The sequence below is a fragment of the Staurois parvus genome, unplaced genomic scaffold, assembly GCF_062004578.1.
Source record: "Staurois parvus isolate SC_StPar_1 unplaced genomic scaffold, SC_StPar_1.0 ptg000647l, whole genome shotgun sequence".
In the NCBI taxonomy this organism is placed as follows: Eukaryota; Metazoa; Chordata; class Amphibia; order Anura; family Ranidae; genus Staurois; species Staurois parvus.
The window spans coordinates 165,933-430,000 of NW_028318443.1; the positions used below are offsets into that span (position 1 = coordinate 165,933).

The 264,068-nt window shown below is 45.3% G+C and overlaps 5 protein-coding genes across 6 annotated transcripts in view; 1 reads left to right on the plus strand and 4 right to left on the minus strand.

The window, feature by feature from the left end:
* Positions 1 to 18,095: 18,095 nt before the first annotated feature.
* On the minus strand, positions 18,096 to 55,329 carry WRAP53 (WD repeat containing antisense to TP53). The gene is made up of 11 exons (XM_089694035.1): positions 55,245 to 55,329; positions 45,049 to 45,888; positions 40,617 to 40,715; positions 35,663 to 35,771; positions 35,315 to 35,403; positions 35,038 to 35,128; positions 30,923 to 31,055; positions 24,047 to 24,255; positions 20,949 to 21,052; positions 19,299 to 19,433; positions 18,096 to 18,561 (listed from the first exon to the last, which is right to left on the minus strand). Exons 2-11 carry the CDS (start codon positions 45,810 to 45,812, stop codon positions 18,396 to 18,398), a joined length of 1,899 nt encoding a protein of 632 aa, XP_089550161.1. The 5' UTR covers positions 45,813 to 45,888; positions 55,245 to 55,329; the 3' UTR covers positions 18,096 to 18,395.
* Positions 55,330 to 78,002: 22,673 nt separating this feature from the next.
* Positions 78,003 to 178,396, minus strand: LOC149448930 (tumor necrosis factor ligand superfamily member 12-like). The gene is made up of 13 exons (XM_089693996.1): positions 177,470 to 178,396; positions 166,705 to 166,740; positions 166,472 to 166,553; positions 164,586 to 164,645; positions 157,676 to 157,711; positions 157,477 to 157,601; positions 148,023 to 148,271; positions 120,145 to 120,327; positions 108,065 to 108,143; positions 86,971 to 87,018; positions 83,794 to 83,912; positions 83,566 to 83,707; positions 78,003 to 78,666 (listed from the first exon to the last, which is right to left on the minus strand). Exons 1-13 carry the CDS (start codon positions 177,635 to 177,637, stop codon positions 78,557 to 78,559), a joined length of 1,437 nt encoding a protein of 478 aa, XP_089550122.1. The 5' UTR covers positions 177,638 to 178,396; the 3' UTR covers positions 78,003 to 78,556.
* A 9,150-nt stretch (positions 178,397 to 187,546) lies between these two features.
* LOC149448931 (uncharacterized) lies at positions 187,547 to 214,669 on the minus strand. The gene is made up of 8 exons (XM_089694036.1): positions 214,208 to 214,669; positions 210,207 to 210,269; positions 205,902 to 205,973; positions 205,730 to 205,818; positions 201,868 to 201,922; positions 197,845 to 198,001; positions 194,162 to 194,359; positions 187,547 to 188,516 (listed from the first exon to the last, which is right to left on the minus strand). Exons 1-8 carry the CDS (start codon positions 214,220 to 214,222, stop codon positions 188,428 to 188,430), a joined length of 738 nt encoding a protein of 245 aa, XP_089550162.1. The 5' UTR covers positions 214,223 to 214,669; the 3' UTR covers positions 187,547 to 188,427.
* A 3,727-nt stretch (positions 214,670 to 218,396) lies between these two features.
* Positions 218,397 to 240,249, minus strand: LOC149448932 (uncharacterized). Its single transcript, XM_089693997.1, has 23 exons — positions 240,227 to 240,249; positions 238,742 to 238,812; positions 235,935 to 236,027; positions 235,734 to 235,861; positions 235,514 to 235,654; positions 233,239 to 233,298; positions 231,499 to 231,654; positions 231,069 to 231,165; positions 230,006 to 230,241; positions 228,383 to 228,539; positions 226,822 to 227,030; positions 223,820 to 223,937; positions 223,542 to 223,747; positions 222,899 to 223,010; positions 222,651 to 222,820; positions 221,756 to 221,853; positions 221,569 to 221,678; positions 221,122 to 221,172; positions 220,370 to 220,550; positions 219,851 to 219,956; positions 219,577 to 219,667; positions 219,405 to 219,497; positions 218,397 to 218,529 (listed from the first exon to the last, which is right to left on the minus strand). The coding sequence occupies exons 1-23, from the start codon at positions 240,247 to 240,249 to the stop codon at positions 218,417 to 218,419; spliced, it is 2,820 nt and encodes a 939-aa protein (XP_089550123.1). The 3' UTR covers positions 218,397 to 218,416.
* Positions 240,250 to 255,272: 15,023 nt separating this feature from the next.
* RANGRF (RAN guanine nucleotide release factor) overlaps positions 255,273 to 264,068 on the plus strand; it is a 9,852-nt gene continuing 1,056 nt past the window's right edge. Inside the window, exons 1-5 of one of the 2 annotated variants that reach the window (XM_089694037.1) lie at positions 255,288 to 255,415; positions 258,108 to 258,224; positions 261,603 to 261,759; positions 263,019 to 263,112; positions 263,185 to 263,279. In XM_089694037.1, the coding sequence (XP_089550163.1) occupies positions 255,409 to 255,415; positions 258,108 to 258,224; positions 261,603 to 261,759; positions 263,019 to 263,112; positions 263,185 to 263,279 (470 nt within the window). In that variant the 5' untranslated portion in view covers positions 255,288 to 255,408. Of the gene's footprint in view, positions 255,416 to 258,107; positions 258,225 to 261,602; positions 261,760 to 263,018; positions 263,113 to 263,184; positions 263,280 to 264,068 lie in introns of both variants that reach the window. The other variant, XM_089694038.1, reaches the window with a different exon arrangement.

Below are 264,068 nucleotides of genomic sequence, written 5' to 3' on the forward strand. Positions count from 1 at the left end.
TGGGAAGACTGAATCTGCAATAGGCAAGCAGCTTGGTGTGAACAAATCAACTGTGGGAGCAATAATTAGAAAATGGAAGACATACAAGACCACTGATAATCTCCCTCGATCTGGGGCTCCACACAAGATCTCACCCCGTGGGGTCAAAATGATCACAAGAACGGTGAGCAAAAATCCCAGGACCACACGGGGGGGACCTAGTGAATGACCTGCAGAGAGCTGGGACCAACGTAACAAAGGCTACCATCAGTAACACACTACCCTGCCAGGGGCTCAGATCCTGCAGTGCCAGACGTGTCCCCCTGCTTAAGCCAGTACATGTCCAGGCCCGTCTGAAGTTTGCTAGAGAGCATTTGGATGATCCAGAAGAGGATTGGGAGAATGTCATATGGTCAGATGAAACCAAAATAGAACTGTTTGGTAGAAACACAACTCCTCATGTTTGGAGGAGAGAGAATGCTGAGTTGCATCCAAAGAACACCATACCTACTTTGAAGCATGGGGGTGGCAACATCATGCTTTGGGGCTGTTTCTCCACAAAGGGACCAGGACGACTGATCCATGTACAGGACAGAATGAATGGGGCCATGTATCGTGAGATTTTGAGTGCAAACCTCCTTCCATCAGCAAGGGCATTGAAGATGAAACATGGCTGGGTCTTCCGACATGACAATGATCCCAAACATACCGCCCGGGCAATGAAGGAGTGGCTTCATAAGAAGCATTTCAAGGTCCTGGAGTGGCCTAGACAGTCTCCAGATCTCAACCCCATAGAAAACCTTTGGCGGGAGTTGAAAGTCCGTGTTGCCCAGTGATAGCCCCAAAACATCACTGCTCTAGAGGAGATCTGCATGGAGGATGGGCCAACATACCAGCAACAGTGTGTGCCAACCTTGTGAGGACTTACAGGAAACGTTTGACCTCTGTCATTGCCAACAAAGGATATATAACCAAGTATTGAGATGAACTTTTGATATTGACCAAATACTTATTTTCCACCATAATTTGCAAATAAATTCTTTCCAAATCAGCCAATGTGATTGTCTGGATTTGTTTTCTCATTTTGTCTCTCATAGTTGAGGTCTACCTATGATGCCAATTACAGGCCTCTCTCATCTTTATAAGTGGGAGAACTTGCACAATTGGTGGTGACTAAATACTTTTTTTGCCCCACTGTAGGATGAAGTATTTTGGAACACTGGGATGTCCAAAAGCAGATAAATATAGGGTTGGGCAGCAGCAAACAAGGCGAACAGGCCCACAGGGAACAGGCCAATAGGTTAATAAGGGTGGCCCAAGGGAGCCTACAGCGCTGCCTGAATGATCTTACGACCAATGCTAGCACCTGCTAAGGTCTGCTCACCCACCTGGTAAAACTTAAACATGTAAACTAAAGACCAGACAACAGGTTTACAATCTGAGAAACAGATGTCTAATGCTTAAAAACCTACAAAGCACTGATTGATCTAGTAGAATGCGCTTTAGCTGGAAAAGGGGAAGCTTTCCCCTGAGGTTAGAAGCTTGAACGATGAGCTGACAAATCCACCTAGTGATAGTGGAACGAGAAGCAGTCTGTCCCCTATGGGGACTTTCAGGAATAACAAACAGTCAGACTGAAAAAAGGTAGCTGTAGCTGAAAGATAAACTCAAACAATGCACACCACATACAGATATTGGAGGGAAATCTCTTTAGGATGTAGGAGCAGGACAGGGATAGTAAAACAATATCCTGGATAAGGTGGAAGGAAGAAGCCACCTTGCGGGGAGAAGAGGCCTTGGGCTTCAATACAACCTAGTCTCTGTAAAGGACTCAGAAACATTCCTTTCAGAAGTAATTGTGACAAGAAAGGCAGCCTGCTAAGGATAGACAGAGGAATATCTGTATATCCCTAAAAGGTTCAAGCAGCAGTTTTTAAGGAGCCAACAAAACCAGGGTGAGACCTTTTAGAACCAGTAGGGAGCTTACAGGAAGAACAATGTGAGCAACATCCTAAATAAAGCCTTTACAAAGTAAGGAGAAGAGGTCTCTGAAAGAGAATTGACAAGGCTGAGATTTGATGGCACTCAAGGCCAGATGTTGATTCAGAACAGACTGCAGAAAAGACAGGAGTACCTGCTGGGATGGAAATTCCCTGCCTCACACCGCAAAAACAATACTTTCTAGGTGCAATAGTAGACTTTGTGAGAAGTATTAAAAAGCATTGGGATAACTGAAAAAGGTAACAGAACCTGGGCTGCAACTTAGAAGCTGGGTGGTAAACCAATTCCAAGGCCATCTGGGCCATTTTGGTGCAATGTCACTGGAATGCCGTCCTCCTCAATCCTGCAAAGCAGGTCAGGAAAGAGTTTTAGAGAAGGAAAGGCATAAATCAGGTTGAACTAATCCCACAGAATAACCAGAGCATTCACCACAGAAGCTGGTGATCCCTGGCCCCTGGGGCAAACCTGTTCAGTTTGTTATTGAACATGGAATCCAGGAGGTCCACCACCTTTGAAAGAAGTGTAAAATCACCTTAGGGTGAGGATGTCTACCTGCCAGTATTCCATCCCTGAAATGTGCATGGTGGACAGGGCTGGAACATGACTTCTGTCCAAGCTCCTTGAGCTGTGAGACTTCCAACATTGAAGGGACAATGGGAGCAGGCCCAGATACTTCTGGAAATTCAGGATCCACCTGAACCTTTGTACAGTCTGGACAAGAATGTTGGCTGATAGAGCCTGCACAGACTCTTCTCAAGAAGAGGTTGTCCAGATCTCCCACAATGGTGGTGCCCTGAGAAAGAAGCAGAGCACAAAAAGAAGCTAGCACCTTGGTGAAGACCTGAGGTGCACTGCACAGGCCAAATTGGTAATGTTGTGTGATCATAGCAAAACTCAGGTAGCTTAGATGAACCAGGAATATGGAGATGTAGAAGTAAATATTTTTGATGTCCACAGAGACCAGAAAATCTCCCAGGTAGAGAGAAACAATGACTGGTTGGTTGAATTCCATACTAAATTTTGAACCCGAAGAAATCCTTGGAGTAATCTGTCTCATATGGAATCTAAAGATTCTCAATTTGCCTTGGGGACAGTAAACAAGCTGGAATAGAAACCCTGAAACTTCTCTCCCTCAGCACCATGGTTATGACTCCTCCGAAAATTAGCTGCTCCAGAGCAGTGTGGAGGTCTGCCAACCTGAGACGCTGGCAAGTTTGACAGCATGAAACAAGGAGGAGTCAGGAACCGAAATTCCAGTTTGTAGCCCCTGGAGACAATATTAAGGCATCTGAGATGTCCTTGATAAAGGTGTCTAGGGATTCTCCAAAAAGGTGGTCCCCTCTGAAAGGTATCCTCAAGAGACACTGCTTGCACTGAAGCTCTGCAGACCAACATCAAAGGGACAGTTAAATTTTTGTAGAAATAAAAAAATGGCTAGGTCCACAACAAGGACAGCCGATTTCTGTTTTTATAAAACATCCTTCAATAGGATACTTCTGAGCAAAATGCTTGGGAGGAGCAAAGACTTTCCCAGGTTGAAGCCAGTCACCGCTCAAAACAGGCAGTGCCAGCAAGTGTACAGGGAAGTTTTTGGCAGGCATTTTTAGTGAAGCCAGGCTGCTGACCATTGGTAAGGTTGAGCCAGGCACCTCTAAGTCAAGGCACATGCGTTATGCAGCAAAAAGGACCAGAATTATTTCCTTAAGTCTAGGAGATATGTCAGAATTTTGATTCACTTCCAGTGAACCTTACAAAGGACTATCTTCATTTTCCACATCTGACTCAAAAGCCACTGTTGTAGAGGAAGATCAGAGACAGACTCTGGGGTGAGGTAGAAGGGCTTCCTTGTGAACCCTGTGGGCAGATGGCAAGGCTGAAAGCTGACTCATACATTCTGGAACGGTTGCAGAAATTTCCTACCTCAACAAAGCGGGGAGAGCCACTCCAAAAAGATTTAAGGAGGATTTTGAGGAGCATTGGTCCAGACTAACATTGTTAAGACCCTTGAGAGGATAGTTAAAGATACCCGCTGCATCGTTAGCCGAACATGAGTTGGCAGGACCCCCAGGGCTGCCCACTTGTGCCTATGATAAGCCATGGTACAGGTGTGAGGAATCTCCCCTAGAAGTACTCACAATACACTGCAGAAGAGGTTAATGTGTCCTGCGACCAATCACTAAAGGCAGCAGGGAGCCCAAAAATCACATCCCAAGAGATTGCAGGTCCACCACCATGCAACAAGCAGAGGCTAAGCCAAAGCTGCGTGCATATTTCAAAATGGCACATGCATGCACTTGGAGCAGGACCTAGTAGATGTCTAAGCAAGGACGGTGGGGTCAAAAGCTCAGGAAACAGAAAAATGGTGCAAAGTTCAAACAGTAATTGATCTTATCTCATCATCCACCTGCGACTGAAAATGTTGCAAATGGTGTTCCACTGACAAACCCCTCTGGGAACTGGAGATGCACACCTGGGCTCCCATTTAAAGGCAATGCCCTTTGCTCACCGCAGCTTAAATTCTGTAAATCCCCCAGGCAGGGAGTTTGGGGCATCCCCATACTGCAATCTTTGCCTATCCAGTGGGTATACCCTAAGGGATCTTCAGGGATTAAGTTCCATCAGATAGGTGGACCTTGGCCCTAGGCCTGTAGAGCACCCAGTGGCACATTCAAGGCATTTCCACATGCATCTTGGTGAGCGCCAAAAACAGGATCCAGTGCCGTAGCCCTGCATCTTCCTCCTGGCGGGGTCTGAGTACGGTCCAGGGGAGCTTGCTTATGTGGGAACCATCCTTGCCTCTCTCCCCAAGAAGTAGGCAGATGAATTATCAGTATTGAAAATAGACACATGGATGTTCTGCAATCCTGGTTGACCAGCTCTGAACTGCAAACTGTGAGCATAGAATGAACTGCTTGTTTACTTCTATATTGAACACAATTTTGAAATATAACAAGATCAATGAGCTCTTTACACCAGGTATTAAATTGACAGTCCCTGAGCACTGAAGGACCATGACCATGGAAATTTATTTTCAAATGCTGAACTAGAACTGTCACTTCCCCTCTCTCTCAGCCAGTGTCGCAGATGATGACATTATTGGTGTGTGCCTCTTAAAAGGGGCCCACTTATTTAAAAGGTGCTTCCTCACAGCTTCCAAGACATGTCCCTGTTTGCCCCTGAGCTCCTACCCAGCACCTTTGCTTCTTGCCTCTTGACTGACTTCTTGTGTACTGACCTTGTTGCCCCTGAGCTCCTTCCCAGGACCTTTGCTTCTTACCTCTCAATTGACTTCTTGTGTACTGACCTTGACTCTTCTCCCTGGATTTGCTTGCCTGCCACCCGCCCCAATCTTTGGCCTATTGACCGGATCAGCTTCTTCTCCGCAGCACAGTTCCTGTCTTCTCCAGTATTAGCTGTACGCTTCCCACTGCTCACCTCCTGCCATTGCAGGTTGCTCTCCAGATGTTGAAAGCAGGGTGAACCTGGGGGTCACAAGCTTCCAAAAGGTCCACAAAAGGGGTCCCTTGCAGAACACAGGCTGTCCCTTAGAGTCCATGTAGGCAAGTCAGGCAATCAGACATTGGCAAGAACTGAGTAGAAGAGATTCAGATTCATGCAGAAATTGGAAACCAGGTCGGGGCCAATATCACACGGGCAAGAAATGGTACCAAATTGACCATCAAGAGGTGAAGTCAGATCACAGGCCAATATCACACGGGTAGGAAATGGTACCAAACTGACGGTCAAGAGGTGAAGTCAGATCACAGGCTAATATCACAAGGGCAGGAAATGGTACCAAACTGACGGTCAAGAGGTGAAGTCAGATCACAGGCCTGAGCACAGAAAGATTGGATGAAGTCAGTGGGCAAACTGGGTTGAGCACAGATGAATCAGAAAGTGGTTCAGGTCACAGATCACAGTAGCTAACGACCACTCAGCAGTTTCCGAGGTCTGTAATGCTTTAACAGCTCCCCATCCAGCGACATAACAGTACATGACTGGATACAAAGGGTGACATCTTGGTCATCGCTGCAGCAGAGCTATCCATTGTTTTCCGTTAATGATTTTGACTAAAGAGCCACCCCCCGTCCTCCCTCCAGCGCCTTTACTGGGTTCTCCCAAGCGATCGGAGAGCCTGGTAAGGGTGTGACCGGCGGCATCCGGCTCTGGGCACACAGTGGAGGAACTGATGCTGTGTAACTTCAGAAACCGGAAGAGACAAGGATTTCATCATTTCCAGTTTCGGCTTTGTATTTACCGGCCAGTGAAGCAGCCAATTGGTTCCAGTTTCGGCTTTATATTTACTGGCCAGTGAAGCAGCCAATTGGTTCCAATTTCGGCTTTGTATTTACTGGCCAGTGAAGCAGCCAATTGGTTCCAGTTTCGGCTTTGTATTTACTGGCCAGTGAAGCAGCCAATTGGTTCCAATTTTGGCTTTGTATTTACTGGCCAGTGAAGCAGCCAATTGGTTCCAGTTTCGGCTTTGTATTTACCGGCCAGTGAAGCAGCCAATTGGTTCCAGTTTCGGCTTTGTATTTACTGGCCAGTGAAGCAGCCAATTGGTTCCAGTTGTGGCTTTATGTTTACTGGCCAGTGAAGCAGCCAATTGGTTCCAGTTTCGGCTTTGTATTTACCGGCCAGTGAAGCAGCCAATTGGTTCCAGTTTTGGCTTTATGTTTACTGGCCAGTGAAGCAGCCGATCAGACTGATCTGTATCTGATTTGCTGCATTGGAGGCCAGGAGGAGAGATGTGAGGTTTAATAGACCCAAGATCTCTCCATAAAGAGGATCTGTCACAGCCCAAAGTCAATGTCGGACACACTAATTCACATTGATACGCACAACCCTGACCCTGTATAGAGGAGGACACTCCTACAGAGATCAGCACAGTCCATGGCCTGGAGATGAGGAAAACCTCCGAAGATTGTCTCCAGACTGGAAAGCAGAATTTGACCATGACAGACCATTCCATGCACATGCACAGATCTTTGGACATTGGCCATATGCTCAGTTTTCCTGATATTGGCTCTCATTTTTAGACATTTCGGCAGCCCATGTTAAGAGGCCTTTGGCATTATCTCTAGGACAGGACCAGGCAGGAATCTTCAATCACGTGATGTTTGCAGAGTATTTCATGTGCAGCAACTATACTAAACCACCCCACAGATGAATTGTCCCCAATGGCTGTAACCAAATTAAGTGCGTTTCTGCATTAAGCAAGCCTGTATATGTAAAACGTTTTTTTTTTTTTTCTGTCTAAGCGCTGTACATTGATTTCCCGATCCTTTTTACAGGATTATCAGGGGGAGATTTTTTTTTTTTTTTTTTTTAAAAACACCTTAATTGGCACATTGGTAATGTTTTTAGTCAGCAGTCTGCAGTATTTTTCGCATGTCATTTAACAATTAGACTTAAGATCAGCGCGATGGTCTAGCGAGGCCCATCTGTTTCCATAGCAACCCGTTCTCCTCAATGAGGTCCTGGGCATCACACGGATTTTATAGAAAGAAAAACATATTTTTAAAGTTCTTTATGAGCTCGGATTCATTGATTTCAGTGAAGTGCCTGCCAAACAGGCTATAATTGCGGGCGTGTGCGAGGAACAGGTCAGCCCACTGGTGCTTATGTGGTCAATGGTGAGAGACAATTAAAGGAAAACTATTTACATTACGCTCCACTAAATGGTTTTGCAGCGCTCACCCTAAAAACAGCCTGAACTGTGGAAGCTGTGCCCAAAAACCAGGCAGACGGAGCATAAATAAATAAATAAAATCGGCCACTAGTATTGTCTGTGGTCTCCCAGCAGCTGAACTTTCCCATTACTATTAGGGATGCACCGAAATTTCAGTAGCCGAAACGTTTCGGCCAAAAACACCCCTTTTGGCCGTCAGCCGAAATGGAAAAAAAGCACCAATACAGGTGCCGAAAAAACGCGCCGAAGTTGCGGCCAAAAACACCCCTTTTGGCCCTCGGCCGAAATGGAAAAAAAGCACCAATACAGGTGCCGAAAAAACACGCCGAAGTTGCGGCCAAAAACACCCCTTTTGGCCCTTGGCCAAAATGGAAAAAAAGCACCAATACAGGTGCCGACAAAACGAAATTTCAGTAGCTGAAACGTTTCAGCCAAAAACACCCCTTTTGGCCGTCGGCTGAAATGGAAAAAAAGCACCAACACAGGTGCCGAAAAAACAAAATTTCAGTAGCCGAAACGTTTAGGCCAAAAACACCCCTTTTGTCCGTCGGCCAAAATAGAAAAAAAAAGCACCAATACAGGTGCCGACAAAACGAAATTTCAGTAGCCGAAACGTTTCAGCCAAAAACACCCCTTTTGGCCATCGGCCAAAATGTAAAAAAGCACCAATACAGGTGCCAAAAAAACAAAATTTCAGTAGCCAAAATGTTTCAGCCAAAAACACGCCTTTTGTCTGTCGACCCCAATGGAAAAAAAGCACCAATACAGGTGCCGAAAAAACAATTGCAGTAGCCGAAACATTTCAGCCAAAAACACCCCTTTTGGCCGTCGGCCGAAATGGAAAAAAATCACCAATACAGGTGCCGAAAAAACACGCCGAAGTTGCGACCAAAAACACCCCTTTTGGCCCTCGGCCGAAATAGAAAAAAAAAAGCACTAATATAGGTGCCGAAAAAACTAAATTTTAGTAGCCGAAACGTTTCAGCCAAAAAACACCCCTTTTGGTCATCGGGCGAAATGGAAAAAAAGCACCAATACAGGTACCGACAAAATGAAATTTCAGTAGCCGATACATTTCAGCCAAAAAACACCCCTTTTGGACGTCGGCCGACATAGAAAAAAAAGCACCAATACAGGTGCCGAAAAAACAAAATTGCAGTAGCCGAAACATTTCGGCCAAAAAATACCGCTTTTGGCCGTCGGCCGAAATGGAGAAAAAAAGCACCAATACAGGTGCCGACAAAATGAAATTTCAGTAGCCGAAACGTTTCAGCCAAAAACACCCCTTTTGGCCATGGGCCAAAATGGGAAAAAAGCACCAATACAAATGCCGAAAAAATGCCTCTTGGCAGTTCTCAGCCTTAACTGAGAAACCACTGAACAATCCCAGCGCTGGGCATAGAGAGAAGTGAAAGAAAGATAGCTTCCACTCATCTCTATGCCCTTGGAGGACCGGAGCGATGTCACTTCGCGTTACGGCCATTTTTTTTAAAGCACTAGATCAATACTTTACATTGCAGAGGAGAGATGTGGGGTCTTATTGACCCCATGTCTCTCCATAAAGAGGACCTGTCACTAATTATTTCTATCACAAGGGATACATAGATTTCTTGTGATAAGAATAAAAGTGGCTAAAACATTTTTTTAAAAGGGACAGTGCAAAAAAAAAAAAAATTTAAAGTGCCCCCGTCCTCACACATAGTGGTGAATGCATACGTAGGCCACGCCCACATATGTAAACGGTGTTCAAACCACACACGAGGTATCACCACGAACGTCAGAGCAAGAGCAATAATTCTCGCACTAGACCTCCTCTGTAACTTTACACTGCTAACCTGTAGACGTTTAAAGCATCACCCATGGAGATTTTTAGGTACTGCAGTTTCACGCCATTCCACGAGCGTGCGCAATTTTAAAGTGTGACATGTTGGGTATCTATTTACTTGCCGTTACATCTTCTTTCATATTTTACAAAAAAGTTGGGGTATAGATTGTTTTTTTTTTGTTTTAATCAAAAAGTGTAGTTTTTCCCAAAAACGATATATTTATTTTTAAAAACCGCATTACGGTTTCAGTTTTTGGCAAATTGCATTTTGAATTTTCGTTTTCAGCACCATAATTTTCATTTCAGTGCACCACAAATTACTATGCCTTCCTCTACACTGCCTCTGTGTGGAGGCCACCATCTTGGTAGAGGAGTAAGATTTTGCTTTCTAATTGTGCCCTCCTGATGACCTGATGATAGGACCACAGAATTAATGACACAGAAGCAGGGGGATCCTTCCACTGCAGATCCTCAGGTGCAGCTTCATCTCCAATAAAAGAACAGAGAACCACAGAATAGTGATATCAGCAAATCTTACTCCAGATCTGAAAAATATGTAAAGTGCAGCACTGAACAATGTGATGTTTCAATTGAACTTAGTAACATGAGTGCTCAGAAATAAATGTCCATCCACCACCACATGAAAGTGTTTTTGATTGTAGAAAACACAATTCAGCATTGAATAAACCGCTACCTTCTCCCAGTGAATTTCAAACTCACCAGAGATGTTGGCTGCCACTACAGCAGCATAAACGCCCATAAAGTCAAGCAGAAACGCATGTATCTTGTCAAAGAAATAAACAGATAAACGTCAGGGAGGAGTTACAGGGCTGACGTCACGCCGCTGTGCCATCCCAGGTTGACAGCGGCTGCTTATGTAAGTTGGCTTTCCTTTGAGTGTTTTGTACACTTTACCGGGCTCTGGTAAAATAAGGCTCACCAGGAGCAAGAAGTATACTTCCAATAGTGTAGTATGTATTGTAAAATGGGTGAAAATGTGTAAAATCAGTGTACAAAACAATCAAAGGAAAGCCAATTTACATAAGCAGCCGCTGCCAGACTGGGATGGCACAGTGGCGTGACGTCAGCACTGTAACTCCTCCCTAACGCGTTTCATCCAATCGGACATTATCAAGGGGTGGTACAGTGCTAACATCTCACATATTTTAGTGTCTTGTCTCCGCCTTCCTCTGCTCAATTAAGCAAAAACCGGAAATGGAAAAAACATCCATCTTGGAAAAAACTGGAACTGCCATCTTGAAAAAGCGGAAATGGTCTACTAAGCACAGAAACGTATAATTCCATGACTAAAACTATATCCAACTAAAGTGTCTAAAACAAAACAAAAAAATTACTAAAAATTAAAAATATAAAATAAAACAGCAATATATATAATAAAAATAGTAACTTAAAAACAATTAATCTTTTTATTTAGTATCTATGAAGCAGCTGATCTTCCAATCTGAGTTCATAGCAGTATTTTTATTTTATTCCAGATCTAGTGAGGCTAGCGATCAAAATCAGCAGTGCCATAGATGAGGGGTCTACAACCCTTTCAGTACGAGGTCTACATTTTATATTTTACAAATACAGTCATGGCCAAAAATATTGGCACCTCCACATTTCCGTTAGATAATGCACCACTTCATCCAGAAAATTGTTGCAATTACAAATGTTTAGGTATTCTCAGGTTTGTTTTGTTTGTATTGGTACGACACAAAAATGTGGAGAAACAAAAAGCCAAATTATTATTGGTTCTTATAGGGCGCCGTCAAATTACACAAAGCTTTACATATGTGTGTATATAAAAATCTGACACATTCCACACAAAACCTCAAAAATGGTCTGGACAAAATTATTGGCACCCTCAATTTAATATTTGGTAGCACACCCCTTGTGAATAATAACCGAAATCAATGGCTTCCTGTAACCATCAATGAGTTCCTTCCACCCCTCTACTGGAATTTTGGATCACTCTTCTTTCACCAACTGCTCCAGGTCTCTCAGATTGGAAGGGTTCCTTTTCCCAACTGCTCTTCTGAGATCTCTCCACAGGTGGTCTATGGGATGGAGATCTGGACTCATTGCTGGCCAGTTCAGTCCTCTCCAGCACTTTGTCTGAAACCAATTCTGGGGGCTTTTTGACGTGTCCTTTGGGTCATTGTCCTGCTGTAAGACCCATGACAAACTCCAATCTGTTTTTTTTGTGTTTGTGTCAGCAGTGGGATCCTCCTGGGTCTCCTACCATAGCGCTCCTTTTCATAGAGATGGCAACGTATAGTGTGAGCTGACACAGTTGTACCCTGTGCCTGAAGGTCTGCTTGAATTTGTCTGGGAGTTGATCGAGGTTCTTTAGACACCATTCCAACAATCCTTTGTAGCAATCTTTGATCAATGTTTCTCTTTCGTCCACGTCCAGGGAGATGAGCTACAGTGCCATGGGCTGTAAACTTGACAATGTTGTGCACAGTGGACACAGGAACATTAAGATCTCTGGAGATGGACATGTAACCTTGAGATTGTCCCAGTTTTTCAACAATTTTTGTTCTTAGACAATTCTTTCCTGCGCTTTCTCTTTTCCATGTGGCACACAGAGACACACAATATAAAGGTGGAGTCTATTTTTCACCATTTTAACTGGTTGCCGGTGTGATTTCTGCATTGTCAGAACCTATTAATTGATACAGGTGAGTACCTGAGGAGACCATGTAGTTGCAAGGGAGCAGCCAGAGGTGTGCATGTCTGTATGGTACAGCCTTGAACAGGACAGAGAGAGGCCCAAGACTGAGGGCCAGAGCAGCAGGGAGCTGAAAGGTACAGAGCTTAAAAAAGTAAAGAGGGGTCTAGAAAAGGCCTGGGTCATCTGAGAACAGGAATCCACTCACAGAAACCGGTTTAGAGGGACCACAGACGGTGACACAGTGTTAAGGCCTTATTAGAGTACCTACCCTGGATGAGATTGGATGGTGCATTACTCTGACCCTGTTCTGGCAGTAGATGACCACTACCTGATGAGAGAGGATATCTTATATGCACTTTTTTGACGCACTTCTGGTGAGTGCGCATTCTTTAAACCCACATCCACTGTGTGATACACTGGATTTTCGTTTTCACGTACTTCAATTGGATCTATTGGTTCCACATGTGGGCGTTTGAATCATTTTGGGACATTCACTCATTTTAATTCACTGTGTAATTCACCATTTTACACTCGATTGTATTGCTATTATATGTCTTTTTTATGTCCATTTAGCATGTTGTTTCAATATGTTTAGTTATATTTACATCTAGCGCTGCACCTTTTCTTTATATATAAAAAATTACAGGAGCATCACAAACTTGGTATGCAATTATTTCTTACAATTTTGAGAAGGTGCCAATAAATTTTGTCCAGGTCATTTTTGGAGTTTTGCGTGAAATGTGTCAAATTTGGATTTTTGTTTCTCCAGTTTGTTTAGGCATTCTCATGTTTATTTTATTTTTTTTTTGTATTGGTATGACTCAAAAAAATTGTATGCAACAATTTTATGGGCGAAGTGGTACATTATCTGACAGAAATGCAGGGATGCCAATTTTTTTGGCCACCACTGTATGACATAATTTGCCTAGGCATGTAAACTAGGAACTAATGAAAGTAGACCACATTGTTTTCAATGGATTTACATTTCTATTTTGAATCCTTATGCTGCCAGTAATAGTAATAAATGTTGATTGAGTAAGTGAAGTGCCACTTTAAAAGCGGAGCTCCAGTCCCCTTAAAACTTTTTGTTAAAAGCAGATCCCCGATGATCCTTACAAATAGCATTAACAATTGGAATTATTTAATATTAACCATTTCAATACCGGGCAATTTTCCCCCTTCCTGCCCAGGGCAGTTTTCAGGTTTCAGCGCTCTCACACTTTGAATGACAATTGCGCGGTCATACAACATTGTACCCAAACTAAAATGTTATTTTCTTCACACAACTAGAGCTTTCTTTTGGTGGTATTTAATCACCGCTGGGGTTTTTATTTTTTACTAAATTAAACACAAATAGACCAAAAATTGTGGAAAAAAAAAAGAAGTTTTTCTTTGTTTTTGTTATAAAAGTTTGCAAATAAATAATTGTTCTTCATAAATTTAGGCCGAGATGTATTCTGCTACATGTCTTTGGTGAAAATAACCCAAATTAGGATGTATTATTTAGTTTTTAGGAAAGTTATAGAGTTCACAAACTATGGTATAGATCTGAATATTGATCAATCCTGAAGTACTGACAGCCAATCTAATTTCTTGAGGTCCAAGAATGTCAGAACAGTACAGATATCCCCCAAATGACCCCTTTTTGCAGAGTAGACAGTCCGACGTACTTCATAAGAGGAATGGCGAGTTTTTTGAAGTTGTATTTTTTTTGTCATAATTTTTCAGAAAATTAAAAAAATTAATTTTCACTATTTTTTTTAACATACTGTCACCAGTGCAGTACAGCATCATCATATAACTGGCATGGCGGTGATCAGGGACACTGACTGGTGACAGTATGGAAAAAAAAAAAAATTATTTTTTATAAAAAAAAATTATTTTTTTAAGATTTTTTTTCATATTTCACTATGACCAAAGTAGTACAATGTTACCATAGTAACATTGTACTACTTTGGGGAAGTGATCAGTATTTTTTTTTTTTTTACACAATCTGCTTATAGCAAAGAATTACTTTGCTATAAGCAAGCATTTACCTGAATGACATCGATTCATTCAGGGGTTTTTTTTTTTTTTGTGCTTAGCTGTGATTTGGTCACAGCTAATCACATGATATGTGCATGTGATTAGCTGTGACCATTCACAGCTAGACACTAGTATACAATGGATGGCATGAATGAAGCCATCCATTGTATACAACTGTCATGTGACCTGCTGTGATTGGTAACAGCAGGTCACATGGTACCGGAAACGGGGCCGATACTCAGATCTGTCATCGGCCGTGTCTGAGGTACACGGCCGGTGACAGATCACGCCGCTGAGCAATCTGCGCATGTGCGGGAGGACAGCATATGGCATCCACCCGGAACGCTGATGACATTCGGCCATAGGGCGGGCAGCAAATGGTTAAAAGCATTGTAATTACTTGGAAAATTGTAAACATTTACCATGATCTCGGAAGCAAACAGGCGCCATGATGGCTGTGGGCATCTGAAGCTCGCAGGTATTTATTTCCCGGAATCGTGCTGCTGGCTATCCCAGCATGCACCACTCGTTCTCGCGCATGCTCAGTACAGACACTGCTCGGCGCAACGTGTGCAGTACAGGTTGCCATAACAATGGTGGGGACGGATGAAGTTCCTACCCCCCGCCCGGCAACCTGTACAGCACTGTACCGCAAGGAAACAAATCTATCATGGACTCCGGTAAAATGGCGTGAAACACCTCCCATTCGCATCATTTCCAGTTTCCAAGTCCCACGATTACAGGAAACCAAAGGACTCCTGGGATACAGGAAACGACATCCCAGGAGACCTTGCAAATCGCCTTACGCCTACCCGGTCAGGACCGAAACTGCAGGCTTGCAGTGGATTTAAAGGTATGTAGAATAATAAAAAAATATTCAACTTGTGCTTTAAAGTATTAAAAATGGGTGGAACTTCGCTTTAACCCTAGGTTCACACCCAAGCGTTTTCCGCAGTGTTTTGCAGAATCGCTGTACAGTCCATTTAACATGATTTCCTATGGGACACGGTCACATCTCCGTGTTTTTACTCGGTGCGTTTTTTGGAAAGGGGTCAGGGACTTTTTTTTAACCCAAAAAGTTGCGTTTTTGGTTCTATAGACTTCAATGGAAACGCTACAGAAAAAAAGCATGTAGTGCGTTTTTGCTGCGTTTTAAATCTGCCTAGCAACAAGAAAAAAAAAAAAGCCGCAAAAAGCATCAAAAACGCAGGTGCAAAAACACAAAATGCAATGCAGAAACGGGTCAAATGCAACCTGCATTAGGTGTGAACCTAGCCTAAAAGTGGCTTGTTCCATGCAGGTATCAGATGTCCTATCAGTAAACAAGCAGAGATTAAAATTCTCAGTATGGGGCTGACAAACGTTAATATACAGATTGTGAGTATGAAGCAGTTTGGCATGATGGTCAGACATCTAATAAAACTGGAGAATGTAAAATCTGGTAGAAACAAACCAGCTTCCGGGTTTTAATCTCTGTTCACACCAATGCGATTATTGATTTTTGCAGAAACGCAGTCCATTTAACATGGTTTCCTATGGAACATGTCCACATCTATGCTTGGGAAAGGACTAGGGACTTTTTTTGCAAAGGACTAGGGACTTTTTTTGGAAAGGGTCAGGGACTTTTTTAACCACTTGCCTACTGGGCACTTGTACCCCCTTGTGCCCAGGCCAATTTTCAGCTTTCAGCGCTGTTGTATTTGAATGACAATTGCGCGGTCATGCAACACTGCACCCATATGAAATTTTTAGAATTTTTTTTTTTCACACAAGTAGAGCTTTCTTTTGGTGGTATGTACTTGCTGCTGGGCGTTTTATTCTTTTGTGCTATAAACAAAAAAAAGAGAAAAATTTTGAAAAAAAAAAAAAGTTTTTCTTTGTTTCTATTATAAAATTTTGCAAACAGGTAATTTTTCTCCTTCGCTGATGTAAGTTGATGAGGCAGCACTGATGGGCACGGATAGGCAGCACTGATGGGCACGGATAGGCAGCACTGATGGGCACGGATAGGCAGCACTGATGGGCACGGATAGGCAGCACTGATGGGCACGGATAGGCAGCACTGATAGGCAACACTGATGGGCACTGATGAGGTGGCACTGATGGGCACTGGTAGGTAGAACTGATGGGCACTGGTAGGCAGCACTAATAGGCAACACTGCTGGGCACTGATCATCAGTGCCCTAATGATCGGTGCCGATCCGTCCTCTCACAATTACCAATTATCGGCAGTACTTTCCTCACACTGTGACAGCGTGAAGAAAGCGCAGCCGATAACTAGCAACTGCATTTACTGGACATCTGCTGTGTCATTGGACACGGCTGATCACGTGGTAAAAGGACGCTGTGATTGGCCTCTTACCACATCACGTGATCAGCTGTGTCCGTACGACACAGCGATCACGGAGATCGCCGGGTGCGCGCGTTCTGGGAGGACTGTATACGACGCCCTCCCAGAACTGGCCGGCCGCAGTGAAGCCGTCATTCAGCTATCTGCAGACGGCAAGCGGTTGAAAGAAAAAAGCAGCGTTTTTGCTACAAGAGAGTTCAATAAGGAAGAAACTGAAATGCATGGTAGTGCGTTTTTGCCGTGTTTTGCACTTTTATTCTGCCCAGCAAAGAAAAAATTTTCACTTTAACCTCCTTAGCGGTATTCCCGAGTGTAGCTCGGGGTAAAATGTCAGTACCAAAAGCAGTAACCCCGAGCTACACTCGGGCTTACCATGCGGCGTTGCTCAGGGGGTCCCTGCAGCGCTTACCTTGTCCTTCGCTCCCGCGATGTCCTCCCTGCAGCGTCCCCGGCCATCTCCTCCGGCCGATGCCGGCATCCGGCTTCTGTGTTCCGGTCCCTGTGACGTCGGGACGTACGGGCGCCGGAACCGGCGGGAAATTTGAAATTTTAAAAAAATGTCATTTGTTTTAAAATGACTATTACATAGTATAACATTGCTGTTTCAATGCATTTCACATACATTTTGTCCTGAGTGCTTTGTCCGGCGCCCTGCCTGCATTTTTACTGTTCTTTCTGCCTGGAAACTGAGAAACGTCCATGGCGTCCAAAAAGCGTCCCTTTAGGTCAAAAGCGGTTTAGACCGGCTAGAGAACAGCGATAGTAAATCAGAACCACTTGCAGAATTGAGTGATAATGATTGGTGGGGGAAATTCATCATCAGACACTGAAAACGATTCTGCGACTGAGCTCAGCGATGTGCGAATTTGCCTCTGTATTTCAAATTTCAGTGTTTTTGGTTTGATTATATTATTGAATTAAATTTATTATTATTATTTTTTTATGATTATTTATTAAATTATAATTTATGATTTTGTGTGTCAAATTTTATCCTCCCCGGGATGTTTACTAGACTCTTGTTCGGACAGATTTCAGTGAGTTATTCCTAAAAATGACAGGACTACAATAAAAAAACTACATATTTACATGCAAAAAAAAAGGTACCGCTTTCAGCACAAAAAAATAATCAGACCGCCGAGGAGATTAAGAAAAAGCTGGAAAAAAAAAGCAAAACGTCTATAACGCATCAAAAAAGCGTAAAAAATGTGTGTAGATAAAACAAAAAAATCAAACCCCCCCCCCCCCCAAAAAAAAATAAAACAAAATAAACCACCAAACAATAAAAAACAAACAGAAACAAACAAAAAAAAACAAACAAAAAAAACAGAATAAAAGCAAACTGCATAGGTGTGAACGAGGCTTTATTGTCTAAACCCCAACAAGCTGAAGTTAGAAGCCGATTGGCTGCCATGCACAGTGGCCCCAGATTGGGAATGCTCCAGTTTCAGTAAATCTCCTCCCTAGTATTTTCAGTCAGAAATGGCCGTCATGGTATGTGAGGGTCTCCTGTAGCACAGGGAATATTTCCAGTAAGAGCACACGCTGAAGTGTCACCAACTGTTTTATTGCTTGAAACTATCAACAAAACCTGTACACAGCGCAAGTATAAAACGTTTATATACAGCTGACCGCAGGGAACATATATACAGAATAAAAAAAAAAATCTGTGGTTGTATAAACAAGTATATACATGTCATTATACTGTGTGAGCCATCTGGCGGCCATGTTTTTAAAATGGTGCGTGGCTAGATCAGTGTAAGTCAGAATGGGGGAAAATATTCCACACTTTAGGTTTGTTTTGGACCTTTTGTACGCAATGATCTGTGCCCCAGAATCCTCTTCTCTATTTGGCCTGACTTCCACCACACCACCAAAGCTGCAGACAGTTTTCTCCAGCCAAGCTGTGTTTTGGCCGCTCCGTATCCGGGGACTCATCACTGCTGTCTTCCGACTCTGGAAATTTCCGTTGCCCCGATGTGGTGGCCAAGATGGGTAGAGAAGGATGCAGACTGTGGGCGGAAACAGAAAACATGTTCATTGGTCTATAAATGTGCGCTGTGATCAAATATGCCCTGCGGGAAGCGGATGTACGGCGGGTATATAAAAGAATTACCCCACTTTAAAATAATCACGCTTTGTAGTCTGAAATGAAGACAGACACTGGTTTTGTTTTATCCAGCTGTATTTACTCAGTGCTACTTTTAACATCCAGGTGAAGAATATAACACCAACATGTCAGAATTTTTTTTTTTTTAATTCAACAGAATCACTGAGTTGGAAAAAGGATCACCCCCTCCTAAAAATGACCTGTAAACTCAATCAGGAGTAGCTAATCGCCTTCTCAATGCCACACAAAGCCATCTTCCTTTCAGTTGTTATCAGCTGTGGTGATTTTGATTATCTCAGCATGAAAAGAGCTTTCCTGGAGCATTTCAGTCCCTGGGATGGCAATTTGTTCTTGTGTTAGCAAAAAAGATCACCCCCCCTCCTAAAATACCTTGTACACTCAATCAGGCGTAGCTAATCGCCTTCTCAATGCCACACAAAGCCATCTTCCTTTCAGTTGTGATCAGCTGTGGTGATTTTGATTATCTCAGCATGAAAAGAGCTTTCCTGGAGCATTTCAGTCCCTGAGAGGGCAATTTGTTCTTGTGTTAGCAATAAGGTGCTAACCAATCTCTGCTATCCTTTCCTTTCTTAGTTTGTAAAAACTCAAATTGTGTAAATATTTGACCAATTTACTAACCTGATTCCGTTAACACAGTCATTCTGGCCTTGGAACTGGAGGGCAGGTGACAAAATGCCTTCGACAGGAGGCGACACCATATCCCAGACCGTCACCAAACCTTTAGTGTCCCCGCTGAGGAGGTAACGCCCTGAGCTGCAGGAAGGAACATTAAAATATATATTTGGAATAAAAAATTTTTTTAAAATATATACATATATATACACACACACATATATATATATAAAAATACAGAAATCCCCCTGCGCTCCACAGAACCTAGTGAGTTAGCTGCTATCACCTATTCTATATACCACAAGATAAGTGAAACAAAATAATATAAGTGGTGAAGCGCTCAACTTAAATACTCAAAAACTAGTGCAATATCCCCATATATAAATATTAAATCCCTAGTGATATAATAATACACAAATGATACCTCTTAGGCTATGCAGATATACAAATAATACTAATAAATAATAATGAATAGAAAACTAGTGCAATATCCTCATATATAATATATATCCCTGGTGATATAGTGATAACTAATATCTCTTAAACTGTGCAAAAAAGTGATACTGAAATGCAATTGATTATATCAATTTAAAATAAAATATTAATTAAAATAGTGATGCCACACTGTGCAAAAATTATGACAAAGTGTTCAAATATTGCCACTCCATGCTGAAATAGTGCTCTTCGTGAAAATCTTGACGTGACTCCCCTCAATAGCAGAAATGCCCCCTCACCTTCCACATTCGACCCTTGCGGGTCACAGAGCTTTTTATATATATATATCTCTGCCAGATGTTAATCTCCTCCACTGCCACCACCGACCATGATCCTCCTCCAGGCAGTGAGTAGCACTCCAATTACTCCCCTCACACAACGAACTCTGCCAGAAAATATTCTCCTCCACTGCCACCACCGACCAAGATCCTCCTCCAGGCAGTAAGTAATACTTCAATACCCCTCACACAATGGACTCAGGCATATAGCGATTCCTCCTCTTGAATTTCTGAGGGGGCATTTCTGCTATATATATATATATATATATATATATATATATATATATATATACACACACACACACACACACATACATATATATATATATATTGGTGGACAGTGCAGTGCTCCCTTACACAGCGCAGGTCCCCCTTTACATTGGTTGTCAGTGAAGTGCTCTGTTTGATGGTGGTTAGTAGTTAAAGGTCCCCCTTGCTTAGTAGCCAGTGGAGGGTCCTATTGCATTGGTGGATGGTGGGAAAACTTTGCCTTACACTGATTTCAGTGGAAAGTGAGTGTTCCCCCTGTATATAGGTGAAAAGATCAGTCAGTGGTACCTTATCTGAGCAGTAAAAAAAAAAAAAAAGGAAGGAGAAGAGGTTCATTGCTCAAGGAAACCCACCCCAAGCAACCACTGGAGGGACCCTAGGGTTCCACAGGTCCCTGGATGAGAAAGGCTGGGCTAGTGGGTCTTGTATGCCACACTTTGGGTGTGCTGTCCTAGATTTTGCCATTCAGGTTAGCTGAATAAAATCCAAAATGGAACAGAACACACTAATTCACGTCACCCCAACATGTGTAAAGGCTCACATTTTTGGCATGATCCCAGTCTAAAACAAAAAACAAAAAAAAAAAAATGTCAAAATACTGACAGATACCCACATTTCCATATCAAAGTAGATCCTCTGGTTGGTGGCAACTTCTCGCTTCAGTGAACACAAAATCTTGCCAGGATGTCGAATGTCCCAGCACAGAATTTCAGGGTCCTGGAGGAACAACAAATCCACACCATAAAAGAGCAATTCAAGCCAAACAATAAAATATAGGGAAACCCCCCCCCCAAAAAACCATCTATAAATGTCAATATTTTACATGCCTAAAAGTTGGTAAACTCCCCTTGCTTTACACCCTCCTTCTTACCACCCCCCTTTCTCTAGCAGTGCAGAGTATTTAACCAATTCAGTACCGGGCACTTTTACCCCCTTCCTGCCCAGGCCAATTTTCAGCTTTTAGCGCTCTCACACTTTGGGTATAGCGTTGCATGACCGTGCAATTGTCATTCAAACTAAATTTTTTATTATATTGTTCACACCACTAGAGCTTTCTTTTGGTGGTATTTAATCACCGCCGGGGTTTTTATTTTTTTACTAAAATTAACAAAAAAAAAGAGAACATTTTGAAGAAAGAAAAAAAAAGTTTCTTCTTTGTTTTAGTTATAAAAGTTTAAAAATAACTAATTGTTCTTCATAAAATTTAGGTCAAGATGTATTCTGTTACATTTAGTTAGTGAAAATAACCCAAATTAGGATGTATTATTTAGTCTGTAGGAAAGTTATAGAGTTCACAAACTATGGGATATATCTGAGAATTGATCAATCCTGAAGTACTGACAGCCAATCTAATTTCTAGAGGCCCAAATGTCAGGATAGTACAGATATCCCCCCAATGTCAGGACAGTACAGATATCCCCCCAATGTCAGGACAGTACAGATATCCCCCAAATGTCAGGAAAGTACAGATATCCCCCAAATGTCAGAACAGTACAGATATCCCCCAAAATGTCAGAACAGTACAGATATCCCCCAAATGTCAGGACAGTGCAGATATCCCCCCAAATGTCAGGACAGTACAGATATCCCCCCAAATGTCAGGACAGTACAGATATCCCCCAAATGTCAGGACAGTACAGATATCCCCCAATGTCAGAACAGTACAGATATCCCCCAAATGTCAGGACAGTACAGATATCCCCCAAATGTCAGGACAGTACAGATATCCCCCACATGTCAGGACAGTACAGATATCCCCCCAAATGTCAGGACAGTACAGATATCCCCCAAATGTCAGGACAGTACAGATATCCCCAAATGTCAGAACAGTACAGATATCCCCCAAATGTCAGGACAGTACAGATATCCCCCAAATGTCAGGACAGTACAGATATTCCCCAAAATGTCAGAACAGTACAGATATCCCCCAAATGTCAGGACAGTGCAGATATCCCCCCAAATGTCAGGACAGTACAGATATCCCCCCAAATGTCAGGACAGTACAGATATCCCCCAAATGTCAGGACAGTACAGATATCCCCAAATGTCAGAACAGTACAGATATCCCCCAAATGTCAGGACAGTACAGATATCCCCCAAATGTCAGGACAGTACAGATATCCCCCACATGTCAGGACAGTACAGATATCCCCCAAATGTCAGGACAGTACAGATATCCCCCCAAATGTCAGGACAGTACAGATATCCCCCCAATGTCAGGACAGTACAGATATCCCCCAAATGTCAGGATAGTACAGATATCCCCCAAATGTCAGAACAGTACAGATATCCCCCAAATGTCAGGACAGTACAGATATCCCCCAAAAGTCAGGACAGTACAGATACCCCCAAATGTCAGAACAGTACAGATATCCCCCAAATGTCAGGACAGTACAGATATCCCCCAAATGTCAGGACAGAACAGATACCCCCAAATGTCAGAACAGTACAGATATCCCCCAAATGTCAGAACAGTACAGATACCCCCAAATGACCCCTTTTTGCAAAGTAGGCAGTCCAATGTATTTAATAAGAGGCATGGTGAGTTTTTGAAGTTGTCATTTTTTTGGAAAATGAAGAAATTATTATTATTTTTTTTTTAAACATATTGTCACCAGTGCAGTACATCATCATTATATAACTGGTGTGGTGGCGACCAGGGACACTGACCGGTGACAGTACAAAAAAAAAAACAAAAAAAACAAAAACCACAAAAACTTTTTTTTAAGATTTTCTTTTTCATACTACACTGACCAGATTACTATACTATTACCATAGTAACATTGTACTACTTTAGAGAAGTGATCAGTATTTATTTATTTATTTTACACACATTATGATTAAGGATTTCAAAGGCATTTGAATCAAAGGATTTCTTTGCAAGAAGCAAGAATCTAGCTGAATGCAATCGATTAATTCAGGTTTTTTTTGTGGTGATTGGCCATGTCTAAGCACATGGCACAGATGGACTGTGATTGGCTCAGTCTGTACATGTGATCACTGTGACCAGTCACAGCTAGTGACACAACTGTATACAATGGATGGTATGAAAGGAAGCCATCCATCATGTGATTGGTCACAGCAGGTCACATGGTACTGGCAATGGGCTGGTACACAGATCTGACATCGGCACTGTCCAAGGTACACAGCCAGTGACAGATCCTGTCACACAGGGCGACCCCAAGAGCTCGATCCGAGAAGTACGTCACATGATGTCCACCTGGACCGACAAGAGTCCCACTAGCCCAGGGGTGGACAATGTGCGGCTCTCCAACTGTTGTGGAACTACATTTCCCATGAGGCATTGCAAAACTGACAGTTACAGCTATGACTTGCAGAGGCATGATGGAACTTGTAGTTCTGCAACAGCTGGAGGGCCGCAGGTTGCCTACCCCTGGGCTAGCCCATCATTCTGCTGCTGGCCAGGGACGGAACAGGTCAAGCAGAGGAGAGTTAGATAGAGGAAGAAGCACAATCTTCCAGCAACACAGAGTATTTCAGGAGCAGACCTAGACAAAAAGGAAAGAGAAGAGTCCTCCAGCAGCACAAAGTATTGCAGAGGAGAGGTAGATAGCTTAAGCAGCAGAATATTCCAGCGGGATATGGTGTTGCATAGAAAGAATTCCGATTTAAAATGCTGAATAATCCACATAGATGCAGAGGGATGGAAAAAAAAAAAAAATGAATTTCTCCAACCACGAAGTGACTTGCCTTCCTGCCTCCAGAGAAAATACAGTTTCCATCCGGTGAGAAGAGAAGGTGAGTGACCCCTCCGTGCTGACCGTGCAGAACTGATAGAGAGATTCCTTCCTCATAGGAGTACAGGCCCAGACACTTGGAGTATGAGCCGCAGGCATAAACATCTTGAGAGGGGCTGAAAGCAATGCAGGAGATGATACCCGGCTGACCCTGCTTCTTGTCTGTGTGAGATCAGAAGGAATGGATGAGCGGGATATGTGAAGGATATTTCACAATAATATTACAATCTTCCTGTACAGATAGGTCATCCAGTTCTGTTATGTAATGAAGGACTCTGCTCCTTCCTCTCCCGAGATACGCTACAATGCTGGAGGACTCTGCTCCTTCCTCTCCAGAGATACGCTATACTGCTGGAGGACTCGGCTCCTTCCTCTCCTGAGATACTCTATACCACTGGAGGACTCTGCTCCTTCCTCTCCCGAGATACTCTATACCACTGGAGGACTCTGCTCCTTCCTCTCCCGAGATACGCTATACTGCTGGAGGACTCTGCTCCTTCCTCTCCCGAGATACGCTATACTGCTGGAGGACTCTGCTCCTTCCTCTCCCGAGATACGCTATACTGCTGGAGGACTCTGCTCCTTCCTCTCCCGAGATACGCTACAATGCTGGAGGACTCTGCTCCTTCCTCTCCCGAGATACGCTACAATGCTGGAGGACTCTGCTCCTTCCTCTCCCGAGATACGCTACAATGCTGGAGGACTCTGCTCCTTCCTCTCCCGAGATACGCTACAATGCTGGAGGACTCTGCTCCTTCCTCTCCCGAGATACTCTATACCACTGGAGGACTCTGCTCCTTCCTCTCCCGAGATACGCTATACTGCTGGAGGACTCTGCTCCTTCCTCTCCCGAGATACGCTACAATGCTGGAGGACTCTGCTCCTTCCTCTCCAGAGATACGCTATACTGCTGGAGGACTCGGCTCCTTCCTCTCCTGAGATACTCTATACCACTGGAGGACTCTGCTCCTTCCTCTCCCGAGATACTCTATACCACTGGAGGACTCTGCTCCTTCCTCTCCCGAGATACGCTATACTGCTGGAGGACTCTGCTCCTTCCTCTCCCGAGATACGCTATACTGCTGGAGGACTCTGCTCCTTCCTCTCCCGAGATACGCTATACTGCTGGAGGACTCTGCTCCTTCCTCTCCCGAGATACGCTACAATGCTGGAGGACTCTGCTCCTTCCTCTCCCGAGATACGCTACAATGCTGGAGGACTCTGCTCCTTCCTCTCCCGAGATACGCTACAATGCTGGAGGACTCTGCTCCTTCCTCTCCCGAGATACGCTACAATGCAGGAGGACTCTGCTCCTTCCTCTCCCGAGATACTCTATACCACTGGAGGACTCTGCTCCTTCCTCTCCCGAGATACGCTATACTGCTGGAGGACTCTGCTCCTTCCTCTCCCGAGATACGCTACAATGCTGGAGGACTCTGCTCCTTCCTCTCCCGAGATACGCTACAATGCTGGAGGACTCTGCTCCTTCCTCTCCCGAGATACGCTACAATGCTGGAGGACTCTGCTCCTTCCTCTCCCGAGATACGCTATAATGCTGGAGGACTCTGCTCCTTCCTCTCCCGAGATACGCTATAATGCTGGAGGACTCGGCTCCTTCCTCTCCCGAGATATTCTATAATGCTGGAGGACTTTGCTCCTTCCTCTCCCGAGATATTCTATAATGCTGGAGGACTCTGCTCCTTCCTCTCCCGAGATACTCTATACTGCTGGAGGACTCTGCTCCTTCCTCTCCCGAGATACTCTATACTGCTGGAGGACTCGGCTCCTTCCTCTCCCAAGATACGCTACACTGCTGGAGGACTCTGCTCCTTCCTCTCCAGAGATACTCTATACTGCTGGAGGACTCTGCTCCTTCCTCTCCAGAGATACTCTATACTGCTGGAGCAGTCGGCTCCTTCCTCTCCCGAGATGCGCTATAATGCTGGAGGACTCGGCTCCTTCCTCTCCCGAGATATTCTATAATGCTGGAGGACTCTGCTCCTTCCTCTCCCGAGATACGCTATACTGCTGGAGGACTCTGCTCCTTCCTCTCCCGAGATACGCTACAATGCTGGAGGACTCTGCTCCTTCCTCTCCCGAGATACGCTACAATGCTGGAGGACTCTGCTCCTTCCTCTCCCGAGATACGCTACAATGCTGGAGGACTCTGCTCCTTCCTCTCCCGAGATACTCTATACCACTGGAGGACTCTGCTCCTTCCTCTCCCGAGATACGCTATACTGCTGGAGGACTCTGCTCCTTCCTCTCCCGAGATACGCTACAATGCTGGAGGACTCTGCTCCTTCCTCTCCCGAGATACGCTATAATGCTGGAGGACTCTGCTCCTTCCTCTCCCGAGATACGCTATAATGCTGGAGGACTCGGCTCCTTCCTCTCCCGAGATATTCTATAATGCTGGAGGACTCTGCTCCTTCCTCTCCCGAGATATTCTATAATGCTGGAGGACTCTGCTCCTTCCTCTCCCGAGATACTCTATACTGCTGGAGGACTCTGCTCCTTCCTCTCCCGAGATACTCTATACTGCTGGAGGACTCGGCTCCTTCCTCTCCCGAGATACGCTACACTGCTGGAGGACTCTGCTCCTTCCTCTCCAGAGATACTCTATACTGCTGGAGGACTCTGCTCCTTCCTCTCCAGAGATACTCTATACTGCTGGAGCAGTCGGCTCCTTCCTCTCCCGAGATGCGCTATAATGCTGGAGGACTCGGCTCCTTCCTCTCCCGAGATATTCTATAATGCTGGAGGACTCTGCTCCTTCCTCTCCCGAGATACGCTACAATGCTGGAGGACTCTGCTCCTTCCTCTCCCGAGATACTCTATACCGCTGGAGGACTCTGCTCCTTCCTCTCCCGAGATACGCTATACTGCTGGAGGACTCTGCTCCTTCCTCTCCCGAGATACGCTACAATGCTGGAGGAGTCTGCTCCTTCCTCTCCCGAGATACGCTACAATGCTGGAGGACTCTGCTCCTTCCTCTCCCGAGATACGCTACAATGCTGGAGGACTCTGCTCCTTCCTCTCCCGAGATACTCTATACCACTGGAGGACTCTGCTCCTTCCTCTCCCGAGATACGCTATACTGCTGGAGGACTCTGCTCCTTCCTCTCCCGAGATACGCTACAATGCTGGAGGACTCTGCTCCTTCCTCTCCCGAGATACGCTATACTGCTGGAGGACTCTGCTCCTTCCTCTCCCGAGATACGCTACAATGCTGGAGGACTCTGCTCCTTCCTCTCCCGAGATACGCTATAATGCTGGAGGACTCTGCTCCTTCCTCTCCCGAGATACGCTATAATGCTGGAGGACTCGGCTCCTTCCTCTCCCGAGATATTCTATAATGCTGGAGGACTCTGCTCCTTCCTCTCCCGAGATATTCTATAATGCTGGAGGACTCTGCTCCTTCCTCTCCCGAGATATTCTATAATGCTGGAGGACTCTGCTCCTTCCTCTCCCGAGATACTCTATACTGCTGGAGGACTCGGCTCCTTCCTCTCCCGAGATACGCTACACTGCTGGAGGACTCTGCTCCTTCCTCTCCAGAGATACTCTATACTGCTGGAGGACTCTGCTCCTTCCTCTCCAGAGATACTCTATACTGCTGGAGCAGTCGGCTCCTTCCTCTCCCGAGATGCGCTATAATGCTGGAGGACTCGGCTCCTTCCTCTCCCGAGATATTCTATAATGCTGGAGGACTCTGCTCCTTCCTCTCCCGAGATACGCTATACTGCTGGAGGACTCTGCTCCTTCCTCTCCCGAGATACGCTACAATGCTGGAGGACTCTGCTCCTTCCGCTCCCGAGATACGCTATACTGCTGGAGGACTCTGCTCCTTCCTCTCCCGAGATACGCTACAATGCTGGAGGACTCTGCTCCTTCCTCTCCCGAGATACGCTATAATGCTGGAGGACTCGGCTCCTTCCTCTCCCGAGATATTCTATAATGCTGGAGGACTCTGCTCCTTCCTCTTCCGAGATATTCTATAATGCTGGAGGACTCTGCTCCTTCCTCTCCCGAGATACTCTATACTGCTGGAGGACTCTGCTCCTTCCTCTCCCGAGATACTCTATACTGCTGGAGGACTCGGCTCCTTCCTCTCCCGAGATACGCTACACTGCTGGAGGACTCTGCTCCTTCCTCTCCAGAGATACTCTATACTGCTGGAGGACTCTGCTCCTTCCTCTCCAGAGATACTCTATACTGCTGGAGCAGTCGGCTCCTTCCTCTCCCGAGATGCGCTATAATGCTGGAGGACTCGGCTCCTTCCTCTCCCGAGATATTCTATAATGCTGGAGGACTCTGCTCCTTCCTCTCCCGAGATACGCTACAATGCTGGAGGACTCTGCTCCTTCCTCTCCCGAGATACGCTACAATGCTGGAGGACTCTGCTCCTTCCTCTCCCGAGATACGCTACAATGCTGGAGGGCTCTGCTCCTTCCTCTCCCGAGATACGCTACAATGCTGGAGGACTCTGCTCCTTCCTCTCCCGAGATACTCTATACCGCTGGAGGACTCTGCTCCTTCCTCTCCCGAGATACGCTATACTGCTGGAGGACTCTGCTCCTTCCTCTCCCGAGATACGCTACAATGCTGGAGGACTCTGCTCCTTCCTCTCCCGAGATACGCTACAATGCTGGAGGACTCTGCTCCTTCCTCTCCCGAGATACTCTATACCACTGGAGGACTCTGCTCCTTCCTCTCCCGAGATACGCTATACTGCTGGAGGACTCTGCTCCTTCCTCTCCCGAGATACGCTACAATGCTGGAGGACTCTGCTCCTTCCTCTCCCGAGATACGCTACAATGCTGGAGGACTCTGCTCCTTCCTCTCCCGAGATACGCTACAATGCTGGAGGACTCTGCTCCTTCCTCTCCCGAGATACTCTATACCACTGGAGGACTCTGCTCCTTCCTCTCCCGAGATACGCTATACTGCTGGAGGACTCTGCTCCTTCCTCTCCCGAGATACGCTACAATGCTGGAGGACTCTGCTCCTTCCTCTCCCGAGATACGCTATACTGCTGGAGGACTCTGCTCCTTCCTCTCCCGAGATACGCTACAATGCTGGAGGACTCTGCTCCTTCCTCTCCCGAGATACGCTATAATGCTGGAGGACTCTGCTCCTTCCTCTCCCGAGATACGCTATAATGCTGGAGGACTCGGCTCCTTCCTCTCCCGAGATATTCTATAATGCTGGAGGACTCTGCTCCTTCCTCTCCCGAGATATTCTATAATGCTGGAGGACTCTGCTCCTTCCTCTCCCGAGATACTCTATACTGCTGGAGGACTCTGCTCCTTCCTCTCCCGAGATACTCTATACTGCTGGAGGACTCGGCTCCTTCCTCTCCCGAGATACGCTACACTGCTGGAGGACTCTGCTCCTTCCTCTCCAGAGATACTCTATACTGCTGGAGGACTCTGCTCCTTCCTCTCCAGAGATACTCTATACTGCTGGAGCAGTCGGCTCCTTCCTCTCCCAAGATGCGCTATAATGCTGGAGGACTCGGCTCCTTCCTCTCCCGAGATATTCTATAATGCTGGAGGACTCTGCTCCTTCCTCTCCCGAGATACGCTACAATGCTGGAGGACTCTGCTCCTTCCTCTCCCGAGATACTCTATACCACTGGAGGACTCTGCTCCTTCCTCTCCCGAGATACGCTATACTGCTGGAGGACTCTGCTCCTTCCTCTCCCGAGATACGCTACAATGCTGGAGGACTCTGCTCCTTCCTCTCCCGAGATACGCTACAATGCTGGAGGACTCTGCTCCTTCCTCTCCCGAGATACGCTACAATGCTGGAGGACTCTGCTCCTTCCTCTCCCGAGATACTCTATACCACTGGAGGACTCTGCTCCTTCCTCTCCCGAGATACGCTATACTGCTGGAGGACTCTGCTCCTTCCTCTCCCGAGATACGCTACAATGCTGGAGGACTCTGCTCCTTCCTCTCCCGAGATACGCTATACTGCTGGAGGACTCTGCTCCTTCCTCTCCCGAGATACGCTACAATGCTGGAGGACTCTGCTCCTTCCTCTCCCGAGATACGCTATAATGCTGGAGGACTCTGCTCCTTCCTCTCCCGAGATACGCTATAATGCTGGAGGACTCGGCTCCTTCCTCTCCCGAGATATTCTATAATGCTGGAGGACTCTGCTCCTTCCTCTCCCGAGATATTCTATAATGCTGGAGGACTCTGCTCCTTCCTCTCCCGAGATATTCTATAATGCTGGAGGACTCTGCTCCTTCCTCTCCCGAGATACTCTATACTGCTGGAGGACTCGGCTCCTTCCTCTCCCGAGATACGCTACACTGCTGGAGGACTCTGCTCCTTCCTCTCCAGAGATACTCTATACTGCTGGAGGACTCTGCTCCTTCCTCTCCAGAGATACTCTATACTGCTGGAGCAGTCGGCTCCTTCCTCTCCCGAGATGCGCTATAATGCTGGAGGACTCGGCTCCTTCCTCTCCCGAGATATTCTATAATGCTGGAGGACTCTGCTCCTTCCTCTCCCGAGATACTCTATACTGCTGGAGGACTCTGATCCTTCCTCTCCAGAGATATTCTATACTGCTGGAGGACTCTGCTCCTTCCTCTACTTCTAACTCTACTAAAATACGATGAATCTGCTATTGCTCTCTAACTCTCTTCTGCTCCCATATACCGCACTGCTGAAGGACTTTACTGCTTCCTTTAACTTCAATCTCCTGAAATGATTCTGAAGAACGGCTTCATCCACTGTAATTGTTGAAATAAAACAAAAATAAAGTTTACATTTCTTTTAACAGAAACAAATATTTCCTGTGAAGTACTTACGGAAAGTAGGCCGACATTCAAAGTCTCTTCCTGGGCGAGAAGTATTAAACACCCGGATCATTTTATCAAAACCAGCAAAAAGCAAAGACCCATCCGGAGAGAAACTGAGGGAGTGGGCAGCTGTCAGTTCATCCTAAGACCAAAAGGAAGTCAGTGTTATGTGGAAATCAGGGAACCATTTCCATCCCTCCTCTGTGAGGTGATACAGACAGAAGGGGGCCACGAGTCTGTCCTCCTCCTGCGGGGTGATACAGACAGAAGGGGGCCACGAGTCTGTCCTCCTCCTGCGGGGTGATACAGACAGAAGGGGGCCACGAGTCTGTCCTCCTCCTGCGGGGTGATACAGACAGAAGGGGGCCACGAGTCTGTCCTCCTCCTGCGGGGTGATACAGACAGAAGGGGGCCACGAGTCTGTCCTCCTCCTGCGGGGTGATACAGACAGAAGGGGGCCACGAGTCTGTCCTCCTCCTGCGGGGTGATACAGACAGAAGGGGGCCACGAGTCTGTCCTCCTCCTGCGGGGTGATACAGACAGAAGGGGGCCACGAGTCTGTCCTCCTCCTGCGGGGTGATACAGACAGAAGGGGGCCACGAGTCTGTCCTCCTCCTGCGGGGTGATACAGACAGAAGGGGGCCACGAGTCTGTCCTCCTCCTGCGGGGTGATACAGACAGAAGGGGGCCACGAGTCTGTCCTCCTCCTGCGGGGTGATACAGACAGAAGGGGGCCACGAGTCTGTCCTCCTCCTGCGGGGTGATACAGACAGAAGGGGGCCACGAGTCTGTCCTCCTCCTGCGGGGTGATACAGACAGAAGGGGGCCACGAGTCTGTCCTCCTCCTGCGGGGTGATACAGACAGAAGGGGGCCACGAGTCTGTCCTCCTCCTGCGGGGTGATACAGACAGAAGGGGGCCACGAGTCTGTCCTCCTCCTGCGGGGTGATACAGACAGAAGGGGGCCACGAGTCTGTCCTCCTCCTGCGGGGTGATACAGACAGAAGGGGGCCACGAGTCTGTCCTCCTCCTGCGGGGTGATACAGACAGAAGGGGGCCACGAGTCTGTCCTCCTGCAGGGTGACACAGACAGAAGGGGGCTATGAGTGTGTCCTCCTCCTACGGCGTGATACAGACAGAAGGGGGCTACGACTCTGTCCTCCTCCTGCAGGGGGATACAGACAGAAGGGGGCTACGAGTCTGTCATCCTCCTGCAGGGTGATACAGACAGAAGGGGGCTACGAGTCTGTCCTCCTCCTGCAGGGGGATACAGACAGAAGGGGGCTACGAGTCTGTCCTCCTCTTGCAGGGTGACACAGAAGGGGTCTATGAGTCTGTCCTCCTCCTGCAGGGCGATACAGACAGAAGGAGGCTATGAGTCTGTCCTCCTCCTGCAGGGTGATACAGACAGAAGAGGGCCGAGTCTGTCCTCCTCCTGCAGGGTGATACAGACAAAAGGGGGCTATGAGTCTGTCCTCCTCCTGCAGGGTGGTACAGACAGAAGGGGGTTACAGTGCTGTGAAAAAAGTATATATTTGTCACACATAAATGATTTAGATCAAATAAAATGTTAATATTACACGAGTTGCCATAATTGATGAGACCGTGAATTCTGCGCTCTACCAGAAAATCCTGAAGGAGAATGTCTGGCCATCAGCTTGTGACCTCAGGCTCCAGCACACTTGGGTTGGGATGCAGCAGGACAACGATCCGAAACACACCAGAAAGTTCACCTGTGAATGGCTCAAAAAAAAAAAACCAAAAAAAAAACCCCAAAGTAAAAACAAAAGTTAAGTTTTGGAGTGGCCTAATCAAAGTCCGCACTTAAATCCAATTAAGATGCAGTAACAGGACCTTAAGCAGGCCATTCATGCTGGAAAACCCTCCAATGTGGTTGAATTAACACAAATCTCCAAAGAAGAGTGGGCTAAAATTCCCCCACAGTGATGTGAAAGATTCATTGCCAGTTATTGTAAACGATTGATTGCAGTTGTTGCGGCCAAGAGTGGCACAACCAGGTATTAGGTTTCACATCACTCTTTAACCCCTTCAAGCCGGCGCCTCCCGGCCCTTTAACCTCTTCACGCCGGCCGCACACAAATGTGCGGCCTCCCAGCGTCTGGGCCTAGACGCCGAGCGGCCGCACATTTGTGTTCAATTAAGAAAAACATATGTGCTGAGAGCGCACGCCCTGCACCCTCCCAGCACACGTTCGGTACTCACGGAAAGGTCCCGATCTCCTCTTTTGATCGGGACCTTTCCCGATAATGTGACGGCGAATCACGACGATCACATGACCCTAAAACCCCGCCCTGCCTCCCGGCTTCTAAACCCCTAAAGGGCCGGGAGGCGCCAAGGGATTAAGGAGTTTATGATGCTAGGAGGCGGGGTTTAGGGTCATGTGACTACCATGGTTGGTTGTCACAGCAGTCACATGATCAAAATAAGGTCCCTATCGCATGGATAGATCGGGACCTTTCCGTGGGATGCCGGCACATATGCTGGGAGCTCGCAGGACACGTGCTCTCAGCACGTTGGTTTACAAATGGTACGCAAATATGTGGCCGCTTGGCATCAAGGCCCAGCCGCCGAGAGGCAGCATATTTGCGTAGTCGGCGTGAACAGATTATGGTCATGCCGCAGCATCTCAATTGGATTTAAGTCCAGACTTTTGACTAGGCCACTCCAAAACCTTAATTTTTTAATCAGAGGTGGACTTGCTAGTGTGTTTCGGATCGTTGTCCTGCTGCATAACTCAAGTGCTCTTGAGCTCTCGAACTGATGGCCGGACATTCTCCTTCAGGATTTTCTGGTAGAGATCAGAATTCTCGGTTCCATCAATTATGGCAAGTCTTCCAGGTCCTGAAGCTGTAAAGCTGTCCCAGACCATCACACTACCACCACCATGCTTCACTGTTGGTATGATGTTCTTTTTATGAAATGCTCGGTTAGGTTTATGCCAGATGTAACGGGACGTACACCTTCCAAACAGTTCAACTTTTGTCTTATCACTCCACAGAATATTTGCCTAAAAGTCTTGGGGAAAACAAAGATTTTTTTTTTGGCAAATGAGAGACAAGCTTTTGTGTTCTTTTTGGTCAGCAGTGGCTTTCGCCTTGGAACTCTCCCATGGAGGCCATTTTTGCCCAGTCTCTTTCTTATTGTTGAATCATGAACACTGATCTCAACTGATGCAAGTGAGGCCTGCAGTTCTTTAGATGTTGTTCTGGGTTCTTTTACGACCTCGTGGATGAGTCATCGTTGTGCTCCTGGAGTAATTTTGGTAGGCCGGCCACTCCTGGGAAGGTTCACCACTGTTCCAAGTTTTCTCCAATTGTGGATAATGGCTCTCACCATGGTTCGCTGGAGTCCCAAAGCCTTAGAAATGGCTTTGTAACCCTTTCCAGACTGATACATGTCAATTACTTTGTTTCTCATCTGTTCTTGAAATTCTTTAGAACGCGGTATGAGGTGTTGCTTTTTGAGATCTTTCAGCGTGCTTCACTTTGTCAGATAGCTTCTATTGAAGTGATTTCTTGATTCAACAGGTCTGGCAGTAATCAGGCCTAAAGGTAAATTTAACTCGACTTTCCAAAATTTATGGTTAATTACAGTGTATTCATGAATTATTTAAGTGTGACAAACATGCAAATCATAATAATTTTTTTTTTTTTTTTTTTTTTTAAATAAGGAAGGGGGCACTTTTTTCACAGCACTGTACAAGTCTGTCCTCCTGCAAGGTGACACAGACAGAAACATGTTGAGTCACTGACATTGACATCAGAATATGTTTCTTTATACCTTTACTGGGATACGGTATATTTGTACGCATTAACATTTTATGTATCTACGAGATTTGTAACTGCAGAGTGAATCATCCCATTACACTCTGCAGATGTTTTTACTAATTGCTGCACATTTCTGTATACTCAAAGTAACAATTTTAATGAACATTGTTGTAGTGCCTATGAAGTCCACTCTATGGCCTTCCCTCCCTGTTTTTTTAATTCAATAGCTTTATTAGGATGTGGCACTTGGTAGCTTTGTTTATATCTTCACAGTCAATTTTTCAAAGACACAGACAGAAGGGTGAACTATGAGTCTGCATACAACTTCTCTACTTACGAGATGATTGTAAGGTCTATAAGATGCTTTCATTTCTCCATTGAAGGCATCCCACACATGAATGGGGTTATCTCGGCTGCTGCTGGCAATGCTACAAAAAAAAAAAAAAAAAAAAAAGAAAATATCAAGTGATTCACAGCATTGTAGAATTCTGCTGTGACAGACTACAATATCATGAGTATTGAGTGTTAGTGATGTCACTAATATATCACAAATCTAAGGTAGACCTATGACACACACTATATCGTCACACATCTAAATCAAAAGGAAGACTTACAAGCAGGTGTCGGAGTCAGCAGAATTCATAGACGGATACCAGCAGTAATCATAAATGGTGTCACCCTCTGCCATGCGCAATACCGGGGCCTGCGAGAGAACAAAAAACATGCATTCGCTATCCATTGCCTGCATCGGACATGGCTCTATATATACACATCTAATGCAAATTCAGTTTTGTGGGGAAAAAAAATGCAATTTTATTTTTCCTACGTTGTCAGTTGGTTTACTTGATGAGAGGACAAACACCATGCCTTGAGGATCACCAATAGAACAGAGAACCAGGAGCCTCACAATGCCATGTTTGTCCTCTGGTGAGCATCCTGCAGAGCCCTGTCAGGGAACGTACCATTTCTTGCAGCAAATCCCATTCTCCAGAATAGATCTGTGATGGAAGATTGTATATCCTCAGGATGTTGTCATCACTGTTGGTTAGGAAACACGACCCATCAGGAGCCCTGGGGTGGGAGAAAGGGGGAATTTGGTTATAGTAGAACTATGACTGCATAAGTTTAATTTTATAAGAAATTATAAAAAAAAAAACAAAAAACAAAAACACAGTTCTCTCTTAGTCCCCATGCAGAGTCCCACAAATACCTGGTTAATCCTGCCAGTGAATTCCATCTAACACAGCTTGTGCGTAATGGTGTACATACCTTCATGCTGCAGCTGTCCCACATCAGCATTAAGACCATGAACGGAGTGATCATACGACCACTAATTGCTCAGTTCTTGGTCTGTGCTGAGCGAAGAGCTGTGTGCTGAAAACCGCTCTGCCCTGTCAGCTGATAGTGGCCATTAGCCCTCTATAAGCCGATTCTGGGTCACAGAAGTACTTAAATAATCGCACTCCTGTGACCCTCTACAGCAGTATTTCTCAACCCTTTTTTCAGTCAAGACACCCTTTAAAATTATGGACCGTCCCGAGGCGCCCTTTAAAATTATGGACCGTCCAGAGGCACCCTTTAAAATTATGGACAGTCCCGAGGCACCCTTTAAAATTATGGACAGTCCCGAGGCACCCTTTAAAATTATGGACAGTCCCGAGGCACCCTTTAAAATTATGGACAGTCCCGAGGCACCCTTTAAAATTATGGACAGTCCCGAGGCACCCTTTAAAATTATGGACAGTCCCGAGGCACCCTTTAAAATTATGGACAGTCCCGAGGCAACCTTTAAAATTATGGACCGTCCCGAGGCGCCCTTTAAAATTATGGACCGTCCCGAGGCACCCTTTAAAATTATGGACCGTCCCGAGGCGCCCTTTAAAATTATGGACAGTCCCGAGGCACCCTTTAAAATTATGGACAGTCCCGAGGCACCCTTTAAAATTATGGACAGTCCCGAGGCACCCTTTAAAATTATGGACAGTCCCGAGGCACCCTTTAAAATTATGGACAGTCCCGAGGCACCCTTTAAAATTATGGACAGTCCCGAGGCACCCTTTAAAATTATGGACAGTCCCGAGGCACCCTTTAAAATTATGGACAGTCCCAAGGCACCCTTTAAAATTATGGACAGTCCCGAGGCACCCTTTAAAATTATGGACCGTCCCGAGGCGCCCTTTAAAATTATGGACCGTCCCGAGGCGCCCTTTAAAATTATGGACCGTCCCGAGGCACCCTTTAAAATTATGGACCGTCCCGAGGCGCCCTTTAAAATTATGGACAGTCCCGAGGCACCCTTTAAAATTATGGACAGTCCCGAGGCACCCTTTAAAATTATGGACAGTCCCGAGGCACCCTTTAAAATTATGGACAGTCCCGAGGCACCCTTTAAAATTATGGACAGTCCCGAGGCAACCTTTAAAATTATGGACCGTCCCGAGGCGCCCTTTAAAATTATGGACCGTCCCGAGGCAACCTTTAAAATTATGGACCGTCCCGAGGCAACCTTTAAAATTATGGACCGTCCCGAGGCGCCCTTTAAAATTATGGACCGTCCCGAGGCGCCCTTTAAAATTATGGACCGTCCAGAGGCGCCCTTTAAAATTATGGACCGTCCCGAGGCGCCCTTTAAAATTATGGACCGTCCCGAGGCGCCCTTTAAAATTATGGACCGTCCCGAGGCGCCCTTTAAAATTATGGACCGTCCCGAGGCGCCCTTTAAAATTATGGACCGTCCCGAGGCGCCCTTTAAAATTATGGACCGTCCCGAGGCGCCCTTTAAAATTATGGACCGTCCCGAGGCGCCCTTTAAAATTATGGACCGTCCCGAGGCGCCCTTTAAAATTATAGACAGTCCCGAGGCACCCTTTAAAATTATAGACAGTCCCGAGGCACCCTTTAAAATTATAGACAGTCCCGAGGCACCCTTTAAAATTATAGACAGTCCCGAGGCAACCTTTAAAATTATGGACAATCCCGAGGCACCCTTTAAAATTATGGACAGTCCCGAGGCACCCTTTAAAATTATGGACAGTCCCGAGGCAACCTTTAAAATTATGGACCGTCCCGAGGCGCCCTTTAAAATTATGGACCGTCCCGAGGCAACCTTTAAAATTATGGACCGTCCCGAGGCAACCTTTAAAATTATGGACCGTCCCGAGGCGCCCTTTAAAATTATGGACCGTCCCGAGGCGCCCTTTAAAATTATGGACCGTCCCGAGGCGCCCTTTAAAATTATGGACCGTCCCGAGGCGCCCTTTAAAATTATGGACCGTCCCGAGGCGCCCTTTAAAATTATAGACAGTCCCGAGGCACCCTTTAAAATTATAGACAGTCCCGAGGCACCCTTTAAAATTATAGACAGTCCCGAGGCACCCTTTAAAATTATAGACAGTCCCGAGGCACCCTTTAAAATTATGGACAGTCCCGAGGCACCCTTTAAAATTATAGACAGTCCCGAGGCACCCTTCAAAATTATGGACCGTCCCGAGGCGCCCTTTAAAATTATGGACCGTCCCGAGGCGCCCTTTAAAATTATGGACCGTCCCGAGGCGCCCTTTAAAATTATAGACAGTCCCGAGGCAACCTTTAAAATTATGGACAGTCTTAAGGCACCCCATTCTAAAATGTGTAAAACTATTTTAATAGTTTTATATAACGCAGCAACATCCACACATGTAGGACACCCAGCATTAGAGGGGATTTGTTCTTCCAAAGCAAATACACTTTTGCACACTGGTACTGGCTAGTATTCCTGTGTTTCTCTTCTTCCTCACTTTTTCTCCATCGGTGAGCTAATGTGACCCCAGAACTGATGGAGAGGGGCGGGGGAGGGTCAAACCAGGATGCTGTTCAGCCAACTGCCATCCTCCTTATCAACTGATGTCATTGGTTGTCAGGATGCAGGTCGCTAGAATGTCGTAATGGTGCACAATGAAAACCTGTGATTTTGTGTAACTATAAGGCAGGCTTGTTCCACCTGCTGGCTTGTATACAAGTTTTGGACAATTTTTTTTTTTTTTTTTTTTTTAGACATTTTGCCAAGGCACCCCTGAAGAAACCTCAAGCACCCTGGCTGAAAAAGATTGTTCTAGAGAAGCTTTGGCCATACTTCTCTTTTAAAGTATTTGTGACGCACTGCTTCAAAAAGCCATTGCAATACAGCATATAGAATTAAATGCATCATTATACCTTTATACACACAAAAAAAAAAAAAAATTATATATAATAATAAAAATAATATATATAGCCCCTCTGGAACTAAAGTTCTTCTGTAAGAAACAGTAACCATTGAGAACTGGCAGATCACCAGGTTTGTTAAAGAGGTAAAATAAAAATGTAAGAAGCTGGATTAAAAACAAACAAAAAAACAAAAACTCTACATTTATATACACACATATTTATGTAATATTATTTTGTGGGGCAACATACACCTTAAGCTGTCTGCGGACTGTCCAGAGAGGCTGCGTCCAAGGAGGCATGTCAAAGTGTAAAGTGGAATTGAAACAGAACACCTCTATTCTCACCTGGTGATCCTACCTGTAACACAGGAGGAGCAGCGTTGTCACCCTAGGACAAGAAGCATGTTAATACTACGGGATCCCCTCCTTCCCTAACGTATTAACAGAGGTGAAATGGGCAGGGCTGAGCACTGCAGAGTGTACAGAAAGCTTTCAACTTGCAAGATTTTGGGCAGAACCAAAAGTCTTTTTTGGCACTTATGGAACAGATATAAAACAAAATGCTTTTAATGGTATGTTTGTATATTTAAAGTGTTACTAAACCCCGGACCCCGCGTCCACTGTTTCCGGTCTCCGCGGACCCTGCATTCACTATATCCGGTCTCCCCGGACCCTGCTTTCACTATATCCGGTCTCCCCGGACCCTGCATTCACTATATCCGGTCTCCCCGGACCCTGCATTCACTATATCCGGTCTCCCCGGACCCCGCATTCACTATATCCGCTCTCCCCGGACCCTGCATTCACTATATCTGATCTCCCCAGACCCTGTATTCACTATATCCGCTCTCCCCGGACCCTGCTTTCACTATATCCGCTCTCCCCGGACCCCGCATTCACTATATCCGCTCTCCCCGGACCCCGCATTCACTATATCCGCTCTCCCCGGACCCCGCATTCACTATATCCGCTCTCCCCGGACCCCGCATTCACTATATCCGGTCTCCCCGGACCCCGCATTCACTATATCCGGTCTCCCCGGACCCCGCATTCACTATATCCGGTCTCCCCGGACCCCGCATTCACTATATCCGGTCTCCCCGGACCCCGCATTCACTATATCCGGTCTCCCCAGACCCCGCATTCACTATATCCGGTCTCCCCGGACCCCGCATTCACTATATCCGGTCTCCCCGGACCCCGCATTCACTATATCCGGTCTCCCCGGACCCCGCATTCACTATATCCGGTCTCCCCGGACCCCGCATTCACTATATCCGGTCTCCCCGGACCCCGCATTCACTATATCCGGTCTCCCCAGACCCCGCATTCACTATATCCGGTCTCCCCAGACCCCGCATTCACTATATCTGGTCTCCCCGGACCCTGCATTCACTATATCCGGTCTCCCCAGACCCCGCATTCACCATATCCGGTCTCCCAGGACCCTGCATTCACTATATCTGGTCTCCCCGGACCCTGCATTCACTATATCCAGTCTCCCCGGACCCCGCATTCACTGTATCCGCTCTCCCCGGACCCCGCATTCACTGTATCAGCTTTAAGAAGTAAGACAGGTTGAAAGGCAAACAAAGAAATAAAAGAACATCATACCTGATAAAACATGATTTACAGAGCTGACAATTTCATTTTTTTTTTTTTTAAACTTTCTCCAGGCCATTTAGTTGACAAAGGTGCAGCAGTTTTTTTGGTCTGCCCTCCATGTGGTACTCACCACTTGCAGCCTTTCAGGAAGTTTTCAGGAACATTCGCATACTCGTTCCATGCTCCAGTCAGTGTCCAAGGAGGCTGAGAGAAGTCGTAGGATGCTGAGCTGTGGGATTTAGAGGGAAACGGGAAATACTTCAACTGAAGGCCAAAAACAAATAGCATCAGATAAAAGAAAAACAGCCTATCGGGGGCGGACTGACAACTCATGGGGCCCCCGGGCAATAGGGGATCATGGGGCCCCTGTGTCCTTGCCCAAACTCAAAAAAGCCTATGAAAAAGGTACCAGGGACATCTCATGGGGCCCCCTACTGACCCCGGGCCCTCGGGCAGTGCCCGAATTTCCAAATGGTCACCCTGCCCCTGCAGCCTATTAAATAAATAAAAATAGAAAATAAACATTTCTGCAACCCATCCAGAGCTCCCCAACCCTACTTTTTCCACCACTAGATGCCAGCAATCTGATGGGCAACATAATTTCACCCACTTCCTTTGAGCCCAGGTCATCCTGGACCCACCCCCAGTCTGTGAATAGGACTGTGAAGGAGAAGCAGCACAGTGATGAGCTCATCTCTCTACTCTCTCCTCCTATCAGCATGAAGTGACTTGCTCCTTGTGCTGCTTCTCTCTCATTTCTGCACTGCTGTACAGTAGGTTGATAAAAGGGCACATTCAGGTTCTTACACTGCTTGCAGAAAAAAAAGAAATATTTTTTTTTTAGAGATGGATAGATACAGGGATGTGCGATTCCTATAGCCCGATTCCCAGGACAAGGGGTTTCGGGCGCTGGGCAAGAGGATATTTTACACATACACATATATTTAGCCCTTCTGCGGGCAAGCAGCAAGAATTACAGCCAACGGTCAGCTCTCTTGTAAGAGGGATCCAAGCAGCAAACTAGCCACTGGATCACTTTTACAAGATCCTCTATGATATAGTAAACAGGAAGCAACAAGCATATATCACTTCCAGTTTCCCCGAATGCAAATGGCGCCATTTTTGAAAATGGAAAGCATGTGATCTCACCGATCTTGTGTGATCAAATGCTTTTAAGAGGAGGGATCTGTGGTCTTATTGGCCCCAGATCTCCCGATAAAGCACGATCACAGCCTATTGCTGTCACAGGGGAGGTTTACAGTCCTTGTGAAAGCAATAAAAGGGATTAAAAAAAAAAAATAATTTTTTTTTTTTTTTTTTTTAAAGCATCGCCTTCCACGCACGCAAAGGCAAACGCATGTGTCAGTCCTGCATACAAGCACACAGCAATCGTCCCACACATGTGATGCATCACTGAGAATGTCAGGTCATGGGCAGCAATTCTAGCACCAGACCACATCTGTATATCTAAGGTGGTAACCTGTAAAGGCTTTTAAAGTGTGGCTTTTGGATAGTAAAATTTGCGTTTTTGCCGCTGCACGGGCGTACGCAATTTTTAAGTGTGACATGTTTGGTATCTATTAACTCAGCGTAACATCATCTTTTATATTTTACATAAAAATGGGGTTTATTATTGTGTTTTTTGCATTACATTAAAAAAAAAAGTGTTTTTCCAAAAAACTATTTCGTTTGAAAAACTGCTGCGCAAATACCGTGTCACATAATAAAATTGCAAAACCCACCAATTTATTCTCTAGGGCCTCTGCTTTACAAAAAAAAAAAAAAATCTATGGGGGTTCTAAGAAATTTTCTAGCAGTTTAAGTCGCCATAAAGCCCTAGACTTTCCTAAAAGCACCTCTGCCTAATAAAAAACATCAACTCTTCATATTTTCCATCCTGGCAAAAAAATTTTATCATCAGGACAAGTAGATTTTCATGAAGGACAAGCAGATTGGGACCCAGATTTAGTCCTTCAACAAGTAGTTTTTTAACCCCTTCCTGTCCAGGCCAATTTTCAGCTTTCAGTGTTGTTGCACTTTGAATGACAATTGCACGGTCATGCAACACTGTACCCATATGAATTTTTTATCAATTTTGTTTTTTAGACAGAGCTTTCTTTGGTGGCATTTAATCACCTCGGGGTTTTTTATTTTTTGCTAAACAAACCAAAAACAACAGAAAATTTTGAAAAAAGTTTTTTCTTAGTTTTTGTTTGAAAATTTTGTAAATAAGTGATTTTTCGCCTTCACTGATGTGCACTAATGAGGCTGCAGTGATGGGCACTGATAGGTGGCACTGATGAGGAGGCACCGGTAGGTGGCACTGATGGGCATTGACAGGCATCACTGAAAGGCAGCACTCATGGCACTGATAGGTGACACTGAAAGGCAGCTCAGATGGGCACTGATATGTGGCATTGATGTGCACTGGTAGACACTGATATGTGGCACTGGCAGGTGGCACTGATGAGCACTGACAGCTGGCATTGATTGACACTGACAGGTGGCACTGCTGGGGCTACACTGATCATCAGGGCACTGATGATCAGTGTACATGTCCCCTCCGCGGAATGCCGATTACCGGCTCTCCTCTCCTCTCCTTTGTCAGCGTGACAGCTCGAGTGGAGAGAAATGCCGATAACCGGCATTTCCCAGTTTACATGCGATCAGCTGTGGTTGGACACAGCTGATCACATGACCGAGCCGAAATCTTCGGCTCTTTCTATTGATCGGTGATCCGCTGTGTCCGAGGGACACAGCGCACCACCGATCGCCGCGAACGCGCGGTTAGAGTGGGAGGACGTCATATGACGTCCTCCCAGAACGAGAGAACCGCCTTGCGCCGTATATGGCGGGCGGGAGACGGTTAAAAAATTACCATAGATAGATATAAAAAATTTTTATGGATTACTTAGCTGAATTACTTTATGTATTTTATATCTGCCTAGAGTCAGGCTTTAGGCTACGTCATCCTAACCTCCTAATGTTTCTTGTAGCCCAATAATGGACTCTTCCTAGAATTTCAGGGTGTCCTACCTCCTGGGAGAAAAAGCTAAATGTATTCCTCTTCCTTTGCAGAGAGGTATCAGAAGGTCCTTCTCCCTTCTGGTGTCCATCCTCATAGGGCCAGTAGCCTGGTTATGGCCACGACTGATCTCAGGTTGAAAGTTTTATATTTAGCGATGCAAAAGCGTTGGCTCCTTCTCAGTGCTCACCCTACCCACCTCTGCAAACTTCTCAGTGCTCACCCTACCCACCTCTGCAACCTTCTCAGTGCTCACCCTACCCACCTCTGCAAACTTCTCAGTGCTCACCCTACCCACCTCTGCAAACTTCTCAGTGCTCACCCTACCCACCTCTGCAAACTTCTCAGTGCTCACCCTACCCACCTCTGCAACCTTCTCAGTGCTCACCCTACCCACCTCTGCAACCTTCTCAGTGCTCACCCTACCCACCTCTGCAAACTTCTCAGTGCTCACCCTACCCACCTCTGCAACCTTCTCAGTGCTCACCCTACCCACCTCTGCAACCTTCTCAGTGCTCACCCTACCCACCTCTGCAAACTTCTCAGTGCTCACCCTACCCACCTCTGCAACCTTCTCAGTGCTCACCCTACCCACCTCTGCAACCTTCTCAGTGCTCACCCTACCCACCTCTGCAACCTTCTCAGTGCTCACCCTACCCACCTCTGCAAACTTCTCAGTGCTCACCCTACCCACCTCTGCAACCTTCTCAGTGCTCACCCTACCCACCTCTGCAACCTTCTCAGTGCTCACCCTACCCACCTCTGCAACCTTCTCAGTGCTCACCCTACCCACCTCTGCAAACTTCTCAGTGCTCACCCTACCCACCTCTGCAACCTTCTCAGTGCTCACCCTACCCACCTCTGCAAACTTCTCAGTGCTCACCCTACCCACCTCTGCAACCTTCTCAGTGCTCACCCTACCCACCTCTGCAACCTTCTCAGTGCTCACCCTACCCACCTCTGCAAAGGTCTCCGTATGAGCTTCAGATTTTTTTTTTTCTTTCACACTCCTTGTTGAACACTCATGATTCAAAGATATTCATAGGTCACCTGACATATGTCATGAACATTATAAAACAGGATCATGATATGGACCAGGGCGGCACAGTGGCTTAGTGGTTAGCACGTCTGCCTTGCAGTAAATGGGTCATGGGTTTGATTCCAGACCATGGCACCTCCTGCATGGAGTTTGCATGTTCTCCCTGTGCTTGCGTGGCTTTCCTCCCACACTCCAAAGACATGTTGGTAGGTTAATTGGCTCCTGTCTAAACTGTCCCAATTTCAACCCTGGCCATGCGGGATCTCCTGCATGGTAGGGGTTGGGGAAAGACCTGGCAACCTACCCTGTAAAATAATTGCTAAGAGAATTCATGGAAAAAGTCACTTACGAGTGACGGTCCATGCAATCGCCAAGGGTCGGATACGACTGGATAGATAGATAGAGATATGGACCAGCAGGCACCCCTCCTACAGTGGTACACAAAACACACAGCTAAAAACAATACCACAAGACAGAATATCCCTACTGCTCGCTTACAAATATGTCTCCTCCTCTGTAGTCTCAGTCAAGTCCTCTGGATCTGCCAATTCCACTCCTACTTTCTGGACATCTTCTTCCACCTCATGGGAGCAAACGTCACAGACCGGCCCTGGGTGATCAACACAAAGCTTCTTGCTAGGTGGCTCCTCGGAATCCTGACCATAGTCTTCAGAAAACTGTAAACCTTGTGCCTCTTTGACTTTATCTCCACCTAGGATCTCAGCACCTTCACCACTTCCAGAATCAATATTTTCTTCATCCTTTGTCTTGAGGCCTTCTTGATACACCAAGGGGTCTGTCTCTTCAACCAAGCCATCACTGCAAGATCCCGCAACAGCAATATGACTCTCTGAGGACCCAAAGCTTCCCTCCACCAGTATCTCAGATGGCTTCCCACAGACATCTGCATGGCTTCGATCAGATGAGCCATTGTCTCTCTCTGATGTCTTGTCCAGGTTGTGGGCAACATTTTCCTCTGACTCCAGTTTTAACTCAGAGGACTTTTCAAAAATATCAACACTGCTTCCATCTAGCGAGTCATTGTCTTTCTCAATTATTTCATCTGGGTTGTGAATGAGAATTTCCTCTGACTGCTGTCTTAACTCTGACGACTTCTCAAACATATCTACGCTGCTTTGGTCCAACGAGCCAACGTCTTGCTCTAAAGTCTCTTTTGGTGCATGGGCAAAACTGTGTTCTGACACCAGGCCCTCTTCAGTCATAGTGTCTCTGGCTAAATGAATATCCTCAGGAACCTCCATCTTGAGTACTTCTAAGGAATTTTTGTATGAAATCACAGAATTGCTTTTAGGTTCTCCATCCACATGGTGTTACTTCCTGTCAAAGGAGAGGAGGATACAATTAAGGAAAAAAAAAAAAATGATAGCAACTGCAGCATTTGATAATCTCCTAGCCCAGGGGCAGGCAGCTCAGCACTTTAGCTGTGGTGCAACTATCAATCCCTTCATACCTCTGCCTCTAGGACAGACATTCTCAACCACGGTGCCCAGGCACCTTGGGGTGCCTTGAGGTTTCTTCAGGGGTGCCTTGGCAAAATGTCTACAAATTGCTCATAATTGTATGCAAACCAGCGGGTGGAACAAGCCTGCCTTTTAGTTACTCAAAGCCCCAGGTTTTCATTGTGCACCATTACGACCTTCTAACCGCCGGCGTCCTGACAACCAATTACATCATCAGTTGATAAGGAGGATGTCGGTTGTCTGCACAGCATCCTAGTTTGACCCTCCCCCACCCCCTCCATCAGTGCTGGGGTCAAATTAGCTCAGTGATGGAGAAAAACTGAGGGAGAGGAGAAACATTGGAATACTAGTCAGTACCAGTGTGCAGAAGTGTATTTGCTTTGGAAGAATAAATCACCTCTAATGTTGGGTGTCCTACGTGTGTGGATGTTGCTGTTTTATATAGAACTATTAGAATCGTTTTTCACATTTTAGAATGGGGTGCCTCAAGACTGTCCACAATTTTAAAGGGCGCCTCGGGACTGTCCATAATTTTAAAGGGCGCCTCGGGACTGTCCATAATTTTAAAGGGTGCCTCGGGACTGTCCATAATTTTAAAGGGTGCCTCCGGACTGTCCATAATTTTAAAGGGTGCCTCGGGACTGTCCATAATTTTAAAGGGTGCCTCGGGACGGTCCATAATTTTAAAGGGTGGCTAAACTGAAAAAAGGTTGAGAAACACTGCTCAACTCTTAGAGCCACAGGCATGTTCCTAGAGCAATGTCTCATGGGATTTGTAGTTTGACCACAGCTGGAATGCAGATTGCCTACCCATTACAGCTTAATACGGGGCTCAGCTTTCTGCCCCCGGAATGTATTTTTTCACTTTATTTTTCTATGCTTTGACCCAGAATCCTTTCTCTCCTCAACCCTAAGGGCTCAGTGACACTTACAGTTGGGATTAAATACAGACCCCTTAAAAGGGCAGTGTATTGCAGGGTATGCATCACTGTACCAGCAGCACAGGACACTGCGGTCGCTATGTGCAGCGGGGTCTTGAAGGGTGGCCAGGATATTTGGAGTTAGTGTACCTTCTCATTTTCTGTAAAAAAAAAAAGAAAAAAAAAAAAGCAAATTTACTCTTTAAAGTAGAACGCCATGAAAATGTTTTTTTTCTCTCCAAGCGATGGGGCTGTGCCCGCACTGCATGGGTTAACTGCTTGTTTTTTCTAGGGGTGCACCAAAAGGCTATACTTACCCGATCCTTTGGAAAACCGCACTGCCCCACGTCCAGCAGTGGACTGTTCCTGCTGTCCTCACGTTCAGAGCCGGTCTATGGACATGATGACGCCAGAAACAGTCCATTCACAGACCGTTCGCGTGGGGGGCAGGTGTGGCAGGGACCGGTCCTGTGCTTGGGAGGATCGGCGAATTGCCCTAGGTTCACACCTATGTTGCCGTGTTTTGCTCGGGCATGAGAGCCCATTCATTTGAATGGACTCCCGTGCCCGTGACACGCAGGGAAAGACGTCCCTGCACTACTTTGGAAAATGCAGCCCGCACGGGAACCTCGGTTCCCAGTACGGTTGCGTTTCCCAGTGGGGGCAACGTGCCATTAACGGCACCCATCTGCGGGTCCGCAATTCTCTGTGCGGGTGGTGTAGCTGCACAGATTTTCGTGTGAAAAAAAAAAATGTGAACCCGGGTAAGGGAGCAGTTAACCCATGAAGTGCTGGCACAGCTCCTTTGCATGGGAAAATAAATTTTGCCAGCATTCCTCTTCAAGCCGTTATAAATGTATACTCTCCCCCCCACCCCGGTAGCATTCAGCAAGCAGTAATGCTTCCAAACACGGCCCATTCAAGTGAATGGGGATGGCCTGCAACTGTACATGATGGACACTGTGATGCAGTGCTGTGGCATTTAAACAGGCATCAAAAAGGTGATATCACCTCCTCACTGTATGTCAAACGCCTCCGAAAAAGAGATCCACCGCGGATTGCCTTTCAGAAAAGTTCTGAAAATTAGCAATAGAAGCCTTTTTGGCATGCAATGGAACCATATCCCGAACCTGCCATCACAATGGGAAGGCGAGACTGTCCTCCTTGAGGTTCCTTTAAAAGAAGATCTTCTGCAAAAATGAAAGAGCGACAACAACTTCCACCTTGTCCTCTTGCTAGAGTGCTGTGGCAATGGTGGACCCAATATCAGACACTACAAATAAATGGGGATAAGAACTAAAGGAGGACATCCGGGGAGAAGCATCATACGTGTGGGTATGCATGGAAAAGCCATCTGCGGTTACCCGAGAACACCTGTGTACATGCGATGCAAGTGAGTGGCTGCACATGGTCACGTGCACAGCATGCCACCCCAAAGGCAAAAGTGGTGCATCCAGGAAGAAACGTTGTACATGCACACATGGGTAAACTTGCACATGCCTCAGCATTTACCTGGGCACAGCCATGCAAAGCTGCCAGTACACGTGAATGTATATATAAAGTGCAGCGCTATAATGAACAGAAAACAATGTTGAAAATCAATAGAAAGTCAATGCAATGATGAATGGGTATGGATGAATGACCCTTAATTAATCCAGAACCCTACACATATAAATATATAGGAGTTCAGATGGAAATGTGATCCAAAAAGTCAATAAAGTGATTATAGTGCTCAGGTGCCATTAGGGTCCAGTATCCGTGCAATAATGGTAAAGGTAATGCGCACTCACCGGACGCGCATGTTATATGCGCTTTTTAGTGTAAAAAATCCAGATGTCATCTGATAGTAGGTGGTCCTCCCTCTACTGTTGGGTGGTATGAAGCTGGTGTGGGTGGTCCTCTTTCTTTAGGGGTCCCCCTATATTCCTGGTGGGTAGTATCCCTCTGGGTGGGCATACTTTCACTGTGTGGCAATGATCCGTCCAGGAAATCGATCTGCGGACTAAAGTACTCCCCCAGGGGGTGACCCCCCTCTGAGGACGTGCTTGAGCACGATACGCGTCAGGAGGAGCCACACCATGCCATGACGTCACGCCGCCGGAGCAACGTGGAGCTCCGGCGGCCATCTTACTACACCAGATGGTTAGTCCTCACCGATCACTGTCTGCAACCATTTCTGTTTTTACCTTGATGCATCTTAATAAAGCTTTTAACATTTACTACACTATGGAAGTATCTCTGTCGCCCCCTGGGGGAGATGACATCTGGATTTTTTACACTAAAAAGCGCATATAACATGCGCGTCCGGTGAGTACGCATTACCTTTACCATTATTGCACGGATACCGGACCCTAATATAATCACTTTATTGACTTTTTGGATCACATTTCCATCTGAACTCATATATATTTATATGTGTAGGGTTCTGGATTAATTAAGGGTCATTCATCCATACCCATTCATCATTGCATTGACTTTCTATTGATTTTCAACATTGTTTTCTGTTCATTTTAGCGCTGCACTTTATATATACATTGAGGTTCTAGGGTGATATTGGTTACCTTTTTGTGCATAGCAGCTTGCTTTTATATATATTAAGGCGCTTCTACTCATTTTTTATATAGTACATGTGAATGACTGTACGTGACTATGCTTGGGTACACACTAACAGCTCTTACATTGGTGGTCACCTACGCATGTGCATACAGTGAAAATACAAACGCGGCACGCCCGGGAAAAGTGTCCAGGTAAACATGCTGAATGTATAACTAAAGGCAAAACATTTTTTTTTTTTTCGTTTTGGATAAAGTGGGGGGTGGATTAGAACCCGTCAGGTTTTTATTGCTGTCTATGTCCCCTGTTAAGGAGATTCTCCCTATTCGTTCTGTTTACCATCATCATTGAAAGTAAAAGAAAATCCCAAATGTTGGGTTGTCCCCAGAAAAGTAATAGAGGGCAAATCTTCCAATGGGGACACTGGCTCTGGAGTCCTGCCCCCCCCCCCCACCCCAAGGGATTCCCTTAACCACTTCAGGACCACCCGCCTGCAGAGGGGCAGCCTATACAGGCACAGCGACATCCCTGTATGCCGCTGACCTCTAACAGGTACAAGATGTGCGCGCCCCCGCCTGCCAACTCCCACCGTGATTAGAGACAGTGGGATTTTGTCAACAGGTCCCGGCAAATGATTCATGACCAATCACAGCTCAGAGCCCTGTGTTGACAATCAACACAGGGCTCTGTACAGAGGGAACGGTCTCTTTGTTTCTTCTCCCTGCAAAGCAGAGAGATGAAAACAAAGATTTTTAGTAAAAAGCAACACATAATACACATATTAACCATTTCAGTACCGGGCAATTTTACACCTTCCTGCCCAGGTCATTTTTCACGTTTCAGCGCTCTCACACTTTGAATGACAATTGCGCGGTCATACAACATTGTACCCAAACTAACATTTTTTCATTTTCTTCACACAACTAGAGCTTTCTTTTGGTGGTATTTAATCACCGCTGGGGTTTTTATTTTTTGCTAAATTAACAAAAAAATACCAAAAATTTTGAAAAAAAAACACGTTTTTCTTTGTTTCTGTTATAAAAGTTTACAAATAAATAATTGTTCTTCATAAATTTAGGCCGAGATGTATTCTGCTACATGTCTTTGGTGAAAATAACCCAAATTAGGATGTATTATTTAGTTTGTAGGAAAGTTATAGAGTTCACAAACTATGGGATAGATCTGAACATTGATCAATCCTGAAGTACTGACAGCCAATCTAATTTCTTGAGGTCCAAGAATGTCAGAATAGTACAGATATCCCCCAAATGTCAGGACGGTACAGATCTCCCCCAAATGTCAGGACGGTACAGATATCCCCCAAATGTCAGGACGGTACAGATATCCCCCAAATGTCAGGACGGTACAGATATCCCCCAAATGTCAGGACGGTACAGATATCCTCCAAATGTCAGGACGGTACAGATATCCCCCAAATGTCAGGACGGTACAGATATCCCCCAAATGTCAGGACGGTACAGATATCCTCCAAATGTCAGGACGGTACAGATATCCCCCAAATGTCAGGACGGTACAGATATCCCCCAAATGTCAGGACGGTACAGATATCCCCCAAATGTCAGGACAGTACAGATATCCCCCAAATGTCAGGACAGTACAGATATCCCCCAAATGTCAGGACGGTACAGATATCCCCCAAATGTCAGGACGGTACAGATATCCCCCAAATGTCAGAACAGTACAGATATCCCCCAAATGTCAGAACAGTACAGATATCCCCAAACTGACTCCTTTTTGCAGAGTAGACAGTCCGACGTACTTCATAAGAGGAATGGCGAGTTTTTTGAAGTTGTATTTTTTTTGTCATAATTTTTCAGAAAATGAAAAAATTAAAAAAAATTTCACTATTTTTTTTTAAGATAATGTCACCAGTGCAGTACAGCGTCATCATATAACTGGCATGGCGGTGAACAGGGACACTGACTGGTGACAGTATGAAAAAAAATATATATATATTTTTTTTATTTTTAATTTTTTTTAAGATTTTTTTTTCATATTTTACTATGACCAAAGTAATACAATGTTACCATAGTAACATTGTACTACTTTGGGGAAGTGATCAGTATTTTTTTTTTTTTTTTTTTTTTTTTACACAATTTGCTTATAGCAAAGAATTATTTTGCTCTAAGCAAGCATTTACCTGAATGACATCGATTCATTCAGGGTTTTTTTGTGCTTAGCTGTGATTTGGCCACGGCTAATCACATGACATGTGCATGTGATCACTATGACCATTCACAGCTAGGCAGTAGTATACAATGGATGGCATGAAAGAAGCCATCCCTTGTATACAACTGTCATGTGACCTGCTGTGATTGGTCACAGCAGGTCACATGGTACCAGCAACGGGGGCCGGTACTCAGATCTGTCATCGGCCGTGTCCGAGGTACACGGCCAGTGACAGATCGCGCAGCTCTGCAACCGCGCAAATTGCGCATGTGCGGGAGCACGCCAAATGGCGTACACCCGGAAAGGTGATGCATCTTTGCCGCCGCCAGGCGGCTAATGGTTAAAAGGAGGAAGTGCAGGCAAAGCTCTTTTGGCTGTACTTCTGTGGATCACAGAAGTGCAGTTCTGCACTCCTGTGACAGGTTTTCAGCTGATAGCAGACTGATGTCACTCAGGCACTCCAGGCTGGGGAAAGATCCGGACTTTAAAGTCAGGATCCACCCCAGAGTCTGAAGTGGCACCTGGCTCAGGCTCTCAGCGAGCCGCTGAGAGCCTGAGCCAGCTGCTTCCTCACCCTTCACAGCCCAGCACTCCAGTGGGGGGGGGGGCGCGAGCAGAGAGCGGTGACTGACAGTCACCGCTCTCTGCTCAGAGCGGCTGTGAGAACTCAGCGATCAGCAGTCATGCTGAGTTCTCACAGTTAGAGCCGGCGGGGGGACAGATGCAGCATCGGACCAATGCTGCGTCCTCCTAGGTAAGTATAATGGGAGGAAAAAAACCCACAAAAAAACTCTTTTAACACTTGTCTCATTAGTACAGTGACAGGGTTTAGTGTTATCACCAATTACTGTCACCATTATTTAAAAATAAATAAAAATAAAATTCCAGTGTATACATCATAGATTTTTTTTTACCAAAGCCATGTTGCAGAATACATTTTGGCCTGACGTTATGAATTTTGTTTATTGGATATGTTTTATAGCGTAAAAAATCTTGTTTTTTTTTTTTTACTTTTTCATCTATATAATAATCGTGGAGATCAAATACCATCAAAAGAAAGCGCGGGAAATGATATAAATTTTGTTTGAGTACTGTATTGCATGACTGTGCAATTACCAGTTAAAGTAGTGCAGTGCTAAATAGCAAAAAAATGGCCTATGTCATGAAAGGGGTAAAACCTTCCGCAACTGAAGTGGTAATTTGCAGGGATTTTCTCAATTCAAGTTTTGGCTCTGGGACAGGAAGCGAAGGGAAATTTCCCCAATGGGACACATATGGTACAAAAAAAAAAATCTGCCAGGGGTTATAAACCCTCCCTTACTCTGTCCAAAAATGAAGAAAATAGGTTTTGTGTTTAGTTCTACATTTCTCACTTCCTCTTTTGGCTCTGAGACAAGAAGTGAAGGGAAATCTCCCCAATAGGACACAGCTAGCAAAAAAAAAAACAAAAAAAACAAACAACCTGACAAGGGTTATAACCCTCCCTTGCTCTATCCAAAATGAACAAAAGGTTTCGCTTATAGTTCTACTTTTCTCACTTCCTGTTTTGGCTCTGGGACAGGAAGTGAAGGAAAATCTCCCCAATGGGACACAGATGGCAAAAAAAAAAAAGAAATCTGAAAGGGGTTATAACCTTACTGTATACAAAATGGTAAAAAAAAAAAAAAAAAAAAAGTCTACTTTTCTCACTTGGGGGAAATCTCCCTCACAGATGGCAAAAAAAAGAAAAAAAAAATCTGACATAAAAAGAAGAAAAAAAGGTTTTCTGTATAGTTCTACTTTTCTCACTTTCTCTTTGGGCTCTGAGACAGGAAGCGAAGGGAAATCTCCCCAATAGGACGCAGATAGAAAAAAACAAAATCTGACAGGGGTTATAAACTCTCCCTTACTCTATCCAAAAATGAAGAAAAGGTTTTGCTTATAGCTCTACTTTTCTCACTTCCTGTTTTGGCTCTGGGACAGGAAGTGAAGGAAAATCTCCCCAATGGGACACAGATGGCAAAATAAATACGACGGGTTACAACCATCCCTTACTCTATCCAAAATGAAAAAAAAAAAAAAAAAAGTTTTGCTTATAGTTCCACTTTTCTCACTTCCTCTTTTGGCTCTGGGACAGGAAGTGAAGGGAAATCTCTCCAATGGGACACATGGCTAAAAAAAAAAAAAAAAAAAAAAAAAAAAAAAAAAAAAAATGACAGGGGTTATAACCCTCCCTTACTCTGTACAAAATGAAAAAGTTTTGCCCTTAGTTCTACTTGAAGCCATCGACAATGATGGGAGCACGGCCATGTACATAACCCCGACATATGCGAAGGACCGTACATGAGTGAGCTTGTTAAGTTGCCTGCGCCTGCATACAGGGTTTCTCCTTCAACGGGAAATTAGCGCAGTATACATGTAAACATTCAGCACATGTGGTCGCCCAGGCGCTGGAAAGTACTGCGGATCTCACGCCCAAGCGCCAAAAAGTGCGGCGGATCTCACGCCCAGGCGCCGGAAAGGGCTGCAGATCTCACGCCCAGGCGCCGGAAAGGGCTGCAGATCTCACACCCAGGCTCCGGAAAGGGCAGCGGATCTCACGCCCAAGCACCAAAAAGTGCAGCGGAGTTCTCGCCCAGCCGCCGGAAAGTGCGGCGGACCTCACTACCAGGCGCTGGATCTCATGTCCGAGCACCGGAACGTGCCGCGGATCTCACGCCCAGGCGTCGGAAAACTCCGCGGATCTCACGCCCAGGCGTCGGAAAACGCCGTGGATCTTACGCCCAAGCACCAAAAAGTGCAGCGGAGTTCACGCCTAGCTGCCGGAAAGTGCGGCGGACCTCACTCCCAGGCACTGGATCTCATGCCCAAGCGCCGGAACGTGCGGCGCAGCTCACGCCCAGGCGCCGGAAAACACCGCGAATCTCACGCCCAGGCGTCGGCAAGCGCCGCGGATCTCACGCCCAGGCGTCGGAAAACGCCGCGGATCTCACGCCCAGGCGTCGGAAAACGCCGCGGATCTCACGCCCAGGCGTCGGAAAACGCCGCGGATCTCACGCCCAGGCGTCGGAAAACGCAGCGGATCTCACGCCCAGGCGTCGGAAAACGCAGCGGATCTCACGCCCAGGCGTCGGAAAACGCAGCGGATCTCACGCCCAGGCGTCGGAAAACGCAGCGGATCTCACGCCCAGGCGTCGGAAAACGCAGCGGATCTCACGCCCAGGCGTCGGAAAACGCTGCGGATCTCACGCCCAGGCGTCGGAAAACGCTGCGGATCTCACGCCCAGGCTTCGGAAAACGCTGTGGATCTCGCGCCCAGGCGCTGGAAAGCGATGCAGATCTCGCGCCCAGGCGCTGGAAAGAGATGCAGATCTCGCGCCCAGGCGCTGGAAAGTGCTGCAGATCCCATGCCCAGGCGCTGGAAAGTGCAGAGGCTCTCACGCCTAGGTACACGGAGTTCCTAAACGTTCACAAACTCTAAATCCAGAGAAAGAAAAAACCAAAACATTATTATATACAATAATCACACAGAGATAGAAACAATAATATAATCCAATAGGAGAAACCCAACCTGAAAGGAGCAGACACCACCAGGACAGTACAGACAGACTCCTACCATAGAGACTTTAAACAGAGAGCCCACCACGCTCCCGGAAACAGCCTCGCGTCACTTCCGCCAAAAGTGATCCAGCTACTTCCGCCCGCACTGCCTCACCGGGGTAAGGGCAAAAGAGCCGAAGAACCGCCGGACCGGAAGTGGTGTCAGACTGCGCATGTCAGGTTAGGAAAGAGGGAGAGTGACAGTGGCTGCAAAGGGAATCACGATGTTGTCAGATCTGACCGTGCCCCCCGTGTAGGGAGCAGAGCCCTCGCTATCTGGGAGTGGGGTGGCCCTGGTGGATAGGGGGGCCCCTGTTTCTGCCAGGAGGGCTCAGGACCGGAAATGAAGAGTGAAAGCCTTTTTTAACCCTTTCTCTTCTTCACATCAGAGGAGATGGTTGCACATACACAGGCAGTGTGACCCCATCCATTATGTTTCTTGTTCTGTTCCATTTTTAAACCATGGCGGGTGTTGCTGGGTAGACTGCCAGGAGACCTGCGAACCCGCGTTTACCGAGCTTCCATGAAACCCGGAACGGCGTGCGTTATATCGTAGCGGTCTGCGTTCCTTTAGCTTCAGCGCAAGGCAGGGGAGACATCGGGGGGTCTCCGTGAAGAGAACCTGTCGGAGAAAAATCTTGATGGCCTATGTGATAAAAAATAAAATTCTGTAGACAGCGGGGAAAATAACGATTTGATCCCCTGCAGATTTTGTAGGTTTGTCCTCTTACAAAGAAATGAAGGTCTATAGTTTTTATCCTCGGTGTATTTTAAATGATGGAAATGGAATATCAACCAAAAATCCAAAAAAAAAAACAATACAAATGTTATAAATGGAGTTGCAGTTCAGTGAGTAATAATAAGTATTTGATCCCCTACCAACCAGCAATGATTCTGGCTCCCACAGATGTGCTCATGTGGTACACAGATTAGATCTGGCAGTTTAACCACTTCCTGTCCGGCCCATGTATATAAACGGCCGGACGGTGGCAGTCCAGGGGCGGGTTGCTGTTCATAAATGGCGCCCGCCATTTTGGACTGTGTGTGCTCCCTGGGAGCATGCAGCCCCACAATCCGGTGCCCGCTGTGTCCTCCGGACACAGTGGAACACTGATCGTCGTACGGGATCTCTGTGGGAGGTCCCGATCATGTGATCACTGATTGGCCAATCAGTGATCACATGCAGAGTTGTAAGCAAGATGTCACTTCCTGACATCATTGCTTACTACGTGTGAAATCTGTGAATGATCACAGAGGTCACATGGTACAGGGGTATTCACAACAGCCTTGTACCATGTGACAAACTATGACCAATCACAGCTCTCACAGTATTTCTCAATGGCTGCAAGAATGCAGCCAGACAGAAGGAGAAGTGATTGCTTTTACAGCCTTTATGGGTGTAAAAGCAATCAGTGTAAAAAAAAAAAAATCTTCATCACCCCCCACAAGTAGTACAGTGTCACTATGGTGATACTGTACTGCTAGGGTGACAGTATGTAAAAAAAAAAAAAAAACTAATAATATAAAAATGTAAAAAAAAATAATAATTTTTGGTTATAAACTAATTTGGGTTATTTTTTTTTTATTAAAAAGATAACTGAATAAATTTTGGCCAAGATTTATGATGAAATACTATTTATTTGCAAAATTGTATAAGAGAAACACTTTTTTTCAAAACTTTTGGACTTTTTCATTTACATAGCAAAAAAAATAAAAATCCCAGCGGTGAATAAATACCACCAAAATAAAGGTTTATCTGTCTCAAAAAAATGCTAAAAAAGTATATGGGTACAGTGTTGCATGACGGCGCAATTGTTATTCAAAGTGTGATAGCGCTGAAAATTGGCCTGGACAGGAAGGGGGTGAAAGTGTCCGGACAGGAAGGGGGTGAAAGTGTCCGGACTGGAAGTGGTTAGGAAGGTGTTCCTAAGGACAGCTCATTATGTGTATAAAAGACACCGGTCCATTCTTCCATTCAAACCTCACCATCACCATGGGCAAGACCAAAGAGCTGTCAAAGGACATCAGGGACAGGATTGCAGACCTGCACAAGGCTGGAATGGGCTACAAGACCATCACCAAGAAGCTTGGTGAGAAGGGGACAACTGCTGGAGCAATTATTCGCAAATGGAAGAAATAGAAAATAACCATCAACCTCGGTCTGGAGCTCCATGCAAGATTTCACCTCATGGGGTAAGGATGATCATGAGAAAGTGAGGAAACTACACGGCAGGAGCCTGTGCATGATCTCAAGGCAGTTGGGACCACAGTCGCCAAACAAACCATTGGTAACACAATACACCGCCATGGATTGAAATCCTGCAGCACCCGCAAGGTCCCTCTGCTCAAGAAGGCACATGTCCAGGCCTGTCTGAGGTTGGTCAATGAACATCTAAATGATTCAGAGAAGAATTAGGAGAACGTGGTGGGGTCAGATGAGAACAAAATTGAGCTCTTTGGCATCAACTCGACTCCCCATGTTTGGAGGAAGAAAAATGGTGAGTATGACCCTAAGAACACCATCCCTACAGTGAAGCATGGAGGTGGGAACATTATCCTTTGGGGCTGTTTCTCTGCTAAAGGAACAAGCCGACTTTGCTGCATTGAGGGGTCAATGGACGGGGCCTTGTATTGTAAAATCTTAGATGAGAACCTTCTTCCCTCAGCCAGAACATTGAAGATGGGCCGTGGATGGGTCTTCCAGCATGACAATGACCCAAAACATACCACCAAGGCAGCAAAGGAGTGGCTCAAGAAGCAGCACATTAAGGTCATGGAGCGGCCTAGCCAGTCTCCAGAGTTTAGTCCTATAGAACATTTATGGAGGGAGCTGAAACTTCGAGTTGTCAAGCGACAACCAAGAAACCTTAAGGACTTAGAGAAGATCTATAAAGAAGAGTGGACCAAAATCCCTTCTGAAATGTGAGCAAACCTGGGAACCAACTACAAGAAACGTCTGACCTCTGTGCTCGCCAACAAGGGTTCCTCCACCAAGTACCAAGTCCCCTTTTGTTGGGGTTCAAATACTTATTTTACTCACTGAACTTCAACTCCATTTATACCATTTGTATTGTGTATTTTTCTGGATTTTCAGTTGATATTCTGTCTCTATCATTCAAAATGCACCCATGATAAAAATTATAGACCCTCCATTTCTTTGTAAGTGGGGAAAAATCTGCAGGGATCAAATAATTATTTCCCCCACTGTTTATACGTCCTCAGGAATGAGTGGTTATACCAGGATTATAGCTGCGGCCATGATCCTGGTATTGTTTTTTTTTTTCTTGAGAGCCGCTGATCAGGTTTCCAGTATGTTGTGGTTCACACTGATGTGATGCGGGAAACGCCGCAAATCCAGTGCGTTTCCTGCTCCGCATTGCGTCCATGTGCTCTGCTGCAGGTGTCAATGTTGAATTAATGACACACCCGAAACAGGTTGCAAAACGCAGTGCGATTGCCAGAATCAGCATCACATTGGTGCGGGAAAAAATAGGGTCCGGAACCACTTTGGCGCGGATGCGATTTGAGCCATACAAAATGCACAACTCTAATCGCACAGACATTGCATGCGATGTGCACAGGAATGCAGTGTGATTCCTGTGCAAATCACATGCAGTGTCCCGCTCTGCACAAGTGTGAATCTAATCTAAAAGTGATCCAAGTGTCTTTACAGCCACCCAGTCATTTTTAGTGTGAATTCACTATGTGCCGTGATGGTATCACCGCCGATACCAAGCATTTGTACTCATGCAAATGCTCCAATAACTACAGTGTGATTCGGGCCCATAAAAAATGAACGGCTCAGACTGCACCACACCCGCAGGGAAACCGCTTGTGATTCGGACAGGAATCGCACCACATTCCTGTTCAATACACAAGCAATTCCTTGCAGTGCGATTTTTGCTCATTCGTTTTGTATGGTCTCAAATCGCACCGCAAAGCTATCAGTAATTGGTGTCGGCAAAAACTCGAGTACAGGTAGCGGTACTCATCAATACAAAAACGGCTCTGGCGCAAACCTAGTGACAGATGTTTTTCTGCATTGTAAAACGTTTCTCACCACAGGGACGCAGAAACAATGGTGTCCCACTCACACTGCAACGTAGCATATGGCTGTGCTAAAATGCAGACCTGTTGCAATTTATCGCAGCACACGCTGCCGAATCACATGGCAATGTGCGCTACCGTACATTGTCATGAATGTAGTGTACAGTTGCAAGAAAAAGTATGTGAACCCCTTGGGATTACGTGGAGTTTTGCATGAATTAGCCAAAGGAGGGTCAACCAGTTATTAAGTCCAAAGGTTCACATACTTTTTCCTCCCTGCACTGTGAATGTTTACATGTCATGTGCAATTAAACCATGGCAACATCTAATGTTTGTGCAGTATTATGTTGGGCAGACTGTGTTCTTCTATTGTTGTGACTTAGATGACGTTCAGAGCACATTTTATGCCCAATTCATGCAAAACTCCACGTAATCCCAAGGGGTTCACATACTTTTTCTTGCAACTGTACGTTTTTTACACTTTAGATAAAGTTTGTACAAAACAAAAAAGGGAATTGTGTGATGTGCCGAATCGTGCACCACACTGCCCCCTACTGCAGCCAGGAACAGAGAGTGATACACCGCTCCAGCAGTTCTCCTTTCCTGGATGCAGTAGGGGGCAGTGTGGTGCGCAATTCAGCGCATCACATGACTCTCTATTTTTGCATTACAGTGTGAATGGGTTCTTCCAGTGCTTGGAAGGGGGCTCCCACCCCACCGACATTCCCAGGCTCTCCTATTTCTCCAGGATCACTGCAAGTGGTCAGGTCTGCTGCCCACAAAGGAGAGGGAGGAACATTCATTCCTCGATCTCCTCTGTGACTATTGAAGCCAGGAGTAATGAGGAATTCTCCACTTCCACTTTCAGTGCTGGTACAGCCAGGAAAGCATCCAATCTAACAGATCTGTGTCTGATCAGATGCTTTGATGGACAGGGGAGGTCTAGCAGACTCCTGATGTCTCCATAAAGAGGACCTGTCACTGCCCAAAGCTATCACAAAAGGATGTTCACCCCTTGTGAAAGCAATAAAGTTAGTAAACAAAAAACGAATGTAAAAAAAAAAAAGGTAAAGCACCCCCATTCCCCTGTGCTCACGCACAAATGCGCACATAGGTCCAGTCATGTATGTCAACTGATCCCACCACATGTGTGAGGTATCGCCACTAACATAGGAGTGACACTAACAATTCTCGCACTAGAGCTCATGTTTAACTATAAATTGGTTACCTGTGGCTTTGTCACAGTTCAGGGGGTCACAAAAACCCACCAGCCGGCTTGTGGGGTGTGCACACACGCTCAGCCGCTGAAGGAGCCGGGAGTATGTGTACACCTTCCCGCTGCCACCGCCGTAAAAAAAAGGTTAAAAGATACAATAAGGAACCTAGCTTTTGCTGCCATATTCACCTTTCCCCTGCAGTACATTGTTCTGGTGCTAGATGTACTCTTTATGATAGCCAGCATCACTCAGCCCACTTCCTCTGATCCCAGGTTGCCGTGGACCCAACCCTCAGCCTGTGACTGGACAGTGAAAGGAAAAGTAACGCGATGATGATATCTCTCTCTCTTCTCTCTCCTATCAACGTTTTTTTTTTGTCGGCACATCAACTGGTTAGCTCCTAGTACTGCTTCTCCTTGGGCAGTTTGAGCTCTGCTGTACATGGACTGATACCGGGGAAGATTTCCGTACTTATACTGTTTGCATATGAAAATACACAATAACAAAAAGTGGCTGTAAACCCTAACATAAAATGTGCCCATCAGCATGCCCCTTGTTTTATGTTAAGGGGCACTCTGATGGGCACATTTTATGTTAAGGGGCACAAATGGGCACATATTGTGGAAAGGGGCACTCTGAAGGGCACATGTGATGGAAAGGGGCACTCTGATGGGCACATGTGATGGAAAGGGGCACTCTGATGGGCACATGTGATGGAAAGGGGCACTCTGATGGGCACATGTGATGGAAAGGGGCACTCTGATGGGTACATGTGATGGAAAGGGGCACTCTGATGGGCACATGTGATGGAAAGGGGCACTCTGATGGGCACATGTGATGGAAAGGGGCACTCTGATGGGCACATGTGATGGAAAGGGGCACTCTGATGGGCACATTTTATGTTAAGGGGCACAAATGGACACATACTGTGGAAAGGGGCACTCTGATGTGCACATGCACATGTGATGGAAAGGGGCACTCTGATGGGTACATGTGATGGAAAGGGGCACTCTGATGGGCACATGTGATGGAAAGGGGCACTCTGATGGGCACATTTTATGTTAAGGGGCACAAATGGACACATACTGTGGAAAGGGGCACTCTGATGTGCACATGCACATGTGATGGAAAGGGGCACTCTGATGGTCACATGTGATGGAAAGGGGCACTCTGATGGTCACATGTGATGGAAAGGGGCACTCTGATGGGCACATGTGACGGAAAGGGGCACTCTGATGGGCACATGTGATGGAAAGGGGCACTCTGATGGGCACATGTGACGGAAAGGGGCATTCTGATGGGCACATGTGATGGAAAGGGGCACTCTGATGGGCACATTTGATGGAAAGGGGCACTCTGATGGGCACATGTGATGGAAAGGGGCACTCTGTTGGGCACATGTGATGTAAAGGGGCACTCTGATGGGCACATGTGATGGAAAGGGGCACTCTGATGGGGAATATGATGGAGAGGGGTACTCTGATGGGCAAACATGATAGAAAGGGGTACTTTGAGTGTAAGGGGGCACTCTGACGGGAATGCCTGATGTAAAGGGGCACTCTGATGGGCATACGTGATGTGATGGGAATACATGATGTAAAGTTGCACTCTGATGGCGACACCTAATGTAAGGGGGCACGCTGATGGGCACACCCTATTCTGACCTTGGCCAGAAGAAAATTTTAGTGACCGGACCTCCTTGAATTTTAATTCAATACCCCTTAATTCAAGACGGAAGAGAATCTACAGTATCTCCCAGAAGTGAGTCCACCCCTCAGATTTTTGTAAATATTTGATTCTATCTTTTCATGTGACAACACTGAAGAAATGACACTTTGCTACAATGTGACGTAGTCAGTGTACAGCTTGTATAACATGTAAATTTGCTGTCCCCTCAAAATAACTCAACACACCGCCATTAATGTCTAAACCGCTGGCAACAAAAGTGAGTCCCCCCCTAAGTGACAAGGTCCAAATTGGGCCCAATTAGCCATTTTCCCTCCCAAACTTAAAAAAGCCTATGAAAAAGGTACCAGGGGCATCTTATGGGGCCCCCTACTGACCCCGGGCCCTCAGGCAGTGCCCGAGTTTCCAAATGGTCAGTCCGCCCCTGATCTGGACTTGCTGGAATACCATCACTTAAACTTCAAAATTGCGCATGAAGATAAATCATCTTGTTTAATAACGTCCACCTGGTGTAGGTCATTCAAAAAATGTATTAATAGGATGACTGCCAATAAGCTCATTAACTGAGCATATAACCCAAATGATCATTGTTGCTGGCTATAGCCTGCAGCACTGATCGTTTGGTAAAAACCTGAGTGTCAGCGGGGACTAAGGGCTCCTTCAGACATGCCTTGTCATTGCCGCCACTCTGAAACCGATCCGCGTCTGAATTTATTTTTGTGAAAACATGGACATGGTTTCTAGGCAGCATGGTTACACAGTTCCTGTACTGCCCCATTGCCTGGTAATAAAACTGCATCGTCCAGGAGATCAGAAAACGCCTGATATCCTGATTAGTGTATGAAATGATACCATGACTGTGCTAAATAATGACGTGCTCTGATAACGTATGAAAGATTAAACGCTTCCCCGTAATCCATTACATGTCCGGATCCTGCTGATTACTAAATGGCATGCTACAAAGTCCAAACTAATTAAATGGTTATGTCTCAGTTAATCAATTAATGAAATCCCAGAATGTCTTCATTATACAGTTGCAAGAAAAAGTATGTGAACCCCTTGGGATTACGTGGAGTTTTGCATGAATTGGGCATAAAATGTGCTCTGAACGTCATCTAAGTCACAACAATAGAAGAACACAGTCTGCTGAACATAATACTACACAAACATTAGATGTTGCCATGGTTTAATTGCACATAACATGTAAACATTCACAGTGCAGGGAGGAAAAAGTATGTGAACCTTTGGACTTAATAACTGGTTGACCCTCCTTTGGCAGCAATAACCTCAACCAAACGTTTCCTGTAGTTGCAGATCAGACCTGCACAACGATCTGGAGTCATTTTGGACCACTCCTCTTCACAAAACTGTTTCAGTGTAGCAATATTCTTGGGATGTCTGGTTTGAATCGCTCTCTTAAGGTCATGCCACAGCATTTCAATGGGGTTGAGGTCAGGACTCTGACTGGGCCACTCCAGAAGGCGTATTCTGTGCTGTTGCAGCCATTGTTTTGTTGAATGACTTGTATGCTTTGGGTCATTGTCCTGTTGCATCACCCATCCTCTGCGGAGCTTCAGTTGGCGGACAGATGGTCGTACGTTTTCCTGCAAAATGTCTTCATAAACTCTGGAATTCATTTTCCCATCAATGACAACATTCCGTCCAGGCCCTGAGGCAGCAAAGCAGCCCTAAACCATGATGCTCCCTCCGCCATGTTTCACAGTGGGGATGAGGTTTTGATGTTGGTGTGCTGGGCCTTTTTTTCTCCACACATAGTGTTGTGTGTTCTTCCCAAACAACTCAATCTTGGTTTCATCTGTCCACAGTATATTTTGCCAGTAGTGCTGTGGAACATCCAGGTGCTCTTTTGCAAACTTCAAACGTGTTGCAATATTCTTTTTGGACAGCAATGGCTTCCTCCGTGATGTCCTCCCATGTACTCCATTCTTGTTTAATGTTTTCCTTATTGTAGATGTGTCAACAAAAATGTTAGCATGTGCCAGAGATTTCTGTAGGTCTTTAGCTGACACTCTGGGATTCTTCTTTACCTCATGCAGCATTATGCGCTGTGCTCTTGCAGTCATTTTTACAGGACGACCACGTCTAGGGAGAGTAGCAACAGTGCTAAACTTTCTCCATTTGTAGACAGTCTGTCTTACCGTGGACACATGAACATCAAGGCTTTTGGAGATACTTTTGTAACCCTTTCCAGCTTCATGCAAGTCAACAATTCTTGATCGTAGGTCTTCTGAGAGCTCTTTTCTGCGAGGCATGGTTCACATCAGACAGTGCTTCTTGAAACCAGTAAACCCAAAACAGGTGTGTGTTTTTTTAACCATTTCAATACCGGGCAATTTTACACCTTCCTGCCCAGGCCAGTTTTCAGGTTTCAGCGCTCTCACACTTTGAATGACAATTGTGCGGTCATACAACATTGTACAAACTAAAATTTTATCATTTTCTTCACACAACTAGAGCTTTCTTTTGGTGGTATTTAATCACCGCCGGGGTTTTTATTTTTTGCTAAATTAACAAAAAAAGACCAAAAATTTTGAAAAAAAACAAGTTTTTCTTTGTTTCTGTTATAAAAGTTTACAAATAAATAATTGTTCTTCATAAATTTAGGGTGAGATGTATTCTGCTACATGTCTTTGGTGAAAATAACCCAAATTAGGATGTGTTATTTAGTTTGTAGGAAAGTTATAGAGTTCACAAACTATGGTATAGATCTGAATATTGATCAATCCTGAAGTACTGACAGCCAATCTAATTTCTTGAGGAATGTCAGAATAGTACAGATATCCCCCAAATGACCCCTTTTTGCAGAGTAGACAGTCCGATGTACTTCATAAGAGGAATGGTGAGTTTTTTTAAGTTGTATTTTTTTTGTCATAATTTTTCGGAAAATGAAAAAATTTAAAAAATTATTTTCACTATTTTTTTTTTACATACTGTCACCAGTGCAGTACAGCGTCATCATATAACTGGCATGGCGGTGATCAGGGACACTGACTGGTGACAGTATGAAAAAAATATATATATATTTTTTTTTAAATATTTTTTTTTTATTATTTTAAATTTTTTATTAAATTTTTTTTTTTTTTTTTTAAGATTTTTTTTTCATATTTTTCTATGACCAAAGTAGTACAATGTTACCATAGTAACATTGTACTACTTTGGGGAAGTGATCAGTATTTTTTTTTTTACACAATTTGCTTATAGCAAAGAATTACTTTGCTATAAGCAAGCATTTACCTGAATGAAATCAATTCATTCAGGTTTTTTTTTTTTTTTTTTTTGTGCTTAGCTGTGATTTGGTCACAGCTAAGCACATGACATGTGCATGTGATTAGCTGTGACCATTCACAGCTAGGCACTAGTATACAATGGATGGCATGAATGAAGCCGTCCATTGTATACAACTGTCATGTGACCTGCTGTGATTGGTCACGGCAGTTCACATGGTACTGGCAACGGGGGCCGGTACTGAGATCTGTCATCGGCCGTGTCCAAGGTACACGGCCAGTGACAGATCGCGCCGCTGCGCGGCTCTGCAACTGCACGAACTGCGCATGTGCGGGAGCACACCAAATGGTGTGCACCCAGAATGCCGAAGCGTTTTTGCGGCCGCCAAATGGCCATTGGCCGGGCGGCTAATGGTTAAGGGCAGGACAGCTGTCAGCAACACATCCAATATCATCACACTGATTGGAGTCAAGGTTGGCTCACTCCTGGCTCCAATTAGCTCTGGGAGAAGTCATTAAGCTAGGGCCTCACATACTTTTTCCTCCCTGCACTGTGAATGTTTACATGTTATGTGCAATTAAACCATGGCAACATCTAATGTTTGTGTAGTATTATGTTCAGCAGACTGTGTTCTTCTATTGTTGTGACTTAGATAACGTTCAGAGCACATTTTATGCCCAATTCATGCAAAACTCCACGTAATCCCAAGGGGTTCACATACTTTTTCTTGCAACTGTAACTCCTCATGCACACGGGACGTTTGTACAGCGGCTGTTTTTGGCATTTCACGTTTTTGTCTACAGCCAGTAACCCCCCAGCATGTTATCCTATGTCTCCATACACACATAGGCTGGAATCAACGTTTTTGGCCGGGATGTTTTTTGGCCGGAAAAAACCCCCAAAACTAGTGGGTTTCAGCTGTAAAAATGCTCTAACGCTGAAAAACACCATAAAAGGTGGTAAAACGCTGCAAACTGGTGTTTTTGGATGTTTCTTCCTCAAATTTTTTTTGTATAAAAAAACACTAAAAAGCACAAACATGGGAAAACTCTGCTAAATGCGGCAAAACGCTGCTAAACGCTAATACAAATATGCTAAAAAACTCTGGTTTTTAACATGACTTTACACAGCTAACGTTACCAGCGTTATTAAAACGTCCCGGGTGTGTGAGGACTTCAGCAGCATTCACAGCTGAAGATTAATCTGCTTATATTTTGCCTACCCTAGTTCTTCCGTTTCATTTTTATGCTGATGACATTTTTTAACCGCTTTCCTGCCACCCTATAGCAGAAATACTGCTACAGGGCAGCACAGGTACGCAAAATCACGTATTGTCTTGGAAATTCGCTTTAACGAATTTTTCCTTACCGTGAGTACTCGCAGTTGGATGCGCAGAAATCCCCCATAAAGCTGTGCGAATCTCGCTTACCACGACTGCAGCCAAACTACACGATTCCTGCCCATCCAAATACTTTGGTTCTGTTGAATTTGTGGGTGATTGGAGCTCCGTTACCCTAGAATGATCACACGACACTCTAAGGCTGGTTGCAACTCACATCAGGGCCGGCTTTAGGCTCAGCTCTCTGTTTTATTAAGAATACACACATGCCCCCCACATGAATAAAGTCAATCCCTCCCACCGAACAATACAATGGGGATTGCCTATACAGAGGATGTACATTCCAATTGGAGCATAGCCTTTGCTATTATCTATCACTGGTCCTCCCCCATGAGTCTTCTGAGGTCAGCAGACTTCCTCCCCTTCCCCCCTATGAGCCATCTGAGGTCATATTTCCTGTCCTACTAGCTTCTATTGGTATGCAAAATTCTCTGCACAAGCATCTCCCTAAAAATATCAGTCTGTACCTGGATGGGCCCGATACGATCTTTATTAAAACACATCCATCCCAGATACAGTTCAGATTAGTAATGGGTTGTAAGATATGCATAAGCCTACACGTGGAGTTCACACCGCTTGCGCATTGCGTTATGAAGCCCACGTGGTACCATGCTGCTGATATGTGGATACAGGCCCACGGTCTACTGACAGCAGCATTCGCATGGAATGCCGTGGTGGTATACACGCCGGTCTATAAGCGCAGATCTGCCATCTCATCCATTACCAAGCTGAGTACTGTAATACATACATTGTACATGCGCATGGCCCAATTGCAGCCTTCAGAGCTTTAATTAAGCCACACGAGAGACATATGAATAACACGAATATATGACACATTTAAAGTTCGACCAACAATACAAAATTTCCATGACAGTATCTACAGTGAAGGAAATGTATATTTGCTCCCCTGCTGATTCTGAATGTTTGCCCCTCACAAAGAAATGATCGGTCTAAAAATCGAATGTTTGGTGTATTGTAACACTAAGAGACAGGATAGCAACAAAAAATTCAGCAGAAATGCATGTCTAACAAATGATGACTGACCTGCATGTTCATGAGGGAAATAAGTATTTGATCCCCTATCATTCAGCAGGATTTCTGGCTACCAGGTGTCTTTCATACAGGTAACAAGCTGAGATTAGAAGCAGTCTCTTAAAGGGAGTGCTGCTAATCTCATTTTGTTACCTGTATAAAAGACACCTGTCCACAGGAGAAATCAAACCATCAGATTCCAAACTCTCCACCATGGCAAAGACCAAAGAGCTGTCCAAGGATGTCAGGGACAAGATGGTAGACCTACAAAAGGCTGGACTGGGCTACCAAACTATGGCCAAGCAGCTTGATGAGAAGGTGACAACAGTTGGTGCAATCATTCACAAATGGAAGAAACACAAAACAAGTGTCAGTCTCCCTAGGTCTGGTGCACCATGCAAGATCTCACCTCGTGGAGTGTCAATGATCATGAGAACAGTGAGGAATCATCCCAGAACTACATGTGAGGATCTTGTCAATGATCTCCAGGCAGCCGGGACCACAGTCACCAAGAAAACAATTGGTAACACACTACGCCGACAAGGTTTTTGTTTTAGCAAAGACTTGTCGCAGAATACATTTTGCCCTAACTTTATGCCGAAATTTGATTTTTAAAATTTTTTTTACTGGACATGTTTTATAGCAAAAAGTCAGAAATATAGTTTTTTTCTCAAAATTGTTTTTTTTCTTTTTTGTGTATAGCGAATAAAGTAAAAACGCACAGGCGATCAAATACCACCAAAAGAAAGCTCTATTTGTGGGAAAAAAGGATGTAAATTTCATTTGGGTGCAGCGTTGCATGACCGCGCAATTGTCAGATAAAGTAACGCTGGTGGGGGAAATCCTCTGGAGGGCGAGGGGTTAAAGAAAAAAAACAGTTTTCATTACACACCTTATTTTATACCCAGTGATGCCATCACTGGGTCTCTGTGCTTCTTTATGCAATGCAGGTAGATCATGGCAGGTGGGGAGGGGCCAACAGGGTGCTGTACATAACTTCCTGAAAACATCACAGCACCTTGCCTCTTATGGCTTCTCTGACCTCCCCACACCACAGCAACCAATCACACACTCCTTAATATGCACAGTTGAGGAACTCTCACCCTTTATCCAGACCTGGGTACAGTGATATGAAGGGAGGACTGTGATGTGAAGGGAGGACTGTGATGTGAAGGGAGGACTGTGATGTGAAGGGAGGACTGTGATGTGAAAGGAGGACTGTGATACAAAGGGGGACTGTGATGTGAAGGGAGGACTGTGATACAAAGGGGGGCTGTGATGTGAAAGGAGGACTGTGATGTGAAAGGAGGACTGTGATACAAAAGGCGACTGTGATGTGAAAGGAGGACTGTGATACAAAGGGGGACTGTGATGTGAAAGGAGGACTGTGATACAAAGGGGGACTGTGATGTGAAAGGAGGACTGTGATACAAAGTGGGGACTGTGATGTGAAAGGAGGACTGTGATATAAAGGGGGACTGTGATGTGAAAGGAGGACTGTGATACAAAGGGGGACTGTGATGTGAAGGGAGGACTGTGATACAAAGGGGGGGCTGTGATGTGAAGGGAGGACTGTAATACAAAGGGGGACTGTGATGTAAAGGGGGGACTGTGCTGTAAATGGAGGACTGTGCAGTAAAGGGAGAACTGTGATGTGAAGGGAGGACTGTGATCTAAAAGCGAGACTGTGATGTGAAGGAAGGGGGGGACTGTTATGTGAAGGGGGGACTGTGATGTAAAGGGGGAACCGTAATATAGAGGGGGGACTGTGATACAAAAGGGGACTGTGATGTGAAAGGAGGACTGTGATACAAAGGGGGACTGTGATGTAAATGGGGGACTGTGCTGTAAAGGGGGAACTGTGATGTGAAGGGAGGACTGTGATCTAAAAGTGGGACTATGATGTTAAGGAAGGGGGGACTGTTATGTATGGGGGAGGCCTGTGATGCGAATGGGGAGACTGTTATGTAAAGGGGGTGGGGGGACTGTGATGTACGGGGGGGGGCTGTGATGTGAAGGGAGAATTGTGATGTAAATGGGGACTGTAGTGTAAATTGGGCACTGTGATGTATAGGGGGGCTGTGATGTAAAGGGGAGTCTGTTATGTACATGGGGAGGAGACTGTGATGTAAATGGGGTGCTGTGATATACAGGGGGGATGTGATGTGAAGAGAGGACTGTAAGGTAAAGGAGAGACTGTTATGTACGGGGGGGGGGGGCTGTGATTTAAAGGGGGACTGTGATGTGAAGGGAGGACTGTGATGTAAAGGGGAGACTGTTATGTATGGGGGGGGGGACTGTGATGTAAAGGGGGGACTGTGCTGTAAATGGGGGACTGTGCTGTAAAGGGGGAACTGTGATGTGAAGGGAGGACTGTGATCTAAAAGCGGGACTATGATGTGAAGGAAGGGGGGGACTGTTATGTGATGGGGGCACTGTGATGTAAAGGGGGAACCGTAATGTAGAGGGGGGACTGTGATGTAAAGGGGAGACTGTTATGTATGGGGGGGCTGTAATGTGAATGGCGTTACTGTTATGTAAAGGGGGGGACGGTGATGTTAATGGGGGACTGTGATGTACAGGGGGGGGGGGCTGCGATGTGAAGGAAGAATTGTGATGTAAATGGGGACTGTAGTGTAAATTGGGCACTGTGATGTATAGGGGGGCTGTGATGTAAAGGGGAGTTTCTTATGTACATGGGGAGGAGACTGTGATGTAAATGGGGTGCTGTGATATATAGGGGGGATGTGATGTGAAGAGAGGACTGTAATGTAAAGGAGAGACTGTTATGTACGGGGGGGACTGTGATTTACAGGGGGGCTGTGATGTGAAGGGAGGACTGTGATGTAAAGGGGAGACTGTGATGTGAAAGGAGCACTGTGATGTAAAGGAGATGGTGATGTAAATGGGGGACTGTGATGTAAAGGGGAGAATATTATGTAGGGGGGGGCTGTGATGTAAAGGGAGGACTGTCATGTAAAGGGGGACTGTGATGTAAAGGGGGGGGCTGTGATGTAAAGGAAGGGAGGACAGTGATGTGAAGGTGTGAAGGGGGGTTGTGATGTAAAAGGGGGAAGTGAAGTTACAGTGGTTCTAAAGGTGGGACATTTTTATCTCGATGCATTCCTTGCATTAAGGTAAAACAAGTCCCAGTAGTAAGATCCCCCCTCACCTCCCAGACACTTCCCTGAGTCCTCTCTTGATCCAGTTCTGTGCCCATCAGCAGCGGTGCTCTGCCCTCTCCCTGCTTTCACAGGACACAGAAACAGCAGCCATTGGCTTCCGCTGCTGTCTATCAAATCCTGTGAGGGGGGAGTGAGGCTGTGCTGCTCTGTGTGTCAATGGACGCACACAGCCTGGCTCAGAAATGAGCCTGCAGCTTGCTTTGGGGGCACTTGCAGAAGAGGAGGAGCAAAGAGCGCCGGTGGGGGACCCCAGAAGAGAAGATTCTGGGCCACTCTGTTCAATACTATTGCACAGAGCAGGTAAGTATAAAATGTGTTTTTTTTATTTTAAAAAAATGCCTTTCTAACCACTTTAAGGAGGGGCTGTGATGTAAAGTGTGTGTGTGTGGGGGGGGGAGTGCTGTGATTGGAAGAGGGACAGTGATATGAAGGAGGATTAGGAAAATGTTGTAAAGGGGGACTGTGATGTGAATGGAGGACGGTGTAATGTAAAGGGGGGCTGTGATGTGGGGGGTGGGCCTGAGGACAATGATGTGAAGGGGGCTGTGATGTGGGGGGACTGCAGTGTCAAAGGGGGCTGTGATGTGAATGGAGGATGGTGCAATGTAAAGGGGGGCTGTGATGTGGGGGGTTGGCCTGAGGACACTGATGTGAAAGGGGCTGTGATGTGAGTGGAGGACAGTGTAATGTAAAGGGGGGCTGTGATGTGGGGGGTGGGCCTGAGGACAATGATGTGAAGGGGGCTGTGATGTGAGTGGAGGACAGTGTAATGTAAAGGGGGGCTGTGATGTGAGGGGTGGGCCTGAAGGCACTGATGTGAAGGGGGCTGTGATGTGGGGGGACTGCAGTGTCAAAGGGGGCTGTGATGTGAATGGAGGATGGTGCAATGTAAAGGGGGGCTGTGATGTGGGGGGTTGGCCTGGGGACAATGATGTGAAAGGGGCTGTTATGTGAGTGGAGGACAGTGTAATGTAAAGGGGGGCTGTGATGTGAGGGGTGGGCCTGAAGGCACTGATGTGAAGGGGGCTGTGATGTGGGGGGACTGCAGTGTCAAAGGGGGCTGTGATGTGAATGGAGGATGGTGCAATGTAAAGGGGGGCTGTGATGTGAATGGAGGATGGTGCAATGTAAAGGGGGGCTGTGATGTGGGGGGTTGGCCTGAGGACAATGATGTGAAAGGGGCTGTGATGTGAGTGGAGGACAGTGTAATGTAAAGGGGGGCTGTGATGTGGGGGGGTTGGCCTGAGGACAATGATGTGAAAGGGACTGTGATGTGAGTGGAGGACAGTGTAATGTAAAGGGGGGCTGTGATGTGAGGGGTGGGCCTGAAGGCACTGATGTGAAGGGGGCTGTGATGTGGGGGGACTGCATTGTCAAAGGGGGCTGTGATGTGAGGGGGGACTATTATGTGAAGGGGAGGGCTGTGTTATGAAGGAGGGACTGAGGGCACTGATATAAATGGGAAACTGTGACATGAAGGGGGAACTGTGTTGTAAAAGGGAGACTAGAGTTAGAATATGAGGGGGTGACTATGATTTGAAGGGTGGGGGGGTGTTCTTGGGGGAGGAGAACAGATCCAGGAACTATAGCAGGGAGTCCACCATAGTCCATTTCCATAGTCAAAATGAAATATCAATGGACCCGATTTTTTTCATCTGATAAAAAAGTGAGGAAAGGAATACAAAAAGTACATCTATTTCTATTTCTCATATTAGTCATATTTATCTATTATGTGAAGGGGAGGGCTGTATTATGGAGGAGGGACTGAGGGCACTGATATAAATGGGGAACTGTGACATGAAGGGGGAACTGTGTTGTAGAAGGGAGACTAGAGTTAGAATATGAGGGGGTGTGTCAGGAATGGACTTGCCAATAGTGGTGGGACTCACCTGCCTTGTGGGCTGCAGTACCAGGGCTGGCCAGCGGGTGCTCTCAACAACCAGAGGTTCACTTTCGGCAATTAGCCATCATCTGGGGCTGATTGCAGGTGGTGTATTTAAGGGATGGCCAGACCTGCAGTCTGTGCCTTGGTGTGTGTTTTTCCATGGGCCCCTGTATCTTGTAACCTGCGTTCCTGTTCCTGTTTCTGCCTGACTTGTTGCCGACCCTGCCTGATCCTGACCTCTGCTGACTTCTCCTGTTTGATCCCTGGCTTGTGACCCCGACCATTCTCTGCCTGACCCCCTGTACCTACCTGCCCGTTAGTTGCTGTACCCGGCTCGTGACCTGACTACTCTCTGCCTGCTCCTCCTGTTCCTACCTGCCTGATTGTTATTGACCCGGCCTGCCTGACTACGTTGTGCTCTATATGTGTATGTACCTGTGTATCTGTATCAGTTTAGGTTTGGGTTTGTTTCACCTTGTTGTATGTATTTGTGTTAGCTTGGGGTTTGGTGCACTGCGTTTATGTTTGTATTATGTTAGTCTTTAATAAATTGTCTTATTTATACCATATCTGAAGCCTGCGTTTCCCTGTGTCAGTCCACACACTTCTGGTCACACCCGGAGCCCTGACAGGGTGACTGTGATTTGAAGAGGGGGGGGGGGGGTTCACTAGAGGGAGGAGAACAGATCCAGGAACTATAGCAGGGAGTCCACCATAGTCCACCTCCATAGTCAAAATGAAGTATCAATGGACCAGATTTTTTTATCTGATAAAAAAGTGAGGAAAGGAATACAAAAAGTACATCTATTTTATTTCTCATATTAGTCATATTTATCTAAAAACAGAAAATATAATTGCAGAAAACCTACATTTAGGCTCTGTACATGACTGTGGCAAGCACGATTACCATGGTTGAGAAGGGCTCCCCCGTGTCCACTTTGAGCCAGCTTCCACACGGGGCGAGACGTCACTGATATTTGCACCCTGTGATGTTGGTGGTACGCGGTTGCAACAAACCTAACCAGAACCTTGCAGCTTCTCAGATGTTTTTGTCCAACAATCTACAACCAATGTTAACTGAGTGGACATGATGTTTCACACCGCATTAAAGCAGGTCAGGATTTATTAATGGCCGGGTCAGTTCATTTTAAAACCACGCATGGCTTGCAACTCAACATAGATTTGGTTTATGTAACAGGAAATTTGGCTCCAGTAAAATAGAGCTGGTTGTGGGAAGCGGAGGGGTTTCATCCAATACCATGATAAAAAGTAGAGGTTTTTTTTTTGCATCATGCGGCTTGAAAGAGTAAATCTGGCCATAGATGGTTCAGTAGGGACTAGCCAAGATTCTGACCATTTATGCGCAGTCTAGTTGTACCTAATTCGATTTTTCTATGACTTGGGTGCAGCCAGCATGTCAGATTTTACATGTGATTATTGTCAGTGGGTATACAGTTGTGCTCAAAAGTTTGCCTCCCCTGGCAGATATTGTGAAATGTTGGCATTGATACTGAAAATATGACTGATCATGCCAAAAAATGCTCTTTTATTGAAGGATGATGATCATATGAGGCCATTTATTATCACATAGTTGTTTGACTCCTTTTTAAATCATAATCAGGGGTGGACTGACCATTTGGAAACTTGGCCACTGCACGAGGGCCCGGGGTCAGTAGGGGGCCCCTTGAGATGCCCCTGGTACCTTTTTCGTAGGCTTTTTTGAGTTTGGGCAAGGACGCAGGGGCCCCATGATCCCCTATTGCCTGGGGGCCCCATAAGTTGTCAGTCTGCCCCTGATCATAATGATAACAAAAATCACCCAAATGGCCCGGATCAGAAGTCTCCGCCCCCTGGAGTGTTTGGCCTTGGTACAGACACACAAGGTGACACACACGGGCTACAATGCCAATTAGAGGTTAATGTCCCACATCTGTGGCTTTTTAAATTGAAATTAGTGTCAGTGTATAAATAGTCAATGAGTTTGTTAGCTCTTATGTGGAAGCACTGACTAGGCTAGATACTGAGCCATGGGGAGCAGAAAAGAACTGTCAAAAGTCCTGCGTAACAAGGTAATGGAACTTTATAAAGATGGAAAAGGGGTGTACTCATTTATGCTGAGCACTGTAGGTGCAAGCAATAATCACTGTGTTATCGCGGCAGGGAAGGCTCTCCACGCCTCTTCACCGGGACAACATGATAGCTTTGTGGGAGGCAAATGTTGATAAGGGAATCAAGAAATTTTCTTTCCTGCAACCTATGGTTACAGGAATGCAAATCGCATCATTTGTGGCCTGCTTAAGGCCTACCAGATAGAGCAATGACAATCTGAGGGATGCTTCTGTTTGTAAATGTATGTCATTTTTGGACAAGTTCTCATGCTTTATGGCTGAGTTATTGATCTGCTCACTAATATCCTCTACAGTGGACAAAAGAGCAGTGCCCTGCAGGAGGAGAACAGACTCCTAGCCCCATTCTGTCTGTATCACTCTGCTGGAGGAGAACAGACTCATAGCTCCCTCCTGTCTGTATCACCCTGCAGGAGGAGGACAGACTCATAGCCCCCTTCTGTCTGTATCACCCTGCAGGAGGAGGACAGACTCCTAGCCCCCTTCTGTCTGTGTCACCCTGCAGGAGGAGGACAGACTCATAGCCCCCTTCTGTCTGTGTCACCCTGCAGGAGGAGGACAGACTCATAGCCCCCTTCTGTCTGTATCACCCTGCAGGAGGAGGACAGACTCATAGCCCCCTTCTGTCTGTATCACCCTGCAGGAGGAGGACAGACTCATAGCCCCTTCTGTCTGTATCACCCTGCAGGAGGAGGACAGACTCATAGCCCCCTTCTGTCTGTATCACCCTGCAGGAGGAGGACAGACTCATAGTCCCCTTCTGTCTGTATCATCCTGCAGGAGGAGGACAGACTCATAGCTCCCTTCTGTCTGTATCACCCTGCAGGAGGAGGACAGACTCATAGCTCCCTTCTGTTTGTATCGCCCTGCAGGAGGAGGACAGACCCATAGCCCCCTTCTGTCTGTATCGCCCTGCAGGAGGAGAACAGACTCATAGCCCCTTCTTTCTGTATCGCCCTGCAGGAGGAGGACAGACTCATAGCCCCCTTCTGTCTGTGTCACCCTGCAGGAGGAGGACAGACTGACAGCCCCCTTTTGTCTGTATCACCCTGCAGGAGGAGGACAGACTCATAGCTCTCTTCTGTCTGTATCACCCTGCAGGAGGAGAACAGACTCATAGCTCCCTTCTGTCTGTATCACCCTGCAGGAGGAGGACAGACTCATAGCCCCCTTCTGTTTGTATCACCCTGCAGGAGGAGGACAGACCCATAGCTCCCTTCTGTTTGTATCGCCCTGCAGGAGGAGGACAGACCCGTAGCCCCCTTTTGTCTGTATCACCCTGCAGGAGGAGGACAGACTCATAGCTCTCTTCTGTCTGTATCACCCTGCAGGAGGAGGACAGACTCATAGCCCCCTTCTGTTTGTATCACCCTGCAGGAGGAGGGCAGACCCATAGCTCCCTTCTGTTTGTATCGCCCTGCAGGAGGAGGACAGACTCGTAGCCCCCTTCTGTCTGTATCACCCTGCAGGAGGAGGACAGACTCGTAGCCCCCTTCTGTCTGTATCATCCTGCAGGAGGAGGACAGACTCGTACCCCCTTCTGTCTGTATCACCCTGCAGGAGGAGGACAGACTCATAGCCCCTTCTTTCTGTATCGCCCTGCAGGAGGAGGACAGACTCATAGCTCCCTTCTGTCTGTATCACCCTGCAGGAGGAGGACAGACTCGTAGCCCCCTTCTGTCTGTATCACCCTGCAGGAGGAGGACAGACTCATAGATCCCTTTTGTCTGTATCACCCTGCAGGAGGAGGACAGACTCGTAGCCCCCTTCTGTCTGTATCACCCTGCAGGAGGAGGACAGACTCATAGCCCCCTTCTGTCTGTATCACCCTGCAGGAGAAGGACAGACTCGTAGCCCCCTTCTGTCTGTATCACCCTGCAGGAGAAGGACAGACTCGTAGCCCCCTTCTGTCTGTATCACCCTGCAGGAGGAGGACAGACTCGTAGCCCCCTTCTGTCTGTATCACCCTGCAGGAGGAGGACAGACTCATAGCCCCCTTCTGTCTGTATCACCCTGCAGGAGGAGGACAGACTCGTAGCCCCCTTCTGTCTGTATCACCCTGCAGGAGGAGGACAGACTCATAGCCCCCTTCTGTCTGTATCACCCTGCAGGAGGAGGACAGACTCATAACCCCCTTCTGTCTGTATCACCCTGCAGGAGGAGGACAGACTCATAACCCCCTTCTGTCTGTATCACCCTGCATGAGGAGGACAGACTCATAGCCCCTTCTTTCTGTATCGCCCTGCAGGAGGAGGACAGACTCATAGCCCCTTCTTTCTGTATCGCCCTGCAGGAGGAGGACAGACTCATAGCTCCCTTCTGTCTGTATCACCCTGCAGGAGGAGGACAGACTCGTAGCCCCCTTCTGTCTGTATCACCCTGCAGGAGGAGGACAGACTCGTAGCCCCCTTCTGTCTGTATCACCCTGCAGGAGGAGAACAGACTCATAGATCCCTTTTGTCTGTATCACCCTGCAGGAGGAGGACAGACTCGTAGCCCCCTTCTGTCTGTATCACCCTGCAGGAGGAGGACAGACTCGTAGCCCCCTTCTGTATGTATCACCTGCAGGAGGAGGACAGACTCGTAGCCCCCTTCTGTATGTATCATCCTGCAGGAGGAGGACAGACTCATAGCCCCCTTCTATATGTATCACCTGCAGGAGGAGGACAGACTCGTAGCCCCCTTCTGTCTGTATCACCCTGCAGGAGGAGGACAGACCCATAGATCCCTTCTGTCTGTATCACCCTGCAGGAGGAGGACAGACTCATAGCTCCCTTCTGTATGTATCACCTGCAGGAGGAGGACAGACTCGTAGCCCCCTTCTGTCTGTATCACCCTGCAGGAGGAGGACAGACCCATAGATCCCTTCTGTCTGTATCACCCTGCAGGAGGAGGACAGACTCATAGCCCCCTTCTGTCTGTATCACCCTGCAGGAAGAGGACAGACTCGTAGCCCCCTTCTGTCTCTATCACCCTGCAGGAGGAGGACAGACTCGTAGCCCCCTTCTGTCTGTATCACCCTGCAGGAGGAGGACAGACTCGTAGCCCCCTTCTGTATGTATCACCTGCAGGAGGAGGACAGACTCGTAGCCCCCTTCTGTATGTATCATCCTGCAGGAGGAGGACAGACTCATAGCCCCCTTCTGTCTGTATCACCCTGCAGGAGGAGGACAGACTCATAGCCCCCTTCTGTCTGTATCACCCTGCAGGAGGAGGACAGACTCATAGCCCCTTTCTGTCTGTATCACCCTGCAGGAGGAGGACAGACTCATAGCCCCCTTCTGTCTGTATCACCCTGCAGGAGGAGGACAGACTCATAGCCCCTTTCTGTCTGTATCACCCTGCAGGAGGGTGGTGCCATTTTAGGACATAATAATAACTAATTTTGTAGTGACTTTTTATCTTCTCTATTACTTTCATTCGGCTGGCAGTGACATAGAAAGTTTCATTCTGGTGGTTTTTATAGCTTGATGAAACCAAGAAAGGTGGCCTGGCGGTGGGTCTCCAGAGTGGCATTTCTTCGTGGTATTTGAAGGGTGATGGAGTTTCCTTTGCGTAGTCGAAAGACTCCTAAATAACAAAACATATAAACATTAAAGAGCAGTTCCAGGGCACAAAAGACATCAATAAATATTACCAGAGTGACCTGAATCTGACCCCCCACAGACAGATTTCCCCAGGCTCCTCACATGTTCATGGGTTGGCATCCTAGGTTCTTGCACAACATCCTACTATACCCCCCCACTGGTATCAGCTTTAGATTTAGACTTTCACGGCAGATATGAATATTATCAGTGGCTATGTTACAGTTGAGGTTTAGTATTAGATATAGGGCTATATCTAAAATCCTAAATCCAGGTTTCATTTCATTTAAATATTTGGTTTGGGCCAAGATGGCCCAATCTAACTTTTTCCATTATTAATACATTTGCCTGCTGTCAGCGCTGTATTAAATATCTGTAGCATCAGCTACAGTACCTTGAAAAAGTCTTCATACCCCTTGAAATTTTCCACATTTTGTCATGTTAAACCAAAAACGTAAATGTATTTTATTGGGATGTGATGTGATAGACCAACACAGTGTCACATAATTGTGAAGTGGAAGGAAAATGATAAATGGTTTTCAAATTTTTTTACAAATAAATAACTGAAAAGTGTGGCGTGCATTTGTATTCAGCCCCCTTTATTGTGATACTCCTAACTACAATCTAGTGGAACCAATTGCCTTCAGAAATCACCTAATTAGTAAATAGAGACCACCTGTGTGTGATGTAATCTCAGTATAAATGCAGCTGTTCTGTGAAGCCCTCAGAGGTTTGTTAGAGATCATTAGTGAACAAACAACATCATGAAGGCCAAGGAACACACCAGACAGGTCAGGGATGAAGTTGTGGAGAAGTTTAAAGCCGGATTAGGTTATAAAAAATATCCCAAGCTTTAAACATCTCATGGAGCACTGTGTTCAATCCATCATCCGAAAATGGAAAGAGTATGGACAACTGCGAACCTACCAAGACATGGCCGTCCACCTAAACTGACAGGCCGGGCAAGGAGAGTATTCATCAGAGAAGCAGCCAAAAGGTCCATGGAGGAGCTGCAGAGATCCACAGCTCAGGGGGGAGAATCTGTCCACAAGTCAACTATTAGTCCTGCGCTCCACAAATCTGGCCTTTATGGAAGAGTGGCAAGAAGAAAGCCATTGTTGAAAGAAAGCCATAAGAAGTCCCATTTGTAGTTTGTGAGAAGCCATGTGGGGGACACAGCAAATGTGGAAGAAGGGGCTCTGGTCAGATGAGACCAACATTTAACTTTTTGTCCTAAAAGCAAAACACTATGAGTGAGAAAAAACTAACACTACACATCCCCCTGAACACACCATCCCCACCGTGAAACATGGTGGTGGCAGCATCATGTTGTGGGGATGCTTTTCTACAGCAGGGACAGGGAAGCTGGGCAGAGTTGATGGGAAGACGGATAGAGCCAAATACAGGGCAATCTTAGAAGAAAACCTGTTAGAGTCTGCAAAAGACCTGAGACCGGGGAGGAGGTTCACCTTCCAGCAGGACAACGACCCGAAACATCCAACCAGAGCTACAATGGAATGGTTTACATGAAAGCATCTTCATGTGTTAGAATGGCCCAGTCACAGTCCAGACCTAAATCCAAAGAAGAATCTGTGGCAAGACTTGAAAATTGCTGTTCCCAGACGCCCTCCAACCAATCTGATAGAGCTTGAGCGATTCTGCAAAGCAGAATGGGCGGAAATGTCCCTCTCTAGATGTGCAAAGAGACATCCCCAAAAAGACTTGCAGCTGGAATTGCAGACAAAGGGGGTCCTACAAAGTATTGACTCCGGGGGGGGCTGAATAGATTTATTTGTAAAAAAATTTTGAAAACCATTTCTCATTTTCCTTCCACAATTTTGTGCCACTTTGTGTCGGTCTATCACATCAAATCCCAGTAAAATACATTTACATTTTTTGGCTGTAACATGACAACATGGGGAAAATTTCAAGGGGTATGAATACTTTACATACAGTATCAGGGGCGGACTGACAACTCATGGGGCCCCTGGGCAATAGGGGATCATGGGGCCCCTGTGTCCTTGCCCAAACTCAAAAAAGCCTATGAAAAAGGTGCCAGGGGCATCTCATGGGGCCCCCTACTGACCCCGGGCCCTCGGGCAGTGCCCGAGTTTCCAAATGGTCAGTCCGCCCCTGTACAGTAGACAGCTCTGTGTTCTGGCAGCTGTATGAAATCTTTCTGCCCTGTTCCCGGAACAAAATTGAGTCGACTTCAGCATTGCTCAGCTATTCACAGGAAGCCTTGTATTTTTCTGAGTCAATACAAGACTTCCTTTGATTTGAGGTAGTGAGATAGGCAGATGACATCACAAAATCCCCCTCAGCCAGTCAGAGAAAGCCTTGCATTCATTTATAAAATTACAAAGCTTCCTGTGAATGGCTGAGCATGTTTTTTTTCTAGGAACAGGGTGGGAAGTCCATGTACCGCTGCCAGAACGCAAAGTTGTACATCGTATATACTGTAGATGAGACTATATAGAGTTTATACAGCACTGACAGTGGGCACATGTATTTGTAATGGAAATAGTCCATTTCGGCCAGCTTGTAATGAATCCTGGAGGCTTTAATATGAAAGCTAGGGTTATATTTACGGGTTAGGTTTAAGGGACTAGGTTCCAGCTTGGACAAATGTAAGTATGTATGTGCCGGACCTGTGCACCATGAAAGTTGTACATCGCTTTTGGTAGGCACTACTACTACAATGATTGCTGCTAGCTTCCGGGTCTCAAGTGGCTGCCCTCCTGCTTGGTGAACACAAGAGGTTGCTTGGTGCGGGTGCCACTCAGAAAACACTTTGCACTTCTCTGTTAATGCAAAGTGTTCTCTAATTGGATGAGAAGGAGATCTTGACATCAACACCCCACCTTTTAAAGTTTTTCCTGAATGGTGCCCATGCTGAGCAAGGACCTCCTGTGTTGAATATGCAGTAGAGCAGCTGCTTGGCACAGGACCTGGAAGCTAGTGGAGATTACTGTAGTAGAGGTGTCCATGGGAATCTCATAGGTATGGCAATACATACTCACATGGGTCCAAGCTGGACCAATGCTGCTATGAAAAACTACTATAGCTAAACGTCATCTTTAAAGTGTTACTAAACCCAGGACCCTGCATTCACTATATCTGGTCTCCCCGGACCCCGCATTCACTATATCTGGTCTCCCCGGACCCTGCATTCACTATATCTGGTCTCCCCGGACCCTGCATTCACTATATCTGGTCTCCCGGACCCTGCATCCACTATATCTGCTCTCCCCGGACCCTGCATTCACTATATCCGTCTCCCCGGACCCCGCATTCACTATATCTGGTCTCCCCGGACCCTGCATTCACTATATCTGGTCTCCCGGACCCTGCATCCACTATATCTGCTCTCCCCGGACCCCGCATTCACTATATCCGTCTCCCCGGACCCTGCATTCACTATATCCGTCTCCCCGGACCCTGCATTCACTATATTTGCTCTCCCCGGACCCTGCATTCACTATATTCATCTCCCCGGACCCTGCATTCACTATATCCGGTCTCCCAGGACCCTGCATTCACTATATCCGCTCTCCCCGGACCCTGCATTCTCTATATCCGCTCTCTTTGGACCCTGCATTCACTATATCTGCTCTCCCCAGACCCTGCATTCACTATATCCACTCTCCCCGGACCCTGCATTCACTATATCCGCTCTCCCCGGACCCTGCATTCACTATATCCGCTCTCCACAGACCCTGCATTCACTATATCCGCTCTCCCCGGACCCTGCATTCACTCTATCCGCTTTCCCCGGACCCTGCATTCACTATAATTGCTCTCCCAGGACCCTGCATTCACTATATCCGGTCTCCCAGGACCCTGCATTCACTATATCCGGTCTTCCCGGACCCTGCATTCACTATATCCGGTCTCCCAGGACCCTGCATTCACTATATCCGGTCTCCCCGGACCCTGCATTCACTATATCCGGTCACCCAGGACCCTGCATTTACTATATCCGCTCTCCCCGGACCCTGCATTCTCTATAGCCGCTCTCTTTGGACCCTGCATTCACTATATCCAGTCTCCCCGGACCCTGCATTCACTATATCCGCTCTCCCCGGACCCTGCATTCACTATATCCGGTCTCCCCGGACCCTGCATTCACTATATCCGCTCTCCCTGGACCCTGCATTCACTATATCCGGTCTCCCCGGACCCTGAATTCACTATATCTGGTCTCCCCACACCCTGCAATCACTCTATCCGTTCTCCCCAGACCCTGCATTCACTATATCTGGTCTCCCTGGACCCTGTATTCACTCTCTCTAGTCTCCCACAGTACACAAAACATGGAAATGCAATTAATTAGTAAATATAAAATGCTAAATACCTTTTCTCATCATCAGTATATAGCAGTCTTTTGACTTCTATCAGTGTCCAGCCGAGCACTGGTTAAAGCTTTTAGGAGGAGATTTCATTCTCCCCTGATTGTCCTCTGAGGCTGCATGACCCTTGTCCCTCTGTCTGGACAGTGCTGCTTGGCCCTTTGCTGATCACATACACTCTCCCAGAAAAAAAAAACTCTCTAGCAATACACACCAAACAGCATGTGCAGCTTGCCCCCAAGGCTCTGTTCTATCGGCAGATGGATTGGGGACAGTAGAAGGGGAGGGTTAGAGAACACAGGGTCAAACAGCCTTTTTACACAATGCGGAGGAATAACACCATAAGTTCCTTAGTGAGTATAACAAGCATGCCTTACTGCATATACAGACTGATTGTACTGTTGTGGGTTTAGTAACACTTTAAGTACTCAGAGGCCTCCAGCGCATACTGAAGAAAGTGGGAACCTCTCGGAGTCTGCTACTGACTCCTTATGTTGGGTATCGCCAACAAATAAAAGCAGAGGTGGCCTTACCAGAAGTGTAGCAAGTGTTGTAAGCCAACTTATCATCGTTTGGCATACTCTGAACACAGCTTAGAAGGACTTCACTCTCTCCGTCATCTGATCTACGTAGCACTAAGTGACCCATAGTAAATGTTTTGTCTCTGTAGAAGACCTGAGATGGAAACAAGAGATAATGTTGGTGTGAGCTCACGTATCCCAAGATGGAGATAATTAGTGTAGGACAGGTGAGGATCTCACCTGGCTATATATAGAGTATATCCCAGAATGCTTAACATTTATACTGCGGCCTTGGACCTCCAGTGACCTCCCTTCCTGCAGTGATGTCTTCCAGGAGATTTCAGTACGGTCCGCGGAGTCTGAAGCAAAATGGAGTAGAGTAGATCCTGATATGAAATTCTGTGCTGAAGTGAGTTCAAAGATAAAGTCCGAAATAATATTCTGAACATAGACCACCATGAAGGATCTGGTAAGATTCTCCAAGGAGCATGCTTATAAAGGAAGGTTGAGATCAGGGGCGGACTGACAACTCATGGGGCCCCCGGGCAATAGGGGATCATGAGGCCCATGTGTCCTTGCCCAAACTCAAAAAAGCCTATGATAAAGGTACCAGGGGCATCTCATGGGGCCCCCTACTGACCCCGAGCCCTCGGGCAGTGCCCGAGTTTCCAAATGGTCAGTCCGCCCCTTCTAAGGTACACCCTTCACATTGCAACATTGATGAGTACTGTCCACTAATTGTATGTAAGTGGTTAGAAGTAGCTGATAATACTTCTGGATATCTGTTCTGTGGGTGAGGTATTTATCGCCTGCTACATTCTGAACAGGTATGATATTAGTAGTGGAAGCAAAAGTACCCACTGGTGTCCACCTTCCATGGAGGAGACCCAGTGGTTGAGAACTGACCAGCCAAACTTTGTTGGGTCGGATGTCCTTCTATTACCTCTTACTTGTAGGTCTTCAAGTCTACAGATCTATAAAAAGTATTTTGCATGTTACCCTGCATGGCGGGCATGAAAAGGCCTCAGACGCTGCTCCGGCCATGCCCTCTGATGCATTTTGCCCCGCCCACTGGGGGGCTTGATTACAGAGAAGTCATGAGAGATTACTCTGTGATCAAGCCCCAGTGAGCAGGGCGAAACGCGTCAGCCGGCATGGCCGGAGCAGCGTCTGAGGCCTTTTCATATATCTGATTCCACGGGTGGTTAGAGCAACATCCATTCTTAGAGGTTAAAGCAGGGGCGGACTGACAATTCATGGGGCCCCCGGGCAATAGGGGATCATGAGGCCCCTGTGCCCTTGCCCAAACTCAAAAAAGCCTATGAAAAAGGTACCAGGGGCATCTCATGGGGCCCCCTACTGACCCCGGGCCCTCGGGCAGTGCCCGAGTTTCCAAATGGTCAGTCTGCCCTTGGTTGAGATGCATCCTTCTTCATTCATAAATGAAAGGCTGTTTCCGAATGAATGAGGTATGAAGGAGACATCACAAGCTCCACCTAGGCCAAGCATAGAATTCCTTGCGTGCCTGGAGAAGGCAAGGCGTTCTGTGAATGGTGCCCCTGCTAAACGAGCCGCTTCCTGCGTCCACAACTGGCAAAGTATATTCTTTGCAGATGCCCAAGCTCTGCTAGATCACTACATAGAATAAGGAAGGTAGCACATTTTTTTAGAGCCGGGATTTCAGCAGGCTTTGTGCCCCTGCCCCATCCTGTCTTCCATTCAGACTACTAGCGAGCACAAGCTAGCTGGTAATGGCCAGCCTAAGCGCTCTCCCTTTTGTAAACCTCGTAACCTCTTGGCGCTGGTGCCTCCCGGCCCTTTAAGAGTTTTGGGAGGCAGACAGAGTTTTAGGGTCATGTGACCGCTGTGATTCACCGGCACGGTGGTCACATGAGCGGAAAAGGTCCCGATCACAAGGGACGGACATATGAGTCACGGACATATGTGCTGGGAGCGTGCAGGGCATGCGCTCTCAGCATGTATGTATTTTTTAATGGCACGCAAATATGCGGCCACTCGGCGTCAAGGCCCAGACACCGAGAGGCCACATATTTGCGAGCGCTCGACGTCAAGGGGTTAAAGAGACGCTGATAGGGCTGGGACAAGGGGTAGGCAGGAGGGTCGGCTGGCTTGGGCGCAATGGTTTATTGCAGGGATGGGGGCACCCTGTGTTACAAGGCTGCCAGAAGTAGTGACAGCATCATCACTACTCTTGTCAGCCCAGTTCTGGGGGACAGTGCGGAGAGAGCCGGGAGGAGGTGTGGACTGCGCACCCCTAAATGGATCCCCTAAGCTCGCACATCATGGACGGGAGGGGGGGCACATTTTGGCATCTATGCCCTGGGCGCTTGATGACCTTTTCCCGGCCCTGGACCCTGGGCACTGGTCATCTTGCCCATTCAGGACTGAATGACAGTGTATGCTGAGAACCCCCCTCCCCTCAGGTAGGTATACCTACCAATGCTCCCTTACTGCTGATGTCCCCCATGGGTAAGCTCTAGTGTTGTATGGCATTGGAGCTTACCTAGGTGGATTATGACAAGGCCCCTGTGCACACAACAGTATTCAGGCCTCCTGATTGGCTGCTCAGGCATGAACACTGTCACATACAGCAACAAAGTGGGAAGGGGGCAAATGATTATGAATGGGTGAGTATAACTTGTTTTGGGGTTGTCACCAGACACTCACTTTGCCCTTAATGTGTGAAATGAGTTTCCCTTCAAGTATCTTATAGTCAACTCATGGGGCCCCCGGGCAGTAGGGCATCATGGGGCCCCCTTGTCCTCACCGACACCCAAAAAAGCCTATGAAAAAGCCAATGAAAGGTACCAGGGGCATATCATTGACCCCTATTGACCCCTAGCCCTCGGGCAGTGCCCGAGTGCTCGAATAGTAGGTCCGCCCCTGCTTATGGTACAGGCTCCAGAGCAAGCCCTCCCGGTGACATACCTCCCATGCATATGTACAGGAATGCCTTTATCCCGACACCGACAGCATGCCGAGGTTGTACACTGAGCTGCGCATGCGCTGCTTTACAGTTAGAAGAAAAATGCTAGCTGATGGGAAAAGAGCCTTTACGGCAGAAAAGACATACAAAGTCTAAAATAACTACCTGCTAGCATTTTGTTCTAACAAAAATTTTTTCTGTAACCTAAACTTCAGCTCTGTTTTCCCTCCTACTGCTGGTATCTGATCACAGCCACAATGGTTGACCACTAAGGACAACAGTGAAACTCATGTTATCCTCAAAATTCAGCTATGATTGGGTACTTTGGTTCCCAAAGTATGACGCTCATTCTAGGTTAAAGATGGTAGGCGCGTAAGAGAGGGAGAGTAAGATATCTTATGTTTATAAAATGGCCAACCTATGTGTGATTGGAGAGTAGAGAGGAAAGTTATTTTGGAAAATGGTCTCACCAATTGAAGTTATTGACTCAGCTACCAGGTGGAGAAGAGAACGATGTCCTGAAAGAGACAACACAGTATATTGAAAATGGGCTGTGGAAATCTTTATACACGGCTCAAATAAATTAAAGGAACACTTTTTAATCAGAGTCTAGTATCCAGTTAATGAAACTCCTGGGATATTGATCTGGTCAGGTAAGTAGCAGAGGGGGTTGTTAATCAGTTTCAGCTGCTTTGGTGTTAATAACATTATTATTATTATTATTATTATACAGGATTTATATATTATTATTATTATACAGGATTTATATATTATTACTTTACAGGATTTATATATTATTATTATTATTATTATACAGTATTTATATATTATTATTATACAGGATTTATATATTATTATTATTATACAGGATTTATATAATATTATTATACAGGATTTATATAATATTATTATACAGGATTTATATATTATTATTATACAGGATTTATATAATATTATTATACAGGATTTATATATTATTATTATTATTATTATACAGGATTTATATATTATTACTTTACAGGATTTATATATTATTATTATTATACAGGATTTATATATTATTATTATACAGGATTTATATATTATTATTATTATTATACAGGATTTATATATTATTATTATACAGGATTTATATATTATTATTATTATACAGGATTTATGTATTATTATTATTATACAGGATTTATATATTATTATTATACAGGATTTATGTATTATTATTATTATACAGGATTTATATATTATTATTATACAGGATTTATATATTATTATTATTATACAGGATTTATATATTATTATTATACAGGATTTATGTATTATTATTATTATACAGGATTTATATATTATTATTATACAGGATTTATGTATTATTATTATTATACAGGATTTATATGATATTATTATACAGGATTTATATATTATTATTATAATACAGGATTTATATAGAGCCAACAGTTTGCTCAGCACTTTACAATATAACGGGAGACAATACAGCAACAATACAGTTCATTACAAGAGGGATAGGAGGGCCTGATCCTGGGAGCTTACAATCTAGGAGCAATTAACAACAGGTGCACTAGATGAGCAACAATGAGATGACCCCGAAAACAGGAATGGTTTTACAGGTGGAGGCCACTGACATTTTTTTCTCTACTCATCTTTCCTGTTTCTCACTAGTTTTGCATTTGGCTAGGGTCAGTGTCAGTACTGGTAGCATGAGGCCATACCTGGACCCTACAGAGGTTGCACAGGCAGTCCAACTCCTCCAGGATGGCACATCCATACTTGCCATTGCCAGAAGGTATGCTGTGTCACCCAGCACAGTTTCAATAGCATGGAGGAGATTCCAGGAGACAGGCAGTTCCTCTAGGAGAGCTGGACAGGGCCGTAGAAGGTCCTTAACCCATCAGCAGGACCGGTATCTGCTCCTTTGTGCAAGGAGGAACAGGATGAGCCCTGCCAGAGCCCTACACAATGACCTCCAGCAGGCCACTGGTGTGAATGTCTCTGACCACACAATCAGAAACAGACTTCATGAAGGTGGCCTGAGGGCCCGATGTCCTCTAGTGGGCCCTGTGCTCACTGCCCGGCACCATAGAGCTCGATTGGCATTTTCCATTGAACACCAGAATTGGCAGGTCCACCACTGGCACCCTGTGCTTTTCACAGATGAGAGCAGGTTCCCCCTGAGCACATGTGACAGACGTGAAAGGGTCTGGAGAAGCCGTGGAGAACGTTCTGCTGCCTGTAACATGGTTCAGTATGACCGTTTTGGTAGTGGGTCAGTGATGGTCTGGGGAGGCATATCCATGAAGGGACACACAGACCTCTACAGGCTAGACAATGGCACCCTGTTGCCATTAGGTATCGAGATGAAATCTTTGGACCCATTGTCAGACCCTATGTGGCGAGAGTATGCAGGCAGTTCCTGGGGGATGAAGGAAAAATGGGTTTGGGTCAAAAAACGCAAACTGAAAAACTCCGGTTTTTAACTTGACTTTACACAGGTAATGTTACCAGAGTTATCAAAACGCCCCGTGTGTATGGAGCCTAATTGAACAAGCTGAAATTAGAAGCTGATTGGCTACCATGCACAACTGCACCAGATTTTGCACTCTCCAGTTTTAGAAAATCAACCCCACCTGGTTTAATGGTGCTCTTCTATATTGTATAGTACTCAATGGAGGTATTTTGAATTGTATTAATATAGGTCCACTTCTACTGGAGGGACATTGTATTAATATAAGCCCACTTTCTACTTTTCCGCCCAATTAGTTTGGAACTAAACAACAGAGACATGCTACAGTAGTTTCAACTGTTTGTATTTGAGAGGTTTATCTAAACTGGCTTCTGGCCAAGTGACTTCATTTCTTTTTTTTATTGCATACATTGATGTTTTCAGCCCAGGCTCAGTCTTTTTTTTTTGTATAGTCACCCAGCCAAGGTTTAAAACATAAATCAGCTCAGTCTCCAATACTCATCTCCTCTTTGGCGTTGTCCCCAGCAGTATATCTTTTACGTCCTTAGTATTTTGGATTGATTGGTGCCCAGCGAAAGTTAATCTAGAAGACCAAGGACATCCTATGAGTGCTGGGTGTCACGGACCCCTAAGTGGTCGGCACGACAGCTCTCTGCATCTTTGAGGTCCACCCACGTCTTAAAAAGGTATGTACTGGTAATGCAGAGGTTACCCCCGAAGGAGCTGCTGAAAATGTACCCTGGTCTCCCAATGTAGTACAGAGGCTGCCAGCCACATAAGCACAGATCCATGCCTGCCCAAGGTTCAGGCTCAGTCTAGGGGATGTCTCCCATGTTGAGGGCATGTGGCCTGGTATGATTTGGGTAGGGGGGGCTTGCTCGTCCCAAAAAAAAAATACCCTTTCCTGGCTTGTTGGGCTGCATGCTCAGATAAGGGCCTGGTATGGACCCTCACAATGTTTTTTTTTTTTTAAATTGCATGCAAAGCATTTTCAGGGTGCTCATATGGACAAAACACTGAACACAGGATGTTCCTACCAAGCTTGTCACATATTGCAATGACCAATTCACACCTCAGACCTCTCCCACCCTTGGAAACAAAAGATATGTTAACCCCTTCACGCTGGCCACACACAAATGTGCGGCCTCCCGACGTCTGGGCCTAGACGCCGAGTGGCCGTACATTTGCATTCATGTAAGAAAAAACAAATGTGCTGAGAGCGCGCGCCCTGCGCGCTCCCAGCACACATGTCCGGTACTCACGGAAAGGTCCCGGTCTGCTCTTTCGATCGGGACCTTTCCTGATCATGTGACCGCCGCGACGACGCGTCACAGCGGTCACATGATCCCTAAACCACGCCCCACCCGCCCCGCCTCCCGGCGTCTGAAACTCTTAAAGGGCCGGGAGGCGCTGGCGGGAAGGGGTTAATGACCATTCACACCTCAAATTCCTCATGAAAATCCCCTGCCAGGTGGCCTTAATGACTCCCTCCACCAGACACCTTTCCCACCCTTGGAAACAAAAGAAATGTGAATGAGCAACTCACACTTAAGCTAATCTCAACACATACTGCTGTCTCTGCTTCTACTCTCTGTATTTCTCTGAAACAGTCTGAAATAGTTAATAATTTACCACTTTTCAGTGCATTCTGTGAATTTGGGAGGTTCTCCTGTGCTTATCTTTAAAAAAACGCTTCTAAATGCAAACACTCATAAATGTGCATAAACGCGGTATGCAAACGCGGCTAAACAGACGTTTTTAACCTACGTTTTCCAGCAGTCAGTTTCCATCGTTCAGAAGTGTCCCATGTACATGGGGCCTAAGGCAAAGAAGGTCTGATGTACAAGCATTGCAGTTTATCCCAATGCACGGTAATGCACTGTTATGCGCTGTGGTCTGGTCCTGCGCATTGCCAGCCTATTCAAATTAAATGGACTATCCGAATGCAATACATGACACACGTTACGGCATTGCACAGAAGCAGAGAAGTTTGGATGGGTGCTTAATGACTTCTTTTAAATTTTATAATGTCTTTATCTTTCAGATAAACATTTCATACGGGGGTGCAGCCATGTCCAGGGCCGGACTGACAACTCATGTTGACAACTCAGTATCACAGAGGAGGGGGCAGGGAGCCGCAGTTAGAGCTCTGTGAGAGCTGATTGAAAGAGAGGGACACACGCCAGGAGCTGTGCTGTAAATTCACAAGCTGTGTGCTGAGCTCTAATGACCTCTCCTCCCCGACACAAATTTTATCTTGTGTTGGAAGAATTCTCCAGACGTGATACATGCTGATAAGAGAGGAACGAAGCACCAGAGAGAAACAACACTTGGAGCAGGGGCGGACTGACAACTCATGGGGCCCCCGGGCAATAGGGGATCATGGGGTCCCCGTGCCCTTGCCCAAACTCAAAAAAGCCTATGAAAAAGGTACCAGGGGCATCTTATGGGACCCCATACTGACCCCGGGCCCTCGGGCAGTGCCCAAGTTTCCAAATGGTCTGTCCGCCCCTGGTCATGACATTGAGTTTGCAAAGCTAGCTAGCCTACTTATATAATAAGACACTATAGAAATCCTTGTGGATTCACTGTGGCCCTATGAATTACTTGTTCTCAGGACCAAAGGTCATCCAAGGCATTACTCAGCAAAGGTTCCTATTTTTACGGCCACTGAGTATATTTCATACCATTCATCGTCTTCCTGTCACGACACTTCCTCTTCTTCTGATCAATGTTATCTTTGTTCTGAATTGGCATCAGAACAAGGAAACAGATTACATTTTAAAGTGTATTTGCATAACAGACATTAATCACTGGCACATTAACTGTCTCGCAGATTATATCGCATGACTTGCAGACAAGCACACATTTCACAATGACTTATGCCAATGGAAAGAAGTGGGTGAAACACTTTTAGAGTGGCTGTAAAGCTCAGACATGAAATATGAACAAAGCATATCCCTCTGTAGTGTGTACTTGTCTCAATCTAGAGCACTAAGTGTCATTTCTGTCTGCTGCTTCGTTCCTTTGTTATCAGCATGAGTCACTTCTAGTTTTTCTGACACCAAGAGAAAAATGGTGACAGCGAAAGGCACGGCATGTGATTGACAGCCTCGGCTCTGTTCCTGTGTGCTGTACGTAGAGGGGGGTGTCCCTTCCCTCCAATCATCTCTCAGAGCTCTCCTCATCGATGTAACTTCAGCTCTCCACCCCCTGCTTTTCAAAGCTGAGAGATCCTCTGTAAATTTAGAACTTTGAGCCTGGATTCACATATATGCAGTGCGGTATATCGCATGTGATTCGCACAGGAACCGCACCGTATTCCTGTACAAATCACATGCCATTTGTGTGCGGTGCAATTAGAGCCATACATTTTGTATGGATCTAATCACACCGCACCCACACCAAAAACATGCAGGACCCTTTTTTGGGTCCGCACTAGAATCGGATCGCATGGGTATTCACACCTATGTGATCCAATTCTGCACATCGCACCGCGTTTTGCGGACCTCTTTTGGGGTGTTGTTATCTTAACATACATGCCCGCAGCGGTTCGCATGAACGGGGTGCGATTCTGATGCAGTGCAGAAAACGCTGCAAATTCTGCACCGCATCAGTGTGAACCTGGGCTCAATGGATTTAGAGCAGGGCTGGGAAACTGTGGCCCTCCAGCTGTTGTAAAACTACAAGTCCCATAAGGCATTGCAAAACTGACAGTTACAAGCATGACTCTCAAAGGCAGAGGCATGATGGGACTTGTAGTTCACCAACAGCTGGAGGGCCACAGTTGCCCACCCCTGATTTAGAGGAAAGACGGCTGTAGGTAAACAGGCACAACTTATGTAGGATGATTTGTTTCATTTAGGTATATCACCTGATGCCAGTCACTTCACTGGGTATATGTAAGGGTTTACTACCACTTTAACCCTGGACAGTGAGATAATGAGAGCAGGAGCAATGACAAAAGGCAGGAGAATGAGATGAGTTAAAGGGAATCTAAGTAAACAAAAAAGAGAGGGCGCCATCATCTAAAGGCAGCCATTTATTAATATATATATAAAACCATAAAAGCATACATGCACTCACTGCATTCAGTAAATGATCAGCATGTCCATAGCACACCTCCAAGCAGAATTTGTCCAGGAAGAGGTCAGGAGCAGAAGAGTTTGGCAAGGAGAAAGCCAGTAATGCAGAGCTGCCCCAGGAAACTGCTGGATAGTAAGTGGCAGTCAGGGAACCACGCTGGGACGCAAGCGTTATGGAGATGCATCCGAGGGCTTCCAGACTCGGCTTGGCTTGGCAGATGATGGCACACATTGACCTTGATGCAGGTGACATTGATGGGTGTTCTGTCTCTCCAATCTAAGCATTGAAAGTGTGATCTCTGTAACTTACAGTTGTGATGAGATAGCGATAACTCCAATCACAGTTGAATAACACAGGCAGTGACTCAATCCAGGTGACATCTTGTAGATCTTGTGAAGTTTATTCCATAAACTGAGAGAATCTTACCTATCGGATAGGTCAAAAGATCATAATGTGATCTGCTTCATGACATGAGGCTAGAGCTGCAATGCATTACTGGGAAAAGGGGGAGGGCTATCTATACAGCATTAACTAAACCAAAGGAAAGGAGGAGCAGAGACAAATTACAGAGAAAACTTAAAGGCATATGACAGTCATGTGAAACATGACAATGGGTGTGACTACTCATTTCGAGGCATGCCCCTTTGTCAAGTCAAATGATGGTAGAAGAGGGTAATGGGAAGAGTATTTGAAGGCAATGGGGGTCATTGAGCTCATTCTCATCTAATCAGTGCTATTAACCTCCCTAGAGGTCTGATTATGTCAGTATTTCTGTGCTCAAAGCGGTACATTTTTTTACATGGAAATATGTATTTTTTTATTGTAGGCCTGTAATTTTTAGGAATAACTCACTGAAATCTGTCCGAACAAGAGTCTAGTAAACATCCCGGGTATGATAAAATTTGAAATACGAAATCATAAATTATAATATAATAAATAATCATAAAAAATAATATAATAATAATAAATTTAATTCAATAATATAATCAAACCAAAAACTCAGAAATTTTAAATAGAGCGCCAAGTTCGCTGAGCTCAGTCGCAGAATTGTTTTCAGTGTCTGATGAGGAATTTCCCCCACGAATCATTATCACTCAATTCTGCAAGTGGTTCTGATTTACTATCGCTGTTCTCTAGCCGGTCTAAAACCACTTTTGACCTAAAGGGACGCTTTTTGGACACCATGGACGTTTCTCAGTTTCCAGGCAGAAAGAACAGTAAAAATTCAGGCAGGGCGCCGGACAAAGCACTCGGGACAAAATGTATGTGAAATGGTTTGATACAGGAATGGAATACTATGTGATTTTAGTGTATTGAGTGAATGTGACTTTTTGTCATTTTCAAATTTCCTGACAGTTCCGTCCCCCGTATGTCCCAACGTCGCAGGGGATGGAAGACATTGCCGGGGACACTGCAGGAGGGACATCGCGGGAGCGCAGGACAAGGTAAGTTAAGAAGAGATCCCGGAGCAACGCTGCAGTGTATTCCTGAGTGTAGCTCGGGGTTACCGCTTGTAGTTCTGAAACTTTACCCCGAGCTACACTGGGGAATACCGCCAGGGAGGTTAAGAATCGGACTATGATCGGGTTACTAATGTGGCAAAGATTATTATAAAGATATGTATAAAGGGGCCTTTCTCAAGACATTGATTTTTTGTTCCTCCAAGAACTCCTTCTTACATTCGTGGCTCGGCGCATCAAGAGGACTCCCTACTACTCGTACGTAGACCCTCATTAGATGTTACCTCACTATACACTTCAGTTCCACATGACATAGGACTTACAGTAGTAGAACATTTCCTATTCACACAAGCTGAAACTGCACTACAAACAAGCCCATTTCATCCTGACTGCTGCCTGCCTTGACCTTTTGCTTGAGTTTGAAGGCCTCCTGCCACAACCACTTTAACCCTGGACGGTGAGATAATGAGAGCAGGAGCATGACAACAGGCAGGAGAATGAGATGAGTTAGAGGGAATCTAGGTAAACATTGTTTGTAATACAATCCTGCCTAAATGCTGCATGGTCTGATATTTAGACAGCGATACGACTCTGCCTGCCCGCTGCCTGCTTTGACATACTGGCTGCGATCAGGGGTGGATTGACAACTCATGGTGCCCCCGGGCAATAGGGGATCATGGGGCCCCCGTGTCCTTGCCCAAACTCAAAAAGCCTATGAAAAAGGTACCAGGGGCATCTCATGGGGCCCCCTACTGACCCCGGGCCCTCGGGCAGTGCCCGAGTTTCCAAATGGTCAGTTCGCCCCTGGCTGCGATACATCTCCACGTTAGCACTCCTGCTTGGGACCTCCTGGCTGTGATACAACTGCACCTTACAGCAACCCACCCATTTTCACCTCCTACCTCTAATACAACTCTGCTTGTATATCCCCTGCTCCAACTTCACCAGACTCAATGCTACCCATTCTGATTCGCAGACCACAATATCTCTCCCCCTGACTTTCCCCTTCTCTGACCTTCTGGCTGTGATACAGCTCTGCCTGAATGCTACCTGCTCTGACATTCTGTGATATAACGCTACCTGAACATCTCCAGCTCTGTAAGGCCAATGTGGTGCCAATATTTAAAAAGGGATCAAAGTCCTTACCAAGTAATTACAGACCTGTTAGTTTAACTTCTATAGTCGGGAAGATACTGGATGAGTTCTTGCTGGAAAAAAATATTTTAAGCAACAGACAGCATAGATTCATGAAAGACAGAAGTCAAACAAATCTGATTGATGAGGAGGTGAATAAAACCTTGGACAGAGGGGTGGTGGTGGACGTGGTATACTTGGACAGAGGGGTGGCGGTGGACGTGGTATACTTGGACAGAGGGGTGGTGGTGGACGTGGTAAACTTGGACAGAAAGGTGGCGATGGACGTGGTATACTTGGACAGAGGGGTGGTGGTGGACGTGGTATATTTGGACAGAGGGGTGGTGATGGATGTGGTATACTTGGACAGAGGAGTGGCGGTGGACGTGGTATACTTGGACAGAGGAGTGGCGGTGGACGTGGTATACTTGGACAGAGGGGTGGCTGTGGACATGGTATACTTGAACAGAGGGGTGGCGATGGATGTGGTATACTTGGACAGAGGGGTGGCTGCGGATGTGGTATACTTGACAGAGGGGTGGCGGTGGACGTGGTATACTTGGACAGAGGGGTGGCGGTGGACGTGGTATACTTGGATTTTGCAAAAGCGTTGGAACACACTTCTCTACACACGGCTAATGTGTAAGTTAAAGTCTACAGTAAATGCATAGAAAACTGGCTAAAAGACCGAGTTCAGAGAGTAGTGGTTAATGATTCATACTCTGAATGGTCTAGGGGCAGCAATGGGCAAACTACGGCCCGCGGGCCGTATATGGCCCGGCGGACCTTTTAATCCGGCCCGTGGAGCGTGATACTGTCAGGATGGCTGTCAGGATGTGTGTAGGCGGGGCAGCGTGACGAACGTGAGGGGAGCTAGGCTCCTCTCACAGTCCGCCCTGAAGACCGGAACGGCGCGGGAACACGGCGAGAGGAACGCGCGGAGCAAAGGTAAGTGAATGAATTACTATGGGGGATGAATTACTATATGGGGGATTAATTACTATGGGGGATGAATTACTATATGGGGGATGAATTACTATGGGGGATGAATTACTATATGGGGGATGAATTACTATGGGGGATTAATTACTATGGGGGATGAATTACTATGGGGGATGAATTACTATGGGGGATGAATTACTATATGGGGGATTAATTACTATGCTTACTATGGGGGAATATTACTATACTTACTATGGATGACACATACACATCATTCATGTACTCTTGGTCCGGTCCCCGGGTCCAATATATGAACCCATTGCGGCCCTCAAGTCAAAAAGTTTGCCCACCCCTGGTCTAGGGGTGTACCCCAAGGTTCAGTGTTGTCAGTGGTGTACCCCAAGGTTCAGTGTTGTCAGTGGTGTACCCCAGGGTTCAGTGTTGTCAGTGGTGTACCCCAGGGTTCAGTGTTGGGACCCTTACTTTATAATATATTTATAAACAATATAGGGACTCAGATTAAAAATCCCATTTCAGTCTTTGCAGATTACACCAAGCTGTGCTGTGGAATAATGTCCTTACAGGATGTCTCCAATTTACAAGCCGTGCTCAATGCTCTGTATAATTGGGGGACTATGTGGCAAATGAGGTTTAATGTTGATAAATGTAAGGTTCTGTACTAGGGGGCTAAGAATATGCATGTATCATACATACTAGGGGGGTACAACTGGGGGGGGTCAATGGTGGAGAAGGATCTGGGGGAATCAATGGTGGAGAAGGATCTGGGAGGATCAATGGTGGAGAAGGATCTGGGGGGGCAATGGTGGAGAAGGATCTGGGGGAATCAATGGTGGAGAAGGATCTGGGGGAATCAATGGTGGAGAAGGATCTGGGAGAATCAATGGTGGAGAAGGATCTGGGGGGGCAATGGTGGAGAAGGATCTGGGAGAATCAATGGTGGAGAAGGATCTGGGGGGGCAATGGTGGAGAAGGATCTGGGGGAATCAATGGTGGAGAAGGATCTGGAGGTTCTGGTAGATCACAAGCTTAAAGTGGTTGTAAAGGCTGAAGGTTTCTTACCTTCATGCATTCTATGCATGAAAGTAAAAAACCTTCTGTGTGCAGCATCCCCCCCCCCCAGCCCCCTCAATACTTACCTGAGCCTCATCACGATCCAGCGCTGTGAATGACAAACTCAGCTGGCCCGGGTCTCTGCCTCCTCATTTGCTGAGACAGCAGGAGGTAGCCATTGACACTGCTGTTGATCACAGCCAGTCAGCCAATGAGGAAAGAGATGGTGTGGGGCCAATCCGTGGCTCTGTGTTTGAATGGACCTGAGCTGCTCTGTGCAAAACTACTGCACACAGCAGGTAAGTATAGCATGTTTGTTTATTCCCCCCCCCCCCAAAAAAAATTAACCTTTAGAATCGCTTTAATAATGGCATGCAATGCCAAGCTGCAATTTCCAAAGCGAGCAAAATCCTTTTAAGATCATTAAGATTACTAACAGAGGTATAGACTCCAGAGAGAGAGAGATATAATTTCCCCCAATACAAATCATTAGTAATACCTCATCTGGAGTTTGCAGTTCAGTTTTGGGCACCAATTCACAAAAAGAACATTGGGGAACTGGAGAAAGTACAGAGAAGGGCAACCAAACTGATAAGAGGCATGGAGGAGATCAGCTATGAGGAAAGATTAGAGGAACTGAATTTATTCTCTCTTGAGAAGAGTAGATTAAGGGGGGGTATGATCACCATGTATAATACATAAGGGGGGATATGATCACCATGTATAATACATAAGGGGGATATGATCTCCATGTATAATACATAAGGGGGGATATGATCTCCATGTATAATACATAAGGGGGGATATGATCACCATGTATAATACATAAGGGGGATATGATCTCCATGTATAATACATAAGGGGGGATATGATCACCATGTATAATACATAAGGGGGGATATGCTCTCCATGTATAATACATAAGGGGGATATGATCTCCATGTATAATACATAAGGGGGATATGATCTCCATGTATAATACATAAGGGGGATATGATCTTCATGTATAATACATAAGGGGGATATGATCTCCATGTATAATACATAAGGGGGGGATATGATCACCATGTATAATACATAAGGGGGGATATGATCTCCATGTATAATACATAAGGGGGATATGATCACCATGTATAATACATAAGGGGGGATATGATCTCCATGTATAATACATAAGGGGGATATGATCTCCATGTATAATACATAAGGGGGGATATGATCTCCATGTATAATACATAAGGGGGGATATGATCTCCATGTATAATACATAAGGGGGGATATGATCTCCATGTATAATACATAAGGGGGGATATGATCACCATGTATAATACATAAGGGGGATATGATCTCCATGTATAATACATAAGGGGGGATATGATCTCCATGTATAATACATAAGGGGGGATATGATCTCCATGTATAATACATAAGGGGGATATGATCTCCATGTATAATACATAAGGGGGGGATATGATCTCCATGTATAATACATAAGGGGGATATGATCTCCATGTATAATACATAAGGGGGGATATGATCTCCATGTATAATACATAAGGGGGGATATGATCACCATGTATAATACATCAGTGGTTCATATAGTGAACTCGGTGTAGTTATTCCCCCTGAGGTCATAACAGAGGACAAGGGGGCACTCTTTACATCTGGAGGAAATGTAATCTCCAAACACGGAAAGGTTTCTTCACAGTGAGAGCTGTGAGAATGTGGAATAGACTCCCTCAAGAGTTGGTTCTGGCCAGCTCAGTGGATTGCTGTAGGAAAGTCCTGGATTCTTTCTTGGATACACAGAATATAACTGGATATAACATTTATAGGTAAAGTTGATCTAGGGAATATCCAACTGCCTCTCGGGGGATCTGGAAGGAATTTTTTTTTCCCTGCTGGAGCAAATTGATCCATGCTTTATTGAGGTTTTTTGCCTTCCTCTGGATCAACTGTGGATATAGGATTGTGTATATATAGGATTGTATAATTTGTTTCCCCACTTTTATTGGTTGAACTAGATGGACTTGTGTCTTTTTTCGACAAGACTAACTCTATAACTATGTGATAAAACTCTGCCTAAATGCCACCTGGTGTGACATTCAGGCTATAATATAACGCCAGCCATTGCTACTTTTGATGGGATATCATTGCATTGTATAAATTCTCGATCAGTATTCATATATCAGCCAGGTGGTGACCTTTTATGCAATATGTTCATTGTATGGATAACCACCCTACACATGCATATTTTGCCTCAAAAGTTCTCTCCGGCCCAAGAAAATGAGAAGCTACACATGTTTTCCCCTTCCACTACACAGTTGTACTTGGAGCAAATACAGGAGCTTCAGTCTCTCTCACTGGATCTCAATTCAGAGATCTTTTTGCTAGATGTGTGGTATACCCATTAGTTGGCAAAGTCTACTCTTGAGCTGAGCCAGCCTGTTTGGCGTGTTTCTCCTTTCATAAACACTCTACCATGTTCAGTGATCCTTTGGGTTGGATTCTGTTTGTGAGTAAAGTAGAGAAAACCATCCGATCAATCAGAATGCAGTGTGCAAGAGTACCAGTCACAATGATGGGTCTCCCTGGCATTCCACCAGAAATCCTGGGTTTCTCAAGAGGATCTAGCACAATCTGTTTCTGAATTGCAATTAGGTGAGAGCAATTGAAACTTCTGTACTCGCTCCAAATACAACTGTTCCATAATTTTGTTGTAATTTTTGTTTTGTTGTTGGGTGGTCCATCTGCTGGCTGCTAATAAACACTCATAGTAATAAAATAGTTAGTGCTGGCAGATGGATCACACAGCCCTGCATAGCCCCGCAGTGCTGACTGATTTCTGCCTATTCTAATTGCAGGAGCAGAATAACTAGCAGTTGGCAGATGGATCACACAGCCCCGCAGTGCTAACTGATTGCTTCCTATTCTAATTGCAGGAGAAGGATAACTAGCAGTGGGCAGATGGATCACAGAGCCCTGCAGTGCTGACTGATTGCTTCCTATTCTAATTGTAGCGGAAGGATAACAAGCAGTCGGCAGATGGATCACACAGCCCCGCAGTGCTGACTGATTGCTTCCTATTCTAATTGTAGCGGAAGGATAACTAGCAGTCGGCAGATGGATCACACAGCCCCGCAGTGCTGACTGATTGCTTCCTATTCTAATTGTAGCGGAAGGATAAATAGCAGTCGGCAGATGGATCACACAGCCCCGCAGTGCTGACTGATTGCTTCCTATTCTAATTGTAGCGGAAGGATAACTAGCAGTCGGCAGATGGATCACACAGCCCCGCAGTGCTGACTGATTGGTTCCTATTCTAATTGTAGCGGAAGGATAACTAGCAGTCGGCAGATGGATCACACAGCCCCGCAGTGCTGACTGATTGGTTCCTATTCTAATTGTAGCGGAAGGATAACTAGCAGTCGGCAGATGGATCACACAGCCCCGCAGTGCTGACTGATTGGTTCCTATTCTAATTGCAGAAGAAGGATAACTAGCAGCCGGCAGATGGATCACACAGCCCCGCAGTGCTGACTGATTGCTTCCTATTCTACTTGCAGGAGAAGGATAACTAGCAGTCAGCAGATGGATCACATAGCCCCGCAGTGCTGACTGATTGCTTCCTATTCTAATTGTAGCGGAAGGATAACTAGCAGCCGGCAGATGGATCACATAGCCCCGCAGTGCTGACTGATTGCTTCCTATTCTAATTGTAGCGGAAGGATAACTAGCAGTCGGCAGATGGATCACACAGCCCCGCAGTGCTGACTGATTGCTTCCTATTCTAATTGCCGGAGAAGGATAACTAGCAGTCAGCAGATGGATCACATAGCCCCGCAGTGCTGACTGATTGCTTCCTATTCTAATTGTAGCGGAAGGATAATTAGCAGTCGGTAGATGGATCACACAGCCCCGCAGTGCTGACTGATTGCTTCCTATTCTAATTGCAACGGAAGGATAACTAGCAGCCGGCAGATGGATCACACAGACCCGCAGTGCTGACTGATTGCTTCCTATTCTAATTGCAGGAGAAGGATAACTAGCAGTTGGCAGATGGATCACACAGCCCCGCAGTGCTGACTGATTGCTTCCTATTCTAATTGTAGCGGAAGGATAACTAGCAGTCGGCAGATGGATCACACAGCCCCGCAGTGCTGACTGATTGCTTCCTATTCTAATTGTAGCGGAAGGATAACTAGCAGCCGGCAGATGGATTACACAGCCCCTCAGTGCTGACTGATTTCTTTCTATTCCAATTGCAGGAGAAGGATAACTAGCAGTCGGCAGATGGATCACACAGCCCCGCAGTGCTGACTGATTTCTTCCTATTCCAATTGCAGGAGAAGGATAACTAGCAGTCGGCAGATGGATCACACAGCCCCGCAGTGCTGACTGATTTCTTCTTATTCCAATTGCAGGAGAAGGATAACTAGCGGTCGGCAGATGGATCACACAGCGCCGCAGTGCTGACTGATTGCTTCCTATTCCAATTGCAGGAGAAGGATAACTACTAGTTGGCAGAAGGATCACACAGCCCCGCAGTGCTGACTGATTGCTTCTTATTCCAATTGCAGGAGAAGGATAACTACTAGTCGGCAGAGGGATCACACAGCCCCACAGTGCTGACTGATTACTTACTATTCTAATTGCAGCGGAAGGATAACTAGTAGTCAGCAGATGGATCACACAGCCCCGCAGTGCTGATTAGTTGTTTACTGTTGTTCTTGCAGGGGGAATTTATAAGGGTTAGTTCACCTTTTCAAAAAAAATTAAAAGGTGAACGAATCCTCTATAGCCTCTATAGCCTCTCTGCTCTCCCTGGTCTCTGCTGTACTGACCTCCTTGATGAGCTGTCAGTGCCCATGCAGTCAGTGCAGTGGTCCCAGGATTTGAAATCCCTACACTTCTCCCCATTCTTTCTGTGGGGCCTCTAGGTTGGATCATAGCAATGCTCTGTGCCGGCACTGACTAATCGGAATTGCTCCGATCTAACTCAGAAGCCCTGTAGAAAGGATAGGGATGAGAGCCGGGATTTCAGATCATTGGATCACTACAACGGCTGTGTGGACACTGGCAGCTCATCACCCACAGAGGTAAGTACAGTGTGGACCAGAGGAGTGGGGAGGGTGTAGGGCAGGGGTGTCAAACTCATTTTCATCACAGGCCGCATCAGCATTATTGTTGCTCTCAAAGGGCCGGTTGTATCAGTAAAATGTCCAGAGCACACCCCCCTTACATCAGATGTCAACAGCCCCCCCACCATCAGAATTAAATTGGACTTGCCACCTAGTGTCCTTCGTTGCCAGGACACAGCCTATGCTACTTATTGTCTTTTGTTGCTATTATGCAGACTGCTCCTGCCGCCTAGTGTCCTTCTTCGCTAGGGCACAAATGGCTCCTGCTGCCTTGAACCCTTGATTGATAGTTTCCTTTGTTGTTAGGATTCAGGTGACCCATTAATACCTAGGTGCAAGGTGGCTCCTGCCACCTAGTGTCCTTTGTTGCTGGGGCTTTAATACAGTACATTGGTACTGTACGCTGTACATACAGTCAGGTCCATAAATATTGGGACATCGACACAATTCTAACATTTTTGGCATTCAGGTGAACGGTGTAGGAATTACAACAGTTTGCATATGTGCCTCCCACATTTTAAGGGACCAAAAGTAATGGGACAGAATAATAATCATAAATCAAACTTTCACTTTTTAATACTTGGTTGAAAATCCTTTGCAGTCAATTACAGCCTGAAGTCTGTAACGCATAGACATCACCAGACGCTGGGTTTCATCCCTGGTGATGCTCTGCCAGGCCTCTACTGCAACTGTCTTCAGTTCCTGCTTGTTCTTGGGGCATTTCTTGGGGCAGTTTTGTCTTCAGCAAGTGAAATGCATGCTCAATCGGATTCAGGTCAGGTGATTGACTTGGCCATTGCATAACATTCCACTTCTTTCCCTTAAAAAACTCTTTGGTTGCTTTTGCAGTCTGCTTTGGGTCATTGTCCATCTGCACTGTGAAGCGGCGTCCAATGAGTTCTGAAGCATTTGGCTGAATATGAGCAGATAATATTGCCCGAAACACTTCAGAATTCATCCGGCTGCTTTTGTCAGCAGTCACATCATCAATAAATACAAGAGAACCAGTTCCACTGGCAGCCATACATGCCCACGCCATGACACTACCACCACCATGCTTCACTGATGAGGTGGTATGCTTAGGATCATGAGCAGTTCCTTTCCTTCTCCATACTCTTCTCTTCCCATCACTCTGGTACAAGTTGATCTTGGTCTCATCTGTCCATAGGATGTTGTTCCAGAACTGTGAAGGCTTTTTTAGATGTCATTTGGCAAACTCTAATCTGGCCTTCCTGTTTTTGAGGCTCACCAATGGTTTACATCTTGTGGTGAACCCTCTGTATTCACTCTGGTGAAGTCTTCTCTTGATTGGTGACTTTGACACACATACACCTACCTCCTGGAGAGTGTTCTTGATCTGGCCAACTGTTGTAAAGGGTATTTTCCTCACCAGGGAAAGAATTCTTCGGTCATCCACCACAGTTGTTTTCCGTGGTCTTCCGGGTCTTTTGGTATTGCTGAGCTCACCGGTGCATTGCTTCTTTTTAAGAATGTTCCAAACAGTTGTTTTGGCCACGCCTAATGTTTTTGCTATCTCTCTGATGGGTTTGTTTTGTTTTTTCAGCCTAATGATGGCTTGCTTCACTGATAGTGACAGCTCTTTGGATCTCATCTTGAGAGTTGACAGCAACAGATTACAAATGCTAATAGCACACTTGAAATGAACTCTGGACCTTTTATCTGCTCATTGTAATTGGGATAATGAGGGAATAACACACACCTGGCCATGGAACAGCTGAGAAGCCAATCGTCCCATTACTTTTGGTCCCTAAACAAGTGGGAGGCACATATGCAAACTGTTGTAATTCCTACACCGTTCACCTGATTTGGATGCAAATACCCTCAAATTAAAGCTGACAGTCTGCAGTTAAAGCACATCTTGTTCGTTTCATTTCAAATCCATTGTGGTGGTGTATAGAGCCAAAAATGTTAGAATTGTGTCGATGTCCCAATATTTATGGACCTGACTGTATGTAAGCATTTGCACAGACATTTACATGTGTATGCATTTGGATGAGTTTTTAGGATGCATGGCACAAAAGATATGCCAGATTTCTGCTATCTTTGAGCAAGCTTAAGGATAGTTCAGGCTGTGGATTTATTGAAAGCTGATTTGAATAGCACTTTAGATATGTAGATGCATATGCTATCTCAAATTTGGGACTAAGTAGTCTCTCAAGCACAAGACAAATACCAGTTGTTGGGATTCAATACCCAAGTTAAGAGCAAGGCAGGATTAATGTTTTTGAGAAAATTGATCAAGACCATGTAAGCTCATTCTGAGACAAAATGAATAGTGCAATCATCCGATTTTCATTGCTAGGTCTTCATTATTTCTCCCCTGTCCCAGAAGCCCTGCATCCTTATTCTGTGTCCTCTATTGCCCTTATTATGTCCAAGTTCTACGGCCTGTGGGCAGCACTGGGGTGATGGATAATAAGGAGATTGACAAAGACTCGCTGATCAATCACACTTTACTTTGAATTCTTGCAAAAAACTTGTGGAAGAGAAATGTACATCAAATGCAAGTCTCTCAGAACATGGTGAAGGGCTGGAGCATCAGAGCAGGGCTTCTGATATCGGGTTCGGCAGTCCTTCTGTACCAGGCCTAGGCCTCACTGGGTCAACGGGGGGTCCAGCATGCTATGCTTCGGATTTAGTCAGTATCCATCATCATGCTTCCCCTAGTTTTACCTATCCTGATCCGTCTTCTCCTAAATTTCTCTCCCCATTGAAGCCTTCCCCCACCTTTCTGCTGAATGCTGAGACCAGGAGAGGCAGAGACAAGGGAGTGTAGGAGGATTTCTGTCCTCTTTTCTGCTGCTTACTGCTGAGACAAGGTGGGGGTGGAGACGAGGGGGGTACTTCAACTGCAAGAGAGGTGCGAGGCCCCCATGAAATGACCTGGCAGGCCAAATTTGGCCCATGGGCCTTGTATTTGACACATGTGGTGCAGGGTGTTAGTTCACCTTTTCATTTCTGGTTGAAAAGGTGAACTTACCCGTTAACTAGCAGCTTGCAGATGGATCACACAGCCCCACAGTGTTGATTGCTTGTTTGCTATTGTTAGTGTGGGAGAAGGTTCACTAGCAGCTGGCAGATAGATTACACAGCCCACAGTGCTGACTGTTATTAATGTTATTGTGGGGGAGGGAAATGGCAACCAACAGATGGATCGCACAGCCCCAAAATGCTAAATGATTGTATACTATTGTAATTGAGGATGGAGGTTAACTAGCAGCCAGCAGATGGATCACGCAAGCTTGCAGTGCTGACTCATCGTATATTATTGTAATTGAGAGGGGAGGTTAACTAGCAGCCAGCAGATAGATCACCCAACCCCACAGTGCCTGCTGCTTATTTACTATTTTAAGTACCAGAGAATGTCTACTGGCAGCCAGCAGATGGATCACACAGCCCCAGTATGTACTGCTTCTTTACTATCGTCAGGGCAAGAAAAGGTTTGCTTGCAGCTGGCAGATAGATCACACAAGCTTGCAGTGCTGACTCATTGTATATTATTGTAATTAAGAGAGGAGGTTAACTAGCATCCAGCAGATGAATCACCCAACCCTGCAGTGCCTGCTGCTTATTTACTATTTTAAGTGCCAGAGAAGATCTACTGACAGCCAGCAGATGGATCACACAGCCCCATAGTGCTTACTGCTTCTTTACCACTGTCAGTGTAAGAGAAGGTTTGCTAGCAGCTGGCAGATAGATCACATAGCCCCGCAGTGATGACCGTTTACTATTGTAATTGTGGGGATGGTAATGACAGCCAGCAGATGGATCACACAGCCCCACAGTGTGTACTGCTTCTTTACTATTGTCAGGGCAAGAGAATGTTTGCTAGCAGCTGGCAGATAGATCACACAAGCTTGCAGTGCTGACTCATTGTATATTATTGTAATTAAGAGGGGAAGTTAATTAGCAGCCAGCAGAGGAATCACCCAACCCCGCAGTGCCTGCTGCTTATTTACTATTTTAAGTGCCAGAGAAGGTCTATTGACAGCCTGCAGATGAATCACACAACACCATAGTACTTACTGCTTCTTTACTACTGTCAGTGTAAGAGAAGGTTTGCTAGCAGCTGGCAGATAGATCACACAAGCTTTCTGTGCTGACTTGTATATTATTGTAATTAAGAGGGGAGGTTAACTAGCAGCAAGCAGATGAATCACCCAACCCCGCAGTGCCTGCTGCTTATTTACTATTTTATGTGCCAGAGAAGGTCTTCTGACAGCCAGCAGATGGATCACACAGCTCCATAGTGCTGGTTGCTTCTTTACTATTGTCAGTGTAAGAGATGGTTTGCTAGTAGCTGGCAGATAGATCACACAGCCCCACAGTGCTGACTGATCTGTCTTCCGGCTGCTGGATTTGCACAAGAAAAATAGTCCAGTGTGGGATGAACGTGAAGTGACATTCAGGGCACTTTCTACTCCGCACTCTTATCACACTATAAAACAGATTCATTACCCAATCACAGCACTTTGAATGAGAACCCTATTCTTATTGTGTTCTGATCAGTACTGCCAGAGAGGATTGTTGTCAGTCAGTACTCATTACACATTTGTACCCTTTGGGGAAGCATGGACAGACATGGCCAGATGAGATGGGTGCACTGTAGCTAATATGTTGGATTTATTTTTGTTTCCTGTTAGAGTAACAGTCAGGGCCAGGACTAGGGGTGGGCAGGAGGGGCAGCAGCCCTGGGCGCAGCAGAGCAAGGGGGGCAGAGAATGAACATAGGGCAGTACACCCATTCTACAACATGCGTTAATAGTGAGAGAGGGGGCGCAGTTGTGCATCTTGCCCTGGGCGCTGGTTGGACCTGTCCTGGTACTGGTAACAAGGGTCACCAGAACAAATTCAGACAATGAATCTCCCTGGGGAGGAATAAAAGCAGTAATAAAAACCTGACGGGTGTTTCAGCACTTCCTTACTCATTTACACCACCCACGTTATGCCTGGTAGCGCACTCCCCCTGTCACTAACGTGTCGCACCCCAACACGCAGCCAGAACACATATACAGTATATATCTATTATAATTAATGATTTAACTAATTTAATGAAAGAAATATTAAAATGTATTAAATCATTTGCATGGAGGCATAGTAAAAATCTGCATACAGTATTAATATATCATATAAATATTCTCTGGCACCAAATACAATTGATCAAATGTTCAAAGTTAGCGTCCCTTCAAAGTGTCATATCATCCGACCTACTCCACCTGCCGTGTCTCACCATTGTGGGGTTTTTTTCTGGCGACGGGGGCCTTCCTCTTCTGGCGGTGGCACAGTGGTGTGTCACAGTATTTTCTTGCCTGTCAATGAAAATACATTGAATTAAAGGGAACCTATCTTCTAAAAAAACAAACAAAACAACAAAAACAGTTGCAAAGGATATAAATCCACCTACTTTGTGTGCACCTAATGATTTTGTATTTACAATACCTTGTAAAAGTGGTGGTGATAACAAATACTGTGGGAGTGGCCTGGAAGGCTCCACCCACTGCAGTCTGCTTGCAGAACACTGGGGGGGGGGGGCAGAGACAGAGGCTTCTGCATTCTAGCAACTAAGGACACAAAAAGAGCCATTTACATGTGTACAGCATAGCAAATGGAGCAATGGCGCCACTTGCATCCTAGCAACAGAGTATGCTAGGCGACAGGATCTGCTTGCATCCTAGCAACAAAGAATGCTAGGTGACAGGAGCTGTCTGCATCCTAGCAATGGAGGAGAGTTGGCAGCAGGAGCTGCCTGCATCCTAGCAATGATGTCAGGAGCGGCCTGCCTGCTAGTAAAGAAGAATGCTAAGTGGCAGTAGCCATTTGTGTCCTGGTAAGAAAAGACTCTAGGCAGCAGAAGCCATCTGCGTCCTAGCAACAATGGACGCTAAGTGGAAGGAGCCATCTGCGTCCTAGCAACAAAGGACGCTAAGTGGAAGGAGCCATCTGCGTCCTAGCAACAAAGGACGCTAAGTGTAAGGAGCCATCTGCGTTCTAGCAGCAAAGGACACTAGACGGCTAGAGCTACCTGTGTCCTAGCAGCGAATGACTCTAGATGGAAAGAGCTACCTGTGCCCTAACAATGAAGGATGCTAGGTGGCAGAAGCCAGTTGTGACCTAGCAGTGAAGATGTTTAGGCAGCAGGAGCCACCTGTGCCCTAGCAATAAAGGACAGTAGGCGCAAGAGCTGCTTGTGTCTTAGCAACAAGGGATGCTTAGTGACAGAAGCCAGTGTGACCTAGCAACAAAGGATGCTACACAAGGTAACAGGAGCTGCCTGTGTCCCAGCATTGAAGGATCCTAGGAGACAAAAGTCATCTGCGTTCTAGCAACTAAGGACACTAAGCGGCAAGAGCAGTTTACCTGCGTACAGCATAGAGCACAAATGTACTCAAATGGAGCCGCTTGCCTCCTAGCAACACAGGACGTTAGGAGGCAGGAGCCAAATGCATCCTAGCAACATAGGAAACTAGGTGGCAAGAGCCGCCCATATCCTATTAGCAAACAATGCTAGGTGGCAGGAGCTGCTTGCAACCTAGCAATGATGGACATTAGCCGGCAGGAGCCACCTGCCTCTTAGTAATGAGGTACACTAGGCAGAAGGAGCCACCTACATCCTAACAATGAAGAGCTACCTATGTCCTAGCCATGAAGGAAGCTACCTGCACCCTAGCAACAAAAGACAGTAAGTGGAAGGAGCGCTTGAATCCTAACAATGAAGGATGCTTGCATTCTAGCAACAAATGACACTAGGTGCCAGGAGCCAGATGCCTCCTAGCAATGAAGGACGCTAGGCTGCAAGAGCTACCTGTGTCCTAGCAACAAAGGACACTAGGCTGCAAGAGCTATCTGTGTCCTAGCAACAAAGGACACGAAGCAGCAAGAGCAGTTTACCTGTGTACAGCGTAGAGCACAAATGTACTCAAACGGAGCCGCTTGCCTCCTAGCAACACAGGACGTTAGGAGGCAGGAGCCACCTGCATCCTAGAAACAAAGGAAACTAGGTGGCAAGAGCCGCCCATATCCTATTAGCAAACAATGCTAGGTGGCAAGAGCTGCTTTCAACCTAGCAATGATGGACATTAGCCGGCAGGAGCCACCTGCCTCTTAGTAATGAGGTACACTAGGTTGAAGGAGCCACCTACATCCTAACATTGAAGAGCTACCTATGTCCTAGCCATGAAGGAAGCTAATTGCACCCTAGCAATGAAAGACAGTAGGCGGAAGGAGCTCTTGAATCCTAACAATGAAGGATGCTTGCATTCTAGCAACAAATGACACTAGGTGCCAGGAGCCAGATGCCTCCTAGCAATGAAGGACGCTAGGCTGCAAGAGCTACCTGTGTCCTAGCAACAAAGGACACTAGGCTGCAAGAGTTACCTGTGTCCTAGCAACAAAGGACACAAAGCGGCAAGAGCAGTTTACCTGCGTACAGCATAGAGCACAAATGTACTCAAATGGAGCCGCTTGCCTCCTAGCAACACAGGACGTTAGGAGGCAGGAGCCAACTGCATCCTAGCAACAAAGGAAACTAGGTGGCAAGAGCCGCCCATATCCTATTAGCAAACAATGCTAGGTGGCAGGAGCTGCTTGCAACCTAGCAATGATGGACATTAGCCGGCAGGAGCCACCTGCCGCTTAGTAATGAGGTGCACTAGGCAGAAGGAGCCACCTACATCCTAACAATGAAGAGCTACCTATGTCCTAGCCATGAAGGAAGCTACCTGCACCCTAGCAACAAAAGACAGTAGGCGGAAGGAGCGCTTGAATCCTAACAGTGAAGGATGCTTGCATTCTAGCAACAAATGACACTAGGTGCCAGGAGCCAGATGCCTCCTAGCAATGAAGGACGCTAGGCTGCAAGAGCTACCTGTGTCCTAGCAACAAAGGACACTAGGCTGCAAGAGTTACCTGTGTCCTAGCAACAAAGGACACGAAGCGGCAAGAGCAGTTTACCTGCGTACAGCATAGAGCACAAATGTACTCAAATGGAGCCGCTTGCCTCCTAGCAACACAGGACGTTAGGAGGCAGGAGCCAACTGCATCCTAGCAACAAAGGAAACTAGGTGGCAAGAGCCGCCCATATCCTATTAGCAAACAATGCTAGGTGGCAGGAGCTGCTTGCAACCTAGCAATGATGGACATTAGCCGGCAGGAGCCACCTGCCTCTTAGTAATGAGGTGCACTAGGCAGAAGGAGCCACCTACATCCTAACAATGAAGAGCTACCTATGTCCTAGCCATGAAGGAAGCTACCTGCACCCTAGCAACGAAAGACAGTAGGCGGAAGGAGCGCTTGAATCCTAACAGTGAAGGATGCTTGCATTCTAGCAACAAATGACACTAGGTGCCAGGAGCCAGATGCCTCCTAGCAATGAAGGACGCTAGGCTGCAAGAGCTACCTGTGTCCTAGCAACAAAGGACACGAAGCGGCAAGAGCAGTTTACCTGCGTACAGCATAGAGCACAAATGTACTCAAATTGAGCCGCTTGCCTCCTAGCAACACAGGACGTTAGGAGGCAGGAGCCACCTGCATCCTAGCAACAAAGGAAACTAGGTGGCAAGAGCCGCCCATATCCTATTAGCAAACAATGCTAGGTGGCAGGAGCTGCTTGCAACCTAGCAATGATGGACACTAGCCGACAGGAACCTCCTGCCTCTTAGTAATGAGGTACACTAGGTTGAAGGAGCCACCTACATCCTAACATTGAAGAGCTACCTATGTCCTAGCCATGAAGGATTGCTACCTGCACCCTAGCAACGAAAGACAGTAGGCGGAAGGAGCGCTTGAATCCTAACAATGAAGGATGCTTGCATTCTAGCAACAAATGACACTAGGTGCCAGATGCCTCCTAGCAATGAAGGACACTAGACTGCAAGAGCTACCTGTGTCCTAGCAACAAAGGACACTAGGCTGCAAGAGCTACCTGTGTCCTAGCAACAAAGGACACTAGGCTGCAAGAGCTACCTGTGTCCTAGCAACAAAGGACACTAGGCTGCAAGCGCTACCTGTGTCCTAGCAACAAAGGACACTAGGTGGCAAGAGCTACCTGTGTCCTAACAACAAAGGACACTAGGCGGCAAGCGCTACCTGTGTCCTAGCAACAAAGGACACTAGGCTGCAAGCGCTACCTGTGTCCTAGCAACAAAGGACACTAGGTGGCAAGAGCCACCTGTGTGCTTGCCATGAAAGACACTAGGCTTCAGAAGCCACTTTCAACCTAGCAATGAAGGAGGCCAATCGGCTGTATGCATGTAAACGTTAGGACAGATGTTGTATACATTCGCTGTACGGACAAGAATCTTGTTCCCAGCCAGATCTTAAATTCAAATCATTTATTCATTTTTATGAGCATTATGTAGTAAACACATCATACAGTTTGGGCAACCCCATCCACCTACTCATCTATCATTTACAATTTTAAATAGAAATGTTTCTAAAACATTAACATTCTGGCATTTCTGTTGTGTGGTTGGATGTCTCACTAGGTGAATTCCTTGCTCAGAACCATTCGTGAACACAATAGCCGATACCGAAATTTACCTTTTAAATGTTTTATGGTGGCCAGCCCTTTTTTCATTTATTTTATTCTGTCTTGTGTTGCAACCGTCAATCTACAGGAAGCACCTGAGGAAGAGTTATGGGGCTGTTTATAATTAAAATTGCGCAACTGTTGCACTTCCATTCAAAGAGGAACTTGAAAAGGAAGCCAATTTATTAATTCTGTCACCGTTAACGATGATATTAATTCACAATAGTGCCTTTATTTGCACATTGGCAAGCCTACATTTCTAAAATGGTTTTAGTTTATATTACACTGCTAACAAAATGAACCTTTAATAGATGCATTTTTTATCAATAGTTTAAAGGGTACCTAGCATCAAATATACACTGCTCAAAAAAATGAAAGGAACACATTGAAAACCCATCAGATCTCAATGGGGATGAATTTCCTGCTGGATCTCTATACTGATATGGACGGGGTGATGTGTTAGGAACGTAAGGATGCCCCATCGTTGGATGAAAATGAAAATGATCGACCTACAGAGGAATGAATTCAAAGACACCCTGAAAATCAAAGTGAAAAAATGATGCAGCAGGCGAGTCCATTTTGCTGACATTTCATTGCAGCAACTCAGAATGGTCCTCAGTAGTTTGTATGGCCCCCACGTGCTTGTATGCATGCCTGACAATGTCGGGGGAGGCTCCTAATGAGACGATGGATGTGTCCTGGGGGATTTCCTCCCAGATCTGGACTAGGGCATCACTGAGCTCCTGGACAGTCTGAGGTGCAACCTGGTGGCGTCGGATGGACCGAAACATGACATCCCAGAGGTGTACTATTGGATTTAGGTTAGGCTAGCGTAGGGGCCATTCAATGGTATCAATTCCTTCATCCTCCAGGAACTGCCTGCATACTCTCACCACATGAGGCTGGGCATTGTCCTGCACCAGGAGGAACCCAGGACCCACTGCACCAGGAGGAACCCAGGACCCACTGCACCAGGAGGAACCCAGGACCCACTGCACCAGGAGGAACCCAGGACCCACTGCACCAGCGTAGGGTCTGACAATAGGTCCAAGGATTTCATCCCGATACCTAATGGCAGTCAGGGTGCCATTGTCTAGCCTGTAGAGGTCTGTGCGTTCCTCCATGGATATGCCTTCCCAGACCATCACTGACCCACCAACAAAACGTTCATGCTGAACCATGTTATAGGCAGCAGAACGTTCTCCACGAATTCTCCAGACCCTTTCATGTCTGTCACATGTGCTCAGGGGAAACCTGCTCTCATCTGTGAATGTATTAATGTACGTATTAATGAATGAATTTTGTAGTATTAATTGATTTCATATATGTATATACGGTATATTTCTATTCTATCCTTTATGTCTACTATTTATATGGTTTTATGAAATCTTGATGATTATTTATTGTATCTTGGTGACACCCGAGCCCCTCCTCCCTGCCCAGGACAGCCCAACCCATTGGGGAGGGCCTTATTTCAATCTGGAGGCATAAATGGGAACATACACTCTCAGTCTAGTCAGCTCTGAGGAAGAAGGTTTGTCCTTCGAAACGCGTCAGCTGTACTGAGTGGCTTCCTCCATGATGGGATTCGCATTTGCATCTTGCCTTTAAAGTCCCTTTGAGGACTTACATGCCTGTTTTTATTCGCTGTTTGTGAGTACCATTCTTTTATTCAATAAATTTTGGTTACTGAGGTAATGCGCAAGGTTGGTGCGCTTCTTTTTGTTGTTCTTCCTCACAGTTTCGTTTGGGCTTCCCCAGCCTTGGTGTGGAGCTGCACGACCTTGTCTATTTTGGTGGTTCCTTCCTTTTTTGGAGTTTGTTCCATCTACTCACCACCGGTCTGGGTCCTGGAGCGCAGGAGATATCGCATTTTGCTCATCTGTGAAAAGCACAGGGTGCCAGTGGTGGACCTGCCAATTCTGGTGTTCAATGGCAAATGCCAACTGAGCTCTATGGTGCCGGGCAGTGAGCACAGGGCCCACTAGAGGACGTTGGGCCCTCAGGCCACCCTCACGAAGTCTGTTTCTGATTGTTTGGTCAGAGACATTCACACCAGTGGCCTACTGGAGGTCATTTTGTAGGGCTCTGGCAGGGCTCATCCTGTTCCTCCTTGCACAAAGGAGCAGATACCGGTCCTGCTGATGGGTTAAGGACCTTCTACAACCCTGACCAGCTCTCCTAGAGTAACTTCCTGTCTCCTGGAATCTCCTCCATGCTCTTGAGACTGTGCTGGGAGACACAGCAAACCTTCTGGCAATGGTATGTATTGATGTGCCATCCTGGAGGAGGTGGACTGCCTGTACAACCTCTGTAGGGTCCAGGTATGGCCTCATGCTTCCAGTAGTGACACTGACCCTAGCCAAATGCAAAACTAGTCAGAAAAGATGAGTAGGGAAAAAATTGTCAGTGACCTCCACCTGTAAAACCATTCCTGTTTTGGGGGTCGTCTCATTGTTGCCCATCTAATGCACCTGTTGTTAATTTCATTAACACCAAAGCAGCTGAAACTAATTAACAACCCCCTCTGCTGAACCTAGTGTTATTTGTTGCTAGGATGCTATACTCTGATTAAAAAGCATTCCTTTAATTTTTTTGAGCAGTGTATTTCTTCAAGTTTAGTGAATGCATTCTAAGTAATGAGTAGGTGTATCACTTCCATGTAGTTATTACCTTTCACAGAGATCACAGTACATCTCCGGCAATGCCCTCATCTACTTCTCTCTCCTTTGGGACAGAGCCATCTTTATTCTGATACAATCATGCCTGTGTATTTTTTTTTAGCTGTGTTCACAAATGTCTGACACAGATCAGCCTCTGCTGCAGCCTCTCACCTTGTGATTTGCTACAGTCTGATCACGATCAAGACATTTAATATCCCTTCCATGAAGCAGCAAAATCCTTATTTATTAAAAACGTATATTGGATTCAGTTTAGTGCAGAGGCTATATAGGTTCACAAGTATCATGTATTTTAATACAATGTCCTCTACAGTAAGGCAGAAATGATATTCTACAATGGGAATGCAATGGGAATGCAAAAGAAATTCAAACCCAAGTCAGAAGTAGCTCATCTCAATTGCAAGGTGAACGTAAACAGGGTTACTTGTTACATCATGTACAAATGCAAGTCCTCAGGCTGACGGCAATCCCTACATTGACCGGCTGCAGGATGCTGCACCTGTCCCCCCCAGGCACACTAAAATGCCAGGATGTACACACAGCAGTTAGACAACCCTGTGCACAAGGGGCCTTGTTGTGATTCATCTATATAGCTCTGACATATACCGCAGTGCTGTACAGAGGACACAAAGCCAGTCACATCAGTCTCTGCACCAGAGGAGCTTACACTCTAATGTCCCTCGACAGTCATACATTATTATTATTATACATTTATATAGCTCTGACATATACCGCAGTGCTGTACAGAGAACAATGAGCCAGTCACACAAGTCTTTGCACCAGAGGAGCTTACACTCTAATGCTCTCCCACACTCACACACTATTATTATACATTTATATAGCTCTGACATATACCGCAGTGCTGTACAGAGAACACTGAGCCAGTCACACAAGTCTTTGCACCAGAGGAGCTTACACTCTAATGTCTAACCACAGCCACACACTAATATTATACATTTATATAGCTCTGACATATACCGCAGTGCAGTACAGAGAATACTGAGCCAGTCACATGAGTCTTTGCACCAGAGGAGCTTACACTCTAATGTCCCCTGCAGGGGCGGACTGACAACTCATGGGGCCCCCGGGCAATAGGGGATCATGGGGCCCCTGTGTCCTTGCCCAAACTCAAAAAAGCCTATGAAAAAGGTACCAGGGGCATCTCATGGGGCCCCCTACTGACCCCGGGCCCTCGGGCAGTGCCCGAGTCTCCAAATGGTCAGTCCGCCCCTGGTCCCCTCCCCCACAGTCACACACTATTATTATTATACATTTATATAGCTCTTACATATACCTCAGTGCTGTATAGAGAATACTGAACAATGCATATCAGTCTCTGCACCAGAGGAGCTTACACTCTAATGTCCCCCCACACTCACACACTATTATATTTACAGTATATAGCTTTGACATATACTGCAGCGCTGTACAGAGAATACTGAGCCAGTCACATGAGTCTTTGCACCAGAGGAGCTTACACTCTAATGTACCCCCACACTCACACACTATTATTATACATTTATATAGCTCTTACATATACCGCAGTGCTGTACAGAGAATACTGAACAATTCACATCAGTCTCTGCCTCAGAGGAGCTTACACTCTAATGTCCCCCCCAGGGGCTGACTGACCATTGGGAAACTCGGGCACTGCCCGAGGGCCCGGGGTCAGTAGGGGGCCCCATGAGATGCCCCTGGTACCTTTTTCATAGGCTTTTTTGAGTTTGGGCAAGGACACAGGGGCCCCATGATCCCCTATTGCCCGGGGGCCCCATGAGTTGTCAGTCCGTCCTTGGTCCCCCCACACTCATACACTTTTATTATACAGTTATATAGCCCTAACATATACCACAGTGCTGTACAGAGAATACTGAACAATTCACATCAGTCTCTGCACCAGAGGAGCTTACACTCTAATGTCCCACCACAGGCCTCTTTCCCACCTCTGTTTCCAGCAAAAAGGAGTTGGGGTAACATGGGGGGGGGGGGGCGTATCTTGCATTACCCCTTTAAAATTTTGGGTTGTCCAAATATCCTTCATCCCCCCCCAGGAATTCCCAAGGTAGTAGAGGGGTTTGGCAGTGAACTCATTCCCACAAAGGGAATGAAACGAACTAACACTAACTAACTGACTTTAAAAATAAAGTCTAATATTTCTCATCAAAGTTAATCCAGCAATAATCACGATGCCCAGCGAGTTACACCACATCAATCACAGTGTCCAATGAGGTAGTCCATGCCAATTACAACTGCTTACTGATCTATATACACCACACTCCCACCACTAAATGACAGGTTCCTGGTGGAGGTAATTTAAAGTTACTACCAGGAATCCTACCCGGGATTCCCAGTGGTAAATTTAAAATACCACAGCTGGGAAATTAGTACAGTGTAGACCGTCCATCTGAATCTGGTCACCATTGACTCCACTGGTATTCAGGTTCAGAATATTTGCCAAATTGTAGCCTATTTGACAAAATTCCCTGCAAATCGCTCAGCGGTATGATGCCAACATGACAGTACTTGGTGTCATTCTAGACTCCAATCTGTCCTTCCAGCCCGAGGTCCAATCTCTGACATACTCATGTAGACTTCACCTCCGCAACATCTCCAAAATACGCCCGTTCCTAACCCCGGAAATCACTAAGCAACTTATTCCCTCCCTGGTTATATCTCGCCTCGACTACTGTAACTCCCTCCTCATTGGCCTACCTCACCGCAGGCTATCCCCGCTCTAGTCCATCATGAATACTGCTCTGTATCTGCCACTCCTCTCTGCCAATCCCTCCACTGGCCTCCACTCAGTGTCCTCCATCCCCCTCTGCCAATCCCTCCACTGGCTTCCGATTGCCCAACACATAAAATTCAAATTACTAACATTGACGTACAAAGCTGTTCATAACACTGCCCCAAACTACATCACCGATCTGGTATCCATATACTACCCAAAACGTACTCTCCGCTCCTCACCAGACCTCCTACTCTCTAGTTCCCTGGTCTCCTCCTCCCATGCCCGTCTCCAGGACTTTTCCAGGGCTTCCCCATCCTCTGGAACTCCCTACCCCAATCCATGAGACTGTCACCTACCCTCCTCATCTTTAGGCGCACCCTGAAAACCCATCTCTTCAGTGAAGCCTACCCAGCCCTCAGCTAATTGCCGATCTCCTCCACTCCTCCTACCACTCCATCCCCCACAGTTATTTCCTCCTGTACCACTATCCCCTCCCTCCTAGATTGTAAGCTCCAAGGAGCAGGGCCCTCGAACCCCTCGTGTATTGAATTGTATTGTTACTGTACTGTCTCCCATTATAATGTACAGCGCTGAGCGAACTGTTGGCGCTATATAAATCCTGTATAATAATAATAATAATATTCAAACAACACAACTCATAAAGGGGATGTCACTCATTGACTTCCATTCTTCATAATGTAACTAAAGTAAGGGGTATTCTTCCCACTGACCACCGTTGTAAGGGGCATTCTTCCCAATGACCACCAAAGTATGGGGGCATTTTTCCCAATGGCCACCATTGTAAGGGGCATTCTAACCAGTGACCACCAAAGTAAGGGGCATTCTTCCCAATAGCCACCAATGTAAGGGGCATTCTTTCCGATGGCCACCAATGTAAGGAGCATTCTTCCCACTGATCACCAATGTAAGGAGCATTCTTTCCACTCTCCACCAATGTAAGGGGGCATTCTTCCCAATGGCCACCTATGTAAGGGGGCATTTTTCCCACTGGTCACCAATATAAGGGGAATTCTTCCTACTGATCAACAACATAAAGAGCTCCCAAGGACCACAAAAGTAAGGGACATTCTTCCCAGTGACCCCATAATTAATTTTTCAGGGGATCACCAAGACCCAAAAATATTTTGAGGGTTTTTCTGAGGTAAAAAGGTTAAGAAAGGCTGCTGTAGTATGATTCAGTCCATCTCCAACCATAGCTACACAATGGGGTTATTTACTGAAACTGGAGAGTGCAAAATCTGGTGGAGCTTTGCATAGAATCCAATCGGCTTCCAGGTTTTTTGTCAAAGCTTAATTGAACAAGCTAAAGTTAGAAGCTGATTGGCTACCATGCAAAGCTGCACCAGATTTTGCACTCTCCAATTTTAGTAAATCAAACCCAACGAGTTTTAGCTGGTGTTACCTTTTAAAGAAAAACTCTACTAAGAGAAATACAGGGCTGCCATTGTTGACCTCCTGAAAAATAAAGATTCCTGACCTCCTTTGGTCTCAATATTTTTAAAGCTGGTAAAATTAAGCAAGTAAACTTCAAGGCATCTATAAAAACAAACAAAAGACTGCACACCAGCCTACTTTATTATCCCACAAAATGTATTAAAAACTCTACATAAGTTCTACTCATAAGTATATGAATTATAATCGCTTATCGAGACACTCATCAAGCTCCGTAGTTCTAGACTCAGCAGTCTCCATAATGTAGAAGGACCTCACCAGGGTCCCAAATCACTGACGCGTTTCGAAAGAATATCCTTCTTTATCAGAGCCAAAAAGGTTTTGTAGGATATGCACTAGGCTGGTGCTCCCTCTTTTGTTCATTTTTTTTAGAGGCTTCAGGACATCCCCAGTCCTAGAGGGCAGCAATGCTTGGAGTGATTACCTTGTGACGTTGAGTAACATCTATACCTGTAATGGGCTATTACACTCATGAGCAGGAGATATCTGTTGCTGTTGATAAACTTTAAGGCATGTCTTGGTCTGCGCACCTTTTGCAAGTAGGTGGTTCAAAACATATTCAAGACTCTAGATCACTAGTTCCCAACCTCAGTCTTCAAGTAACCCCAGTAGGCCATGTTTTGGTAATTTCCCTTGGATAGCACCTGTGTAAGGTAAAGGAAATTCTGAAAGCATGACCTGTTGGGTATACTTGAGGACTAAGATTGGGAATCACTCCTGTAGATCAATGTAATAGTCAGTTAAGGAGTATTTTTAAAAGGAGAACCCAGTAATGGGGTCTGTATTTTCTTTTCACCCAGTGGAAGGTGTGCAATAAAAATCTATATTACCAGCAGTGAGAGCCAATGAAATCAGAAAACAACAAAACCTGTGCAAATTTAAAGTGAACTTTCACTCACCTGCAGCTTGGAGGCTTCTCGACTCTTGTGAACTAGAGAAAGTTCCCTCTGAAGACTGTCCAGATGAATCGACTGGTACACCAGAGCCATAAGACACAGAAGAACACCCAACCAAGCGCCCGTTCCCCCCCACAAGCCCCGGGCCAACCCTGGGACCCCACCAAACATCACCACCTGCGTCATTCAACGTCCAACCTCTGTGCTTTGAAAATTTTACCGAGGCGAAGGATAATAGATGGAGATGAAGAGATTACTGCATCATAACACGGGCAGGACACAATGAACAGAGAATTGTTAGTTTAAGGCTTAAGAGCTGGAACACAAGGGAAGATGTGATGAGAAAAGGGAGATTATCTCAGAAAATAATCAGAAATTTGGAAAGATTGGGGCAGACAGGATTCAGGCTGTGGTTAGAGAGGAATCGAAAGACAGTCAAAGAAAGAAAGAAAGTGAAAGTGGACCAAAATAGGCAATTATACTATTGTAGGGTGCGATGGGGACAGGGAGGTGATGGCCGGGACAGACTCCAACTGAGGACGAGAATAGGGTTACAATCCAAAAAGGTGCCTGCACAGTCAAGTAGCCAGAACGCAGAATTCAATGTCGTAGCTGTTTTCCGCAGAATTGCTGATAGTTTCTTATTAAAGTGATAACAGCTGGTCACTTAGTCTTTCTCAATCGTTAAACCTGCAGCTCTTCGTGTGCTTGCTGATATACCAGGAACAAGCTGGCATGCAAATTAGGCATATAGGGAAAAACTTGGCATCACAGTCAATGTGCCAAGTAGATAGAAAGACAGATGGGGGTTCTAACTCTTCATGGCTCTATCCAAAACAGAAAAAGTAGGGTTACAATATAAATAAGTCTTTTCTTTGCTTAGATTACACTGTTCAACAGGTAAAAAGTTTTGGGCATAAAATTAGCTAATCTTACATCATTTTGGGGTGCTGAAAACGAAAATGACCCTAAAAAATGTTGATTGGCTCTAGTTTCCATGATATATTCACCCATCTAATGACGTAAGCCATTCAAAATTATGATGCAACTTCAGCTGCATATTGCGCAATTGATACTGGTGACCAATAGAAAATTGCATGTATACTGAGATGATGCAATATTAGCCTTTAATTGCATCACTTCACTGCATAAAAGCTGCAGTATCTGTAGCTGATTGGAGTTCGACAGCGTCTTTACATTTCGTTTTATGCTTATATAGGCTACTCAGTAATGCCTCGAACTTGTGTGAATAAAGCAGATAATTTCTGCTATATCTGCGGTGAAATAACTTTTATCTCACAAAAAAGGAGGATAACAGGAATGATTAAGAAAGCCTACAACTTGTATTTTGGCTGCAAGATAGGAGACCAGGACAAGAGCTGGGCACCACATATATGCTGCAATTCTTGTGGGACGGCACTGGAGCAATGGTTGAATGGGAAAAAAGGCATCTATGCCTTTCGCTGTGCCAATGATTTGGAGAGAGCCAACAGATCATGTTAGTAATTGTTACTTTTGTATGGTGCCTCCAATTGTAAAAGGGCTAAATAAGAAGAAAAAGTTATCTGTGCACTATCCAAATATTCCATCGGCAATACGTCCAGTTCCTCATGGAGAGGGGCTACCAATTCCTAAAGCACCAGAATCCTTCGTGGTTGAGTCAAGTGAGGAAGAACCTGAAGCGTGTAGTCACGTGCAGTTGTAAGAGATAGCCCTTTCCTCGAATACAAGAGAAAAGCCAAGAGAAGCAAAACCGACACAAACTGAAGACAAAACTAGTGAGAATCCTAAGTATTAAAATGATTCAACTTAGCTTATGGCTATAATTTTTCTTGGTAATCCTATGCAATATATTATGCCATTTAGGCTTTGTTATGTAGTCAATATCACTTGCTTTATATTTGTGGAAAGACATCTATCTATATAATTATTGTGCATTATGTAGTCATTACGCCTATAGTAGAAAACTTTCCGTTTACAGAAAAACTAGAGCCAATTGACAAATTTCATTGTTATATTTGAACTCAGAATGTGAAATTCATTAAGAAATGGATCCTTTTGTTTCCAAAACTGGCAAAAAATAAAAATTTGTTGAACAGTGTTATTGGTGAGGCAAATCATGTACAATGTGGGAATGTCTGAATAACTTACTAACCTGAAACCAGGTATGGCAATTTTTCCATAGTTACATTGACCCAGTTTGGATCAATGTGAGCATGTATGTGCCATACCTATGGGATCCCTCTAGACCAGTGGTTCTCAACCTTCCTAATGCCGCGACCCTTTAATACAGTTCCTCATGTTGTGGTGACCGCCAACCATAAAATTATTTTCGTTGCTACTTCATAACTGTAATTTTGCAGTGGGAGGAGTAGTGCCACATCATTGGTGTCAGTGAGAGGAGTAGTGCCACATCACTAATGTCAGTGGGAGGAATAGTGTCCCATCATTGGTATCAGTGGGAGGAATAGTGTCCCATCATTGGTATCAGTGGGAGGAATAGTGCCCCATCATTGGTATCAGTGGGAGGAATAGTGCCCCATCATTGGTATCAATGGGAGGAATAATCCCCATCATTGGTATTAGTGGGAGGAATAGTGCCCCATCATTGGTGTCAGTGGGAGGAATAGTGCCCCATCATTGGTATCAGTGGGAGGAATAGCGCCCTATCATTGGTGTCAGTGGGAGGAATAGTGCCCCATCATTGGTATCAGTGGTAGGAATAGCGCCCCATCATTGGTATCAGTGGGAGGAATAGTGCCCCATCATTGGTATCAATGGGAGGAATAGTGCCCCATCATTGGTATCAGTGGGAGGAATAGTGCCCCATCATTGGTGTCAGTGGGAGGAATAGTGCCCCATCATTGGTATCAGTGGGAGGAATAGTGCCCCATCATTGGTATCAGTGGGAGGAAAAGTGTCCCAACATTGGTATCAGTGGGAGGAATAGTGCCACATTGTTGGTGTCAGTGGGAGGAATAGTGCCCCATCATTGGTGTCAGTGTGGGAGGAATAGTGCCCCATCATTGGTGTCAGTGGGGGGGGGGGAATAGTGCCCCATCATTGATACTAGTGTGGGGGGGAATCGTGCCCCATCATTGGTGTCAGTGGGGGGGGGATAGTGCCCCATCGTTGGTGTCAGTGGGAGGAATAGTGCCCCATCATTGGTATCAGTGGGAGGAATAGTGCCCCATCGTTGGTGTCAGTGGGGGGAGGAATAGTGCCCCATCGTTGGTGTCAGTGGGGGGAGGAATAGCTCCCCATCGTTGGTGTCAGTGGGGGGGGGGAATAGTGCCCCATCATTGGTATCAGTGGGAGGAATAGTGCCCCATCGTTGGTGTCAGTGGGGGGAGGAATAGTGCCCCATCGTTGGTGTCAGTGGGGGGAGGAATAGCTCCCCATCGTTGGTGTCAGTGGGGGGGGGGAATAGTGCCCCATCATTGGTGTCAGTGGGAGGAATAGTGCCCCATCATTAGTATTAGTGACACCAATGATGGGGCACTATTCCTCCCACTGACACCAATGATACTTACCTTGCTGACTGCTGCTCCAGCCTGGGCTCGCTCCCTCCCTCTCTCATATACAGCCAGCATACCTGGCTGCAGCAGCACCATCCTTACGCTACAGACACTTACCTGTCAGCTGTCTTCCTTCTCCGGCCACTCCCTCGCTCGATCTTCTTTGATCTTCGCGCTGCTGCTTGGCTCCTCCTCTCCAAGCTCCACCTCCTCGCCGGTGATTGGCCGCCTGTGTGCCTCTCCTGAGCTACAGTTCCGGCGGCCAATCACTGGCGAGGAGGCGGAGCTGTTGAGTGATCATGGGGATGTGGCCAGATGACAGGGGCGGCATGTCATCCCGCACACACATCGCGGTCCAGGGAAATGTGGACGTATCTGCATGTGGGCGGACCCGCCTGGAGACTGATAGAGGAGCGGTATCTCGGTTCCTAAGACCATCGGAAATATGTGTTTTCCGATGGTCTTAGGAGACCCCTGTGAAAGGGTTGTTCGACCCCCAAAGGGGTCATGACCCACAGGTTGAGAACCGCTGCTCTAGAAGCTGGAAATCACTGTAGTAGACACCACTATCACAAGGACCTCCACTAAATTCCGGATTACATTATCCCTTTATAGGCTAGGCGCTAGGAGGAAGCAAAATGTTTAGGATTCATTACCTGCCTGGGTTCTGGGTTTTAAAGGAAGCCTATACTCTATCTGCCATTGCTGTCTGTCTGCAAAATGTGGGGTTAGGGGGCCCAGTGACTTGAATGACCGAATGTGACGTGTTCCACTAAGGGAAAAATATTGTCTGACAACTGCTAGACTTCGACGTCCAGTGGTCTGGAAAATTTTTTAACAATTTTTCAGTTGGCAGCTACATTGTGCCTGTAAAATATGTGGCAGGGCTAGAAATATACAATTACATAGTTAGTCTGGCTGAGAAAAGACAAAAGTCCATCCAGTTCAACCATAGAAAAAAAAGTTATAATCCTACACCCACAGTTGATCCAGAGGAAGGTAAAAAAAAAACCCAGCAAAGCATGATCCAATTTAGGAGCAAAAAAGCAGGGAAAAAAAATTCCTTCCTGATCCCTCGAGAGGCAATTGGATATTTCCTGGATCAACTTTACCTATAAATGTTAGTATCCAGTTATATTCTGTGTATCTAAGATATTATATATAAACAGAATGTACAATGCTGTAATATTATATGAATGCTGACATGTCATACTTTATGTTTATATAGGAACATGTGGTAATTTCAGCATATACTGGTGTAGGGATGTGCTGCTGTCTGCTGTAAGTGGCTGTGCTACTTAATGTTCACAGAGTTATTTATACACATCACTTCTTATCTCCGTGTGTCTGGATTTGAAAACCCCAGAAGGAGAAGCTTTACTTGGAAAAGTGCAAAATGAACATCTCAATGTCCAACAAGCAAAACAGAATTCTGTCCCTACTCTTAACTCAGGCTATGTGCTGCCCTGGCATACCTGCAAAAGGTAGAGTCTATATGCTACAGGTCCATGAGTGGCATTTTCTAGCAACTGGTGTCTTCGGGGGCGAACCCCAGGTACAGAGGACATTCTATGTTACGGCAGCAGCAGGCAACATTCTTGTACTACCCCCTGCTGCACCTTCTCAATCTTCTCTCTTTCTTTGTTCTTCTCTCCCCCCCCCCCCCTTTTTCTCTTCAGACCACTGTCCATCTTTTATATCACAGGATCAGTGGGTTGGACATAAACATTACCCGCTGTAACGGACAGACCCCAGACTGCGCTTGGGTACTTCTAGTAGAATACCGCTTCCCTGTCCGGACACCGACAACAGACACCACAGCAGACCATAGAAGACACCAATCTTGAATTAATCCAGAAGGTAGACTAGTTTATTTGAATACAGATACAAGATATATACACTCAAGGGACAAGGGGACAATCCCCCCTCCCTGCATAATGACACAGGGTGGGGCAATCTAATAAGATATACATCAGCAGACAGTCCCATCAGGAGGGAGGGCTGCTGGAGGCACCCCCCCCCCCCTAACTAAGTTAATACACATAACATTAAACAATCCACAACCCCCACCTATCTTCTAAACATGTCTACACAGTCTGGGACAAAGCCCACGCTATATTAGGACAGATCACCCTTTACCCCTAACAGGCACAGGGTAACTTACACATAATAGGGATATGGGGAGCTGAGACAGGGGTCTCCCCACCTCTCCAAAGTGAGCTGGGTTCCATGGGCCCCCCACCCAACGTAACTCCCGCCAAAACTAAAGAAGTGAGAAAGGCATTAACCCTTACACTCCAGTCCGGGGCAGCACCTAACTAGGACATACTTCAACCCGCCTACAAGTAGCTTGTAGACGTTTAGGTACGGCAATTTGTACAGCTTGGATCAATGTAAGTATCTATGCCCCATAACTGTGGGATTCACAAGGAAGTTGAAATCACTGTAGTAAGCACCACTACTGTATCCCATTGGGAAAAAAAACTCTTTGAATGCCTGCTACCTTTTGATACTGTATGTCTATTGGCAATAAACACATTTACCAATCCAACAAGTCCCACTTTATCCTAGTCTAATGTTCAGCTCCATTGCTGTACATTCTGACATTCCAGCAGGCTGAATGAAACATCAAATGGATCCCCCCCCCATTCACACCAGCAAGGTGAATAGAAGAATCCTCCCTTCTGTGTTATTGTATTCTGACAGCGGAGATCCTTTCTTGCCAGAATACACTGATCAGCGCTGCAACCGATTGGCTGTATGTCAGGTTTCGGTGGTAGTGAGCTCTTGTAGAATGCCAGTTGTGTGACACTAATGTAAAAACTAGAAGTGGGCTGAATAAGAAAAAAACTGAGGTTGCCGTACTAACTTAGCGATGTTAGTGTGGTGATCTCCCCCGTCGTGCTGTTGTGTTCTAACAGAGGAACTGCCCCCCTCACCAAAAAACACAGATCAGCGCTGGCCAATGGTGTATTTAGGTTTTGTGCTGCCCTAGACAACGCAAAAATCGTCTTCCCCCATGGACACCGACCAGCACCCCCCTCCCCCTCCCCCTCCCGGGAGAACGCCTGGCATTGACCAACAACACCCCTGCCCCCCACCTGGGAGAGCCTTCCACTACCCCCCCTCTGGCGATAGAGAAAAAGACACCCATCTTCACAGCCTCAGACCTCCCTGGGAATGAGAGTCGGGCTCTACATACACCATCAAGCAGCCCACAACCTCTCTCAGATCCCACCTGGTTCCCATGGCATGCATGTCCCTTCTTTATTAACCTCCTCGGGGGTATGATTCTTTCCGATTTTTTGTGCTGAAAGCGGTACCATTTTTTTGCATGGAAATATGTGGTTTTTTTATTGTCGGCCTGTAATTTTTAGGAATAATTCACTGAAATCTGTCCGAACAAGAGTCTACTAAACATCCCGGGTATGATAAAAGTTGAAACACGAAATCATAAATTATAATTTAATAAATAATCATAAAAAATAATAATATAATAATAATAAATTTAATTCAATAATATAATCAAACCAAAAACACTGAAATGTGAAATATAGCGCCAAGTTCTCACATCGCTGAGCTCAGTCACAGAATCGTTTTCAGTGTCTGATGAGGAATTTCCCCCACAAATCATTATCACTCAATTCTGCAAGTGGTTCTGATTTACTATCGCTGTTCTCTAGCCGGTCTAAAACCACTTTGGACCTAAAGGGACGCTTTTTGGACGCCATGGACTTTTCTAAGTTTCCAGGCAGAAAGAACATTCAAAATGCAGGCAGGGGACAAGACAAAGCAGTAGGGACAAAATATATGTGAAATGCATTGAAACAGCAATGACAGCAAAAATGACATTTTTTAAAAATTTCAAATTTCCCGCAATGGGGAGTGTAGACATCCAATAGGTTGACGCGTTTTGGGGACATGGCTCTGAGGAAGAGGCAAGTCCTCAAAACACATCAGCTTATTGGATGTCTACACTCCCCATTACGGACTGTTACTCAGTGCGGTGTTGACCCAGCTGTTCCCTTATGACATGCCTTGACTTTATTGTCGTTTGTGAGTACAACACCTACTTTATTTCTTATTAAACATTTTTTATGGTAAAGCACTAGGCCTGTGCGCCCTCTCTTTGTTCTTTCCTCATTCAGCACTAATGAGGTGTCACACCTAGGCAGCACTGATAGGTGGCACTGATAGGCGGCACTGATGATGGGTACTGATAGACAGCACTGATAGGTGGCACTGACTGGCATCACTGCTGGGCACTGACTGGCAGCACTGCTAGGTATTGACTGGCGGCACTGTTAGGCATTGACTGGTGCAACTGCTGGGCACTGACTGGCACAGCCGCTGGGCACTGACTAGCAGCACTGCTGGGCTGCACTGATGGGCACTGGTGGGTGGCACTGGTGGGCACAGGTGGGTGGGCACAGGTGGGTGGCACTTCTGGATGGCACTGGTGGACACTGCTGGGCACATGTGGGCGGAACTAGTGGGTGGCACTGCTGGGCACATGTGGGCGGAACTAGTGGGTGGCACTGCTGGGCACCGATCATCAGGGCACAGATCATCAGTGCCCTGATGAGCAGTGCCAAAACCTGCTCTAACAACTGCCTGTTCTCTGCAGTACTTTCCTCACGAGCTGACAACATGAGGAAAGTGCAGCCGAGAACCGGCAATTGCATTTCCCGGTGATCAGCGTGTCATTGGACATGGCTGATCATGTGGTAAAAGGCTGCTGTGATTGGCCTTTTACCACATCACGTGATCAGCTGTGTCCGTAGGACACAACTATCACGGAGATGGCCAGGTGCGCGCCCCCGGGAGAGCGCGTTCTGGGAGGATGTCATATGACGCCCTCCCAGAACTGGCCAGCCGCAGTGTAGCCGTCATTCGGCTATCTGCGGTCAGCAACTGGTTAAAGTGCGATGAACGTCTGCGGACGTTCCCTGTGCAGGTAGTAACCTTAATATTAACAATAAGCACATAAGTCCCAAACTTTATATTGAGGTGAAAAACGTGACTCCAGTGATGTGAAAATAAGTGTACATTGCACCAACCAGTTAGCACAATGTATTACGCTTTTGAGTATTTAAACCACTCCTGGTCCTCTGGATATGGAAAGATGAAAATCCAAAGATCATCTGGCCAACCAACCAAAAGACAGGTAATCAAATGGTCATCATTCTCCAGGGATCAGGAACACTCATCCATCCAGCAGGGGGATCACTCTCCAGGTAACAGGTACCATGTACAACCACCAGGGGGGTCACTCTCAATATCAGATGCAGAACAGGACAAGAATCCACCCTAAGGGGGGGGGGGGGGGGCTCGCAATCAAATGAGCCCAAACAAAAAGTGCTGATAGTGTAGTATGTTTATTAATATCCAAGTAAAAGCAGATCCACAATAGAAAAGCACTCACAATATGGTGTGACAGAAGTAAAGGTGGCCGCTGGCCTGACACGTGGCCTGTGCGGCGTGATGTCACCACCCTGGCTCCTCCCTAACGTGTTTCATGCCCAAGCACGTTATCAACGGGTCCTTTGATAACGTGCTCGGGCACGAAACGCGTAGCATACATTAGTTGGGAGTGGTATTTTTTGAATTTTCTCTTTTTTCTCCATGTTGATTGTTGTAGGTTTGTGTTAATGTGAAAATGTGATATTTGCTTACTAATTCTTTGAGCTTGGGCCACGTCCAAGTGTGACCAGGTCTTGTTTTTTCGGCCAGATATATGTGCACCAAAAAGAACCCTCCTCTCCCTTGTTAAGAAGTAAGGTGTGTGGGTAAAATATTTGGGCAAAATGTACCCAGAAATTGTTTTGCTTTATATACATTTATACATTTATATACATTTGCTTTATATACATGTTATATGATCAGAACTTCGGAACAGAAGTCTTGAATGTTGGCAATGTTGCAAGGCTTCCACCACAGGCCACCAACATATGGAACAGGCACACTGATGTGTAGTATGGTTCAGTCCTGGAGACATTCTGGTCCGACCTATTTTGATGTCACAGAGCCTGTCTGTATGGAGTTCAATCCCCCGAAGGTGCCTGTTGCCTGGAGGAGCCAAACGCAAGAACTGCACATCTTTGTGGGATTGTAACGACACTGAAGAGGCAAGATTTATCTCATTGAGTGGGTTAGTTCTGGCTAGAATCCTAAAAGGTTGGATTTCTCTGCTTTTCCCATTCAGGCCACTTGCCACTTGAAATCTGACTGCATCCATTTGTGGAATGGCTTTTGATAAATCCTTATGTGTAATCAATGGCTGGCTGGGGGTTAATAACAAGGTATAAAGCTATAATATATATCTGTGCAGCGCTACACATCAATTTTAAGTGTATCAATTATGTGAATATACAGTGGGGCAAAAGAGTATTTAGTCACCACCAATTGTGCAAGTTCTCCCACTTAAAAAGATGAGAGAGGCCTGTAATTGGCATCATAGGTAGACCTCAACTATGAGAGACAAAATGAGAAAAAAAATCCAGACAATCACATTGGCTGATTTGGAAAGAATTTATTTGCAAATTATGGTGGAAAATAAGTATTTGGTCACCTACAGACAAGCAAGATTTCTGGCTCTCACAGACCTGTACCTTCTTCTTTAAGAGGCTCCTCTGTCCTGCACTCATTACCTGTATCAATGGCACCTGTTTGAACTTGTTATCAGTATAAAAGACACCTGTCCACAACCTCAAACAGTCACACTCCAAACTCCACTATGGTGAAGACCAGAGAGCTGTCGAAGGTCACCAGAAACAAAATTGTAGACCTGCACCAGGCTGGGAAGACTGAATCTGCAATAGGCAAGCAGCTTGGTGTGAACAAATCAACTGTGGGAGCAATAATTAGAAAATGGAAGACATACAAGACCACTGATAATATCCCTTGATCTGGGGCTCCACGCAAGATCTCACCCCGTGGGGTCAAAATGATCACAAGAACGGTGAGCAAAAATCCCAGGACCACACGGGGGGACCTAGTGAATGACCTGCAGAGAGCTGGGACCAATGTAACAAAGGCTACCATCAGTAACACACTACGCCGCCAGGGACTCAGATCCTGCAGTGCCAGACGTGTCCCCCTGCTTAAGCCAGTACATGTCCGGGCCCATCTGAAGTTTGCTAGAGAGCATTTGGATGATCCAGAAGAGGATTGGGAGAATGTCATATGGTCAGATGAAACCTAAATAGAACTGTTTGGTAAAAACACAACACGTCGTGTTTGGAGGAGAGAGAATGCTGAGTTGCATCCAAAGAGCACCATACCTACTGTGAAGCATGGGGGTGGCAACATCATGCTTTGGGGCTGTTTCTCCGCAAAGGGACCAGGACAACTGATCCATGTACAGGACAGAATGAATGGGGCCATGTATCGTGAGATTTTGAGTGCAAACCTCCTTCCATCAGCAAGGGCATTGAAGATGAAACGTGGCTGGGTCTTCCGACATGACAATGATCCCAAACATACCGCCCGGGCAACGACAGAGTGGCTTCGTAAGAAGCATTTCAAGTTCCTGGAGTGGCCTAGCCAGTTTCCAGATCTCAACCCCATAGAAAACCTTTGGAGGGAGTTGAAAGTCCGTGTTGCCCAGCGACAGCCCCAAAACATCACATCTCTAGAGGAGATCTGCATGGAGGATGGGCCAACATACCAGCAACAGTGTGTGCCAACCTTGTGAGGACTTACAGGAAACGTCTGACCTCTGTCATTGCCAACAAAGGATATATAACAAAGTATTGAGATGAACTTTTGATATTGACCAAATACTTATTTTCCACCATAATTTGCAAATAAATTCTTTCCAAATCAGCCAATGTGATTGTCTGGATTTTTTTTTCTCATTTTGTCTCTCATAGTTGAGGTCTACCTATGATGCCAATTACAGGCCTCTCTCATCTTTTTAAGTGGGAGAACTTGCACAAATGGTGGCTGACTAAATACTTTTTTGCCCCACTGTATATATATTATGTGAATATATTAAATAAATATGAAAGAAAATAAGATAAGAAAGAAAATAAGAAAAAGTCCCAATATATTTCTTCTGAAAAAATCCTTCTTCCTGTGACCACCTTTCTAACATAGAAATAGTGCACAATTCCTCCACCAGATATCTGCTCACCTCCAGTAGTGTCATGTTTCACATGACTGTCATATTGACTGTCATATACCTTTAAGTGTTTTCTATATCTTGTCTCTGCTCCTCCCTTTCCTTTGGTTTAGTTAATGATGTATAGATATCCCACCCCTTTCCCAGGAATGCATTGCAGCAAGCCTCATGGCATGAAGCAGAAACATTATGATCTTTTGACCTATGGAATGTTCATTGTTGTAAGATTCTCTCAGTTTATGGAATAAACTTCACAAGATCTACAAGATGTCATTCTCATTGAGTCACTGACTGTGGTATCCAACTGAGGTTGAAGTTATCACTATCTCATCACAACTGTAAGTTACAGAGATCACACTATCAATGCTTTGATTGGAGAGACAGAACAAGTAGTGTGACCTCACTTCATATAATGTTTGGTCTAACCACACTTTTGGTCCCAATGGACTCTGAAGATCAACTTGATAAGTAGTACCTCCAAATGGCTCACTTCAAGAAACCCCTTTGGTCGTTGGTAATCTTTCAGTAAGAGGATGTTGTCACTGCTGGAGTTGGGGTGAGTGCTCCTTCTGCCACACTAACACGGTCCCAGCTTCTCTCCACAACAAGCCCGAAGTGCTCTATACTGCTAGCCAGGAGTGGACTGACAACTCATGGGGCCCCGGGCAATAGGAAATCATAGGGCACCTGTGTCCTCGCCCACACTCAAAAAAGCCCATGAAAAGGTACCAGGGGCATCTCATGGGGCCCCCTACTGACCCTGGGCCCACGGGCAGTGCCCGAGTGCCTAAATGGTCAGTCCGCCCCTGCTGCTAGCACAGGCTGAGCGTCTGCAGGAGGACGAGCTCTGGCCTTGGCTATGGAAACTCTAAGGGAAAGTCAGTGCTGGAACAGAGAGTAGAGCTTGAGGAGTGACGAGACAAGTCTCCGTGTGCCCATACTCCAGGTGGTGAGCAGATATCTTGTGGAGGAATTGTGCACTATTTCTATGTTAGCCGCACTGGTGGTCACAGGAAGAAGGATTTTTTTAGAAGAAATATATTGCGACTTTTTCTTATTTTCTTTTTTATCTTAATTTCTTTCAAATTTATTTAATATATTAACATAATTGATACACTTAAAATGGATGTGTAGCGCCACACACACATAAACTGTCATGTTTCACATGTCTGTCATATTGACTGTCATATTCCTTTAAGTGTTTTCTATATCTTGTCTCTGCCCCTCCCTTTCCTTTGGTTTAGTTAATGTTGTATAGATATCCCACCCCTTTTCCCAGTAGAGCATTGCAGCAAGCCTCATGGCAAGAAGCAGAAACATTATAATCTTTTGACCTATCGAATGTTCATTGTTGTAAGATTATCTCAGTTTATGGAATAAACTTCACAAGCTCTACAAGATGTCATTCTCATTGAGTCACTGACTGTGGTATCCAACTGAGGTTGAAGTTATTGCTATCTCATCACAACTGTAAGTTACAGAGATCACACTATCAATTCTTAGATTGGAGAGACAGAACATATATTATAGCTTTATATTTTGATTTTGCACGCATGTGAGATGGGGTTTTAGTGCTGTAGCAGCTACTTATATCACTTTTTTGGGGGTGATATTTATTTAATTGTCTGGTTTTAGTGTTTGATTCATAGTGGCGTGTAAGGTTTTTGTCACATTGTGTAACAAGGTATCATAGAGCTGTGATGAATAGTGGATAAAGGTGCTTTGGAACAGTCACCAGCAATTATTAGTTCTTAGTCAGTGCAGTTAATCCCAGCTATAAGCTGCACTTGTTTTTATATAACGATCACCAATTACACTTTTTTGGGTCACAGGGCTGCTTCCAAAAATTGACACGGAAACAGGAAATGGGGAATAATCACATATATGAGTATGGGATAAACTGCACTAGCTAAACAGCGGCAGACTGACAACTTATGGGGTCCCCGGGCAATAGGGGATTATGAGGCCCCTGTGTCCTTGCCCAAACTCAAAAAGCCTATGAAAAAGGTACCAGGGGCATCTCATGGGGCCCCCTACTGACCCCGGGCCCTCGGGCAGTGCCCGAGTTTCCAAATGGTCAGTTCACCCCTGTAGCTGAGAACAATTCATCGCTGGTGACTGTACCACTGTACCTTCATCCACTGTTTGTGACAGCTCTTCGAAATTGTGTAACATGTCAAGGTAGCTCACTGTAGATCTTTGCCAAAATTTCCACAGGGGCAGTCATAGATTTTTGTTGAGAATCTCGACATTAGAATCAGACTAGGACTGTTTTCTGCTGCTGAAAGGTGTACATCTTTTGATTCCTGGAAAGTTGGGAGGAATGCATTGGTGACCACTGATGTTTATTGCATGCTTACAATAGCACCCTACACCACTGGTGGTAAGCTCCCTTTGATAAACCCTATTGATTTTCTTGTTGGTGGTACTACACATGTATAATAGTTCCTTACTAACGATGGTCAGCTGCTTGCCATGAATTCCATTGCTTGTCAAGGTGGCCAGTGGCCTGTTTTGCACATTTACAATATCCCCCTACCCCAGTGGTGGTCTGCTGCCTCCAATAATCCTCCAATAATCCCTGTTGCTTCTCAGGTTGGTGGTCAGTGGCCTGTATTACACACTTATAATAGCCCCTACACTACTGGTAATCAGCTGACTCCAATGTACCGCATTGATCCTCTTGTTGGTGGTCAGTGGCCTGTATTGTGTAGTTATATAGCCCCTTACACTACTTGTGGTTAACTGCCTCCAATGAACCCTATTGATCATGACATTGGTAGTCAGTATCCTGTATTACAGACTTATAATACCCACCTTACATCACTGATGGTCAGCCTCCTCAATTGAATCCCATTTCTCCTCATGTTGGTGGTTAGTGGCTTGTATTACACACTTATAATTGCCTCCTTCATCACTGGTGGTCAGCTGCTTCCAATGAACCCCATTGCTTCTCAGGTTTTATTACACACTTATAATGGCCTGACCACACAGGCTTTTACACTGGTGATCAGTGGCCAATATTACACATTTTATATTAGCCCCTCACACCACTGGTGGCCACCTACCTTCACTGAGCCCCACTGCTTCCCATGCTGGTGTTGAGTGGTCTGTATTACTCATTTTAATAGCCCCCCGATACCACTGGTGATTCACTGCCTCCAATAAACCCTGTTGCTGCTCACATTGGTGGTCAGCTGCCTTTAAAAAAGCCATTTTCTTCCTCCTCAGATTGGTGGTCAGAGAAAACTGTAAAAGATCTCCATTATCCTCCTCAACATTACTGGCCCCCAAAAATTTATATATACCATTTTTCAAGACCTTTTTGCAGTTTTGTGATAATAATAAAAAACTTGATATAGTTTAACCTTCAGCTAGCTAGTACTTTAAAAATTTTGCAAAAAAAAAGAAAAAATGTAAACATGACACCCAAGGGAGCATTTTGTATTCAGTTGGTATACGGAACTCCTCCAGAGTTGTAATCAGCGGTGTATTTACCGTGAGGCAAGCAAGGCATTTGCCTTGGGTGGCAATTTTTTTGGGGGGGGAGGTGCTGCCCCCAAGAAGAAGGGACACACATGCCAGAGATGGCGACCTGGTGAGGCACTGACTGTGCTCCGCCATGGAATCCGAGGAGGCTAAGCACTCGTGGAGGGTGTAAGCAGAGTTCCCACACTAGGAAGACACTGGGCTTGGCTCTGGGGATGGCCAACTGCTTTCCAGAGTGGGGTAAGTTAGTGCTTGAATATCTGTCTCTGTGGGTGAGATGATGGAGGGTTGCGGCAGAGGCCGGAGGGGGTTGGAGGTGCCAGTGTTGGTGGTGGGGAGCACCCAAGTTTAGTGTTGCCTAGGGCAGCGCGAGAACTAAATACACCACTGATTGTAATTGCACATGAGATTGGCTCACTGCTGTGTCCCACAGCTTTTTCTTATTACAAAGCTGGAACATGGACCAGGAGACTATAGCAGACTTACCCTCCTACTAAGCTCTCGGGGAGCAGGAATGGCATAGAATTCACATGTTAGGTCCAGTATAAATGTCAGCAGGTAGAACTGTAGTTGAGCAGCAGTTTTGTGGCCAAACTGACAAATTTAACTGGCCTGGGCAGTAAAAAATAGGACTTGTTAATGTTATTAAAGTAGATGTAAAACCTTACATATACCCAGTGAAGTGGCTGTCAATCCTTGCTTTTATAAGTGGTGGTTGGACGATTCTTTTATATTATGCTACAGGCGGCGTGATTGCACTTTTTGATATACAGTGGGGCAAAAAAGTATTTAGTCAGCCACCAATTGTACAAGTTCTCCCACTTAAAAAGATGAGAGAGGCCTGTAATTGGCATCATAGGGAGACCTCAACTATGAGAGACAAAATGAGAAAAAAAAATCCAGACAATCACATTGGCTGATTTGGAAAGAATTTATTTGCAAATTATGGTGGAAAATAAGTATTTGGTCAATATCAAAAGTTCATCTCAATACTTTGTTATATATCCTTTGTTGGCAATGACAGAGGTCAAACGTTTCCTGTAAGTTTTCACAAGGTTGGCACACACTGTTGCTGGTATGTTGGCCCATCCTCCATGCAGATCTCCTCTAGAGAAGTGATGTTTTGGGGCTGTCGCTGGGCAACGCGGACTTTCAACTCCCTCCAAAGGTTTTCTATGGGGTTGAGATCTGGAGACTGGCTAGGCCACTCCAGGACCTTGAAATGCTTCTTACGAAGCCACTCCTTCGTTGCCCGGTCGGTATGTTTGGGATTATTGTCATGTTGGAAGACCCAGCCACGTTTCATCTGCAATGCCCTTGCTGATGGAAGGAGGTTTGCACTCAAAATCTCACGATACATGGCCCCATTCATTCTGTCCTGTACATGGATCAGTCGTCCTGGTCCCTTTGCGGAGAAACAGCCCCAAAGCATGATGTTGCAACCCCCATGCTTCACAGTAGGTATGGTGTTCTTTGGATGCAACTCAGCATTCTCTCTCCTTCAAACATGAGGAGTTGTGTTTCTACCAAACAGTTCTATTTTGGTTTCATCTGACCATATGACATTCTCCCAATCCTCTTCTGGATCATCCAAATGCTCTCTAGCAAACTTCAGACGGGCCCGGACATGTACTGGCTTAAGCAGGGGGACACATCTGGCACTGCAGGATCTGAGTCCCTGGCAGCGTAGTGTGTTACTGATGGTAGCCTTTGTTACGTTGGTCCCAGCTCTCTGCAGGTCATTCACTAGGTCCCCCTGTGTGGTCCTGTGATTTTTGCTCACCGTTCTTGTGATCATTTTGACCCCACGGGGTGAGATCTTGCGTGGAGCCCCAGATCGAGGGAGATTATCAGTGGTCTTGTATGTCTTCCATTTTCTAATTATTGCTCCCACAGTTGATTTGTTCACACCAAGCTGCTTGCCTATTGCAAATTCAGTCTTCCCAGCCTGGTGCAGGTCTACAATTTTGTTTCTGGTGTCCTTTGACAGCTCTTTGGTCTTCACCATAGTGGAGTTTGGAGTGTGACTGTTTGAGGTTGTGGACAGGTGTCTTTTATACTGATAACAAGTTCAAACAGGTGCCATTGATACAGGTAATGAGTGCAGGACAGAGGAGCCTCTTAAAGAAGAAGGTACAGGTCTGTGAGAGCCAGAAATCTTGCTTGTTTGTAGGTGACCAAATACTAATTTTCCACCATAATTTGCAAATAAATTCTTTCCAAATCAGCCAATGGGATTGTCTGGATTTTTTTTCTCATTTTGTCTCTCATAGTTGAGGTCTACCTATGATGCCAATTACAGGCCTCTCTCATCTTTTTAAGTGGGAGAACTTGCACAATTGGTGGCTGACTAAATACTTTTTTGCCCCACTGTAATTTTGAATAAAGTTTACTCAATACTTTGGTTACACTGAGGTTGGTCCTTAACAGCTCCACACCTAAGGGTAAAACAAATCTAAATGCCTAAGCACAATTCTACTACATTGACAGGTGATAGTAAAACCGTCCGTATCATCACAACTACTTTGTACATCCAGGTGAATTATACCTTGATTTTGTTCAGGACAAATTGGGCTTTCATTTGGCGGTAAATGGTAATGGATTTTTTTTTTCATTCTCAAAGGAAAACTGGCCCAAAATAGTAAAAAAAATCAATTTTTTTTTAGTTTAGCTGTGTGTTTCTTGTTACGACCATAACCTACCACCAAAGAACAACCCAAAATAAATTCTCCAGCTCTTGAGGATCACAGCGATACCATATATGTGTATGTTATTTGTTGTTTGTACCCGTAGTACAGCCCAGAAACATAAGTGCGCATTTTGTTTTTGTCTTTTTTACCTAAAACACACTGACATTGACACTAACTGACACTGATTCCAAAATTTTTTTTGAAATCCTGACCTTTGACCCAAACACTAACTCTGGCACTGAACTAGATCAAACCTTGATCCAGGTATCTTTCATTATTTTTTCTTTTCTTTTTAATATTTATTTAGTTATCTTCTTTTTTTCTTTTTTTTTACAAACATTTTTTTCTCTCTCTATACCAGGAGTTAGAGAGATACAATGTATCTCTCTTCCCCATTTAGAGAGAGAGAAAAAAGCAAGGGGGCCGAGCTGTACAGTGACTGATCACTGTGATAGCCAATCAGAGGCTATCACAGCAATCAAGTGACCCAGAATCGGGAGTCCCGGGTCCCGATCGTTAGAACAGGACCCGGGGCTCTCAGTGACACCCCGGCCTTTGTGCTGGGAGCGCGCCGAGCGGTGTGCTCCCAGCACAAAGACAGGTATGCAAATATGCGGCCCCACGGAAAAAAAACTCAGTTCCGTGAGGCCGCATATTTGTGTGACGTCGGCGGCAAGGGGTTAAGTTGGTTGTAAACCTCAGTCATGAAATCTGAACAAAGCACATACTGTATATGTGTAGTGTTTCCTTGTCTATCTCCAAAGCTCCAAGTCAGGGGCGGACTGCCCGAGGGCCCAGGGTCAGTAGGGGGCCCCATAAGATGCCCCTGGTACCTTTTTCATAGGCTTTTTTGAGTTTGGGCAAGGACACAGGGGCCCCATGATCCCCTATTGCCCGGGGGCCCCATGAGTTGTCAGTCCGCCCCTGCTCCAAGTGTTGCTTCTCTCTGGTGCTTCGTTCCTCTCTTATCAGCATGTGTCACGTCTGGAGAATTCTTCCAACACAAGATAAAATTTGTGTCAGGGAGGAGAGCTCATTAGAGCTCAGCACACAGCTTGTGAATTTACAGCACAGCTCCTGGCGTGTGTCCCTCTGTTTCAATCAGCTCTCACAGAGCTCTAACTGCGGCTCCCTGCCCCCTCCTCTGTGATACTGACAAATGGGGACAGGTTTTACATAAAATCAGCCATTTTGAAAGGATGTACAAAAGTGAAGACTGCAGATAAATAAGTAACTCCTATGTAGAAGGATTTATTTCATCTCTGTGTATCATCTGAGGCAAGTCACTCCACTGGCTATATGAGAGGGTTTACAACCACTTTTAAGTGAAGTTACTTTGATAGGGAACCCCTATGGTCACTCCGGTGTTTAGTGTACCAGTGAACTGACTGGCCTCAGATGATACACAGAGATTAAACAAATCATCCTACATAAGTTGTACCTGTTTATCTATAGCCGTCTTTCCCCTACATCCATTCAACGTGCAGAATTTACACAGCATCTATGAAGTTACACTCAGTAAGGAGAGCTCTGAGATCTAATTGGAGGGAAGGGACACACCCCCTTCACACAGCACATAAGAACAGACTTGAGGCTGTCAATCACAGACTGTTCCTTCCTCTGTCCCCATTGTTCTCTTGGTGTCAGGAAAACCCATCAGAAGTGACTTAAGCCTATAGCAGAGTAACGGGGCAGCAGACAGAAATGACAATTAGTACTTTGGATTGAGGCAAGCACACACTATGGAAGGAAATGCTTTTTTCATATTTCATATCTGATGTTTACAGCCACTTTAAACTGTATCCCTAGCCCCTATTTTTGGATAACATAGAAGGGTCATTCTCAGAAGGATAAAAAGTGGTGGAAACATAATACATTTTCCAGGTGGCACTGTTGACAACTCACAATCTTTTGATGGGGGCACTTATTCCCATGACAATTCTCTAAGTGGGAATTTCCTTTCACTTTGGAGATATTTCCAGGAGACTCAACAGGAAGTGAGAAGAAAGTTTAGATACAGCAAAAAAAAAAAAAGAAGGAGAAGGTACTTTTTCCCTTGCACAAATTTGCCTTTTTGGACCCCAACAGGGTCCCAACAATTAAGCTGTTACCCACCAGTGAGTTGCTACATTGAATAATCTTCAGTGAGTGTAAAGATGTCCATAGACAGTTTCACAATCCAGCTATTTTTTGGCTGGATTGAGCAGACACCTCCGGCTGAAATGCATTGGTGGGAACTGGACTCTTAGAAACCCAAGTCTTTAGCACACAATGAGCCATTCCTGTTTAGGTATGCACTGGTCTGTTGAGATGTCTGAGGGTGCTGTGATTATACCCATATAGCATCACCCTCTAGGGTCCAAGGGCAGCCATATTTTCATCCATAAATTTGTTCCAGATAGCACTGACCCCAACAGGGCCAACACTAAAGGCCCAATGTACCACCAGGCCTTTTGCATCGGTGGGATTGGAGAATGGACAGCTTAGAAACCCTTGGCCTAAACACACAATGAGCCATTCCTGTTTAAGTAAGTACTGGCCCAAGCAGATGTCTGAGAGTGCTTTGATTTTACCCATCTAACATCACCCTCTAGGGTCTAAGGGCAGCCATATTTTCATCCATAGATTTATTCCAAATAGCACTGACCCCAACAGAGCCAGCACTAAAGGCCCAATGTACCACCAGGCCTTTTGCATCGGTGGGATTGGAGAATGGACAGCTTAGAAACCCTTGGCCTAACCACACAATGAGCCATTCCTCTTTAAGTATGTACTGGCCCAAGCAGATGTCTGAGAGTGCTTTGTTTGTACCCATCTAACATCACCCTCTAGGGTCTAAGGGCAGCCATATTTTCATCCACAAATTGGTTCCAGAGGGTACTGAACTCAATAGGGCCAGCTCTAATGGCCCAATGTACCACGAGGCAGTAAACATCCATAACCAAATAATAGACGCATTTAAATAGATTTCCATTTTATATATTTAATAGTTGAACATTGTGCTATACCAGAAGCTGTCCAGGAATTGACAGTGCAGCCCTTCTTTAACTGTTACTAAAGCAAAATTGTAAGGCGTGACGTGGCTTCAATGACAGAGAGGCACCGTTCCAATGCTGAAGTCAGTTCTGCTTTCAGGTCCCTTGCAACCGACTTCTTGTGACAAATACGCAATGTTTCCTGTCGCACGCGCTGGCACTTCCCTTTCATTACCAGTCAATGTCTCACACTGCGGTCAATTCAGTTTTTTCCTATTACAGTCCGTTTCCGATCTCCACAGACTTCTTGGAATCCCTGTTCTCAGCATCCTTCCCCCTAGGCTCTGTTGTTCAAATCTTTTGCATGTACATCTTTTTCAGTAATTATAAGCACAAGAAATACATGTTTTGGGTAAAACAAAATGAAACTTAAAAAAGAAAGTAAAGCATCTCTTAAATAATGACTGCTCTTATATCCATCCTTGCTTCTGTCTCTGGTCACCAGGCTTCATGGCTGCTTCATCCTGAAGACCAAAGCTGACCATACATGGCTTGAATTTCGGCCAGTTCCTGCAGAATTAGCTAACATTCGAGCTGTAGGTGGCCCTTTTCAAATCAGTTGAAAAATAGAAGAGGTCATATCATTTCTGCATCATCAGTTCACCTATAACTTTGAACGTCTATGGTGTTCACTCGTAGACTTCTGCCATTCACGGCAATAGTCTTGGAAACCAGTCATATCATTCTGATAGCTGCATATTTCTCTATGTTACAAGCTGTATTTTGAAAATGTTTCAATAAAAGTCTATTGCAAAATGAAAAATTGAAGGAGGATGGAAAATTGAAAGCCGGACAGTGACTGCACCAATGATTGGTCATTCCAGCAGATGTGGTTTCTCCTGAGCTCTAGGACCCAGGCCGGTGGCGAGTAGATGGAACCAAAACCAGAAAAAGGCGACCACCAGTGTATTAAATGTTGTGCAGCTCCAAACAAGGCTGGGGAAGCCCAACCAATACTGCAAAGTGAAACAAAAACGAGAAGCGCACCAACCTTGCGCATTACCTCAGTAACCATATAAAATCAGGCGTTCATGGCCTTCGAAACGCGGCAGCTGTACTGAGTGTCTACCCCCATGATGGGATTCACGCTGGCTCCTTATCTCTGAAGTCCCTTTGAGGACTACATGCCTGATTTTATTCGCTGTTTGTGAGTACCATTCTTTAATTAATAAATTTGGTTACTGAGGTAATACGCAAGGTTGGTGCGCTTCTCGTTTTGGTCATTCCAGCAGCCATGGGTACCACATGAATACAGTAGCAGTGCAGATTCCTCCATCCTTCTTGCTGTCAAAGTACCTCCCCCACCACCACCACCACTGGTGCCAAATCTTTTCCAGGAGAAATATGGGTGTTGCCATTGCTGACTTCCTTCTGAATATGCTGACCTGTTGGCTTTAGTACAGATCTGGGTCTTTTCAGTTCTGTAAAATCCAACAAAGTAAAAAAAAACCTCTTATCTACATACTTGTTCTGGGTTCGGCAGCATGGCAGTCAGGCTTCCAGCAATTATCAAAGGAGGTCGTCAGTGGCAACCCCTCTACCTTTTTCATGACAGGTTCACTTTGAAAGAGCTTCCATAAAGCCAGCCATAGACGGTGCAAATTTCTTTCCTGCAACCATGGGTTCCCGGAGTCACCCATCAACGTAGTCAGTGTTGATGGGGGAATCCCTCCCGCAGAGTTATTGTGGTGGTGGGGGAAGCCATCCCCGCTAAGAAAACACAATGATTACTGCTAGCAGCTATAATATCCGCTCGCAATAATCGCATTTAAAACCCTGCAGGCTGGTCGTACTGAAGTTGATTGGGCCTGCCCATACATGGTTTGAATCACGGTTCCTGCTGAACCCGCCAAAATTCAAACTTGGTGACTTAACATTTAAAGGGTAAAAATGCATACTACTGTAAACGTCAACTGAGTACATTTTCATGCAACTTTCACATTTTTCCACGCTTGCTTATATTTTTTTTAAATGCCCCCTCTAGTGGTTGTATGAATTACGGAACCGCTTAGTTTCTGCTGCCTTTCTCGTACAAATGTGCAGCCGCCCTTGTCACCCCTCTGAAGAATTATCTGTGGTGGATTGCTTTTCAGAGAGTGGTTGAAGGGCAGCCATGAGGCGATATGTTGCATCCTCACCCTTATGTTTTAGTCCTCAAAAGGCTCACCCAGGGGCGGACTGACAATTCATGAGGCCCCTGGGCAATAGGGGATCATGGGGCCCCTGTATCCTTGCCCATACTCAAAGCACACCCAAATATGCCTATAATAAAGGTACTAGGGGCATTTTATGGGGCCCCCTACTGACCCCGGGCCCTCGGGCGATGCCCGAGTGCTCGAATGGTCAGTCCGCCCCTGGGCTCACCCGTGGTTGCATTGTGGCCCCATTAACTTGGCAGTACTGCCTGCTGAATGTAACGAGGGGTTTGAATTTTGTCGCTGCATGTGTACAGACCTGAGAAGCTATATGTAATTGTTCAGGAAGGCAGTCAGGGTAAGGAGAGGGGCAGTAAAATTGTGACTCAATCACCTGCTGTTACTGCCCCTCTGGTTGCACTCCTGAACGAGCTCTGAGACAGTTGTTCTCTGATAGGTCAGATCTGGCCCATATACTGGGAGCAGTAAAGCTCAGGAATGATGCGGAACTACTAATCAGGAAGCAGAACCTGCATATGTAATTTTTAATTGTGGTTAAACTTGATTAGTTTTTTTTTTTGTAACTACTGTATGTAATGAGCATGTGTATCTATGCAGTCTAAGTTGTCAGAATACCCAAAGAGTGCCTGCTTGCGATTGAATGCGGCTGCTGTTTGGCTTTCAATTTTCACCTTGCTCCTTCGATTTTTTTAGTTGACGGATGTTGGCTGGAGAGGTGCCAACAGTGTATTGCCAGCTTAAGCCGTGTGTAGGCTATAGGTCATTGGAGTTGTAACTAACACTCTGGGCTATGTAACAATGCAGGCTGGCCCAACACTGTCAGACTTGAGTAAAGCAGGCCATAGATGATTCGATTTTCTTTCCTGACACCACGGGTTCCAGGAAAGAAAATTGCTCAAATTTCCCATCAACAGAGTCAGTGTTGATGAGGGAATCCTTCCAATGGAGCTATTGTGTTCTCCCAGCAGGGGAGCGCAGGGAACCTTCCCTGCCACGAGAACACAGTAATTATTGGTAGCGGCTATAGTTGCTGGCAATAATCGCATGCTAGGAATCCGACTTGCTGGTTGTACCCAAGTTTATTGATGGATCGACTTGGGTACAATCAGTCTGCCCATACATGGATCAAATCTTGGTCAGTCCCTGATTCGAGCCATCTATGGCTGGCTTAAAGCGGAGTTCCATTTATACTGAAAGAAAAATTAAAGTCAGCAGCTACAAAAACTGTAGCTGCTGACTTTTAAAAGACAGCCGCTTACCTGTCACACGATACCACGGTGTCCACCCCGCAGCCCATTTCACCAACCATCTGATGTTCCCGGCGCTGGCATCTTCAGTGTGGGCACCTGGCTGTGACAGCTTGTGGCTTCACTCCAGGTGCCCACTGCGCAATCGCGAGTAGCGCTGCGCTTTTTGAATGGTCCTGTAGTCCCAGAAGACTATGGGGAGGGAGGGGGGGGAGGACAACTTCCACTTCTGATCATCTAGGCGATCGCAGCAGAAGTGGGAGTGGGTGCCTGTCAATCTGCTCCCTAAAGCTGCCAATCCTTAATGGGGATCGGGGGACCAGTCTTTAAAGTGTAATTTTCCCTTCTTGTTTGGAGCTCTGCTTTAAGTCATGTCCTTACTGGAGCAGAAGAGGAGCCAAGAAAAAGGTAAGTATATGCTGGGGTGGGAGTCATTGGAGTTCTAGCTAACAATGTGGGCTATGGACTCCACATGTGACAATGCATCAGCTCCTTATTGGACTAGCGGAGAAGCAAAGTATATGCGGTGGGATGGGGTGAGGTGGGAGTCACTGGAGTTGTAGATAACTCTGGGGGACCATGGACTCCACATGTAACAATGCTAGTTGACCCAGCACTGTCAGACCTGAGTAAGTCAAGTCCTTCAGCTCCCTAATAGAGTGGCAGAGGAGCAAAGAAAAGGGTATGCGTATGGGGTGGGGTGGGAGTCACTGGAGTTGTAGATATCACTGGGGGACTATGGACTCTACATGTGACAATGCTGGTTGGCCCAGCACTGTCAGACTTGAGTAAGTCATGTCCTTCAGCTCCTTAATGGAGCAGCGGAGGAACAATGATAAAGGTAAGTACATGCTGGGGTGGGGGTCATTGGAATTGTAGGTAATGTTGTGGACTGTGGACTCCACATGTGACAATGCTGGTTGGCCTGGCACTATAACACTTGAATAAGTCATGTCCTTCAGCTCTTTAATAGAGTAGTGGAGGAGCAAAGAAAAGGATATGTGTATGGGGTGGGGTGGGAGTCACTGGAGTTGTAGATAACTTTGGGGGACCATGGACTCCACATGTAACAATGCTAGTTGGCCCAGCACTGTCAGACTTGAGTAAGTCACATCCTTCAGCTCCTTAATGGAGCAGCGGAGGAATAATGATAAAGGTAAGTATATGCTGGGGTGGGAGTCATTGGAATTGTAGGTAATGTTATGGACTATGGACTCCACATGTGACAATGCTGGTTAGCCTGGCACTATCACACTTGAATAAGTCACATCCTTCAGCTCCTTAATAGAGTGGCAGAGGAGCAAAGAAAAGGGTATGCGTATGGGGTGGGGTTGGATGGGTGTCACTGGATTTGCAGATAACACTGGGGTACTATGGACTCCACATGTAACAATGCTAGTTGGCCCAACACTGTTAGACTCGAGTAAGTCACGTCCTTCAGCTCCTTAATGGAGCAGCGGAGGAACAATGATAAAGGTAAGTACATGCTGGGGTGGGGGTCATTGGAATTGTAGGTAATGTTGTGGACTGTGGATTCCACATGTGACAATGCTGGTTGGCCTGGCACTATCACACTTGAATAAGTCATATCCTTCAGCTCCTTAATGGAGTAGCGGAGGAGCAAAGAAAAGGGTATGCGTATGGGGTGGGGTGGGGTGGGGTGGGGTGGGAGTCACTGGAGTTGTAGATATCACTGGGGGACTATGGACTCCACATGTGACAATGCTGGTTGGCCTGGCACTGTCAGACTTGAGTAAGTCATGTCCTACAGCTCCTTAAAGGAGCAGCGGAGGAACAATGATAAAGGTAAGTACATGCTGGGGTGGGGGTCATTGGAATTGTAGGTAATGTTGTGGACTGTGGACTCCACATGTGACAATGCTGGTTGGCCTGGCATTATCACACTTGAATAAATCATATCCTTCAGCTCCTTAATGGAATAGCGGAGGAGCAAAGAAAAAGGTATGCGAATGGGGTGGGGTGGGGTGGGAGTCACTGGAGTTGTAGATAACACTGGGGGACTATGGACTCCACATGTGACAATGCTGGTTGGCCTGGCACTGTCAGACTCGAGTAAGTCACGTCCTTCAGCTCCTTAATGGAGTAGCGGAGGAGCAAAGAAAAGGGTAAGCATGGGATGGGAGAAGCTGGAATTGTAGCTTACGTTGTGGTAATGGACTCCACATGTGACAATGATGGTCACACTTGAATAAGTCATGTCCTTCAGCTCCCGAACAGAGCAGCATGGGATTAAGGAAAAATGAAGTGTATGGGGGATTAAATCAAACCTGTTGTTTAGGCTTGAATGGTCAAAACTTGGTTGCTTTAAGGCTAGAAGTTTGTTTTTCCATTTTTTTTCTCTTTTTTTTTTTTTATTAGAAGCCTCCTCCCTTATCAGGTACTGGCCTCAAACATTGCTGGTTTTGCCGTGGGCAATAACACAATGTACCATAGCAGCAATGGAGGAGTAGGAACAGGGGCGGACTGACAACTCCTGGGGCCCCTGGGCAATAGGGGATCATGGGGCCCCTGTGTCCTTGCCCAAACTCAAAAAAGCCTATGAAAAAGGTACCAGGGGCATCTCATGGGGCCCCCTACTGACCCGGGGCCCTCGGGCAGCGCCCGAGTTACCAAATGGTCAGTCCGCCCCTGAGTAGGAAGCTGCAGCAAGATATTAGAGCTAGGTGAGCCACATAGAGGTTGCAGTGAGGTGATCACCTGCACCCTGTTTGTTCTGTGTTCATCTCTCATTCAGCAAAAGTACACTAAATGTTTAAAGCACCGGAAGGTAAAACCATGCTCTATGTCTGCCAAGAGCCCTGGCATTAAATTCTGACCTTTGCTGTCAGATAAAGCTATATGTCCCCAATCACACCTTCAGAGCTGCAAAAAAAAGATCTCGCCTTGCTCTATCCAGCACTTTTCCTCCCTCTCTCTTTTAAGGTGTTCCTTCAACAGATGTAGAAGAGACGATGATAATGGAATATAAAGGAGGATCTCCCGTAGTATAGTTTTGTATAGAAGTTTAGGAAAATATTAGTAACTAGGTATATAGATGAAATGGAGGACTTGGTGATTGTCTGGAGCTCATTATGTTTGTGCTGTGACCTAAAGTTCATCATTTCACATTGTGCGCAGATTATTTTCCACTGTAGAAATCAGATGTGTTTCTGTTCAGTTTTTCGGTGTGGCTGATGATTTGCTGACTCGGTATTTTCCAAATGTGTTTGTTGTTTCTTTTACCAGCAGCGTAAAGTTGATCCCTTGTTGATTTTGGCTTTACGACAAGTTCTATTCTCCATCAGCTTCCCCAGCGATGTGCTGTGCAATGTGAAATGTTTCTCTTGGATCGGCGGTGGTTTGTCCGCTGTGCGGTCTCCCTGTTAACACATCCATGGTGCTCACCATGCCATGATAAGCTATCCATTATCACCACCGCGCATCAAGTTTTTGTTTTCGTCTTCTATTGGCAGTATATTCTGGGTCCTGAAGAATTAAGATTCGGCGTTGGAAATGACCTTTGGTACTTGAAGTGCAGATTTGGGTTAGTTGACTTCAAAAAAACTAAAATAGATTTTTGTTTCTCTCCTTTCCTTACCCTGTAAAAGTTTTTGAGTCTCAGTGCACTTGGAAGAGTCCAAAGTAGGTGAGGTAGGGCTCAACTTTGAGCACGGCTCTCGGGAGGGTGCGGATGCGGAGGAGGGAGCCGGGGGTGACGATGACGAGCCCAGAGACGCTGCAGGTCTTCCGTTTGGGGTCACCGATGCTGGCCACTGTAGCGGAGAATTCTTGAAGGCAGCGGAAGATCAGGTTGCTGTCTAGGATCAGGTCCAGCTTGATGTAGCTGCTGCGATCCTCGTTGAAATGGACCTGCAAAGTGAGACTTTATTATTGTTGTTTTTTGCTGGAGACTATTCTATATAAAGTAATAGCATATTATGAAGGGGAAAGGCAGCTGACTCCAGCCCAAAGTGTTTTCATTTAGTTTTAGAGCCTCCAGCAGGTTTTTACTGCTGAAAATAGAGGTGGATGACCGCCCCTCCAATGATAAACGTTGGATTTCATTATTTAACCTCTTCCTGTCTGGCCCGTATTGATAAACGGCCGGACTGAAGCACTGCTGATGCAGGTGGACGTTTCTAAATGTCCACCCGCATCTATTGCCACCGTGATTGGCGCCTGCTGTGTCCAAAGGATACAAAGGAACACAGATTGCTGTACAGGACCTCTGTGTGACGTCCAAATTCATGTGATCACTGATTGGCCAACCAGTGATCACATGCAGAGTAGTAAGCAAGATGTCACTTCCTGACATCATTGCTTACTAAGTGTGAAATCTGTGAATGATCACAGAGATCACATGGTACAGGGCTATTCACAACAGCCTTGTACCATGTGACAAGCTTTGACCAATCACAGCTCGCACAGTATTTCTCAATGGCTGCAAGAATGCAGCCAGAGAGAAGGACTTATTATTATTATTATTATACAGGATTTATATATTATTATTATACAGGATTTATATATTATTATTATTATTATACAGGATTTATATATTATTATTATACAGGATTTATATATTATTATTATTATACAGGATTTATATATTATTATTATTCAGGATTTATATATTATTATTATACAGGATTTATATATTATTATTATACAGGATTTATATATATTTATTATTATACAGGATTTATATATTATTATTATTATACAGGATTTATATATTATTATTATTATTATACAGGATTTATATATTATTATTATACAGGATTTATATAGCGCCAGCAGTTTGCTCAGCGCTTTACAATATAAGGGAGACAGTACAATTACAATACATTTCAGTACAGAAGGAATAGGAGGGCCTTGCTCATGGAGCTTACAATCTAAAGGACAAATTATTGCTTTTACAGCCTTTATGGGTTTTAAAGTAATCAGTGTAAAAAACAAAAAAAAATTTAATCACCCCCCACAAGTAGTACAGTGTCACCATGGTCACACTGTACTGCTAGGGTGACGGTATGTTAAAAAAAAAAAACAAAAAAAACATAATAATATAAAAAAATAAAATAGAAATGTAAATAATTTTTTGAAAAATTATAATTTTTTGTTATAAACTAATTTGGGTTTTTTTACTAAAAAGATAGATGAATACATTTTGGCCACGATTTATGAATAAAGATTATTTATTTGCAATTTTTTTCCCACATTTTTGGACTTTTTCATTTATATTGAAAAAAATAAAAATCCCAGGGGTGAATAAATACCACCAAAATAAAGTTTTTTTCTGTCTCAAAAAAATTCTAAAAAACTCATATGTGTTGCATGACCGCGCAATTGTCATTCAAAGTGTGATAGCGCTGAAAGCTGAAAATTGGCCTGGACTGGAAGGGGGGGAAAGTGTCCGGACTGGAAGGGGGAGAAAGTGTCCGGACTGGAAGGGGGGGAAAGTGTCCGCACTGGAAGGGGCGGTGAAAGTGTCCGGACTGGAAGGGGGGGAAAGTGTCCGGACTGGAAGGGGGTGAAAGTGTCCGGACTGGAAGGGGGTGAAAGTGTCCGGACTGGAAGGGGGTGAAAGTGTCCGGACTGGAAGGGGGGGTGAAAGTGTCCGGACTGGAATGAGGGGAAAGTGTCCGGACTGGAAGGGGGGGAAAGTGTCCGGACTGGAAGCAGGGGAAAGTGTCCGGACTGGAAGGGGGTGAAAGTGTCCGGACTGGAAGGGGGGGGAAAGCGTCCGGACTGGAAGGGGGTGAAAGTGTCCGGACTGGAAGGGGGGGTGAAAGTGTCCGGACTTGAAGGGGGTGAAAGTGTCCGGACTGGAAGGAGGGGAAAGTGTCCAGACTGGAAGGGGGGGTGAAAGTGTCCGGACTGGAAGGGGGTGAAAGTGTCCGGACTGGAAGGGGGTGAAAGTGTCCGGACTGGAAGGGGGGTGAAAGTGTCTGGACTGGAAGGGGGGAAAGTGTCCGGACTGGAAGGGGGGAAAGTGTCCGGACTGGAAGGGGGGAAAGTGTCCGGACTGGAAGGGGGGGAAATTGTTTGGACTGGAAGCGGTTAAACAAGTTAAAATCTTGACAGCAGCATATAGCATAACACACAGGGACCAAGGTGGACACGTTTCACATCAGAGACAATCATGATGAAGCGCCTGTGGTGTGAAACGCGTCAACTGTGTTCCCTGTGTATTATGCTATGTGCTGCTGTCAAGATTTTAACTTTTTGAAATAAAGGAATCTAACTTTTATCATCGGGGATGAGGTCACCCGCCTCTATTTTCTTCAGTTTTCTCGGGACGAGCCGGACCTGCACCCTGTCTTCTGAGGGCAGTATAGTGTTGGACAGACCTGGAGCAGCACATTTTGTTTCTTTATTGGGTTTTTACTTGCTCCATTTTCCTTTATTTTCTGGTGTGGAGACAGAAAGTGAGGGTAACTAAACCCTGCATAAATCAGATAGCAATGATATCCCAAATGTAGTTTCTCTTGTTGCTCCATGAACCTTGCCTTCTAGGAAGGAGGTGGCTAGTATACAGCAGAATAGGAGTTTATTAGCATAATTGGGAACTTTTGTGAATAACTGGGCTTGAGAATGGTGGTGGGATAAGGTGCAGAGTAGGGGGTGGGGTCAATATGTGAGTGGCCCCCAGAGTCAGGGCTGTGGATAAGGGGGTACCACCAGTCCTCCTGGACAGGCCCAGGCCAGTAGGGGGCACCAGTCAGTTGGGTGAATCAGATGTGGGCTGGAAGGGAGAGCGGCGCGGTAAGGGTTACTGTAACCAATCCCCATCTGGCTCTCTCTGCAGCAGCTAAAAGCTGGCTTCTTTTCCTCTCCCCCCTCTGCTGGCTTCCAGCTGCTGCAGGTAAAATACTGGAACCTATCCCCTGTATGGCTCTCTCTGCAGCAGCTGAAAGCTGGCTTCTTCTCCTCTCCCCCCTCCGCTGGCTTCCAGCTGCTGCAGGTAAAATACTGGAACCGATCCCCTGTATGGCTCTCTCTGCAGCAGCTGAAAGCTGGCTTCTTTTCCTCTCCCCCCTCCGCTGGCTTCCAGCTGCTGCAGGTAAAATACTGAAACCGATCCCCTGTATGGCTCTCTCTGCAGCAGCCAAAAGCTGGCTTCTTTTCCTCTCCCCCCTCTGCTGGCTTCCAGCTGCTGCAGGTAAAATACTGGAACAGATCCCCTGTATGGCTCTCTCTGCAGCAGCTAAAAGCTGGCTTCTTCTCCTCTCCCCCTTCTGCTGGCTTCCAACTGCTGCAGGTAAAATACTGGAACCGATCCCCTGTATGGCTCTCTCTGCAGCAGCTAAAAGCTGGCTTCTTCTCCTCTCCCCCCTCAGCTGGCTTCCAGCTGCTGCAGGTAAAATACTGGAACCAATCCCCTGTATGGCTCTCTCTGCAGCAGCTGAAAGCTGGCTTCTTCTCCTCTCCCCCTTCAGCTGGCTTCCAGCTGCTGCAGGTAAAATACTGGAACCGATCCCCTGTATGGCTCTCTCTGCAGCAGCTGAAAGCTGGCTTCTTCTCCTCTCCCCCTTCAGCTGGCTTCCAGCTGCTGCAGGTAAAATACTGGAACCGATCCCCTGTATGGCTCTCTCTGCAGCAGCTGAAAGCTGGCTTCTTCTCCTCTCCCCCCTCCGCTGGCTTCCAGCTGCTGCAGAGAGAGCCATACAGGGAATCGGTTCCAGTAGTTTACCAGCCTCTTCTGTTCCCAAATGAACACAATGAGTAATTGATACTGATCACTCACTGTGTTCGTTCATAACCGAAGCATAGTAAACTGTGTGTTTTTTTTTGTGGGGATGGGGGGCTCTGTTAGGTTAGCTGTATGGGGCCTTGCGGTTTGGGTGGCCCTGTCAGGTTGGCTGTAAGAGGCCCTGTGGTTTCTAACAGCAGCCCTGCCCGGAGTTGGGTACCCAGAGAGGAGAGAAGACACATAGAGATCAGGAATTGCAGTAATGTGTATTTAACAGAAAAGTTCCGACAAGGTGGTAACAGAGTCGCTGTACCATGGCCAGACCAGGCAGGCAGCACTTACACAGAGATGCAGAGAGGTCACGGTAACACATATCATTTCTGACAGCATTCGACAAAGGAGGTGGCTGGAGGCATTATGGCAATGAGGCACCTGAAGGTGGAAGAGCTTCTAGCTGGCGGCACAGGTGAGTGGACCCTACACTGTCCCTCCTCTACCAGAACCTCTCCCTGTGCTAGACACATGGTCCTTATCCAGTGGCAGGGGCGGACTGACAACTCATGGGGCCCCCAGGCAATAGGGGATCATGGGGCCCCTGTGTCCTTGCCAAAACTCAAAAAAGCCTATGAAAAAGGTACCAGGGGCATCTCATGGGGCCCCCTACTGACCCCGGGCCCTCGGGCAGTGCCCGAGTTTCCAAATGGTCAGTCTGCCCCTGTCCAGCGGGTTCCTGTCCCTGACCTAGCCAGTTCGCAAATAGGCACCAACTGAAGGGGACAGACCACACCGAAAGTGGATGTAAAGGCTCAAGGTTTTTTACCTCCATGCATTCTATGCATGAAGGTAAAAAGCCTCCTGTGTGCAACTTCCCCCACCCCCCCAGGCCCCCTAATACTTACCTGAGCCCCATTGCAATCCAGTGACGTGCACGAGGGTCTCTCCGTGAGCCAATGAGGGGAGAGAAGGGGAGGGGCAGAGACACGACTTTGTATGTGAATGGACACAGAGCAGCGGCTTGGGGGCGAGTCTGCTTCCTTTCCCCTTAAAGCAAGCTGTTCGCTATGGGGGCACTCAGCAGGAGGGAGGGGCCAGGAGTGCCAGCGGGAGAACCAAGAAGAGGAGATTTTGGGCTTCTCTGTACAAAACCACTGCACAGAGCAGGTACAGTAAGTATAACTTGTTTGTTATTTATAAATAACAAAAAACTTACCTTTAATATCACTTTAGAAAGGTTATAAACACTAAACAGCCCTTAATCCATCCAGCACCGTGCACATCCGCTGTTCTTCTCTCCCCTCACTTCCTGCATTCAAAGGCTTTGCTGGGACACCAGGAGCCATTGGCTCCAGCTGCTGTCAATCAAAGCCAGTGGCGAGAGAGCGGCGGGGGGTCCGAGTCCAGCTGTCTGTGTCAATGGATGCAGACAGCGGGGCATAGGAGTGAGCCCGTACTATTGCCCCCATAGGAAGCCACTGCCCATGGGGGCACCAAATGAAGATGAGGAGCCAGGCGAGGCACCTGAGAAGAGAAGGATTGAGGCCGCTCTGTGCAATTCTATTGCACAGAGAAGTTAGGTATAAACCTGTTTTTTTTTTTAATTTACATTTGCAATCACTTTAGGATGGCCACAGGGGTCAACCAGGGTGGCAATCAGGCAGCTGCTTCCCTGATGACACCTATGGAGGCTTTAGAGGAACATGGGTTCCCCTTGCCCTCCACTCACTCTCTGCTTGATGGCTGCTGGACAGCGCCACCTATGCAGGGAGGCCAAACTACACCTGCCTACAAATAATGGCATGCATAGTGTGCCACTCCAAACTGTATGTACTGATTGTAGAGCTAATAGAGGAAAAAGAAGAAAAATGTCCCGGGAAACATGGGTGGAAAAAATGCTGCTGCGTTGGTGGTGCCATTGGAAGGAAAAAAATTATGCTACTTCTGTGTCAGTTTGAGGAAAAATTGCTGCTGTGTCAATGATGTCAGTCCAAGGAGGATTTCCTTGGCATCCATGTCAGTGGGTTGAAGGAAGGGAGGGCAGCTGGCAGGCTTGGTGAGAGGGGGGCACTCCTGGAAGAGTAGAGGGCTGAAATGCCCATGAGGTTGGTAGGGTGGCTAAGGGGCTTTTTAGAGCTTTGAGGAATGAAAAGGGGCTCTAGGGCTAAGTTGCTTTCCTCATCGTCTGTGTATTCAAATTTTGGACATCCTTCTCAGCATATTGTCTGCCTGTGAATGAAGGCGTCTTCTCCTTCCAGTCTCTGGTCATGTGATACTACCACCTCTACGCCGATGACACTCAAATCTATCTCTCCACCCCTCACCTCACCCCTTCAGTCTCTGCCCGAATCACAAGCCTACTGAATGACATATCAGACTGGATGTCACTCCACTTCCTCAGACTAAACCTTGCTAAAACTGAGCTCCTAGTTTTCCCCCCAGCCCGCGCCCCCCGCCCCTCCATCACGACCAACAACGCAACCATCAGTCCCACCCCGCAAGCCAGAGTACTAGGTGTCATTCTACACTCCAATCTGTCTTTCCAGCCCCAGATCCAATCGCTGACAAATTCATGCAGACTCCACCTTCGCAACATCTCCAAAATACGCCCGTTCCTAACTCCAGAAACCACAAAGCAACGGACTACTGCAACTCCCTCCTCGCCGTCCTACCCCAACACAGGCTACCCCCGCTTCAGTCTATCCTGAACTCTGCAGCCAGACTCATCCACCTCACCAACCGCTCCGTATCCGCCCCTCCTCTGCCAATCCCTCCACTGGCTTCCGATTGCCCAATGCATAAAATTCAAAATATTAACATTGATGTACAAAGCTGTTTATAATACTGCCCCAAACTGATACCGACCTGATATCCATCTACCACCCAACACGCACCCTCTGCTCCTCACAAGACCTCCTACTCTCCAGTGCCCTGGTCTCCTCCCATGCCCCTCTCCAGGACTTCTCCAGGGCTTCCCCCATCCTCTGGAATTCGCTACCCCAATCCATGAGATTGTCACCTACCCTTCTCGCCTTTAGGCACACCCTGAAAACACATCTCTTCAGAGAAGCCTACCCCGCCCTCACCTAATTGCTGATCTCCGCTCTTCCCACCACTCCATCCCCCACAGCTATTTCCTCCTACACAACTCTCCCCTCCCTCCTAGATTGTAAGCTCCAAGGAGCAGGGCCCTCGAACCCCTCGTGTATCACATTGTATTGTTACTGTACTGTCTCCCACTATAATGTACAGCGCTGAGCAAACTATTGGCGCTATATAAATACTGTATAATAATATAATAAGGGGAGACAGTAAGAAGGGTAGTTCTCCCTTACTCCCCAGCAAGCACATCCAGAGTGCTGGTAACGAGATTGTAAAGCTGGCATCTACGAGTGAAAGCCAGCAAATTCCTATGTATGTTAATTAGGATTCATTCACATGGGCGCAAAATACTGTACACTGGCATCAGATCTGTAATGCATGCATTGTTTTTTTTTATGGATTTGAATGCAGCTGCACAATATGCTCTGGGCTCATACACATAACGGTGTCCATGGTCCTGCGTATGTACCAAATTTATCTTGTACGCAAGTAAACTGAACTAATATGAACACGTGTACAACATTTAGCATAAAAATATGCTATGGACCCTCAATGGCTGCCTGCATCCTAGCAACCTGGGACATTAGTTGACAGAAGCCACCTGCGTCCTGGCAACCAAGGACATTGCGTGGCAGGAGCCACCTGTGTTCTAGCAACAAAGGATGTTAGATGGCAGGAGCCTCCTGTGTTCCAGCAACCAAGGACGTTAGATGGCAGGAGCCGCCTGTGTTCCAGCAACCAAGGACGTTAGATGGCAGGAGCCGCCTGTGTTCTAGCAACCAAGAACGTTAGATGGCAGGAGCCGCCTTTGTTCTAGCAACCAAGGACGTTAGATGGCAGGAGCCCCCTGTGTTCTAGCAACCAAGGATGTTAGATGGCAGGAGCCGCCTGTGTTCTAGCAACCAAGAACGTTAGATGGCAGGAGCCACCTGTGTTCTAGCAATCAAGGATTTTAGATGGCAGGAGCCCCCTGTGATTTAGCAACCAAGGACGTTAGATCGCAGGATCCGCCTGTGTTCCAGCATCCAAGGACGTTAGATGGAAAGAGCCACCTGTTTTTTAGCAACCAAGGATGTTAGATGGCAGGTTCCGCCTGTGTTCCAACAACCAAGGACGTTAGATGGCAAGAGCCGCCTGTGTTCTAGCAACCAAGGATGTTAGATGGCAGGATCCGCCTGTGTTCCAGCAACCAAAGACGTTAGATGGCAGGAGCCGCCTGTTTTCTAGCAACCAAGGATTTTAGATGGCAGGAGCCTCCTGTGTTCTAGCAAGTAAGGACGTTAGATGGCAGGAGCCGCCTGTGTTCTAGCAACCAAGGACGTTAGGTGGCAGGAGCCGCCTGTGTTCTAGCAACCAAGGACATTAGGTGTCAGGAGCTACTTGCGTTCTAGTAACCAAGGACGTTAGATGGCAGGAGCTGCCTGTGTTCTAGCAACCAAGGACGTTAGATGGCAGGAGCCTCCTGTGTTCTAGTAACCAAGGACGTTAGATGGCAGGAGCCACCTGTGTTCTAGCAACCAAGGATGTTAGATGGCAGGAGCCTCCTGCGTTCTAACAACTAAGGACGTTAGATGGCAGGAGCCGCCTGTGTTCTAGCAACCAATGACGTTGGATGGCAGGAGCCGCCTGTGTTCTAGCAACCAATGACGTTAGATGGCAGGAGCCGCCTGTGTTCTAGCAACCAAGGACGTTAGATGGCAGGAGCCGCCTGTGTTCTAGCAACCAAGGATGTTAGATTGCAGGAGCCTCCTGTGTTCTAGCAACTAAGGATGTTAGATGGCAGGAGCCACCTATGTTCCAGCAACCAAGGGCACTGTGTGGCAGGAGCTGCCTGTGTTTTAGCAACCAAGGACGTTAGGTGGCAAGAGCCTCCTGTGTTCTAGTAACCAAGGACGTTAGATGGCAGGTACCGCCTGTGTTCTAGCAACCAAGGATGTTAGGTGGCAGAAGCTGCTTATGTCCCAGCAATCAAGGATGCTAGGAGGCAGGTACTTCCTAATAAATAGGGTACATTTGCACTATGTGCTGTCCAATTTATGCATGTAACGCCAACATAAATATTACATGCGGCTGGTGTACGGACAAGATTTTACATTGGATTTTGCTCTCAGCAAGATCCTATGTAAAATCATACACCAGTGTGCATGTGCCCTTAGGATGTATTAACATATATCTAAAGCCAAAACCTATTTGTTTATTCATTTTGCAGGGACTCAGGCAGAATTAGATACACTTTAGTGTTAGGTTTTAGGGGTTCTCTGCTTTAAGGGTTAATTGACAAAGACTAACCTGGCAATATAGGTAATAAAGTCCTTTATGAGTCACTGTAAACTCCCCATTTCTTTCGTCGTATCTCAGAGGGCTGGTGGAATTTCGCGGGACCTCGGACCAGTACAGGATGTTACCATCGCTATCTGCAACACAGTAAATGTTGGGGGTGGTCGCTGGACATAAGGAAAGCTGGACATACTATCTGTGGGCTACTTACCTGCATTCATCTGTGTTCCTCCCTGTGGTGGTTTCACTATAGACACATAAGAAGAGAGAAATGTTATAATGTAGAACTGTGGACAGATGTAATAGCAAATTAAATTGAAAGGGGAAAATTGAAGCTCAACTAGACTTTCATTTTAAATCCACTAAATAAAATCCAGGTGTGCAAACTTTTAGGGCTCGTTCACACTTGACTAATTTCTAACTCTTGCCAAACGCCCCTGTAGTGTTTGACAGGCGTTAGAGAAGCGTTTTTAGCGCGCTCTTTAAACACTCCCCGATTGCCCTATGCACGTTTTTGAGGCGTTTGATAGGCGTTTTCCAAGCGTTAAAACCACACTACAAATGCCTACGTCACGCATTTCCGGTTCCGCTGCCATACGTAATGCGTCACTTCCGGTGAGTGGAACGCACGCCGGTTTGCAGTGTTCCCGGGGGTCATCTTGTGTATGGGAGATTCTCTGTGCTGTCATCTGGTGTTGACCGCGGGATCTCTGGAAATTACCCTGGTGTTGTGGCGTTTTTGGAGTCATGTAAATGCAATTAAAATGCTGATTTTGCTCATTGAGAATGTGAGTGGCTTGGTACTTGAGTATTGAGTATAACCAAGTGTTGCAGAATTATGCTATATATCTGTTTTTTCCCTACATTGCACTGAGTGATCTTGGAGAGTGGAGTCTGGTGATCCTGGAGGTTGGAGGTTGGATATACTCTGGATTGGAGTGGAGATCTGGAGGCTTACTGACTGGGTCTAGGATCCCAAAAAAACCCTAAAGGCGTTTTTTTCACCAGTATCTGGTGAGTGCGGTATATTTTTTTGAGCACTATCTTTGGTGGAAGCACGTTTCAATTCTTTGGAAAGAGGACTTTCAGAGATTTTTTTTCACCTATTTAGAGTGGGACTTATAATTTTATATATATATTTTTATTATATTACTTTGGAGTGATAATTAATTTTTCATTTTTATTTTTATTTTTTGCGCTGTTTTTATGTTTTAAATATTTTTTTGGTGTAGAGTTGCACTGATGAGCAGCAGCATTTATTTGTATATTTAATTTGTCTAATTTTGGCGCTGGTGATTTATGTTTAAGATATGTTTTATTAACTAGCATCCAATTTGTATAATGCCTCCATTTCTAGATGTGTGAACAGTTATTTTCGGTTTTGTAACTTCTCTCATTTTCTTAGACTAGTTTCATTTCTGTAAACGGAACTACCTTCTATGGTATCCCTCAGTTTCTGTTCTTCACGTAACTATATTGATAAGAATGGAATGTTTCATTGGTCATCCTAACATTACGCAACGCCTACTGAGTTCTGTATAACCGTTCTTGTCTTGCATTAAACTTTCAGAGTCCAGAGGCACCCTCTAAAATTATGGACAGTCCCGAGGCACCCTCTAAAATTATGGACAGTCCAGAGGCACCCTCTAAAATTATGGACAGTCCAGAGGCACCCTCTAAAATTATGGACAGTCCAGAGGCACCCTCTAAAATTATAGACAGTCTTGAGGCACCCCATTCTAAAATATAAAAAACTGTTCTAATGGTTTTATAAAATGTAGCAAAATCCACACACGTAGGACACCCAACATTAGAGATGATTTCTTTTTCCAAAGCAAATACACTTCTGCACACTGGTACTGACTAGTATTCCAGTGTTTCTCTTCTCCCTCAGTTTTTCTCCATCACTAAGCTAATGCGACCCCCAGCATTGATAGAGAGGGACAGGAGAGGGTCATACAAGGATGCTGGGCAGGCAACTAACATCCTCCTTATCAACTGATGATGTTATTGGTTGTCGGGATGCCGACGGCTACAAGGTCGTAATGGTGCACAATGAAAACCTGTGGCTTTGTGTAACTAAAAGGCAGGCTTTTTCCACCCGCTGGCTTGTAAACAAGTTTTGGGCAATTTTTTTAACATTTTTGCCAAGGCACCTCGGAAGAAACATCAAGGCACACCAGAGTTTCTCGGCACCCTGGTTGAAAAAGGCTGGGTTAGAAGATAGCGTCATAAAGTGAGGTGATTTCCACTAGCTACACAGTTGTTACTGTGTCCCTTTGGGACACAGTTTACTTCTACTTCTGTAAAATTTGGATTTTCTCTTCATTTCTGAACCAAAATCAATAGAGAGGATTAGCTTTCCCAGTCTTGCCTTGGAGAGCAATAAAACCTGGGGGAATAGATGCACTATATTGCCAAAAGTATTGGGACACCCTACCAAATCATTAGATTCAGGTGTTCCAATCCCCTCCATGGCCACAGATGTATAAAATCAAGCACCTAGGCATGCAGACTGCTTCTACAAAAATTTGTGAAAGAATGGGTCGCTCTCAGGAGCTCAGTGAATTCAAGTGCGGTACCGTGATAGGTTGCCACCTGTGCAATGAAAGTCCATCCCTGAAATTTCCTGGCTACTAAATATTCCACGCTCATCTGTTAGTGGTATTATAACACAGTGGAAGCAACTGGAAACAACAGCAACTCAGCCACGAAGTGGTAGGCCATATAAAATGACAGAGCGGGGTCAGCGCATGCTGAAGAGCACAGTGCGCAGAAGTCACCAACTGTCTGCAGAGTCAATAGCTAAAGACCTCCAAACTTCATGTGGCCTTCAGATTAGCACAACAACAGTGCGTAGAGAGCTTCATGGAATGGGTTTCCATGGCCGAGGAGCATGTAAAGCATGCCTCAACTGGACTCTAGAGCAGTGGAGACGTGTTCTCTGGAGTGACCAATCACGCTTCTCTGTCTGGCAATCCGATGGACATGTCTGGGTTTCGCGATTTCCAGAACAGTACTTGCCTGACTGCATTGTGCCAAGTGTAAAGTTTGGTGGAGGGGGGATTATGGTGTGGGGTTGATTTTCAGGGGTTGGGCTTCGCCCTTTAGTTCCAGTGATGGGAGCTTTTAAAGCGTCAGCATACCAAGACATTTAAGACAATTTCATGCTCCCAACTTTGTGGGAAGAGTATGGGGATGGCCTCTTCCTGTTTCAGCATGACTGCGCACCAGTGCACAAAGCAAGGTCCATAAAGGCATGGATGAGCGAGTTTGGGGTGGAGGAACTTGACTGGCCTGCACAGAGTCCTGACCTCAACCCCATAGAACACCTTTGGGATGAATTAGAGCAGAGACTGCAAGCCAGGCTTTCTCGTTCAACATCAATGCCTGACTTCACAAATGTGCTTCTGGATAAATGGTTAAACATTCCCATAGACACATTCCTAAATCTTGTGGAAAGCCTTCCCAGAAGAGTTGAAGCTGTTATAGCTGCAAAGGACGGGCCAACTCAATAATGAACCCTACGGACTAAGACTGGGATGCCGTTAAATTTCATGTGTTAAATTTCATGTGCGTGTAATGGCAGGCATTCCAACACTTTTGGCAATATGATGTAGGTAGCTCTTGAACTCTGAGGTTGTCCTATTGGTGTTCCCACAATTTCCTTTGTTTGTAATGAAACTAAATGGATCTGAGACTGATGTGCTATATCATGAGTTAACAGTCTAGATACAAACTGATTCCAATGCAAAGTGATGTAGAAGAACAAACAAGGAAGTTAATATGTTTCAGTGGTCAAAACGTCCCATTCATCATGGCAGCACTGAGGAACAGTGTTCGCTTCATCTTGGGCTTCATCACCTTATTGGTCAAAATATTACATACATTGTATCCTCAAAGCAGTCATTGTTTCCTATCTTAAAGCCCTGATGAAGGGAGCGAGTTTTGGCTCTCAAAATGTGTTGGCCAGGGGCGGACTGACAACTCATGGGGCCCCCGGGCAATAGGGGATCATGGGGCCCCTGTGTCCTTGGCCAAACTCAAAAAAGCCTATGAAAAAGGTACCAGGGGCATCTCATGGGGCCTCCTACTGACCCCGAGTTTCCAAATGGTCAGTCCGCCCCTGGTGTTGGCTTTCTTGTTTGGTTTCCTGCTTGGCTTTACATTCTTTAGTCAGATATTTGATATGACATTGATATGACACTTGCAGAATCCAGCCAGTTCTTCCAGAATCCCTGTCAGTATTTCCAATGGTACTTGCAGAATCCCTGACTATTCTCTAGTCTTCTGCATTCTTCATTGCCAGTCCAAACTGTCTGACTATACCTTTGCTAACTGCCTGCCAAGACCCTTGCCTGATCTTCACTACCCTTGTTGTCTCCAGACTAGTTTACTGCCTACTTAATGCCAACCCAGACTGTGTGACTTCTCTCTGCTTGTTGCCTGCTAAGCCTTCTGTTTGATCCAGACTACACTACGGTCTCCTGTCTCGCACCATAGTCCTGCGGTACCTGCTACCCCATGGTATGGTGATCCCGGGGTCCTTGCCCTGGTGCCAGTTGCAGCAAAGACTTTTGGGTACTACCAGGGTTTCTGCACCCTGGGAGAGCCTGCTTCACCTGGTAGACAGTATCAGAACAAGAATACAGAGCAGACTTGCAAGAAGACGAACACTGTGCTTCATCACTTTAACAGTCAAAATACAGTGCCATATGCATTGTATCCTTAATTCAGTTTTTGTTTCCCATCTTAAAGCCCTAATGAACTGGTGAGTCTTGGCTCTGGTCTCCTGTCTCTGCACCATACACTTGCTGTACTTGCTACCCCATGGTGTGGTGATCTTAGCGTCTATGCCCTAGTGCCAGTTGCAGCAAAGAGTTTTGGGGAGTACTAGAATTTCCTGCTCAACTCTAGCATCAGGAGCTCTGGTGAAAACCAAGTAGTAGTTAGATTTTGTGCCTTGGTAGAGCCTGGGTCACCTGCCAGAGGGTATTGTAACAGGAATAGAGAGCAGCCAAAATCTTACAAGAAGAAGCTCTTGAAATGAACTGTAGTGTCTTCTTTGGAGATTGTACCTGCTCTGTATTCACCAGAAATCTTCCTGGAAGGATGATGGCATCAGTCCTTGTGATACAGAAGATGGATTTAAGATATGTAATATTTTAACTTTTGTTTCCATTCATTGAAGTATGCAGACTTTTAGATTTTGACTGTTGGGTTATAGCTGCACCTTCAGGAGAAGTACACTAGTCATATAAACAAAATCACGGCCTAGAGGTGGCTTCTGCTGGTGGCCAAACCCCCATTTGCTAGAGGCAGCTCAGTTTTTCATTTAGTTTTTTCACACTCCTCAGTGGACACTGCTTTGGGACGTTCCAACGGTTCAGATCTCTGCTGTGTCCTTCAATAAATGGAAGAGAAAATCACCACAAAATTCTTTTTTGCATTCATTGATGGACACAGCAAAAATCTTTAGATCTTGACTGTTGGGTTATATTGCCGCCCTGAGTAGTAGGACACTAGACTTAAAAACAAAAGCACAGCCTAGGAGCAGACCCTGCTAGTGACCAATCTCCATCTGCTAGAGGCAGCTCAGTTTTTCTTTTAGCCTACTCCCACCTCTCAGTAGACACATCCTTGGGATGTCCCAATGATCAAGATCCAAAGATCTTCTTTGTGTCCTTCAATGAACAAAAGAGCAAATTTTTTTTTTTAAAAAAGAGCAAATGATTTTTTAAATCATCATAAAAACCTTTTCTCTTTGTTCATTGAAGGACATAGCACCTAATGCTCTGGTTGTTATGTCTGTGACTGATTGTTGCTTTATGCACTGCTTAGTAACTAACTAACTGAGCTGCCACCACTTTGGTCAGCTTGAAAATAATAGAAGACATGAAGTGCGGCCCCAGACCCTTTCAGAGGGCTGCACAATAGCAGTACGCCTTTGTGCATTGAGGTGCATTACATCAAGCTAGGTAGCCCATTCAAAATGAATGGGTTGTAAAAGTTTGGTCTTGATGCATTCTTCACTGAACAGACAGTTGAAGTACAATAAGCCCCATCAATGGTGTCAACAGCCGTAATAATAACCACCAGCATTGGTGTCAACAACCACAATAATAACCCCCAGCATTGGTGTCAAAAGCCACAATAATAACCCCCAGCATTGGTGTCAACAGCTGTAATAATAATACCCACCAGCACTGGTGTCAGCGGCTGCAATATTAACCACCAGCATTGGTGTCAACAGCCGTAATAATAACCACCAGCATTGGTGTCAACAGCCGCAATAATAACCCCAGGCATTGATGTCAACAGCCGTAATAATAACCCCCAGCATTGGTGTCAACAGCTGTAATAATAACCACCAGCATTGGTGTCAACAGCCGTAATAATAATAACCACCAGCATTTGTGTCAACAGCCACAAAAATAACCCCCAGCATTGGTGTCAACAGCCACAATAATAACCCCCAGCATTGGTGTCAACAGCCACAATAATAACCCCCAGCATTGGTGTCAACAGCCACAATAACCCCCATCATTGATGTCAGCGGCTGCAATATTAACCACCAGCATTGGTGTCAACAGCCGTAATAATAACCACCAGCATTGGTGTCAACAGCCGTAATAATAACCACCAGCATTGGTGTCAACAGCCGTAATAATAATAACCACCAGCAATGGTGTCAACAGCCACAAAAATAACCCCCAGCATTGGTGTCAACAGCCACAAAAATAACCCCCAGCATTGGTGTCAACAGCCACAATAATAACCCCCAGCATTGGTGTCAACAGCCACAATAATAACCCCCAGCATTGGTGTCAACAGCCACAATAATAACCCCCAGCATTGGTGTCAACAGCCACAATAATAACCCCCATCATTGATGTCAGCGGCTGCAATATTAACCACCAGCATTGGTGTCAACAGCCGTAATAATAACCACCAGCATTGATGTCAGCGGCTGCAATATTAACCCCTAGCTTACCCCCAGATGCTTAGAAACTACAAGGCTCAGCTGTCCAACCAACAAGATGGGATATATAGTTTACAGAACACAGGGCAGATTAGGAGACACTTGGAGACAGTCAAACCAGGAATGAAGAGCTCATTACCTTCGTAATGTGCAGCCAAGATGGGAGATTTATTTCTAGAGTTTCTGTTCCTCTTGTTTGCTGGAAAAGGATGAAAATATAAATTTTAGAATAACGGAAAATGTTCCACCAATTGAATATTTCTTACCTGTCAGAGCTCTCTCTGTACACACAGCGGTATATGTCAGAGCTATATACTGTAAATGTATAATAAAAATGGCGTGTAACTGTGGAGAGACATTAGAGTGTAAGCTTCAATGGTGCAGAGTCTGATCAGACTGGCTGAATGTCCTCTGTACAGCACTGTGGAATATGTCAGCGCTATAAAAATGTACAATTATAGTGTGTGACTGTTGTGGGATATTAGAGTGTAAGCTGCTCTGGTGCAGAGGCTGGAGTGACTGGCTCAGTGTTCTTTGTACACTGCGGTATATGTCAGAGCTATATAAATATAATAATAATAGTGACTTGTAGTAATTTATTTATTATTATTTCAGGTACTTCTATAGCACCATCAATGTACGCAGCGCTTTACATATACCGGTATATTGTACATTCACATCAGTCCCTAACCCTCAAGGGGTGTACAATCTAAGGGCCCTAACCCTCAAGGGGCGTACAATCTAAGGTCCCTAACCCTCAAGGGGTGTACAATCTAAGGGCCCTAACCCTCAAGGGGCGTACAATCTAAGGTCCCTAACCCTCAAGGGGCGTACAATCTAAGGTCCCTAACCCTCAAGGGGTGTACAATCTAAGGTCCCTAACCCTCAAGGGGGGTACAATCTAAGGTCCCTAACCCTCAAGGGGTGTACAATCTAAGGTCCCTAACCCTCAAGGGGTGTACAATCTAAGGTCCCTAACCCTCAAGGGGCGTACAATCTAAGGTCCCTATCCTCAAGGGGTGTACAATCTAAGGGCCCTAAAGCTGGGTACACACTAAGAAAATCAGGAGAAAAATTTCACCCTAGGAATGATCGTTCTATTTTCCTATAGTATGTAAACAACTTATGACATCCGATTCAGACTTTCCAAACTAAAATTTCCGAAGGGACAAACTCCAAAATGTTTCTCGTACGTGAACACAAAGTCCAATTTTCTGCTCACTGTGTACAGTAATCGTACAGAAATCAAATAGAGAAAAATGTGCATAATCAGAAGCAAAGAACAACCCGGAAGAAGGTGCAAGAAAAATCGAAATCATACAAAAGTAAACTTTTGCCTTTGTCGTTCAAGACATACAAGTTAATACCATTGTTGGTCACATCTTGTTGCGCACCTTTGTGGAAAATCAGACAGCCAGTCGTCCGATTTTCTCATAGTGTGTACCCAGCTTGAAGTGGGAGTAAACTCCCTTTCTTGCTTTGTACCTACAGTCAGGGGTATATTTACCACAAGGCTAACAAGGCATTTGCCTAGGGTGGCATTTTTCAGGGGGGGGCAGCACTGCCTCTTGGATGAAGGGACGTAAGAAGGGACACACGCGGCATGGGAACCTGGCGGGTTCCGAGAGATGCAGTGGGCTTCATGACGGTGTCCTGGGGATGTCTGGAGCTGTGAAGGTGAGCAGGGGCGGACTGACAACTCATGGGGTCCCCGGGCAATAGGGGATCATGGAGCCCCTGTATCCTTGCCCAAACTCAAAAAAGCCTATGAAAAAGGTATCGGGCATCTCATGGGGCCCCCTACTGACCCCGGGCCCTCGGGCAGTGCCCGAGTTTCCAAATGGTCAGTCCTCCCCAGTTTGGAATGTGGGATGAAACCCACGTAGGCACAGGGTGAACATGCAAACTCCAAACAAGGATTCAAACCGACGACCCTAGTGCTGCTCGGGAGTGCTAACCACTTAGCCACCGCACTTCCCTTGACATTAGAATGTAAGTTCTTCTGGTGAAGATCCCGGGGATTACCTGAACGCCGTTGGCGACTCCTCTCCTCTCTCAGCTTCTCAAACAGAAACTGGTGCTTCTCCCACACATTCTTGAAAAAGATCTGTCCAACAAAACAAGACAAGGACGCGTTGAATCCTCTGAATCACCATGACATCCAGGGTGGTCGCATTTTCAGAAGGAGAGGTCATGGAAGACCAATTCCATGCTCCATAATGAGCAGATAGAGCACATACTTCATGCAGGAAACCTACCTGAGCTTCAGCTTGAGGTTCTTGTATTGGAAGAACCTGAAAAACAAACCCATAGAGTTATATCTGTAATTTCATCCCAAGGGGTAGAGCATCTGTCTGGCTTTTGTTGTGTCCCGTTTCCAGTTACAAAAAGTGACAGGAAACAAAAACCCAATCTAGTTGCCCATTATTATTATTATTTTTTCAGTATTTATAAAGTGCTGATAGTTCGCTCAGCGCTGTACATTACAAAGGGGGACAGAACATGTGACAGAACAATACCAATACAATGCAAAACATGAGGGGATTGAGGGCCCTGCTCTTTGGAGCTTACAATCTAGAAGGGAGGGGATGGTGGCACAGGAGGAGATAGCTGTGGGGGATGGGGTGGTAGGAAGAGTGGAGGAGGTCGGCAAGTTAGCAGGGGGTGGGGTAGGCTTCCCTGAAAAGATGGGTTTTCAGGGTACGCCTAAAGGAGAGGAGAGTAGGTGATAATCTGATGGGTTGGGGCAGGGAGTTCCAGAGGATGGGTGACACCCTGGAGAAGTCCTGGAGGCGGGCATGGAAGGAGGAGACCAGGGAACTAGAGAGAAGGAGGTCTTGTGAGGAGCGGAGTGTGCGTGTTGGGCGGTACTTGGATATTAGGTCAGTGATGTAGTTCGGGGCAGTATGGTGGACAGCTTTGTACGTCAGTGTTAGGATTTTGAATTTGATCCGTTGCGCAATCGGAAGCCAGTGGAGGGATTGGCAGAGGGGGGTGGAGGAAACGGAGCGGTTGGAAAGGTGAATGAGTCTGGCAGCCGTATTCAGGATGGACTGAAGCGGGGATAGCCAGCGGCGAGGCAGGCCAGTGAGGAGGGAGTTGCAGTAATCGAGTCGTGATATGATGAGGGAGTGGATGAGCTGTTTAGTGGTTTCTGGGGTTAGGAACGCACGTATTTTGGCGATGTTGCGGAGGTGGAGTCTGCACGAGCTTGTTAAAGATTGGACTTGGGGCTGGAAGGATAGGTTGGAGTCCAGAATGACACCAAGTACTCTGGCCTGCGGGGCGGGTTTGATGGTGGCATTTCCCATATGAATGGCCACCCTTTTTTTGTCTTCATCTAGTCCCCTTCCGTATTTTTACATATTGTTTCAATATTAATAATGTATTATTTTTTTTTTTTTGTTTAGGCTTCTAGTCTTATCTTCTGTCTGTCCTACTGATGTATAGAATTTTATTGACTCGGTATTTATTATGTTTATATAAGCACACTGCATGCTTTTATCACTCGGACTGTATTATGTAACGCTCCACTGCTTGGCTTAAAGGATTTTTACCCTAGCAGCATTTTTACGCCTGACAATGTTTTATGTCTTAATGCAATCCTCTTTAGAAGGTCAGATGTCATTATTGACTTGCAGAAAGTCCAAAGTGGTCACATTTCTCTGTCTGCTAACATAATGGGCTTTTGTGCTCAGGCTTATCTGTCCTCTAAAGAGTCTTTGGTTCATATTCATCCTTCCTTGGCAACAGTTACCATGGAAATAGGCCCCAAAAAAAGCCATTTGACCCTTGTCAGCCATTTGGTCTCATGCTCAATCATGAGTGCTTTTCAACTTGTCTCTGATTTCCAAAGTAACGTCCCTAAAACGTTTTTGTCCCTGATTTTGGAAGTTGATTTGAAGACCTAATGATCATATTTTTAGTTTTGAGCATTGCATTGACTTCTTGGGCCCATACCGCTCTTGTGACCTGACTCACCAATAACAAGATCACTAGAGAGCGCAGTAAAAAAAAATGATCATTTGTTTGTACAGGGTTGCTTCCTCTCTAGATACAATGGGACAGAATCACCTTTGGGTTCAAGTCTGGCAAAGCACTGCCTGCCCAAATCCTTGACTGCTAAATCCATTGGCAATCACCTCCACCCGCCACCTGATGATGCTTCCCTGCTGAATTTGTATTGCTAAATGACAGTTCCCTGGCCGCTAGAATGTAAACAAAGCAGCCTCAGATCCTGTCCGATGTCATTGAATAAATATCGTCAGTAACATCACCCAGGAGGATCTCCAGCTGCTTATTTTATTTTCTGGCAGATGGGGATCTGTCATTTAGTGATGAGAGTGCAGCAGGGAAGCATCCTCAGGTGGCAGGTGGAGCACAGCTTTGACTTCTTGGACCAGGTGTCTCCAAACTTTCTAAACAAGGGGGCCAGTTTACTGTCTTTCAGACTTTCAGGGGGGTGGACTGTAACCATTGGAAGTAGACATTGTCCTGGCATCAGTGGAAGTAAATAATGCATCTTAGGTATTAGTGGGAAAAAATAGTGCACCATCATTGGTATCAGTGGGAGGAATAGCGCCCCATCATTGGTATCTGTGGGAGGAATAGTGCCCCATCATTGGTGTCAGTGGGAGGAATAGTGCCCCATCATTAGTATCAGTGGGAGGAATAGTGCCCCATCATTGGTATCAGTGGGTGGAATAGTGCCCCATCATTGGTATCAGTGGGAGGAATAGTGCCCCATCATTGGTATCTGTGGGAGGAATAGTGCCCCATCATTGGTGTCAGTGGGAGGAATAGTGCTCCATCATTGGTATCAGTGGGAGGAATAGTGCCCCATCATTGGTATCAGTGGGAGGAATAGCGCCCCATCATTGGTATCAGTGGGAGGAATAGTGTCCCATCATTGGTATCAGTGGGAGGAATAGTGCCCCATCATTGGTGTCAGTGGGAGGAATAGTGTCCCATCATTGGTATCAGTGGAAGGAATAGTGTCCCATCATTGTTATCACTGTGAGGAATAGTGACCCATCATTGGTATGAGTTGGATCAATAGTACCCATCATTGGTGTCAATGGTAGGTATAGTGTCCCATCACTGGTATTAGTAGGAGGAATAGCACCCCATCATTGATATCAGTGAAGGGAATAGCACCCCATCATTGTTATTTGTGGGAGGAATAGTGTCCCATCATTGGTATCAATGGAAGGTATAGTGTCCCATCACTGGCATTAGTAGGAGGAATAGCACCCCATCATTGATATCAGTGAAGGGAACAGTGCCCCATCATTGGTATTATGGGGAGGAATAGCGCCCTATCACTGGAATCAATGAAAGGAATAGTGCCTCATCATTGGTATAAGTGGGAGGAATAATGCCCCATCATTGATATAAGTGGAAGGAACAGTTTCCCATCATTGGTATCAATGGAAGGAATAGTTTCCCATCATTGGTATCAATGGAAGGAATAGTTTCCCATCATTGGTATCAATGGAAGGAATAGTTTCCCATCATTGATATCAATGGAAGGAATAGTGCCTCATCATTGGTATCAATTGAAGGAATAGTGCCTCATCGTTGGTACCAATGGAAGGAATAGTGCCTCATCATTGGTACCAATGGAAGGAATAGTGCCTCAACGTTGGTACCAATGGAAGGAATAGTGCCTCATCGTTGGTATCCATCGAAGGAATAGTGCCTCATCGTTGGTACCAATGGAAGGAATAGTGCCTCATCGTTGGTATCAATGGAAGGAATAGTGCCTCACCGTTGGTATCAATGGAAGGAATAGTGCCTCATCGTTGGTGTCAGTGGGAGAAATAGTTCCCCATTGTTGGTGTCAGTGGGTGGAATAGCTCCCCATCATTGGTGTCACTCTGAAGAGTAGTGTCCCATTGTTGGTGTCAATGGGAGAAATAGTTCCCATTTCTAGTGTCAGTAGCAGGAATTATGCCCAATTGTTGGTGTCAATGAGAGGAATAATGTTTTGTATCAGTAGGATGAAAAGTTCCCCAAGGGTTGGATAACAGTGAGCAAAGGGCCACATCCAGCCCCCAGGCTGCAGTTTGGAGACCACTGTCTTATACCAGTGCCATCCTTATGACCAGACTCACCAATAACAAGATCACTAGAGAGGGCAGAGAAACCTATCATCTGTTTGTACAGGTTTGCTCCCTCCCTAGATGAAATGCAACAGAATCTCCCTCATGGACTGTGAGCTTTAGATTCGGGTGTGGCAAAGCGCCAAACAAATTGGCCCCATTTGGGCAGTTTGCCTGCCTAAACCTCCGGCTGCTAGAATGTAAATAAAAGCAACCGCCACTGGGCAATCCCATTGACTAATAATGGTCAGTGACATCACTCAGGAGGATCCCTGGCTGCTTTGTTTATATTCTAGCAGCGGGGGATCTGTCATTTAGCGATGGGAGTGCAGCGAGGAGCATCATCGGGCAGCAGGTGGAGCATTGCCTTGACTTCTTAGACCAATGCCACCCTTGTGATCTGAGTCACCAGTAAGAAGTTGGCTAGAGAGGGCAGAGAAACCTATCATCTGTTTGTACAGGGTTGCTCCCTGGCTAGATAAAATGAGACAGATTTCCCTCACTGAGAGTGAACTTTGAGTTCAGCTCTTGGGAAGGGGCCAACAAACTGGCCCTATTTGGGCATTTTTCCTGCCCAAATCCCCAGCTGCTAGAATGTAAACAAAAGCAGCCACAGATGGGCAGTCCCATTGACTAAATATGGTCAGTGACACCACCCAGGAGGATCTCTGGCCACTTTGTTTACATTCCAGCAGCCAGGCATCTGTACTTTAGCAACGGAAGTTCAGCAGGGAAGTACCATTGGGTACTTGCGAACGATGGATTTACATTGGAGGACTTTGTTTACAAATTTTTCCTGTAATATTTTTTAACCCCTTTTATGGCAAACACAGAGCTATCAACAACAGCTCTCAGTCTGCACTAACAATTGGTAGCCGGTGGGACCAGATCTCGATTATGTGACCACTGTAATAGTGATCACATGACCACCAATCTTTCCCACCCACTCTGGGTGTTCAGAACTGTTTAAACGGACACCAGGGCAGGGGGGAAGGGGTTAAAGGACGTTCCCATGGTGTCAGTGTGTGTATTTGTTTGTTTGGGGTTTTTTTTGGAAATATTGTAGTTCTGTACTCATTTCCCAATGGGGAGTGGATCTTTTTTTGTTTTGTTTTTTTAAGTCCCTCCTTTCTTTACAAGTCCCCACATCCTCTTGAGGACTGGGAAACGTGGGGAGGAGGCTTGTGTCAATCAACATTGGGACAAGGTGATGAGATCCTTGCAGGAAGAACTGTTCAAAGGGACACCGGGGCGGGGGAAAAGGGGTTTAAGGACTTTCCCATGGTGTTAGTGCATATATTATTTTTTGTTAAACATCTTTTGGGAAATATTTTAGTCCTGTACTCATCCCCCAATGGGGAGTGGATCTTGGTTTTTTTTTTGTTTTGTTTTTTTAAGCCCCCCCCCCCTTTCCTTACCAATCCCTTCATCCTCTTAAGGACTGGGGAATGTGGGGAGGAGGCATGTGCCCATCAACATTGGGACAACGTGATGTGATGCTTGCAGGGAGATCCTTGCACTGCAGTTTCTCAGGCACAGCTTCCTCTCCAGCAAGGAGAACTGAGCAGCACAGGGGTGACATCACCAAATCTCATGAGGCTGGCAAGATACAGGCAGCAGTGCCTTAAGTGATCTCATGCTGCAGTTTTTTTTAGCTATGAAGCATAAGGCAGAGGAGTGGAAGTGCTATGCTATATTTAAAGAAGAATTCAGGACAAAAGATGCATTTTTCAGGGTACTGCTTAGGCACAATTCATTTTTCTAGGCATTGTAAGGTGAAAAATCCTAATTTTTGAGTTAAAGTACACTTTAGGGGCCGGGTTCACATGTGTGCAGTTTTTGTGTGCATGCTGCATCTTTCATCAAAACGCACATTCTCATGTAAAGAGCATGTAAAACACGTATAAAAACGTGACACACAAAAACTGCACCACACACTTCTGAACTGGCCCTAAAGGGAATTTGCATTGTAATATAACATATACAACTGATAAACAAGCCAGTTTAGCATTTAAATTCTCTTTTCATTGTCAATTGGGAAGACTGTTGGGAATTTCAAAGATTACCCAGATTTCTTAGTTCCCTGCTTCTGTAATTGGTTAACTGCCTTTCCTAGAAGTTTGCATAGAACTTAAGGTCAAATATGTGGCAGCTCAGAATATGTCATCCTTGGACATCTGGTTACTGCAAATTTAGGTGAGAGGCTGGAGCAGGGTCTGATCTGTGTCAAACATTTGTGAACACTACCAGGAACTGCATAGACACCAGGATTTACATAACTCAAATCCCTCTTGTATTGAACTGTATTGTTATTGTATTGTCTCCCTGAAAACCTATCTCTTCAGGGAAGCCTATCCTGCTGTCAGCTAATAATGGAATCTTCTACTCTTCCTACCAGTCCATCCCCCACAGTTACTACCTTTTGTACCACTAGCCCCTCCCTCCTAGATTGTAAGCTCCAAGGAGCAGGGCCCTCCTAATCCTCTTGTATTGAACTGTATTGTTGCTGAATGGTCTCCCATTATATTGTAAAGCGCTGAGCAAACTGTTGGCGCTAAATAAATCCTGTATAATAATAATAATATATAAATCCTGTATAATAATAATAATAATAATAATAATATATAAATCCTGTATAATAATAATATATAAATCCTGTATAATAATAATAATAATAATATATAAATCCTGTATAATAATAATAATAATAATATATAAATCCTGTATAATAATAATATTATATAAATCCTGTATAATAATAATATATAAATCCCGTATAATATTAATATATAAATCCTGTATAATAATAATAATAATATATAAATCCTGTATAATAATAATATATAAATCCTGTATAATAATAATAATATATAAATCCTGTATAATATTAATATATAAATCCTGTATTATAATAATATATAAATCCAGTATAATAATAATAATATATAAATCCCGTATAATAAAAAATATATAAATCCTGTATAATAATAATAATATATAAATCCTGTATAATAATAATATATAAATCCTGTATAATAATAATAATAATAATATATAAATCCTGTATAATAATAATATATAAATCCTGTATAATAATAATTGCGTCAGTTCTGAGACAGAATCTTAGCTCAGGAAGTAGATGGTGTCCCAAGATGCCTGAACAAAGATGGCGCCGGCCTTCTGGGAAGAAAAGAAAATGAAGGCATTTTCAAGGGGAGTATTGCCATCTCTGTGAGCGGTAATAAATATGTGGAACTTAACATGAAAAATATATGTACCTGTAGGCAGAGCCATTAGAACGTGGGCATAAAGTTTAATTCCTGTAGGCATGGGCATAACATTTTATTCTTGGGTACCACCAACAGGTCTATTGTCCCAATTTTCATTAGTGTGAGTTTGCGCTCCCAGAGGAGGCAACATAGTGTGCAATTCACCAGCACATGTATTACGATGCCCAACACGGCATCCTGTGTTCTTCCCGGCTGAGCCAGCCACCAGTTCAAGTGATAGACCATTGGTAACATGGAGAGCTAGGAGGCAAGTCGAATCGATTTTCAGAGCTTTACTTCACAACTTCAAGGCAGACGACTTCAAGGCTTACAGCTTCCCATCAGTAATAGTGGTTGTCAGCACTTTCCCAGGTCAGGCCATCTATGTCCTGTCCCCAACTCCCTCCTATCCAGGTCACCAGGACCTCTCCAGGTACTCCCCAGCTGGAGAATATTAATTGCTGGAAGCTCTACATTTCTGCAGAAAGGGTCTTACCAAGTCCTCTGGGGGGCCAGCTCTGGAGTCTCAGTCCTGTCCTCTCAACTCTCTGCCCAAACTCCTCCTACTCTCTAACGCATGGTTTCTCAAACAGGGTTCCATGGAAGTTCCTCCAGGTTCCTTGAGCAATGAGCAACTTCTGCTTCTTAGAACAATGATCTTTTATCTATGGCACAGTGGCTAAATGGTTAGCACTTCTGCCTAACAGTACTAGGGTTGTTGGTTTGCATCCCAACCACAACACCACCTGCCTTTGCATGTTCTCCCTGTGCCTGCATGGGCTTCCTCTGGGTAATCCAGTTTCCTCCCACACTCCAAAGACATGCTGGTAGGTTAATTGGCCCTAGTATATGAATGTGAGTTAGGGACCTTAGATTGTACACCCCTTGAGGGTTAGGGACCTTAGATTGTATGCTCCTTGAGGGTTAGGGACCTTAGATTGTACACCCCTTGAGGGATAGGGACCTTAGATTGTATGCCCCTTGAGGGTTAGGGACCTTAGATTGTACGCCCCTTGAGGGTTAGGGACCTTAGATTGTACACCCCTTCAGGGTTAGGGACCTTAGATTGTACTCCCCTTGAGGGTTAGGGACCTTAGATTGTACGCCCCTTGAGGGTTAGGGACCTTAGATTGTACCCCCCTTGAGGGTTAGGGACCTTAGATTGTACGCCCCTTGAGGGTTAGGGACCTTAGATTGTACACCCCTTGAGGGTTAGGGACCTTAGATTGTACGCCCCTTGAGGGTTAGGGACCTTAGATTGTACGCCCCTTGAGGGTTAGGGACCTTAGATTGTACACCCCTTGAGGGTTAGGGACTGATGTGAATGTACAATATATATGTAAAGTGCTGCGTAAATTGACGGCGATATATAAGTACCTGAAATAAATAAATCTATAAGGGTGAGATTGAGCCCAAACGTAAGGAGCATTCTTCCCACTGACCGTCACACTAATGTAGCATGAGTTGTATTTATTTCAGGTACTTATATAGCGCCATCAATGTACGCAGCGCTTTACATATATATTGTACATTCACATCAGTCCCTAACCCTCAAGGGGTGTACAATCTAAGGTCCCTAACCCTCAAGGGGCGTACAATCTAAGGTCCCTAACCCTCAAGGGGCGTACAATCTAAGGTCCCTAACCCTCAAGGGGCGTACAATCTAAGGTCCCTAACCCTCAAGGGGAGTACAATCTAAGGTCCCTAACCCTCAAGGGGCGTACAATCTAAGGTCCCTAACCCTCAAGGGGCGTACAATCTAAGGTCCCTAACCCTCAAGGGGCGTACAATCTAAGGTCCCTAACTCACATTCATACATACACATACTAGGGGCAATTTAGACAGGAGCCAATTCACCTACCAGCATGTCTTTGGAGTGTGGGAGGAAACTGGAGTACCTGGAGAAAACCCACGCAGGCACAGGGAGAACATGCAAACTCCATGCAGGTGGTGCTGTGGTTGGGATTCAAACCGACGACCCTTGTATTGCCAGGAAGAAGTGCTAACCATTTAGACACTGTGCTGCCAGATATAGTAATTGTTAGCAGGGGTTCCCCGAGTCCTGAAAGTTATTGTACGGGTTTCTCCATGTTGAAAGAGTCCAGAAAGGCTCCTCTAAGGTAACCCATTATTTATCTATGGGGAGGGTGCCATCTAATGGCCAAACTTGGAATTGTACTAACATCCCCTTACATACCTGATGCTAGGGCCACTTTAATCACTTCCAGTCTGGACACTTTCCCCCCCTTCCTGCCCAGGCCAATTTTCAGCTTTCAGCGCTATCACACTTTGAATGACAATTGCGCGGTCATACAACACTGTACCCATATGAAATTTTTTGCATTTTTTTGTGACAGATAAGATTTTATTTTGGTGGTATTTATTCCCCACTGGGATTTTTAGTTTTTTTGCTATATAAATGAAAAGTCCAAACATTTTGAAAAAAAAGTGTTTTTCTTATAAAATTTTGCAAATAAGTAATATTTCTTCATAAATCTTGGCCAAAAATGTATTCAGATATCTTTTTATTAAAAAATATATAAATAAATAACCGAAATTAGTTTATAACCAAAAATTTAAATTTTTCAACTTTTTTTAAATTTGTATTTCTTTTATATTATTATTTTTTTTTTTTTAAACATACTGTCACCCTAGCAGTACGGTGTCACCATGGTGACACTGTACTACTTGTGGGGGGTGATGAAGATTTTTTTTTTTTTTTTTTACACTGATTGCTTTTATACCCGTAAAGGCTGTAAAATCAATCATTTCTCCTTCTCTCTGGCTGCAATCTTGCAGCCATTGAGAAATACTGTGAGAGTTGTGATTGGTCACAGCTTGTCACATGGTACAAGGCTGTTGTGAATAGCCTTGTACCATGTGACCTCTGTGATCATGATCACAGATTTCACACGTAGTAAGCAATGATGTCAGAAGTGACATCTTGCTTACTACTATTCTTGTGATCACTGATTGGCCAGTCAGTGATCACATGATCGGGACCTCACACAGAGGTCCCGTACAGCGATCGGTGCTCCCAGGGAGCGCACAGAGGCAGGGAAGCGGGAGGACATTTATAAAAGGCCACCCGCCCCTGCACGGCTCCCGTCCGGCCGTTTATAAACATGGGCTGGATGGGAAGGGGTTACGTTTCCTTAAAGAATAAGTTCACTTTTCATAACATGTAAAATGTTATGAATGTACCAGCTCCTGCTCCCCCACTTTGACAGCTAGTGGGGGATCTTCTCTCCTCCCGCTAGCTGTCAAATTTTTATTAAATATGGTCGCGTGGGACTCCGCCCGCCTGGTCGTATCACTCATTCACAGTCCACTGAGAATGAGAAACTACAAGTCCCAACTGCCTTAGTGGCTGTCAGCTTGTAGTTCACAATGAACTACCACGGTGCTGTGGAGCTCCATGGTAGTTCATTGAATCTTCCTGTCCTATCTGGTTGCCCGTACATTCTGTACGGGCGAGCAGCTATATTGACAGGTCTGCAGGAGACCTGCATAGCACCAGCGATCTACTGCAATTATTTTCAGGCTCCTGCAACCAAAAATAATAAATGCACATTTTTTCACCTATAAAAAAAACTATTATTTTTGGTAAATAAGTGAACTTCTCCCTTGGCATAGTTGTATTTCCTTACCTGCTGCAGGTGTGCCCGTCCTTGGATGAGGCTCTGGCCCCAGGTGGTAGTCGTCAGTAGCAGGTTCAGGGATGCCAGGAAGAGAGCGGCGCCCCCTAGTGCCAGTGCCAGGAGTAGCAGCGGGAGCAGAGCAGTCCGACCTGCCCTCCTCTTACTCCAACGCGACATTGAGGTCACTCCGTTCCCCTATAACCCTACATCCTTACTTGCTAACTTGCCCACCAATTAGGACACGCCGTAGCGCAACCTATATGAAAACTGCAGCCTAGCAAAGCTTTAGTTGTAGTAACCAAGGACATAAGATATCTTGTGGCACTGGAGGAGGAAGAACTAAACCGATCGACCGCAGAAAAGGTTTCTGAAAACTAAAAAGAAACAAAAGCCCTGCAAAGGTTTCAGAAAGGAAGAGAAATCGCTTAAAGTGAAAATTCCCTCTAAACTTCCCAGCATCCCTTGCGGTCTGTCGTTTTCAGTACTTCGGTTCTCATCGGCGTCCTCTGTTTTCCGCTTAGAATGAATGAACTGAAACTTAAACTTGGCGAAAAAAAAAAAAAAATCAGGGACAGAACTGCCAAAAAAAAAAAATTCTTTCCTATTCTCTAATTCCCATCAGAAAAAAAAAAAGTCCAGCCGCCCTGAGCCAAAGTGCGGCCATCTTGTACCTTATCTCCGCGGACAGCTAAAAAAAGTTTCAGAACAAGTGTCAGAAAAGTGTGCAACTCTTAAGGCCCTTCCACTGCAACCTATCAACTGTGCAAGACTGATTAGTGACGGAGGTTGGCGGCGGAGCACCAAGGTGGGTGACGGAGGGTGTCAGCGGCGCTGGCAAGCATCCGGAAAGAGAGGAATGGAGGAGAGAGAAAAGGAGGAAGGTCTGTGCTCAGCTGCTTGGATATCAGCACGAGTGTTTTTCTGGTTCCTGGATTAGTTCCAGTGAAAGCGGAAAAAAAAAAAAAAAAAGAATGACAGGAAACAGCGAGGAGGGGAGGAGGAGAGGCGAAAAATAGAAGATGTTGGGGAGGGAGGAGAAAGAAAAAAGGGCGGAAGAGAGAAGACAGAGGAGGAGAGCAAAGGGGGGAGACATGGCTGAGTGCATGGACAGAGTTCAGGAGGAGCTAACAAGCTGTCAACACATGAGCAAAAGCAGATGCCAACTTATAGGCAACTATTATCTACTATGGGTTTAAAGATCGTATCCAAACAAGCGTAATCAAATCCAGATCTGTAGTCAATAAAGTGGAAGCGAACCAAAAAAAAAAAAAAAAACGCTGACAGGTAGGATTTTTATGACAGGAGAGACCCTATTGGTCATAAGTACTTCTCCTTGCCTGTCAATGTACACTGAGCCGCGCATGCTCTGCTCAGTTTAATGTACATTTATGGCACGGCACTGTGCCATAAAGATGCTACTCCCATGCACATATGCAGGAGTGACGCCATCGTGGCCCAGCCGTTCAAGTGACTGGGGAGTCCAAACTTGGAAAGAAGACTGGAAGAAGATGGAAGTGCACTTGACCAGCGGGATCTCTGGCAGTGCAACGCTGGAGGGGATCGTTTGACGGGTAAAGGTGGGAATACACGATTAGAAAATCGACCGATCAGTCATCCGATGACTGAGAGGTGTTTGTTCGTTGGTCAAAATCATGGCCCACATTAATCAATTTAAAAAGATCGTTTGTAGGGCAATACGTAGTGTTATTATTATTATTATTATACAGTATTTATAAAGTGCCAATAGTTCGCTCAGCGCTGTACTTTACAAAGGGGGACAGGACATGTGACAGAACAATACCAATACAATGCAAAACATGAGGGGATCGAGGGTTGACGTCTTCCATACAAGTGGAAGTGATGCGGTGTGACCTTGTAGCCACGCCCAGATCGAGCGATATACACAACAATTACCAGCAATGAGTATAATATCGTTTATTACATGACCTATATACATAAATAGTGATACATAAAATATAATCTGCAGAATTCCGGTTTCATGATCTCATTAGGCCGATCTACTTTTAACATTTGGATTTTTCGTTCGTGTTTACGAAGATTCCTTGGACATTAACAACCGGGTCATCTTCCGTTTCCGCTCACGCGTGATAATGCTTGATAGATTTTTTCGTATGACCATCATACCACCACATAGAAAATCAGTCATTCGTATGCAAAATGACAAAATTTTTCACTGTTGTTCAACCGGATTTTTTCGTTCACATTATTGTTATTGGTTAAAACATCCTGCTCATCAATGAAAAGAAAAAGGTTCAATCAGTGATTCCGCAAAATTTTTAATGCAAATTTCTTACCGTGTGTATGGGGCATAAGTCTGCCATAGGGGTTGATTTGCTCAAACTGGAGAGTACAAACTCTGGTGCTGATCTGCACAGAAACCAATCCGCTTCCAGGTTTAATTGTCACAGCTTAAAGGACAAGTTCACCTTTTGGCCAAAAATAATAAATACACATTTTTTTGCAGGGAAAAAAAGGGGAAATAATTATTTTTGTCCAGAGGAGCCTGGAAAGCATTGCAGATACCATGCAGGTCTCCTGCAGACCTATCAGAATATCTGCTTGCCGTACGGGATGTATGAGGTGTACGGGGTGTATGAGGTGTACAGGGTGTACGAGGTGTACGGGGTGTATGGGATGTATGAGGTGTACAGAATGTATGTGGTGTACGGGATGTACAGGATGAATGGGATGTACAGGGTGTACGAGGTGTACGGGATGTATGAGGCGTACGGGGTGTACAGGGTGTATAGTGTGTACGGGATGTATGAGGTGTACGGGGTGTACGGGATATATGAGTTGTACGGGGTGTACGGGACGTACGGGGTGTACGGGATGTACGGGGTGTACGGGACGTATGAGGTGTACGGGATGTACAGGGTGTATGGGATGTATGAGGTGTACGGGATGTACAGGGTGTATGGGATGTATCAGATGTACGGAATGTATGAGGTGTACAGGATGTACTGGGTGTATGGGATGTATGAGGTGTATGGAATGTACAGGGTGTACGGGATGTAGGGGATGTATGAGGTGTACAGGTTATACGTGGTGTACGGGATGTACTGGGTGTATGGGATGTACTGGGTGTATGGGATATACGGGGTGTACGGGATATACGGGGTGTACGGGATATACGGGGTGTATGGGATGTATGAGGTGTACGGGATGTATGAGGTGTACGGGATGTATGGGGTGTACGGGATGTACGAGGTGTATGGGATGTATGAGGTGTATGGGATGTATGAGGTGTACAGGATGTATGAGATGTACGAGGTGTACGGGATGTATGGGATGTACGAGGTGTATGGGATGTACAAGGTGTACGGGATGTACGAGGTGTACGGGACGTATGAGGTGTACGGGATGTATGGGCTGTTTGAGGTGTATGGGATGTACGAGGTGTATGGTGTGTACGGGATGTACGAGGTGTATGGTATGTACGGGATGTACGAGGTGTACGGAATGTATGAGGTGTGCGGGATGTACGAGGTGTACAGGATGTATGGGGTGTACGGGATGTATGAGGTGTACGGGATGTATGAGGTATACGGGGTGTACGGGATGTAAGGGGTGTACGGGATGTACGAGGTGTATGGGATGTATGAGGTGTACGGGATGTATGGGATGTACGGGATGTACGAGGTGTATGGGATGTATGGGGTGTACGGGATGTATGGGGTGTACGTGATGTACGAGGTGTACGGGATGTATGGGGTGTACGGGGTGTACGGGATGTATGGGGTGTACGGGATGTATGGGGTGTACGTGATGTATGAGGTGTACGGGATGTATGAAGTGTACTGGATGTATGGGATGTAAGGAATGTATGGGGTGTACGGGATGTACGAGGTGTACAGGATGTATGGAATGTACGAGATGTATGGGATGTATGGGGTGTACGGGATGTATGGGGTGTACGTCATGTACGAAGTGTACGGGATGTATGGGGTTTTCACGGGATGTACGGGGTGTACGGGATGTATGGGGTGTACGGGATGTATGAGGTGTATGGAATGTATGAGGTGTACTGGATGTACGGAATGTACGAGGTGTATGGGATGTACGGGATGTACGAGGTGTATGGGATGTACGGGGTGTACTGGATGTACGAGGTGTATGGGATGTACGGGGTGTATGGGATGTATGGGATGTACGGGGTGTATGGGATGTACGGGATGTATGGGGTGTACGGGATGTATGGGGTGTACGGGATGTATGAGGTGTACTGGATGTATGGGATGTAAGGAATGTATGGAGGTGTACGGGATGTACGAGGTGTATGGGGTGTACGGGATGTACGAGGTGTATGGGATGTACGGGGTGTACGGGATGTACGAGGTGTATGGGATGTATGGGGTGTACGGGATGTACGAGGTGTACGGGATGTATGGGGTGTACGGGATGTACGAGGTGTACGGGATGTATGGGGTGTACGGGATGTACGAGGTGTATGGGATGTATGGGATGTACGAGGTGTACGGGATGTATGGGATGTACGAGGTGTACGGGATGTATGGGGTGTACGGGATGTACGGGATGTACGGGGTGTACGAGGTGTATGGGATGTATGGGATGTACGAGGTGTACGGGATGTACGAGGTGTACGGGATGTACGGTCAAGCAGATATACTGACAGGTGCTATGGTAGTTCATTGAAAACTACAAGATAACTTCCGCTAAGGCTGTCGGGACTTGCAGTTCATTCATTCACGGTAGTCTGTAAATGAGTGACGCAGCCTTGTGGGTAGAGCCCTGCATGGCCATGCTGTTTTCAAATCTGACAGATAGTACAGGGAGAAGTCACCCCCTTACTATCTATCGGAGGGAGGGGGGGTCGGCAGGTGTGGCTGCAGCTATGGGAACATCTTACATGTTCCACCCTAAAAACCATGTAGCCACAGGGGTGTCAAACTGGTGGCCCTCCAGCTATTGTGAAACTACAAGTCCCATCATGCCTCTGCCTTTGGGAGTCATGCTTGTAACTGTCAATCTTGCAATGCCTCATGGGACTTGTAGTTTGGCAACAGCTGGAGGGCCGCCACTTTGACACCCATTGTAACATGTTCCCATACGTGAACTTATCCTTTAATTGAACAAGCTGAGGGTAGAAGCTGATTGGCTACCATGCACAGCGGCTCCAGATTTTGCACTCTCCAGTCTTAATGAATCAACCCCATAGAGTGTACACAGTGCATACTAGCATGTTAAGGCTAACAGCTACTGGGGACCCGTTTTAAAAAAAAATTGGTGTTTAATTCCGCTTTCAGAAAAAATATTGATTAAATTTTATATGCAATTAATACAAGTGCGCGAATCTGTCTTGATATTAGCTTCCTGTACTCCCCTGTACTCAGGAGGAAGAAGCACTCCAAGGCTAAACATACATGATCCATTTCAACCAGAGGGCCGGAACTCCTAAATACGCATACTGAGATCCCTCCACACAGCAGACATCTCCAGTATGTATTATCACCGGATACGGCACCCAGTGGGAGGAGGTTCATGAAATACTAAAAAACATTGGCACATCCTTACCCAGTCAACACAACTGTCTGAAATTGTAGGACCAAGACCATTATTGGTCGCTAAGAGAGCATGAATATTAAGGACAATGTGGAACAATCTGAATTTATTTGTACATCCAATAGAAATTGGTTAACTGATTTACTTCCACTGAATGGTATGTTCCCTTGTGGAAGATGCCACATTTGATAGATGTACAGATGTTGGCCAACAGAAGGAGTATTTTATTAGTCAATTCATTACCTTCGCTACAACACGTATCCTCTATGCAGGGGAGTCAAACTGGCGAACCCTCCATCTGTTGCGAAACTACAAATCCCATCATGCCTCTGCCTTTGGGACTCATGCTTGTAACTGTCAATCTTGCAGTGCGTCATGGGACTAGTTTGGCAACAGCTGGAGGGCCACCAGTTTGACACCCCTGTGCTAGGGTGTCCCTGCAATAAAATCTATATTGGTAAAACCAAGCGCCAACTTCGAGATCGTATAGGTGAACATCTGGGGAGAATTCATAATAAACAGGATAAAACCCCAATAACACAACATTTTGTTGCTTTTCATAATTTTGTTCCAAATTTCAAAGTTAAGGCATTCTATCAGGGGCGGACTGAGGGGTCACGAGCAGAAGGAAGGAGGTCCTGATTCCCCTATACAGAGCTTAATCAACACTAGAGGGATCACCAGCAGGAGGAAGGAGGTCCTGATTCCTCTATATAGATCTTTATATCACTAGAGGGGTCACCAGCAGGAGGAAGGAGGTCCTGATTCCCCTATATAGATCTTTATATTACTAGGGGGGTCACAAGCAGGTGGAAGGAGGTCCTGATTCCTCTATATAGATCTTTATATCACTAGAGGGGTCACCAGCAGGAGGAAGGAGGTCCTGATTCCTCTATATAGATCTTTATATCACTAGAGGGGTCACCAGCGGGAGGAAGGAGGTCCTGATTCCTCTATATAGATCTTTATATCACTAGAGGGGTCACCAGCGGGAGGAAGGAGGTCCTGATTCTTCTGTATAGATCTTTATATTACTAGAGGAGTCACCAGCAGGAGAAAGGAGGTCCTGATTCCTCTATATAGATCTTTATATCACTAGAGGGGTCACCAGCAGGAGGAAGGAGGTCCTGATTCCTCTATATAGATCTTTATATTACTAGGGGGGTCACAAGCAGGTGGAAGGAGGTCCTGATTCCACTGTAGCGCCCTCTAGTTTTAGCTAGATAGAGTTCTTTTGCTGTGAGTCAGGCTTGTTAGAAACCTGGGATGAGTCAGCCTGGGAGTGAGACAGTGAGGTTACCTAGGTCAGGCTGGGAGGCTGTACAGGTCAGGGCTTCTTTAACCCTCCTACCTTTCTAGAAACTAGATGAAATTTCTAGAAGAATGTTTAAGATTTAAAGGGTGAGGAGGAGGGGGGCAACTGAGGACTTTTGATGTGAAAGGATGGGGGAAAACTAAAGACTCTGCTTGCAATAGATGAAGGGGAGGGAGTGGATGGGCGAGGGATCTGATGTGACCAAGGAGGGGGGCTGAAAAAAGGGAACACTAGTGTGTATGTATTGGCAGTCTGCAGGCGCACAGCCAGGTCGGCTATTTGTGGATTTATTCCATAGAGCTGCCACAATGCCAGTTGTGCACAAACCCAATTATGCAATTATATGACCGGCCACTAGAGGAAGCCCTGATCCCAGTTAGTGGAGCAGAACAACTTTTTTTTTGGTAGTTTGTAAATCTTTTCTGCGTCAAGAGACAAGCTGCATTTCATTCTAAGTTCCAGTACAGGATCAGAAAGCCTTGTAATCCATTAGCGTATGTTTTGGTAGAGATAGCTGTTTCCACTTTGCTATTAGGGATGAATGGAGTGATTTTGGAAAAAATAATTTTGTAGCAAAAGTAAAAGTTTAGTTGCCAGTGAAATTTTGCCAAACCAAAAAAGCTTACATTTTGCTTAAGGGATCTTCATAGACGAAAATCCCTTTAAAAAAAAAGTTTTCTTTTGGTGGGATTGGGAGAGTGTAACTTGGGTTTTTTTTTTTTTTATTGGGGGCCATTCCACACCATTGTGTTGCGGTAACCACAATAAGCAGCAACATAGGTTATCGTCATTCTAAATGGAACCCCAACCCACCATGATGAAAGACGTGCGTTGTGGTGCACAGGCACAAAAGGTGGCTCTTCATGTTTTGGTAGCCCTTTTAGTGGGCTACCTTATAAATGCGTGTTGATGCATGCATGCATGTGCATTAACACATCACAACAGGGTGAATGTTTTTTTATGGTGGGGAGGAGATTCTGATGGTGGGGAGGGGATTCTGATGTTTGGAAGATTTTTCTGATGGTGGTTAGAGGATTCTGATGTTTGGAAGATTTTCTGATGGTGGTTAGGGGATTCTGAGCACGGGGAGGGGATTCTGAAGGTAGGGAGGAGATTCTAATGGTGAGGATGGAATTCTGATGGTGAAGAGGGGATTCTGATGGTGGGGAAAAGATTTTTAATGGTGTAGAGGGGATTCTGAAGGTTGGGAGAGGTATCTGATGGTGGAGAGGAGATTCTGATAGCGGGGAGGGGATTCTGAAGGTTGGGAGAGGTATCTGATGGTGGAGAGGGGATTCTGATGGCGGGGAGGGGATTCTGAAGGTTGGGAGAGGTATCTGATGGTGGAAAGGGGATTCTGATGGCAGGGAGGGGATTCTGAAGGTTGGGAGAGGTATCTGATGGTGGAGAGGGGATTCTGAAGGTTGGGAGAGGTATCTGATGGTGGAGAGGGGATTCTGATGGCGGGGAGGGGATTCTGAAGGTTGGGAGAGGTATCTGATGGTGGAGAGGGGATTCTGAAGGTTGGGAGAGGTATCTGATGGTGGAGAGGGGATTCTGAAGGTTGGGAGAGGTATCTGATGGTGGAGAGGGGATTCTGGTGTTTAGAAGATTATTCTGATGGTGGTTAGGGGATTCTGAAGGTGAGAAGGAGATTCTAATGGTGGGGAAGAGATTCTGATGGTGAGATGGTTGTAATGGTGGGGAGGGGATTCTGATGGTGGAGAGGAGATTCTGAAAGTGGGGAGGGGATTCTGATGGTATAGAGGGGATTCTGTTGTTGGGAAAGAGATTCTAATGGTGGGGAAGGGATTCTGATGGTGAGATGTTTGTAATGGTGGGGAGGGGATTCTGATGGTGGAGAGGGGATTCTGAAGGTGGGAAGGAAATTCTAATGGTGGGGAGGGGATTCTGATGGTGGAGAGGAGATTCTGAAAGTGGGGAGGGGATTCTGATGGTATAGAGGGGATTCTGTTGTTGGGAAAGAGATTCTAATGGTGGGGAAGGGATTCTGATGGTGAGATGTTTGTAATGGTGGGGAGGGGATTCTGATGGTGGAAAGGAGATTCTGAAAGTAGGGAGGGGATTCCAATGGTTGGGAGGAGATTTTATTGGTATAGAGGGGATTCTGATGTTGGGAAGGAAATTCTGATAGTGGGGAGGGGACTTTAATGTAGGGAGGAGAATCCAATGGTGGGGGGAATTCCAATAGTGGAGAGGGGATTCCAATAGTGGAGAGGGGATTCTGATGGTGGGGAGAGTAGTTTTATAATGGGGAAGGGATTCTGATGGCGGGGATGGGATTCTGATGGTAGGGAAGGGATTCTGATGGTGGGTAAGGGATTCTGATGGTGGGGAGGGTAGTTTGATAATGGGGAAGGGATTCTGATGGCGGGGATGGGATTCTGATAGCAGGGAAGGGATTCTGATGGTGGGGAGGGGATTCTGATGGTGGGGAGGGTAGTTTGATAATGGGGAAGGGATTCTGATGGCGGGGATGGGATTCTGATAGCAGGGAAGGGTTTCTGATGGTGGGGAGGGGATTCTGATGGTGGGGAGAGTAGTTTGATAATGGGGAAAGAATTCTGATGGCGGGGATGGGATTCTGATAGCAGGGAAGGGATTCTGATGATGGGGAGGGTAGTTTGATAATGGGGAAAGAACTCTGATGGCGGGGATGGGATTCTGATAGCAGGGAAGGGATTCTGATGGTGGGGAGGGGATTCTGATGGTGCAGATATATCTTTAACTGTCAGAGTTTCCAGTGTGACCATAACCGTAAGTCCTAACAGTCCATAGATCAGGAGATACAGGCAACAGATATTATAAGCAAATCATAGCTTTTCCTGTAAGCATCAACCCTGATTCCACCCTTTTTGTATCTCATATGTTTCCTTTTTGCTCCTAATGTTAAGGTAAAGCCTCAGTGTCCTATAGATAGCCTTGGAATAGGAAGGGGGCAGCACCAAGCTTGACTTTACAGGAAAGGTGAAGATTTGCATACCTTTAGAAGCCCCTCCGAATCTACTAATCATTTGGACCTGCACTGAAGGTAACCTTTACATGTGAATTTTTTCATCATATAAAATGGCCACCTTTGTGGCAAGCTAACCACTTACCAAGTCCAATGTATTAAACTTAAAAGCTTTCCAAACCTGAGACATAAGACTCTAATGTACGCAAAACTGCTTCCCCTCTTTGAAGGCTTTGAAAAATAACGACAAGAATGTTATTTAATAATTTTATTAACAGCATTATTAGTACAATACGTTATTTATAAAAAAAGAAGGATAAGAAAGTTGACATAGGATATAGAGATCGGGATTTCAGGTCCATAAAATATGACTGGGTAGGTCTTGGGTTCCTTCCATTCTGTAGAGATGTTACGGTGATCTAGAAAGTCAACTTTATGTATCATTAATGTAATCTTCAGCCTGCATGATATTCTGTAATTAAAGAACCCTGCATATCTCTCAGGTGCACCTATCACGTGGCCATTGTCTCTGCGTTGGTCATGTTCTTTTTCAGCTTGTCATCTTCAACAATACCACACAAGACATCCTGCAACGCCTTCAGGTGCACTTCTCTCCAGAACGATGAAGCTTTCTTTGTTTGGCATCATCCAGGATCACCATCTACTTCATGGACTGAGATGACACAATCATAAATCCTGGTGCCTGTTCACCAATGCCCAACACAGATCAGCCCCAGCTTCAGACTCTCACCATGACTTAACACAAATTTACAATTTACAGCCAGAATATGAAGGGAGAGGAAATGTTTCTTCTTGCACCAGATTGATGATATGTCAACCTAAGGAAAATCATTGGAGTGGAGCACAAGGAAGGCTTTTTAATGGTAAATTGTGGAACTCTTCTGAAAAATTATTCAGTTGCTGTTTATTCTGACATGTCCAGAATTCATTCGTACAGACATGTAAAGTCACTGAAAGGCCCATTTAATGACCTTTTTTGGAGTATTGGCAGGCTGAAGATTACAGGAAAGTTATATAAATCTACTTTATTAATTTAGCGGTTATTTTTACAGCAAAATGTTTCAAGTTTTGGTGTTGGGTCCAAGATTTAATCTGGTCTGCATATAGCAGATTTCAGAGAAGATTTTTGATGAGATTCTGCTCTTTGAGATCCTGGAGTGTCTGCGCGTGGAGCCGCGTGAGGTCCAGTAGATCCTCTAATACTGTAAAGGCAAAAAGGCAAAACATGCTTGACCTTTGGAAAGCACTTCAACATTTCCTTACCACATTGTCCCCATTGTACCAGACTAGTGTCCCTATTTGAATGACTCTGTACAGACAAAGGCCCTCTTAGGCACATTGTGACAATTCTCTATGCCCAATTTGTCATACCTTCACAGGAACCATGAGTTCTATTTCTGAATCTCTGGGAATGCAACCTAGGGATATCGTTCAAACAGGAACAGTGCCAAAAGGACTTCTGTGTCTCTTTGAAATGTTCAATGAGCACAACCTTACAATTTCATAATTCTTACTAGGTGGTACAGGATCCCATCACTTCTCCATGCCCTTTACCCTACTGTCACTGACACTTGCTGGCTCTAAAAATCAGAGAGGGGAACCTTTTACCACATATTTTGGTCACACTCAATGCTGGGAGCCTTCTCAAGTGGAGTCAGGACCATAGCTCAAAAATATATGGATTATGTAATTCCAGATAGCCCTGCTTTCTCTTTCTCCTACATAGCTTTCACACTCCTTTCAAATCCTATTGTAAGGTGGTTCTCCCGCCGTTTACTAAATGCATTCAAGGCTTGCATCCCATGAAATGGAATAATCCTTCCTCACCTACAATAACCATGTGGCTCAGTAAGGTGGAGAAAATCAGGAGGATGGAAGACCTGAATTTGCCCACTCAAAATAAATGTGGAATCCACCTCTGAACATGGAAAGCCTACATCTTCTAGGATGTGGGTAGGACCTTAACTCTCAGTTTTACCTAATTACCACTGCGGTGCCCCCATTGTGGAACTCAGGGTGGGGGTTCCTGTCCTTACCTTGCCCACTTCCCTTGTTCCTCATCTATCCCCTTGTCCCCTGCCTCTGTCTCAATTTCCTTTTCCTAGTCTGCAACCCCGCATGCTCCCTAATTATATCTGACTCTCAATTTTACCTTATACCCTCCCATCCTTTCCCATTCTCTCCCTATCTCCTCTTCCATTCCCAACCTTATCTATTCCATTCCTACATATCCTTACCCTAAAATGGAAAACACACTTCGAGGTACTCATATTCTTCTACTCCAGCCATCCTAAACAGTACTGATTAGACCCACGCTCCCATTATGTTTGGTGAATTGCAGAGGGATCAGTCTGTTTCCTCAAAAATACTTTGACTGAGATGTGCAATATTTACCAATTCTCATGTTTACTATTGCTATGTTTAACCCTTTCTCACCGAGCATATGTATATTTGCAGCTTCCTGGAAGTGGGTCTTTGTCCATGGGGCCACATTTTTACAATCGTAAAATTTTGACATTGCTATTGAAAAAATGACTGATTAATCAAAAAAACTGTCTTTTATTTAGGGACAGTGATCATATGAAGCCATTTATTATCACAGTTGTTTGGCTCCTTTTTAAATCATAATGATAACAGAAATCACCCAAATGGCCCGGATCAAAACTTTCCATCCGCTGGAATGTTTGGCCTCGGTACAGACACACAAGGTGACACACACGGGTTAAATGGTAATCAAAGGTTCATTTCCCACATCTGTGGCTTTTCAAATTGCAATTAGCGTCTGCTTATAAATAGTCAATGAGTTTGTTAGCTCTTACGTGGATGCACTGAGCAGGCTAGATACTGAGCCGTGGGGAGCAGAAAAGAACTGTCAAAAGACCTGCATAACAATGTAATGGAACTTTTTAAAGATGGAAAATTATATAAAAAGATATCCAAAGCCTTGAATATACCAGTCAGTACTGTCCAGTTACTTAATTAAGAAGTGGAAAATTTGCAGGTCTCTTGATACAAAGTCATGGTCAGGTAGACCAAGAAATATTGCAACCACAACTGCCAGAATAATTGTTCGGGATACAAAGAAAAACCCCACAGGTAACCTCAGGAGAAATACAGGCTGCTCTGAAAAAAGACAATGTGGTTGTTTAAGGGGCACAATACTTTGATACTTGAGCAAAAGTGAGCTCCATGGTCAAGTTGCCAGAAAGAAGCCTTTACTGCGCTAACACCACATAAAACTCTGGATACAATATCGCAGTTTGGCATCATTGCCTTGGGCACTGGATGACCTTGTGCCGGCACTGGTGGTAGGGTATGGTAACAGTGAGAAATATACAGCTAAATTTTATAAAATGGTTTCTTTTTTACTATTTTATTTTTTTTACACTTTGCAAAGTCTGCCGTGTTCTCAGAGACACCACCACATGTATATATACACACTGAAAGAAATATATGCTCCCCTGCTGATTTTGAATGTTTGCCCCCTCTGAAAGAAATGATCGGTCTAAAAATTGAATGTTCGGTGTTTGTAACACTGAGAGACAGAATAGCAACAAAAAATTCAGCAGAAATGCATGTCTAACAAATGATGACTGATCTGCATGTTCATGAGGGAAATAAGTATTTGATCCCCTATCATTCAGCAGGATTTCTGGCTACCAGGTGTCTTTCATACAGGTAACAAGCTGAGATTAGAAGCAGTCTGTTAAAGGGAGTGCTGCTAATCTCATTTTGTTACCTGTATAAAAGACACCTGTCCACAGGAGCAATCAAACAATCAGATTCCAAACTCTCCACCATGGCAAAGACCAAAGAGCTGTCCAAGGATGTCAGGGACAAGATTGTAGACCTACACAAGGCTGGACTGGGCTACCAAACTATGGCCAAGCGGCTTGGTGAGAAGGTGACAACAGTTGGTGCAATCATTCACAAATGGAAGAAACACAAAACAAGTGTCAGTCTCCCTAGGTCTGGTGCACCATGCAAGATCTCACCTCATGGAGTGTCAATGATCATGAGAACAGCGTGGAATCATCCCAGAACTACACGTGAGGATCTTGTCAATGATCTCCAGACTGCTGGGACCACAGTCACCAAGAAAACAATTGGTAACACACTACGCTGACAAGGACTGAAATCCTGCAGTGCCCACAAGGTCTCTCTGCTCAACAAAGCACTTGTCCAGGCCTGTCTGAATTTTGCCACTGAACATCTGAATGATGCAGAGGAGGACTGGTTGAAAGCGTTGTGGTCAGATGAGACCAAAATCCAGCTCTTTGGCATCAACTCAACTCGCCGTGTTTGGAGGAGGAGGAATGCTGCCTATGACCCCAAGAACACCATCCCAACTGTCAAACATGGTGGTGGAAACATTCTGCTTTGGGGGTGTTTTTCTGCTAAGGGGACAGGACAACTGCACCACATCAAAGGGACGATGGACAGTGCATTGAAAATGGGTCGTGGATGGGTGTTCCAGCATGACAATGACCCAAAACACACAGCCAAGGCAACAAAGGAGTGGCTCAAGAAGAAGCACATTAAGGTCCTGGAGTGGCCTAGCCAGTCTCCAGACCTTAATCCGATTGAAAATCTGTGGAGGGAGCTGAAAGTTCGAGTTGCCAAATGTCAGCCACCAAACCTTAATGACTTGGAGAGGATCTGCCCTGAGGAGTGGGCCAAAATCCCTCCTGAGATGTGTGCAAACCTGGGGGCCAACTCCAGGAAACATCTGACCTCTGTGATTGCCAACAAGGGATTTGCCACCAAGTACTAAGTCCTGTTTTGTGAAGGGGATCAAATACTTATTTCCCTCACGAACATGCAGATCAGTCATCATTTGTTAGACGCATTTCTGCTGAATTTTTTGTTGCTATTCTGTCTCTCAGTGTTACAATACACCGAACATTCGATTTTTAGACCAATCATTTCTTTGTGAGGGGCAAACATTCAAAATCAGCCGGGGATCAAATACTTATTTCCTTCACTGTATATATTTTCATTGTCGAAATTGATTTAAAGTAGCAGAGTATGTGGCCTATCTGGTATACAGCTGACCACTAAAAGGAGAATCAACAAATGTGTACATGGATCCCCACTGGAATCCTGTGCATCCAGGGACCTCAGCACTCCTGTACCTCCAATGAACTCTGCACCCCTGGGCCTCTAGTAATCCCCCTGCAATAGTGTAACAACAGAGACCCATGTACTCTTGTGCCTTCAGTGACCATACATTCCTGTGCCACCAAGGACCTCAGCATTCATGTGCTTCCAGGAACCCCCCTGCAATCCTGTGTCTCCAAGGACCCCCCTGCAATCCTTTGCCTCCGTGGATCCCACCTGCAATCTTGTACCTTCAGCGACCATGCACACCTGTGTCTCCAGGGACCCCAGCACTTCTGTGCCTCCAGGGACCCCCCTGCAATCTTGTACCTTCAGGGACCATGCACACCTGTGTCTCCAGGGACCTCAGCACTCCTGTGCCTCCAGCAACCCCACCTGCAATCTTGTCGCTCCAGGGACCCCCTTTATACTTCTGTGCCTGTAGAGACTGTGACCCCTGTGCACTGTGGTGACCCCTGTGTCTCCATTGACACCAGCACACCCAGGGCCATGGATAAGGGGGTACCCTTAGTCCTCCTGTATGTGGCCCAGGCCAGCAGGGCCACATACAGGCAGCTGGGTGAATCGGATATGGGCAGAGAGGGTGAGTGGCGGGGGGAGGTCAATTATTGGAACCGATCCCCTGTATGGCTCTCTCTGCAGCAGTTGAAATCTGGATTCTCCTCCTCCTCTCCCCCTCCCCACTAGCTTTCAACTACTGCAGAGAGAAACATTCAGGGGATCGGTTCCAGTAATTTACCAGCCCTTTCCTTTTATGAATGAATACAATGAGTGATTGGTCCCAATCACTTACTGTGTTCCTAACTGAAGCATAGTAAACTTTTTTTTGTGGGGATGGGGGGGGGACTGTTAGGTTGACTGCCTTCATCATTTGGGGGGCCCTGTCAGGTTGGCTGTAAGGGGCCCTGTGGTTTCTAACAGCAGCCGTGAGCACACCTATGCCTTTATTGACTCAATGACCCCTGTGTCTTCTGTGACCCCAGCTCTCCTGTGTTTCCTGTGACCCCATAGCACCCTGTGTCATCCAGTGACTTGACATCTGCGTCTCCACGTGGCCTTAGATACACTGCCATATATCCTGGACTCTCTCTCACTGTGAATATGGACCGCACGTACGGTACGGTCGTTTAGAAAGCTTTTCCAATGACATATATACATTTGATGCCAAAACCCTTTAAATAAAATATGCCCAAAATCAAACTAAAAGTACGAGGAAATCACCCTAATGGGGGAAAAAAACGTTATTTAAAACTTGAGAGAAGTTCTAACAAGCTCCATACCAACAGAGGTGTGCTATAGTTGTGCTGTCACTTTAAATGTAAGACCGCACTGGGCCACAAGGTTTGGAGCTCCAACAATGATGTGTTTGCTGCTGGAGCCTTTTAGAGGGGTTCCCTGTTTTGTGGCCTCTGTAAAGCATTCAATAAAAGGTGGTCTTTGTGGCACAGTTTCGGTGTCTCCTCTTACCCGGGTTGACCAGAATCCCTCCACTCCATGGAGGTGGTACAAAGGGTCTTCATAGAAAGACAAGACAGTGATGAGAACATACCGTAGGTGTACAGCGGTGTCCCTCTTGGCTCTCGTTGAAGTAAAGCATTCAATAAAAGGTGGTCTTTGTGGCACAGTTTCAGTGTCTCCTCTTACCCAGGTTGACCAGAATCCCTCCAATCCATGGAGGCGGTACAAAGGGTCTTCATAGAAAGACAAGACAGTGATGAGAACATACCGTAGGTGTACAGCGGGGTCCCTCTTGGCTCTCGTTGAAGTAACGATTGGAAAAAGCTGACCAAGGCTCCCGATGACAGAGATCGTTCTGGAAGCGAAAGAGACTTCAAATATGTAAAATCCACGGCAAGAGGGTTCCGCGGGGGTGGAGTCACACATGTGCCGACGACATCCCATACCACGTGCCACACACCAACATCTAGGTGATAAAATGGAGGAAAAGCTATTTATTTTGTTTGTGATAAGTACAACGGTTCACTTATTTCTTTACTCCATCGACCAGGATTTGAATTTTCCAAGAGTGCTGATGAAATATACATTTCAGAGTTGAAAACTTGCCCCCCCCCCCCCCCCCTTCCTGACCAGACCATTCTTTGCGACACATCGCTGCGTTACGTTAACTGACAATTGTGCGGTCATGCAACATTGTACTAAATTAAATTTACGTCCTTTTTTCCCCATAAACAGAGCTTTCTTTCAGTGTTATTTGATCACCTCTGCATTTTTTTTTTTTTGCGCTATAAACAAAAAAAAGGACTATTTTGAAAAAAAAACAAACATATTTTTGACTTTTTGCTATTAAACATGTCCGGTAAAAAATTAAAAAAATAAAATTTCTTAATAAATTTAGGCCAAAATGTATTCTGCTCCATGTCTTTGCTAAAAAAAAATCCCAAAAATTGTAAATCAATTGGTTTACATGAACGTTATAGCGTCTACAAATGGCGGTATAGATACTGGGATTTTAATTTTTTTTTATATTAGTAATGGCGGTGATCAGCGACTTATTGCGGGACTGCGGCAGGTATTCTGACACTGGGGGGAGCTGACTAACTGCCACTGACATCCCCAGTGACACTAATACAGTGATCAGTGCTAATAAATAGCACTGACACTGTACTAATGGCACTGGGCAGGAAGGGGTTAACATCTGGGGGGATCAAAAGGTTACATGTGTGCTGTGTGTGTTTTACTATGTGTGCTGTTTTACCATGGAGACCTGCTGCTGTGCAAAGAGATACAAAGCAGCATGTCCTTGCTGACAGTAGAGAGACCTGCGTTGTTTACACACAGGTCTCTCCCCTGTCAGCTTTGCACGGCGATCTCTGGGTGCCGGCGGGGAATCTCTGGCTGGGACCCGGTGATTGACATGTCTAGCCGCCAATGGCGGCGCAGGTAGGGTGGCGCGCGCTTGTGAAAGCAATAAAAGTGATTAAAAAAAAATTAAGTGACAGTGTAAAAAAATAAAGTAATTAAATAATTAAAAGAAAAAAGTGTCCCCTGCCCCAATGTGCTTGCGCGCAAAGGCGAACGCACAGATCCGTCCAGCCCGCACGCAAACAGCGATCTTCCTATACATGTGAGATATTACCGCAAACGTCAGATCATGGAAAGTAATTCTAGTGCTAGATCCCCTCTGTAAATCTAAAGTGGTCCTTTGTAAAGGCTTTTTAAGCATCGCCTATAACTAGTAAAAGTGATGTCATTTGTCGCCGTTGTACAGAGGTGTGCAATTGTGTGACTTGTTTAGTATCTCCTTACTCAGCGTAACATCATCTTTTTTATTTTTTACAAAAAAACTGGGTTATGTATTGTGTTTTTTTGCAACAAAATGTAAAATTTTTTTTTTTCTCCCGTAAAAATCGCATTTGAACAACCACTGCACAAATACTGTGTGGCATAAAAAAATGCGGAAACAACCAATGTATTCTCTAGGGCCTCTGCTTTAAAAGGGAGTTCCAGTTGATTTAACCACTTCAATAACCAGGCACTTTTACCCCCTTCCTGCCCAGGCCAATTTCCAGGTTTCAGCGCTCTCACACTTTGAATGACAATTGTACGGTCATGCAACACTGTACCCAAACTAGATTTTTATTAAAAAAAAAAAATTAAAAGTCAGCAGCTAAAAAATTTGTAGCTGCTGACTTTTAAAATGTATTTTATTTTTTTATTTATTTCAGGCACTTATTAAGCGCTGTCAATTTATGTAGCGCTTTACACATATACATAGGGCAGCACAGTGGCTAAATGGTTAGCACTTCTGCCTGGCAGTGCTAGGGTCGTTGGTTCAAATCCCAACCATGGCACCACCTGCCTGGAGTTTGCATGTTCTGCCTGTGTGGGTTTCCTCCGGGTACTCTGGTTTCCTACCACACTCCAAAGACATGCTGGTAGGTGATTTGGCTCCTGTCTAAATTGGCCCTAGTATGTGTATGTATGAATGTAAGTTAGGGACCTTAGATTGTACGCCCCTTGAGGGTTAGGGACTGATGTGACTGTATAATATATATGTAAAGTGCTTTGTAAATTGATGGCGCTATATAAGTACCTGAAACAAATAAATAAATATATATATATATACTGTAGTACATACACATCAGTCCCTAACCCTCAAGGGGCGTACAATGTAAGGTACAGACACTTACCTGTCCCTCGGTCCATTGGTTTCCTCACCATGGCTGGTTTCACCGGCCGTTTTCTCTCCCTGGCATCTTCAGTGTGGGCAACGGGCTTTGACAGCTTGCGGCTGCACAGCAGGGTGCCCACTGCGCATGTGCGAGGAGACCTGCACTTTGTGAATGGCCCCATAGTCTTCTGGGACCTGTCATGTGTCCCAGAAGACTACAGGGAGGGGGGAGGACAACTTCCGCTTCCGATCGCTTTAGGCAATCGCACCAGAAGTGGGAGTGGGTACCTGTCAAATTCGGGTACCCGCTCCCCAAAGGTGCCAATCCTTAACAGGGAGTGGGGGACAAAGCCTTTTGGGTGGAGCTCCACTTTAAAAAATTAATTTTATATATATATATAATGTTTTGGGGTTCTAAGACATTTTTTTATAATTGTAAACAAAAAATGCCAGAAACGGCTTGGGACTGAAGTGGGAAAACTGTATAACAAGTAAAGAGCTACAGGTACTTATATAACACCATCAATTTACGCAGCACTTTACATATATATTGTACATTCACATCAGTCCCTAACCCCCAAGGGGAGTACAATCTAAGGTCCCTAACCCTCAAGGGGCGTACAATCTAAGGTCCCTAACCCTCAAGGGGCGTACAATCTAAGGTCCCTAACCCTCAAGGGGTGTACAATCTAAGGTCCCTAACCCTCAAGGGGTGTACAATCTAAGGTCCCTAACCCTCAAGGGGTGTACAATCTAAGGTCCCTAACCCTCAAGGGGTGTACAATCTAAGGTCCCTAACCCTCAAGGGGTGTACAATCTAAGGTCCCTAACTCACATTCATACATACACCTACTAGGGACAATTTAGACAGGAGCCAATTAACCTACCAGCGGGGGCGGACTGACCATTTGGAAACTCTGGCACTGCCCGAGGGCCCATGGTCAGTAGGGGGCCCCATGAGATGCCCCTGGTACCATTTTCATAGGCTTTTTTTAGTTTGGGCAAGGACACAGGGGCCCCATGATCCCCTATTGCCTGGGGGCCCCATGAGTTGTCAGTCCGCCCCTGCCTACCAGCATGTCTTTGGAGTGTGGGAGGAAACTGGAGTTCCTGAAGGAAACCCACACAGGCACAGGGAGAACATGCAAACTCCAGGCAGGTGGTGCCGTGGTTGGGATTCAAACCAGCGACCCCAGGCGGAGGTGCTAGCCATTTAGCCATTGTGCTGCCCTACATATTTAGCAATACTTCATTGGTCCCGGACAGTTATCCCTCACCCTTGGTGTCCCACTCTGAGTAACACGGCAGTGTCAGAGGCGAGTCCCTATCACAGAGCTCCGTCCCGCTAAATCGTTGGTGATTGGACCGGACCCAGACGTACGGGCGACCATACTTGGCATAGGCAGCCAATAGAAACAGAGTGCAGTGTGTTTCCTATTAAAAAAAAAAGAGAGAAAGGTAAAGTAAGTAGAGAAAACTTCAAGGGCCAGTTTTTCTTGTTATACGCAGAGCTCAGCTTTAACAAAGCCCTTCCATTATATTTACCCCACAGAACCCCAAGTGGGACCTTAATGCAACAATAAGATCATACATATATTGAAAGAGACATTTTGTTAAAAGAGATTTTTGTCAACTTTATTACATACACATTTCCATTGTATTATTACATACACAGTTTTTTTTTTTTTTGCCTCCTTGCAGACTTGTCTTACGGGCCACTTTGTAAGGAATGGAAGTATGTCAAATCCCATGGAACAAAGACCAAACACATGCAGGCTCCACCTCCGCAACATTGCCAAGATACATACCTTCCTTACCCCAGACACGACCAAACTTCTAGTACACTCCCTCATCATCTCACGCCTTGACTACTGCAACTCTCTTCTCACCGGCCTACCCCAGTGCAAGCTCTCCCCGCTCCAGACCATCCTGAACTCAGCGGCTAGACTCATCCACCTCACCACCCGCTCCACCTCTGCCACCCCTCTCTGCCTCTCCCTCCACTGGCTCCCGATTGCCCAACGCATCAAATGTAAACTTCTAACCCTGACCTACAAAGCCGTTCACAACACTGCCCCTACCTACCTCACTAACCTGATTCCCAAATACCACCCTACCCGTACCCTTCGCTCCTCACAGGACCTCCTTCTATCTTGCTCCCTGGTCTCCTCCTCCCACGCACGACTGCAAGACTTCTCCAGCTCCTCCCCCATCCTCTGAAACTCACTGCCCCAATCCATCAGACTGTTGCCTTCCCTCCTCAAATTCAGGCGCTCCCTCAAAACCCATCTCTTCAGGGAAGCCTACCCCACCCTCACCTAACAGCCGTTCTCCTTCATTCCTCCCACCACTCCATCCCCCACAGCCACTTCCTCCTGTACCACTACCCCCTCCCTCCTAGATTGTAAGCTCGAAAGAGTAGGGCCCTCGATCCCCTCGTACGTTGTTTGTTATTGTTGTACTGTTTCATGTATTGTCCCCCCCCCCCTATTGTACAGCGCTGAGCAAACCCTTTGGCGCTATATAAACTCGATGTAATAATAATATTAATAATTCCTTGGAGAAATGAATATCTTAAATTTACCGCTCTATTTCCTTCAGTTGCTACATCCATTACCGAGTGACATTCTATTTGTTCCATATATTGGCCTGCTCAAGACACGTCCCATTGGGGGGATGTTTTGGTGCCCCTCTGTTAGTCCTTGCTGTCTGGTGGCCTACATCTGACCACTCTTGGTCTCTTGGATGATGCACCCCACCAGAACATGATATCTAGCCTCCCATCTTGGAAGTCATCCCCTCTTTGGCTCTGATATATGTTTTTAAAGCCCTTTGTCTCTCATGCCTCCTGGGGAAGATCTAGAATGTGGAATGATCGAAACGCGTCGGGGCATTTTCTTTCTTTTCTGTGTGGTTTCATATTTTTGTATTAAGAGTTCTCTTGTAGGAACACGGTCAGAGCAATATTCTTTTTAGAAACCATGTATGTAATATTACAATGGAAATATATATGTAATAAAGTTGACGAAAATCTCTTTTAACAAAATGTCTCTTTCAATATATGTATGATCCTATTGCTGCATTAAAGTCCCATGGGGGGTTCTTTGGGTACATGTATTCATATAGGGACGAGCAGCCAGATACACGACTTTATTGGTTATGTTCCATTGGTATTTGACTCAGTGCTGATTCCTGTAACCCCCCTGCACTATGTTCCGTGAAACAGTCAGAGCTTTATTCATTGGCTTAACAATTGCAGTCTAACACTGTAAATGTGCTTACAGGAGTGGGAGTACGGGGATGACCTTAACAGCATGCTGCTGCTCTCTCCACATCCAGACATAGGCTGGGGGACAGGTATTGCCTAACTGCAGTGCTGAAAGAAATAGAGTGGTAAATTTAAGATATTAATTTCTCTAAGCAATGGAAGTATGTCAAATTCCAGGGACTAGGATTTGGCTGTGCTGTCTGGATTATAGAACTGGCCAGGGGTGGACTGACCATTGGAGCACTCGGGCACTGCCCGAGGGCCCGGGGTCAGTAGGGGGCCCCATTAAATGCCCCTGGTACCCTTTTCTAGGCTTTTTTGTGTGTGCTTTGAGTGTGGGAAAGGACACAGGGGCCCCATAATCCTCTATTGCCCGGGGGCCCCATGAGTTGTCAGTCCGCCCCTGGAACTGGCTGAGAAAAATTACAAATCCTCTGGCAGGTACGAGGTGGTATCAAAAAGTTTTGAGACGCCAACCGATAATACAGGATTTATATAGCGCCAACAATTGCGCAGCGCTTTACAATATAAAGGGAGACAGTACAATTACAATACAGTTCAGTACAGAAGGAATAGGAGGGCCCGGCTCATGGAGCTTACAATCTAAAAGGAAGGGAATAAAAATCGCAGATGGCAGCACAAGGCTGCACGCACAGTGACAGGGAGCACTGACCTTCATAAGCCAGTGTGCCAAAAGACATCATCCTGTGTACATCGGGAGCTGTGCAACTGGTGCTATTCTGACCACGTGCGTTACCACGCCTTCTATTTCATCACGAACAGCGAGTTAAAACAAAGAGCGAACGTGAAATTCTGCGTGAAACCGGGCAAATCTGCCACAGAGACGTTTGACATGATTCGGCAAGTTTACGGTGATGCTGCAATGAGTCGTTCGAGGTGTTCTGAGTGGAACGGAAGAACATCACTGGAAGATGCCGAGAGATCAGGAAGACCTTCAACAAGCTCCACCGCTGAAAATGTCAAAGCCATTCGGCAACTTTTGCATGATGATTATCGGAGAACAATCCACAACATGGCTGCCATTGTCGGGGTGTCATACGGAACAGTCCAGGCAATCCTCACGTGTGATTTGAGCATGCATGTGCGTTGCTGCCAAGTTCATCCCCAGACTGCTGACCCCGGAGCAGAAGGAACACCATCTCAAACTCTGCCAAGAACTCAATCGGCGTGCCGTGGATGACCCGTCCATGTTGAGGATCATTACTGGTGATGAAACTTGGGTGTACGGGTTTGAAGCAGAATTTCACGTTTGTTCTTCTAACTTGCTGTCCATGATAAAATAGTGGACGTGGTAACACATGTGCTCAGAATAGCACCAGTTGCACAGCTCCCAATGTACACAGGACAATGTCTTTTCGCACACGGACTAATAAAGGTCGGTGCTCCCTGTGACTGTGTGTGCAGCCTTGTGCTACCATCTGTTGGTGTGTTACAAAACTAGTCCCAAACCTTTAGATACCGCCTCGTATTGTTTATTTTAACTGTATATTTGGCTGTTTTCCTGGAGTCTTGACTTAAAACTGAATTCCAGGTAGAAATGAAATACACCAATGAATGCAGCTCTGTAATCATTACATCATTAAATATATTGTTTTATATATGATCTGTGTAAGTATCTTAATATGACCTGCAGTCCTGTACAGCAGGGCTGGAGTGTGAAAGGAAGAAGCAGCACTAGGAGCATTCTGATTTGAGAAGAGAGCAGAGTGGCGGAGAGATGAGCTGATCAATGTGCTGCTTCTCCTTTCACTGTCCAGTCACAGGCTGGGGATGGGTTTAGGACAACCTGGGCTGAGGAAGTAGGTTGAATGCTGCTGGTCATTGGACTGAGGACATCTAGTGGCAGAAAAAAAGTACTGCAGGAGGAAATCTCTGGACTAAAGGTGATGGCAGCAAAAGCTGGTTTTGTCATTGTATCGCCTAGTGGCCTATTCATTTTTATCTTGCTATTGTTGGCTGGAGTTCTGCTTTAACATCTGAAAAAAGAATGGTATTTATGGAAAAATCTTACCGGAATAGCGATTTCTCTCTCACATGGTGAGGCAGGGGGCAGCAAGGCAGATCCTCTGTCAAAGAAAAAAATAAATTTACATGTCTTAAAGTGTTACTAAACCCCGGACCCTGCATTTACTATATCTGGTCTCCCCAGACCCCACATTCACTATATCTGGTCTCCCCAGACCCCGCATTCACTATATCCGCTCTCCCCGGACCCCGCATTCACTATATCTGGTCTCCCCGGACCCTGCATTCACTATATCCGGTCTCCCCGGACCCCGCATTCACTATATCTGGTCTCCCCGGACCCTGCATTCACTATATCCGGTCTCCCCGGACCCTGCATTCACTATATCCGGTCTCCCCGGACCCCGCATTCACTATATCTGGTCTCCCCGGACCCTGCATTCATTATATCTGGTCTCCCCGGACCCTGCATTCACTATATCCGCTCTCCCCGGACCCTGCACTCACTATATGTGGTCTCCCCGGGCCCTGCATTCACTATATCTGCTCTCCCCGGACCCTGCATTCACTATATTCAGTCTCCCCGGACCCCGCATTCACTATATCCTCTCTCCCCGGACCCCGCATTCACTATATCTGGTCTCCCCGGACCCTGCATTCACTATATCTGGTCTCCCTGGACCCTGCATTCACTATATCCGGTCTCCCCGGACCCTGCATTCACTATATCTGGTCTCCCCGGACCCTGCATTCACTATATCCGGTCTCCCCGGACCCCGCATTCACTATATCCTCTCTCCCCGGACCCCGCATTCACTATATCTGGTCTCCCCGGACCCTGCATTCACTATATCTGGTCTCCCTGGACCCTGCATTCACTATATCCGGTCTCCCCGGACCCTGCATTCACTATATCTGGTCTCCCCGGACCCTGCATTCACTATATCTGGTCTCCCCGGACCCTGCATTCACTATATCCGGTCTCCCCGGACCCTGCATTCACTATATCCGCTCTCCCCGGACCCTGCATTCACTATATCTGGTCTCCCCGGACCCTGCATTCACTATATCCTCTCTCCCCGGACCCTGCATTCACTATATCTGGTCTCCCCGGACCCTGCATTCACTATATCCTCTCTCCCCGGACCCTGCATTCACTATATCCGCTCTCCCCGGACCCTGCATTCACTATATCCGCTCTCCCCGGACCCTGCATTCACTATATCTGGTCTCCCACAGTACACACAACATGGAAATGCAATTATTTTAGTAAATATAAACTGCTAAATACCTTTTCTCATCAGCAGTATATAGCAGTCTGATGTAAGGGAGCACTATGATGGGGGACACCTGATGTAAGTGAGCACTGTGATGGGGACACCTGATGTAAGGGCGCACTATGATGGGGACACCTGATGTAAAGGAGCACTATGATGGGGACACCTGATGTAAAGGAGCACTATGATGAGGACACCTGATATAAGAGAGCACTATGATGGGGATCCTGATGTAAGGGGCACTATGATGGGGACACCTGATGTAAGGGAGCACTGTGATGAAGACACCTGATGTAAGGGAGCACTATGATGGGGACACCTGATGTAATGGAACACTATGATGAGGACACCTGATATAAGAGAGCACTATGATGGGGACCCTGATGTAAGGGGTACTATGATGGGGACCCTGATGTAAGGGGCACTATGATGGGGACACCTGATGTAAGAGAGCACTGTGATGAAGACACCTGATGTAATAGAGCACTATGATGGGGACACCTGATGTAAAGGAGCACTATGATGGGGACATCTGATGTAATGGAACACTATGATGAGGACACCTGATATAAGAGAGCACTGTGATGGGGACCCTGATGTAAGGGGCACTATGATGGGGACCCTGATGTAAGGGGCACTATGATGGGGACACCTGATGTAAGGGAGCACTGTGATGAAGACACCTGATGTAAGGGAGCACTATGATGGGGACACCTGATGTAATGGAACACTATGATGAGGACACCTGATATAAGAGAGCACTATGATGGGGACCCTGATGTAAGGGGCACTATGATGGGGACCCTGATGTAAGGGGCACTATGATGGGGACCCTGATGTAAGGGGCACTATGATGGGGACACCTGATGTAAGAGAGCACTGTGATGAAGACACCTAATGTAATAGAGCACTATGATGGGGACACCTGATGTAAAGGAGCACTATAATGGGGACATCTGATGTAATGGAACACTATGATGAGGACACCTGATGTAAGAGAGCACTATGATGGGGACACCTGATGTAAAGGAGCACTATGATGTAAGGGAGCACTATGATTGGGACACCTGATGTAAAGGAGCATTATGATGTAAGGGAGCACTATGATGGGGACACCTGATGTAAAGGAGCATTATGATGTAAGGGAGCACTATGATCGGGACACCTGATGTAAAGGAGCAGTATGATGGGGACACCTGATGTAAAGGAGCACTATGATGGGGACACCTGATGTAAAGGAGCACTATGATGGGGACACCTGATGTAAAGGAGCACTATAATGGGGACACCTGATGTAAAGGAGCACTATGATGTAAGGGAGCACCATGATGGGGACACCTGATGTAAAGGAGCACTCTGGTGGGGACCCTGATGTAAGGGAGCACTCTGCTGGGAACAGTTGATGTAAGGGTACATCTGATGGGGACACCTGATCTAATGGGGACTCTGATATAAGGGGGCACTTTGATGGGGACCCTGATGTAAAGGGGGACTCTTATGAGTACTTTTGATGTAAGAGAGACTCTGATGAGGACTCCTAATGTAAAGGGGGACAGGGATAGCTGATATAAAGGTGCAGAGGCTCTGTTTAATCACCCTAATCTAATGACATCCTTATACATACTAGTGTTTCCCAGGGTGTGACATTGTGCCCCCTGACTTTTTTTTTTTATTACACCCCCCAGATCAGACAGGCTAGATCCAGCCCTGTGCATGGGGCGACTTTCACCTCATTTCAATTCACCAGGAATCTCAAATTGAGAAAGTGAAAGTAATCACCAGATTGAAAGTAATCACCAGATGCTAGCTACTCTACACCTAAGAGTTTGGTCCACTACTAGGATTTGGTCACAGTTGAAACTGGACCTATAACAGTTGAATGCTCCTTTGAAATTGTGCAAAATTTTGATTCAATCAATTTTATTTAAATGAACCCCAACATTTCTGTCTATACATATGACAATGAAACGTGCCCTACTCCACGCTCTTGATGTATTACAACCTGTGTTGTTAATATAACTAAATCATCATCTCTGCAGTTGCAGTACAGACCCCGATGCAATATTCACAAAATCATTAAAAATGTCACTTTTTGAAAACTGAACTCTTAATTTGAACGTGTTATAAATTGTATCTGATTTATATTGACATTATTAATTATTTGAGCATCATGACTACATCACGCTTGTTTTATATATATTTATAAAATTGATTTAGATTTTTTGTATGAATTTGATTTTTTAATAAATTGATTTTTTATGATATTAAATGTAATATATTTTTGTACTTTATTTTTGAACACAGCGCTGCACAGTGGAAACTGGTATTCGGTATTTTTTCATTAATTTTGTGAATATACTGTACATACTGTATGACAGCTTCAATAAATACTGCAAGTGAACCTTCGAATCAATGGAAATGGAAAAAAGCCAAATTTAGAGTCTTGAGATTGATCGAAAACATCATTATGTCTTCTTTTGTTCACCATTGCCATATGTCTTCACTATTGCTTTGCATTGTGGGCAGAAGATGAAACTGATAGTATGGCCGTTCCATCAAATGTCTACATGCATGGCCAACTTTAGGTTGGGTGGGGATGCTAATTAAAAAGATGAAATTATCTATAAATACCGGGGTGTGGATTGGCCACTGCTGTATGTGGGCAGATGACCGCTGGCATCACTTTCGAGGGACCCTGGAGAGCGCAGAAACGGGCAGCTCTAGGAGACAAGATAATGAAAGATGGTGAGAAACCGGACTCATATCTATGGAGGACTGATCATGATCATATCTTGGTACTCACCAAATCATCATTCACCACAGTGAGCAGAATCTCCTCCCTCCCCCTCAGCCAAGGCTGGAAGTATCGGAATCCCTGATCAACAATAATTAGGACATTATAGTTAAAGCCCATCTCCAGTATACATTTTTATTACTAAAAACAGCCCCCCAGTCAGCAATGGAAAAAAAAAAAAAAGCTCAGACTGCAATACTTACCTTCAATCTGCAGCTGTCCCCCATAGTCCCTCCACCTCTAAATTTCCTCATTCTTCCAGGTTTAATGATGCTCAGTGTCACTGAACCCAGAAGATTAAAAAATTACTGTCAGTCCAGGGCAAGCTCCAGGAAGCCAACTTCCTCCACAGGCAGGCAGTCACCATCTGGCTGGAGCTTGCATGTTCTCCCTGTGCCTGCGTGGGTTTCCTCCAGGTACTCGCCACCTTGGGAGGAAACCCAAGTACCCAGAGGAAACCCACGCAAGCACAGGGAGAACATGCACGTTCCAGCCAGATGGTAACTTATTGCCTACTCTGCCTGTGGAGAAAGTTGGCTTCCTGGAGCTTGTCTATTTTGAGTTACAACTTACTCCGAGGAGAGGTGGTCACAAATTGCAACAATCGTTTCACTGGGATAGTCCCAAAAGCACGAATGACTATTCTAGAGATAGGTGGTCATTGGATGATGGTGAGTGTCAGTCCATGTGGGGCACAATCCTGAGCACAGTGGAGTACCTGTTGTATTGTAGGAAGAGTTCACAATCCAGAAAATAGATATGCACTATTTTCACTGATGTGGGACTGAATTATATTATATTTCTTTGTTCTATGCACATAATATGGACGGTCCATATGGTTACATATTCAGGAGCTGAGGTTGGCATCTGCCTTTCTGGGGGAGGCCTCGATCGTCCTTACCCGTCTGCTGGCTCAGGCTATGCTGTCCTCGGTGACAGCCAAGCGTGCGTTGTGGCTTTAGCCCTGGTTGGCTGATCCAGCCTCTAAGCAGGCTTGGTGCAAGATCCCCTTTGAGGGTTCCTCCCTGTTTGGGAACAAACTGTGCAGCGCTATAGCCTGGGTTACAGGCGGGAGGTCCGGTTTCCTGCCCCAGGATTGGCGTCTGCTAGGCCAGAAGAGGGCTCAGCCCAGATATCAAGGCTCAGAATGAGCTAGGGATGCGCGCCTCTACAAGCCAGGCAGCAAATCCAAGAGAAGCTGGAGGAGAAGTCGTTCATCTTTTCAGAAATCCAAGGGCCCGACCTCTGGAGGTTGTGAGGTCACAAAATCCTTTTGAGATTGGGCCCGTTCAGGCAGGCCAGGTGGGGGCACGCCTTTGCCATTTTCAGCATGTCTGGGCGGCTTCAATTTCTAGGGCAGATATAGATCTATATCTATCTAAGGGCAGACTTCCTTTCTAGGGTTCAGTTGGACAACAATGAGTGGTCTCTCAACACAGAAGTTTTCAAGTAGATACTGACCCTCGTGATCAGTCCGGAAGTCGACCTGTTTTCCTCCCTGTACAACAGCAAATTGGGAATGTTCTACACCAGGAATCGCTGTCCGCAGGCCTTCAAGGTAGATGCTCTGATGGACCAGTGGGGGTTTTGCATGGCGTATGCATTTCCCCCGGTCCCTGTCATCTTCAGGTTTCTTCAGAGGCTCTGAGCAGAAGCGGTGGAGGTAGTGGCTGTAATTCCATACTCGTTGAACAGACCATGGTTTCCCTTACTGGCGCAGCTCAGCTTTCGGGATCCAGTTCCTCTCCCTCTCAGGCCAGACCTGCTGTTGCAGGGGGCCATTCTTCACCCTTGCCAAGCCCAGCTTCATCTAATCGTCTGGTTCTTGAGAGGGGGAGGTTAGATGCCTTAGGCTGTCCTGTTGAAGTCATCCCTACCCTGATGAATCCTAGAAGACCAAGTACCAACAGGGTCTATAGATGAGTCTGGTCTAAGTTTGTGGACTATATCTCAACTGTGGATGGATCCTTTAGTAATCCGAGGGTTCAGGATGTCCTGGGATTCCTGCACTCGGGCCTGGACCTGCCCCTGTCAGTCAGCACCCTCAGGGTTCAAGTGTCAGCCATCTCGGCCTTCCCTGAAGTATCATGGACCAACCACTCTCTGATTTGGCAATTCTTCAAAGGGGCAGTAAGGTTGAGGCCCCAGAGGAAACCGAGGTTCCCAAAATGGGACCTGCCCCTTGTCCTCGACTTCTTCTCTGGAGGCATGCCAGAATCAGCTGGGCTTCCCATACTGAGGGAGCTCTCCATCACGGTGACCTGTCTGGTGGTAGTTACATCAGCAAAAAGAGTCTCCGAAATCGGGAACCTTGGCTGTAAAGAGCCGTTTTTGACATTCTTTCCAGATCGAGTGGTCCTCATCCCTATGCTAGGTTAAAGTGACCTCAGTCTTCCACGAGGACCAAGTGATTGTTCTGCCAACATTTAGAGTCTCGGGAGTCGATGACGCTCACCCCCTGGATGTAGGCGAGACCTTAAGGCTATACTTGCGGATCACAGCATCCTTCCGTAGGTCAGACCGTCTATTCATCTTTTTAAATGGGAATAGTAAAGGAGACCGGGCGTCTCCCAGGTCAATCGTGGCCTGGATCTTCCAGGCCATCCAAATGGCCTACAGAGCTAAAGGCTTTGCGTCTCCGGAGGCGGTGACTGCAACCTCAACCAGAGAGTTGCGGCTACATCCTGGGTGGCTTCCCGGCAAGTCGCCCCTGAGATGATCTGCAGAGCGGCCTCATGGTCCTCAATCAACACTTTTATGGCTCATTACAGTGTAGAGCCTGTCTCCTTATCCTCTGTTAATTTTGATTTGAAAGTCCTGTCGGTTGATGGAGCAAATTAAAGTCTTTGTTTGAGTAACTGCCCACCCCTGTGTGTATGGCTAGTTATTTCCCATACGTAGGCTGCCATGGAGTCTGTCAGGAAAACGTAAAATTTCCTATCAAATACTTACTGTCATTTTCCTTTCCTGATGGACTCCATGGCAGCAGGAGTACCCTCCCAATGCCATGAATAGGCTAGTTATGGAACACGGCCTCTGGCGAGGAGCAAAGATTTATGGGAGTGGGGTCCTATAGGAGAGGAGAGGCGGGACTAACCCATACAGTCTGCCATGGAGTCCATCAGGAAAGGAAAATGATGGTAAGTATTTGATAGGAAAGTTTCTGTTTTTTAGAGCTTTTAGATAGAAGTGATCCAGGCAAATCTTTTATGGGGGTTGGAAGGTGCATGGGGGTCTAATAGACCCCCGACGTCTCCAAGATAAAGACTTGTCACCTGCCCACGCTATCACATAGCCCCTTTGTGATAGCAAAGTTAAATAAGGGAAAATAAAAAGGTTTTTTTCATTACAATTAAAATAAATATAATAATGAAACAATTTAAAAGCACTCCATCACCCCGTACACACCCCAGTACAAACGTATGGCACGCAGTTGTATGTGAACATAAATTGGGGTACCGTAGTTTTTTGTGACAATTTTAAGGTTTGGCATGTTTGGTGTCTATATATTTGAGCCAATCTCATCTCATCTTTTATATTTGACCAAAAACTGAGTATAATAGTGTGTTTGTTTGCACTAAAATACATTTTAGTGTATTTATTCCTCCTGGATTGTAAGCTCCCAGGATCAGGGCCCTCCTTTCCCTCTTGTATTGAACTGTATTGTTGCTGTATTGTCTCCCGTTATATTGTAAAGCACTGAGCAAACTGTTGGCGCCATATAAATCCTGTATAATAATAATATATAAATCCTGTATAATAATAATATATAAATCCTGTATAATAATAATAATATATAAATCCTGTATAATAATAATATATAAATCCTGTATAATAATAATAATAATAATAATAATAATATATAAATCCTGTATAATAATAATAATAATAATGTCCTGGAATTATGCATTTCATAACCAAATGTACAAGTATCAAGCAACACAGAAACTTGCAACTGCCACAATTTTATTCTTCAGTGTCTCTGTTTCAGAAAATATATATGGTAATTCATTGGGAGTTTTAAAGTAATTTCTAGTGTGTGTGAAAATGTTTAAATCTGCCTCAATAGGCAAGTGGTAAAGGTCTGCAAAACACTTTTTTTTTCTCAACAGAGCAGCCACTAATACACAGGTAAATGCATGAAAAGCAGCCTACAGCTCCACTTGCAGGCTGGAAATGAAAAAATAAATATCAATCTGCAGTATTTCATATATAACTGAGTAAATACATTATTTTTTTAGTCCTAATCATATTAAAAAGAAATAAAAACTATACATTCTAGTTATATTAACATTTTAAAAAAATAAACCTTACCTGTAGGGAACCGAGAAGGGCCAAGTCTGATAGGAACTGGTCCAGTTTCAGCTTTTCCTCATCCTGCAGCAGCACAAACATATATTATTTGATAGTACTGAAATTATACACATGATAAAAACTTTGTCCCGCCCTGGACAAAACTCGTATGGGGGGAGAAGCCAGACTCGTGACCTCATCCCCCGGCCATCTTGGTATGTTAAGTTTGCATCTTAGCACTGTTTTAGTGCCCCAGTCTGTAAGTTTTATCCTAATTTTTGCCGTAAAGTTTTTATACATAGAACACTAGTGTTTTTTTTTTATTTGCAAGTGCATTAATGCACCCCTTGCTTGAGGTTTTCCATATATAACGGCTGTCAGTTACCAAATTACTATCGACTGAAGGTCAAGGCCCACCATGCCTATGCTTTGTCTCTTTGTTCAGGGGTCATGGTGGTGAGGTGAGCGGCTTGTATATTCTCTTGGTGGAATCACTGAGCACTTTATTCGTTGAAGGATTGAAGATTCAATTCTATACACTTTCTTATCATTTTTGGCACTGGACTTTTCTATTTTCTTTATGGGACTTTTATTTTAGGTGTGTGTATATATGTGTGTGTGTGTGTATATATATATATATATATATCAGGGGCAGACTGTCCATTTGGAAACTCAGGCACTGCCCGAGGGCCCGGGGTCAGTAGGGGGCCCCATGAGATGCCCCTGGTACCTTTTTCATAGGATTTTTTGAGGGCAAAGACACAGGGGCCCCATGATCCCCTATTGCCTGGGGGCCCCATGAGTTGTCAGTCTGCCCCTGATATATATACATACACATACATATACACACACACAGAGTGCTCAGCATAAATGAGTACACCCCAACAGATTTGTCAGAAAACCTTTACATTCCTTTCAGAATCAACATTTTCTATGGGACACTAAACTACACAAATCCTCCCACAAATGTGGGCCATTGACTGCACAGAAGATTTGTTAATTTGCACACACAGAAATGTATTTTTCCTAACAAATTCATTCAAGACCATGTTGCAAAAATAAATACACCCCAATAAAAGTCTTCGGGAGAAAGCTAAATTTTAAACAACAAAATCCTAAATAACAAGAATTCAACTCCAGGTCAGTCTAATTATTCATGAAACAGGAGTCCAGCAGACAGGTGATTATAGAAGAGTGTTACTTAACAAAGAAAACACCTTTAGTTGCCGACTGCAGATAGCCGAATGACAGCTACACTGCAGCCAGCCAGTTCTGGGAGGGTGTCATATGACATCCTCCCAGAATGCATTCTCCTGCGCGACCTCGGGGGGCGCTCCTGGCGATCTCCATGATCGCTGTGTCCTACGGACACAGCTGATCACGTGATGTGGTAAAAGGCCAATCACAGCGGCCTTTTACCACGTGATCAGCCATGTCCAATGATCACAGAGAAATGCAATTGCCGGTTCTCGGCTGCACTTTCCTCATGCTGTCAGAGTGTGAAGAAAGTACTGTCGAGAACCGGTAGTTGTCAGAGCAGGGATCGGCACGGATCATCAGGGCACTGATGATCAGTGCCCTGATGATCGGTGCCCAGCAGTGCCACCCACCAGCTCCGCCCACCTGTGCCCAGCAGTACCGCCCACCTGTGCCCAGCAGTTGCGCCAGTCAGTGCCCAGCAGTTGCACCAGTCAATACCCAGCAGTGCCGCCAGTCAGTGCCCATCAGTGCTGACTATCAGTACCCATCATCAGTGCCGCCTATCAGTGCTACCTCATTAGTACCCATCATCAGTGCCGCCTATCAGTGCCCTTCAGTGCTGCCTATCAGTGCCATTTATCAGTGCCCATCAGTGCTGCCTATCAGTGCAGCCTCATCAACGCACATCAGTGAAGGAGAAAAATTACCTGTTTGCAAAATTTAATAGAAACAAAAACTTTTTTTTTTTTAATTTTTTTGCAGTTTTGTTGTTTATAGCGCAAAAAATAAAGCATCCAGCAGAAAGTAAATACCACCAAAAGAAAGCTCTATTTGTGAGAAAAAAATGATACAAATTTCATATGGGTACAGTGTTGCATGACCGCGCAATTGTCATTCAAAGTGCTACAGCGCTGTAAGCTAAAAATTGGCCTGGTAAGGAAGGGGGTATAAGTGCCCGGTAGGCAAGTGGTTAATGATGTCAGTACATAGAAGAGAAATGTCCCAAGACCTGAGAAAGAAAATAATTTCTTTACACAAGAAAGGTGAAGGCTACAAGAAGATCAGCAAAGCTTTACTTATCAGTCAGAATCAGGGGCGGACTGACTACTCATGGGGCCCTCGGGCAATAGGGGATCATGGGGCCCCTGTGTCCTTGCCCAAACTCAAAAAAGCCTATGAAAAAGGTACCAGGTGCATCTCATGGGGCCCCCTACTGACCCTGGGCCCTCGGGCAGTGCCCGAGTTTACAAATGGTCAGTCTGCCCCTGGTCAGAATACTTTAGCAAAAGTGATACAAAAATTTAACAAAGATGGAACTGCAACCATCTCACAGAGATGTCCAGGCTGTCCACAGAAGTTAACACCTCGATGAGAGCGTCTTCTGATCGGAAGGGTTGAAGAAAATTACCATGTAGTTTCACTGCAGTTAGCTAAAGCAGTAGAAAGCCAAACTGGGGTGATTGTTTCCTGTGACACAATACAGCGTACACTGCAGAGGAATGGCATGCATGGGTGTCGTCCATGAATGAAGCCTCTCCTAAAGCCCATGTACAAAAAAGCCAGCCTAGAATTTGCCAGGGCCCAGGCTGAAAAAAGAAGACGACTGGGACTCTGGAGTGATAAGACCAAGATAAAACTTGTGTCAGCTCACACTATAGCTCATCATCTGAATGAAAAGGGACGCTGTGGTAGGAGAGCCAGGAGGACCCCACTGGTGACATAGAAACATAAAAAAGCCAGATTGAAGTTTGCCAAAACTTACCAGAAGAAGCCAAAATCGGTGTGCAGGGTGCAGCTGGGTGTGGCATTGTTACGCACGTGACAGCGCGGTTTTAGATTGGCTAGTCCTTCGGTCACGAGTTTGGTGAGAAGGTCTGGGGTCTGATGCCTCGACCGTCACATAACCAATACAAACAAAGCTATAATAATGAGAATGCCTAAATATTTGTAATTGCAACAGTTTTCCAGGAAAAGTGGTGCGTTATCTGACAGAAATGCAGAGGTGCCAAGATTTTTGGCCATGACTGTATTTGTAAAGTGCAAACACAAGGTATAGAAATGTGCTACAAAGAGACATATCTACTGACATTTTAGAGCCTCAGTGGACACCTGTCACTTCAAGGTCTGTCATTTTGAGGGGGGCCCATACCTCCCCTGAAAATATCAGTGGAAATGTCTCTTCTTGCAGTCTGCACTTTACAATTGACCCCCAATAAATTGTATGTTTCAGGTTCACCCATGTGGTATGCCGACCTTTTATGTAAATAAGGTCTTTACTACCGCCTGCCCCTGCTGTGGAGATCAGCCCTCTTTATTCATCCTGGTGGTCATCAATGCCACCTGATGGGAGATCCAAAATTTTACAATGGTCACCAGAACAGGAATAGAGGAGAAATCTCCCAACGGAAACACCAAAATTGTTTCTATTACAAAGAAGAAATTCATCTGTAAATTGTTTGGAAAGTATTGCAGATGCATGTTTTAACCCTTCAACTGCCACGACATGGCAGTCTAAGACGTACAGCAAGAGTAACAGTAGCTCCCATATTCTACTCTAGGTTCCCTTTGGCAGCACAGGCCACGTTAGGCAGTGGCATCAACATGTGCTGTCGGCAGCTCTGTTCTTGGCCTAATCTGTACATTTCATGGCTCACTGAGGCTTGATTCCTTAAAGGCATAACGATCGTTACCTCCAGAAATGAGAGCTTAACATTATGTTATGGTCTGTAAGTCAAAGAACTTGAGGGTTATAGCTTAGTGAACCAAGCCGTCATCATTGCTGTAATAATCCTAGTAGAAAATGACATGCACAGGATACTCACTCTATAGCTCTTCATGGTGACATCACCATCGATGGTCACAGGGAGTCAGACAATGCCTTGGACACTTCTGCATTACCACCATCTGGTTGTCTCCATCCATTGATATAGCTGTGCCTGATGCTTTCATTCTCCTCTCTGCAGCTGCTCTGCCTGCAGCCCCTCCCTGTCCTCAGAACTCTCCCCCCACCTTCCACATCCAGACTAGAGCTGGTAACAGTGACAACAGACGACAAAAGGTTTCTACATGGAGAAATACAGTGCCAACGATCCAAGCTGTATAGAGCCTGTAAAGAAACGATCCAGCTGGAGTATGTGGAGGGCCAGAGGAGAAGGACCAGGCCAGGGGCGGACTGACAACTCATGGGGCCCCTGTGTCCTTGTCCAATCTCAAAAAAGCCTATGAAAAAGGTACCAGGGGCATCTCATGGGGCCCCCTACTGACCCCAGACCCTCAGGCAGTGCCTGTTTCCAAATGGTCAGTCCGCCCCTGGACAAGGCAGACCCTTAAATAAAATTCTCCAATGCAGTCACCAAATTATAGGGAGGGATTAAAGAAAGATGTCCATGCTAACAGCCCATTATCTCCAACATAGCATTCTGGTAACCTGTAATGATCCTACTCAATATATTTTTTTTTCTTTTGTGATGTGCTTGGTTTCATATGTTTTTATTGTTGTATGTGCTTTTGATATTTTTCTCCTTTTTTACTAAGCCAAGCTGTCAAGCAAAATTGACAGATATAAGGGTTAGGACAAACTAACACCTGCTGGGGATACTTACAGTGGTCAGCCTTTATTCATAAGGCCTACTTAACACCCAATCCCCCCCAAAAAATTCAAAACATAATCTGTTATAACTACTTAACTGTGTTAGCAGAAGTTAGGCTTTAAAGTTAAGAAGTCCAGTTAATACTATGTAGCCGAAGGACAACTTAGATGGAGCAGTTATTAATGTGGAATTTGGTAGTGAAAACTCAAATTTTGAGTAGGGGGATTCCACTTTTTATTTAGAGTAGTTTTTTTGAGAGGTAGGGTCAGACTGACAACTCATGGGGCCCCCAGGCAACAGGGGATCATGGGGCCCCTGTGTCTTTGCCCAAACTCAAAAAAGCTTATGAGAAAAAAAAAGTGTACCAGGGGCATCTCATGGGCCCCACTACTGACCCCGGGCAGTGCCCGAGTTTCCAAATGGTCAGTCCACCCCTGGGTAGGGTGCATTTTGGACAGTCAAGTTTAGTTCAGCACAGTGAGTTTAGCTATTAGCACTGGGATCCTTAGTGTAAATTTCACCCAGGACATTGCATGTTTTCCCTGTGTTTATGTGGGCTTCCTCTACATCTTTCTTCCCTCTCTAAAGACACGCTGGTATGTTAATTGGCTCCAGTCCAACCTAATCTTAGTAGGTGTAAATATACACCGCTTTATAAAAAACCAAACAAACCACATGACTTTGAAAACCCATCAGATCTCAACTGGAAGAAAAAAGAAAAAAAAAACCCACACACACAAACTCATGCTGGATATCTATACTGATTGGACTGGGTAATGTGTTAGGAACAGAAAGATGCCCCATCGTTTGATGGAAATTAAATGTTTTACCTACAGAGGACTGAATTCAAAGACACCCTGAAAATAAGTGAAAAATGCAGTGAGTCCATTTTGCTAAAATTTCACTGCAGCAACTCAGAATGGTACTCAGTTTGTATGGCCCCCACATGCTTGTATGCATACCTGACAATGTCAGGGCATGCTCCTAATGAGACCACGGATGTGTCCTGGGGGGGGGGGGTGGAGGGATTTCCTGGATCTGGACGTCACTCAGCTCCTGAACAGTCTGAGGTGCAACCTGGCGTCGTTGGATGGACCAAAACATAACATCCTAGGGAGTATTCTATTGGATTTAGGTCAAGTGAGCATGTGGGCCATTCAATGGTATAATGTCCTTAATCCTCCAGGAATTGCCTGCATACTCTTGCCACATGAGGCCAAGGATTTAATCCTGATACCAAATGGCAGTCAGGGTACCATTGTCTAGCCTGTAGATGTCTGTGCATCCCTCCATGGATGCGCCTCCCCAGGCCATCACCAAAACGGTGATGAACAATGCTGCAGCCAGCATAACGTTCTCCATACCCTTTCACATGTGCTCAGGGTGAACCTGCTCTCATGTGAAAAGCACAGAGCACCAGTGGTAAATGCCAATTGAGCTCTATGGTGCCAGGCAGTGAGCACAGGGCCCACTAGAGTATGTAAGGCCCCCCTCATGAAGTCCGTTTGATTGTTTGTCAGATACATTCACACCAGTGGCCTGCTGGAGGTCATTTTGTAGGGCTCAAACAGTGCTCATCCTGTTCTCCTTGCACAGAAGAGCAAATACCAGTCCTGCTGATGGGTTAAGTACCTTGTCCAGCTCCCCTAGAGTCAATGCCTGTCTCCTGGATTCTCCTCCATGCTCTTAACACACTGCTGGGAGACACGCAAACCTGTCAGTGGCATGTAGTAATGTGCCTTCAGAGGAGTTAGACTGCCTATGAAACCTCTGGGGGGCTGGGGAGAAGAGTCATCTAATTGTTGTCCATGTAGTGCACCTGTTGACACCAAAAGCTGCTGAAGCTCTTTAAAGACCCCCTGCTACTTAACTGATCAGATCAATATCCCAGGAGTTTACTGGACTTGACACTATACTCCAAATAAAAAAGTGTTGCTTTAATTTGTTTGTGCAGTATACCTGTGGAGCTTAGATTACAAGCTCCTGAAGGGCAGGGACTGATGTAAGTGAACAAGCCTATGTAAATTTATGGGCAATTGTACTTCTAGGAGGCCTTTCCTTATTATGAAGCAAGCCAATCTTGCCAATTGTAAGACTGGAGGATATATATATATCTCCACACAAAATTCTCTGTAAATAGTTTCTGGAGTCACACAGCTTCATAGGATTCATGTTTTCCAAAGTAAACTGCTACCAAGTGGCAAATATTGTGACATATGTAGATTAAACCCAACTCTGCATTGTACACCAACCCAGAGCCAAGATTTCTAATCCTTATCCCATCAAGACCAGCACCTAGTTTAGTGCCCAAGACTAGTAGTGTGCCTCTTTTCCCCATAAAGAGGGAACCATAGATCCATCATAACTGGAATTCACACATCTAATTGATACCACTTTGCACTGTCTTATGGACCTAAAATGTTGCTTAACAGTTTCAAGTTTACATAAACCCAAAAACCTAGGAGGCAGACATAGGAAAGCTGCAACAGAATGATTAGGCGACACTGCATCCACATATGACAGTGCAGTCTCCTTCCCATGGAGTGGTGGGATTTTGTAATTAGGTTTTAGAAGTATTGCAGGCCTGGAGAAAAGAAATTTATAAGATCTACTCTAATGGCTCCCCTGTAGGGGGGGGGAACCCCAACCTCACTATAGCCTGAACAGGGTCCATTGCCTTAGCCATCTCTTAGCAAGACATCCATCTATGGTTATCAGACCCCTGTGTCCTGAATGCACATCAGATTTGAACAAATGCAAGAGGCCACCCAACAGGCTTTACTATAAGGGGATGTTTTAAAGGCAGATAACCTACTACATATGCCAGGTCAGTTCCAGGAGGAGCCCACATTGCACCAATCTCAATGTTTTGCCTCAGGGTTGATACTCCTGTTGCCCTCAAGGACAAAAAGGAATCAGTTTACTCAAATTAGTGTAATTTCAAAATCATGACCATGGAGGTTCTTAAAAAAAAGAAAAAAAAAAAGTGTTACCCAAATCAAACAGTGCTTGATGGGTTTCACAAGACACAATGGTAGGATTAAGGGTACCCTCTAATGGAAACATGTGAATGCAGTCTGAAGGGGCACACACACACATGACCACCTACCCATTATGGTGAAGTGTCTGCAAACATGTGGATAAGCATCTGGTACAGTTTCCCAAGATACCCATGACATTCTGGCTTTGTTCCTATAGACCTTTAGCATTTAACCCATTCATGGCAGAAATAAGTGAAAACCATGGAAATGTCAAACATTACTGTTCATATCCTGAATCTGGCACCATGTGTGGTTGACCCTAGTAAATAAATCTTACACCTGCTAAGGGTGTAAAGACCACTGAGCAATGAGGTCTGTTGGCTAGATACTAATGAAATTACACAGTATATTGTAATAGAAAAAACCCACAGGCAAAAAAGTTTAGAAAATAAAGTTTTATTTAGTGCATAAAGAGGCGAACTGCAAGAAAGACTGCACCAACTGTTAATGCAGCAATGACTCCAAGACCGACTGACAGAACCCAACTCCATGTGGACCAGGGCTTGCTTTCTGCTGTAAGATAGAAAGCAGTTAGTGGAGAAAAAAAAAAAAAAAAAAAAAAAAAAGCACAAATAAGTTAACAGTACTGACCTCTGGAGGGCTTATTTCCCCAACTCTAGCTTTAATATTGTACCCCGATCCAACATTTCCCATGCACATTCCTGAAAAATGTCACTGTAGTGACTACAGGCTGGGAACCCTTGTTCATCCAGGTGAAGAAGGTCACCAGCACACCAAGGATTCCTCAAAAATGGGTCCAATGCAATTTTTTGGCATTCTGAAATATTGCCTTGTGTTTAAGACAAAGCTTTGGACCCATTTTGAGGAATCCTTGGTGCGCTGACATTTCTTTACTCCCTAATCCAACAGGCATCCATATGAGCTACTAACCCAAAAAAAAAAAAAATTTGCCAAGTGGATCCAAAACCAACCCATTAAAGTACAGAGTCTTCATACATGCAAGAGCTTGTTTGGTTTTCAGGCCAGTGCTAGCCATTAAAGGCCAAGGGCACCTTTTGCACCCATATTTAGGGTGTAACAAGTATCCTGGTGCAAATGCAATACTGCATCCATCTCCATGACAGCATGCAAGGAGGGGTGCTTCTCCCCCACAGCAGCTGTCAGTTTTGGCATCAGTGTGGGACTTACCATGGCAATTGGACTTAGTCACTGCACTAGTCTTCAATTGAAGACTCATACTTTTAGTCCATTCACACTTCCTCCAGCTCTCCAAATTAAAGTCTGGACCTCAGTATGGACAAAGCTGGAGGACAGTCTGCAGGAACCTGCATTGTACCCTCAATCCACTGATCGCAAGTGTAATTCTTTGCAGGCTTTGATGGGGTAGGGGGTGACACCATTTCTTATAACCCTTGCGCCCTACTCACCAAGATGTTGATAGCCAATTTCACCATTTTGAGAGCCCACTTTGACTGGACCAGCAGACACCACTTCAGAGAATGCAGAGGTCACCCTCTTACCTGCATTAAGACAAAAAAAAAAAAAAAATTGTAACTATGCCACTGAATCAAATTTATTGAAGATATTGGCAGCACTTACCAAATACTCTCCCTGTATTCTTGTCACAAGTATGAAAGCAGCCATCTGTGCTCTTGGGATCACATAGTGAGACCTGACAGTGTATATACACCTGAAGTGGAGATATTGAATTTGGTATTTAACAGGAAATCAAATATCAGATACAAGAAAACCAAGTTACAGTCTCCATGCAAGGTTTTGTGTGCTAGCGCACCCCTTTCAAGCTAGCTTGTGCCAAAAGGCAGGGCAAACAGATTGTACGGGATTACCATTGGAATAGATGAAACACCCTTACCTGTCCATTAACCTCTCCATTGAGCTTCACATGGAGTCGGGCAGAGTTGTCAGGAGAGATATCAGTTGTAGTTGATAAGGTACCAGCACCTCCTGTGGTAGAACACCTGGAACAATTGTGAATATACACCTTTTAGGTAAAAACAGCACATTTGATTAGGAAAGTTTGTTGGCAATAAAGCAGTTTGAAGCCACTCACTTTTGGAAAGACTTCCACAAAATTCTGTGTTTCAATATAGGTTAAGCACTGATCACTCTTGTGGAGGCAGGTTGTTGCTTTCTAGCCAAACTTTGGCAACAGAATTGCTACAAACCATTGAGATTTAGAACAAGACATTTGAAGAGACTTCCAACATTTGTTGGAAATTGGAACTAAAGATAGCTTTGCTAGTGGCTATGGAAGGATCTGTCACTAACAGAAAGGACTAAAGCTATATCCTTTGTGGGATATTTTCTCTCAATTGGACAATACCAAGTACAGTTACCATGTTGATACTTTGAAAAATGTAGCTCTACATACCCATCTACAACCAGGTTCCAACGAGAATGGCCATCATGGTTTGGGAAGGTTGTAGCCCAGCAGTCCTGTAGCAGAGACACCAGAATTGTACTTGGCACATCAGCCTGGATGTAGAGACTGTCTGCCTGTTGGACAGACACTGGAAAGTCTCCGGGATGGTAAAATGAAGTATAGGTATCATCTAGGGGTAGAGTTCAGGAGAAAAAAAAAAAAAAAAAAAAAAGGTATAAGGGTAAAGTATACAAACGCAATTGAGAGTAGCATTTCTCAACCACAGAGCCATTTTGGTCCCACCCCCTTCCCCAGAGTGTCAAGTAATTATACCCAATTTACATTGGATCAGAGATTGATGTCTGTGGTGATTGAATACCGTCATGAGGGCTCATGTAATGTTGGGAGACCATTATGTTATGGGGACCTCAGTGGCTTTAAACACTCATTGAAGTGGTTGTGTGTATTGTCCCAGGTTTCTCAGATAGTAAACTTGGTTAACATTTTAGACTGGGGTGGGTGCCACCTAATTTTTTTTGTAGGCCCCTTTAAAGGGGGAGGGGGGAAAAAAAATTGTGAAATAGTGATGTAAATCAGGGAGAACCATATAAAGATGGTGAGCATTAGTAGGCCCTTTATTCTAGCAGGGCTGCCGAGTATGCTTTGAGCAGGCTGAGGGCAGCACAGAATCTTTAGGTGGGTTAGCAGCACTACAGTTGCTAGGCTATGTAGACCCCCAGCAGACACCAGTTTGAGCTTACCCTTTGCAATCCTCAGCTCTGCCATGTTTGTTCTGGCTCTCCTGCGCAGCACTGGGAGAGAAAAAAAAAAAAAGTTTACATATGCACCACTACCCCTTAAATCCTCCGATTACACATGCTTCAACAGGATCTACAATTAAGCGGACAGATCACAAATAAATTGGTCCTCTTACTGTTGCCAAGAGTGAATGAGGGCCCACCCAGCCTGGTTCTGTAAAATCTATGAGACATTGCCTCTGCCAAGCAGTGTTAATGAAAGTGTAGCCTACAGCAAGCTAGGAACTAGTATCATTAGCATTTGTAAAACAAAGGCCATACAACCAATAATTTTTCCAGCCTGTCCTAAACAAAAAAAAAAAAAAAAAAAAAAAAAAAAACACAACACACACCACGCATGCCTATAGTGTCCAAGCCCTCCATCAAGCTCCAACTGGATGTCAAGGTTACCTCTTGTCTGATTTGGTGGTATGCCCAGGCCAATCATATTGGGAGCAGTCCCATTCTGGACACTCAGCCACAGAGTGTCCCTGATAGGGTAACGACAGCGTATGGTCATCCTGTAACGAGAGATCTTTAATGCTGTATGGTGTATTGGAAGGGGGGGGCGGCAGCATGTAGCCATGAAGTCTGGTACCTGTAGTTGGAGTCCCGAGAGATAATCGGCTGATCAGGAAATAGCACAACCCGGTCATACACAACTTCATTCTCATAGGTAAGGTAGTTGCTGTCAAACTGAAGGGTGGCATATTTAAAAAAAAAAAAAAAAAAAAAAAAACAAACAAAAAAACAAACAAAAAAAAAAACCAAAAACACACCCCACAAAACCAAAAACCCACCCTATAAGACTTCTGATCAATTATACAATAGTAAAAGCTGTAATGTGGGTTGTGATCAGTACCCCCTTACATTCAGCATCCAGTGTTTAATAAAAGCCCAGTTTTATTCCTGCCGACACTTTTCCAAATCCTTCTCTAGATGGAGATTACAATTTGGCAATTCTTTATTAGATCTTATTGCATATTATAGTTTCTTCACTGAGTGTACAAAAACATGGGTCTCCCTGACCAAACCCCCCTCCATACAAGTATGGTGTGCTGTCAAAGTTCCTCACCCATGCCTCCTAAAACACTGTCATGGTGGATTTAAGTTACCTGGCTTCTTACAGGAAGTTACTAGTAGCCAAAACTGAGGTCTTGTGACCACAGAAAACCCATAAGACTAGATAGCCGGGAAGAGAACCCAACTAAAAAAAAGTTAATCCTGGAAAGGAAATGTTTAAAATGTTAGTACGAAATACCTGCACAAGTCTAGTGAACCTTTACGGTTACATGCCATACATCAATACAGGCATTTTCTGGGATGCTTTGTAGGAACAAGAGATGCCATGGCATACTGTAAACCCATCGGCCATAATCTCTCTGGCAGTAAACTGCTATACCGATTACTATAATAACTGAAACAACCCAATGACACCCCCCACACCTTTCTGCTCTAGCTTGGAGCCATCACCAGTTGATAGAAATTCATACCTTTTGGGTGGTACCACATGTGTAGGCAGCAAAGTTGAACAGTGCCAATAACTTAGTGGCCTCTTGTGGCTTACAAGTTGGATCTTTCAGGTGAGTCCGTTGAGCATCAATAGATGGCTTGGTCATAGAACCATTGACAAAAGCAATCATGGAACCATTGGAGAGGCAGACTGTGGGCCAAAGTTTGATATAGTCAGTTACTGTTCACTAATCCTGTAATGGATGGTCAAACCCTTTCCCTGACATACCTGATTGTGGAGGAAAGCTGCAATAAACAGAGTAGGAACTTTCCACCTTCAAGGTTTGGTTGTTTCGCAGTGTAAAGTCCAGACGCACATCAAAAGCACGTAGAGTGACCACCTTGGGAAACATGTGAAAATCACATCTTGTGTTACTAGCAGCATGCAGAATTTTAGCTACTAAAGATGGGGAAAAAAAAAAAAAAGTAATGGGCTCAGTCCACATTTACCGAGCTGAAGCACCCTTAATCCTGCTGCTCAAACCTTACAGCCCTATCCAATAGGAACTGCTCTGCAAGATGTGACTGGGCTGCTATTCTCTTGCATTGAAGAGTCAAGCCATTATATATTAATTGCCAAGATAGCCCTTGATTATAAAACTTGTCAAAATACTCTAGTCAGTGGTAACATATCCTAATGCTAGGACCATTTCCAAATACCAGTCAATATTGGCACAAAACCAGAGCCTAGACCTGAATCTGATGGAAAATCTTGGGTGATCTGAAGAGGGCTGTGCACAGGAGATGGCCTTGCAATCTCCACAGATTGAGTTTTTTGCAAGGAAGAGTGGGCAAATAGCCAAGTCAAGATGTGCCATGCTGATGGACTCATACCCAAAAAGACTGAATACTGGAAAAAAAAAAAAAGTTACCTCATAGACAAGGCCAACAGATGGGTAGGGAACTTCTAGGTAGAAGGCAGCAGCTGTATCATGCACTACATAATTCTGAGAGGAAATCAGTTGATTGGTAAGTGGAAGGTTTCCAATATAAGGAATCCAGTACAGATCAAGGTTCCCACGCTTCATGTCAAGTATTAGCCTGTCTGTGCCACAGGAGCCATTATATGCAGGAGGCACTAGGAGAGAAGAGATGTTATAGGATACACCACATTACAAAGACACAAAATCGATGCAGGGCCATAACTCACCAACATCTTCTAGGATGCACTCCACTACATCTGAATAGGTAAAATCCTTTCCTTTGGGGAAAAGGGTCATGACGTAGGTCACGTACAGCCTGTAGCGTCTTTGGAAGCCACCAAGATACTGAAAACCACCAACACAGTACATGTCAACATTTGACAGACTATAGTTACCTAGAGCTACCACATTGGTATCAATACCATGTTTGAGCAAATTGGCACTGAAGGCAGCGTTTAAGAGCTCCTTGAAGCATACCATTTACAAGCAGGCTAGCAAGAGACCATCTCTGAATAGTGAAGTCCTGCCAGCTGTTAGACCATCAAGTGACTTTATGGCCAGCAAGACTGCAGTTTAGCCAAGAATGAGGTCAGGGCCTGTAATAGTTGATGTGAAGAGGCCTGATATACAGGCTAAACCTTAAAATCTCCATTTAAAAACAATGCTCAGGACACAAGAAAGCCCACCAAGTGTGCTTTAGAAATAGCATCAGCTGCTGTAGTCTGCCCCCACTTGATATGCCCTGCCATACAGGGCAAGTGGATACATGAAAGGAGTAGTTTTGGGTAAGCTAGAAGTGTCATGCTTTCAGTCCTTGTTTTGGCAAAGGGCACTTTTGCCTTCATTATATCCTCACAAAATACCAAGCAATTGTTCCCATCTCTTGACCGAAATGGCAAGTGTGTTTAGAGCAATATATTTCAGAAACATGTCGATACAGACCCTGTAAGCCAACATTTGATTTCTCAAACAAAGTAACCAAAGCTGCCATAGGAGACTTACCTGCCTAATTAGGAAATTTTGAAGCTAGGGTTGAAGGCTGATCTAAGGGAAGGGGGAGAACCCCCCCCCCATTCTTGCATTTTAGATATCCTTTTAAAGCCTGTAACTCCCAATCTGTTGCAGCTTGACTATTAATTGTGACGGCTGCATTAGTTTTGGGCTGAATACATTTGCAGAAGATAGTTGAGGAATCTAAAGTCAAAGTTAGTTTGTAGACCAATCCACACCCTCTGACCTGGAGAGAGGTCAGTCACTGACCTCAGACGGATCTCAGCTACACAGACATGAGGCCTCTGTTACAGGCAGTGGCTGGCCTATAAATGGGCCCCAGAACCCAAGTAGCCAGATGGCTTTTAGCTTGTATGATGGTAACCATAGTGCTGGTGTAGGAGTCAGAGCCAGGGGTGGACTGACAACTCATGGGGCCCCGGGCAATAGGGGGATCATGGGGCCCCTGTGTCCTTACCCAAAAAAAGCCTATGAAAAAGGTACCAGGGGCATCTCATGGGGCCCCCTACTGACCCAAGGCCCTTGGGCAGTGCCCGAGTTTCCAAATGGTCAGTCTGCCCCTGGTCAGAGCTCCAGTTTAGGCAGTTAAGTTACCAACCCCCCCTCCCCAAATACCAATGTAACAATATCCTGTAATTGAATAATGCAGAAAGGTAATTGTGTTTGCCACCAATGTTATACTTTAAGGAAAGTGTAAATGTCCGTTAAATCAACACAAATTTCCTGTCAGCATATTTGTGGTTTGCAAATACTCCACTACAACGGACACCATTCTGAATGCTAGGAGAGAGATGTAATTGGACCATTAAGCAGCTTTACAATATATCCATGTGCAATATAAAATATGAAGTTGGACAAATTGTGACATGCTACAGCATTTAATGTAGTGTGGTTATGCAACTTGCTTAATGTTGCATCATAAGCACCATATTTTTTATTAGAAAAACTCCAAACATTGAATTTTGAGTATTTGGCATGCATAGGCACTCAATCACCTCTCATTGATGCATCTGTTGCCTGCCAAGCCCTGTGATTTAGTTGGCTGGATTTTCAAACAAAGTCCACACAATCATTACATTCAATGACTTGACCAATGCCATTTGAGGTACGGGGGGGGGGGGGGGAAGTTTGCTTTAACATATGCTTGTTGCATGAATGACTTGGTGCGCAAACCACAATAGTGTCACTGGAGAGTGCAAAGTCTGGTGCAGCTCCGCACAGAAATCAGATTCTGGGTTGTTCCCCCTGGGTGGAAGTAATTACATCCTGGGGTTACGTGGTTATACTGGATGATACCAGCAGCTACAGGTAGCCAGTGAGGCAGTTTATAGAAGCAGAGTAGAGCCTACGTAGCAACTCGACCATTTACTGCCTTTCCTGGGCTCTCCCATCCTGTCGGGGAACCCATGACTGCATTAATGGGTGACATCAGTAACAGAGCAAATGATGATGTTCCTCCCTCTAATGGCCAGGTAAACACATTCTTGTTTCTGGGGTCAAAGGCCAGGGAAGCAGCTGATCTGATTGATCAGCTGCATTTGAGGCCAGAGGAGAGATCTGGGGTCCAAGACTTCTGGGTTTGCAGGCATGGCTGTGATCCACAATGTCACTCCTGCACGTGTGTGGGAAACCCAGCTCTGAAGGAAGTTACATGGGTATGCCATTCCTTTGGAGAGCATGAGCCATTGAGGTCTATAGCTGCTGTAATCTCCTAAATTGTGCACATTTTAGGAGATTGTCTTTTCTACAGGAAAGCATAGGATAAAAGCTGAACTATAGGTAAAAATGTCAATGCCACCACTGACCACAACATGTTAGGCATCTTTATGTGGCATAATGTTAGGGGTACACCAAGCCATTTCTTTAGAAAGTGTTCAAATATCTTAAACAGAGGCCCTGGAGAATAAAATGGAGGGGTTTTAGTCATTTTTTTAATAGAAGGCTGATCTTCCTACAACCCCCCCACAACTTCATAGAGGAAGTGTCGGAACTGGCCAAAAGTCAAATTTAACAAGCTGCCATTTGAAACCAATTGGCTACCATGCAGAGCTGCATCATATTTTGCACTCCAGTTTTAGTAAAAAAAAAAAAAAAAAAAAAAAAAAAAAAAAAAAAAAAGCAACCCCTATGGCTTTATAGATGGTGCTTGGCCTCAGGAAGTGCAATTTTCTATAGCCTTTTTACACATTAAAATTTCCATCCTCCAGCTACATCTTACCGTCTGCTCTACTTCGTAGGAGGAGAAGGGCACAGTTAGGAAGAAGACCTGGGTGTTGTTGGGGTTTGTTGAGAAGGAAACATGCATTCCTTTGGGGCCCAGAGCATCCAGTGGCAGTGGAGTACGGCCGAGGACAAAAGACTTCAAGTTGACATCAGAATAAAAATTGCCCAGTGACACATTGAAGTAATAATTCTCTTTGATGGTGTCTGCAGAGATATTAGAAATATTACATGGTGAATATTGGGAAACTGCTCTGTACCCAAAAGGTTTGGTATTGCCATCCTAATAGGATGGATGGGGCATACAACTTACATCCCAGGTGATTAATAGTAAACAGAAGTTGAACTGCAACATTACTGCAAGGAGGTCCAGACAATGTTATTCTAATACAATGTTAAGGGAACAAGGGGGGGGGGGGGGTAGTAGTCAATGACTTGACCAAAGTTGAAGAGCCACACCACTCTTTAAGAGGTCAGATACAATTTCTATTTTGTTGTAGGGAAAGTCTAAATACATTGTAAAAGCCTACACAAAAAAATCAAGTCACCGGAGATGCAGTGTGGCCAAACCCCATTAAGGACATGGAGATTTAGCCAAGCTAAGATAATTGAGATTTAGGACAAACAGCATTATATCACATTGGCCGCTTGGCATGGAGATCAACTGCTCCTGAGCAGGGGCCCAAGTCTTACTGGTCTGGACCAGCATTAAAAGTGGGACTTTAGTCAGGAAATTAAGCCCTGCTAGAACACTTCAGACAGGCCCCTATTGCAGATCTACCAAAACCATGTATTTTTTAACTAAAAAGACCTAGTATAACAAAAATTATAATTTCTCAAAAAAGTTATTTAACACTGCCACCCTAGTAGTACAGGGTCACCATAGTGACTACTGGGGGGGGGGTGAAGATTTTTTTTAACACCCCATAAAGGCTGTAAAACCAATCATTCCTCCTTTCTGGCTGCATTCTTGCAGCCATTGAGAAATACTGCACGAGCTGTGATTGGTCACGGCTTGTCACAAGGCTGTTCTGAAGAGCCCTGTACCATGTGACCTCTGATCAGAGATTTCACAAGTAGTAAGCAATGTCAGAAGTGACTTCTTACTACTTCATGTGAAGACTGATTGGCCAATCAAGTGATCACATGATTGGGACTTCACACAGAGGTCCCATACAGTGATCCTCCAGACAAAGGATTGTGCATCCAGTATATAAATGGCAGGCACTGTTTATGAACAGCAACCCACCCCTGCACTGTCACCGTCCGGCAGTTTATATACATGGGCAGGATGGGAGGTGGTTAATGCTCCTCAGAGGAAAAAAAAAAAAAAAAAAAAAAAAAAAAGCCTCTAGCAGGAATACTACTAGAAGCATTTTTACAGCACCGTTCTGGTAGAATCGTGGAATGTATGTTCCTTGTTAAAGAATTTCTTAAATTATGGGGTCATTTTCCACTTTAGAAATTAAGGAGCCTTTGCTGTTTAAACAGATCCCTGCGAATATGGCTACTGCAATACTAGACCAGTCTCCTGAAATTTGGCCAGAACACAAACTCACAGTCGGTGAAGACAAGAATGTGCTTTATGGCTGGGGTCACAACCGGCTTGTACTGTGTGTGCGTTGTGTCGTCGTCTTCGTTCTCTCCCAGCCACCGTCTCTGCAGCACAAGGTTTATGCTGTATGTTGTAACGTAGGTATTGTTCACAATGTCACTCTGAAGAGACAAAAAAAAAATTTTAAGGGAAGGACAATTCCACCATGATCCTCTAGGCAGCTAATTATCCTGTTTTTCTGGGCATAAGCTGACAAGCTTTGTGCAATACTGTTATAAAGTCACTATGTTAGTGAGCCATTTAAAGAGGACCCAACCTTCTGTACTAGCAATACTGCAGCAATGGACATCCATTTTTTCAATTAACCATTGGTGGCAGTCCAATAGACACTCCCAATGTTCAGGAAACCCATGAGACATGAAGGCCACTACGGCCTGGTAAAAGTCTGTAACAGGGATGGATGGCAACTCATTGGGCCCTCAGGCAATTGGGGATCATGGGGCCCTTGTATCCTTGCCCACATGCAAAACAGCCTATGGAGAAAAAAAAAAAAAAGGGTACCAGGGGCATCTCATGGGGCCCCCTACTAATCCCAGTGCCAGAATGGTCAGTAATGAGACTTGTAAGTTTGCAGGCATTCTGCATTTTCATGCTCACCCAGGTCAATGACAAAATTAGTATGTTGAACTTTTAATTCACAGTAAATGATTCCTAGAACATTTAGGTCATCAGCTACACAGGGGGAGCCAAGAAAGGTTTGCTCAGCTGCCAACTTTTGATTTACCCCTTAGTGTAAAGTTTGAATTGCCATTTGTCAGCGGTTTACTATAGGCTCATTTACACTTGCTTCAAAATGTGGTATTGGACATGCTTTTTAAAAGCCCTCTAAATTCCAAAGCCACCTAGTTACTAAATAAAATGGCTTCCAAAGAGTCTCCAAAGCCTCAGCACCTGCAGATTTTGCAGAGTCACTGCTGGTTCATGTATATTCTGAAGTGTCTGACACAGATCTCACATGTCTGGATTGCAGCAGAAGGCAAGCAGGGTCTGGAATGGAGCAACTAGGAGATGGCACATATGGTGTGCAACATGGGAATGCTATAACCGAAAGTGAGGACCAGGGAAGAGTGAACTCAAAAAAGGATCAGAGCTGGGGGACTGAAGCTAAAAATGTCACGTGGTGCGCAGTATGGGAGCAATATAGTGGGAAGTGAACAGGGACTTTAAGGGAGCAAACCAGGATCAGCAGAGATGAGGGCAGGGGCAGACTGACAATTCATGGGGTCCCCGGGCAATATTGAGTCATGGGGCCCCTGTGTCCTTGCCCAAACTCAAAGCCAAAAAAGTGTACCAGGGGCATCTCATGGGGCCCCCTACTGACCCCAGGCAGTGCCCAATTTTCCAAATGGTCAGTCTGCCCCTATATGAGGGTATGAGTGTGGGGGATCTGCTGAACAAGAGTACTACCAAGTTTGGGGGGGGGGGGGGGGGGGGGAGGGTACTACTGGGCCTCTTCAACACATACACAGGGCATCTGCTGAGCTTCATTAATGCATATTAAATGAATGTGTTTTAATGCGTTTAAGATGGAGTGTAAATTCTACTCAAAAGGCAAACTGCCACTTACCTCAGGATAGCCTCCAGGAGCACCAATTGGCACAGTCACATTCACAATACTCGAGTCGTTCTTGCACACGATTTTGCTGTTAAATATGTACTGGTTTGCTTGAATTTGATCACTATCCAGCAGATTTCCATTGATGCCCATGGCAAACTGGCAGGTTAAGACAGATTCTGTGACCAGAGGCGCAAGCAGAGCTGGAGACAGCCAGGAAAGAGCCAGGTCGTTGAACACTGGAGGGTCTGTCATGGAGAGCACGAGAGGTTTTAAACCAGCACACATAAGACAGTAACATGCACCTTTCCTTAGAGATCTGTAACCCTCTCCCAAGGGAGACATTGAGCACCCAGAACACCTGCCCCAAGACCTTACAAGAGTGACCCTTTGGCTTTGCACAGTTCCTTGCACCAAATACTAAACCACCTGATGCACAAATGTCCCAGGAGCCTAAAATCTTAAGTTCAATACTTTACCCTCATAGGATCCCTTTTCAAAAAAGTCTAGATACAGCTTTGTTAAAACCTGTCAGTAAGTTTTTAAACACACCTTACTAGTACTGCATGCAACAAGTTTCAGAAGAGTGGACTGTAGGCAGTAAACCCCCCTTTAAAAAGCAAGTTGTGCAGATGGTGCAAAGGAAGGTGTTGGGGGGGGGGTAAGGCCTTATGCACACTGGGCATCAAACATTGCTTTCAACTTTTCTGCCCCCAAACACCCCTCCATACCAGCATGTGTGTCCTTACACAGGCTTAAACCCCCCATACCCCACTATGTCTAAAAGGAGTCACACTGGGAACATTTAAATTTTCATTTCATTGGCCAGAATAACCCAGCTAATTAAATTAGTTTAAAATGCCTGACATGCCTAAATTCATGGCTTTAGTTTTAATGCCACTTTTCTCCTGGCAGAGCTGGAGAAACACCCAGTGTGCATGCTGAGTCCACAAGCACATCTAGGAGGTGGACAGTTACATTGGGAAAGGGGGTTGACAGCCATGTAACCTTCCATTTTCCTTGGGTCCTCCACTGACTAGTTCCTATACACATTAGTAGAGGTTGGACAACCTACCACTGGGACATGCCATTGTAGTGTCTATGATGAGAGTGCGCAGAGTCTGCTTTTGCAGCATCCTGCTTAATACCGCATCAAGATGGTAGCCGCCAACCTGTAAGAGAAGATAACGCTGGTATCACTACTAGAACAAGCGCATTAACCAATCATTTCAAGAGAAAAAAAAAAAAAAAAGTTGAGTGCATTAGTAGACCATCAAGTATACAGATGCCAATCTTACATGCAACCATGAGCTGGCTATGTGCAGGATATAGTCGAAACCCACCATCTGCTCTCTTTACAGCTGTAAGTATTGTCATGTGCAATACTGCAAGTTACAAATGAATGCACACTGCTGTGACCTAGAAGAGGCATATAGCAAGAGGCCATCCAACCATCAGTATTAACCCATCCAGCTATACATTTTTAGCTCAGCATACCTACTTACCATTAGTACTTGTGACTCTGGAGTATGGTAAGGTGCGCGGAATACCACTCTGGTCAATGATACATAGACTCCGTAGCCTCTCCTGGTGGCATCTTCAGTCAGAATGGTAGTAACATTTTTGAGGAATTCCACTTTAAATGACTGAGATATCTTAGTCTGCAGTAAGGCAGAAGGTCAGAATGTAAACATTTGAGGTTGGGAGGTAATGCACCATCAGATTGTATCTCAGCATTAGATGGACACCTTTGACAATACAGTCATTCCATAAAAGTCTAGTTTTGAAACCAGGATAAAGACAGCAAAAATAGCCCATTTAGAACTTACTCCAAATCTGAAAGGTACTATGGGTAACACAATTGTGTTATACCTACATGAGTTGTATAGTCCATTTACTACACAAATGCAAGGGCATTCATCCAATTGTACCTCATTTGGAGTCAAATACTTGGTCCCTTTCAGGTAAGCTATAGCACCTGAAGTAGTACTCATCTACACAAGGCAGTAAAGCTCCCATTTGTGTAGCACCATTGCCTCATCTGCAGCTATACAAAAGGAAAACCAAGCTACTGTTTTTTAGAGCAGCACGTAATGCCCAAAACTACCCAATTAAGCATGCCAAAGTGTAGGCATCCCATTGCCATTTAAGATAACCAGCTGCCTGGTTGCTGAGGCTACTTTGAGACCCACCTTGCTGACCTGAAACAGATGAAGACTACGTCACCAACATTAAAGACAGCAAGCTAGGCAACTAGCATTTTCTGTCAGTAGTGGCAGCCATCTTTGTGCCCCTTGCCTTTTATCCTGGTCCAGGCATGCTCAGCCATTCTAATTTTCAGCCAACTGTCCACAAACCTGGCAATATCAGAAGGGCCACAACTCTCACTGGGACTCTTCTGCATTTGGGATTTTAAACACTGAGGTATAGGGATATAGTTCCTAGTACCCTGCTTAAAAAAAAAAAGTCTTCAATTTTGAATCAAGTGAGAGTTATAACTGCTGTCAGTTTTTTGCCATGTGTCCCATTGGAGAGATTTGTCTTCAATTCATGTCCATAGCCAAAAACAGGAAGTGAGAAAATACCTGCAAATTAAGGGAATTCTTTTAGGGAACCCCAGGTCTCCAGAACTACTGCCCCTATTGGAAGATTTCCTTTTCTGGGGACAACCCAAAATTTGGGGTCTTATTTTCAATAAATGTAAACAGGAGAGTCTAATTCTCCCTAATGGATGCGCCATCTGCAAAGGCAGGTGTTCTAATCTAGAACTACAGAAGTTTTGCCTATAGTTATACTTTAACGTGTTTGCCTATTTTTGGCAAAGCCTAAATATTGTGGTCCTATTAGGGTTTTCCCCCCTTTATTTGGATCATGGCAAGCCTTCAAGTTAGACCAGATAAATTTTGGACTGCTTTTAAATATGCAATCATGGATCAGTTTATGGCAATGCACCGAGTGAGGCCAATAACTTATTCTAGAAGAGTTGAGACTAAAAAATTCCAGATGGACCTTGGCCAAGCCCCTGAGACTAAAGCCATCAAGGCCTAAAGCATTGTTTGAGTGGACACCAGACTACAGCCTATACTAGTCTTGGGTTAGTCACAGTTATACAGGAACCCGTTTGATACGATATCCTTGTAGGTATAGAATAGGCTAGTAGTCCTGAATTACTCAAGGAGGCAATTTGGTGTTCAAACTCTCACTAGCAACAATTCCATTCGAATCTGACAGAAAAGCAAACTTACCGCAGGTACAGACAGCTGAAATTTAATCTTGTCATCCTCTGCAAGTCTCTGCACAGACACCTGTGGGGAAGAGAGGCTTGTTAAAAAGGGGCAAGTGTTTTGTCAAGCAAAAAGCTACAATAGAAATGTACATTTCTCCAGTTAACCTGTATTAGACCAAGTTGACCCACAATTCAATCACTGAGGAATGGAAGCCTTGGAACACTTACAAAGTAAGTGCAACTGGGCATGATTAGTTACAGCATGCCATTGCTTTCAGCATGGCAATTTAGAACAGCTTCTCTCCTACAAGTAGGAATCAAAAAGGCAGCTTAGGTCACAAGGTGGTCAATAGCTTCTAATTTGTAGTCAACCCTTCAAAACCGAATGACCTGAAAGCATGAAGCATTTCAAGTAGGTCATTGCATGAGATCTTGTGAAATGCATTAACAGGTCCTGTATTCATGTCGTTGTGTGTCCTATGGATCAATATACATTATATTCATCAATCCTTAGTGTGCAGATCACCCTTCTTCCCATTAACATTTATATCTTGTAGGGTTTGTGATCAGTACAGGCAGGAGGAGCCTCTGGACAGTCTAAAGTGTGAGGTTTTCCAGGTTAAGTTGTACAAAAGGCTCCTGAACACTGATATTTGTCTAGCACCATGCAAGGTGTGGCAAAATGTTGGCAGTCATACCAAGCCATGTGAGGGCCAATGAAGCTTCTGCTAGAGTGAACCACCTTGGGCTCCCTTAAGGTTTCCTGGCAGCAGCAAGGGGCAATGCTAGCCAATTGAACATTCCCTAGTGTGCATCTTTATGTTTGGACAACTCCAAACCTGGAGTGAGTGGATCCATCATTAGGAACATTTTTTTGTAGGGTGGGGGGGGTGCATGCCATTTGATATGCTTTACTCCTTGAACTTTATTGCTCAAGGTGGGACAGGATTCTCAGTGAGCCACTTAGAAAGCCTAACCAGACATTTTAGTTTTGGTTTCACAGCTTCAGGTCTCGAGAAATATTTTGGTAGCTTTAACCCCAGAGGCACAATTAAAGTTGCTTACTGTGGTCCCAATTTAAAGTCCACAAACACCAAACTTCTAATTTTTCCATATTTCTCTGTGGTAACCTGAATTCAATATCAGATGTGCCAGGGTAGGCTCAAAGGCAGCAGAAATCCTCAGCCACTTTCTCCAGTGGAAAAAGAAAAACTTTTCCCAGGACCAGTTGATTAAATCTCAAGTTCTAACTCATTTATATCTGGACCTCAAAGTGGGATTTCTAACATTACTATGCAAAGCCCGAAACTTGAAGACCCTGGAGCCGACCCATGTTTTAGGCAGCCAAGTCTGATCTTCTTAAACCTGTCATAAGTATATGAACTGCCTTAACAAGAGGTAGAACTATAGGACAAGCTTAATTTAGCTTCAACATGTGGACAACCTGCATCCTACATACTTTTCACAGGTCAAGACAGCTTGGAGCCTGCAACCAAATTTGAGTCCAACAGAGAGTATGAAGGCCTCAGTATTTTCTATATCACAGGTCAAATTAAAACATTTACAAATATTAGTCTGTTCTGAGGCTGCCCCCCCCCCCCAGCCCCATCAGGGTCCCCAGAGCTTGCTCTTACACAAGCCTGCAGCCAAGACCAGCCTCTGCTGACCTGAATCCTCATCTGTGCACAGTGAGAAAGTGCCAATGACCTTAGCCATAGGCCATGTACAATAGTGGACTGGATCTGGCCCACAAGCTGTAGTTTGAAGACCACTGACCTATATAATGGGGAAGCTACACCACTTTCCTTCTGTGCACCCAAAAATGCAGCCAATTACACACTTAAGCCTTAATATTCTAACCATTTGGTCTATTTTATGCAACAATGTCACTACCTCTTCTAGGGTAGTGATACACTGTCAACCCTTCATGCATGCTCCTACTGTGAAACTAAAGGCTACCATACTGACAATATCTGCATTACCAAAAGCCATCTTGCCAATGACAATCCACAGAAGCAAATTGGAATTCTGTAGTGTCACCACAAAAAGGTGCTGGTGTTCCACCCTAGCCATGGACAGAACCACATGACTGCTATCAAATTCTAAAGAGTTATAGTAGATACAGAGTAAAACCTGGAAGACTTATCCACTTCTTGAACCAGCTGAAAAGTGCCTATCACATGGCCAGTTGAAGATTAGTTCTTCATTTCAAGAACTTAGACTGTTGGCATCAACTCAGTGTTTGCCTTGACCCCAAGTTATTAGTTCCCCTCAACACTGCACTCCAACTTTACCTCCATATAGTTTTCTTCACAGATAATCTCCCTCACATCCCATGACCGATTAGGGTTACAGATTATATTCTGCAAATATGCTTCAGTCTGCCCATCACGGAACACTCTGATCTGCACGGAGATCTCAAATTGCTTGTCATGCTGGCAAAAGAAATTTATATTAATTCAAAACGTGAGAGAAAAGACAATGAAATTGCCAATTCCAAAGAGTAACACCTACAATATTCTTCACCCAGCAGCCCAGAAAGGAGATCCGAACTTCCAAGTTCCCATACAAGTCAGTGGTGCGGGTGTAGCCACATTGTGCTGCCCTTTTTCCCTCCATTTCATCAGCAGACCCTGTATAGTCTGATAAACAGCAGATATTAAAACCAGCATTCAGGTTCTCATTAAAATTCTTTGACCATGAAATTCTACTTACTTATGGCTTCCAGCTGCCATTCAAGTGGTTCAAAGAAAGTCTTATTTCCCCAGATATAGAAGTTCCTTTCACGACATTCTGTCTTCAAAACATCTAGAAGAGAAGACCTCACAACCATCAAACCAGGAGTACAGGTCTAGAAGGAAGTTAAGCAGGCCCAGCATTGGACCAAGTAGCATCTTGTATAATACAGTTTCCTGTGAAGTAAATGTATCCCAATACAACCACTTAAAGACATTTTTACAAGCAAAAGGTTGTGGCTTTGAGGCGCCATAGTTGAGGAACTTCATCTTTTTAGCCATTCTTGACTTGAATAGTCAAGCAAACTACTTCATCTCCAACAAAAAGCCTCCCTTGAAAATACATAACCAACCCCATTTGCTGGTTGCTTTCTTCCAGCTTCCACCTGCCAGAGGATCCCTATAGTATCCTATATTTCAACACTGCTGGGGGAGTTCCATGGAGAATCAGTTTAATTGACAATTGGTTGTGAATTATATATCATGCCTTGCTTACCTTATGTATATACGTTATGGAAAACCTGATTTTAGGTTTCATTTTGTAGAGGCTCCTGCTGCGTTATTTCCTCCCTGAGGAAGATTCTATTGATGAATTGAAACACCAAGTCATGCATTCCAAGAGCTTTCGGATGCAATTCCATGAAATGCATTGAGGTCTGGCTTTCAATTCTGGTCCCTGCATCGTTTCCAGCAAGTTGGTTCTAGTCCGTGGAAGACAAGCAAGCTCAGACTGAGCAGTGATTCTTCATGTGATCCCATCCAATGCTTTTGTGATTGTGCCATCCTAGGCACAATCAAATGGGTGCATTGTTTGTAATCTTCCCACCCCCCCAAATTTTAAAAGTATACTGCACCATAGTTCTTTTCTGAGTATGTGCCATCATATCCCATCTATAAGACAGATGTGACCCACTTCATTTCCTCTTGATTGTCGTAATGGAGTGTGATATCTTATTAAGTGTAGCACCCTCCACTTCAGGCAGGATTTTTAGTCTGTTATGCCAAGTTCACACTAGCCTTGTGTGGTGTTAGATAGGCGTTTGGGAAGCATTTAACGCTCCTCAAATTCCTATGAACATTCTACACATGGCAGCACAGTGCTGTGCACACTGAAGCATAAGCCTCTTGGCAAAATTGATGCCTCATGTCAAGTCATGAGTTGAAGCCTCCCTTTTACATCCATGGTGACGCTCCTCAAACTGCCAGGCATTTTTCAGAGTGTTAATACAATTAAACTTTATTATAGGCATTGTGATGATGTTTTAATGCTTGGCAAATGCCTATCAAACGACTCACATAGGGTGTTTGGGGTGCATCAAAAACTTTCCAAATGCCTGTCAGTGCTATAGGGATGTTCGGCAAGAGTTAGACATTAGACAAGTGTGAACAAGCCCTTAGAGGCTTGCTAGAAGCCTACGATGAATAAGCCTGGAAGTGAGGTTATGTCAGGGCTTCTGGAGCCCTCCCACCCTTATAGAAACAGGAGGAACTTTCTAGAAGAGGGGCAAAGGAGGGGGAGGAGGCCTGGATTTGTATGTTTGAGAGAACCTGGCCAACCCCTCAGGCAGGAGGCTAGGACAGTCCTTAAGTATGGGACAGGGAGTCTGGTGGAAGATATTGTGAAGGAATCTGCTGGTGTGTGGAGCCTGGGAGGGGGGTGTGGGTCTACCTACAGGCTGAAGCTGGACAGAAGGATCTCTACTGTCACAGTCTACTAGGAAAGCCTGTTCGCAGGGGAGGAGCCAGGCCAGCTCAAGGCCTGAAAGCAGCTACAACAGTGTAGTAAAGACATTTCTATGTTTTACCTACAGGTACTGTAAACATACATAGGACCCGAGAACCTCCTGTGCACATGCATACAATCACTGCAGCTCGGCCAGTCAAACCTGGTCATGGACCACTGGAGCCCATGTACAACACAAGTTTTTAAATTTGCATCTTTTAGACAAGTTATTGTGATATATGGTTTTGTACATTTGTGGTACAAAGATTGTACCTAGAAAGTCCACATTTGCTCTGCATATATTTATTTCCTGATTCCAGGACATGGTGCCATTTATCCACCAGTCAACGATGGTCACCCAATTTTTTAAAGCTACATAAAAGATCTGGCAAGTTACTAATCATACTTCACATGGAGGATCACAGGATTTGACTTTTGGAACATGATTATCACTGGTTTTGGGAACACAGGTTCTTCGTGGAGTCATTGTATGGACACAATAGGATTAGGGACAATAATTCTCATTAGATAAACATTGATTTGCCACAGTTTGTGTCACTTTTTTGGTAGGAGTAGCACTTTAATGTAGTTTCATAAATAGCACTAATAGCTGCATGTATATAATTGTGGATCAGACACCTGTGTGACAGACTGAGGGACACATCCAATTTTGACTCCCATGTTATGTGAACTGTGGGTTCAGCTTCATCGCTACAAATGAAACAGTCCTAGAGCTGGCATGCCGACTATTCTCTCCAGGATTTCTCCAGACATCACCTTGGCCATTTTGAAGCAATATGGGGGTTTGGGGGAAGTATACTCTGAGGTTTATCTCCGATCCTCACCATTTACCCAAGCCACAGACCTGGACAAACCTAGAGGCTTAGGTTACATAGGTGGACAAGGACAGGTATCTTAGCACCAGACCCTTGCCCACTAACTTGGCCATGCCAGCACCATATTTCAGATAATGCGACAGGCACTTGAAAATCAGGCAGCAATCCTATACTATGCACATTGAGCTGTTAACACCATTTGGGTTTCTTAGAGTGATGACAACTTACCAGGTGGTAGACTCTCCGGTAAAGGCTGAGCGTGCACAAGATGCGGAAGAGTCAAGCAGAGCACTGCAACTCTAGAAACAAAAAACAAATCCAAAAATGATTACCCAACATATTAATGCGCAGAGTCCGTATACACAGAATAGATAGAGAATTACACCCGGCATATGGGACGAGAAGTGGGACTGTGCAGAGTCCATACATACAGGATAAAGACAGATACTGAGAATTCCACCTGGCATTTGGGACAGGAGAAGTGGGACTACAGAGTCCAAACATACAGAGCATACTGAGAATTCCACCCGGCATCCTGGGCAGGAGAAGTGAGACTGTGCAGAGTCCAAACATACAGGATATACTGAGAATTCCACCTGGCATTTGGGACAGGAGAAGTGGGACTGTGCAGAGTCCATACATACAGGATAAAGACAGATACAGGGAATTACACCCAGCATCCAGGACAAGAAGTCCTACTGTGCAGAGTCCATACATACAGAACAACATACTCAGAATTCCATCCAACATACAGAAGGAGAAGTGGGACTGTGCAGCATCACAGACAGCTATGTAAAATAAAAGTGAACTGTGTTGATCCCTCAGTGGGGCAAGAAAGCCCAATGTTCTCAATGCATCCCATTACAGGAATGCTTAGCATCAGGTTAGCCATTACTGCAGATGGTTTTGTGATAACAGCCCATACATACATTTTTTACTGCATCAGAATGGACAAGTAGCACTCATCCCTTCCTATGGGGCTGGTTCACAGCCATGGGCTACAGTTTAGTATAGAGGAAAAAAAAAAAAAAAAAAAAAAAAAAAAAAAAAAAAAAATGGGAGTTATATGGGCCTGTTCATACAATACTGAAAAAGGACAGTCAGTCCAGCCTAAAACAGACCAAACACCCCCCCAACCTGATGGTAGATGAAGGAAACTACAAACTAGGATTGAGCCAGATTGGATAGCTTAGGGGGTGCTTATATTATATAGGTTTGGCAAGTCAAATCTTGTAGGATTTGACTAATGAGTATGGTGACCCTAAAGCTGATAGGTGGGCAATTCTACTGCTAGAGAAAAAAAAAGTGAACCCCCAGCCCCTATAGCAAGCTCACTCCCCCCTCTGGCCCTATGGGATCACACCCTCTAACCAAAATGAAGCAGAAAGGGCAACTGATAAGGCCCCATGATGAGCAAGGAGGACAGCAAGTCCATAGGGACAAGTCAGGCAGCCTTTCAGCAACCCTTCCACTGGCCATTATAACAAACCACCAACAAGCAGTTCACCAGCAACACTCACCCCTCTGACTGCCTATATGTGATCCTTTATTACTCAATAAGAGATCCTTAAAGCTCAATCAACACTAGTAACATCTCAAACAAACAAAATTATATAAAATTTAAGATTTACAAAAGAATAGACTTCTTTGAGGGGAAAAAACCCACAAAAAAAGGTCAATGAAATGCTACTAGCATACAACAAGCCTACTTACCCAATGAGGAGTGTACACTGCATCTTGACACACCAGCAAGACAAAGAAACCAAAAGGATACATTGAGTTCCCCTCCACCCTCCACATATATAGGAGGTCAGGAACTCACCTGACACCAACTAACCTCTAATTCCCCTCCTGACAACCCAACCCCCTCCCCAGCCTTCCCAAATCATCCTGCAATGGTCACCCAGTGTGTAGTCCTGCCATGATGTACAAATCTGCCATTAGGACCCATCCAGACCAGGGGCGGACTGACTATTTGGAAACTCGGGCACTGCCTGAAGGCCCGGGGTCAGTAGGGGGCCCCATGAGATGCCCCTGGTACTTTTTTTCATAGGCTTTTTTGAGTTTGGGCAAGGACACAGGGGCCCCATGATCCCCTATAGCTCGGGGGCCCCATGAGTTGTCAGTCTGCCCCTGATCCAGGCTATTGTGTTGTGCTAATTTGAACTGTTATTCCCCTTTCAGCAGAAAGATCGCACTTCACAGAGCAAAGTTTGAGTAAATGAGACCTTAAAGTGTTACTAAACCCACAACAGTACAATCAGTCTGTAGATGCAGTAAAGCATGCTTGTTATACTCACTGTGGAACCTAAGGGGTTAATCCTCTGCATTGTGTAAAAAGGCTGTTTGATCCTGTCCTCTCTGATCCTCCCCTTCTTCCAGTGTCCCCCTCTTATTTCCTGAAATATCAGGTGGAGTCACTTTGCACATGCTCAGTTTGGTGTGTATTGCTGGAGAGGTTTTTTTTTTTTTTCTTGGGAAAGTGCATGTGATCAGCACAGGGCCAATCAGCACTGTCCAGACAGAGGTCAGGGGTGCTCCATCCTCCTAGAGCAAAATGAAAACTCCTCCTACAAGCTTTAGCTAGCACTCAGCTGGACACTGATAGAAGTCGCAAGACTGCACTAACTGCTAATGAGAAAAGGTATTTAGCAGTTTATATTTTCTAAAATAATTGCATTTCCATGTTGTGTGTACTGTGGGAGACCAGATATAATGAATGCAGGGTCCGGGGAGAGCGGATATAGTGAATGCAGGGTCCAGGCAGACCGGATATAGTGAATGCAGGATCCGGGGAGACCAAATATAGTGAATGCAGGATCCGGGGAGACCGGATATAGTGAATGGAGGGTCCGGGGAGAGCGGATATAGTGAATGCAGGGTCCGGGGAGAGCGAATATAGTGAATGCGGGGTCTGGGGAGAGCGAATATAGTGAATGCGGGGTCCGGGGAGAGCGGATATAGTGAATGCGGGGTCCGGGGAGAGAGGATATAGTGAATGCAGGGTCCGGGGAGAGTGGATATAGTGAATGCGGGGTCCGGGGAGAGCGGATATAGTGAATGCAGGGTCCGGGGAGACCAGATATAGTGAATGCAGGGTCCGGGGAGAGCGGATATAGGGAATGCAGGGTCCGGGGAGAGCGGATATAGTGAATGCGGGGTCCGGGGAGAGCGGATATAGGGAATGCAGGGTCCGGGGAGAGCGGATATAGTGAATGCAGGGTCCGGGGAGAGCGGATATAGGGAATGCAGGGTCCGGGGAGACCATATATAGTGAATGCAGGGTCCGGGGAGAGCGGATATAGGGAATGCAGGGTCCAGGGAGACCGGATATAGTGAATGCGGGGTTGGTGGAGACCAGATACAGTGAATGCAGGGACCGGGGAGACCGGATATAGTGAATGCGGGGTCTGGGGAGACCAGATACAGTGAATGCAGGGACCGGGGAGACCAGATATAGTGAATGCGGGGTCCGGGGAGAGCAGATATAGCGAATGCAGGGTCCGGGGAGAGCGGATATAGTGAATGCAGGGTCCGGGGAGAGCGGATATAGTGAATGCAGGGTCCGGGGAGAGCGGATATAGTGAATGCAGGGTTCGGGGAGAGCGGATATAGTGAATGCAGGGTCCGAGGAGACCAGATACAGTGAATGCAGGGTCCGGGGAGAGGGGATATAGTGAATGCAGGGTCCGGGGAGAGCAGATATAGTGAATGCAGGGTCCGGGGAGACCGGATATAGTGAATGCAGGGTCCGGGGAGAGCAGATATAGTGAATGCAGGGTCCTGGGAGAGCAGATATAGTGAATGCAGGGTTTAGTAACACTTTAAGGCTTTTTAATATTGGAGGCAGTGCTTACTGCCCTCTGAAATGCGATCCACTATGGATCGCTCTTCAGAGGGCAGTATAGCCGTGGCTAGTGGGTGTTTAGGAGGTGATCCTGCCACCTCCTATATGTCTGTTCTTTTTTTAATTTAAATACAAAGGAGGATTTTGTATTACAGAAATTGCACTGGAACCCGCTGACGTCATGGGCGAGTCTGACAGGTGATGTCTGAGTTAAAATGTCCATGTCATGTGTACAGCCCTGTCTGGTGTAATGTTAGGGTTCAGGCGAGTGGCCGGGAAGCGCCGGCCTTCAGCCACCCATGTGAAAGAGCCCTTAGGCTTGGTTCACACTAATGTGGTGCAGCCCATTCATTTCCATAGGTTGCCCTACCTGTGAGAAAGGTGGGGAAAGAAGTCTGAGACCAGGGGCGGACTGACCATTTAGGCACTCGGGCACTGCCCGAGGGCCCGGGGTCAGTAGGGGGGCCCCATGAGATGCCCCTGGTACCTTTCATAGGCTTTTTTGGGTGTAGTTTGAATGTGTGCAAGGACACGGGGGCCCCATGATTTCCTATTGCCCGGGGGGCCCCATGATTTCCTATTGCCCGGGGGGCCCCATGAGTTGTCAGTCCGCCCCTGTCTGAGACCCTTTTGTAAAATTGCGCTGCACTGAACCAAAAATTGTTACAACACCATGCCGTTTGGTGTGTGCAAGATCACGCGTGGTTTGCCGATGTATAGGGGGTGCCATTAATAATTAACCACTTCCAGTCCGGACACTTTCCCCCCCTTCCAGTCCGGACACTTTCTCCCCCTTCCAGTCCGGACACTTCCCCCCCCCTTCCAGTCCGGACACTTTCACCCCCTTCCAGTCCGGACACTTCCCCCCCCCTTCCAGTCCGGACACTTTCACCCCCTTCCAGTCCGGACACTTTCACCCCCTTCCAGTCCGGACACTTTCACCTCCTTCCAGTCCGGACACTTTCCCCCCCTTCCAGTCTGGACACTTCCCCCCCTTCCAGTCCGGACACTTTCCCCCCCTTCCAGTCCAGACACTTTCCCCCCCTTCCAGTCCGGACACTTTTCCCCCCTTCCAGTCCGGTCACTTTCACCCCCTTCCAGTCCGGACACTTTCCCCCCCTTCCACTCTGGACACTTTCCCCCCCTTCCAGTCCGGACACTTTCACCCCCTTCCAGTCCGGACACTTTCCCCCCCTTCCACTCCGGACACTTTCACCCCCCTTCCAGTCCGGACACTTTCACCCCCTTCCAGTCCGGACACTTTCCCCCCCTTCCAGTCCGGACACTTTCACCCCCTTCCAGTCCAGGCCAATTTTCAGCTTTCAGTGCTGTCGCACTTTGAATGACAATTGCGCGGTCATGCAACACTGTACCCATATGATTTTTTTAGCATTTTTTGAGACAGATCAAACTTTATTTTGGTGGTATTTATTCACTGCTGGGATTTTTTTTTTTTTTTTTGCTACATAAATGAAAAAAATCCAAAAATTTTGAAAAAAAACTTGTCTTTCTTATAAAACTTTGCAAAGAAATAATCTTTCTTCATAAATCTTGCCCATAATTTATTCAGTTATCTTTTTAGTAAAAAAAAAATTAATCCGAATTAGTTTATAACCAAAAATTATAATTTTTTCGAAAAAAATGTTTTTACATTTTTATTTAATTTTTTTATATTATTATTTATGTTTTTTTTTTCTACATACTGTCACCCTCGCAGTACAGTGTCACCATAGTGACACTGTACTACTTGTGGGGGGTGATGAAGATTTTTTTTTTTTTTTTTTTTTTTACACTGATTGCTTTTACACCCATAAAGGCTGTAAAAGCAATCGTTTCTCCTTCTCTTTGGCTGCATTCTTGCAGCCATTGAGAAATACTGTGTGAGCTGTGATTGGTCACAGCTTGTCACATGGTACAAGGCTGTTGTGAATAGCCCTGTACCATGTGATCTCTGTGATCATTCAGATTTCACACGTAGTAAGCAATGATGTCAGGAAGTGACATCTTGCTTACTACTATTCATGTGATCACTGATTGGCCAATCAGTGATCACGTGATCGGGACCTCACATAGAGGTCCGGTACCGCGATTGGTGTTCCGCTGTGTCTGGAGGGAGCACGCACAGGCTAAAATGGTGGGCGCCATTTATGAACGGCAAACCCGCCCCTGCACTGCTCCCGTCCGGCCATTTATATACATGGGCTGGAGGGGAAGTGGTTAATAACATCCCTGTGCATCTGCCAAAAAGCAGTGCATTTCTGTGCATGTCGGAAACGTCCATTATTTTGCATGTATTCCCAACACGGATTCATTAGGCCTCATTTCCACTTGCAGTTGGGGGGCGGTAAAGTCACACTGTTGAGCTGCATTTATTTTTTTTTATAAAACTAGTATGTAGTGTTGTGCTTCTCCAAAAACAATAAACCACAACAAAAAAATCCAAAACCTCATAATGGAAACTTAAACGTGAAAGTCCAAAAGAAAGAAAATGAAGGAAAAACAACTCTTCAGCAAATCTTGACGAAAAAAAAAAAAACACGTTTCTACTGGAGATTGAGCCTGCAATCCCAGTGCTCTAAGGCCGGCCATACATGGGTTGAAATTCGACCGATTTTTCAACCAAAAATCGGACCTAAGAATAATCGGCTGATTTTCGCTCTGTTAGTGGGGTCAATGGCACCGGCCGATTTTTGTGGTTCCTCCCCTTTTCGGTGATCGGGCATGTTGGAAAATTTGTGAAAAACTCCCCATAATACTGTAAGAATCCCTGGGAAAAAATTATGATATTGATAAGGTCACATTAAAAATGTGAGTTTTTCAGCTTTTTTTTAGCATTTTTGCATTAGCATTTAGCGGCGTTTTACCACGTTTACCGTCGTTTTTGCGCATTTGCGTTTTTAGTGTTTTTTTGACAAAAAAAAATTTTTCGGTCAAAAAACATCCCAAAACGCTGTTTTAGCACAATTTAGTGCCAGTCAGTGCTGCCAATCAGTGCCGCCTATCAGTGCCAGTCAGTGCCGCCTATCAGTGCTGCCTAACAGTGCTAGGCAATGCCACCTATCAGTGCCAGTCAGTGCCGCCTATCAGTGCCAGTCAGTGCCGCCTATCAGTGCCACCTATCAGTGCCGCCTATCAGTGCCATACAGTATATGAGTGCTGCCTTTCAGTGCCCATCAGTGATGCCTGTCAATGCCCATCAGTGCCACCTACCAGTGCCTCCTGATCAGTGCCCATCACTGCAGCCTCATTAGCGCACATCAGTGAAGGAGAAAAATCACTTATTTACAACATTTTATAACAAAAACTAAGAAAAAATATTTTTTTTTCAAAATTTTCAGTGGTTTTTGGTTAGTTTAGCAAAAAATAAAAATCCCAGAGGTGATTAAATACCACCAAAATAAAGCTCTATCTGTCTCAAAAAATGATACAAATTTCATATGGGTACAGTGTTGCATGACCGCGCAATTGTCATTCAAAGTGCAACAGCGCTGAAAGCTGAAAATTGGCCTGGGCAGGAAGGGGGTATAAGTGCCCTGTAGGTGAGTAGTTAAAGAAGAACTCCGGGATAGGCAAAAAAAATCACCCATTATTACACAAAACACTAAACAGTCAATAAAATGTTGAAAATCCTTTCCATTTAGGAGGGAAAAGTCTAATTGAATTCTCATGACCTCATCTCTGTAATTCGTGAGATAACATCATCTGCTCTGCCAAGGAGGAGGTGTAACAGTCGGGATGACATCACATCCTCTCCTGTCTCTCTGCAGTAAAAGGAAACTACAGTTCCCATCAACCACAGGGAATTGTAGTGAATGTGGGTGAGTACACTAGGCATGTACATGTTGAATGTGTCTGAGAGTCTTAGCCCGCCTACCACTGCAAGTGGGGCTGAATGACATCACTGCTTCCTGGAGAAAGAACTACAGAAGGGATGTGCCAAGACCGGAGGCTGGCGGGAATAGGAAGCATAGCAGCCACCGGTCTTACAAAGAGGAAACCAAAGAGAATTCCCGGATTGATTTGAAAATGAATCAGCTATTTCAGAGCAACTACGGCGTGAACCAGAAGATGGAGAACATATTCAGTGAAGGTATAGCAAAAGATCTGCTCCAGGTGAGTGCCGAATCTGCGTAACCCCTCCACAGACACGCATGTGCTGGCCCGATCCGTGATCACAGATGCAATGGAAAAACAGAATGGTTGGCCGCACACAGCAATGTGGTGGATGAAATCCTTTATTGGAATCCTTTACATGCAATATGATAAGAACATGACAGCTCCAAGACAGGGCAGAGGAGCAGTAGACACGTTTCACACTCAGCAACAAGGACATGTAATATCACACAAAACGTACTCTCCGCTCCTCCCATGACCTCCTGCTCTCTAGCTCCCTTGTCTCCTCCTCCCATGCTCGTCTCCAGGACTTCTCCAGAGCCTCCCCCATCCTCTGGAACTCTCTACCCCAATTTATCAGACTATCGCCTACTCTGCTCACTTTTAGGCGATCTCTTAAAACCTCTCTCTTCAGGGAAGCCTATCCTGCCCTCAGCTAATACTGGAATCTTCTATTCCTCCTACCAGTCCATCCCCCCCAGTTACTACCTTTTGTACCACTAGCCCCTCCCTCTTAGATTGTAAGCTCCAAGGAGCAGGACCCTCCTAACCCTCTTGTATTGAACTGTATTGTTGCTGTATTGTCTCCCTTTATATTGTAAAGCGCTGAGCAAACTGTTGGCGCCATATAAATCCTGTATAATAATAATAATAATATATAAATCCTGTATAATAATAATAATATATAAATCCTGTATAATAATAATATATAAATCCTGTATATTAATAATAATAATAATAATATATAAATCCTGTATATTATTATTAATAATAATAATAATAATAATAATATATAAATCCTGTATAATAATAATATATAAATCCTGTATATTAATAATAATAATAATAATATATAAATCCTGTATAATAATAATATATAAATCCTGTATAATAATAATAATAATATATAAATCCTATATTCTAATAATAATAATATATAAATCCTGTATAATAATAATAATATATAAATCCTGTGTAATAATAATATATAAATCCTGTATTCTAATATTAATAATAATAATAATAATATAAATCCTGTATAATAATAATAATAATATTATAAATCCTGTATAATAATAATATATAAATCCTGTATAATAATAATAATAACAATATAAATCCTGTATAATAATAATAATAATATTATAAATCCTGTATAATAATAATAATAATAATATTATAAATCCTGTATAATAATAATAATATATAAATCCTGTATAATAATAATAATATATAAATCCTGTATAATAATAATATATAAATCCTGTATAATAATAATAATAATATATAAATCCTGTATAATAATAATATATAAATCCTGTATTCTAATAATAATAATAATAATATATAAATCCTGTATTCTAATAATAATAATAATATATAAATCCTGTATAATAATAATAATATATAAATCCTGTATAATAATAATAATAATATATAAATCCTGTATAATAATAATATATAAATCCTGTATAATAATAATATATAAATCCTGTATTCTAATAATAATAATAATAATATATAAATCCTCTATAATAATAATACGTTTTTGCCAGAGACAGCGAATATGATGCACACACGATGCAGAAAGATTTAACCCCTTGACGCTGACATCACACAAATATGCAGCCTCACAGAACTGGACTTTTTCCGTGGGACCGCATATTTGTGCTGGGAGCGCAGTGCATAGCACCCTCCCAGCACAAAGCCCGGGGTGTCACTGAGAGCCCCGGGTCCCGATCGTTAGTTCGGGTCCCGATTCCGGGTCACATGATCACTGTGATAGCCTCTGATTGGCTATCACAGTGATCAGTCACTGTGAAGCCCGCCCCCCTTATTTTCTTTTTCTCTCTGAATGGAGGAGAGATACATTGTATCGCTCTCTCTCCTTGCAAAGAGAAAAAAAAATCTGCTTGTAAAAGAAAAAAAGATAAAGAAATATTAAAAAATAAAGAACAAATACCTAGATCAAGGTTTGATCAAGTTCACTGCCAGGGTTAGTGTTTGGGGCAAGGTGAAAGGTCAGGGTCAAAGGTAAGAATTTTTGTTTTTGTTAAATTAGTATCAGTGTGTTTTAGGTAAAAACAAATTGCGCGCTATTGTTTCTGGGCTGTACTCCGGGTACAAACAACACATAACATACACATATATGGTATCGCTGCGATCGTCAAGAGCTGGAGAATTTATTTAGGGTTGTTCTTTGGTGGTAGGTTGTGGCAGTAACAAGAAACACACAGCTAAATTTTAAAAAAATTATTTTTTTTTTTACTTTTTTGGACCAGTTTTCCTTTGATAATAAAAAAAAATCAGGAGCTATCCATTACCATTTACCACCAAAAACCCAATTTTTCCTGAAAAAAACGCAGTATAATTCATCTGGATGTACAAAGTAGTTGTGATGATATGGACGGTTTTACTAACACGTGTCAACATTGCAAAATTGTGCTTAGGCATTTAGATTTGTATGACCCTTAGGTGTGAAGGGGTTAATCAACTGATTGGGGCCGCTCTGCAATCGTGCCGCAACCATGTGTAATGTATGTGGGCGTGGCATGGTGATGCGGGTTTTTAGAGGTTAAAGCAGACATTGTGGGGGCTTTGCCTCCTCACCTGTCAAATGCCCTCTGAAAAGCGAACCACCATCAGTCGCCCTTCAGAGGGCCTAATGCAGGCCATAGATGGTTCGTTTATCGGCCGATTTTTCGTCCGAAAAACGAAACATCGTTCGTTTTGTAAACCGATGTTACCACCAATGATTGCAAAAATCGTCCGTTTTTCACGAATTTTCCAGCATGACCGCTAAACGAAATGAGGAGGAACCGTGAAAATCGCCCAATGCCATTGCCCCACTAACAGTGCGAAAATCGGTCGATGCCATTGCCCCACTAACAGTGCGAAAATCGGCCGATGCCATTGCCCCACTAGCAGTGGGAAAATCGGCCAATGCGATTGCCCCACTAGTAGTGCGAAAATTGGCCGATGCCATTGCCCCACTAACCATGCGAAAATCAGCCGATGCCATTGCCCCAGTAACAGTGCGAAAATCGGCCGATGCCATTGCCCCACTAACAGTGCGAAACTCGGTTGATGCCATTGCCCCACTAACAGTGCGAAAATCGGCCGATGCCATTGCCCCACTAACAGTGCGAAAATCGGCCAATTCCATTGCCCCACTAACAGTGCGAAAATCAGCCGATGCCATTGCCCCACAAACAGTGCGAAAATCGGCCGATGCCATTGCCCCACTAACAGCGCGAAAATCGGCCGATGCCATTGTTCCACTAACAGTGCGAAAATCGGCCGATGCCATTGTTCCACTAACAGTGCAAAAATCGGCCGATGCCATTGCCCCACTAACAGCGCGAAAATCGGCCGATGCCATTGCCCCACTAACAGTGCGAAACTCGGCCGATGCCATTGCCCCACTAGAAGTGCAAAAATCGTCCAATGCCACTGTCCCACTAACAGTGCGAAAATCGGCCAATGCCATTGCCCCACTAACTGCGAAAATCGGCCAATGCCATTGCCCCACTAACTGCGAAAATCGGCCAATGCCACTGTCCCACTAACAGTGCGAAAATCGGCCAATGCCATTGCCCCACTAACTGCGAAAATCGGCCAATGCCATTGCCCCACTAACTGCGAAAATCGGCCGATGCCATTGTCCCACTAACAGATGCCATTGCCCCACTAACAGTGCGAAAATCGGCCGATGCCATTGCCCCACTAACAGTGCGATTATTCTTTCGGACGCAAAATTGGCCGATAAACAAACCGTCTATGGCCTGCATAAGGCAGTGTACCGTGGAAAGTTGTGTCCAATTTTGGGGATCTTCTGGTGTGTTGACAACCCATTATTTTCACTGGGATGCTTTTAAAAAGCAGAGCTAATGTCTAAACGGGAGGATTATAACCCCTGTTTAGTTTTCCGGTATCTCCGTCTCCTTGGGGAGATTTTCTTTTACTTCCTGTCCCATAGCAAAAGCAAGAAGTAGGAAGAAATCCCTCCAATGTGAAAGAATTACTGGTGGTCAGCAAAACGAGTGTCCCCATTGGAAGATTTCCCCTCTATTCCTGTTCTGGTGACAACCCTAAATTTGGGATTTCCTTTTACTTTTAAAGATAACAGTTAACAGGACAAACAGAGAGGGTGAATTTCACTGATTCCTCTCCACTCTGTCCAGAACCATTTTTTAAATATTGCTGGGGATCCAGTGGAGACAGACAGGAAGTGAAGGAATCTCTTCAAAGGAGAAAAAAAGTGAAGGCTTTTTCCAGTACAGGCAAACAGGAAGTGAAGGAATCTCTCCAACGTAGACAGAGAGGAAGTGAAGGCATATCTCTAACGTAGACGGACAGAAAGTGAAGGAACCTCTCTAACGTAGACGGACAGGAACTGAAGGAATCTCTCTAACGTAGACAGACAGGAAGTGAAGGAATCTCTCTAATGTAGACGGACAGGAAGTGAAGGCATATCTCTAACGTAGACGGACAGGAAGTGAAGGAACCTCTCTAACGTAGACGGACAGGAAATGAAGGAATCTCTCTAACGTAGACGGACAGGAAGTGAAGGAATCTCTCTAACGTAGACGGACAGGAAGTGAAGGAATCTCTCTAACGTAGACGGACAGGAAGTGAAGGAATCTCTCTAACGTAGACGGACAGAAAGTGAAGGAATCTCTCTAACGTAGACGGACAGGAACTGAAGGAAGCTCTCTAACGTAGACGGACAGGAAGTGAAGGAATCTCTCTAACGTAGACGGACAGAAAGTGAAGGAATCTCTCTAAAGTAGACAGACAGGAAGTGAAGGCATCTCTCTAACGTAGACGGACAGGAAGCGAAGAAATCTCTCTAACATAGACGGACAGGAACTGAAGGCATCTCTCTAACGTAGACGGACAGGAAGTGAAGGAATCTCTCTAGCGTAGACGGACAGGAACTGAAGGAATCTCTCTAACGTAGACGGACAGGAACTGAAGGAATCTCTCTAACGTAGACAGACAGGAAGTGAAGGAATCTCTCTAGCGTAGACGGACAGGAAGTGAAGGAATCTCTCTAACGTAGACGGACAGGAAGTGAAGGAATCTCTCTAACGTAGACGGACAGGAAGTGAAGGAACCTCTCTAACGTAGACGGACAGGAAGTGAAGGAATCTCTTCAAAGGAGAAAAAAAGTGAAGGCTTTCTCCAGTACAGGCAGACAGGAAGTGAAGGAATCTCTCCAGCACAGGCAGACAAGGAATCTCTCCAACGGAGATGGACAGGAAGTGAAGGAATCTCCCCAACAGAGGCAAGATTAAAGGATCTCTCCAGCAAAGACAGACAGGAAGTGAAAAAACCCTCCAATAGAGAAGAAAACTGAAGGAATCTCTCCATCGAAAACATGAATGGAGAGATCTCTCCAACATAGTAAGGAGATGAGGACAGACAGGAAGTGAGGGAATCTCTCTACTGGTTACAGGAAAGGAAGGAATTTTTCCATCGGGGACAGAAATTTAAGGATTCTCTCCATTGGAGACAGGAATTGAAGGAATCTCTCTGTTAAAGACAGGACGTGAAGGAATCTCTCCATCAGAGACAGGAAGTGAGGGATCTCTCCATCAGAGACAGGAAGTGAGGGATCTCTCCACCAGAGACAGGAAGTGAGGGAAACTCTCCAACAGAGACAGAAAGTGAAGGAATCTGACCAGCAGAGACTGGAAGTGAGGGAATCTCTCCATCAGACACAAGAAGTGAGGCAAGTTTTTTATCGGAGAAAAGAAGGGAGGTAATCTGTTCGTCAGAGACAGGAAGTGAGGGAATCTCTCCATCAGAGACAGGAAGTGAAGGAATCTCTTGATCGGAGACAAGAAGTGAGGGAATCTCTCCATTGGAGAAAGGAATTGAAGAAATCTCTCCATTGGAGTCAGGAAGTGAAATAATCTCTCCGTCAGAGACAGGAAGTGAGGGGATCTCTTCATCAGAGACAGAAAATGAAATAATCTCTGTCAGAGACAGGAAGTGAAGGAATCTCTCTATCGGAGGCAAGAAGTGAGGGAGTCTCTCCATTGAAGACAGAAAGTGAAGGAATCTCTCTTTTGGAGACAGGCAGTGAAGGAATCTCTCCATCAGAGACAGGAAATGAGGGAATCCCTCCATCACAGACAGGAATGAGGGAATCTCTCCATCGGAGAAAAGAAGTGAGGGAATCTCTCCATTGGAGACAGGAAGTGAGAGAATCTCTCCACTGGAGACAGGAAGTGAGGGAATCTCTCCATTGGAGACAGGAAGTTAGGAATCTCTCCATCGGAGAAAAGAAGTGAGGGAATCTCTCCAATGGAGACAGGAAGTGAGGGAATCTCTCCAACAGAGACAGAAAGTGAAGGAATCTGACCAGCAGAGACTGGAAGTGAGGGAATCTCTCCATCAGACACAAGAAGTGAGGCAAGTTCTTTATCGGAGAAAAGAAGGGAGGTGATCTCTTCATTGGAGACAGGAAGTAAGGGAATCTCTCCATCAGAGACAGGAAGTGAAGGAATCTCTCCATCGGAGACAAGAAGTGAGTGATTCTCTCCATTGGAGACAGGAAGTGAGGGAATCTCTCCATCTGAGACAGGAAATTATCAAATCTCTCCATCGGAGACAAGAAGTGAGGAAGGTTCTCCAAAAGAGAATGGAAATTAAGCATCTTCTCCATTGGAGACAGGAAGTGAATTATTCTGTCCAGCAGAGACAGTCAGGAAGTGAAGGAATCTTTCCATCGGAGACAGGAAGTGAGGCAATCTGATCAGTAGAGACAGAAAGTGAAGGAATCTCTCTTTTGGAGACAGGAAATAAGGGAATCCCTCCATCACAGACAGGAATGAGGGAATCTTTCCATCAGAGAAAAGAAGTGAGGGAATCTTTCCATTGGAGACAGGAAGTGAGGGAATCTCTCCATTGGAGACAGGAAGTGAGGGAATCTCTCCATCGGAGACAGGAAGTGAGAAATGTTCTCCAAAATGGAATGGAAAATAAGCAACTTCTCCATCAGAGACAGGAAGTGAATGAATCTGTCCAGCAGAGACAGTCAGGAAATGAAGGAATCTCTCCGTTGGAGAAAGTAATCGAAGAAATCTCTCCATCGGAGTCATGAAGTGAAATCTCTCCGTCAGAAACAGGAAATGAGGGAATCTCTTCATCTGAGACAGAAAATGAAATAATTTCTCTGTCAGAGACAGGAAGTGAAGGAATCTATCGGAGGCAAGAAGTGAGGGAGTCTCTCCATTGAAGACAGGAAGTGAAGGAATCTCTCCATTGGAGACAGGAAGTGAGGCAATCTGATCAGTAGAGACAGAAAGTGAAGGAATCTCTCTTTTGGAGACAGGAAGTGAGGGAATATCTCCATCAGAGACAGGAAATGAGGGAATTCCTCCATCACAGACAGGAAGTGAGTGAATCTCTCCATTAGAGACAAGAAGTGAGGGAATCTCTCCATCAGAGGAATGAAGCGAGGGAATCTCTCTAATGGAGAAGAAGAGTGAAGGAATGAAAACAGGAATGGAAGGAATCTCTCCAACAGAGAGTGGAGATGAAGGAATTCCAATCTCTCCATCAGAGGCAGAAAGTGAGGGAATCTCTTGATCAGGGACAGGAAGTGAGGAATCTCTCCATTGTAGAGAGGACGCGAGGGAATCTCTCCATCAGGGACAGGAAGTGAGGGAATCTCTCCATCAGAGGCGGAAAGCAAGGGAATCTCTCCAACAGGAACAGGAAGTGAGGGAATCTCTCCATCAGGGTCAGGAAGTGAGGGAATCTCTCCAACAGGGACAGGAAGTGACAGAATCTCTCTATCGGAGACAGGAAATGAGGGAATCTCTCTCAGAGACAGGAAGTGAGGGAATCTCTCCATCAGGGAGAGGAAGTGACAGATCCTCTCTAATGAAGACAGGAACTGAGGGAATCTCAAAGACAGGAAGTGAGGGAATCTCTCCAAGTGAGCCTTCCGCGGCGGGGAAACCTGCCGATGCTTCTAATACTTCCCCACTTAGTCCAAAGCTAAACCAAAATTTTTGCTTCAGACTAATTTTAATAACTTAGCAGGAGTTCATATTCTGTCAAAAGTATAATATTCTATATCACATTTTTTATTTATTTTTAGCTTTTTTTTTTACTCAAATTACAAAATAGCTAAACAAAAATAAATAGTGACCCGCCATAGTTCTGAGTGAGGACGTCCTGCCCATAGATAAAATGGCCAACATTCCCTTCAATTACGTCACTGCCAAAACGTCATAAACTCTCAAAATAAAATACAAAGATAACTTTCTGCTCCTCACATCTTACTTTTACTTTTTTTTTTAAAGAAATCCTATCGGACATAAATGACATATAAATTACAATACATTTAAAAGATCTGATTTCCCGCCGCTCCTGAGGGAGGGGGAAGCTGGAGAAGCACGGTACTTCCTGCCCATAGTCAAAATGGCCGACCTTCGTTTCTAAGAACGGCGCTGCCATCACTACCACACAGTTATTACAATTACGTCACATTAAAAATATTCTCGCCGCATTCCGTTTTTATTTCCAAATTTTGACCGCTGACGGAATTATTTGTTGCTTTATAGTAACAGCAGGAAGCCGACGTCCATACGCATGCGCACTACACACACGAGTTCCGCCTCATCCAAGGGATTTTGTTTGGTGGAATAAAAATAAGAAACTTGGCTGGAAGCATGCTTTATTTTGCAATATTAAACAATACTAAAGGTTAAAAGCTGTTTTGAAAAGTATATTGAGGGGAGGAAAACCTTCCCAGTGCATGCTGGGAGTTGTAGTTTATAAGCGGGAAGTACATGTGGAGTGAGTGTGGCAGTGCATGCTGGGAGTTGTCACTTCTCTGTTATGGAAGCCACTGCTATACAACGTCCTCTGTTTGGAGGTGCCTTCTCTGCCCTCCTCCCCCCATTAATACAAGATGTCAGGTGAGGAGGGGCATTATAGATCCTCTATATAGACTGATGTGGGGGTCACGTTACAGATCTATATATACTGATGATGGGGGGTCATGTTATAGATCCTCTATATAGACTGATGTAGGGCACATTATAGATCCTGTATATGGATTGATGGGGGGGGAGCTCACATTATAGATCCTGTATATAGACTGATTAGGGATGGGGGCTCACATTATAGATCCTCTATATAGACTGGTGAGGGAAGGGGCTTGCATTATAGATCCTGTATATAGACTGAGGGAGGGGGCTCGCATTATAGATCCTGTGTATGGACTGATGAGGGGGGCTAACATTATAGATCCTGTATCTAGACTGATGAGGGAGGGGGGCTCACATTATAGATTATATAGACTGGTGAGAGAAGGGGCTTGCATTATAGATCCTGTATATAGACTGATGAGGGAGGGGGGCTCGCATTATATATCCTCTGTATGGACTGATGAGGGAGGGGGGCTCACATTATAGATCCCGTATATAGATTGATGAGGGAGGGGGGCTCACTTTTTAGATCCTGTATATAGACTGATGAGGGGGGCTCACATTATAGATCCTGTATATAGACTTGTGAGGAAGGGGGGCTCACATTATAGATCCTGTATATAGACTGATGAGGGAGGGGAGCTCACATTATAGATCCTGTATATAGACTTGTGAGGAAGGGGGGGCCTCACATTATAGATCCTGTATATAGACTGATTAGGGATGGGGGCTCACATTATAGATTCTCTATATAGACTGATGGGGGAAGGGGCTTGCATTATAGATCCTGTATATAGACTGATGAGGGGGGTTCACATTATAGATCTGGTGTATGGACTGATGAGGGAGGGGGGCTCACATAATAGATCCTGTATATAGATTGATGAGGGAGGGGGGCTCACTTTATAGATCCTGTATATAGACTGATGAGGGAGGGGGCTCGCATTATAGATCCTGTGTATGGATTGATGAGGGAGGGGGGGCTCACACTATAGATCCTGTATATAGACTGATGAGGGGGGGCTAACATTATAGATTCTATATATAGACTGATGAGGGAGGGGGCTCACATTATAGATCCTCTATATAGATTGATGAGGGAGGAGGGCTCACATTATAGATCCTGTATATAGACTGATGAGGGGGGGCTAACATTATAGATTCTATATATAGACTGATGAGGGGGGGCTAACATTATAGATCCTATATATAGACTGATGAGGGGGGCTCACATTATAGATCCTACATATAGACTGATGAGGGAGGGGGCTCACATTATAGATCCTGTATATAGACTGATGAGGGAGGGGGCTCACATTATAGATCCTCTATATAGATTGATGAGGGATGGGGGCTCACATTATAGATTCTCTATATAGACTGATGGGGGAAGGGGCTTGCATTATAGATCCTGTATATAGACTGATGAGGGGGGTTCACATTATAGATCTGGTGTATGGACTGATGAGGGAGGGGGGCTCACATAATAGATCCTGTATATAGATTGATGAGGGAGGGGGGCTCACTTTATAGATCCTGTATATAGACTGATGAGGGAGGGGGCTCGCATTATAGATCCTGTGTATGGATTGATGAGGGAGGGGGGGCTCACACTATAGATCCTGTATATAGACTGATGAGGGGGGGCTAACATTATAGATTCTATATATAGACTGATGAGGGAGGGGGCTCACATTATAGATCCTCTATATAGATTGATGAGGGAGGAGGGCTCACATTATAGATCCTGTATATAGACTGATGAGGGGGGGCTAACATTATAGATTCTATATATAGACTGATGAGGGGGGGCTAACATTATAGATCCTATATATAGACTGATGAGGGGGGCTCACATTATAGATCCTACATATAGACTGATGAGGGAGGGGGCTCACATTATAGATCCTGTATATAGACTGATGAGGGAGGGGGCTCACATTATAGATCCTCTATATAGATTGATGAGGGAGGAGGGCTCACATTATAGATCCTGTATATAGACTGATGAGGGGGGGCTAACATTATAGATTCTATATATAGACTGATGAGGGGGGCTAACATTATAGATCCTATATATAGACTGATGAGGGGGGTTAACATTATAGATCCTATATATAGACTGATGAGGGAGGGGGCTCACATTATAGATCCTGTATATAGACTGATGAGGGAGGGGGCTAACATTATAGATCCTGTATATAGACTGATGAGGGAGGGGGCTCACATTATAGATTCTGTATTTAGACTGATGAGGGAGGGGGCTCACTTTATAAATCCTCTATATAGACTGATGAGGGAGGGGGGCTCACATTATAGATCCTGTATATAGACTGATGAGGGGGCTCACATTATAGATCCTATATATAGACTGATGAGGGGGGCTCACATTATAGATCCTGTATATAGACTGATGAGGGGGGCTCACATTATAGATCCTGTATATAGACTGATGAGGGGGGCTCACATTATAGATCCTGTATATAGACTGATGAGGGGGGCTCACATTATAGATCCTATATATAGACTGACGAGGGAGGGGGGCTCACAGTATAGATCCTATAAATAGACTGGTATTGACCTAAAGCCCTTCTCATTTTCTTCCAGACCTCTAGTGATAGTACTTGTAGAGCCAGTGATTGTAAGCTCTTGTGCCTCACTCCTGTCCTTTTCCCCCCAGTGACCTGCGGGAGATCCCCGACAACCAGGAGGTGTTTGCTCATGCGCACACAGATCAGAGTATCATTGTGGAGCTCCTGGAGTATCAGGGCGGTATGGCGGACCCCGACGCTGCTCGGTAATACTGTAGATCACATAGTAATGCTGGGAAGGCCCCCCTTACCTGGAGCCGCCCTGTTCCCGGAGACCCTCTGCCCAATCTTTCATATCTTGAACCTTTACATGAACCTGGCTGAAGACATTCCGGGGGGCGTGTGCCAAGCCTGACATTCTATTCGTAGACAGGGGTCACAGAGAAGCCTGTCACCTGCCAGCATGCTGCACAGACGGACCTTTGATCTATGTGTGTAAGCAGTGGTCTCTCTGCAGAGGTCTGAAAAGCAGAGCCCTCCAATCAGAAAGGTGCGTGGGATTTGCTGATTTGCAGAGCTATAGGTTTGATTCAGCAGATGGCTGACTGGACCTCTGCAGAGAGGCCACTGCTTCCTTCTAGGGAGCAAGGTTCCTTCTCTGCAACGTGCTGGCAGGGGACAGGCTTTTCTACTTCGGTTATGGTTGCATTTGAAAGAAAACAAAGATACTTGGCACACCTTTTTGTTTTTGGTGTTATAGCCGAATTTTCAGGTGCATTGTTAAGCTCTCCACCTTAGAACTTGGCTCTTCGCAGTTCTTTATCAATTACCTGGCCACTCACATCTTCCTTACCCAGCGTAGTGTGCCCAACTGCCATCAAAACCACCGTGCTGCCATTTACGTATGCACTTCCCCTTGACGCGTTTCGTCATCAACTTAATCATAAGGGATCCCTTATGATTAAGTCGATGACGAAACGCGTCAAGGGGAAGTGACGTCAAGACGCACACGGGAACCAGAAGTTGAGCGGCGGCCATTTTGGATGAGGGAAAGACCATCTAATTTTTCCCTGGGCACTTCCTGGATGACAGCAAGGCTATTTCTTGGTATTTTAAGCGTTTTTCAAGTTGGCAAAATGTAAGCATTTTGATTAACCTCCTCGGCGGTCTGATTATTTCAGATTTTTGGTGCTGAAAGCGGTACTATTATTTTGCATGGAAATATGTTGTTTTTTTATTGTAGGCTGTCATTTTTAGGAATAACTCACTGAAATCTGTCCGAACAAGAGTCTAGTAAACATCCCGGGGAGGATAAAATTTCAAACACGAAATCATAAATTATAATGTAATAAATAATAATAATAATAATATAATAATAATAAGTTTAATTCAATAATATAATCAAACCAAAAACACTGAAATGTGAAATATAGCGCCAAGTTCGCACATCGCTGAGCAAAGTCGCAGAATCGTTTTCAGTGTCTGATGAGGAATTTCCCCCACCAATCATTATCACTCAATTCTGCAAGTGGTTCTGATTTACTATCGCTGTTCTCTAGCCGGTCTAAAACCGCTTTTGACCTAAAGGGACGCTTTTTGGACGCCATGGACGTTTCTCAGTTTCCAGGCAGAAAGAACAGTAAAAATGCAGGCAGGGCGCCGGACAAAGCACTCGGGACAAAATGTATGTGAAATGGTTTGAAACAGCAATGTTATACTATGTAAAATTTGTTTTGAAAAAAATGACATTTTTCAAAATTTTCAAATTTCCCGCCGCCATCGGCGCCCCCCCCCCCGCCCCGTTTCTTTATTTTTTGAGGAATATTATCGTGGAAAGTTTTGGAAAGATTTTTGAACACGCTATTACATGAGAAGAACTTGATTTATTTTGTGGACTTCTAGGGTTTGGACTTCACATATTTATCTATTACTGAGGATTTATTTTATAGCATCTTCTGTTTATTAATTTTACACATCTTTTGGGGTGAAGGTGTTGATGGTGCTGTGGGGAATTGTATTTATATAGTTTATTTAGAAAGTCGTTTTGATTTTATTAATTTCTTTTACCTACTGTCAGAGTCACAAGGCAACTTAGGCAGGGTCCCAGGGCCCGGTGGATGTTCAGGGGGGGCGCGGTGGATGTTCAGGGGGGGCCCGGTGGATGTTCAGGGGGGGCCCGGTGGATGTTCAGTGGGCCCAGCTACATGCACTTGCAGTAATCCAGGGGTCAAAGCTGTACACCTGTCTGTTCCCAGCACATGCACTCCTAGATGGTTGGTGTCCAATGGGCAGGCCTATTGCAATCCTTATCAGTTGATGGGATGGAGGAAGGGGAGCAAAGCTGCTACCTTGCCTAGCGCCCTGGTCTGCCTGCACCACCTCTATGTCGTATAATCAACTGCTACGGCCTCGGGTCCCTTCTGCTGTTTATGTACTGGGTGCAGCATAATCTGTGGCCCTAGACCGCATGCTTGTTTGATTACAGCCTCCTCTTTGTTGTCATGTTTGTGATTACAGCCCCCTCCTGTAATAAAGACCACTCACTGCTGCTCTTCCTCCTTGTGCAGGGTGACTGGTCTCGTCTCCGCCCCCTCCTGTAATAAAGACCGCTCACGACTGTTCCCTCTACTTGTACAGGGTGACTGGTCTCGTCTCCGCCCCCTCCTGTAATAAAGACCGCTCACGGCTCTTCCCTCTCCTTGTGCAGGGTGACTGGTCTCGTCTCCGCCCCCTCCTGTAATAAAGAACGCTCACGGCTCTTCCCTCTCCTTGTGCAGGGTGACTGGTCTCGTCTCCGCCCCCTCCTGTAATAAAGAACGCTCACGGCTCTTCCCTCTCCTTGTGCAGGGTGACTGGTCTCGTCTCCGCCCCCTCCTGTAATAAAGAACGCTCACAGCTGTTCCCTCTCCTTGTGCAGGGTGACTGGTATTGTCTCCGCCCCCTCCTGTAATAAAGACCGCTCACTGCTGCTGTTCCTCCTTGTGCAGGGTGACTGGTCTTGTCTCCGCCCCCTCCTGTAATAAAGACCGCTCACAGCTGTTCCCTCTCCTTGTGCAGGGTGACTGGTCTTGTCTCCGCCCCCTCCTGTAATAAAGACCGCTTACTGCTGCTCTTCCTCCTTGTGCAGGGTGACTGGTCTTGTCTCCGCCCCCTCCTGTAATAAAGACCGCTTACTGCTGCTCTTCCTCCTTGTGCAGGGTGACTGGTCTTGTCTCCGCCCCCTCCTGTAATAAAGACCGCTTACTGCTGCTCTTCCTCCTTGTGCAGGGTGACTGGTCTTGTCTCCGCCCCCTCCTGTAATAAAGACCGCTTACTGCTGCTCTTCCTCCTTGTGCAGGGTGACTGGTCTTGTCTCCGCTCCCTCCTGTGGTTTTTCCGCAGGCAGCTTGTAGTTGGCGAGGCTGCTTGGCCCCTCCCAACAGCATGTAGTGGGCTGACCTTCTGGGCCACTCCCACAGCTCTGCTCTCTGTACAGGCTGTGTACAGCACGGTGATGATGTCACTGCTACTTTCAAAGGGTAATATCTGGGTTTGGGATTTGCTGCACATGGAATGTATATCCTTTGTGTCTATTGAGGAATATATTTCAGCGTATTAAAGTACAGAGCACAGGGGTAATGCCTCATCTCTTGTCCCTGGGGTAGGTACCACTTTGAAGATGTTGCCACCAGCAATGATGCCCAGGGAAAGGTGGAGATTATCAGCGTTGAGCCACTCCCACTGGCACAGCTCTCCCTCAGCAGCTGCTGTAGTGCCTGGGCACTCACCGGTCACCAGCTTGTATCCAAATTCAATGAACAGGTAATTCTTCCCCCTCCAGTTACAGTGTACAGCTCTTCTGCCCATTCCAGATTCCATGACTTGGATGGCTCCAGCAGTGAGCTGGTACTAGAATTTAGAATCTCCATTGGACAATCCTGTGGAATTATTATTATTGTTATTATACAGAATTTATATATTATTATTATACAGGATATATATTATTATTATTATACAGGATTTATATATTATTATTATACAGGATATATATTATTATTATTATACAGGATTTATATATTATTATTATTAATATTATTATACAGGATTTATATATTATTATTATACAGGATTTATATATTATTATTATTATACAGGATTTATATATTATTATTATTATACAGGTTTTATATATTATTATTATACAGGATTTATATATTATTATTATTATTATACAGGATTTATATATTATTATTATACAGGATATATATTATTATTATTATACAGGATTTATATATTATTATTATACAGGATATATATTATTATTATTATACAGGATTTATATATTATTATTATTATTATTATACAGGATTTATATATTATTATTATACAGGATATTATTATTATTATTATTATACAGGATTTATATATTATTATTATACAGGATTTATATATTATTATTATTATACAGGATTTATATATTATTATTATACAGGATTTATATATTATTATTATTATACAGGTTTTATATATTATTATTATACAGGATTTATATATTATTATTATTATTATACAGGATTTATATATTATTATACAGGTTTTATATATTATTATTATACAGGATTTATATATTATTATTATTGTTATTATTATTATACAGGATTTATATATTATTATTATTATTATTATACAGGATTTATATATTATTATACAGGATTTATATATTATTATTATTATACAGGATTTATATATTATTATTATTATTATTATACAGGATTTATATTTATTATTATTATACAGGATTTATATATTATTATTATTATACAGGATTTATATATTATTATTATACAGGATTTATATTATTATTATTATACAGGATTTATATAGCGCCAACAGTTTGCTCAGTGCTTTACAATATAAGGGAGACAATACAGCAACAATACAGTTCAATACAAGAGGGTTAGGAGGGCCCTGATCCTGGGAGCTTACAATCTAGGAGGGAGGGGAATGATTCCTGTTATTGCAGGAGAAGGAGTGAGACTCCAAAGTACAATAGGAAGAGCTCATGATTGATGTCTCCACAGAAAGCCAAGTGACCCCAGCCGTGTGCCCATTTTCCAGGAGTTACTCCATAGACTTGTGACTCACCTGGGAGCACTTCAACGCCCAGCATGCCATGTTTGTATCTATGCATTCAGTATGTTGTCTATCATGTTGTTCTGCTGGATACTATTTGTTGTCTCTCCTCAGGCTCAGAATACGGTCACCATACACATGGCTTTGTTCAGAATGCCACAATATTCCACAGACCTCCTGGTGACATTCAACCATCCTGTAGCTATAGAGTAAGTGATACAAATTGAGCTCTGTGTACTCCTCCTGCAGGGTGATACAGATAGAAGGGGGCTATGAGTCTGTGCTCCTCCTGCAGGGTGATACAGATAGAAGGGGGCTATGAGTCTGTGCTCCTCCTGCAGGTGATACAGACAGAAGGGGGCTATGAGTCTGTGCTCCTCCTGCAGGGTGATACAGACAGAAGGGGGCTATGAGTCTGTGCTCCTCCTGCAGGGTGATACAGACAGAAGGGAGCTATGAGTCTGTCCTCCTCCTGCAGGGTGATACAGACAGAAGGGGGCTATGAGTCTGTTCTCCTCCTGCAGGGTGATACAGACAGAAGGGGGCTACGAGTCTGTCCTCCTCCTGCGGGGTGATACAGACAGAAGGGAGCTATGTGTACTCCTCCTGCAGGGTGATAAAGACAGAAGGGGGCTATAAGTCTGTCCTCCTCCTGCAGGATGATACAGATAGAAGGGGGCTATGAGTCTGTCCTCCTCCTGCAGGATGATGCAGACAGAAGGGGGCTAGGAGTCTGTTCTCCTCCTGCAGGGTGATACAGACGGAAGGGGGCTAGGAGTCTGTCCTCCTCCTGCAGGGTGATACAGACAGAAGGGGGCTATGAGTCTGTCCTCCTCCTGCAGGGTGATACAGACAGAAGGGAGCTATGAGTCTGTCCTCCTCCTGCAGGGTGATACAGATAGAAGGGGGCTATGAGTCTGTCCTCCTGCAGGGTGATACAGACAGAAGGGGGCTATGAGTCTGTCCTCCTCCTGCAGGGTGATACAGACAGAAGGGGC

What these genes read in the sequence shown, in the direction of transcription:
- LOC149448930 (XM_089693996.1), bottom strand. Translation starts at nt 177,637, where the DNA reads ATGTCGCGTTGGAGTAAGAGGAGGGCAGGTCGGACTGCTCTGCTCCCG. An exon ending in TGAGTCAATAACTTCAATTG is followed by an intron (nt 83,913 to 86,970) that starts GTGAGACCATTT and finishes ATTTTGCTTCAG; the next exon opens with ACTCCGCGGACCGTACTGAA. An exon ending in TATACTCTATATATAGCCAG is followed by an intron (nt 83,708 to 83,793) that starts GTGAGATCCTCA and finishes TTTCCATCTCAG; the next exon opens with GTCTTCTACAGAGACAAAAC.
- LOC149448931 (XM_089694036.1), bottom strand. An exon ending in CTGTGGTGAATGATGATTTG is followed by an intron (nt 205,819 to 205,901) that starts GTGAGTACCAAG and finishes CTTGTCTCCTAG; the next exon opens with AGCTGCCCGTTTCTGCGCTC. An exon ending in AGTGGCCAATCCACACCCCG is followed by an intron (nt 201,923 to 205,729) that starts GTATTTATAGAT and finishes TTTCTTTGACAG; the next exon opens with AGGATCTGCCTTGCTGCCCC.
- WRAP53 (XM_089694035.1), bottom strand. Translation starts at nt 45,812, where the DNA reads ATGGAGGTTCCTGAGGATATTCATTTAGCCAGAGACACTATGACTGAA. An exon ending in TGAATGTCGGCCTACTTTCC is followed by an intron (nt 24,256 to 30,922) that starts GTAAGTACTTCA and finishes GATCTCACACAG; the next exon opens with ACAAGAAGCAGGGTCAGCCG. An exon ending in GACTGTGTTAACGGAATCAG is followed by an intron (nt 18,562 to 19,298) that starts GTTAGTAAATTG and finishes TTCCGCCCACAG; the next exon opens with TCTGCATCCTTCTCTACCCA.
- LOC149448932 (XM_089693997.1), bottom strand. Translation starts at nt 240,249, where the DNA reads ATGCAGTGTACACTCCTCATTGG. An exon ending in CAGAGTCACAAGTACTAATG is followed by an intron (nt 231,166 to 231,498) that starts GTAAGTAGGTAT and finishes CTTCTCTTACAG; the next exon opens with GTTGGCGGCTACCATCTTGA. An exon ending in TCTCGGGACTCCAACTACAG is followed by an intron (nt 221,679 to 221,755) that starts GTACCAGACTTC and finishes CTCTCGTTACAG; the next exon opens with GATGACCATACGCTGTCGTT.